The sequence below is a fragment of the Histomonas meleagridis genome, assembly GCF_020186115.1.
Source record: "Histomonas meleagridis strain 2922-C6/04-10x chromosome Unknown contig_1, whole genome shotgun sequence".
In the NCBI taxonomy this organism is placed as follows: domain Eukaryota; phylum Parabasalia; order Tritrichomonadida; family Dientamoebidae; genus Histomonas; species Histomonas meleagridis.
In genome coordinates this window covers 1124192-1375363 of record NW_027150746.1, presented here as the reverse complement: position 1 = coordinate 1375363, position 251172 = coordinate 1124192, and the positions used below count along the sequence as shown (strand labels likewise).

Genomic DNA, 251172 nt, shown 5'->3' with positions numbered 1-251172 from the left:
GAGTTGTTGTTAATGCTATGTGGAAAGTTGTGAGGATCTGAGGGTGTTGATGTTAAAAGGACTGGTTAAAATTTCGAGGGTTAACTTTAACCAAAAAGTGAACCCTCAACGTTGAAGGATTTAACGGAAAAAAAAAAAAAAAAAAAAATAAATTATTTAAACTAAGTTTTATAATAATCCGTAAAGTTTCATGAATTTTTTATAACGTACTTGTACTTTTTTTATGATTCACGTCATACGCTCTAACAAATGCCAAACCGCGCTTATCATAACAGATTGTTAATTTTCTAAATTTAATGTCGTTCCAGAAGAAGAAAGAATCAAGCTCAGGATCATAATAATAATCTTTAAATTTATGGTTACCGTATTCTAAAATTTCAATTGAATCTTCATTGATTTCGTCGAAGAATTCAAAAGCTCTATCGCTATATGAAGAAGTATTTTTTAGATTTTCTGACTGATAAACCCAACGGAGATTTGAAACGTGATTGTTTGAACGATTGTGATCTATGTGATCTATAAAAGGTTTGTCATCAGGATTTGGAATAAATTGTAATGCAACAATACGATGTTTAAGATATAATTTTCTGTTTAATTTACATGCAATATATCCGGTAGTTTTAATTGAAAATTCTTTAATGACTTTTTTATCATTTTTTCTTCTAATGGCATAAGGGTATTCTGTGTTAATCTCATAATTTCGGTTTACAACGCAAGTTTTCCAACTCATATTTTATTAAAAATAAAAAATTAAATTTTTTTAAAATTAGCTTTAATTTTTTATTTTGTAAAATCATCCGAAAAATGTTAATTTACTTCGTTTCGTTGAGGGTTCAAAAAAAGGGTTCACTTTTTTATTTTTTTAACCCTCAGAAATTTTGTGTCACTTTTCGAGTGTCACTTTTTGTGTAACGGTCGTTTGTTCGATTCCCAAACCTATTGAATTTTTTTATGGAACCACTTTTTTACAATTTCAAATAACATGTCTTTTCATAACATTTCCGAAAAATTCATTTCGCATAACATGTTTTTTCATTTCATATCACATGTCAGTTGATGAAAAATTAACGTTCTTGATAAAATCCGTTTACGCAAAATAAACGGACGGAGAAAATGATGGTTGATAAATTTGAACAACCGCTGAAAAAGTAAGTTGTAAAAAATAAACTTTTTTTAACGGATTTCAAAAAATTTTTTTTAAACGTTTTCTGTTTAAAATTTAACGGAAATTAACGGACGGAGAAAATGACGGTTGAAGTTGTTGTAAAAAATATTTTGAATTATCATTTAATTTAGTGGCAAATGTAAAATTTTTTGAATTGTCATTTAATTTGGTGGCAAAACGATTAATAATTGAATAGGTACTGAAAATATTGGCGGGAAATGAATTTGAATGATGCTATCAATTAGTGTCAAACGTAAAATTTTTTGAATTGTCATTGAATTTAGTGGCAAATGTAAAAAATATTTGATGACGAATTTTATGACGGTGTTTATGACGAAGGATAAAGTGAACGTTAAGGATGAGTGTTAGAGTCGAACGTTAAGGAAGAACGTTAGAGTTGAACGTTAAGGTAGAACGAGTAAAAAAAGTTCAAAAATAAAATTCAATAGGTTTGGGAATCGAACGTAAGGTGTTGATAAAAAACGCTACGTTAGGGAATCGAACGTAAGGCGTTCATTGAAAAAGTGAAAAACTGACATTGAAATTTTAAAATAAATTTATCTCGTTATATGATAGTTATTTTCACATGATTTACATTTGCCGATGGCAAACTGCGACAAAGTCACATATCAAACGATTTCTTGTCGTTTGTAGTCTTCGCCTGAAGGCTCGATGCTCGCGTGTGCTCGCTTCCCGGGAAAGTTATTTTTAAGCCTTCAAACTCTTTTGAAAACGTGATATTTTCATTTCCAACGTAAGCATTTAATGATATAATTCTATTGTCAATTTCTTCTCGTTTCTCGACTAATTCGTCAGTGATTCGTTTTACGATATCATTTCTGGCTTTCATAAATCTATTATTTAATTCTGCAGGAGCAATATTTACAAGTTTCTTTTCATTTGTTTTAGTAAGAATGTTATCGGTAAACTTTAAATTTACTGATTCAAGAAGTTTTAAATTCTTATCATAAAATTTAACGCCTACAAGAATATTATTATGAAGTATAGGTTTATTTGTTGGTTTGTCTATCTTCACTGTTGTATTATGATTATATTTAAAATCAACAGCGGCGTAATCAATTTTATATTCTGATATCAAATAATCTTGGAATGAATCCATTTATTAACGGTAAAAAATTTATTTTTATAAATAAAAAATAATGCGAAAAATTTCTTTAAAAGAGGTTGATAAAAAATTTGATGAGATAGAAGAATTGTTTGATAAATTAGAAAAACAAAACAAAGAAATTTTAGAAAACGCGAAAATAAAACCAATACATGAAAAATTCTTATTTGCTCAAAACGGAATAACAGCTTTTATAGCGCCGATGGGTTCAGGCAAATCATATCTTTACGTTAAACTCGGAGCGAAACAAGAAGTATTATTTAACGAACCGTTTTTTGAATTAATAACTATTTGTAGTACATCCTCAAAATTTGATGAAACAGTAAATACTTATAAAGAAGCAATAAAGAAAACGAAACTTGTTGCGATAAAAGATACTGATTTGTTAGACTGGATTAATAAATATATTCGGAGAATTTTAAAAATATAATTCTATCATTAAATATATCAATTCTGATTTTAAGAAAACGGATGAAGAAGTAGAAAGATTATTTATGAAATATAATTTGAATAACTCAAAGAAGAAATTAAAATACATTTCTGAAAAGTTAGCGAAATATCAATGGAAAACTTATCCGCATAGATGTTTGTTGATATTAGATGATTTTGCTAATCATCCTTTGCTGAGAAGTAAAGAAACGGAGATGTCAAGATTACTTAAAAAACTCAGACACTTTAATATTAACGTTATCATTTGTGTGCAAACAACAAAAAGTATACCAAAAGATATAAAAAGAACTTTGTCAGATATTGTATTATTTAATGGAATTGGACAAGAAGACTTCTTCGATCTGTTGAAGGAATCACCAGCGAGTGTTTTTGACGCAAAAGCTTTATGGAAAGAATATAGCAAAATGAAAGACCCACACGGTACGTTTAGTATTCACATTAAAGCACGAAGAGTTATTATAGATCAAAAAATGAAATAAAAAAATGAAAGAATCTTAAGATTCGGAAACAATGTTTCATAAAAATTCATTTTTGATTTTGAATCTCACCGACAAATAAATCTTCATCCTGTATGCCTTGAACAGAAATTGTTATATACATTGGATTCAGTAAATGTACTTCGTGAAGGTTTGCGTCAACGAGTGTCAACTGTATATGTGACAAATCATTAGAATTTATGTCAATTTCAAAATCAGCGTTTGATACAATAATCGGAAAATTTGCCGAAAAAGAGTTATTGATTCTAAGAACGATTTTTTGAAATGTTAATGGTTTCGTTTAAATTTCTATAAGAACTTTTTTCCAACATTCGACAAAAGATATAATACTGGAGTTGATAAAGTATTTCCGACTGATTCAGCGAATATTTCAAATGTATCTGTACCATTAAATGTTGATGGTATAGGAAGAATTTGTGAGTATAATCCTGATATTTGAATTATATTATATGAAGCATTATTTATTGTAAAAGCATTTGAAGAGGTAAATACAATTCTACCGGCTTCGTCGACTTCAGACGTAACGCCTGATTCTTGAATTAAAGAATTCAACAGTAATATAAACGTTTGAGAGTTTAAGTCAGTGTAATCATTATTGAAATAGTATTTTTTACCGTTAATCTGTATAAAATCATCTTTCTCAATAACAACAATAGAACATTTAGTCGTTAGCGACGTTACAATCATTTTTGCTTGACGTGTTGGCGGTGACGGTAAGTTTACGTCAATTCTATTGTAATGTTCAGCGTCGTAGGAAGAAATTGTATAATCAATTACTGCATTATACATTTTATATATTGTAAAAATTTATGAAAAACATATATAAAAAATTCAAGGGTTAACTTTAACCAAAAAGTGAACCTTTCAGTAACTCGAGCAAACATGCAATATTCACGTCAGATCACCCGAAAAACGCTAATTTACTCGGATTCGTTGAGGGTTCACTTTTTGGTTAAAGTTAACCCTCAAAATTTTAATGGTACTTTTTTAACATACTTTTTTAACATTTTAATTTATGTAAAATGTTTTTTATTGGTGTTTGGATGTGTGTTATTGGAACCATTTACGTTTTAAATTCAATCGTAAATACAATGATAAAAATATATGTTGTATTTAACGAAGAGGAAGGAGATAAAAAGAAATCCCTGAAGATATTAAAAGGTCACTTTACTCTTAAAGTACAACAGTTTTTCTGTAATTATAAAGAAATACTAATTGAATAATAAACCTGCAATATTTCGGATAAATATTATTTTTACCGTTTGTTGTAAATCTAATGTTAAATGTTGAGCCATCAGTTGGCGCGTTATATAATACAGTAGGTTTTTCATAAAAATCACCTTTGATGCCAATGAATCTTCGTTTTGAATCACTAAATGAAGCATGAAATTCTAAATACTCTCTGTTCCAAACATTATTAAAAGTCATTACTTCCTTTTGAGTTGACAAATAACTTATACTTTCTGACGTTACATCTTGATTTAAGAATTTCAAAAAACTTTCTAAATTAGATGTAGTACTTCCTGAATCAACAATCGCAAATTTTGCGACAAGATTTTGGCTTTCATCCGAGCCTACATAAGTACAAGCAAAATATAAATTGCCTGAGTCTTCGTATTCATAAGATAATCTATAACTCGCAAATGAATTATTAAAACTATTACAAATTGACGTTAAAATTTCAAATAAAGTATTTTGCGCCATAACTTGAATTTTAATGATACGTGGATTAGGTGAAGAACCACTGACGCTTTCAGGTTTAGTTACTTCAAACTGTAATGAGAAAACGTGAGCGGTCGGCGTTATATCTAATCTTCTTATGCCAATAGCTTTATTCTGTGACGGAGACTCTAACCAACGTTGAGGATAACGGAAAGTATAACCATTTTGAGGATTTAATACTTCATACTTATCTAAATCAAGATTTGTATAATTTTTCTTCAATCGGTAACTGAGACGCAGTTGTTGTAAATTGATTTTCAGTTTTATACATTTTTATCTTATTAAAAATGTCAAATTCACAGTTTGAAAAAATTGAAAATATAGTTAGAGCATTAATGAATACAAAACAGTGTTGTAGACATTAATCATTCAAAAAACATCTTATACATTATCAAATGGTATATGTACATTACAGATAAATAGTTATGACAAATCATTTGTTTTCACTTACGGAAGAAATCATGTTGTAATATCACCGTTAGACAGTAGCATTAAAAATTTAAAGTATATCAATAATAATATTAAAGTTGATGATATACTTACTGGAGAAAATATAATGAAAAATGCATATATAATTGAAATGTTCGGTAATATAAATAAAGTATTGGATTTATATAAACAATTCGTAAAAATCAATGAAGATAGTAATAATGTTTCAATTACAAATTTAATTATTGATACCATTAATGGTTATTCAACAGATGATTTTGCATTAAAAAATCATACACATGAAATAATTAATAATGATTTAGCTATTAATGGTAGTCTTGTCGCAAATTCCATTAACGGATATTATATTTCAAACAGTATTGGAGGAGGTTCTAATTCAACAGTAAATATTCCATCAATCGCGACTATTAAATCAGATGGAGTCATGGAAGTCGGTGAGTATATTGATTTTCATTATAGAGATGATTATAATAAAGATAATACGTGGAGAATTAGAGCAATAACCGATACATTAAGTTTTCAAGCAAAGGTGGAAGTACAATTAGTTTTAATAATAACGGTAATATAACAGTAAATAGTATTAATGGTATTTCTACAAATGATATATCACTAACGACGCATAATCACGACGACAAATACTCTCCGTTAAATCATATTCATAGTGATTATCTAACTAATGCTAACTTAGAAAGTATTAATCATAAATTAACAGGAATATATTATAATGAAGAAACAATTACTAATGAAGAAGAAGAAGAAGAAGATATTACTGAAAAATATACTTTAATAAATCAAGATCTTATAGTTAATGGTACGATTAATGATATTAACACAGAAGAAATAGCTTTAGTTCGAGACGGAATTTTATCTACCGGAGACGTTATATCATTTGAAAACGGAGTCAGTATATCAACTTATGATAATACTACTGATGAAGGAATTACTGAAAATAATTTATTAATAAATTTTCCTAATGGTAATAGTATCATGTTAGAGGATAGCGGACATACTTATGGTATAATTAATAATGATGGAGAATTAAAAACAGAATACTATTTAACAAAACAAATGATCATTGATGATGAAGACATACAAGAAATTTTAATGGGACCTCCAGGAGAAGACGGTGAATCCACATATAAAGAAAGTTTTGTTGATAGTATATTTGATATAATAGATACATTTTTTTACAGCTGCTGATACAGCATATACTATAGCTCAAATTGTAAGTCAAATAAAAAATTTTGGGTGGGCAGGATTTTTATATAATAGTTTTGGGATTAATGTTATGAAGTCAAAAGGTTATTTACCGTTACCATCATTGAAATCAGTAGTTTTTGATGAATATGATATATCGACAGGTGGAATGTTGGAAGATTTAGAAGTTCCAAACGCTGATGATATTGACCAAGAATTTAATGAATATAATTATTTAATAAATCTATTTCCAGAAATGAATAGTATATGTAAAAATTTGAAGTATTATTATAAAGACGTCTCTAAAGGTCAAAGAACAAATGAATTAGGTCTTTTATTAGTCGATTGTCAGATATATAAACGTTTCGTTAATCATAAACATGATAATTATTTAATAGCTGCTGATTTAAATAATTATACAGGAATAACTTATCATAAAGATTTATTAGAAACTAATGAAGAGGAGGAAGAAATATATGAAATCTACACGTCAATTAATCAAGATTTAAAGGTTAATGGATCGCTGATCTCCGATAGCTTTAGCTGTCGCGGTAATGTTGAATGTACAACAATTAATGGTATTGATTTAGATGAATTATCTGTTATCAGTAATGATATATTTAATATTAACAATAAATTAACAGGTATTACTTTTAATAAAGATTATGTCGAAACAAATGAAGAAGAAGATATTTATGAAATTTACACGTCAATTAATCAAGATTTAAAAATAAATGGTAATATAGAATGTACAACTATTAATGGTATTGATACTAATAACTTTTTTTTAACAAATCATACTCACAATCAATATTTAACTAATGATAATTTAACTGATATAAATAAGGCTTTAACAGGAATATCATATAATGAATATGGTGAATGGACTAAGATTAAACATGATTTATTAGTAGGTAATGATATTTCATGTAGAATATTGACAGCAAGTCGTAATATCAATATTGATTGTAGTAAATATTCAGATGATACAAATATTTATAAAGGATTGTTTATTCATAGAACTAATGCAATGCCGGGTGATTCTATTAGGATGGAAATAGGTGTATTGCCTAATGGAGATGATTGTAGCGTAATAGAACATTACGTAGGTTCTGATGATAATATTGATACTTGTCTAAGATTCAAAGTTTGTGATGGCAATTATGTAAGTATATTTAGAAACGGTAATATTAGTTGTAATAGTATTAATGGAATTGATACTAATAATATTTCATTAACAACACATAATCATGATGATAAATATTCTTTATTAAATCATAATCATACAGAATTTAATAATGCTATTACTATTAATGGTGAACTTATTGTAAATAGTGATATATTTATTGATGGTAATATAAATTGTATTTCTATTAATAATATTTCTGTTGATAATTTCTCATTAAAAAATCATACTCATGATACTATTGATAATGATTTAAATGTTAATGGTAATTTATATTGTGAAACAATTAATGGAAAAATACCTGAAGAATTCTCATTAAAATATCATAATCATGACGAAAGATATTCTTTAACAACACATAATCATGATGATAAATACTCTTCGTTAAATCATACACATAATGAATATTCATTAACAACACATAATCATGATGATAAATACTCTTCGTTAAATCATACACATGAAATAATTAATAATGATTTAGCTATTAATGGTAGTCTTGTCGCAAATTCCATTAACGGATATTATATTTCAAACAGTATTGGAGGAGGTTCTAATTCAACAGTAAATATTCCATCAATCGCGACTATTAAATCAGATGGTGTAATGGAAGTTGGACAATATATTGACTTTCATGATAATAATGATTTAAATAGTGATTATTCTTGGAGAATAAGAACTGCCGGCAATGTTATGTATTTCGGTAAACTTGATAATAATGATGGTGTTATTAGTTTCAATGGAATTGATGGTAATATAAATTGTATTTCTATTAATGATATACCTGTTAATAATTTTTCTTTAAATACACATACTCATAGTTATAATGATATTACTGATAAACCATCAACATTTACTCCATCATCTCATACTCATCAACCTGCTGATATTGTTCCTTATCAAAATTCTGTATTAAAAACAGGAAGATTTTTAGATTTCGTTTTTCATAATAATTCAACAGAAGCACCAGGTATTTATACTTGGAGAATAGCATCATATGAAAATGAATTAGGATTTTGGCATATATCAGATGATACATACAGAAAAGCTATTATATCAAGTAGTGGTGGAGGTCAGATTAATAAAACTATTGTGCATAATGCGCCGATAGACGAAACATTAACATTAAATGATTTTGATATTGGCTCTCCTGTATTTATAACAGGTAACGTATATAAATTAAATAATAATAATTATACTTCAGTTACTGATTCTACTAATTGTATTCCTAGTGTTAAATCATCAGGAACTTATAAAGAATTTATCGGAATTTGTACAGCAAAACATAACTCTGGTGAAATTTTTCAAATAGGAGACACAATTAAACAAGACATATCGATTAATCAAGATACAATTGATTTTGCAACTCACGGAGATTATTATTTTAAAGTTACTGATTCATCAAAAATATAATATTGGCGATACAGTGCTTTATGATGAAACTATATTAGATGACGAAACACCATTAACGGCAAAAATAAATAATATGATTATTGGAAAAGTCACCGCTATTATATCTGATTCTCTGTTAGCTGTATTTCGGCAATAATATCGCGAATTCTTTTTAATGATTCATTCACATAAATTAACACTTCATTTATTTTTTTATGTTGTTCTGCAATAATATTTTTATTCTTTTTACTTCTTTTATTCTTCGGTTCGTTAATTTCTAAATATTGTTTACAAATTTCTAATGGTGATTTTTCTATTAAATCATTTTCTACAATAAATATAGTCATTAAATGAATATATAATTCATTTAAATGAATTTTTGCAGTTTCTATTTCTTCGTCAATATTTTCATTTATTTTCTTTATATCAAAAAAAATCTTTCCATTTTATATAAAATAAAAAAATAAAAAAAATAAAAATTAACTTTAAAAAAATAATGCTAATTTATAAAAAATTTATTTTTTTAATTTCTATAAAAATGTTAATGAAAAATTCTTGTTCTGCTCTTGTTTCGGAAAATCAAACGTCTGCTTTATGCTTAACTAAATTAAATAATATAAAGATTGAAAATAAAATTAATGATTCAGTAAATGATTATTCAAATACTATTAAAGAATATAAAAAATAAAATCTTAAATCATCAACTTCCCGTTGAAGTTAAATTAGAAAGAAATCAACAATATTTAGAACAAATTTTAGAATTTGCAAAATCAATTCCTGCTGTAAGTATTCCTGAATTAACACTTGATGTTTCAGTCAAAAGTTTTCCAAAAATTGAAATTGAAAAAGATGATTCAACAGAAATAAAAGCGTTAATCAGAAAAATGAACAGAAAAACTCAAACCTTTTCTTGTAATCACTCAGCACTCGAACGTAAAGCATTAACATATAATGCTGATGCCTTAAAATTACGTAAAAGGTCTGAATTAAAGATAATTGATGATTTTTATAAATTATTAGCTGAGTATTGCTGGCGAATTAAAAATAAAGATTTAAGAGGAAAGGAATTTAATGAGTTTAATATTGAAATGTATGATGTTGATAAAGTTATTGAAGCTTCAATGAATTTTTCGGCTGAAGTTTATAATTTCAACGCTAAGTATCATTCACTGAAATGTGATAAATGTGAAAAATTGATGAAAGAATATGAATATTCATTAGAAGATATAGAAGATAGAAGAAAAGAAGAAGAAGAAAAGAGTACAAGATGAAATTAAAAGGATTCAAGAAGAAGTTGATGAAATAGAAGATAAAGAGAATATTAATGATTTTGTTAAAGAGTATTTTCCAAATAAAGAAAGAATTCCTGTTATGTCAATCGTTAAAATGTGGAAAGCAGTTAAAAAGTGCATGATTCGAAAAGATGAGATTAAAGGAATGCTTGAAGAAACAGGAAATTGGAAAATAACAAACGTTCATAATACACTTTATGCTACAAAAATAAAAGAATAAAGAATTAATTTTAGAAAAAAATTAAACTTAGTTTTAAAAAAAATTTATTTTTTTATTTTTGATAAAATGCCAAAAAGATTGAGCAAAAAAGAAGTTAGAAGTTTATTTGAAAAATACGGATACACTTTACCGAAAAATTTTGTTTATAGAAATACTTCAACTCCACTTGAAGTTTATGACGAACAATATCAAAATCATATAAGATTAAGTGTTAATCAGTTAAGATATAGAATATCAAGAGGAAGAGCAGAATACATCCCAGAGGAAATTAATAATTTAATGAATCTTCCTTTAAGTGATAATGAATCGAAAAAATAAAGATTCATTTGAACGTTTTAGTAAAAAGAAAGATGGATTTTTCAAAAATGAATCAGAAGATTTTAAACGTGAAGTATTTAATTTAACAAATAAATTGACAAAAAATTTAATGAAACAAAAAGATTTTACGTTTGAAAACAAATCAAGTATTGATACATTTCTTTCTGCTTTGATGTATGCGATTGAAACAGCAGGACCTAAAATTAATAAAGATATTAAAATGACTTTAATTGATGAAGACGGAAGAGAACAATATTTGCATGCAAACAAAAAATACAGTTGAATTTTTTACGTGCTGGATTAAATAATGAAAGAGTGATTGGTGATACGAACGATGTTGTGTTTGAACATATGTTATTTATTAAAACCATTCATTTTGAATTTAAAGATTTCAAAAAAGGAAAGAGAATAAATCCAGGATTCTTTCCTTATATCAACACGTCAGATATTGATTTAAGAAAATTTGGAATATTTACAGACGTTAATGATTCTAATATAAATGAATCATGTTTAATTCAAGCATTTATTGCTTCAGAAGTATTGAAAGAAGATGAGTTAGAATTACTGAAGAGTTTTATTCAAACGCGAACTGTTCCAAGAAGTGAGTTAAAAAGAATTTCTGATTTATTAAAAATCAAAATTGAAGTCAAAATATTTTATTCAGAAACTAAAAAATACATCAAGAAAGGTATTTGGCGAAAATTACAACAGAGAAATAAAACTAATAATTATTGAAGATCACTATATGCTAAATTCTAAAGTTAATGTATCGGAATGTTATATAAAGAATTATGATAAAATAAATGCTGATTCAAGATTTAAAAATCATAACAGAAAAATGATGTTATTAAAATTTGATGATAAAAGATATTCGTTCTCTAAAAAATCTCTTGGCATAAGAAGCTTGGTTTATTTAATGATACAACATAAACTTTTGATTCCAATGAATCAACAAACAATAAATAAACTTTCATGGAGTTATAAGAAATCAAAAAATAAATCTTTTAACTCTTATAGAAAAATATTTGTTACTGATAAAAAACCTTTATCGATTTATTCTAAAAAAGTTAAGTCGCAGACAAGTCTGCTCCAGCAGACGCCTCAAACAAAAAGTTTCTTTGGATACATTCCAGAAGAAAATGAAATCCCGGAGAGATTAAAAGAACTTCAAAAAGTTATTGATTCATTGAAATTAAGAAAAAGAATTAATGTATCAAGATATTATAAATTTTCTAAATTAATGCAAAAAATACTGTTTGAGTTCGGATGTTTTGATAATGTATATTCATTTTCTGGAGAGATTGCAGATAAAAATAAGATCTGAAATTCATTTTCCAAAAAATTATTTGGAATAAGATTTATTTAAAACAAAAAACTTTATTATCTTGATCAATGCGGAGCGTATAGGTCAAGTGTTCAATCAATTCCTCCTGGATTACCTGATGCTCAACGGAAAGTTTAAAGAAGAAAACACAAAGGTAAAAGAGTTAATAGAAAAATTATATGATGCAAGAATGAAAGCCAAATTATTGGGAAAAGATAAATTGTCAACAACACTTAAATTTTTGATGAATAGCTGCTGGGGAAAAAAAAAAAAAAAACCAAAAATTATAAAACATAAATTTGTAAATAACGTTAATAAGTATATTGATGAATTCGCACCTTATGTATTAAAATACACTTATAATGCAGATGGAATTTCAGGATTTGTTGATACAGTCAATCCGTTTGTTGAAAATTTCACTTATCCACAATTTGCGAAAAGTGTTTTAGATAATTTTAATAACAAAATGGGTTTGATAAATAATCTTGTGAAAGTCTATTACTCCAAAGTTGATTCTGCGTTAATATCAGAAGAAGATTTTATGTTATTGAAAGATAAAGGATTTATTGGTAATGAACTCGGTAAGTTTAAGATTGAACATGTTTTCACCGAGATATATTTTAAATCTCCCGAAAATTTTATTGGTAAGTGTGTCGATGGAAGTTATTATTACCATTGCACACCGAAGATTAAAGAATACTGTGAAAATTCAAGTGATCCAATAAAGAAGTTAATGAGTATGAGCTAAAAATAAAATATATGAAACTTTGTTTCCGAATCTTAAGATTCTTTTTGATCGTGTTAAATCAATCAAATAATGCTTAGGAGCTTGCTAGCCCGAAAAAGTGCGAGCATAAGAAACAGGCTTGAACCTCAGAAAAAATAAGCTTAATTTTAAAAAAATTTATTTTTTTAATTTCTATAAAATAGAATGAGTTGGATTAATTGTGTTTGCGATTGCGATTACGAGATTTTTACAAAATTTCCTTTTCAAATAAGAAGAAAATCAAATAAAAAAATCATAAAAGAAAGTATTCATCATTCTGGATATGTTTATTGCTATTTAAACAAAAAATTTTATCAAAAGCACAGAATCATTGCTCTACAATTTATAGAAAACAACGACCCGGAAAATAAAACACAAATAGATCACATTGATTGCAATCGCACGAACAATCATATAAACAACTTGCGATGGGTTTCGGCGTATGAAAATAGTATTAACAAATCTTCATATAATAGAATACAAGTAGTTTATGTAGATGAATTACCTGATGATGTTGTTGACTTTAGATTGTATAATTGCAATGAATTTGAAAATTATTATTATTCGCCTTCACAAGATAAATTTTATTTCGACAATTCCATCAAATTTAGAGAAATCAATATAACAATGAAAGGAAAATATAAAGTAATTCATGCTCGAGATATTACAAATAAGCAAAGAACTATATATGTTGATAAATGGAAAAGAGACGAAGGATTTAATGAAATTATTTATAACTAATTTTTCCTGAACTTTTCACAAATTTTGTGCTTATTTTTTTTTTTTTTTTAAATTGGCATACATCAGAGTAATTATATTTCAAATTATAAGTGTTGCCGTCTTTCTTTACATATATTTTTGAAACGTAATCTAGCGTTGAGCTTTTACAACAACCGGCTTCTTGATCAGCTTTAAGTAATTCAACTTCTTCTGTATCACATAATAATTGAATTAATTTTACTAACTCTCTTTCTTCCGCGATGACATATTTATTAACAATCAGAGGATTATTTTCTACAATATCCAAACATAATACTAATGCCTGAATCAACATATCTTTGTCGTGAATTACTTTTTCAAGATTAGTTAAAGTTTCATTAGCGGTTTCAACTGAGCGTTTTTTAATTTCCGGTTCTTCAGACGTTTCTTGATATTGCATTGGCACTCCTTTAACTACAACATTAACGTTTTGACTTTGGCTTTGTTTCGGAGAATTTAAATTTGTTCCGACTCTTGCAAGAAATCCTCGATTGCAAGATAAAACACTACTTTTAGGAACTGACATTTTTTAAGTGATAAAAAAATTATTTTTACTGTTATTAAATGGAAGAATCTCTGATTCCATTAAATATTTTCGATTACATCAAACATCTAAAACTTACAAAAAAGATAACAACAAAACAATTACCGTTTATAGAAAATATTTATTTCTACATTAATGATTGCGTAATATATAAATATGTAATTGCTGTACGTCCTGAAATGTTTAAAAGAGCCAAAAGGTTTGGTTTAGAATCATTATTTAATGTCTATTGTGGAATAAATGTTAAGATTTATGAACCAATACCAAATACTGCAAAAGGAAGATTTATATTAATGTGGAATCCAGGCAATTGTGAAATTACAGTTGCTGATGGTGAAGACGAATTACCAAATAATTTTGGCGTTAAATGTTAAAAAGTACCATTTATTTTTTGAGGGTTAAAAAAATAAAAAAATGAACCCTTTTTCTAACCCTCAACGAAACGGATAAAATGAGCATTTTTCGGATGATTTGACATGAATATTGCATGTTTGCTCGAGTTACTGAGAGGTTAACTTTTTGTGATTTTTTAACCCTTCAAAAATAAATGATACATTAAACAATTCAAACATTATTTTTATCTTGCTCCTCCTGCAATTATCTGCTCGATACTAGCGTTGGTAATTTCAATTTGACTTCTACCGTCAGGCTTCATTGCTCTAACTTTCAATAATGCGTCTTCAAAGTATATTCCTGTTGGTGCGATATACGTTACATTTTTCATTGCAGTATTAGCTAATCTATCTCCGAATAATTCAATCTGAACTGTTCCAGTGGTTGATATTCCACCCATGAAGTCCTCACCTTCAGCGAACGGTAATCCTATGAAGAAATTAGAATTATCTTTACCATGCCAAGCTCTTGTTTGAGTATTAACGCCTGAAGCATTATATGTGTTCTTGTAATAATACGGTTGAACTGACGTTTTAATATCTTTTGCTAATGAACTCAAAAGACTTCCATTAAGATTTACAGCATCAAGTAACATATTAAGATTTCTTGGGTCATCAACGGTTTCATATGCTTCTCTCGGATAGATTTTACCGTCAATATTAAAACTATATCTTATTTGTGGATTCAAGAAGCATGTACGTGAATATTGACTTTGTCTGAATACAGTAAACATAGTATCACAATGTTTAAGTCCTATTGTTGCTGCTGTGTTAAATGATGTTGGAGCACTTGTTGAATTACTTCCGAGTGGTTGTGTGAAATCTCTTACTTGACAAACGTGAATTGGAAATAGCATCGGAACTTGAATATATTTTGCAGCAAGAGCATTAAACACATCCATTTTCAAAAGATATGTTGCAAGCTTAATTTTAACATCTTTTGTAACTTGGCTATTGCAAACAAATTTTTGAGGTGCATCCATTGTTGCGTAAGTTGTTGAACCGCTTCCTGCTGTTGCTTTAATGTTGCTCTTTACTGATTCATTAACATTTCTAAATCCAAGGTCGCATAAATAATCTCCTTCAACTACAGCTTTTGCAGCAACTAATGATTCATGATCGCATACAGGAGCAATAACAATATTTTGATATGAAGGCATCAGTTCGATTGAAAGCTTGCCGCTCCAGTTAGGATAATATCGCATATTAAATAACATTAAGAAATAACTTATTGGAATTCTTAATGGAATCTTAACTATAACTTCTTTTGCTGAGGTAATAGCGCTAAAGTCACAGTAAACGCCAGGAACCATTGAATCATGAGCTCTGATTTTATCAATAGTTGCGAAACAATCATTACCGGCTTTAGCTTCATCAGATAATGAATTAGAAAGCATGAACCATTCATACCTTGCGTTATGAACGTCTTGAATTTTATCTGTGTTTGAATAAATTCTGTATTGGTCTATAGCATCGCATGAACATTTATAACCGACATAATATTCTTTAAACAAAAGATTTGATTGTGACGGAACGGTAATTGGTACTTCTTGTTCTAAAGTAATATATGAATTATCTAAACCAATAATCTTAAATCTATCCGTGAAAATGTCAACGTATGTTGTGTCTCCCTCGTTTATGTCTCCAACATTGCCGTAAGAAGTAGCTGTCGTGTATTCATAATTTCCCGGAATGATTTCAGAAGCTTTAACTGCTTCATCAACTTCATTATACCAATCTTGAAGGTTTCCAGTCATTGCATCAATAACATTTGGCTGTTGATTTTGTGGTGCAAACATTTTATAGTGATAAAAAAATCAAAACATCAATTAGAATCTAAGTCTTCAATCGTTACTGTATTTGTTAACGGTAACAATCTTCTATTAGAAAAAAGTTCTTAAATCATTATAAAATTGAAGTAGTAAATCAGGTGCTAATTGACTCTTATTTGTTCTAGTAAATCCAGCATATTTATGTTGATTTTCTGCTAAAAATTGATTAAATCTATCATCTCCAATTGAATTAATCAAAGCATCAATATTATATTCAAGTTGTATTCTTTGATTATTTTGATTTACAACTTGTTGTGCAATATCTGATTGTAATTGATTTGTTATTGCTAATTTTCTTGTCGGTGATAGATTACCGCTAAACATTTGTTGTTGTATTTCAATTTGTGCTTGACTTTCCATTGCTTTTTTTGTATACTCATTCGCTAACTCAACATCTTGAGCTCTTCTTTGATTTTGTAACGTTGCTATTTTCAAATTTGTATTTTTCTGTATTTGTGCTTTATGTTCGGCAGAATTTAAATATTCTAATTCAGCATCAAGAGCTATTTTATTTTCTTCGGTTGCTTGTAATTCCTCTCTTCTTTTGATTTCTTTTTCACGTTCCTTTGTTTGAACTTTTTTCTTAGCGTTCTTAACAATCGATTCTTTGTGCGTCTTGCTTATTTCTGGTTTTGGTCCAACGGCTGTTTGATATGCTCCTAATTCTTGAGCTTTAATTTCTTCATCAACTGTTTTTCGTTGTTGCTCAATTTCCGCTTCTTTCAATCTTTCAAATCTTGCTCTTGCTCTTAATCCAGGTCGTTGTTTTTCTTCTTCAGCAAGTTGTTGTTGATATAAACCATTAATGCTTGTTATGTACTGACTATCTAACGCCTGATATTGCTCCGGAGTTAATGCTGTTATTCTTTTAATTCTTTCTTGTTCAAATTTTATTTTAGCTTCATTTTGAGCTTTTAATAGTTCATTTTCATAACGTGCTCTTTCTAATTCATATTGTGTCTGTGCTCGCATTTCATTTGCATTCTTATAATCTTCTGATTTTAAAACTTTCTGTAAAGTTTCATTTTCATTCTTTACTTTTTCTAACTCACGTTGCAAGCTACTTTTAATTCGCATTTGTTCATTAGCTTCTATTTCATGTTGGCGTTCAATAGTAAGCATTTTTGCTTCAGCTAATTGAGCTTGAATTGTTGCGTTTTGATCTTTTAATAAATCAATGTCGCCTTTATACTGAGTTTTTTTAAGTTCTGCCAAAGCTTTTTGCGTAACGTTCAGTTTCTTGTTGAGCTTTGTTTGCTAATTCATGCTGACGTTCAATCTCTCTTTCTGCCATTTCACGTTTTTGCTTTTCTTCGTTATACTTTGCCTCAGCAGCTTTTGTTGCTTTTTTTCATATTTCTTTCTTGTTCATCCAAAATTTTTCTTTCTTGCTAATTCATCTTGTTTCTCTCTTCGCGTATCATTAATTTGTTGTTGACGAACATCGTTTTGATTTCTCATATTATGTATTGCGTCAAGATTAATATTTTGTGGAGTTTGTGATAAAGCAACAGGAAGAAATGGATTTTGTAAATTTGCCATCATCTGTGACCTAGCAGAATTGGAATTTTGATTATTCGGTGAAGGAAGAATATTTGCTCTGACCGATGCGTTAGGGTTAGATATTGGAGCTTGAGTAATTAATCGATGCCTTAATCCGCGTTTGACATTTTTCTTTGTTTTTCTAATTCTTCGTTTGACTGCTTTCTTTGCCATTTAATTAAAAATAAAAATATTAATTTATAAGTATTGAACTCTTGCTCTCCATCCGCGTTGTACCGGCACATTATAAACTTGTTCTTGACGTTCTGACGAAACTTGAGCTTCTGACGAAACTATATCTTCCTTTTGCTCCGAACCTTGTGAGTTTCGAGCATCTAGCGAGACTTGCTCGTCATTTCTTGTTTGTTCGACCGAAGGAATTTCCTCAGCATCAATATAAATATCATCCCTCAAACGATGATACTTCTTCTTAAGCTTTTTATGCTTACCTGTTAATTTATCTAATCGTGAATTTAATTCAATTATATGCTCCATTAATAATTGATCGTTTGATAAATAAACTTTACCGTCGTTGTTGTTTTTAATTACTTTTTGACTAACCGTTGGAGTTTTTGATTTTTTTGCTGTTACTCTAGCATTACCGTTCTTGAAAAATTTGACGTCAAAAAATTCATTTTCAATTCCTTTTTTAGCATTAGCAATTATAATTTCTTTTTCTTCTTGTGTTAAATCTTTTACTGCTTTCTTTGTTATCTTAACATCCGAAGTTTTTTCTTCATTGGCGTTTTCGTTTTCCTCATCCAAAACAATTTCTGTTTCGCTCCGAAGGAGCTCAGGCTCGTAGAGCCGTTCAGTCTCGTTCTCTGCCATTTATTAAATATAAAAAAATCAAAAAATCATTTAATGAATCACATTAATCCAGGAATCATTACTCTTGGTTGAGGTTTCATTACCGCAGGTTTCATTTGATATCTTTGTTGCTTACCTAAATTTTGTTCGTGTTCGATCCATTGTTTAAATTTATCGCCTGCTTGAATCCACGGTTGAGTTTTATCCGAAATCTTTTGACCTGTGTCTAAAACACGTTCGGCTACTTCTTTGCCTTTATCTACGGCTCGTTTAATTTTGTCTTTAATCTTACCGTCAGGAACTGCATCAACTATTTTATCTATTTTATCTGTTATATCTCCTTTACGCTTTCTTACTGTATCAATTATTCCTGGAATCTTTTTACCAAATTCAATTCCTCGACTGATTATTGGCGAGACCTTACCGTAAATTCTCTTTCCTTTATCAATAACATTTCTTACAAGTCGTCCTGCATTTTGAATAAATTTTCTTATTCCACCGAATATACGACCTAATCCCATTTAATATAATTAAAAAAACGTTTTAATAACTCTTAAATGAGTCTAAACATTAATAGAGAAATTGACAAAACACATTTTAAAACTTACAGTCACGTCAAAAAACACGTGCAAAATAAATTTCCAAATGTTAGTGAAAAGAAAATTAAAAAAGTAATATCAAGGAGATTGAAGGATAAATTTATTAAAACAAAAGATATAAAACCTTATATGATAAAAATATTTTCAACTGTTCCAAATTGTTGGTTTCATGATTTATATGATAATGGAAAAAATAAAAATCCTCGTTATTGGCACGTATTTATTGGCACAAATAATAGATATGTTTACTGTTTACCGTTAATGTCAAAATCAGCGTCTGCTGTTCATGAAACATTAAAACAATTCATTGTCAAATTCCATCCTGTAAAATTAACGTCAGATGAAGAACCAGCATTTATTGAAAAAAATAATTTAAAACTTCTTTCTAAAAATAAAGTTGCCGTTCATACTATATCAGACAAAAAACCATTCGTCTTTAGGCATTATTGATAGATTCATGCGAACAATAAGAGATATGAATACTCCAACGGAAAAATCTAAACATCAATCACATGATGAAAAATACACATTTATTACTCCAGAAAGAATGAAAAAGTTTCTGAATATTTATAATAATACTTACCATTCAGCCATCGGTTGTTCTCCAAAAGAAATGTTTGATAATAAAGATTTAGAAAAAGAATATATATTTAAATGTTTAGAATCTTCTGAAAAACAAAAAATGTATTAAGAATTTAATTCTTCCTGTTGGCTCTTTTGTACGCTATATATTACCGCGTCATAATGGCATAACTAAAAAAAGATTTCAAATAAGTCGTGAATGTTATAAAATTGATGAACGGAAAGGAAATATGTACGTTTTAATTGCTCAAGACGGAACAGTAATTACTAAACCAAGATACAAACTAATACCGATTGGTAAGAATAAACCAAATAATATTAAAGGATTCAAAGAATCCGCGAGCACAAAGTGCTCTTGGGCGTCAACTATTCCTGGTAAATGGGTTGGTTCTGTTGAGTCAATTTTATCATTTAATCCTAAAACAAATAAGTATAAAGTACTTTTTACCGTTCCTGGGCAACGTTCATATCAAGATGAAATTCCTGCTTCATTTCTCCGAGGCAATACTCCTCATAAACAGTCAGAAATTGAAAGAGAATTTTTTGCTAAACATAAATGATATTAATATTTATTTTTATACATGACAAACTAACTAACTAACTAACTAACTAAAAAAGAAACTAGCTAAAGGAAATTCAAAATTGTTCCGTGAGTTTCTCCATTCATGTGAAATCACTTGAAAATTGATGATTTACTCGACTAAACTCACAAATGAAATTAAGTTTAATTTTAAAGTAGTTTTTTGATTTTTTAATTTGTATATAAAGAGCTAAATGGCGATTGTTAATTTTACATCAGAAGAACAAATTAATAAATACATTAACAGCAAAATCAATAAACTTGTTGTTGAACATCAGCAAGAAATCAAAAAAAAATTATTATCTTCATAAAGAATATACTAAACAAGAATATGAAAAGATGATAAATCAAATTTATTATAACATTCAACACATACCGGGTGAAATATTTAAATCTAAAAATGAATTTATAACATCTGATATGCTCAAAGATCAATATATATCTAATTGCAAAAATGAAATTGAATTAATTGAATCAGATATGAAGAAAGCAGAAAATTTTCAGAAATTTTTAATTCAAGAAAGAAAAAAACTAGAAAAATATCCTCGGTGTAATCAATATGTAATTGATAATTTGACAGAATACATAAATCAAACCGTTAATTATTACAATCAAGATTTAATTGATGAGTATTTCGAATTGTTCGTGAATAAAGTCAAAAACATTTGTCCGAAAGATAAAGATTATTCTAAAACAATTGAAAGCGTATATTTAAATAAAAACGGTAAGCGAGCGATGCAAATTCTTGATAAATTTTCGCAAAGATTAATTAATGCTTTAACTACAATAACTCTTTCGGTCAAGAATAATAAAACTTCTGAATTTATGTTAATTGAAACAACATTTAAGAATAAATTTAATAGATTAATTGATATTATGTATCTGTTTATATCGAATTTCATCAAAAAAACAAATAAATATTATTCCTGACGCTCATGCGATGTCAAATTCAAAACTTGTGAAAACTTATGCTGAAACTTTAATGTTTCGTTTGAATGAATCATTGACTGATACACTTCCTGAACTTTTGAATGAAGAATTTACAGAAAGAGTTAATTATCTAAAAGAAGATTTAATAGCAACTAAATCATTTGCTGGAGTGTTAAAATACGACAATGTTGAAAAAACTACCGATCCTTTAGTTGAGGGAGTAGATGAAGATGTAGAGAGTGATTCAATAATTGTAATTCAAAATTCAAAACCAACTTTTCAGAATTTCTAAAAAACTTTTCCTATTCCGAATGAAGAAATTGAAGTTTCTGAATTGTGTTCTATGTTTAACAATTACTTCAACACTAACGTTTCAACAAGGAGCTTTTCAATGATGAATAACACTAAAAATCACTTTGATAAAAGATCGATTTTAAGAAAAGGAAAAAGAACCACATATTACACAAAGAAACAGTAAAATGCAAGCTTTATTTTTCATCAGCTCCAGTAAACATGCAATATTCACGTCAAATCACTAAAATGGAGAAACTCATTCAGCTTTTCCGAATTTCCTTTAGCTAATAACTTTTTTAGTTAGTTAGTTAGTTAGTTAGTTTGTCGTGTTAAAAAATAATGAAAACACAACTTTCCACATAGCATTAACGACAACTCATCCGTTATCATCATCAGCTCCAGTAAACATGCAATATTCACGTCAAATCACTAAAATGGAGAAACTCATTCAGCTTTTTCCGAATTTCCTTTAGCTAATAACTTTTTTAGTTAGTTAGTTAGTTAGTTAGTTTGTCATGCCTCACACATTTTAAATATAAATGTCATCATGAATTTAAATATATTTTATTACTTTCAATCAAAACCAACCGATTTATGAGAATTCAATCGATTTTAGCCGTTCATCCTTTAGTTTATGTAGCGCGAGTGGGAGCGAGTGCGTAGCACGAAGCTCACATAGCGCTGTGTGTGTGTGTGTTTTTTAAATTGTTAAATCCTATAAAAAGATCGTCAAATAATTTTCGTATTTCTGGATTTCTATTTGCGTCTGCTGCTATTGGAGATATCATATCCATAAGATTTGTATACTTATACATATTATAATTATTATTTACTGCAACTTGCACGGTTTGAATTTCTGTTTCTTCTGTTTCATCAAAATGCTGTGTAAAATAAATGTCTGGAATATCTTCTTCTTTGACCAATAGAAATAGACCAGCTTTATACCTATTAAACAATATGTGGCAACAAGGTTAACCAAATCCTGTTTTAACTTTACAATTACAATCTTCATCATTAATACTATTTAATAATGAAGGAATCTGTACATATACTTTTATAATATACTTTATTTTTTCATATTCAGTATTTAAAATATTAGAACATAAATTACCAAGTTGCTTACCGTAATATGAATCTAAATTGATTTGAATGCTCTTTGTTGCAATATTTTTTTTGATAAGCATTTCTGTATGTAATAAAAATGCATCAATGATATCTTTTAATGTAACAATTTTATGATCTATCCAATTTTTGATTGTAGAAATATTGCCTTCTGCTAAATTCGAAGTATAATGATTTCTTAGTCTATAATGAGCTAATATCTCCGGATCATAATACTTAAGATGTTTCAATAATAACTGCAAATAAAGTTTTTCTTTCGTATTTTTTTGGATTTCATTATTAATCAGTGAAACGTAATCTGATGCTTTCATATTCCCATGAAATAATTTTATTAGCGTTTGATATATTACTGAATTAACACCACAATGATCTGATACATTTCTCAATATATTAACTCTGCAAAATACAATCTTTGAAGTTTTAAAAACATATTTAATTGCTTTTCTTTGAGATTCCAGTCGATCACATATAAATATTCTAAAATTAATATATTTGGAAAGAATAATGTAAAAATCAACAAAATCATTGGATGTTTTTCCCAATGAAATACCTAAAGCAATCATTTGAGCTTTGTCATTCTCGTCGTAGCAATAACATAAAATTATTGGATACTAGTACTTATTAGTATACATAGTATCGTCCATCACACAGATATCTTGTGCATAGGGTTTGGATATAATGGAGCTATTAATTAGAGTTAAACCATGGAATTCATCATCTTTTTTTTGAAATGTCACAATATACTTCTTACTCCATTCTTGAGATTCCGTTTCAAGTTGTTCGATTTCATTTATAAATGTTTTTGCTAAAGCATTTCTTGAATAGTTGTATAGTTGATTTGAAGAAATTGATAAATTCAAATTTTTTCTAATAAAATATGGCGAAGCACCTTTAGAACGCAAATCATTAATTTCTTCTTTTTGTTTTGAAGTAAGAAGGCAAAAAAAACTTTCAACGTATCTCTTATTCATAGAGTAAGTGTGAATCCATTCACCCGAACAATTACATATAATTGAATTCCTGAACTTCACACTGAAGTGGCTTGGGCAATCCTTGAACCTGCACTTATAACAAACATATGATGTAATGTCTCTTTTTTTGGACTCAACAATTGAATGTGGACATCGATGGATCGCCATTTGGTCTTTGATATCGATCTTGAAATCATCAAAAGCACTCATCCCAATTATCCCTTTAATATAATCAATGAATTCAATGGGGGTGCTTTCTTTTATTTCCATTTCTATCTGCAAATTTATAAATAAACGGTTTTGTCCGGACGGTTATGTTGTTTTCCAATTAGACCTAACCCGTAACAAATGTAAAACCAAGAGTAGGAAATCAACAAATGTGATCGATACTTCATTGAAACGCAGACCTTTATAAAATCTGTTTAACCAATGAACATAAGTGGAAGAAATGGAATAATTGAAAGAAAAGATATCAACGATTATTAGTTTGAAAAAACGAAATAATGAGAGTTTTCGCTGGTCTTAAGGTCATTGCTGTTCTTGTGTTCTAAAAAAATGTGTTGTTTGAGTTTGATTACTGATCAATTATCAGAGAAAAAGAATATTAGGACATAGAATGAAACAAACCATTTAACACTTGTGCTTCGAAATCAATAGTTGTGGTCGGATGGGATGTTGGTGGACCTAAATTCAATATTGATTTTCGAAAATGTCAAGACCATGACCAGTCCAAATGGCAAAATGGAGTAGTGATCATCTTCATATTGACCCCCTTGAAAAAAAACACGAGATCATTCTTTGATTGAACAACTTTCAGGAAGATGCATTGAGGCTTTGGCTTGAATGAACTTTTGGCGCCACGTTTATTTTGACTAAATCACGCGCCTTATGATATTTTGCCATTGCTAAATATAAATTCAATGGCCCACAGACGCATTCAATTTTTTTCTGAGAGCGTTGAGAGTGTTTTTTGGTTGGCACTTTTTTGCCCTGCGCATTATCGTTTTTCTATCAAAAGTATTCAAAATGCTTGTCACTTTTCCCCCTGGATTCACGATTATCCAAATAAAAAATCTTCTTAAAATATTATTCGTTTAGAAACTAATGAAAAAAATACTGTAGCACTTTTGATCGGTTTCGGTTGAAATTGTTACTAAAAGTCGAATTTCAGTACTTTTGACATCGGCTTACTTACGGTGTGTGGTAAATCATCCAAAACAAAATTGGGACGATAAGTAGTTAATTTACATTGGATTTTTTAAATCATGATTCGAATATTCTGAATTCCACTTTTTGATGAGTTAACTCATTTTTTGTGCTATGTCAAGTGGAAAAGGTATACCACTTTTGACGATAGAAGCTACTCATAAGATAAATATGGCAAAATAATATACGATTAAAAGACAGTAAAAAAGTGGACAAAGTCAAAATATTTATAACGATAATATTGATATCAAAAAGTGGACCGTATCAGAATATTTGATAACCGTTAATTCACTTGCATTATCGTTAACCTCCGTACGATAGTGCAACGTTTAGGACATACAATAATATTCAAAAATTTATCAATTAAAATAAATTAATGCCAAATTAATATTCAGATATAAATTAGTCGAAGGCCCTAATCACTTTGTGAACCATCATACTTTGGCATTATTTCCCAAACTTCTTGTGGAGTCATTTTCTCTTTGTTTATCATGTAAAGATGTATGTGAAGCCAATGCATATTATATTCATTTACAATTTCATCGATTGTTGAGTTATCTATCTTGGCTTGCTCATAAGTTATTCATAAATGATCGATCTTTGCATTTTCTTCAGGAGTATAGAAATGGATTCGAAATTGTTTAACTTGATATTGATTAGAAACAGAGACAAATGCATCACCAACGAATTCACCCCCATTATCAGTGACTATGGTGTGAGGTACATGATTTGTTTCTGCAATTATTAAAATCATAATTTTTTTTTAAATCAGCAAAAACGCTTTCATCAGTTTTATCATCCAGAACCTCAAAATATAATATTTTTCGAGATCTATCATCGATAAAAATTATAAAATATTTCTGATCCTCATGGTTTTTTTTTTTTGGATTATGCAGATCTGTACGCCAAATTTGATTTACTAATGGGGCAACAAACATTAGATCATGAACATTATCTGGTTTATATTCCTTCTCGAATAAGTATAGTCCTTAAGTTTCAAATATCCGTTTGACTTCATTTTCCGTAACTGTGAAACCCTTTCTTAAAAGAACATCAGTCATCTTTTGATAACCAACCCCAAATTTTTGTATATAATTCAATATTGTGTCAATCATTTTCGAATCAACAATTTTTGGTTTCCTTCCTTCATTAAGTTTTGGATATTTAATCCCAAATTTTTGAAAAACTTTTGGAATGATAGAATTAGAACATTTGAATCTTGCACAAATGTCTTTACCGGATATAAAACCTACCTCCAATAAAGCTTTCAATTTGATAATATCCTTCTTTGAAATAAGTTCAAGTTGATTACCGAAGTCATCTAGTACATCTTTATGTACATTGATGTTATTTTCATTTTTCATGAACAATAATGAATTCTTAAGACATTCAACGAGCTGCTCTTCTTGAATTTCATTTTCATCTATATTTGCTAATTTACAAAACAAGAAGAATGTATGATCAAAATTGAAGTTCTTAATAACTTGCAATTATTTTATTCACCATTTTAATTGAAAATGGTTTTAAAACATTCAATTTTTCTCTTGAATTCTTTATTACTTTTGGAGCTGCGTTCATTTCATTTAAAAAGTTGTCTTATAATCAAAATAAACTTCAAATAATTTATAAAAAAGCCATCAAAATTTTTATTGAAATTATTTCTTGTATTTTGGGTACCTCCTTGAGGAGGAATTGCTGCTGAATTTGTTGAATAAACACCAAATTTGAAAAAGAAATTTCGAAATTTGTAAAAAAATATTTTGACGTAAAATCATATTTCTTGTATTTTGGGTACCTCTTTGAGGAGGAATTGCTGCTGAATTTGTTGAATAAGCACCAAATATTATTAATCGATATTTTTGCTTCCCTTTTTCATTATTTGGAATATTTTGACATTTTCACTTTTTCAATTGAATGTGATCGTTCTGGAAAAGTGGAGTACGTTTTCCACTTACAATACACTCATTTTTTGTGCCAGGTTCATGAACACATCTTCATATCAACAAGTGTCTCCAGTACCCCTTACTGCAGACTATGAGGCTGATGCTCCACCTCCAGAATATACTTATCAATCAAACTCCAGTATTGAATTTCAAAGTTATAATGATGATCATCACTTGAACTCACTTAAATCTGGTATCAGCAAAGCCATTAAATACTTTTCAAAATGGTATCGAATCGCTGGACTTATTATTACAATATTCTTTTCCTTTTATATGATTTTATTATTTTCTTTTTTTTACAAAGAATATAGTATAGCCAAAAAAGACCACGCTGTCCTTTCAGTCCCAGCCTCTGTTCCAGCACTCCATTGGGTTCTTTGCCTAGTTGCAGTAACTTTCGGTATATTTCTCATGCTTACAAACCATAAAATTAATTGGAAACTTACGCTTTTTGCATTTATTGTTTTTGTTGTATTTTGGATTATTAATGGTGCTGTTGTAAGTCAAACATCAGTCTACAAAGCCGCCAAAAATCCGATTACCCTTCAAGCATACAATGAACTTACTAATGCTCCATATTCAATGATAAGAATTCATGGAACATATACAACGATCGAATATTACTATTCAAAAGGGGAACAAAAGTCAAGAATTGTCACACGTCATTGCTATTCTCCATATGTCACACTTTTTGCCTCAAATTGGACAGATAATTCCCATTATCCAAACGTAAGCAATATTGACACCGAGCTTAGTTTCATCAGTATTTCAAGTAAGATTGCTTGGGAAGACGAATCAGAGCTTCGTATTAAATATCTTCTTGATCAATACTTAAAAGAAATGAAAGCATCCGGTTCGCGTTGCAAAAAGTGGAAACAAGAGCGCACTGACTCTATTGATGATTACCTTGATAGTCTCGTGGTGTCTGAAAAAGGATTGACGGGAGTTTTGTCACGACCAGTACAAGTCGCACTTTCTATATTTTGGTCGCCGGCTGCTTTCATCTATAAACTTGCCGCGGAATCTTATTATGAAGCGGGAAGTCTGGTCAAAACGAATTGCGTAATGACACAAACCCCATCTTTTTCACAATTTTCAATGAGTTGCTAAAATATTTGGACTAATAAATGATGGTACGACATAACTTTTTGGTTTTTTGTTTCAAGAAGTTCTAATTTTGATACTAATCAGTATGTATCAATTTCTAAAATTTGCTCATATAAAGTTATTTGTTTAATTTTAGGTTTCATTTTTCAAGCTCTTGAGCTCCGCAAGTTGTTTTATCTTTTAATCATTTGTTGTGATTCTTTGATGAAGAACAGCGAATTAATTAAACGTACAAAAAGAATGATTGGTCAAAAAACAAAAATATCTATAAAATGTTTTAATAAATATAAAAATTCTAAAATTCTTTATTTAAATAAAAATTATTATTTTAAGAATAAAAGAAAATTAATATTAAATTGATTCATTTATTTTTAGGTGATGAATTATTTAATTTTAATTTATTTCGTTACGCAAGCAAAATCATATCAATAATTTAACATTTTTATACATTGAAACAAAAAGATACCACAAATACACTTATAAGGTATTTCTATGAAAAGTATTTAAGAATCCTTTTTCAAAATAAGTAACTATGATTCTGTAAACCATTCAATCACGAGGCACCCTTATAGCAGATGCTTACAAATTTCGTCTTTTGATCATTTTGAAATAGGAACGACCTTCATATTTCTGGAGGTTCATCCTTGTGCCTATAGGCAAATGTCATGTTTTTATAGTATTCTTTGGGGAATTTGATTGGTGGTTGAGGATTAGCTAGAATTGAATTTCGTGCATTATGATATAAATGACAGATATTTTTGGGTTCAATTCCAAGAGAAATGTATTTGCTAAATTGTCTTGCATAAGCTTCAGGTGATTCTTCTTGTAGTTTTACCATTTGATTAAAAATTAACATTCCATTATAAACATTTTCCTTATATTCAGATATTTCTTCGAAGTTAAGCAAACACTGTGTCCTAAATGCATCAAGAACTGCTGTTATTAGCATTGATGTTGCAAGTCTTTTTCCACAATCTAATTGTAATTCGAAAGGTGGCTCTGCAATATCTCCAATATTATAAATAAGTTTAAATCTACAAGAGATCAAAAGTCCTGTTAAAAAAGCTGCTGGTACATTTGTAAAACCGCAATTGATTCCATGATTTTTTAATTCAATTGAATTGGCTGAACATAGTGTTCTATCAATTCCGTTTATTGTTTTTACTATATCTATCTTTATCTTAGTATTTGTAATTCGAATAACAATTCTGATTGGTTCTTCCATAATATGGCATTCCTAATTATATTGAAAACATTTGTCATTTTATGATTTTCTGAAGATTTAAGTGTGTTGTTTTGGTCTACTTTTCAATGTTGAACGTTAAATAAAATGGAAAAGGAAATTAGAATGATCTCCCAAAAAGAAGGAGATCTTCTCGATAACATGTTATACCTTCATAAGGCATCTTCAATTTTACAATTTAAGTATCAATATTTTAATACCGAAATTCTTATGAAGAATTCTATTTCTCTTCAAAAAAAGTTGACTCCTCTAAATTTAAACATGTTAAAGTCATTGTCACTTACTACTGGACCAACTTCTTTTTGGAAAGATGGTTTACTTGATCTTCTTCAAAAAATTTATCCAAATGTTACTTGGATATCAAGCTACTTTGCAACTGTTTCATTTCCATCTTTATTTTCTCATTTTATTTTTGCTGAATATGCAGAATCAGGATTAAAATTCATAAAAGCTTATATCAACGATTCACTTGCTCATCTTCTTGTAATATCTTTTTTGCGGTGTTCCACTATTTTCCGTGTACGTTTGTTTCAAACATTTATCACTGTTTTAGGAATGTGTGATAATTTTGGACTCAATACTATTCAATTTTCACTTGAGGAATCCATTAAAAAATGTGTTTCATACCTATCACAATATCATCTCCAAGCAATTTTAGAGCTTTCTAAAATCGGAAAAGATAAAGCAATTTTTGCAATTAAAAGTTTCCTCATTGAAACCGTAAGCCTTTGGAAATATTCACCTTTAATGTATTTTACTAATTATGATATTATTACACAAACACCTTCAGTTTTCGAACAAGCAATTTCCAATCTTTTCAATTCAAAGCAAAACGAACTTTTTGAGATGTTTACGCAGTGCACTACTTATACACCATTACCAAATTTTCAAGAAAATTTTCTTGGTACAAGTGTTCGTTATTTATTAAGTGAAGTTGACATGGAGATTCTCCCATGTATACAAGATCCCATAAAATATTTACCTAAAGTTCAACCGAATAAAATCGAAAACAATTCCGAAGTTTCAATTGCGATGAGTATTTCAGTTCTATTAAACAATAGTCAAACCAAAACATATCAAGTAGCATATGGAAAATCAATATCATTTGAAGAAATCAAATTAAATATTAATCTTATCAAAGAAATTATTGATTTACAATGCTCAAGTTATGCGCATAAAATATTCGGAATGCCAAAGATAGATACTAAGCAAAAATTAAACTTTATAAATCAACAAAGAGATGAATTTGCATATGAACAAATATTTTTCTTCAACAAAAGTTCGAGTAAACCATATTTAGATTATGTCCAAAATTACAACAAAGCAGAAATCATTAATAAACTTGATCAAAAAATTAACGAAAACCTAAAAAATAATGTACAAACAAGTTATGCACTTGGTACAGCAGTGATTGATGTGAATAACGAATTGAAATCAATGTATTTCCAAGGATATAAAAAAGCTTCAAAAGATTATACACCTGCTTACTTCGTCGAAGTGTTTTGTGATATAGTTGAGAAAATTGAGTTTAATTTGATATGTTTTAAATTGTCTGAGAATTGTTTGTCTTTTGATTTCCCGAGGGGTAAAACTGTTGAGGAATTTGTGAACTCGAATAAGGTGTCGGATTTGTTTGTGAAAGAAATTAAAAAATATGCAGATGCAAATCTTTTCTTTGTGAATAAAGCAACAATTGAGTTAATAAAGCCATTCTTTGTTCAACTAGAAAAATCTTTAGAAAAATGTTATAAACAAAGAAAATCGTTAAGATGTTTCGGTGAAATGTTTCGAATTTTTATAGAAATGATCAAAATTTTGAATAATTGGATTAAAGATGAAAATCAAAGTGATGGGAATTTAAAGAGGAAATTGTTGTCTTTCATATATGATGGAAATAACCCAATATATACCCGATTTTTCTTTATTAATGTGCTGTATGAGGTTGAAATAAATCCGCATAAATTTGAGTTGAATATGATTAACGATTCATTCGAAAAAACGATATTCAATAATATTAATGATCTAAGAATATGGTTTGAAGTAATTAAACCTCGCAAATAAGAAATATTATTGTTTGGAATTCAATAAAAAAATTAATTTTTAATTTTCTTTTAGAATCTGAGAAACTTTTTTTTTTTATTAATTAACCTATAATATGTGATGAATAATTGATGCTTAAGCATCCCATTAAGAACAATATTTACACAGAACATGCTAATGTATTCTTTTTATTTTGCTTGAGTCAATATCTAATATTAAAATATTTTTAATAAATTGAACCAAAAAAAAGTAAAATAATAACAATAACTCTTTTCAAATGAAATTTTTATGGCATCAGACAAAAAAAATTTATAAATTCAATTTAAATAGTATCATTTAGATGAAAGAAATTTGCATAATCAAAAAAAAAATTTCATTGAACTATTATTTTAAATCAATAAAAAATGAGCAAGTTATCTTGACGACTATTTTTGTCGACCAAGCTTGTTTTAAGGCCATAAAAGTTTTCATGTTTGCATGACCACCTGGTCATAATTTTTGAAATAAAAATTGTGTTGTGAAAAACAGCCTTTTGAATAAGATTATTCTGATAAAACTGATCACTCTATCAATTACCAACTTTTTGACAGTAATTATCAAGTTTGTAGCTGTATTCAATACATTTTTATCGTCTCCTTCTGCCAAAAAGCGTCTACCATCAAAAGTAAATTTCTATTAAAAATGTAATGATTTATATATATTTATCAAAGAATTTAGCTAAAGATTAAATGTCCCACATGGACTTTATAAAGGAAATGATACGTCCAGACATTAAATGTCAGCATATTACGCGGATATTTGTAAAGAAGAACTTAATATTTGAATGATACCGTTAAACATGGGAACCAGTAACCGTTTTTAACTCAAATTTGAACAATTGCGAAGTTGACAAACAAACTGAAATGGGTGAAAACATCATAGACTTACATATATCACGGACTATATCTAAATCGTCTTTTAATCATACAGCAAGCTCTGTCTTTAAGGAGTTGGTTGAGAAAGTACCAGATCCAATTTTTCCCTCAAAAAGGCAAGCATCAAATTTCCAAAAAATTCAAGACGTCTTAGAAGACTTTTGGTCAAATGACCACTCGCTTGTGTCCATTATAATTCCATGTCTTACATTAGCTGATGTAAACCCTTTAAGTTGCTTTGTACAATTTTCAACAAATATACCAGAAATCAATCAAAATACATCACCAAAAAAGGGAACCAGTGGTAAATCATATTACACAGATTTGCTTAATGATGTAGATTGGGATCAACCTAAAAATCGTTTATGTGCCTTATCACTTAACTCCATGATTCTATGCTATTTCTTTGATTTAATCATTGCACAAATCAAGTTTGATGATTCTAATGCCAAACTTTATGTTAAATTGTTTTTCCGAATATTAAATATATTTCCTAAAGATGCCAATGAATTCTTTAGCATAGCCTATCGCAAGCCAGTCAAGTTCATTGCTCCCACCATATGTAAGTTTTCAATACATGTTGATTCCAAATATATCATAACTCCTTTTGATGGGATTTTTGGAGTTGAAGATAAGACACAAAAGATCAAAGCATCTGAAGCATTATCATCACCCATGTTTGAGATCTATTTATATTTTTTTTCTGAAATCACACTTGGTGCGAAAGTTGATGAGAATATCTTAAAAGATACATATAAACTATTAGAGAAGATACGAAGTGTTGGGAACAAGATCAAAGATTTTGATTCATCGCTTCATAAAGCCTTATTAACATGTATGATCAATATCGTTGGAATGTTATTTATGAATGATCCTAAATTTACCAATTCCAAAACGATTATAGAAATCAATGATTTTACGTTATCATTAATAAAGAATAATAATTATAGAGGACCAGCGCATGCATTACATACACTTATTTATGTATTTGCAGATACAAATAAAACAATATCAAAGCCGATCATGAAATTTATTAATAAATATTTAAAGCCACTTGTAGGGAAGCCCGAATTTTCGGGTTGTTTCTTACAATCGATTACAATACTTTTACGAGGAAAGAACTATAAACAAAATTCATTGTTACGATTAACAGGAGAAAACTTTAATTGGCGAACTAAGAAAGAATTCTTTGGGTCAGATACACGACAATTTATGGTTTCGAGTATCTTTTCATCTAATAACTCAGCATGTTTTGTAGATTATCAAATCGAGTTATCTGATTTCTTCTTACAATATTCATCAGATCCAAGTTCAGGTTTTGCACGTGATATATTTCCTAAGTTAATGTTAGAATCATTTAAGAAGAATAATATGCGATCAGTATTACTTACAATCAAACGAATGTTATCACCTCGAAGTGGTTATCCACAAAACTTAGGATTTCAAGATCAATTAGTAGATTTAGCACATTCGACAATAGTACCATTAATTAATGATGAATCGATGTTACAAAACAATGACAATAATATGAAGTTATGTAAAACTTATCCAATATTACAATCATTAAAGATGTGTCATAATGATATTTATAAAGTATTAGATGAAAACTTATCATTAACACAAGTAGTTAAAGCTCCAGTTATTAGTGCTAAAATTATAACAACACAATTACAAAAATGGAGTAAGAAAACTGATTTACCTTTAGTAATTAATCGATATGAAGCTAACATTGAATTTGTTAATCAAGCAAAGATTGAACAAAAGAATTCATTACAAGCATTAGAAATAGTACCATTAGTTTCTATTGATGATGAAATTATTATACCTGTTTGTGAGATCATTAATTCATCTGATGTTTATTCATCATTATTAGCTTCAAGGATATTAGAATTAATATGTTATCAAGATGAAAAGAATAGTAAATTAATCACACAACAAATTGTATTAAATTTACCAGGAAATATTAATTTATGTGTACCTAACTTATTTAGAAGTTTATGCGTTATTCAACAACAAGTTGAAATATCTTTATCATTAAATAGAATATTTGATGATGAACAAATTATTTTAGTTAATACAATATTAATCATTTCATTATGTTGTTCTTATTATCAAGTACGAATTTTAACATTAAATATTATTGAACAACTTGAACATGTTATACCAAATAATAAATTGTCATTAAATGAATTCATTGAAAAAAATGATAAAATTATATCTAAAATCGCTAAAGAAAATATTTTAAGAGGTTATATCCAATCAGAAGAAGTCATTAAAAGTTGTAGTGATATAAGTTTTAAAGATGTAGCATCATCACAATGTAATAACTTTTATCAATTTTATGTTGCTGCATTTGCACATGAATTTATTAAGAATGAATATAATGAAGATTTAGGTTATAATAAGTTAAATGAAATTTTAGAAGAAATTTTAAAGGATTCCATAAAGTTTGAAATAATTGATCCAATGTTTTATTGTAACTTAGTCATATTTTGGATAAATACACAAATTTATGAAGATAAAATTGATCAATCAATATTTTCTAATTATGATCAAAATATTTGTCGATTATTAACAAAAGATGAAACTAATTTCCTTAATACTTGTGAATCAATATTTTCTACACTTGAATTAAAAGTATTATTACAATTATTTGATTTTACTGCACATTGTTCACCAAGTTATAATTTATCTTTATTAGTTGGTGTTAGAAATGCTATTCATCGACCAGAATTCATTAATTTGGATTATAATAATCCAATCTTTAAAACATTTTGGAAATTCTTTGATTTTATAGCATTCCAATTTAATAAAGAAGATGGTGGTATTAGTGATCAAATGGAGAAAGTCATTAATAATAATTTAATAATTACATCGAAAACATTTTTCGAATTAATATATAATAAAAATAATTCATATCCAAATGGTCCATATTTACGAATTCCAATTTTCTCATTAGATTCAATCGAAAACTTTCAAAAAGAAAAATGGTTTAACTTTATCTTAAGTCAATGTTCATCAAATCCTATCGCTAAAGAAGCATTACATTGTTTATTATATATTACAGGGTCACAAGAAACTGAATTATCAGGGAAACTTAAAGAATCCGAATTTGTCTCATTAGATATTTTAGATATTATATTACATAAATCACCAAAACTTTTAGATCGTTATATAACATATTCATCTGAATGTAAACCAATTTATTTTGATTCGATAGCGCGACAATTTATACAAATTGAAACATATAAAGATTTATTTAAGAAATTAAAAGAAAGAAATATAAAAGGACAAAAGAAAGAAGAAGAAGAATTCACACAAACATTTTATGTTAAAACAGGTTCATTATTAGCATTATCATTTTATTATTTAGCATTATCACATAACTTATCAAAGACTTATTCATTTTTAACTAACATTGTATTTTCATCATCATTAATTAATAATGATCAAAATATTACATATACATTAATTGAAAAATATAATAAAATTGGTATTATTCAATATAGTGAATTTTCGGAATTATTTTCAGATGTAATTGTTGAATTAAGTTCATTATTAAGTCATACACATTCATTTTGTAGTGAACAATTTGTATATCAAATATATCAAATCTTAACAAAGACTAAAGACTTAATATTAATACGGAAATTACTTTTATTTGTAATTCCTTGGATACGTTCTATTAGTTTTGATTTAACATCGAAATGTATATTACAAAAGACATCGAAATATTTTTATTCTTTTAATTTATATTCATTCATTGATTTAAACTCTTCGATCTTATCAAATATATTAACAATTATAGTAACAAATGCAAAACTTCAACAAAAATTAAGAATTAGTCAATCAGGTTTTGATTTATCAGATGAAAGTAAATTTAATATAAATAAAAGTCAATCAAAGAAAACATCACTTTCTCCACCTACAGAATATCGAAGTTTAATCGATCAAATATTAGAATTCCAAGTTAAAACTGATAAAACTTCAATCTTCCAAATATATGTTTTACATTGTATTTTTAATTTAACACGTTCACATCGAGTTGGTAAAACATTATTAAGTTATTTATTCTCAACAAAACGTAAAGAAACAGCAGAAATATTATTCAAATTCTTAAGGTTTAGTTCATGGTTAAATTATCATAATTTAGTTGCAAAAGAAAAAAATACTTCGTTCGTTACTATACAATCACCTGCTAAATTCGATATGAAAGATATCTTTGATCCGACAATATTAACTACTACTAATATGAAAAGAACTTTATATAAATGTTCTAAAAATCAAAGTCAAGAAGATTTAAAGTTAATAAACAAAAAGAAAAAACCTCATAAAATATCAAATGAATCTGATAAAGATTTTCCAGAGATTAAAGATGATCAATTATATTCTAAAACTTATGTATCAATAATTAATTTTATATTACCAATAATTTATGAACAAATATCTAAAGATCAAATTCAATCTCAATCACAAGTTTTATTATCATTTTCTTTAATTATGTTAAATATATTTCCGAAAACTTTAAAAATTTTAACAAAATTATTACCACAATATAAAACAGATAAAGAAGTTGACATTGATTCTGTTTTAGGATTTGTTAATACATTTGATGAAAAACAAAAAGAAGAATTTGGTTTCGAATTATTATCATGGGGTACAATGTGTGGCGACTTAAACATTGCAAAAATTGCAATGAAAATTTATTCATATATATTAACACCTTATAATAATGATGTAGAAACTGCTATAATTAATTCGATCATTGATGTATCTCAAGCTATATATGAATTAAATCAATCATTTGAAGTACATAATGTAATAGATTTATCTTATGAATATATTGCAGTATGTATTTCAGCTTTAAGTGAATTAATTAAAAAACTTGAAAAACCTTCGATAGAGACCGTTAAGCTATCATTACAATTTATTTCTTATGTTAATCAAAAAATAGTAATGAATTCATTAATCTTATTAAATACATTATTACAAAATAATTATATATGTAATACATTACAAAACTCTAATATCACCGGGTTTTATATGATATTAGAAAATAATAATATGCAAATTAAAAACCCGAAAATTATTTATGATATAATATGTAAATCAATTAATACAAATAATTTAAATTTCTTAATGAATAATGAAAAATCATTACCTGTAACTTGTTTATTATTCTTAACAATGAAATATATATTTAATGATTTATCAAACTCAAGAAGAATTCAATTCATTTTAAGTGAAAAATTCGATGATCAATTAATTGTTGATCAATTAAATGAGAAGATACCTGAAAATGATTTATATTTACGATTATCTAAAATGATTACATCTGTCGAAGTTAAAATTATTTTAAACTTATTATTAAAAATCCAAAACTCGAATAAAAATAATAACCCTTATATATATGAATTAGCTATAAAACTTTTGGATAATGATTTATTTAATAATAACATATTTAATAATTTGGTGGAAATTGCAACTGATGATAAAACTCCTGGTAATTCATTCGCTATACATAACTTTATAACAAAATGGAATCAACGTTCTAAAAACTTCGATGAGAAGAATGATAATGTAATCGATAACAACAATTATAATATGTTATTTGCTTTCGAGCCTTTGAAAAGGAGTGATAATATTTCAACAAAAATATCAAAACTTGACAACATTAAGGAATTTTTGCCTTTATGGCTAATTGACCCTGCTTATAAACTATGCCCTTCTGTCGCTGGTAATATGGCAATTTCATTACAAATCGAAATAGACCCATTTACAAGTTGGGAAAAGATGATGAAATCTATAAAGTCTTCAAGAGTGAAGGCAGAGTTATTTGAATGCAATGACAATAATTTTGAGATAATTGAAAGGTTTATTAGAGATGTGACCGTTTTGGAGGAATCAACAGATAATTTGATTAACATTAATAAGATAGACGATATAAGTAATAATGGTGGTACAAAGAAAAATAACATGTTGCAGACATTCGAACCGGATTTGGATTCTGTTTTAAATGTTGGTAATGATGAAATTCAAAAATATGAAAGAAATAATGGCGTGAACTTCTTTAAGGATTTTTTGATATGAAAAATTGATATTTTATTAAACTGAAATAATGTTTAATTTTTTTATAATTTAATTGTGAAACTATTCGCAAAAAAAACTAAAAACACTTTTATTAATATTTTATTAAAGTAAAGTTGTTATGTTCGATTAAAATGTAAAAAATGTTTTCGTAGTAAGTGAATAATCACCAGAAGTATTACCTTTGTGGCAAACCTTTCCATAATTTTTTGCTTAACTGTTAATGACTTAACGATGTTCATTTTTTTCACATCAAAAGAATGTAACGCATGAAAAAAAAAATGAGAATCGCATTTTTCTTTATTTTTTTTATGGGTACAAATAGGAGAGATTACTTTCTTTTGGTTAGGATGATGTTCTCCCATCGCGAAGCGTCAGAGATGTTTTATACAAAAACATTATTGAATCTGATTGAAGTAAAAAATTCGAACTATTAAAAACACTTGGATCAAAATTGTTGAACTTCTTTTTCATATCTTCAAGAAGCTTTTCAGCGTTTTTCTTTCCTTCATTAATATATGAATGGGAAATTAATCCCGCTATGTATCTGTTTATCAAATCATAATCAATAGCTTGTTGCTCCATTATTTGAACTGTGATTACTCTAAACCTTTTAAGGCCCAATTCTGTTGTGAAGAAAATGACAAATTGTAAAGTCGATTGTTTCATTCCTTGAGTATTAAACTTGAAATAGAATGTCTGTCCTGCCTCGATCTTCGGTGTCATTACTGATTTGCTTGATCTCATCAAGCCAGTTCCTGCATAATCAGTAATTGAATAACCATCTGGAGCTCTTGCATAAATGAAAGTATCATGAAAAATTGATCGTGTTAAAGATGGTAATAAAATACTTTTGATTTTTTGAAGATCTGAACCTGGAGGTATAAACTCGAGAAAACCGCCAGTGATTGAAGGAAATTGAAATAAAGGACTTTTGTATTGAATATTATCGGCAAACACAGCTAGTGAAATTTGTGTTCCTTTTTTGCATACGTCAAGTGCTTTAAAGTAACAATCCTCAGAAGCCATATTATGGAAATCATTTGCATCTAAAATGTAACGTAGTGATGTTCCAAATGGAGTGGATACATCAATTCCAAAATCAATGGCAAATTTGGCACAATTTCCATGTTCATTGATTTGAATTTTGGAAATCATTGTTTTGATTTCTTGTATGTAATGACAAAATCCAGTCATGGCTGCAAACAATTGAGAAATTTTGCATGTTGGAACAAAATCACTAAAGGTTTGTAATTGAAGACTTTCGCGAAATTTTACAACTGTTATCGATCCATGTAAAAAACAAATTCCTATTTGTTTATACTCATAACATGAACTGTAAGATGATATAATTATGTCTAAAATATCAGGTATTTTTTTGATTAATGATAATGAAATTATGTAAAAATCTGTTGGAACAAATTTGTTTCGAATTCTGTACATTTTTGATGGAATTCCATCATAAGCTTCATCACGGTATTCTGGTAAATTAGGATCGATCGGAATTGATGTTGTGTTTTTAGTTCCGCAAAGAGAACATATATAACATGACAAATTCCTTTGGTTGAATTTATTATAAAATGCTCCACAGCCATGACATCTTGGTATGCTATCACCAGGGAAAGTTGTTGTTTCTGGTTTTATTGAATGAAATGGAAAAGGACAAAGTCTTACACCAATTTCATTCGGTTGAGTTTTTCCGATCTCGTCTGGGTGATGATGTGTTACTTGTGCATAAGTTGATGAAAGTTGAGGGTGAAATAATGGCTGATTGTTTTGCATTCACGATAAAGAAAAGAACGTTAAAAATAAACGGTTTTTGCTCTTATCGAAATGAAACTCAAAAAAATGAAAATTTTAAACTTTAAAGTTTAGATTATGATTGTTGGTTGAAGTATTGACTTGTCGACTGCTTTGTGAGGGCAAACAACAGCACCCTTCAAAACAAGTTTATCTTTGATTGTAACATCAAGACCAAAAACGCATAGGCCTTCTAAATGAACCCAAGAACCAACCTTAGATTCCCATCCAACAATCGTATCTTGGATAAAAGTAAATTTGCCGATTTTTGAATTTGCAAGAATAACTGAATTCTCGATGCAGCATCCATCTCCAATGACTACGCCAGGACCAATAACAACGTTAGGTCCGATTTGGCAATCTTTTCCGATGGTTGCTGTTTCATCGATCATTACTTTGTCCTTGTCTTTGAGGAATATTGGAATGCAGCTGAGGTAAGCGCTTGGTGTACCAATGTCCATCCAATAGCCTTCAAGTTTCATGACGAAAAGTTTGCCTTCGGATGCCATTTGTGGGAAAATTTCACGTTCAATGGAAGTCGGAACGGGTTTAACCCTGTCAATAACAGAAGGTTCAAAGATATAGTGGCCTGCATTAATGGATCTACCAACAAATGTTTGAGGTTTCTCAACAAATCTTTGAATACGATGATTTTCGTCGGAAAGAATTACACCAAATCTTGATGGATCTTCAACATCCCATGACATGATGGTACCTTCGCCGCCATGTTTTACGTGGAATTCAAGAAGATCCTTGAATGGGTATTTCGAAATAACATCGGAGTTCAACATGAAAAACCTGTGACCTTTAAGATGTTCTTTTGCAAGAGCAATTGGTCCTGCTGTTCCCATTGGTGAGTTCTCAATAGAAGGGATGATTTCTACTGTTGGATGATTCTTTTGGTATTTGCCGATATATTCTTTAAAGTCGCTTTGAAGTTCAGATAAAGCAAAAACTATTTTTTTGCATCCTACTTCTGTGAGTGCATCTAACATGTATTCAACCATTGGTTTATTGCAAAACTCAACAAGTGGTTTGGAGCGGGAAAAGGTTAGTGGACGGAATCTTGTGCCAAAACCACCAACAAGTACGAGTGCAGCCAAAGGAAGATCTTCTGCCATTGTGAAATGCCTTTTGACTGTTTTACATTGCTTTAAATGAATGGGTTTTTATCGTTATATGAAATTCAATGTGGCTGAGTAGAGCTTTTTGATGGATAAAACCGTTAACCGCCGATTAGTTTGGTGGCAATTTGAATGCTTAACGTCCTCCAAATGGAATCAAATTTGATGTGTAAATTAAAATTTATTTTGTTAAAAAAGAGATGTTAACATGCACTCACGGAACACTCTTTGTTAAGCCACTAAATAACAATTGTTTTTAAACTATGATGTGCTATCTTTAATTTCATTTAATTGAGGAATAAATCGATCGGTGTTAATTGAAAATCAATTGAAACATCTTCCCAATGCTAAGCAAGGACGAGATATATGTTTTACATGCACATTTACTTCTTGAAGAAGGAAACAAAGAGAAAACGATAAATATGGGGTGCCCTTGTTTAACATTCGAATTGTCAAAATGGGTTCAGGCGGAAGTAATGCAAATCAGGAACAACAGAGAAGACTAGAAGCAGAAAGGCTAAGAAAGCAAGAGGAAGAAAGAAAGAAAAAAGAAATGGAAGAAAAATTAAAAAGAGAAGAACAAGCAAGAATAAAGGCAGAAGAGGAGAGACTCAAGAAAGAAGAAGAGGAAAGACATAAAAGAGAGGAAGAAGAACGGCTTAAGAGAGAGGAAGAGGAACGACTAAAGAAGGAAGAAGAAGAAAGAGTAAAGAAGGAAGAAGAAGAAAGATTAAAGAAGGAAGAAGAAGAGAGACTTAAGAAAGAGGAAGAAGAGCGTCTTAAGAGAGAAGAAGAGGAAAGATTAAAGAGAGAAGAAGAAGAGAGACTTAAGAAAGAGGAAGAAGAGCGTCTTAAGAGAGAAGAAGAGGAAAGATTAAAGAGAGAAGAAGAGGAAAGACTTAAGAAAGAAGAAGAAGAAATTAAGAAAGAAGAAGAGGAAAGACTTAAGAGAGAAGAAGAAGAAAGACTTAAGAAAGAAGAAGAAGAAAGACTTAAGAAGGAAGAAGAGGAAAGACTTAAGAAAGAGGAAGAAGAAAGACTTAAGAAAGAAGAAGAGGAAAGATTAAAGAAGGAAGAAGAAGAGAGACTTAAGAAAGAGGAAGAAGAGCGTCTTAAGAGAGAAGAAGAAGAAAGATTAAAGAAGGAAGAAGAAGAGAGACTTAAGAAAGAAGAAGAAGAAAGACTTAAGAAAGAGGAAAAAGAAAGATTAAAGAAAGAAGAAGAGGAAAGATTAAAGAAAGAGGAAGAAGAAAGACTTAAGAAGGAAGAAGAAAGACTTAAGAAAGAAGAAGAGGAAAGATTAAAGAAGGAAGAAGAGGAAAGACTTAAGAGAGAGGAAGAAGAGCGTCTTAAGAGAGAAGAAGAGGAAAGATTAAAGAAAGAAGAAGAGGAAAGACTTAAGAGAGAGGAAGAAGAAAGAATTAAGAAGGAAGAAGAGGAAAGACTTAAGAAGGAAGAAGAGGAAAGACTTAAGAAGGAAGAAGAGGAAAGACTTAAGAAAGAAGAAGAAGAAAGACTTAAGAAAGAGGAAGAAGAAAGACTTAAGAAAGAGGAAGAAGAAAGACTTAAGAAAGAGGAAGAAGAAAGACTTAAGAAGGAAGAAGAGGAAAGACTTAAGAGAGAAGAAGAGGAAAGACTTAAGAAGGAAGAAGAGGAAAGACTTAAGAAGGAAGAAGAGGAAAGACTTAAGAGAGAAGAAGAGGAAAGACTTAAGAAAGAAGAAGAGGAAAGACTTAAGAAGGAAGAAGAGGAAAGACTTAAGAAAGAGGAAGAAGAAAGACTTAAGAAAGAGGAAGAAGAAAGACTTAAGAAAGAGGAAGAAGAAAGACTTAAGAAGGAAGAAGAGGAAAGACTTAAGAAGGAAGAAGAGGAAAGACTTAAGAAGGAAGAAGAAGAAAGACTTAAGAAAGAGGAAGAGGAAAGATTAAAGAAGGAAGAAGAAGAGAGACTTAAGAGAGAAGAAGAAGAGCGTCTTAAGAAAGAAGAGGAGGAAAGACTTAAGAAGGAAGAAGAGGAAAGACTTAAGAAAGAGGAAGAAGAGAGACTTAAGAGAGAAGAAGAACAAAAAGTTGAAGAACCTAAAGTCGAAGAACCTAAAGTTGAAGAACAAAAGGAAGTAGAAGAACCTAAAGTAGAAGAACAAAAGGAAGTTGAAGAACAAAAAGTAGAAGAAGTAGAAGAACAAAAAGTTGAAGAACAAAAGGAAGTTGAAGAACAAAAGGAAGTAGAAGAACAAAAAGTTGAAGAACAAAAAGTAGAAGAACAAAAAGTTGAAGAACAAAAAGTAGAAGAACAAAAGGAAGTTGAAGAACAAAAAGTAGAAGAACAAAAGGAAGTAGAAGAACAAAAGGAAGTAGAAGAACAAAAAGTAGAAGAACAAAAAGTAGAAGAACAAAAGGAAGTTGAAGAACAAAAAGTTGAAGAACAAAAAGTTGAAGAACAAAAAGTAGAAGAACAAAAGGAAGTTGAAGAACAAAAGGAAGTAGAAGAACAAAAGGAAGTAGAAGAACAAAAGGAAGTAGAAGAACAAAAAGTAGAAGAACAAAAAGTAGAAGAACAAAAAGTTGAAGAACAAAAAGTAGAAGAACAAAAAGTAGAAGAACAAAAGGAAGTAGAAGAACAAAAAGTAGAAGAACAAAAAGTTGAAGAACAAAAAGTAGAAGAACAAAAGGAAGTAGAAGAACAAAAAGTTGAAGAACAAAAAGTAGAAGAACAAAAGGAAGTAGAAGAACAAAAAGTAGAAGAACAAAAAGTAGAAGAACAAAAAGTTGAAGAACAAAAAGTTGAAGAACAAAAAGTAGAAGAACAAAAGGAAGTTGAAGAACAAAAAGTAGAAGAACAAAAAGTAGAAGAACAAAAAGTTGAAGAACAAAAAGTAGAAGAACAAAAAGTAGAAGAACAAAAAGTAGAAGAACAAAAAGTTGAAGAACAAAAAGTAGAAGAACAAAAAGTAGAAGAACAAAAGGAAGTAGAAGAACAAAAAGTAGAAGAACAAAAAGTTGAAGAACAAAAAGTAGAAGAACAAAAGGAAGTAGAAGAACAAAAAGTTGAAGAACAAAAAGTAGAAGAACAAAAGGAAGTAGAAGAACAAAAAGTAGAAGAACAAAAGGAAGTAGAAGAACAAAAAGTTGAAGAACAAAAAGTTGAAGAACAAAAAGTAGAAGAACAAAAGGAAGTTGAAGAACAAAAAGTAGAAGAACAAAAAGTAGAAGAACAAAAGGAAGTAGAAGAACAAAAAGTAGAAGAACAAAAGGAAGTTGAAGAACAAAAAGTTGAAGAACAAAAAGTAGAAGAACAAAAGGAAGTAGAAGAACAAAAAGTTGAAGAACAAAAAGTAGAAGAACAAAAGGAAGTAGAAGAACAAAAAGTTGAAGAACAAAAAGTAGAAGAACAAAAGGAAGTTGAAGAACAAAAAGTTGAAGAACAAAAAGTAGAAGAACAAAAGGAAGTAGAAGAACAAAAAGTAGAAGAACAAAAAGTAGAAGAACAAAAGGAAGTAGAAGAACAAAAAGTAGAAGAACAAAAGGAAGTAGAAGAACAAAAAGTTGAAGAACAAAAAGTTGAAGAACAAAAAGTAGAAGAACAAAAGGAAGTTGAAGAACAAAAAGTAGAAGAACAAAAGGAAGTAGAAGAACAAAAAGTAGAAGAACAAAAGGAAGTAGAAGAACAAAAAGTAGAAGAACAAAAGGAAGTAGAAGAACAAAAAGTAGAAGAACAAAAGGAAGTAGAAGAACAAAAAGTAGAAGAACAAAAGGAAGTTGAAGAACAAAAAGTTGAAGAACAAAAAGTTGAAGAACAAAAAGTAGAAGAACAAAAGGAAGTTGAAGAACAAAAGGAAGTAGAAGAACAAAAGGAAGTAGAAGAACAAAAGGAAGTAGAAGAACAAAAAGTAGAAGAACAAAAAGTAGAAGAACAAAAAGTTGAAGAACAAAAAGTAGAAGAACAAAAAAGTTGAAGAACAAAAAAGTAGAAGAACAAAAGGAAGTTGAAGAACAAAAGAAGTAGAAGAACAAAAGAAGTAGAAGAACAAAAGGGAAGTAGAAGAAGAAAAAAGTAGAAGAACAAAAAGTAGAAGAACAAAAAGTTGAAGAACAAAAAGTAGAAGAACAAAAAGTAGAAGAACAAAAGGAAGTAGAAGAACAAAAAGTAGAAGAACAAAAAGTAGAAGAACAAAAAGTAGAAGAACAAAAGGAAGTAGAAGAACAAAAAGTAGAAGAACAAAAAGAAGAAGAACAAAAGGAAGAAGAAGAAAAAAAAAGAGAAGAGCAAAAGGAAAGTAGAAGAACAAAAAGTTGAAGAACAAAAAGTTGAAGAACAAAAAGTAGAAGAACAAAAGGAAGTTGAAGAACAAAAAGTAGAAGAACAAAAAGTAGAAGAACAAAAGGAAGTAGAAGAACAAAAAGTAGAAGAACAAAAGGAAGTTGAAGAACAAAAAGTTGAAGAACAAAAAGTAGAAGAACAAAAGGAAGTAGAAGAACAAAAAGTAGAAGAACAAAAAGAAGAAGAACAAAAAGAAGAAGAAGAAAAAAAAGAAGAAGAACAAAAAGAAGAAGAACAAAAAGAAGAAGAACAAAAAGAAGAAGAACAAAAAGAAGAAGAACAAAAAGAAGAAGAAGAAAAAAAAGAAGAAGAACAAAAAAGTAGAAGAACAAAAGGAAGTAGAAGAACAAAAAAGTAGAAGAACAAAAGGAAGTAGAAGAACAAAAAAGTTGAAGAACAAAAAGTTGAAGAACAAAAAAGTAGAAGAACAAAAGAAAGTTGAAGAACAAAAAGTAGAAGAACAAAAGAAGTAGAAGAACAAAAAGTAGAAGAACAAAAGAAATAGAAGAACAAAAAAGAAGAAGAAGAAAAAGAAGTAGAAGAACAAAAAGTAGAAGAACAAAAGGAAGTAGAAGAACAAAAAGTAGAAGAACAAAAGGAAGTTGAAGAACAAAAAGTTGAAGAACAAAAAGTTGAAGAACAAAAAGTAGAAGAACAAAAGGAAGTTGAAGAACAAAAAGTAGAAGAACAAAAAGTAGAAGAACAAAAGGAAGTTGAAGAACAAAAAGTAGAAGAACAAAAAGTAGAAGAACAAAAAGTAGAAGAACAAAAAGTAGAAGAACAAAAGGAAGTAGAAGAACAAAAAGTAGAAGAACAAAAGGAAGTAGAAGAACAAAAAGTTGAAGAACAAAAAGTTGAAGAACAAAAAGTAGAAGAACAAAAGGAAGTAGAAGAACAAAAAGTAGAAGAACAAAAGGAAGTAGAAGAACAAAAAGTAGAAGAACAAAAGGAAGTAGAAGAACAAAAAGTAGAAGAACAAAAGGAAGTAGAAGAACAAAAAGTAGAAGAACAAAAGGAAGTAGAAGAACAAAAAGTAGAAGAACAAAAGGAAGTTGAAGAACAAAAAGTTGAAGAACAAAAAGTTGAAGAACAAAAAGTAGAAGAACAAAAGGGAGTTGAAGAACAAAAGGAAGTAGAAGAACAAAAAGAGTTGAAGAACAAAAAAGTAGAAGAACAAAAAGTTGAAGAACAAAAAGTAGAAGAACAAAAGGAAGTTGAAGAACAAAAAGTAGAAGAACAAAAGGAAGTAGAAGAACAAAAAGTAGAAGAACAAAAGGAAGTAGAAGAACAAAAAGTAGAAGAACAAAAAGTAGAAGAACAAAAGGAAGTAGAAGAACAAAAAGTAGAAGAACAAAAAGTAGAAGAACAAAAAGTAGAAGAACAAAAGGAAGTAGAAGAACAAAAGGAAGTTGAAGAACAAAAAGTAGAAGAACAAAAGGAAGTAGAAGAACAAAAAGTAGAAGAACAAAAGGAAGTAGAAGAACAAAAAGTAGAAGAACAAAAGGAAGTTGAAGAACAAAAAGTTGAAGAACAAAAAGTTGAAGAACAAAAAGTAGAAGAACAAAAGGAAGTTGAAGAACAAAAGGAAGTAGAAGAACAAAAAGTTGAAGAACAAAAAGTAGAAGAACAAAAAGTTGAAGAACAAAAAGTAGAAGAACAAAAGGAAGTTGAAGAACAAAAAGTAGAAGAACAAAAGGAAGTAGAAGAACAAAAAGTAGAAGAACAAAAGGAAGTAGAAGAACAAAAAGTTGAAGAACAAAAAGTTGAAGAACAAAAAGTAGAAGAACAAAAGGAAGTTGAAGAACAAAAAGTAGAAGAACAAAAAGTTGAAGAACAAAAAGTAGAAGAACAAAAAGTTGAAGAACAAAAGGAAGTAGAAGAACAAAAAGTTGAAGAACAAAAAGTAGAAGAACAAAAAGTAGAAGAACAAAAAGTTGAAGAACAAAAAGTTGAAGAACAAAAAGTAGAAGAACAAAAGGAAGTAGAAGAACAAAAAGTTGAAGAACAAAAAGTAGAAGAACAAAAGGAAGTAGAAGAACAAAAAGTTGAAGAACAAAAAGTAGAAGAACAAAAAGTTGAAGAACAAAAAGTAGGAGAACCAAAAGCCGAAGGGCAAACTGAAGCTCCTGTCTCTAATGCTGAGGAAGAACCAGTGCTTGCATATGACTACAAAGAGCGTCTAAACCAAATGCGTAAAGTCATTAAGACAGAGATCTCCGACACCTCATCCTCCACCACTGAGAGCGTCAAGACCTTTGTTGCTCCAACCTTTGTCACACCCATTTTCACACACAGTGAGCGCCTTCGTTTATTACGAGAATCATTATCATCTACCGAAGCTCCACATCTCAAACCAAAACTTCCATTATCAGAGATGCCTCGTCCTGAGAAGAAAGTCCGAGTTAAACCAGCAACACCAACACGTGCGTCCAGTGTCAGTACCATTCCGCGTGCCTCACGCCCCAACAGTCACGCGTATGCATTTCAAGAGCGACTTAAACAAATCCAAGATGCCACAAGTGAGAAAGAAGCCAAAACGTCAGTTATTGATGATCCCGTACTTAAGAACATTAAATTCAAGGAAAATCGTCAAACGATTATAGATCTCCAAAATCGTACATTTAAGAATGCGGATACACAACGTGAACTTGAGGAGTTATTAGCAGGAAGAAGATCGCCAGCACGTTCTCTTTCATCAGCAACACTTCAACGCCCACCACAACAACAAAAACATGTTGCACCTATAGTACCAACAGCAGTCGAACGTAAACCAGAGCCAACTATACCGCGTCCAGTACCTAAACCTAAGCCTAAGCCACAGCCACCTGCAGAGAAACCACTTACAGAGTTCCAGAAGAAGATGATGGCTGCCGCCGAAGCTAAGCAAAAGAGATTAATTGAAGCGCAAAAAGCAAATGCTGCAGCAGGTGGGCAAAATGATGGAAAGCCAATGAAGTTATCACAAAGAATGAGCATTTTATTGGAACAACAGAAGAAAGATGAAGAAAAGGCTAAGAATGACGCGCCCGTCGAAATGAAGAAATTGCAGTTGAATAATTTCCATACAAACCTCAACGTAATGGTGGAAGAGCAATTTAAGAAGAAGATGTCAATGACTGAAGAGGATGAGGAATTAATGAAGTTCGTCCCAAGGAAACAACCAGAAAGAATAAAGAAGGAAGTAGAGCAGGAACCAATCGTCGAAAAGAAAGAAGAAGAAAGACCAAAGGACGGTATACCAATAAGAAGAACTGCAAGAAAGAGGAACACAAGAGGACCCACGTCGCTTAAGGTGGATAGTGCCAACACTACCAACGCGAACTAAACAGTCGAATTAGTTCTCATTTTATGTTTTTGATATTTTTGAGCAATTTGGAAAATATTAATTCACTAAGTGTTTCACTAAGTGATATAATTTTGATTATATAAAAAATGCGATAAAAATATTTTACCAAATGATTTACTTATTTTAAAAAAAGAGAACAATTTAATTATTTTGTGTAATACATCATACAGCTATAACATTTTTTAATTATTTTGTGTAATACATCATACAGCTATAACATTTTTAATTATTTTGTGTAATACATCATACAGCTATAACATTTTTTAATTATTTTGTGTAATACATCATACAGCTATAACATTTTTTAATTATTTTGTGTAATACATCATACAGCTATAACATTTTTTAATTATTTTGTGTAATACATCATACAGCTATAACATTTTTAATTATTTTGTGTAATACATCATACAGCTATAACATTTTTTAATTATTTTGTGTAATACATCATACAGCTATAACATTTTTAATTATTTTGTGTAATACATCATACAGCTATAACATTTTTTAATTATTTTGTGTAATACATCATACAGCTATAACATTTTTTAATTATTTTGTGTAATACATCATACAGCTATAACATTTTTAATTATTTTGTGTAATACATCATACAGCTATAACATTTTTAATTATTTTGTGTAATACATCATACAGCTATAACATTTTTAATTATTTTGTGTAATACATCATACAGCTATAACATTTTTTAATTATTTTGTGTAATACATCATACAGCTATAACATTTCTTAATTATTTTGTGTAATACATCATACAGCTATAACATTTTTAATTATTTTGTGTAATACATCATACAGCTATAACATTTTTTAATTATTTTGTGTAATACATCATACAGCTATAACATTTTTTAATTATTTTGTGTAATACATCATACAGCTATAACATTTCTTAATTATTTTGTGTAATACATCATACAGCTATAACATTTCTTAATTATTTTGTGTAATACATCATACAGCTATAACATTTTTTGTAAATGCAAAAACGTTCAACATAAATCTTCGAAAGACAACGTCATGGTAAATATTTAATTAAGTGAGATTACTAATGTTAGTGTTAATATTGGTGGAAATCGTTAAGAATGTGTTACAAGTTTTTCTTGTTATTGTTTAAAGATAAACAATTAGTTGTACATACCTGAAAATCTTTTTTGATGTAATCACATAATGAATAATTATCCCTTAATCACATTAGATGGCAATTGAATAAAACGAAGTGATCACAAGATTATGATTTTTTTACCGCCAATATAATATTTGAATTTTATTGGTATAAAATCGATGAAATCCGCTTTTTGAATGGTGGAGAATGGGAATTACCGATATCATTATGTAAAAATTTTAAATAAAATATAATAAATTTATTGATAATAATGTTAACTGAATATTTTATTGATTTTAGGTACACTATTTCGATTTTTTTGAGGTGTTGACAGATTTTTCTGGTCATTTTACATTATGTTTTGTATAATATTTTGTCTTTGTGTTTAAATTATAAATCACAACGCGTAAATATTTTTATTGTCTTTTTCTATGTTCTTTATTGGGATATTCAGAGATTTTATTAAAATAAATTCGAAACTTTGTTCTTTTTTTTATAGTTATTAAAGAATATAATTAAAAAAAAATTCAAATGATTTAGAGTTTATTTAAGTTATATTAAATAAAGTCCAAATTTGAAGAAGTGCATAATCTTGGATGGCATTTTAAATGTGCATCCAACTCCTCATTGCCGCAATGATCTGAGAATCTCTGTGTACTCTTGTGTAGTCACTTCCTGCGTAAGCTTGTGCATCAGCGACATATGCCTTTGCATAAGCTCTTGATCTACATGATTCGCATGTCGTTACGCACTTACTGCAATCGGATTTACCATCGGGAATAGCCTTCACGCCATCCTTGAAGTAATATGATGATAATAACATTCGAATTGGGTAATCGTTATCATTATCAGCGCCGCCATAAGGATCAGTGAACAATTTGATTTCATGAATTCTATGTGTGTTTGGATCACATCCTTTAACAAGTACGCATCCTTTGTCATGCATATCGCGTGATGATGAGCCATCGTTTTGTTGATCATGGTCATCATTTTGGATAACTTTCCTAATTCGTGATAACCTTCCGCCATCATTATCTGGTTCATTAGGATAACCACTCCACCAAATCTTAATTTGATTGATTTCAGTGTCAGTTAAACCTTGTGACTTAAGTTGGTTGGTTAGGAATGTTGTAAATGAGTAATCGGAATCACCGACTAAAAGTTGTGATTCGCCGCCAGTGATAACTTCGAGCCACGTGAAGAAGTCGACTGGATATGAGCCGCCTAATCTTTGCTTGAACTTAGCAAAGATTGCTGCTAAGTCAGTTGGATGAATATGTTTAGCAGCATCAACTCTGAAGCCAGAGAATCCAATAGACAAAAGATCAACGAAGTAATCGGCAATACGTGTGCGTACAAATTCTTTGCTTGTATCAAGATCTGTTAAACCTGTGAGCCAACCAGTGTTCATTATGTTTGGATCAGTCCATGAATTAAGAGATTTGTCGCAATGGAAGTCCATTGGTCCATATGGTACTGCTGGATATTCAAGTACATTAGATGGTTCGCCCCATGAGTTATACTTATATGTATAACCTGGTGTATAGTATGGTGATTGATTTTCTTCATCAGATGATTGTTTGCCGGGCCAATATGTACAACCTGCACCTGGGTTACGATGATCTTGTGCATCATTACCGGAGCCTGACATGTGATTAACAACTGCATCTGCATAAACACGTAATCCATATGAACGACACTTCTTAATCATGTTACGAAGTTGTGTACGTGTTCCTGCACGACCTTGTAAACGGTATGAAACTGGTTGATACATGAAATACCATGGATTAAGTTCGTTCTCCATTGGTTGTGTAGACATAACTTGTTCTTGATGTGGGAAGAGTTTAACACCAAGATAACCCGCTTCTGCAATAACTTTACATTCTTCAGCAATATCATCATCTGGCCAACCAAACATTTCAACAATTGCACCTTTTTGTCCATTACGATAATCACCATTTCTTTGTTTAAGTGGTTCAACATTCCAAATGAAATCAATCTCATCAAGTTCAAGTGTTTCGCCAGTTGCAGCAACAACTTTAACTTTAAGAAGACCTTTATAAGATGAATCATAAGTCTTAGATGGACTTGTTTGTGGAACACCATCGAAATAATATGTGAGTGAAAGATCATGATGTGTCTTTGTATAAATTGTAACTGTGCATGATGTACGTCCTGATTTATATTGAAGTTGTGCATAACCAACAAGTGTGCTCATATCTTGATAACCTTTCTTCCAGCCTTCTGTACCACGTTTTGGTGTATTCCAAAGATGTGTAGCCCATTTACTATCCATTTCACCAGAGCTGCTTCTGCATGAAGGAACTTCGAATGTGGAACAATCACTATTTGATGCATTTAGATAATAATTTCCAATATGACTTGTTGAGGTCTGACATGTTGAAGTACTTGAAGACGAGCGTCCAAATGAAACATATCCAATTAAAACACCTGAAACAAGACCAATAGCAAGACAAATACCAAGTATAATCTTCTTAAGGAGAGGACTCTTTTCAGTTGGTTGTTCACTTTCCTTATTAGAAAGCAATGGTTCGTTTTGTAACTCTTCCATTGTGAAAATGATGTCAAAGCCTGACTTTAGTTTTGAATAAACTTCAGTTGATGTATTTAAATACTTTATTCCACCTGAAATAATTGAAAATTCAATGAATGAGGCGTTACTATTCAAATTCTACCTTACTACACCTCACTTGCGCTATTTTGACTAAAATAATATACAAATCTAACCATAGTTATATGAAAATAATTTAATATGAAGTTTCAAGTATTTTATATTCAAATTTTGCTGATATATCTCAATAAATTACACAAGAGTTTCTATCATTAGTTCTGTATTAGTTATTTTTACGATTTGCAACTGCAGTTAAGATATATAACATCATCTTTTGTTTGCCCAATACTGTGCATTCGACATAATCATATGAGCTGATTATTTTTTTCATTTCTTCACCTTGATATGTCGGAATGAGAAATAACATGTTATCAAAAAGTGGAAAATTTTTGTCAATAAACGGTTTGTTTATACGTTATTTGGCCAATGAAGGATGTTGGTTGATAAGATTGTTGGATCTTGTTATAGGTTAAGGAAAAAAATTGGTTCTGGAAGCTTTGGTGAAATATATATTGCAGAAAATATAAATTCACATCATGCATTTGCTGTTAAAGTCGAAAATTCTCGAACTAAAATTCCACAATTAGCTTTTGAATCAAGATTATATAATATCTTTTCAGGTGGAACAGGAATACCTAAGATTCATTATTACGGAACAGAAAGTCATTACAATTTTATGGTAATTGATTACTTAGGAAAATCACTTGAAGATCTTTTTGTATTATGTCATCACAGATTTTCTCTCAAAACAGTTCTAATGCTTGCAGATCAAATGCTTTCATGTACCGAGTACATCCACAAAAAAAATTTTATTCATAGAGATATCAAACCTGATAATTTTGTAATGGGGATTCGAAACACATCAAACCAAGTTTTCATTATTGATTATGGTCTTGCAAAAAAGTATAGAGATCAAAAGACACACGTACACATTCCATATTGCGATGGAAAATCACTTACTGGAACAGCTCGTTATGCCTCAGTAAATGCTCTCCAAGGTAAAGAGCAATCCAGGAGAGATGATCTTGAATCTCTTGGATATGTTTGGCTTTATCTTCTCCGCGGAAATCTTCCATGGATGGGTCTCACTGCGAAAGACCAAAAACAGAAATACCAGAAGATCTGTGCGGTTAAGTCAAGAACAACATTCGAAGAATTATGCAAAGGCTTTCCAGATGAGTTTGTTCGTTATTTTCATATTGTAAGAAATCTTAAATTTAGTGAAACTCCTAATTACTCGGAACTTAGAAAGTTGTTCCGCAATCTTTTTATCAGGGAAGGCTTTGTGTATGACTTCAAATATGATTGGAACAAAAAAAGAGAAGAGCCGATAAACTGCCAAAAGAAAACCGTTAAACCTTCTCAACAACCGCCAAATAAACAATTCAATTTAGAGAAAAAGACTACAGAAAAAGTGAAACAGAAAGAACAAGCTGCAACACCCAAAAAACATGATGATAACTTTGCTGCTACGTTAAATGCACTGAAAATAGACCTAAAGCTTGCAGAAACACGAATAAATGCAACAAGAAAAAAACTTCAAATGAAAGAACAAGATAATAAAAAGTTAATCAAACGCGAAGCAAATGCACCAAAACAAAGTACTTATGAAAGGAAACCACTTAAGCCTAAAACTCTTGTCAAGGAAATAAATGAACCACATCTTACTACAAAAAGGAAATCTCTGAATCAAAACAAAGATAATAACAAAAAAGACATAACAATTCATTCTTCTATACAAAGGCCAAGATCTTCTAGCGTAAGAAGGCCTTCAACTGTTTCTAGGTGGAGAATGCAAGCAGATGATTTCGAAGAAGTAATTGTGAAAAGGTCAACTACGCATTCCAAAAGGAAATTTTCTCTGTATTAATATTTGTTTATAAATAATATTATTTATTTTAATAATTTTATGTAGTTAATGTTAGACAACTGAACAGCTGAAAGTTGCTATATGATGTATAATCTCCATCAATGCTCTTTACATTTTTAGGTTTTTTCTCGAAAGGAATTGAAATAAAATAATTTTTTTGTACATTGCTATTTTTAGGTGACGTAACAATTAAGCATTTTAAAATGGTGTTGTATTGTTTAATTAATTAATATAATTTAAAGGGCATTTCCGACCGTTTATTTTATAAACAAGATAAACGTCTTCCTCACTTGAAAAAATTGAAAAAATTTTGGTCGAGCTGGATTAAATGTCATTTTGTCATTGTACGATTATTTAAACACAATAATGCGAATGATAATGCTATGTTAATAGTTCGCTAAACATGTCTGAAATAATAATTCAATTTGATTTCGAAAATGTATTTGATTTAGAAAACTTATTCGATTTATCAAATAAATATGTTTGTGTTAAAGTATGTGTTGGGTAAATATATTGGGAACTTCCTTTATTTATAATCACCTGCCCTTCTCATTCATTCATCTCCAATATCATCTAATAAATAGACATTTATAAGTTTTTTAAGTGCAAGATAAATTATTTGTATATTTTTTCTTTGTAATAACCCACATGAAAGATTCTCGAAAAATCCTGAATTAAGATCATATGGGAAAACTTCATTTCCCATCAATTTATTATCAGATCCTATTAGTGAAATAATAGCAGATTGTAAAAATGAAAATTCGATTTTTTAAAGATAATTTTTTATCATGTTGTGTTATTTGATTAACATTTAATTCTTGATTATTATCGAAACGAATGTTGTTTTTTCTGAATTAAATTAATCGTCCATAAATATTTGGAATACAATCACATTAGAAATCAGAAACAATAATGTTACTTTTATAAGTAATAAATTTTGTTTTTGTATCACTATCTGCATAAAAAATATTACCATTGAAATTAATATTTTTTTCTTCTATCCCAACGTAATATTAAAATTATTTTCAATATCATTTATTATTTTTTGAGTTCCAAACATTTTCCCAGATGGTATTTCTATATTAATATTATTTTTATAGACATGTTATTAATTTTTATTGTACTATATATATAATGATGATTCCAATCACCTTGTTGAATTTTACTTAAAATTTCGTTCTCTGAAAGAAGGAACCACTTTGATTAAATATTTTATTTTTTGATTTATTATTATAACAATCTATATAATAATGAGTAAAAGGTCTTGCTGTTTTTTCTGTTTCATCAATTGGAAAATCAATATTTTGTTCAGAAATATAACGAATTTAGGTTTGAATATATAACTTAATTAAAAATATATAATTAGGTTCCATACAAACACTTTTTAATTTGATGACATCTCCGAATTTTATTGATTCATCTGCAGCAATTATTGCAAAAATAAGGACAAGATAATACTCTAAAAAATCATTAAAAATTGTTAATATAATTTCTTTAGTTAATTTTTTAATTATCAAATTAGAATTCTGATTTAATATGTTTCTAAATCCATAAATAATTTGTGGGAATGTTGGAATTATTGAATGCAATTGATACTGTGCAATTAACATAAAATACTTTATAATTAGCATGGAATACTTCGGAGATATTCATTTGTAATATATAAGCATATATAAAAATTTATTTACTTAATAATGCTACTAAATCCTAAAATTCGACAATTAGCAAACTTTTGCAAAATATAAATTTCTAGAAACACAACAAAATACAATAATTATACTCAAAATTTAAAGTTCAGAAAATTAATGATTACATAATTTTATTTATATTAATTAAAATATTGAAACCTAATTAAACTCCAAAGATCATCAAAATAATTAACCAATTTTTTTCGAAAACACCACTCATGAATGTATAATTGATATGAATATTGAGTATAAATCGATCGTCTGAAAGCCATTCAATAAACTCTCAATTTGATAGAGTAAAATTTTAATAAATATCATAGTGTTGATTTTATCGAGAAAATTTCTCATCATGCTGAATTGCAATTTGAATTAAAATTTTCACTGAAAAAGTTATCAACAATCATTCAATAATTCCTACTTTTTCAGAGTTATTAGAAAATTTGTGTTGATATAAAAACGACGGTTCATTCAATCTGTCCATTATAACCCAGCTCGACCAAATTTTTTGGATGGAGGTGAAACAGGAGCCACAAAATGAAATGAAAACCTTTCTGTATATTAGTAAAATGTTTTATAATCTGGAAGAAAGAAATATTGCACAAACAGTAAATTCATTAATGAATAAATTTGATGATATTTATCCAATATCTTATCAGCTATTTATTAGTCAAATGTTATATTCATCTTATACTTCTAATATGAATAATATTGATTTATTTTTGACATTTATAAAAGAAATTGTAAGTATTAAATCCAATTTTCTTGATGAATTTTCATATTTTCTTCTTCGCAAAAATTCGAGAAAGACATTATTTATTTTTTATAATTTAATTAAACAAAATTTATTAAGTTCTAAAATTATAAAAAATATAAACAAGAAAATTAGAATTCCATATTTCATACATTACATGCCAAATATTCAAATTGACAAAATAAAACATTTTGCTTTTATGAATCAAATCATTAATAATTATGATGGACTTTCAAAGAATGATTGGGAACTTCATAAAAAGTTAATTAACGAAGGACATAATCCAAATAAAATCGCAAAAATAATTCGAAATGATGAAATCGAAAAACTTCAAGAAATATCATCACAAAGTAATTTTGATTTTAATCAAGAAATTGAACCATCACTTTATGAAAGATGTTCATTTATCAATGATAATGATGTTACATTAATTGATTATGCTGCATTTTTTTCTTCAGTTAAATGTTTTAAATATTTACTTATGAATGGTGCAAATGTAACAAACACAGGAAAATATGCAGTTGCAGGTGGAAATATTGAAATCATTCATTTATGCGAACAAAATAATTCATCATTTGAAGATGCATATGAGACAGCAATTGAATTCCATCGTAATGATATCTTTAAATATATTTATGAAAATAAAATTAATGAAATTAAAAACTTAGAATATTTAGGAATAAAGTGTGCTTTTTATAATAATTATGAAATTTTTTTGTTTCTTGAAACAAATGGAATGAAAATTAATGCTGATATTATTAATGAATTTGCAGAAATAGGGAATTTATACCAAGTTAACTATTTTCTTAAAACTAATAGTATCCCAAATGATATTTTGATATTTTCTTCAAAATCAGGGAATATAGAACTTGTTAAATATATATTAGAAAAAAAAGTTATCAATATAAATGCTAAAGATAAAATTTATATTAATATATTAATATTTATTTTAATGATTTAATATTTCAAAATAATATTTGGAAATTATTTAAATTATTTAATACAGCACTTATGTGGGCATCTTATAAAGGTCATACAAAAATCGTTAAATTACTTCTTGAACAAGAAGGAATTGATATTAATGATGAAGATATTTATTTATTTTATTTGATATTTATTTTAATAATTTTGGATTTCAAAATAATAATTGGAAATTATTTAAATTATTTTGGACAGCACTTATGATTGCATCTCAAAATGGTCATACAGAAATTGTTAAATTACTTCTTGAACAAGAAGGAATTGATATCAATTATCAAGAAATTAATTTGTTTTCTTTGAAATTTATTTTAATAATTTAATATTTCAAAATTATATTCGATATTTTTTCTAATTATTTGGAGAATCAGCACTTTCGATTGCTGTTGAAAATCGGAATAAGGAAATTATTAAATTATATTGTAAACATAAAGGAATGAACATTAATGCTAAAAACAGATGCTAAATTTATTTAAAATTTGCTTTAAAATTTTTTTGTTTCAAAATAATATTTGGAAATTATATGAAATATTTAATACATTACTTATGAATGCAACTGAAGATGGTGACATAGAAATCGTTAAAATCCTTCTTGAACAAAAAGGCACTGATATTAATACTAAATCTATTTAATTGTTTTATCTAATATTTATTTTAATATTTTGGAACTCTAAAATAATATTTGGAAAATATTCACAATATTTTGGACAGCATTATTTTTTGCTGCGAGACATGAGCGTACTGAAATTGCAAAGTTACTTCTTGCACAAAAAGATATAGATATTAATGTTATAGATATAAATTTATTTTATTTGATATTTATTTTAATCATATATTGATTCAAAATAATATTTGGGAAATATTTGAATTATTTGCTCCAGCACTTTATATTGCTGCTGAAAATGGTTGTACAGAAATAGTTAAATTCCTTCTTGAAAAAGATGAGATTAATATTAGTCTTAATAAGAAATGTATTGATTTTAATTTATTTGATGTTTATCTAGAATATCTTATAATAGATTAAAATAATATTTGGAAATTATGTAGATTATTTGAAACAGCACTTATGCGTGCTATCACCTTTGATAATACGGATATCGTTAAATTACTTCTTGAAAAAGATGGAATTGATGTTAATACACAAGATATTGATTCATCTTATTTAAAACATATTGTAATAATTTAATATTTCATAATGATATTTGGGAAATATTTGAATTATATCATACAGCACTTATTGCTGCTTCTTACAATGAGAGAATAGAAATATTTAAATTACTTCTTGAAAAAGATGGAATTGATATTAACGTTAAAGATATTTATTTACTTTATTTAAAATATATTGTAATATTTTGATATTTCAAAATGAAATTTGGAAATTGTTGAAATTATTTATGACAGCACTTATTGCTGCTTCTTACAATGATAGCATAGAAATAGTTAAATTACTTCTTGAAAAAGATGGAATTGATATTAACGTTAAAGATATTTATTTACTTTATTTAAAATATATTGTAATATTTTGATATTTCAAAATGAAATTTGGAAATTGTTGAAATTATTTATGACAGCACTTATTGCTGCTTCTTACAATGATAGCATAGAAATAGTTAAATTACTTCTTGAAAAAGATGGAATTGATATTAACGTTAAAGATATTTATTTACTTTATTTAAAATATATTGTAATATTTTGATATTTCAAAATGAAATTTGGAAATTGTTGAAATTATTTATGACAGCACTTATATTGGCATCTAAAAAAGGTAATACAGATGTAGTTAAATTACTTCTTGAAAAAGATGGAATTGATATTAATGCTAATGGTAATTCGTTGTATTATTTAAAATAAAATTAAATGATTTTATATTTGAAAATATTTTTTGTAATTTTTTCAAAACATTTGAAACAGTACTTATGAAAGCTTATCACAATATTGAAATGATTAAATTATTTTTTCAATAAAAGAAGATGTCGCGTTTTAAATTAATAATGATAGTATAACGATGTGAAGTTATTTTTTCACATTACAATTATAGTTTTAACGTTTAATAAATAATATCAATTCTACTCATAATTCTTGTGAATACAAAAAACGAAAACATTTCCATTAAATAATTATAAAATGTTTTGATAAATTTTATGATATATTTATAAATTTATTCCGTACTCATTGTAACATGTGCAAACATTCGCATATAGTAATCGATTTTCTTGTCCGATATATTCGGATCACTTCGCTTTAAGCCGTTTCGGAATTCGAAGCATTGCTCATACGGAAGGCCGTACGTCGGTATCCGGACACGCTTGACAGTGCGCTTCCGATTCAGCTTCTTTTCGTTGCGCACCGAACGCGCTTCCGACGCAGTGTCCTTTGTCTGCTCTGCATCTTTTGCTGGTGCTGCGTGCGCTTGGCCGCTTTTGGCTTCAGTCGCATTCTTTTGAGGCTGAGTTCCATCTGTTTTACTTTCTTCGGAAGATTTGTCATTTGGATTAATTTCTTTTATCTGCGCTGTATCTTTTGCTGGTGCTGCATGCGCTTGACCACTTTTATCTTTAGTCGCATTCTTTTGAGGCTGCGTTCCATCTGTTTTACTTTTTTCGGAAGATTTGTCATTTGGATTAATTCCTTTTGTCTGCACTGTATCTCTTGCTGGTGCTGCATGCACTTGGCCGCCTTTGACTTCAGGATCACTCTCATAAATTAGAGGATCATCATTGTACATATCATCCTTATCATTTGGTACTTTTTGGTATGCGTTTGTGTTTCTTGTTTCACTGCGATAATGTCCTAATTTTGAGGTTGGATAGTCTTCTTCTTTTTCTTCTTCTTCATCTGCAATGCCCAAATCAATTTGACCTTCGTTCGGACCATCCATCGATGTTTATAAAAAGTGACAAAGGCATTATTACGACCGTTAACTCACAGATCAAAATATTGATTTGTATTATTTTATTTAAGCAATTCCTTTACCTTTGGAACTATTTCATCCTTAGGTATTATAATTTCTTCTTTAGTTTCAAGCACTTTAATTTTAATTTGACCTTTTTCCATTTCATCAGGTGCCAATATGATTGCGATTTTTGCGCCAACAGTATCAGCTTGTCCTAACTGCGCTTTGATGTCCGGCTTTTCCTTATAAGCAAATTCAGTTGGAATTCCTTCCTTCCAAAGTAATGATGCAATTTCAAGTCTTTCCTTTGTATAATTACATGCAAGGGAACATACAAAAACTTGTGTATCAACTTGGCGTGGCTTCTTTTCCATCTTTTGTTCCATAATCGAAAAGATACGTTCAATTCCAAGTGATGCACCAACAGCTGGAATCTTCTTCTTGGAGAACATTCCAATTAATTCATCATATCGACCTCCGCCTGATATTGAACCAACTTTGACACCTTCTTCTTTTGCAACTGCTTCGAAGATCACTCCTGTGTAATAGTCAAGACCACGCGCTAATGATAAGTTAAATGTACACTTGTCAAGAACTTTCATTGCAGTTAAATATGTAAACAAAAGTTCCATTTCATCAATGATTTTGGAGGCGACCGTTAAGAATTCGGGTTTAGAACGAAGTTTGGAGATAACTTCATCGGCACTGCCATTGATTTGAAGATATTCCCATAACTTGTCGGCGGATTCTTCTGAAAGGCCTTTTTGAGTGACAAGCTCATTTCGGACTGTCGACCATTCTTCTTTATCAAGTTTATCAATCGAAGAACAAACAGTATGGAATTTCTCTGGTGGTACATTTGCAAGTTTTGTCATGGCTGATAAGAGTTGGCGATGACTAATCTTGATTTCAAAATCAAATTTACATAAGTTACCAATGGCCGTAAGAAGTTCATAGATGGTAGATATGACTTCTGAGTCAGCAATCATTGGACCACTGGGACCTGCAATATCAAAATCACATTGATAAAATTCTCGGAAACGACCACGTTCAAATGCTGGACGATCTCTACGGTAAACCTTTGCTATATGATAACGCTTGATTTGATTGATACCATGTGTAGCTACAAAACGTGCAAATGGTACAGTAAGATCATATCTAAGACTAAGAAGTTCACCACCTTGGTCTTCAAGATTGTAAATAAGTTTAGCTTCTTCACCATATTTTTCGGTAAGAACTTCACGGAGTTCAAATACTGGTGTATCAATACTAACTGCACCATGACGTTTGAACACTGATGTTACAAGTGAAATTACTTGTTCACGAATCTTCATTTGAAGTGGCATAAGATCACGTGCACCATAAGCTTCTTTTACAGCAACTGATTTTCCTTGGGGTGCCTTGAAAACGTTAAGTTGTGTTAAATATGAAAAACCGTTTTGCGACACTTTTTCATTGAAGTCTTTTGTAATAAGTCCAAATGGAAGTTGACGACCTTTTGGAAGTTTAGATTGCTTTTGACCAATGACTTCCTTTACTTGGTTATACTTTTGGTAAATTGCAGTAATGAATGAAATTGTAACATCTTGTAACTTTAATTCTGGAACAGTTCCAGAGAGAAGTTCCATAATAAGGCTATATCCTTGGATGAGATTGGTTTGATGGGATTGAAGCATAAACTTGCTGAAAAAGTGGAGAGACTTAGCAATATTGGTTCTAATCGTGGAAATAGTACCTAAGAGAGGAGCAATAGCATCAACAACTTGAATAAGATTATCAGAACCACCTTTCTTCTTAATAAGTTTAGAATTTGTTACAATGTCATTTACTTTTTGTGCTGCCTTGGAAAGATGTACAGGTGAATTTTCACGTGTGTATTGATCTGTAGGAATTGTAGCAGAGTCACTAACTTCAGCATTAAGCGATAAAACAATTGCAGAATAATCAAGTAAACGTTCACCAAGAGCAGTTGTTAATAAAACAGTAGCTGCAGTGACATATGGTTGATTTAAAAGATGGTTTTCAGCATCGTTTAATTTAAGTCCATCAAATGTTTCATGAAGGAATTTCGAAAATGTTTCATCATTTAAGGTATCTGGATATGTAATATCAAAAATTGTACCTTTAAAAGAACCATCAGTTGGTTGAACAAACTTTGGCTTTTCTAAGGCATTTACAAGATTTACAATTGAAAGTGCAACAGAAGAACCTTTCTCTTTTTGGGAAAGAAAAGCAGCCGCAGCACTTAAGAGTGCTATTCTATGAACGGAGTTGTATTTTTGTAATTGCTCAGGAAGAACTGATGGTTCGATCTTGATTGCATCAGTAGCTTTCTCAACTAAATCTTCAGAAAGTCTCCAGTTAGGTGATTCTAAAAGATACCTTTGGATATCCTCCAATGTTAAGCAAAGGTGCGGGAGTAACGCAGTCATAGAATTCAGAGGTGAAGTGATTGACCGGCCACAAAAATTGAATTTGATAAAAAATTTTAATTCTGTGCTAAATATGCCCGATGATTAAAAGAAGCTTCTTCGGCGTGGAAAACAAAACTTTTAACTTTGTGTGCATGAAACAAGTCTTAACACATATAATTCTAAATTTTCGGAAAGATCAGTCTAAAATGCTGTAAAAGTTATATAATATTTAATAAAACTTCAACCTACTGACCGCACTAAATTTAAATTAAAAAACATATTTCGTTACTTTTATGTACAAAGTACTAGTAAATTTACTTAGTAAAAAAATATTTGTTAAATAAATCATATATTCAAAACACAATTAATCTTTAAAAAAATAAGTTTTAAGAAATGATAATCAAACTGATCTTTATTAAATATTTAGCCTTGAAAATCACTCATAGGAGATGAGAACTCTGTGAAGTTATTCTTATTAGCTTTCTTCTTACGAACAATTACTACGATAATTATCACAATTACAATTAATAATATTGGTATTCCTATGACTAATCCATATAGTAAACCTTTTGGCATTAGAGATGATTGTGAATGTGAACTACTTTCCGTGAATGTATTTGATTGTATATATTTATTACTTTCCGTGAATGTATTTGATTGTATATATTTATTACTTTCCGTGAATGTATTCGATTGTAAATATGTATTACTTTGCGGTGTTGTTTGACATTCATAGAGCACTTCTGTTGTAATACTCAATGATCCGAAACTTGTTGCGTTATACCATTTTTGAACCATTACAGTACTTGTACCAATTCCATCAAATGCACCTCTACCAATAATTGGTTCAGTTGTACCATTATAATAAATACATTTTAGGTTACTTGAACCATAAAATGCGTAATTTGCAATAACTGTACAAGTTTCTGGGATATTAATTTGCTTTAAATTATCGCAAAAAGCAAATGCGTGTACTCTAAGATTTTCGACTTTATTTGGAATATCAACACTTGTTAATTTCTTACATTGTCTAAATGCAAAAGGTGAAATTGATGTTAAACCATTACCAATGACTAAATTAACTAATTTAACACATGATTCAAATACATTCGAATCAATTGTTTTAACATTATCTCCAATGATAACATCAGTTAAACCAGTACAATGAGAAAATGATCCTCTTCCAATTCGATTAACTGCACCAGAAATATTAATTTTTGTTAAATTTTCATTATAAGCAAATGAAAAGTTATATAATTCATTAACAGAATTATGAATTTCGAAATTATTATCTGTTTTACCTATCGGATAACAAAGAATTTCTTTATAATTAATATCATAAAGTACTCCATCATTATTATAATTAGTATAATTCTTATTAATTGAAGAAACTTCAATTGCTTTAAGATTCTTACATAATGAAAATGCTCCAATTCCAATTGATGAAACTTTAGCTGAGATATCAATTTTAGTTAAACTACTACAACCATAAAATGCACAATCAGAAATTGTTTCAATATTATCTAATGTAATACTATTTAATTTACTACAAAGGTAAAATGCATAACTATCAATTTTTGTGATTTTATTAGGGAAATTAATAGTCGTAAGTTCTGAACACAAATAAAACATATATTTAGTAATAGTTGTTAACTTATCACCTAATTGAACTGTTTGAAGAGATGTACAATATTGAAAGATATTAGCACCAAGTGTAATAACATTATTAGGAATTGTAATTTTTGTCAAGCTTGAACAAGCATAAAATACATAATTATCAATTGCAAGAAGATTTTTGCTAAGAGTAATTTCAGATAATGATATACATGATTGAAATGCTCTTACATAAAGTGCTGTTGTAGTATCAGGAATTATAATACTTTTAAGTTTAGAACATTCTCTAAATGCATAAGATTTAATATATTTTAATGATTTCCCTAATTCAATACTTTCTAAATTATAACACATTTCAAATGCAAAATCATCAATCGCTAGAACAGAATCAGGTAATACAATTCTTGGTAATAATTTACATTCTGAAAATGAACTTTCTGAAATGTTTGTAACATATTGACTGATTTGAACATTTTGTAAATTAAAACATTTAAGAAATGTTTTTGCTGGAATAACATTAATTCCATTTCCTAATGATACTGAATATAATTCTGGACATTTTTCAAATGTATTTGTTCCTAAACTTGTAACAGTATCAGGGAATGTAATATTATATAATTTATCACATTCTTTAAAGATATAAGAACCGATCTTTTCTATATTATTACCAAATTTTACTGTTTCTAATGAAGTACATTTAGAAAAGACATAATTTCCAAATGTTTTTACAGAATTTGGAAATTCTATAACTTTTAATGAAGTACAATAATATAATGCATAACTACTAACAGTAGAAACATTATTTGGTAATTTAATTGTTGTTAATTTATTACATTGAGAAAATAGATAACTCGAAAGTTCTGCAAATCCTTCATTACCTTCTTCAAAAATAACTTTTTCTAATGATGAACAACCTGAAAATGTATAACCTCTAATAGTTTTAACTGATTTTGGAATTGTTATTTCAGTCAATTTAGTACAATAAGAAAATACATATATACCAATAGCATTAACCAAATTTGGTATTGTAATTGTAGAAATACCTGAACAACCATAAAATCCATAATTATCAATAGCTTGTAATTGATCATCTAATGTAATTTTCGCCAAATTTTTACAGTTTTGAAATGCATATTGATCAACTTTAGATACTGTATTAGGTAATGTATATTCACTACGACTATTTGCAGGTGGATGACATAATATAATTGTTAAACCTTTGTTATATAATACTCCATCATCATTATTATTAGTATATGAAGGATTACTTTCAACAACTTTAATTGAACGAAGTTTTTCACATAAACCAAATGCTTGTGTACCAATTGTAGTTACTGACTGAGGAATTAATATTTCTTGAATGGATGTACAAGAAATAAATGCACAATCACCAATTGTTTCAACTTTTTCACCAATTGTAATTGAAGTAATTCCAGAACATGAATCATATGAATGAAATCCAATGTTTGTAACTAAATCTGGAATTACAATTTTAATCAAAGCCAAACAAAATGAAAATGTATATGAACCAATTGAAGTCAGTCCTTTAGGTAATTCGAAATCTAATAAAGATGAACAATAAATAAATGAGTAATCACCAATTAATTCAACATTATCATTAAGTTTAATTGTTTTAAGTGTTGCACATGAAGTAAATGCAAATTCACCAATTTGTGTAATTGTACTTGGTACTTCAAATGATTCATATGTAATACCGATTGGGAAACATACCAATTTCGTAATTTCTTTGTTATATAATATTCCATCGTTATTGTAATTTGAATATTTCGTATTTCCACTCGATACATTAATTACTTTCAAACCTTTACATGAACTAAATGAACATCTTTCGATTGTTTCAACTGAATCTGGAATTTTAATCGATGTAATTAATGGGCATCCATTAAATGAATATTGGCCAATTGTTTTAACACCTGATCCAAATGTTACTACTCGAAGTTCACTACATTCTGCAAAAGCATTTTGTCCAATACTTTGAACACTATCTTCAAATACAACTTTAAGTAATTGTTCATTTTGATAAAAAGCAGAATCTTCAACATTAACAATATTACCTCCAATTGTTGCCGTGTATGGACCTTCTTGAAAAGATTCAACTAATTCTGGAATAGATATCGCTGTTGTATGGATAGTGAAATATAAAATACTATAGCAATAATCAAATGCACAGTCCTCAATAGTTTCAATAGATTCTCCAAGATAAACTGTTTCGAGGCTAACACAAGAATCAAATGCATTATTGCTAATTGTCTTAAGTTTCTTAGGCGATATAAAAGACATAAGGTACACACAGTAATAGAATGCATACTCTCCAATTGTCACAAGATTTTCCGCATCTTCAAAATTAACTGATTGCAAATAATCACAGCTACGAAATGCTCTGTTTCCAATCTCTGTAATTCCTTTCCCGAGCGTTACGTTGAGGAGTTCTTTCCATGCGTAGAACGCACGATATCCAAGAACTTGAACATCATCTTTAATAATGAGATATTTTGTTGTGGCCTTATATGACGAATAATTATCTTGTAAAACTTCCTTAATTCCCTGGACAACAAGAGTATCTGAATCGCATGTTATTCTGTAGGAGAGAATTGCAAGGAAAACAAGCATTACTAAGCTTGGCAAAACCGATGAAATTGTATGGTTTATAGTTTATTAATTAATATGTGCACATTTGACACGTAAAACATTCAATTTGTTAACGGCTCCGGAATTCGATCAACACTTCTCAAAGAAATACCAATAACCACTGTACGACGTTGAAAAATCGTATCGTCATTATACAGTTTGAATACAACACATCAAAAACATAATTACATTTTATTTCCTTTTCTTTCTGTTCTCTAAGGTCCTGATTAACGCTTCAAATGCTTGCACCAAAAAGTCGAAATCACTTAATATCTCTGGCGTAGAAGAAACTGTTTTCCCCGAATCGACATTTTTCAATTTCTTAATTAATGCATTTATCCCAACAAATGCACATTCTTCCCATCCGGGACTACAATTCTCACTATGCATTGGTATATATGTTCTTACTAACTTTGATTCTTCATCATTTAAATCAAATGACAAAACTAAAATTATTATAAATGTAAAAACATTCGCTTCAATAACAGCTCCAAAGTCATTGATCTGTTTCTGTAGTTGAAGTATTTTCTGGACTTCATCTTTCAGAATATTTGATGTGTTTTGAAGAAGTGAATTAAGTTCATCAAGTGGCTCTGGCGTAGCAGCTTCGTATTTCCCAATTAACGCCTTCTGAATGTTTTCGAGCTCAGTGACATGTGAATGAATCTTTTGTTGAAGTTCGCGTTCTTGTTGCCGAAGTTCATAATGCTCTTGCGCAACACTTAAAAGGAAACTTGCGTCAACTTTCTCGTTAATCGATAACTTAATTCCTTTTGAGTGACGATTCACTGATAAAATGAGTGTTGACAAGACAAATCCAAGTTGACCATATGTATCTGCTTCGACTCTGTATCTCTTCGCTTTGGAATCAATGGATATCGAAACAATTTCTCCATTTGTTAATGTCATTGATAATTCATGCGGCTTCTTCAAGACTTGGTTTGGAAACAGTTCCGCTAAGCTTAGGAATCCTCCTTTTGCATTTAGTATCAATTTGAAGTTCCCTTTCACTCGTGTTTCGATTTTTCTGATGAAGAATTCGAATGGAATTTCGAACTCAACAAACTTTGTTAGCATTTTCTTCTCTGCTGTTGTGAATATGGTACTTATTATGATGTTTTGCCTTGCGGGTGGTTTATCTGTTGGGGAAAATTCAATTCGAAAAGGAACTTCATCCTTACCCACTTTTTCAATGGTAAACGACGACACTTTTGTTATCGTTGGGGGCACCTCAATTTGACACATTACATCGTTCACTTCAAACTTTGATTGGAAAATTATTTCGACAAATCGTGGCGAAGCTTTAGAGACATTGACAAAGATCTGAAAGAAGTCTGTTGATGGTATTTTTGATATTCTTTCATTTATTTTTATGATTTGTTCTTTCACTTGTTGTTCAGTAATTTTAGGTATTTTAGGCAATGGAAGGATTTGTTGGTCATGAGTTCCAACATAACCTACGACCACTGTACCATCCTCTGTAAGTAATGCAAGAAATCCAGGATTTGGTTCAATAGTTATTATATTTAACGCAATTGCGGCTTTGGTTAAATTTAGTTGCCAAACTTTTTGGAAATTGATATAAATACAAAGTGTATTTTCTTTACCTGATATCAATAAATTATTACAATTTTTGCCTTTTTCGTTCTGCGAAGTATACGAAAGTGCTGAGATCGCACACATGTTAAGTGAAACAATCGATTTCAGATTTCCATTTTCATTCAAAATATATAACGTTCGCTCGCCAACAACTGCAATTTCGTAGCTGGCGGCGGTGACGTATTTCGTTTTGAGCTGCCAAAAGTGTATTGAAACAATTTGTTCGCCGATTAAATAATTCCAATCTTCAATCGATTTATTGTCTGAACTACTGCTAAGTAAAATGTTCTTCCGATATCCATAGACTTTATAATCGGGTGAACCAAAGATAAAAAGTTCTAACGGAGGAATGTATGTGAATGGCATTGGCAGAAAAAAATATGGAATTTTATATGCGGTGGTGCCAAGTGAATTAGCAATTGTAAGAAAGCCATCAAGTGATTGAATAATGATACATTGTGGTTTCGATGGTCCATCAAATGTTGTTGAAATAAAATTATATGAAGAATGCGAAAAAGAATATGATTGCGATTCATTGAGAACAATTGTGTTCTCTTTTGATTCGATTTCATAAAGGATTAAAAGATTTGGATGAAGAACTGCAAGTGTACTTTTATCACTGAAAATAAAATTCCCATATGAAATTTGAAGAATAGGATAATTAAGAATGATTTCTGTAAAAGGTGCTTGATCACTTGCTTTTGATGGAAAATAAAATCGAATAATTCCTGAAAGACTACCAACTGAAATACATGTTTGATGATCAAACAAAAAAGAACAAAATGCATCTGGACTGAATTCCTCATTAGAAATATGAGAAGATTCCCATATTTCTTTGAGTCTAAACATTTGTCATATTTTTAACGTTCTTTGCATCGTGCAAAAAATAAAAATCATAACTTTTATTTAAAATCACTTTTCAGACCAATTTACAAAAATTCATAATTACTTAAATAATATATTTGATATTTATAATTTTAATTTCAGCAAAAATTCAAGAAAACATATTTATTAAATGATACCTAATTTACTTAAAAAATATTGGAAATTATGATTGAACAATATGTTTAAACTAGAATTTTTATACAATATTATTCGATTTAGTTGCTTCTGTTCGTTTCTTGTATATGAAAAAAATAACTAAACACACAATTCCTATAAGAATAATTCCCACTACAACAGATACAATGATCAATATATTTTTCGAGGCGCTGCTTTTATTGGATATTGTTGGTTCATCATCTGTATAATATTCTGGTTCTTCTGAAAAGTTTAGAGGAATGACAGATACGTCACTATGTACTTCCGGAGGATCCCTATATTTTATTGGTCCATAGAATTCGTCAATTTCTTCTAGTTCAATGAAAGTTATTTCTTTTAGGTCATTCGAATTCTTTTTATCATAACAATCAGACCTCATCTTATTTATGTTACAATACCTTATATATGGCTCATTTTTTACCTTAAAGAGTGTTGCAGGAGGAAATATTAATATATTATCATCATTTGTAGGTTTTTTTCTTAAAAGATCTTGAACTGATTTTATATTATTTTTATTTGCATATATTTTTATAATAATATTAACATGTTCCATATGGTTATAATCTATACAAACCTGAACAAATGTTCTTGTTGAAACATACTGGCCAACTTTAAATTGTTCAGGTTTGAAGTTACTACCATCCTTATACGATGGTGACCAAGCGAACTCTTCTAATTTATCAAATGCTCTTTTGAGAGAGTCAAAGAAACAATCGAATTTACTTGTATATCCAGTGTTGAGTTCAAGATCTACTTTTTGTGAAAGGTCTGGTAAATACAAGTAATATGCAAGTGATTTTGCTTCATTTACTGTTAAAGGGTTATATCGGTGTTGTGACATTTCTATAATTCGCTCATCATTGTAGAATCCACCTGATGAATCAAATAGAGCATCAATTTCATTTAACTTTGTTTGTGGAACAACTTTTAATATTTCTTCAATGAGACATTTGTGAACATCTTCGTCATTCCCATGTTTTATTGCTGTTAAACTATACACCTTGTTTCGATCAGTAGTACCATCTAGATAAAACCCTTTTATTTCGCTATTTTGAATCTTAAATCCTAAAATACAAATGAAGAATAACATTTATAAATTAAAAATAAAAGTTTGAGGTCAAGGATACCTTTTCGCGCTAAATATAATAACAAAAAACCAAATTTTATATATATCAATTATTCAATTATTAAGAAATATATAATTAATGATTATTTTTGCATTATATTTTATTTAATTTTAGGGTATCTAATCTTAAGATGAAAAAATGATGTGAAATTTTGTGAACAAGCTATTGTATTCAATTTGCATCCACTTTAAATGCTTAAAAACATATTTAAGTACTATTGTACATAAGGATTACTTGTTTGATTAGAATTAAAGGAATTTGCATCAAGATCAATTAGATCAAATGCTTTTATTATGTTATGTTTATAAATATTTATAAAAATGATACACTTGATAAAAGGAGTTCTTCTTGTATATTAATAAAAATGAATTTCTTTGAATTTTTATGTTCTTTTTCCTCGTTAATATTTTGCAAAATATTTTGGGGCGGCCCAATTATATTTCATCAGCTTTAAATTTCAATAGAATTCAATTGAAATAGCAACATGCGAGCATATACCCCACATGTTTTCTCAAAAAATAGTCAAAATAGCAAAAGGAAGTCATGTAACCAAGAAAAGCCATTTATTTTTAAATTTAATTCTGAATTTTTTTATAGTTGTAATTAATGCAAATCTCAATGTTAAATATGAAAATAATCATGTTTTACTGAATTGGACAGGATCTCAATCAAGTCAAGATTTGATATACTCTGTTTTTTCGCAAAGAAATGGAGCAAATTGGCAGCCAATCAGTTTGTTTGATTTTAGTACAACAAAAAGCATCAAAGTTCTTAATATATATCCAAATACAGGTACCAAAGTCAATTTTGTATATAAATCGTGTTTTATTTGGTATTGAAGTTGTTGGCTATTTTTATGGGAACACTTTTGGCTATGGACAAATTGCAGACAAATTTGGGATTAAGCTTGGAACACATCCATGTTCTGTTTCTGGTTATTGCTCTCCAGGCACACTTAGTTCAAGTTGGAGTCATTATTCCAATGAAATCAAAGTCACGAAGCGTGGTCTAGTTACTAATTATCCATACTACATTCCAAATGGCGTTTTACCAATAAATTTCACACATACAAGTTCAAATGCAGCTTTTGGTGATGTTTGGGCTGAATTAGGCGAATTTGCTACTGGAACTAGTGGAAGTTTTACAGAAGCCGAATCATATTCATGGGAACTCGATGGATATTCTGAGTTAAGATATGGGAATCCGCATTACTATTTGACAACATATAAAAACACAGCAATGATTCAAATAGGGCATACATCAGCAAGTACAACATTATATGATCGACAACTTCTTGTGAATACTATTTGTTATTTATATCAACGAACACCACTTCAATATTCATATGATAATTCAGTTAAACCATTGAAACTAAATCCGCCAAATATAACAAGAATCGAAGGTGAAAGATCAATTGAAATCAGTACAGATAATAATTATGTAACAGAAAGTATTAATTATAAAGTTATTGGTAAAGCAACAAATGGAACTAAATTATATGAATCATCATCAGTTCAATTTAATCTTACAACATATGTCAAAGAATATTATTATATTATTGATGAAAATGAAAACACGAATATCACAGAAGCAAACACAAACAAAATTCAAACAACGAATGGAGTTATAAGAAATATTGAAGATGGCGATCTTTATATCCATGCTGCATCAATTGATAACTATGGAGCATTAAGCAATACATCGCATTTCTTTCTATCAAAGGAACCATCAACACTAACATTCACTAAATCGAATACATATTCAAAATCACAAACATTTACAAAATCGAATACATTTAGTCAGTCAATAACATTGATAAATATAATAACGAATTCATTTCCATTATTTACATCATTATCGCATTCATTTATTGTTACATATACGAATTCAATTACGCAAACGATATTAACGAAAAGTTTCATAATAAATTCGATGACATTAACAAAAATTGATTCGACACATATTTATGTTAATACATTTGTAATTCATTATGAATATACGATTATTATTTATTCAACATATATTAAATTTTATTCCGAATTTTATACTGTTCTTCAATATAAAGAAAATGATAATCAACAAAATAATGAAAAGAATTATACTGTCATTATTGTTATTTGTGTTGTTATTTTCATTATTATAATTATCGCAATTATTGTAATTTTATTTATTTATATTCAGAAAAATCAAAATAATAAATCTATTGAAAAAGAAACAGATGATATAATACAAACAGATGTTTCACAAGTTGCTAATTTTTCAATTGGATTGACTACAGCCAATGCGGAAGAAGATCCATTTGCCAAAGACTTTGAAGATGATAAATATTTTAATCATATTTAATATATGAAACTACAAATAAATATATATACATTTAATTATTTATCAAAATAAAGAATCATCAAAACATTTTGCAAATTAACGAAATGCAATATGCATTTTTGTATATAATAAATAAACATTGTTTTAGTTTAAATATTTTAAATATCTTCAATATATTTTAGAATGTGTAGTGTTATCCTTCAGATTAATATATATTATTTATCGAATACGAATAAAAGTTCTATTGGGATAAGCGTTTTAGGATTATTCCATTCCTTGAATTAATACAAAATGTCTAATTCATATTCAAAAGTATTCTCATTCAAAAATAAATGTTTTATTTTAAGAAGGGTAGAATTTATGTGCCCGTGAATGCGAAGAAAACAAAGATTATCCACATATAAATTTATATTTTATTGGAAATGCTTCCTCAGATGTTTTGATCCACAGGTTCATATATGATGAATTTCCATATTACTTCTATGCATGTTTGAAAGTTGTAAAAGAATAATTAAATTCAGTGATACTGTATTTTCTTATGCACCAATTGGCACGAGTGGATCTTCTAATCCCAAAAAATTCTTTATTTTCCACTTGATTCCTCAAATATTTATATGGTTTGTTTTTCAATTGCTGACAGATTATCTTTTAAAAGAATTAATATAAGAAGGTATACCGTGATCAAAAGAAATACGAGATTTCCTAACAATTGCATCTTAACACAAAATCAGATATAAGAAAATGCACACCAAATCAATGCATTAGTAAAGAAGAAGCATTACATATGGCTCAAGGAATTAATGCATTTGGTTATGTAGAATGCACATCATTATTATGTGATAGTGTAAGAGAAGTTTTCGGTGTAGCAATTATTAATAAGCCAAACTTACATAAAATGATTAACTTCTTAAATTATCAATTTAAATCTAGATTCATTGAATATGAAACAAAAGTTTATATAAATGAAAATATTTAGAACATGTTGATGATGATGAAAATTCAAACATGGAATAAATGATAAAGATATTGTGATTTAAAGAAAATTTAAATAAGGTATAGAAGTTCATAAATAAGCTCATTAAAATAGTTTCTTTTACTTAACATCAGTTCATATAATTCATTAGATACATTTAAAAAAGAAATAATTTCGCATTTTGTAAATATTTAGAAATTCATATATATATATAAAAACTTATTTGTTCATGGCACAAAGTAATGAACAAAAAAAAAATGTATTAAACAAATCTTTTGTCACCTGAACTCCAACCATGAAACCACTTTGCATTCCATTAACAACAAATTTGTATCTTAATATACTATAACAGTTATTATATTTGTATTATTTTAATTTTTGTTATAAATAGTTGTATTTTGTTTGATGTTTTAATATATCATTTTCATTAATAACATTTTCTAAATTACTTGATTGAACAAAATGATTTTTTTGTGATTCTGCATTTGTGTGATGTTTTATACAAAAATACTTGTATAATTAATAAATGCGAGAAGTTTGAAATTTATGAAATAATTCCTCCGAATGATAACTGAAGTTTCGATATCAGGATGTTTCGCATTTAAAATATTCAATGAGGTTACTCAAGAATACCGGGGCACTCCGTTTTTACACTTTTTGCAATTTATAAACGGCCAAATCAACCAAAATGAATGAAAAAGAATGTGTTGCTTTATCAGAAGAAGCAATTGCAATTCTTGATCAACTGGGAGCTCTTAATTATAGTGATGATATTATAGAAACAGTTATGAGAAATCAAACAATTGAACCAGATGAATCTCTGATTAACTCAATTCAAGTAGCAGAAGAAAATCCTAAATTATTAATACGTCTTTTGGAAATCCTTACTAAATTTCGTTCTGATGAGAACCAAGGTATTTTTTGGGATTCATTAACAAATCAAGATAAATCTCCATCAATATTCCAACCACTTGTTTCTGGTTTAATTTCCAAAAAAGGTGATACACGCGATATGGGGATTCATCTATATGTTATATTACTTGGAATGCAACCATTAAATCTATTATACAATCCAATAATTTTCAACTCAGTTTTATCGATCATGATTACAGCATCACAATCAATTGAAAATCCAAAAGTTTTTGATGAAAATGACAAACGATGTATTCTTTTAATTCCAAAAATTTTTGATGCATTATCATATACAATTTCACCAACTTTTACAAAACTTGCAGGCGACGATGTAATCATTGCCATTATTGAACTTGCGTTTAAAATGAGCACTATTTTTCGTAAAGAATTAGATCCATATAAAAAGCAAATAATTCCAGCATCTCTTAAATTCATCAATTCAGCTTCCAAGTTTCATCTTGAGTTTCTTTTGCCATATTTAGTTCTTACACTTCTTCTTGATTTTCTTCCACCTAACAAATCCATCACATCACGCATTGTTGAAATTCGTACAACCTTTCTTAACTTTTGCCGTGATAATCTTTCTAACAAGCCCGATCTCTTAACATTAGTTACCAAACATATTTTTGTCCGCTGTCCTGATCGTGTTGCAATTCGAGAATCGTGTGCATTTTGCATCACATTTCTCGTGAAACTTTTTGAGGACAAAACCGACATAATTAATTTTATTATAAAAAATTCACGTGCACATAAATCAACATTACGTACTTTATCCTTAGTTTTATTTAAGATGTTAATTAATGACAATGATATTGAACTTAATGATGAAACTCAACTTAGTATGATTCAACATATTTTTTCTGCTATTTTAGATCAAGTACCAAATGTTCGAGCTTCATCTATCTCAGCCATCTCCGCATTAATTCCTAAAGCAGATAGTAAAATGTGTTTTGAGTTAGGACTTGATGACGGCCGACTTTTAGATCATTTAGAGCAACGCATAATTGATGAAAAATTAGTTGTACGAAAAGCCGCATTAAATTGCTTAAAGACAATATGTGAAAGAACAGATCATGAGCCGGGATTTAAGTTATTCCCATTAATTGCTGATCGATTGAGAGATCGATCAGTCACTATGCGACAAGAAGCTGCAAATATATTATCATCATGTTTAGTATCATATCATTATGCGCCACAAATTGTTTCATTATGGTTTGATTCGATTTTTCCATTAGCGCTTGATGTTGATACAAAAACACAAGATTTAGCGTTGAAGCTTATGACCAATTATTATTTCTCTATCATTTCGACAAGTAATGGACTTGAAATGACGAAATGTTTAAATGATACACATATTATACCATTAACAAAAGTATTTATAGTGTATAAACAAAAGGCAATTAATTTGACGCCAATGATTCGAGACTTAGAACGTATATTAAAAAATGAAACACTCCCACAGATATGGAAAATGGCCGACATATTAATATCAGTTTGTCCTGATTCATTCAATAATAAGTTATTCATTGATCAATGGCAAAATCGAAACAATTTACCTGTCGAATATTTATCGATTATATCGAAAATGAAGTTGAATGACGAACAAATATTTAATGATTCATTAAAAATTCTTGAAGAAATTGCTGAAGGTTTTCAACAAAGTGAATTAAGTCCAATTCATTCACATGTACAAATATCGACACAAAAGAAGTCATCACAAAAAGATTTTGTTAACCTTTTAAATATGTCTAATAATAGAATAAATTCTGTTGCAAGTGATCAAAACATTACACGGAAAACTCTTAGGGATTTAATACCAACGATATTTTTATTAGGCGAATTAGTTTCATATGTTAAAGCTTTAGGCGACTATGATTTCACTGGTTTACAATTGTTAATCTCTGAAAAACTTCCAAATGAAATTCATATCCCTTCGCAAGTACGTTCTAATACTACGATATCACTTGGTAAGTTATGTTTATGTCGAAGAGATATTTCTTCGTCATTTGTAGCAGCATTTGCACATCAATTACATCATACAAATGATCCAGCTGTTAAATGTAATTGTTTAATTGTGTTATGTGATTTATGCGTTAAATATTCGGCAACTGTAGACCCTTATATTATGGATATGTCTGCATGTTTTGCTGATAAATCTTCGATTGTTCGTCGTCAAGCATTATTAATATTGACACGATTAATTTCGGAAGATTTTATTAAGATGAAACCATTGATATTTTTTAGATTCGTTTATTCATTAATTGATGAAGATGAAAATGTACGAAAATTTGCTCAAAGTAGTTTGCTTGATGTGTTATCGTTGAAAGATCCTAAACTACTTTCATCGAATTTTATCGATACATTACATTACTTTGCGGGTAATTTGGATTCTTCTTTACTTGGTGAAGATAAAGAATTCCATAAAAAATTCCAAATTAAAGATAAAAAAATGAGACGTGATGCGTATTTAATAATGATAAGAAGAATGGATAATACGGTGTTGTTCGAATTACTTCAACAACTTTGCGTAAAGGTATTAAATGAGTTCTTAGAAGGTAACATAGAACTCGAAGACGGTGAAGTCCTTTTGAGTGACACTTTTGACTCAATGCTAAACATTGAAAATGAAATGGAGGCCGTTAACGTGACCGAAGCAAATTTGGATGATCCCCAAAAGGAAAAAGTTGCTGAACAAGGAAGAGTTTACTTGGCTTTAATTCATAGCCATTTAATTCAAAGAGTTTTACCTATTCTAAGTCAAATGCATAGGTTCTTAAGAGAAAATAAGTCGCCATTACAATCTGATTTAAGAAATTTCTTTAGAACATTATGTAAAAAACATCCAAAGTTGTTGGACGAGTTAAGAAGACAAGAGCCTATTTTAGCAACAGAACTAGAAAATGAAATTAGTTTAACAAGTTCACCAGAAAATGAAATACCACAACCTGAAATTGATATACAGAAAACACCATTTAGATCTCCGTTGTTGTCAATGATTGCAAAGACACCAACAATGACACTCTTATCTCCACCTTCAATAAATTCACCAATTATGGTGTTATCACAAAATGATAATAATGATGAACCGAATAGAGATGAGAAAAGACCTCCAATTCCATTCGATTTGGATGAAGATGATGATTAAATTGTTATATATAGAATAATAAATTGTAATTAATCTTTCATTTTTTTTTTTGGTGTAAACATAAAGAACGTTTAATATTTGGGGCATACCAATTAACCGTTGCATAAATGGCTGATTTTGTTCCTTCTTTTGAAGTTTCATGGGATTCAAATCCAGTTCAACATGCGCCTCCTCCTCCTCAGCCAATACAGAAACAAAAACTTGATGCTTTTGGAATTGATGAAGCATTTGCAGATTTCAAACCATCATTTTCTACTGAAGTACAACAACCAGAACTTATAAAACCACCACCGGTAGAAAAAATAGATGATATTTCTAATACTATTGCAGCCAAAATTTTTTCTGATTTTTGTCAAGAAAAATTTGGATTCACTCCAGTATTTGAACAAAAGTAAATAATGTTTATTTTAAGCAATTTCAGTTTTCATTGTTTTAACATTATAATAATAATAAATCAAAATTCGAATTTTAATTCAAATTAAAAATATATTTTTAAACATGAAATTAATTGTTTAAATCTATTTTTTCATATTAACTTGTAAAAGATTATTTTTAATATTTTATTCGAATAATAGTTGGTTCACAAATGTGAATTTGTACGTTTGCATTTTTTGCTTCACACATGAATAAAGGGTAATTTTAAAAGGGGTAAATTCACATCATTTTCATGTCTCTTTGGATCGATCGCCACCGCCCGCAGAACTTAAGCGAACTTACAATACACCCAGAAACAAATGCAATTCTGGATCAAATAAGTCAAACTCAATCATTCCCACACTTATTATTTTGTGGGCCTAACGGATCAGGCAAAAAGACAAGAGTGATGGCATTTCTTCGAAAGCTCTTCAATCATCCAATTGAAGTCAATAAGATGAGAACAGAATACAGAGTAATTGAAGCAGGCGATAAGAAAATTGAAGTTCAAGTCTCTTCTTCACCATTCCATGTAGAGATAACGCCAGCAGACGCAGGTAACAATGACAGACATGTTATTTCCTTCTTTTTGAAGGAATTAGCTGCTTCTCAAACTGTCGGAGATATCAGCATCAAAGTTGTTGTTATCAACGAAGCCAATAGACTCTCTCGTTTAGCACAACAAGCGCTTAGAAGGACTATGGAAAAATATGCTAAAACATGTCGTCTAATATTAATTTGTGATTCCTTATCACAAATCATTGAGCCAGTACGCTCCCGTTGTTTGATTATTCGAACTCCTCTTGTTCCAAAACCCGCTATATTTGATACACTTAAAGCGATTGCTGCTGCAGAAAATTATGCTGTTGATGATGCAGCATTACAAAATATTACGGAAGAGTCAAACGGAAACTTACGAAGAGCAATAATTCTTCTTGAAATGTTGTCAACAACAAGATCAAATGGTTCAACATTAAATTCAGTAATTCCTGAATGGGAAAGGTACACCGATGAGTTTTGTAAGATCCTTCTTGAAGAGCAATTAGTCCCAGAGACAATGAAAAAGATTAGAAATCATCTATATGAATTACTTGTTCATTGTATTCCACCAACAGAAATCTTCAAGAGAATTGTTCACACATTACTTACAAAGGTTGATCAACAACTAATCGAACCAATAACAAGAGCTGCTGCAGAATATGAGTCCAGAATGCAAAATGGAACAAAACCAATTTTCCATTTAGAAGCATTTGTCGCTCGTTTCATCTGCATATATCTCGATTACCTCGCCGAAATCAACGACGAGATTGAGTAATCCCTTTACATCTTAAAAATTAATTAGCACATCAATCAATGAAGTAAACAATAAACCATTCAAAGAAAAGACCGTTTAAACTATGAAAATTTTGTTTATCATGAAATTCTTCTGTAACACCGTAATGGGCAAATATTTGTATTAGAAAAACGATTTATAAAAAACTTTCTGCTCGCGACCAACTTCATGGCAAGTTTCTGGGTCAATGGCAATGTTAATCATTTCTCCTTTCATTGTCATAACTGCTATTTGTGATGGAGAATACCATGAAATTTGAGAGAGAACTAACGCTCCAATTGTTATTCTATGAAAAGCACTGATAGTAGATGATTTCCGAATACGTAAATCAAAGAAATGTAATGTTCCATTCTGTGATATTATAGCCATGAAGTCACCATTTGGTGAGAAATCAATAGAGTGAATAACAGAAGACATATGGCCTCTTTTGAATTTCCCTATACATATGTGATTTTTTGTATCAAAAACTTGAACTATTTTCCCATCTGTACTCGTTGTAGCTAAGTAAGTACCTGTTGGCGAGAATTTCATTAGAGAAACTGTGTCATCAGCAGCTTTGAATTCAGTCATCTTTTGTTCTGATACAAAAAATGCTCTGATATTCATTGGATCTTCACCAGCAAATGCCATAACTGTGAAATCGTTTGTGATATCACATGGTGCATGGATATTGAGACCTGTTGAAAAAGATTTGATAAGTTGTTTCCCTGAAATATCCCATAACTCAACATGTTGATGAAATGCCAAAAGGAGGTAATCTGGAGTAACTCGCATAGAAAGAATATGTTCTTCACATTTATGTTGAAAAATAATTGGTTCAGATAAAGTATTGTCCATTATACAAACATGTCTTGTATCAAATTCTGGGTCTGCTGGAAGTCCAGAAAAAGCTAAGTATCTATATCCACAGCAAGTTACTCCGAATCGTAAGCACATCCCGAAGTTTTCTCGATGAAAAACCACATTAAATGGACTGGTTTCATAAACAAAAAATTCGGATGGCAATATAACTGTGAATGTCTTTCTGTCGTCATTAATGTAGATAAATTGAAGTGGGGATATCATATGTTAATAAACGGTCATCTTCTATTTAATGTCTCAAGTTGTTTACGTTTAAGATATAGAAGGAGATATTATTATATCAAAGCGAAAAAAATGAAAACACATTAAAGTTACAAAAAAGATTAATAAAACTTGTTCATTTAAAAGAACATTCCAAGGATCTTTCCGCCAGCATTCTTCTTACGAGCTTCTTCATGATCAAGAATTCCATGGGATGTTGTCAAAACAACATAACCAAATTGACGTGATGGAAGAAGTTTTGATTGCCAATTTTCTAATTCAGTAAGTTGAACATCGAAACGAGGGCAAATAGCGACACATTTGTTGAGTCTTCCAAGAAGGTTGATGATGATTTTACCAGAACGGTGGTCATCAATGACTTCGAATTCTCCAATATAACCGCGTTTCATCATAACCTTTAAGAATTGAATGATAACTTTGCTGCAAGGGCGAACGAGAACTTGACGCTTACCTTGACGTTCTGCATTTGTGATTGCTTTGAGAGCATCTGCAAGGACTGAAGTCCTAACCATTCGAAAGGCAGACCAAACCGTCAAAACCGCTTAAACTTTTTTTTGGAAATTTCTTAACAAGGAAAAACATTTCCTTCAGATCTTTTTATAATTATTAAAAAGAAGCATAGTATCATTTCCACAATATATTTTTATTTTGTAGGTCAATTTAAATTATTTTTAAATTTTAATTAATTGATAATTATCGCAATCCCATAAATTGTTTAAATTAATTTTTTGCTTAAATAACATTTAAACTGATGCAGCCTATCACATCTCATTCCTAAATACTAAAACATCTTTAATAAAATTTTAAACGAAAAATAATTTCATTATTTTATTGAGTTTAAAGTTCGTTTTCATGGTCATAGGTCTGGTTATCTGGAAACTCGCTTTCATTTGAAGCAAAATTTTCTTGTCATTTATATATTAATGCAAGTCATTTTTGAAGGTTTGTAAAAGAAGTATCAAAAATTTGATATTGTCACAAATTTTAAGAGCAATTATTCATTTATTCATCTTCATTTACATCTTTTTCTGTTTGTTCTATATCTCTTACGTAGAACTCATTTAATGCCTGCTGATCGGTTCTCTTTGGCGGTTCCTTAGGTTCTTGTTGTAAGAATTGAAATCTATGTATTTTGTTTGAAAGTTTCTTTGAGTTTCGTGCAATGATGTGGAACCAATTTGTAAATGATTGACAAATAACTGTATAAATTTCCCAAAAAGCTCTCTTGACTGCTTCAAAAACACGTGCAAAGATTTTTGAAAGAGGATTAATGATTGGACCAAATGCTTTCTTTAAGCCACCATAAGCTCTTAAAAATGTTAATTTGATAGATCCTTTTACCTTTAAAGATGCATCTTGGAATGTCAACTCTTCGAGGTTGTCTTCTCCGCAATTGACCAACAGAGACAAAACCAAAAAAAACATTTTTCCGTTTGGATTTAAACCTCCATTTCCATTCAAAAAACGGTTTTCGCAATAGGGCGCCAATAAACGTTTATTTTTGATAACTTTATTTATTCTGATTTTCACAAGTTTACATCCGAATAAAGAAAGAAATGTTCGAGAGAAGAGAAGAAAACCAGTCTAATTCATTTACACCAGTCGTTCAAAAAGTCCCAGTTGACATTCCAGAATATTCAAGATCCAAAACAGTTGGCGATATTATATATGATTCTTTTTCTTTCCCAACTTTTGAAAATTTATTATATTCTTTCACAGAAACGAATCTTTTGCGCACAAAACACCCAAAACCCGAGGTTTCGGTTGAGTTAGTGAATTCAACAATTGAAAAAACAAATGTTGAAGATAAAGATTCATTTTTCAATTCTTTAGAATTATTAAATGCAATGTTTCTTTTTAAAGGAAAAGATGGCTTAGAGATTTTCAAGGAATCAAAGCTTCCATCTACCTTACTTTCTTGGGTTAAACCAAATTTATCTCCACAAGCAAGTGCTTTTCTTATAAACTTAATATCACTTAACATGGATTCAATGGCACTTACAGAAAGTTCGCTTATTGATCTATTAAAATTAACAATAGAATCTTTCATTTTGTCTTCTGGAACATTAGCCAAGAAACTTTTAATATTGACTAACCTTATTCTTTCCAAATTGTTAGGGAAAGTCAATGAACCCCAGTTAAATTATTCATTTGCTCAAAATCCTGTTATCTCATCATCTTTTAACAATCCAATAACATTTCAATTTTTATTAAGCAATGAAATCCCTAGTTCCTTTGCAGTTGGTGAACAAATTATTAAAGAAAACACACACCAACCAGACATTCTTCGTTATCTAACAACTGGTGAATTTGATAAACAGCCTAAAAACGCCACTTTTCATAAAGTATTCATTTCTATCGCATCGCTTCTTCCAAATTTTGTTAAGCAAATTACAAGTTTATGTCAAAAGTCATCACGTTTTCTAAATTCCAATGTATCCATTGATCTATGTTTCTCGTCACTTAATGAATCAATGCAATCAAAAGGAATTCAAATTTTTGATTCTTCCAATGAACGAGATATTCTTTATTTCTCCATCTGGTCCAACACGTATCTATTCCTTAAGATATTTGAAGGCTCCAATGTCATGGAAGCTGAGATTTTCAAGAATCTTATTTTTTCAAATTCCAATTCAAATCTTCCATTATATTGTTTTCAATCGCATAACACCGACATTAGGCAAGTCTTCAGCTCAACTAACTTTGTTCCAGAGCTATTTGCCATCAGCATACCCGAAGAAGAAAGTTTCAAGATTCTTCCAAATGCATTTGCGATTTCACTTCACATCACTGCTGATCTTGTTTCACATTCTCCTGCACGAGTTCAACAGTTTGTTACTGATAAACAAATCCGTAACATTCATTCACAAGCCGAATCTTCCGAAAATGAGTTCGTCATGCAAGAAGCAGCTTACGCACTCTCTAAGTACTTAAGATGGATGCCAAAGCCAAAGGCAAAGCCCATTCCAAGGCTTATTGGCTTTGTTTATGATCATTTAGAGGAGTTCGAAATGTTTGAAAAATTGAGCTCCGAAGGAAAAACAGATGTTATACCTGTCGTGACAGAGCAGAAGAACTTGGAGAACATGAAAGAGTACTGTGCAAACATCGGAGTGAACATATTTCAATAAACAAGCATTTTTTTGAAATGATGAAATAATTAAAAAAATGATATTTTATGATTTGTGATGTGATTTCTTCTCTGCTACAAGACGAACATTATATTTTTTGGTGTCGAGACCTGCTTGTGTAAGGATGCTTCGTAATGCTGATTCTGAGATCTTAATGTCATAGGTCTTTGTATGACTTTTTTTGGATTTTTCTTTCTTTTCCTCCTTCTTCTTTGTTCTTTTCTCTTCCTTTCTATGACTACGGCTATGTTCAGACTTATGTGCTTTGTGACGAGATCTTTCCTTCCTTGACGCCCAATATTGTGCTTCTGCAATTTCATCAAGATCCATGTCTAGTTCCGGGCGATTCTTCTTAGATGTGAAATCTTTTGACGTGGAACTCTTTGATTTAGACATAAATTTTGATGTGATTTTACACTTTTTGTAATACATTGAAATATATTTTATCTTTTGTTTTAATTATTATGACAGCAAAGAATAAAGTTAAAGCTAAATAGCAAATGAAATATGTAACATTTGTTCAATGTAACATATGCATTACACAAAAGATAGTTGTATTTAGAGTATCATTTTTAATCAAATAATTAAATTTCACAAAAATTTAAAAAAATTCTAACTAAAAAGAAACTAAATTTAGACTTCACCATAAGCTCCTCTTATTTATTTCCACTAAAATACATTTATTGAAGATGAATGTTTGGAGATTTAGGGTTCTGCATTTGCGACCGTTTGTGCAACAAATGCTCCTTGAAGAGGCCAACGTGTCGCGTAATGCATTTATCTGTAGTGAAGGAGAACCAAAAATGGCTTATGTTGTGACCCTTTCTGTATACAGCGTTTTTTTCTATGTCTGCTTTCTGATAAGTATCACTACGATAATCCGAGTTTGCAAAATAACAGAAGGACCAAAGTTTTCAGCCTTGTTTTTCCGCTTTTTCTTTTCATTCACACTCTTTGTCAAAGCTACTCTTCTATCTATACATGCATATAGTTATAATTACGGAAAAGATGTAGGCGCATGGAAATCTATTGTTCTCTTTGTACCAGGTTCCATTGCTAGTATATGTTATCTTGTTATTCTTCATAATTGGTGTGGTATCTATGGAAAATATATTGGAGGTACAAAAGAAAAAATTTTTAATTATGTTAAGATTCTTATTATTATTTTTGTTGTAGTTTTTGCGTCACTCTCTTTCACATTTATTCTTCTTCGTATTCTCTCTACTGATGATGATGAAAAATTTCAATTCTATGATAGAGCTGAAGGAGTTAACGCAATGGTTCGTGACTCTTTATCGACTGTTCTCTTTCTAGTCTTTTCCATTTACATTGGTCGAGGTCTCGGCATCTCATGTAAATTATGTTCAGGCACACAAGAGCAACTTATATACAGTATGAGCATCACAGTTTGCTGCGGGTACACAGTTAGAGTCATCACAAGATTATTTTATCGAATTTTTGTCGAAACAGGAAAATACTCAGAATGTAGCGCGGGATATTTAATTGTATATTTGCTCAAAGACTTATTCGGACAATGTTTGCCACTTGGATTTGTGACTATTACGGACTTCATGCTTGTGCCATTATCGAATACTTATAGGAGCGTATTAGATAATGAATTATCGGAACAATTTTAATTTCAATAAAATATTTGGATTTCGCTTTACATTTATTTTTTGTGTGTAATGAAATCTGTTTTGTGATCACAACAATAAAAAAAATAGAGAGTAAAAAGACGAAATCTTCAACGATAGATTCAAATGAAAGAAAATTCATTGTAATACATTCAAAAATGTGTATGCCGAAATTTCGTAATTTCAAGATTTTGTCTTTAAAATGCAAAGCATTCAACCCCTTATATTTTTTATTTATAATATCTGAGATTTATGAAGTCATATGAAAAAATTCATTACAATACGATTAATTTTTTCAAATTAAGTTATGATATCATTGCCATGTTTTTCGTATACTTCTGTATTCATATCCAGTTAACGAAAGATTTTTCCTTGAGCTTTAAATATATGTTAGTTGATATAATGATAACACAAACAAGAAAGCTCTCAATTTTGGCTTCATTGAATTTTCAATTGACTTTAACGTCAAAGATATAAACACCGAATTCAAATAACACAAAAAAATAAAACATTCATATCAAAAATATAAAAAATATAACAATTTATCCATGATATCCATCATCATTTGAATAAGAACCTGAAGCAGATGAAATCAAATACATAAAATATCTTTATATTATATTTGTAATAGGGAGATATTATGTTTTTTTATTATCTATTGATGAACCAATGGAAAAACAGTTTTTTATAAATTGAATTCATTTTACAGTTTTCTTGTATGAGCTAATCAAATTAAATGGTTTACTTTATATATCTTCCGTTACAAATCAGGCATGAAAAAAAGGCCAATTCCCTTATTTCAGAAAACAACACCTATAAAAATGTTTCAGATAACACATTCAGACTTTAAATATAACGAGGATGATATTATTGGGAGTGGCGCTTTTGCAAATGTATATGTTGGAATTTTTATACCATTAAATTTAAAAGTTGCAATCAAAAAACTCCATTCTACAGAAGCTACAGAACAAAGTTTAGAACTTTATAATCGAGAAGTTGAAATTTTGGCAATTGTTAACCATCAGTTTTGTTTACCTTTTATTGGTTTTACAACTACACCACCATTTTGTATTGTAACAAAGTTTATAGAAAATGGATCACTTCATGATGCCATTCATAATGACAAAAAAAAACTTAACTTAACTCCAGATCAATTAACGGCCATCTCATGGGCAATTTCGCAAGGTTTGCAATATCTTCATTCCAAAAATCTTATCCATCGTGATCTTAAACCACAAAATATATTACTTAATGATAAAAAAATGCCAATTATTTGCGATTTTGGATCATCTCGTAATCAAATCTCATCTGGTATGACTGGTACATGCGGTACATCATATTATATGGCACCTGAATTTTATCAAGGCGAATACAATGAAAAAGTTGATGTCTATTCATATGGCCTTGTATTATACGAAATGTACACTAAAAAAATTCCATTCGATGGCCTTGAACCAGCCCAAGTTATATACCGTGTTTTAGTTCAACAAGAACGTCCTTCATTACCAGATGATACACCACAAGGACTAAGCGAACTTATCCAAAACTGTTGGGCTACTGATCCGAATGTCCGTCCATCCTTCAATGAAATCACCAAAATGTTTCAATCCGGAACAATCTTATTTAAAGATGCCAACTTTTCCAAAGTATACGAAATCATGAAACCTTATGAACAAATCAACAACAACAACAACTTATTACAAAAGCGTTGTTCATCTAATTATTCCATTTCACATTTAAGATCACAAAGTTCTTTCCAACAACAACGAGTTAAAGGACGACGTAGAGCAGTTGCATCGTCATTAGTTATATCATCAAAATTATTATCAAACAATGAAAAAACGAACCAATTTCTATTTTCGTTAAACAACAACGATAGAAAACTTTCAGAGCAATCTATACAATATTTTGAGAAGTTAAACAATGACTTAAACCTTGACAGCGCACTTTTGTGGCCAAGTTTCTTACAATTTGTAACTAATCCAAAAAACCCAAAAAATTTAGTACAAAGAGCTCATGTATTAATGTCTAAGTATATTAGAAAAAAAAAGTTACTTAATAACGTTGATTCTATACCTGATATCTCAAAATATATAACTCCTTCAACATTGGATTATTTTTTGTATTTTGTTAGTTTTGTTCCAAATTGTTTGGATAAATCTTCTTTAGATGTGTTATTCGAATTAGTGTTTAATCAGTTATGTGAAACTAAAGCGATTAAACTTTTATGTCTAATTATAATGAAAAATGATAACAAAGAATTTTCGGATTACATCATCAAATTCTTTATTAGTAACGCGCAGAAATTCGCTAATCGAAAATCCGGCTATTACATTATTCGAATTTTAATTCATACGAAACGTGTAACACCCGAAATTATATCGGAATTTAGTAAATCAGAACTTGAAGTTAATGCCATATCAGCTTATATTGGATTATTTTTATTATTTGAAAAGGCTGATTTATTTCTTTTAAGTACTATACTTAAACATTCATTATCACAAAACGAAGTCTTACGAAACCATTCGCTCGAATGCATTCGAAGATTCGGCGGCGACGCAAGCGGAGAACCACTTTCGCATGTGATAACTGTTTTGATTGAAGTTGTCATTAAATACAAATCAGAAAAGGCGTCACTTTTGTTGGCTCGATTTGCTTCAGATCCACAGAAGTGTATACCCATTCTTCAAGATGGAATTATCGAGAAATGGCTTCAAGTCAAGCCTAAAATCACATTACTTTTGTTGAAAGTATTTATTTCTGCTGCGTTAGTACATGAAAAATGTCAAATTCGACTTTTATCTCATAAATTAACGCCAAATTTCTTATTAAACGTCGTTAGAACGAAGAAATATAAAGAAATTTGCGCTGTTTGTTTGTTACTAACGAAAATTAGAATCACGCACGAGTTACCAATGATGTTATCGAACGTCGGATTCGTTACTGAATTATGTAACGTGCTGAACGATACGGAGGAGCCGTTTAAGTTGGAGCCGATAATGGCGGTTATAACGGTTTTGTCACCGTTAGTAAATTCAAATTCGTATGTTCAAGTTGTAAAACATTTACTGAAGTTAATAGAAAATAAGAACTCTATGGCTTTGAAATGTTTCGCAACATTGTTGGCTTTAAGTACACAAAAAAGTACGCATAAGGCATTCATTGATTCTGATTTCGTTTCGATATTTACAAATTATATCGATAACGGAGAGTCAACGCCTTATAAAAGGAAAATATTCGCAAATTTAAAGAACGGAAACCAATAAATTTCATAACTTTGTATAGTAAATAATATAAATAAATTATAAGTATTTTTTTATTCTTTTAAAATTAGTTTCGAAATATATTTAAATAAATGAATTAATCGATTTTTTTGATCATTATCTAAACGAATGTAATCAAGCAAAACTTCAAATTATTTTGTGTGCATTTGAATTTTCAATTTTGGAATCTTTTGATATATTTTACAATTTTATATATTTTTAATGGTTCATAAAATAATTCAAGAAAATAATTTTAAATTTCTTCGAAAAATATATTGAAACTGACTGCATTCGAAATCTAAATGTATCCTTTTCTAATAGTGAATCCAATATTGAAACGTTAGATGCATTTGATATATGTTTAAATGGGTTAGTTGTATTGACGACATAATTGGTGAGAATTCAGAATTTTAAATGTTCTGTTAATTCACTGTATCTATAGTAATTAACTGTTAAAAGATTTTCAAGTTCTGCGTAAAACATGATCATTCATTTTATTCTAATGTAAGTATCTTTATCTATAACACCCTTAAAGTATATTCACATTGTTACAATATGTTTTAAACTCATTGTTATAAAAATTGTGGAAAATTTAATTTATTCACTTTAAAGCAATGAAACATTTTTTGGTTGATGATTTCCCTGTTTTGCTTTGGATAAGTTGAAGAATTTTTTCGTTTCTAAATTAAAAATGGCTACTACTTTCTTATCTACTTTAATTTCGTGTTTCTGCTCAATAATAATTTTATTATCGTACTTTAAAGCAGCATATGCTGTTATTTATAAAATAAATTCTAAAACGAAAGAACTTCTTTATGATTTATACCAATAAAGAACATAACTACGTCAATATTACCTTCTCTAGTTGCCTCAATTAAAGCATTACCAAAATTATAAAACGAATAAAGAGAAAAATTAACAAAAACTTAATGTTACACCTTTCAATGATTATGTGTTTCTGCACAAAATAATTTAAAGCAGCACAAAAACATTTTCATATCCAGTCCAATGGTTCCTTTATTGCTTAAACTGCGCTGTCGCCGAACATCGCGCTTGCTCTTGCTATAGATGGCCCCACCTCATCGTATTGCATTTTCGTGTGGCACTTGTTCAAGAATGCTTTACCAGTTTGTGCCAACATAGCACCACCGTACCACACAGCGTATTGTTGTCTTCTATGTTCTACGATTCGAACAGGTACTTTACCTGCTTCTATCTTCCTATTAATTCTCTTTGATTCTCTTTCTGCGTTTTCTCTCAATCGTTCGTCAACAAGAACTTGAACATCCCCTTGTAACCTTCCTGCAAGTCCTTTAAATGTCGTTGAGCCACCAGACAAAACAATGTTATTATATAACTGCATACGGTTTGTGATCGGCGACAATTGAATGGCACGATCAATAAGCACTGAAATCGGAGTAGTGTATTCACTGCTGACGAGCTCGGGCGAGAACCAGACTTCGGGGGCAAGGAAACGCTCGTAACCTACTTCGCATTCGAATGGCTTGCCTGTCTTTGAGGAAACGCCGTGATACTTTTCGATGTACTTGGATCGATTCTTATCAAACATGGCAAATGTGGGACTTGGATGCTTGGCTACCTTGCAGAAGCGTTCCTTGATGTCACGTGCCGCATTGAAACGATCTTCGGGTGGTACTTGTGGTTCACGATCTTTTAATAAATCAGCAATGAAAAGAGTCATTTCTCGGCCTGCAACTGGAACATGTTGAATGGCATTAGAGATTGGATAACCTTCAACAACTGGAATTACATGGGTAACGCCATCACCTGAATCAACAACACATCCTGTTAATGATTTTTGACCTTCTTTGGTCCATGAGGCTGCTATGGCAAGCATGGCTTGCATACCAATATAAAGGTATGGAACATTAAAGGTTTCGAACATGATCTCGGCTGTGTATTCACGATTATCTGGTGAATTGAGTGGAGGCTCTGTAAGAAGAACTGGATGATCCTCGGGTTCGCAACGAAGATATTTGAAGAGGCATTGTTCCCAAAATTGTTCGATCTTGTCCCAATCTTCAATTTGACCATGCTTCATGATGTTAGTGTTGGGGTATAAGGTCTGGTTTTGAATAGCTTCGTAACCAATGTAGAAATCAAGATCTTCTGTCCCGCTCATTTGAGCTTGTGAAACATTTTTAAGATCTCTATTACCAATCAATGTTGGAATTATATAATCGGGACGGTTGTTGGTGGAATACCCAAGCTTGGTATATCCAGTACCAACATCAATAATAACAGGAGTGTCGATATTAGACATGTGAAAAATAAATTGGAAACTTATTTATTCAAAAATTGTATAAAACTGCTTTTATTGGGGTGGCTTGACACCTATCGTCCATATACTTTTTGAAAGTTTACGCTGTGACAAAACCAATGAAGAAGAAGTTTATTTGAATGAATAAGAAACTCATAAGGCCATCTAGAAAAAACAATATAATTACTGTATCAATGCAAGGTGTTAACATTTTTAAAATTTATTGCATTATTAGATTTATATAAATTCGAAAACAATTGGTTCAAATCAAAGAAAAATAAATGTTATATTCATAACATAACTTTATATACATATTAAATTTTAAAGATTTTTAATGTGTGAAAAATTAGTTGATTTACTTTTAAGGTATTATTTCCTTGTTATTACGATGATACGTTTTCTTGTTATTCTCTCGAAGGGGTTTAGCTTTCGAAAAATAATATTCCAATAAAATTAGATTTTGAAGTATATAAAAATTCATCAAAAAATTGAACATTACAACTCTCTTTATTAAATAATGTTCAAATTTCATTGTTTAATTTCTTTCTCTTGTTTGTCCATTTTTTGTTACCTCTTTAATTCGCTGATCCCATTCATGTCTTCCTTTGGTACTCATCCTCCTAATTTTGTTTTTCGGCTTTACATATCATCCACCCCATTTTTGGCTTCAGCTGGAAGCTGTCTGGATTTTGCTTTAATCCGACAAATCCGGAATAAATGAAACAGTCAGTTGAGCTGATGCCACCGATTCCTATGACTTCTATCTTGAGCGGGACCTGTAACACTTCATCAGGAAGTTTTACTTTTGTAGATATTTTTTTCAAATTCAATCTTTTGTTGGCTTTGTCATATGGGAAGAACCTTGTGAACCATCCGTCATAGTAGCCTGGGTGGTACCTCGTGCCGTCCTTCTTCCGAACCATATCTTTCCAAAATGAAAGATTAATATCTCCATTAAGTGTGTTGATGATTTGGTCAATGACAGGTATTAACTCCGACGTCCACCATTCTAAATCATATTTAGAGATGAAATTCAATCTTTCTTTGATACTTTCCCAATCTTCAATTGTACCTTCAATTGTAACATATGGAATGCCACAGCCTTTAAATCGGGTCGTATAATTGAAGTATTTCTCAAATGTTGACATGATCGCAATATTACATACTGAACGTGAAAGTTCTGTCGTGGTTGAGAAGTCTGGTGTTATAGTTTCAATGACATCTTCGGGAAGGTTGTTGGAAATGACCTGACTAAATTCAGTAAAAATCCCATCCCAAACGGAATTTGTGGCTTCATCAGGTGTAATCCTCAGTCGTTCAACAAGAAGATCCTTTTTACCTTTGAAACTAACAAATAAATCACGAAATCTTTCCGAATTGATATTAATATGTCTTGAAAATCCTTGGAGAATGAGAAGCCATATAGCGTCGGGACTAAGAACAAATGGATAGTGATTAGTAAATGCACATACAAATCCATAAAAAACAGAATTTTTTCCAAAATTTACAAGAGGCTTTTCGAAAGATTTTCGATATGGATTTTTTGTACCACATATTTGCTCTGCGATTTCTTCTGGATTCACTTTTGGTTGTCCTTGCACTGGTTCTGGTAAATTTTCGATTTCCACGACAGTTCTTGGATACCACTTGTTCCACTCTTGCATGCAAACTAAATTTTAATGAAGCACCAAAATTACCGTTTTTGCGGTTGTTTGAACTCAAGACAGTTTTTTTACAACAACAATTTTGAATTCAAAATCGAAAAGTTTTGTGAGAAAAAGCGCCTGACTTCACTGTGTGTTGAAAATCTCAAATGAGGATTAATCCTTTGTCTAATTTTATGAAAAATAAACGTCTTCAGTAACTTTTTGATTCATTTACCCAGCGACTTTTTATGTCATTTACATTGCTACCTTTTTTGATAGGTTTATATTATCAACTTTTTGTAATTCGGCAGCCTTGCCAATGTTATATCAAAAAGTGAAGAATAAAAAATTCAGTACGAAGTCCACTTTTTGATAAACCTCATATAAATTTTTCTTTTACTCGTTGTAAAATCCACTTTTTGAATCATCTCATACAATAATTCTATGAGTTAACTCAAAAAGTGGAGAAAGTGAGGTCAGGCGCTTTTTCTCTTGCAACAAGTTTTGTGAGAATTCACCTCTCAAAAAGTAGGCAATTTGCTAAACGTTCATCTGACCATTTCAGGCTGCAACCTGGACAAATTAAGATTAAATCAGATATATTAAATGAAATTTTTATTTATTTATTGAATATTAAACTGCATTGGAAACAGTCCAGTAACTGCATTAAAGGACTAATATACATTGATATTATTTTGCTGTCCTTGAATTAATTTTGGTTCTCAGAAAACCAACCATCGTTATTAAAGATAATACTCGAGTTGTTTTGTTGTTCGCCTTTTTTTCTTTATTTTTTCTTTCCACTTGAAACTAATTCTTTGATTGAACCGTCTGATATATCTTCGTTTTTATAAAATGCATGAACAAATTCTGGACATTTGCGCAATAAATATGATTCATAATCTTCGAATGTTGGTGGTGTGGAATCATTAGGTTCATCATCATTACTTAGTTCCTTTTCATTTTGTATTTCAAATCGATATAAGTCATTAAATGTCGTACCAAGAACGTGTCAAAATATTTTTTTATTATTTTTATTCTTTTTTCTGTAACTTAAATCCTTCTCCCTGCCAGGATGATGAGCAAATATTTGTTTTAATAATATTATTAAAAATTTACCATGCTATTATTAACAAACACTGGAACAACGACCTTCAATATTGAAATTCTTCATATTAAAAATTTGATATTTAGATCTTATTCAGAAATCGTCAAATTCTTAAAGCAGCTTTCCGTAACTTATTAAACACTTTTTAAAAGAGATAAATATTTGAGAATCTGGGGATGATAACAATCTGCATCATTAACGTTTTTTTGACTTTTTTTTATCTGCATGCCGATAATATTTCTGAATTTTGGGTTAAACCGTTATGACGGTTAATAACTAAATGGCCGGCCAATCTGAACTTTCTATGAAATTTTTCATTTTTTCCCTCCATAACAACTTTTATGGGAAATGACTAAACGCCCCCATAAAGAAATTATATAAATTAACTTGAACAACTGAGATTTTCAGGAAAAATTTCTCTGTTTCATCATATTTTCAAGTTTGGTCACCCTATAATAACGTTTTTATCACAACTTTTTCAATAATACGGTGTTATTTAGAAACTTTTTGAATGAATACAATTGTATTTTGCCTGATGGGGTGCGAAGGATCGGCCGCAGTTGATGATTCGTCTAAGCAAAAAACCAACACTATGCCATCAAATGAAACAGCTTCAAAGGCATCAGCTCAAAAACCAACTTCTTATAATGATGCTGTCAAAATAACTGCTGGTGAATTTGATGATCATGATGTCAAAATATTAACTCTTGGTGCTGGAGAGTGTGGCAAGTCTACTATCTGGAGGCAACTAAAATTGATGTATTGCGGTGGTTTCAGCGAAGATGAAAGACAAGCATTGAAATCAGTTGTTAGAGTCAATCTTATTTATGACATGAAGTCACTGATCGACGCTCTCCAGAGAAATGGTCAATCAGTTGCTGCTGAACTTTCAAGCAGCATTGATGTTATTTCGAGTCTTCAACTTAATGAAGATGAATTAGTCCCAGAAATAGCCCAAGAAATCAAACGACTCTGGGACGACCCCATTGTGAAGGCAACCTACAAAGAAAACAATTCAATTGGCCTTGGTGATAATACTGGATATTTCTTTGATAAAGTCGAGGAAATTGCCCAATCAAGTTATGTGCCATCTAATGAAGATCTCCTTAAGAGCCGTATCAGAACAACTGGGATATCTACCATTGATTTTCTCATTCAAGATAATATCAAAACCGAACTTGTCGATGTCGGTGGTCAAAAAAGTGAAAGAGCAAGATGGCCAAGGTGCTTCCAAGGTGTTAACTTCCTTATTTTTGTTGTTTCATTATCTGATTTTGATCAGCGCATGTTTGAAGATGAAGCAACAACACGTACAGATGACTCTAAAGAACTTTTCGGTAGCATTGCAAACTCAGAAGTCTTTAAGAACAAACCAATTTTCCTTATTCTTAATAAGATTGATATTTTCAAATCAAAGCTCGAAAATTACCCTGAAAAGTTCCGAGCTGCATACCCAGACTTCACTGGTGACACATCAAACGCAGATGAATGCATAGAGCATGTTAAGCAAACATTCTTAGCACAATTAAAGTCTGATCGTCCAGAAACTGCTTGGGTTCAAGCAATCCCAACTTGTGCTATGGAAGAAAAAAGCATCCATGACTTATTCCAAACTGTTGCTCAAAAGGTTGTAGATTTCCAGAGCCAAAAATAAACTCTCCTCCTTCTCAATTTTTTTTACAACGTAACGATAGCACCGATAATTATGAAAATCTCGCATCGTTCACCATCGTTGAACAGCGTCTCCGATCGAATTAAATTCAAAAAGTACTTAGCAACGCAGCTGACTTTCTTCTTAATGTATTTACACAAGCAAAGCATTGTATAAACTTCATGAACTCATTCGTTCATAGAAATTAACGCACAAAAGAAATCATTTAACATATATACTATAATTACAAAATATTTTGAATGACATTCTTACATAAGATTATACAGTCAACTTTAAGCTGAAACACGCACTCCTATGTTTGAGCTCTTACAAAATAAGATAATTAAACATATTCAAAAATAATAATAATCAAATTAACTTTTGAGGAACTTGATTATAACCCTATTCTAAGAGTGCCATTGCTGATGAGATTTGATTAATTCATAGAGAACATCTTTTTTTCCCGTGATCATTATTTTTACAGCTGATCGCTTCGGTTTTAAGCAAACGCTGTATATACAGCTTTGAAATTTGAATGTCTGATTTGAATTGCAATTCAAAAACTAGTCATCTTAGCCGTTTCCTATACAATTAATAACCACAAAATCATATTTCTCAAAAATTCATAATGTTATTCCGATTGGAGTAATTTGAAAAGGTCCTATCAAAATTGAACAAATCATTTTATTTTTAAGATGCCAAACAAAAAGGTCTTCATCTCTGGTGCTGCTGGTGTTATGGGTCATGCCTCTTTCCTTGAAATATATGAAAGGAGGAAGGACCTTGACATAGTTCTTTTGCTTCTTGATAAGTTCAAGAATCATAGACTATTTGCATCTTACTCTAAAGATCCCCGAGTTTCCATTGTTTGGGGTAACCTCAAGAACTACGAAGATGTTAAAAAGGCCATAGATGGATGTAGTTATGTTTTACATATAGGTGGCTTAGTATCACCAAAAGCAGATTTTATTCCCAAAGAAACACTTGCCACAAATGTTACAGCTGCCGAAAATATTGTCAAAGCAGTTAAAGCACAACCAAATCCTGATGAAGTTAAAGTTGTTTACATTGGAACAGTTGCACAAACAGGCGATCGCAATGATCCTATTCATTGGGCACGTTGTGGCGATCCCATAGCCATTTCTATCTATGATCATTATGGACTCTCTAAAGTCCAAGCAGAACGAGTTTTTGCCGAATCAGGACTTAAGCATTGGGTTTCATTACGCCAATCAGGGATATTACATCCGGGAATTTTATTTAACATTGGTCCTATTGTTTTCCACATTGTTCTTCGCGGTGTTCTTGAATGGGCCACAGTTGAAGACAGTGCGACACTTATGTGTAACATCCTTGCTGACACAGTACCAGAATCATTTTGGAGGCGTTTTTATAACATTGGTTCTGGCAAAGAATATCGCATGACGAATTATCAATTCGAAGAAAAGATCCTTTACACACTTGGAATGGGCCATGACGCGCCAAAGAAAATCTTTGAACCGAATTGGTTCATCACACGTAACTTCCATGGACAATGGTATTTAGATAGTGATGTCTTAGAAAACATATTACACTTTCGACATAATGTACCAATCGATGAATACTTCAAAAGAATGGGAAAGAATTCGCCGTTTATTTTCAAGCTTTCATTCTTAGGTGCCAATTTCATTGGAAAAGAATTCATGCGCATGATCGCAAATGACAAACGCTTCGGTACATTATCATGGCTAAAGAATAGAGACGAAAAAAGAATTAGCGCATACTTCGGATCATATAAAGAATGGGAATTAATACCAAAAACATGGGATAAAACAGATCTTTCAAGGCCATCTGATAAGGCAATTGTATTAAATCATGGATATGATGAAAAAAAGCCAATCGAAGAATTGGATTTGGATGATATGAAAGGAGCTGCTTCATTTAGAGGCGGCGAATGCTTGGCTAAAGAAATGAAGAAAGGTGATCTTTATACACCTCTCGAATGGAAATGCGCATTTGGACATACATTCAAAATGACACCGAACACTGTGTTAAAAGGTGGGCATTGGTGTCCAAAATGTGATCCTTTACCTTGGAATTATGATGCGATCGCAAAGGTGAACCCATTCTTTAATCAGATTTGGGAACCTTTACATGGAAAAGATGAAAATAACGTGTATGACATTGACATATATAATAATTATGATGAATTCTTGGAGAAAAAACCGGTGAATTCTGTGTTGATTTCTATTGCAATAGTTATGTTTGTTGCGTTAACTATGTTGTATTTCATAGGTTATAAAAATTAACTGACTAAAAATCTATTTCGAAATTAGATTTTAATCGTTTGGAATAAAAATTAACAAATCGGATTAAGTTTGATGCAGTTCTTCAATTTTACTTGGAAGTAATCGATTTAATCCTCAGATCAGTTGGAACTTTGTTGGATGATAATTTGGCAAAATCTGAATTGAATACTTTACATGGAAATTTGCTTCCAATGTTTTTGTTGCTTTTGACCCTTTCTATTAGTAATTCAGATTCTATTGCAAATACAGGAATTTACCTTGAGTGGAAAGGAATGGTTGATCAATCATTTGTTTATATTTCTACATCTGATGGATTTTTTCATTATCTAAATATTTTCACAGGTGAAGTTTTATGGTCAATAGATACAGGAGGGCCAATATTTGCTTCAACAGAAACAGCTTATACGAATTATTTTCCTTCATCCGATGGATTTTTATTTACTTTTATTGAAGGGTATGGATTCCGTCGTCTCCCACTCCCAATACGTGATCTTGTTTTTATGTCTCCATTCAAAACGGAAAGCAACGAAATATTTGCATCTGGTAAAACAACCACAATGTTTTTTATTAATGAACAAGGAGAAGTAACATACAAATACAGATCGAATTCAACAATTCCAAGACAAAGTGGTGATTACATCAAAAATGATTTTGTAATTGTTCGTGTTGATTACTCATTAAATGTTTTTGACAGCTCAAGTAAAATCATAAAATATAGTGATTTTGACACATTTTCAACATTACCACAAGAAAGCGCAAAACAAAAGATAACAGTCACAACAACACTTTCGGGCGGTATAACCGTCTCTATCGGCAATGACGTTTTATGCCAAACAAAAATTCAGGGCACCCCAATATATGTTTATGGACCTGACAGTGGGAAGTTCAACTTCCGCATGAAATCAAGCGGTGAAAAGTTATCAAAGTCATCTGTTTTCTTTCAGTTGATTGGAGATGCCATTATCGCAATTCCTTCACACCCTCTTAAAATTCCTTCAAAATTTGAAATTTTAATGTATGGATTACCAGCTCTCCCTGGTGAAGCAGGACCCGGTAACTATGAAGACTTTCGCTTTGGTGTACATGACATTCATCGACCTTTCTTTTCATTTGCTCCACTTCAAAAAGGTGTTGATCCAAATCGTCCAGCTGATAAAATGTTTGAACAGTTGTATACAGCTGTTGCTTCTCGAGTTAATAGATTTCCATTTCTTCAAATTGGTATTACTTTTCTATTAATTTTGTTCTCGTTCCGTTTGATACAATTTATCTATTACAAATATGGAGGAAACAACTCAAGTGGTATCAAAATTGATGAAAATAATCCAAACATAGGTACTTTCAATAATGTTAAATGTAGCATTGTTCATGCAAGCAAGACAATTGATGTATCTCTCCTTGATGAATTATCTCGCCTTAACATTGAGGGTGTAGCTTATATTCAAGGATATGAGTTACGAGATGATGAAATAATTATTGCAATTCAACTTTTGAAACCTTATGATTTCACAAACATGGATGCTTATTCATTTGTTTTGAAAGCTACTCGTACTCTTAACTCTCTTTTTTCTGCTGGTATTGTTCACGGAGGAATTGATGACATGTCACTTTTCGCCGATAACGACGGTTTGCCGTTACTTGGCGGTTTTGAGAAAGGTATTCATAAAAGCACAGACAAGAAAGAACAATCAGATGATATATATGCATTAGGTAAGGTGATAGGGAACCACATAAAAGAAGGAGACCCATTAATGATGGATTTGATTTCTGAAATGACAAATGAAAAATTTGATGAACGACCAACACCTTCTGATATAGTTAATCATCCATGTTTCCTGTCTTGCTCTCAGAGGCTTGACATTGTTTCGCATGCGATTGATTATTTCCAGAATCCGTCAAATCGATCTCAAATTCCACTTTTCGAAGTAGAAAGCGAAAAAATCGTCGGAAAGAATTGGCTGGAGCAGCTGGATGAGGGCTTGCTGAGAGATGCGCAGAATTTCAGATATTATTCCGGCGATTCGATCATTGAATTGCTCAGATTCATTCGGAACAAATGGGCACATACACCAATGGGACAACAGAAAGGAACAGCTGACGAATACTTTAACTATTTCCACAGACGATTTCCGAAATTTTTCTTGTATTTGTATAATTTCCTACAGAAAAATGATCCGGATTTTTCGAACTATTGTATGGTACAACAAAACTCTTCACAGTGATGTTTTTGTAAATATGTATAAAAATACTTTTAATTTTTTATAACATTATATTCCAAAATATAAATTGCATTATATCCGTTATAGCAAAAAATGAAAAGTTAATAATCAAACAAAAAATTCATGTATTGATATTCATATTTATATAATTCATTTTTCATGGGAGTCGAAAATAACTCAATTTCAAAAGAAATGTCATAAACATTAATTGATTTTGTAGCATATGAAATATTTATTTTAAATATTTATTTATGAATAATGCAATTGAAATGAGCGCAGGTATATATGCAGTTACAAGTATAAATGAAGAAATCGTTTATTGATGTGAATAAAATCATTCAACATTTGAAGGTACATATTGAATACCATAAATATGATATCTTTCATTATCTTTTGAAAACAAAATCGTAGAAAATGATATTCTATTAATTAGGAAAGTTTTGTGTTTTATACCATGAAATGTTTACATTTCTGTTGAGAGAAGGAATGGATTATATTAATGCTGCAGCAAAAACAGGTAATATATTTCTCATTGAATATTTTTTTTGACTGAAAATGAAGTTCCAAAAATATTTTGGTTTTTGCAACACAGTCTAGGAACATTGAACTTGTTAGTTATCATATTAATAATATTAAAGAAAGTATTGATTATTTATGCAGCTATGTATGATTATTGTTAAATTACATCTAGGGAAAAGAAGAATTAAAATTAATTCTAGAATTATTTATTTTATACAGTATTTATATCAACAACTCATTATACCGAAATAATATAAAAATGCATAAATTTTTTAAGACAGCACTTATGAAAAAGGTTAAACTACTTGAACAAAAAGAAATTGAAGCTAATTCCGAAGATATTTAATTAAGAGAATAATCGAAAATGAACACATTTTAGTAAAAATGAAGAGTCTAAATTTTTACATTTTATTTTCATTCCCATTCCTGGCAATTTTAATAAAATAATGCTCAGTGAATTTGCATCACATTTTCGTCTGGAAAAAGACCCTCTAAAAGAATCCAAATTTCATCACTCACTAACTATGTTCGCGAGCCTAAAAAAAAAACAAACAATAAGTTACAATGAATTTTACAAGATGTTTCTTTTTATTTTGAAGCAGCTTCTGTTGCAAGTTGAAAAACTTTATTCAAATTATATCCAGTTTTAGAAGAACATTCAATGTAACCATATGCCCCTATTTTCTTTGCAGCTGATTGTCCTTCTTTAGTTGAAATAGGTTCATAGCAATTGTTTGCGTGATCAACGGTGAAGTTGTCTCTTAAGTCTGCTTTCATTCCGACTAAAATTAAAGGTGTCGAAGGGCAGTATTGCTGAATTTCTAAGTACCAATCATTTAAAATACTTTCAAGTGATGGTCGAAAAACAAGAGAGAAACAAAGAATAAAAACGTTAGAACCTAGATATGTTATTAAATGAAGTTTTCGATTATCTGTTTCTTGTTGAATGTTCCACTCAATTTTTTGTTGTCATAAAATTTATCTCAAAAATATGAATAGTTTATTTTGTTAACTATTCAATTATTGTGTGGAACTCTAGGTTTTTGTGTTGAAAATATTCGGCATTTGTTTGTTTGTCGTGTGTAAATGAATGATTTTTGATCCAAATTTCGATCTTAAAAATGCAAAAATATTTGCAAAAGTTTTTACTAAAGATTGTATAAAGCATAGGTTATTTTCAGAGAATCTAGTTATCCAATTAGATACAGTAAAATCACTTCTTTTTCATTCATCGGATTCTCAAGCTTATGAATTTTTCCGTTCTTTTTCTACAATCCATGATATGCATAGTCAAATATCCATTCATATGACGCTGGTCATCTACCTGGTTCAATTCTTTGGTGATCATCAAAGAAATTTTTAAAACTCAAAAAGAATTTATCGTTTTTTCGTTAAGAATTTTTAAATTTGTTTAAAGCACAGGTTTGCTTAAATACATTCATTTGGTTTCTTCATAATAGCTAATGAAGTGATCACTTCATCGTTATTGTCTCAACTTCAGCGGTTATAATATGAACAAAGCTTCTCAAAGTGCAAAGCATTTGGAAATGGAAAATTACCAAAAAATCGCTCAGCTTGATAAAGAAATGATAGAATCAGCCCAACGCAGAAACCAAAGAAATGATTTTTCAATTGAAGGGAACAAAGATCAATTAGAGAAGCATCTCCGTGAACTAGGAGATTCACTTGCTAAGATGTCTCAAGTTTGTGTAGAAAGGATTGATGACCTTTCAAATAAGTGCATTTCTCTTGAATCAGATTTATGTGATATCAATGGAATGTTAAATATTATTAAAGAATCTGCCGGCTTAACTTCACTGAACGAGTTCGTTAACAAACATAAATCAGACACAAGTCAAACGCAAAATGTAAAGCAAGTACAAAAGATTAAACCAAAAAACGAAACAACAGAATTTACATTTCCAGGTGAAGGATATCAAATTAACCTTCATGTTTTGGATTCTGTTGGCAAGCAACTCATTAACATGAATGAAGGTGCACAATTTATTATCCCATATCGAAAAGATTCAAAAAGAGTACAGCCTTGGTCAGAACAATCCGACTTTTTTGTGAAAGAAAAAGGCAGCAGAGAGGGCCAGTCATCATTCCAGAAGATATACAACTTTTAGGTATAAATCAAATAAACGGTCGTTTCAAACACTTTTTTTTCATCTTCTTTGAATTATTATAAAATCTATAAATAGCATAAAAACTCGGTAACGCCAGAAAAAAGGGTTACCGCCAACAGGCCTTGCCAACATTATTATATTTTTGATTAGACATTTATGATTTTAAAGTATTTTAAAAGGTACCTTTGTTCCTCCACAAAAAAAGTTAAACGTTCATTTTTAACGTACAAAATTAAACCCATCATGTGCTTAAGTTAACAAAACAAAATTCATTATTATTAAATATTCATTAATTATTTGCATATATAAAAACATGTAATTTGATGTGTAATATTTTTACTGAAAATTATTGTTGAAAATATTTTTTTTATAATTTTACATTTGCTTTTCCAGTTCTTCAAAGACAAAAATGCATTTCAGACCACTGTTTATATGCATTTTTTTAGAATAAGATGTGAATAACTTTAATTGCATCAAACATTGTACTCCATTTTTAAAAATTTGTGATCACATTTAAAAACAAAATAGACAAAAACAATATTTATTTATGAACAAACAGAGGCGCTTCAACAGAACAAAGAGAAATTCATAAAAAAGAAATCAACAATAACAAAGCAAAAACAAAAATCACAATTCTCAAATATTTCCAACTCACAAATTTATGCTTTTTCACAACGCTGTTATTCTCTTCCTTGTTTGCACTCACATTTAAAACATTACCATTACTATTCTCAGGATTATAGTTTTGGATTTCAAGATTGACCGATTGGTAAATCTTTGAAATCGCTATTTGGTCGGATGACATGTCAAATGAAATATTATCGTCTTGCATCATCTTCACAATTTCGCTAAATGTTGGCCTTTCTTCAGGATTTGTTCTCCAACACATCTGTATTAACTTCTTCATAGAATCCGGAAGTTCTTTTTGTTTGCTTGAGAAAGCTGGACGATGATCTAACTCAAGTTCATATTCGATTTGATGCATGGAAAGTTTGTTAAATGGCTCAGTTTTTGTTGCCATCTCATATAAAATCATTCCATATGAATAAACATCTGCAGGAAATGAGTACCTCGATACATTTTCTGTTTTGTTGTGGAGACATTTTTGAACTTCTGGAGCCATGTATGATGGAGTTCCTGTGTATGTGTACGCAAACTCGTCATCATTTAATATTTTAGCCATTCCAAAATCAATAATTTTGGGGTTGAAATTTTGGTCAAGAAGGATATTAGATGGCTTAAGATCTCTATGCATGATATGATGGCCATGTGCAAATTTCATACCACAAGCAATTCCATACGCAATTTTTATTTTTTGGTTATCTTTGTCATTTGATGATAAATGAATGTAATCACGAAGCGTTTTGTAAATGGTTCCATTAGAACTTTTTGGAGATTTAATGTTTTCTGTGATTAACCATAAAGGACGAGAATTTGTAAAACCAACCATTTTTAAAATATTTGGATGACCTTTCTGACTAAGTTTTATCAATGCATTTGTTTCACCGATATAAGATAATTTATTTTCGAGATTAAAGTGACGGTTTCGATATTGTTTAATCGCCAATGGATTTTTTTCTTCAGAATCAGTATAATGATAACCTAAGTAAACAGCGGCCGTTTCTCCTTCTCCTATAATTTCTTTTTTTACATAATCTTCGTGTTTTGATGGTTTCATAACTTGGAGCGAGAAGTGTGTAAACAGTGTCACTTTTTGTCGGGGAATTCACCTCTGACCTTGTGAATTTTTGAAAAATTACATAAAAAGTGCTACTTCAACGTCTTTTTATAACAAAAAATTCGAACAATTGATAATGGTAAAGCCGTACGTCAGCTTCATTTAACGTGAAAGTAAATAATCCAAATGACTTTGTTTCTAACATTAAAAGATTTCCTTGTATATATTGCATTATTAATGTAATGCAAAAGTATTGAACAGAATACTGAAAAATTATGTTGATGAATTTGATGATATAAGAAATAAGTTTGATACTACATATTTTGTTGTATATTCGAAAAATTGTAGATCCGTATAAACAAGAATATGTTCAATTCACAAAAAGTAGCAACTCAATTGAGTTACATAATTACTTTATAACAAAAAAATGACACAATAAAAGTTATCAAATTTCTCCTATCGGTAATTCCCAAGGAAGGGCGTTCCATTCTTAAAACTGGTTTTTTTTGGAGATCAAATGATGAATAAGAAAATACCCGACTACTTTCATATGTACAAACAGATATTTTATGCTTTGTTTTTCAATTGTTGATAAATCTTTTGAAAGAATTAAAACGAAGTGGTATCCTGAAATCAAAAGTGTTTTTCATAAACCTGAATTCTCCTTCCACCAGATCAATCCATTAGCAAAGATGTAGCTAAGGAAATTGGTGCTTTTTATTATATTGAATGTTCATCTTTATTTGGGGATGGTGTAAAAGAGGCTTTTGATATGGCGTTTGCAAAAGCCGTACATAATATGAATAATATTATTAAAAACGCATTACACAATAAAATAATTTAAGTTGAAATTTATGGAAACATTGTATTATTCAATCGATCAATTATCACCAAGCCTATGGGATATGTTTTTCAATATCAAGAGTGCGCGGAAGCTTTCCGTTCTTTGGATTTCTCAACAAAAATCTTGAACGGTTGTTTGTAAAGTATATCCTTATTTGTTTGCTGGTTAGATCAGTGATTTTTTGAAGTTTTTCTAACTCACTACATGTTGGGTATGGATTGCTTTTATGCTCATATAGCCAATCATTTAAAATTTTCCTTGTTGCGCTTGGAAAGTTCGGTCTTCTCTTTGGCAAATTTACTTTTTTTTCATTCTTTTTAACACTACTTAAATAGGGACTCGTATGTGGTGGGAGCTTTATGATTTCCAAAATTTCATTTCGCGGAACATTTATTGTTGGACTTGAATTAATTTGTTCAATTTCTTCATACTTATAATAGTCTATTTTTTGGTAATACTGTTCTGTTCCCAAAATTTCCAGAGGCTCCACAAAAAATGATTGATAATTTTGTGCTCGATCGAACTGTTCCATTCCATTTTCTTCAGCACCGGATTGCTGGTTGTAGTAGTCGCCCACAAACCCGTCGTCGCTTAAGTCGTTGATCATTAAAATATTTTTATGTTAGAACATCAAACCAACATCAAACTTTCAATTAGAATTTTAAATGTTTAAAATTTTATTTAAATGGTTTACTTTCATTTGAGTTGAGGACGATCATGGTGGCCTATCGTCTTTTTGTTGGATTTTTCCCATTTATCAGTAAATTCGCCAACGTTATTCTCATCAAGGTTAAGCATATCATACTTGTCATTGATCTTTCCATCTTTGTCAATCTCTCTTTTTCTGGTAACTGCTTGATCACCAATCTTTCTCATTTCTGTTACTTCTGTCTTTCCGGATTTACTGTCATATGTCTTTTTTGTTGCATGTTGAACGCCATTAGAATTTGAATAAGAAGTTGATGATGAGTAATAATAAGTTTTCTTTGTTTTTTGTTTTGGTTCTTCGTCATCATCATCAGGTTCTTCAACCACTACCTCATTTCCATTTTCGTCTATCTCTGCTACACGAGGTTTTGATTTATGACTTCTTTTTTCTTTGTATTCTACATTTTCTTCGGTAAACATCTTTCCCATTTCTTTCTCCATTTTCTTGAACTCTTTATCAAAGTCATCATCATCAAAGAAAGGATCATCAAAAAAATGTTTCTTACTCATGATAAAAAATGAAGTGAACAAAATCCAACACAAATCTTTTTCAATTTAAATTTGTCATAGCCACTTTTAGCTAAACAATTCAAATATCGTTGTTGATTTAATGTTGTAAAGTACACAAAACATTTTTTTATTAATAAAAAAATTAATAAATGAAATTTTTTACAATTAAAGTTCTTGTGTTACATTGTTTTGGTATTTTCTATTCATTTCTTCTTTAAATTCTTTATATGGAATCATATCTTTTCCTTTCAAAGGAATAATATCCCCATTGAACACAAACCTTATGTAATCTATGTTTTCCAATCTCCATATCTCAACAGAAATGTGTGAAGCAAATGGTGGAGGAACATCCAATTCTTCACATCCAATTCCAAACAATAAAATTGCTAATGTCATGTCATGTCCACTCAATAATGTAAACTTGCTCTTCTTATTTCCGCTATAAAATGCGTCAATCTCATTCAAAAGAAGCTCAATAAGAGGCTTGTCGGTGTCTGGTTGAACATATCGCGGAAACCCATCAACAAAAACCGCGCTATCGTTCAGCATCATATCCAAAAGAGGATCAACAAGATCATTTGGATATGGCTGCTCATTACATCTAAAAGTGTTAACAAAGTCACCAAGTAAAATTTTCTCAAAAGGGTCATGAAATGTGATATTGAAATAATCAGCAACAGGTTGCATCATGCGATCAAAGCGTTCAATGTGATTTTTAACATAGTCTGTATCGCGAAACTCTATTATTTTCTTCTTAAAGATTGTCGGACTTGGTGAAAGAGGTTCATTATCTGGATCATTTGTTTTAACATAAAGGGTTTCCCCTTCAGAAAGTGGTGGGTACAAGCCATCTATGAAAGCAACACCGGATTCTATACAACGTAGTGCATATGAAGAACGTACATAAATTAATTGAGAGTTAAATTGTTCAGGTAAAAGATGTGTTTGATCAACAAGATATTTACGGAAAGAAGCGCCAAGGTTAATGTGTTGTTGAACACCTTGATCAAGAAGAGAACCATCATTGCATGAAGGCCCAAAAGAATGTTTTTCAGAAGAGTTATATGAAAAATTAGTAGGAACACCATTAACGAGTGGAATCCTATGATTTCTTTTATAATAGTTTTCCCCACAATGCCATTCATATTTAACATCTGGACTTTCCCAATGTTGAAATGGAACCCTCGCACCATGGCGAGTGAAAAGAAGAAGGGTTAGCAAAGTTGCATTTGGAACAACTGGTGGAACCCTTGGCTGTGCAAAACAAGGAGTAAAAACCATCAAAAATCTGTATTTTGTTAATGAAACTTTTTCAAAAGAAAACGATGAAAACCGTTACACAAATCCCAGTAAAAGTCAAAATTCAGCAATGCTGATCAAACTCTCCTCCAGATTTTGATATGATAATACACGCAAAATATTTTCTTGTTATTTTAATAAATTTTTTTTAATACGTGTATTGAATAATAAACAAAGCAATGAAATAAACTCTATTTGATATCGAAAAATGAGCAGAAATTATAAGCATTCGTAAATCAGAAGTTTTGTGAAATTTTCTATATTGTAATGATGATTTAATTAATAAATACCATTTAGAGCCAAAATTTTGGAATTTTTTTCAGTTTCAATTTGAGAAACAATTTTTCCACTTATAGAAGCAGAAGTAATCAAAGAATATTGAAATTGTGTTAACTAACTGGTGCATCTTTCTTTTAATAAATCTAATATAAGCATTCACCAAATGGTCTTTCTACACATTGTACAATTCGGTTTGAATATTTACTCTAAATATATTATTGATTGTCACCACTATGTTTTGCAAATTATTGATAGACATGTCTATGTTGATAAACTAATTATTTCTTAGATCATGTTTTATATTCAACTTCATACTACCAACAAATGTGACTTTTATGTTTAACTTAAGAAAAATTAGAGTTGTTTTCTCATATGATAATCATTAAATAATTATTTTCCAATCACACATATTAAGGTCATGAAAGTATGAATCATTAATCTTTCAGTCACATCTTTTTGTGAGTTAAGTGTATTCTTGGAAGGTATAAACAAGTTCTATTAACCAAAGATTTAGCTTATGTGTAAAGAGTAACCATTATCACTGACATGATTGGAGATTGGTGCAATCTCAGAAATTAATGAAGCAAGTAACATTCAAAGCTATATTTTATCATTAAATAAATTCAAATTGAATTACATAATTTTATCTATAAAGGCGCCATGAAAAGCTGTCTACAATGATAAGAATGTCATTCATAGAATCTTTTTAACAACCTATAAAAAAACTATATTACCAACGTAGTTTTCTGAATCAATGTTAAATCATATCATTGTATATCACTCAAATGCTTTTTCGAGAATACTTTCATTTAAGGAATTTTCATTTTTATCACCATCCAATATTGAAATCTTCTTCATTTTATCAAATATCTTCTTCAGCCGCATGGAATCAAACAGCTTTTGCCTTCGCCATATCTTCAGATTTCTCATTCACAAAAATAAGATATCGTTTTGGTCATTTTATTTTTTACAAATATTTTCTCATTTGGTAATCCAAAACGGATTTCAATGACGGCACATTTTTTGGCGGTTTCGTCAACGCGTTTACATTAAAGTTGCCGCCCACGAACAAGAACCTTACGATGCAGGCTTCTTCGATTGTCAGCGTGTGCGCCCATCCATGGTCCTTTAAGAATCCTGCGCTTTCCTTATAAGTGACTGAGCCATCTTCATTAAACACCGGATACTTCACTTTAATATTTTGGTTCATTGGTAAATTAGCGATTTCACATAATGAAATTATATGTAAACTCTTTCCGATGATTGATGACTTATATAAATTGTTTTTGCTATGTGAATATCCCCATGAAGTACCTGACTCTTTTGCAAAGTATATACCATCACCTAATGCTGATCCATTCGCTTGTAACTTTGTACCAGTCGCATTCTTCAACCCATTACGAATGATGGAATGCCATCGTTCTGCATGTGAGCCATGGAACAAAAAGATACTTCCTTTGTATGTCTCCTTAAGACTTTGGAAAGCTCCTTCTGCCTCTGGTGAAGAGACTAACGTCATAAACTGCTGACTTCCTTTGAACATTGGAATTTCCATCTCGGGTGGCAAAGATATCAAATGTGATCGGCACGATAATAGAATCCATCGTACAAGTTGTAAACCTCTCAATGAGATCAGGCTCGCTAAAGCTTGGTCAGTTTGGAAGGTGGCCATTTCTTGACATGGAGGTAACGAGTTTAAGATTGTTCGGATTTCTTGCGTGGTGAAATCATCTGGTGCTGGCGTACAAAATTGAGTATCAAATGCTGCAGAAAATATCGAAATTAAGAGGTCGGCTGCTCGTGGATCACGTTTTAGTTCTGATACAACTGATACCCCAATACCAATGGTTGAAAATTGGAATTTACATAAATCATTATTACAGGCAGCCGGCTTAAGACCACGTGAAATACGCTTACGACATAAACAACAATGATCTTGTAAATCAAATAAGCATTCACATAATTCAATAATTAAATATAATAATGGATTTTGTGAATATGACGCAAATTGTTGTGGGCTAACATTATCACCTATGCCAGGTGGAATTTCACCCGTGCGCATTAATTGGGCTGCTTTTCTATAATCGTTTTTACATAATGATAATGCACGTTGAGCTTGTTGCTCAGATAAATGTTCTTTCTCCATTAATTGTCTCATTAACTTGCGATCAGCTTGTGTGGATGAGCATAAAATAAATTTGGAGCACCGATAATAATTTCGCGGTTTATAACCAACGCTAAAGAAATCATTTGCAGCTTGTGCCATTAATGCTTTCCCTACAAAAATTTCGCCGTAAAAAGGGTGTGTGATTTGAATGCGTTTGGGTAGAATATCCCATCGATAACTATTTAATTCAAGATGAACTTTAAATAATATATCATCAACCAAAAACCCATATACACATTGAAGGGATAGTGGTAATATTGAGCGTGGGAGTTCAATTTCAATTGTTGAATTGACAATATTAAAATCTGCAATAGAATCAAAAATAAAGGCTTTGAATGTTTGAACCATTGTCAGTAGTTGTATTTGGCGTGGGTCTTCTTCATATGTAACCTCGAATTCAACACTCGGTTCATTTGTCATTTCATCATCATATATTTCATTTTCATAGTTCTCATCACCATAAAACTCATCTCCTTCATAGAAATCTTCCTCATTATAGTATGCACCATCATAGTTCTCATCGCCTTCGTAGAATTCTTCAGACATTTTTTGACATGATGAATAACCGTAGTTTCCATTGAATGTTTCTCTAAAAACGATGGAGTTTTCTTGAAATATTTGAATGGTCATAGTTATAAGTTGACCGTTAAATATCAAAGTTTTGATAAATAAGAAAATTTAAAAAAGAAAAATTTAACTAAGAACAAAATAATTATTTTTTAACAAACTTTTCTAATGCATGAAGTGCTTTCCTGCTGATTCCAGCAAGATCAATGTCCGTCTGTGTTCCATTAAGATCAACTTCTTCTCCTGCGTTTTTAAGTACTTCTAAAATTTGGTTAAGTTTACCATCGTTAAGAAGTGTGTTTAATGAACGAATCAATTGTTCAATTCTTGTCTTGCTAAAGTTTTCAATAGAACTTATTTCTTTACTATGAATCACTTTTGCTTTCATTGAAGGAGGAGGGTTTTCAAGAATTTTGTTGGCTGCTTTAATTAATTCAAATAAACGATTTTCATAATTTCGAGAATTATGCATTCTAATTTCTTCTACTTTTTTATTTACAACCCTCCTTAAGTATTCGCCTATTCCACCGACAAGACTTTCAGGTGTATTATATGTAATTGCATTTTCAAAAATTAAATCCATGTCACTAGCCCAAGCCTCAAAGTTAGCATACATGTTGTTTTCAAGCTTATCTTGAATTGTTGTTAGATCCATTGGATTATGAATTATTGAAAAATATTCATCCATAGTATGCTTTTCGGCACGGAATGGCTCACGAAACCAGTAAGATAATGGGTTGTTTTTTATTTCCTTAGTAATTGCTAAGCATTGGTTTTGAAGTTGTGTGTCTGCTTGCATTTATAGTCACTTTTGTTGAACGTTTAGCTCGTCACTTTCCTTTTTAAGAAGAAAAATCGATTTATCTTGTAATTAATCATAAATAAAAAGAAAAAACAGAATATTCAAGATTACCAAATTATTTACTTAGCACGGCCAAGCTTTTGAAGTGCCTTTTCACGATTTTGGCGTTTCTTTTCAATAAGGTTTTTACGGTACTTGTCCATCTTTATCTTAGTAATGACAACGTTTGATGGATGGATTGGGATGAAGACTGTTTCATTGCTGATCTTTTGCTTTGTGACTGATTCAATGTTAATGCGCATTGTTGAAAGTTTGACTGCAACAACGCGACCTGTGCGCTTCTTCATCTGACCACGTACAACTTCAACTTCATCATCACGACGGATTGGAAGACGTTTGATTCCGTATTGCTTTTGAAGATCTTTGCTAAGTGGTGAGCTCATGGCAATATGCTTTTCTTCCTTTGTAGCGTTGAAGAAAGCTTTGCGAACCTTACGAGCTTGGGAAGAGACAAATGGATTTGTCTTCATTGGAAAAGGCCAGACCAAACAAACGCAGTGAATTGTATATACAAATTCAATTTTTGAAACTTTGTTCGAACAAAGTATCTGAAATATTCCAAATTTCTTCCATGCTTTCATCTACAAATATTTTTGTTTATAGAAAAGAATTATTAGTTATTGGGACCTTAAAAATCTTTGATTTTTTTTTTTTTAAATTATCTAGCGTATATTTCTCCGTACATGAACAGTTCGATGTGTAACTGACCAAATTTGGTTTTACTTAATTCAAAATTGCTAAAAAAAGATTTATTTATAAATATCATAAAAGTTATCTATTTTCATTTTTAATAGATATAAAATGCATTTTATTTTTTTATTATTATTGATATTTATAAAAATGATTATGGTTACTATAATGAATGTCAATATATGGTCTCTTTTTAACTAAAGTTAAACATCATAAGTATTTAAATGAGTCGAAAGAGCATGAAAAGTATTAAATGTTTTTACGATAACGGTATTGTATCGTTCTTGGGTGAAAAATAAAGCTGCCAAATTTTTTGAGAATGGTTCGATGAAATTTTATTCAGATTGAATCAAAAACCGTGGCCTTGAATACAAACCGTTATTTTTCATTTGAATATGACAAATGGTTGTCATTTGACAAACGATAGGTCAATCTTCAAAATGTTCTTTCTGATTTCATTAGCCCAGCTCGTAGCATCAGAAAACTGGGCTGTCTTAGTCGCAGGCTCAAAAGAATATAGGAATTATCGCCACCAATCAGATATTTTCCAAACATACCAAATTCTCATTGATCGTGGATTCAAGAAGGAAAACATCATTACCTTTGCATACGATGATATCATCAATCACCCAGAAAACCCAGTCCCAGGTAAAATATTCAACTTGAGAAAGAATATTAACGTATATCCAGGTCGTGAAGCAATTGACTACAGAGGTGAAAACGTTACCACCGCAAATGTTATCTCTGTTCTCACAGGAACACCAACAGCTACAGCACCAAAAGTTCTCAAGTCCACAAAGAAGGATAATGTTTTCTTCTTCTACAATGATCATGGTACTCGTGGATTCCTTTGCATGCCAAAAGGTAATGGTCCATATCTTTCAGCAGCCAAATTAAAGGAAGCCATTCTTGAAATGAAGAAGAAGCATTTATTCAAGAAGCTCTTTGTCAACCTTGAAGCATGTTACTCTGGCTCTGTTGCTCGTGAACTTGAAGGTATCAGCGATGTTACATCACTTTGTGCTGCTAATGCCAATGAATCATCATATTCATATGCTTATGACTCAACCATTCAAACATTCCGTACCAACGAATTCACATATAGCTTCCTTAAGTACATCACCGAACATCCAAAAGACAAGCTTGAAAAATTATTTGAATACGCCAAATCTCATGTTACCGGCAGTGAAGTTCAATCCTTTGGTGACCACAAAGTTCCAAAGAACACTGACATATCAGAATTCCTTGGTGTTTCAGAAGCTATCAATCTTGATGAAATCAATGATGAAATCTATGAAGAAACAGAACATGTTTCATCCCTCAAGACATACATTGACTACTTAAAGAACAGGGTTAAAAGCGCCGGCACACTTCTTGAAAAGATTGATGCATCACAAGAATTGTTCAACGAATTACGTCGTCGTGCTAAGTCAAAGAAGATCTTCAGCCGTATCTTAGCACCATTCACCACTGAGAATGCCAAAGAACTTGCAAATGATTTCCCAGAACACAATATCCCATGGAAGTGCTATGAAAATGCGATTGAACTTTATAGAGAAAGATGCGGAGAAGTTGAAGAGTATGAAATTGAGAAGATCCCAGCATTTGCTAAGATCTGTGAAACACAAGGCGAAGAGAAACTTCTCGGTCGTATTGAAAAAGTTTGCCCCCGTAAGAAATGGTAAATGAGTAAAAATATTTTCAAATTTGAATGCTTTGAATTTCTAATAAAAAGTGGGCGCCCACTCAAAAGTGAGTCACTTTTTCAGAGTGGGCATTTTTTGCATTTTTTTGATGTCTGGTGTCCACGAAGTCGTTGATACGCTTAAGATGGACGCGTTCGGTACAGTGGAGAAAGTGGTCAACGAAGATGGGGACTTTTTCATAAGGAAAACATACAGATATGCATTCTCGCAAGATGAAATCGTAGAGATCAAAAATGAACATGATATCCTTGTGAAACTAAATCACCCAAGTATTATTAAATTTGTTAGTTCTTGTGAAAATGAAAATAGTTATTCGATTGTCATGGAATATGCAGATGGAGGTGATTTATCATATATTATTAATTTATACAAAAAATCTGATGCACTTATGCCAGAAGATGAGATCCTATTTTATTTTATTCAGATATTATTCGCGTTTAAATACATACAAGATAAAAAAGTCATGCATCGTGATATTAAACCTCAAAACATATTTATAACGCATGACAAAATTGTTAAGGTTGGCGATTTTGGCGTATCCAAAATACTAGAAACTATTCATCAAAGATGTAAAACTTTTACTGGAACGCCACATTATATGTCACCAGAACTTAAAAAGTGTCTGAAGTATACTTCACGTCACTATGACTACAAATCCGAAATATGGTCATTAGGTTGTGTCTTATATGAAATGTGTGCACTTCAACAAGCATTTCGCCCAAACTCAAAAGCACGTAAATACGAACCAATTCCGTGTCAATACAGCCAAGACTTACGTAATCTTATTTCAAGTATGTTATCTGTCAATGCAAATGATCGCCCATCAATTAATGCCATTCTTTTAAGTTCATTTATTGATAGCCGAATAAACTCGAGAATAATAAATTCGAAAATCTTTATCAATCCTCAAAAGTTAAAAATTGTATTATTTGGTGATTCGAATGTTGGTAAAACTTCAATTATTTCACGATTAATATGGAATAATAATGAACATATTGAAACAACGTCACTAATAAATGAGAAAAAAATTTTAATGAATAATTTGATATTTGATTTATCTGTTTGGGATGTAACAAATGATAAACATATTCGCGCATTACATTGTATGGCTACGTCAGTGTTTATCATTGTTTATTCTGTTGATGACAGAAATAGTTTTAAAAACGTAATAAAACATTACAATGAAATTCGAAAAATTGTTTTGTATCCGATTGTCGTTTTATGCGCTAATAAAATCGATCTGACGAATAAAGTGGTCACAACTGAAGAAGGAAGTAAAAAAGCAGAAGAAATGATCGCCGGATACTTCGAAGTTTCTGCAAAAAATGAAAACGATGTACAAATAATGTTTAATGAAATCACAAAAAAAATATTGGAGAAATACGAAATAAATAAGAAATTAGTAGAAAGATTTAATAAATAGTTTTCTTTTTTAATAATTTTGTTCCATATAAATGGCATCAAATGCATAAAAAACTTTTTCATTCATTTCAACAAATTATTATTTGATTTGGCAAATAAATAAAATACAAATTACCTTTAAGCAAAATCAATAAAAAGAAACAAACAAATCATTAGCGAACATTAATAACATTTCGATCATACGAATAAATGAATTATATTCTTTTTACAAATTTTTAATATAAACAAGAAAAGTGACAATTGTACCAAGTATAATAATTGTTGAAGAATAAAAACAAAATTAATATATCAATTTATGTTTTAAATAAACCCATTGAAGAAAATCACATTTCAAAACGAATTATATATTCATAAATGTATTTTGTTATCAGATATTCATATAAAATTAAGAGTATAAATTCGTATTATAAATTTTATTTTTTTTTAGAAATATGGATATTTATAGTAAAGTAATACCCTTCGATAAAAAGGATTTAATATTACAACATATTGTTTCCTTTATTATAAAATAAAAAATTAGAAAGAAAAAATCACTAAAAAAAGGGAGATGAAAAGAGAAAAGAAAACTTTTTAATTAAAAATCATTTTGAGAAACTAAAAATAGTATTAATGAGAACACTTTTTTTCCATATTTATTAATAATTATAATAAGTATTAATTCTTTATAATTATTTATTTATATATGATAAATATAGATATTTGTAGAAAAAGTAAATCAAAAATTTCAAATCCACAATATAATTGATTCAATGAATATTAAATTTATGAAGTAAAAATGTCATGACATCCAAAATGGTGCAAAATAATAAGATAATAAATAATTTCCATATGAAATTTTATATAAAAGCTATTCATAAAAAATTTTGTATAATTATGATATTGTAATTTTGTGATAGTTTATACAACTTATTTTATATTTCTTCAATTTTAAATTTGTAAATTATATGATATTGTTTTTTAGAATATTGAGAATTTACAAAATTTAACAAAATCCGAAATATGATGGAGAAGAATTTAAAATTAAAAAGATATTATAAAAGCAAAACTAATAATATGTATAAGTATGGATTTATTTTTTTCTCAATCAGTTGATATCAATTTACATGTTCAATTGGTTCGAAGTCAAATTTGAATGAGTGGACGAATAAAAATCACTCAATCAGCCCGTATTATTCTCAAAGACAATTTCAGAATAAAGCTAGAAACGGTGGTATGTATTGACTAATATTCGGAGAAATAGAGAAATCAACATCATTTAATAGAATGTTAAATAAGTTGAAAAATGTAATATATTTAAAATTTAAAAGCACATTTAAAAGGAATAGATAAATGTAACTCAAGCTTTTTTTTTTATAAATCATTTTCTAATTAAATTTGTTCATAAAATTATTGAATCAGATTGAATATTTATCGAAAATACATAAAGAAAATAATGATAACAATAATAATCATCATTGTTGTGTACGAAAATTCTCAAAAATCATTCAATTAATGAGTAAACTATTCAATTTAAAATTTTCGCTCTATCGTACTAGCGACCGTTATAGGCTGAAGGAAGACCATTGTTACAGATATGAAGCAGCAAATGCAGATAAAATATATAATTTGGCACGCTGAATATCATAAATACAATGAAGTATATTTTTTATTGATTATAGATGATAATTTTATATAATACAATACGATTTTCAATAAATCAATAAATTATATCAGAATAGAGAGTATGTAACAAAATAAATAATATCAAGTAAAATTTATGAAAATCATTGAAAAAAGTGTAATTCAAAAGGTTATAGCAGAAGTTAAAAGCATACAGTTATAAAAAAATGTGAAAATTTAGTGGAAAGGACTGAAGATTTTTGTGGACCCGATAAAACCGTTAACAATCGGAATACACATGAAACACCTTATACAACGGTGTCAAATAGAATACAACAATATCTTCCGCACATAAAGTTGAAGGGTTCATTAATCCATTTGTTTCATAGGAGACAAAACGAGTATACAATTTCACAATAAAATTTTTCATGCGAGCGCCGAAGGCGCGAGTGGTTGTGATCACAACCCGGTTTTTTCAGTGAAATACGATCACAACCGCAGGAGTGGGTTAAAATGCTATTGAATAGTTTACATCGAAATTGAAGAATTTTCAATAATTTCCGTACAGGACAAATGATAATCATCATTAAAAAAAGCAATTAATAAATTCAACAATCAAAAATCGTCTTTTTCAGAAAAAAATAATACAAAAAATAATGTATCGTTTGTCCCAAAATTTTTCAAGAATATGTATATACGGAAAATATTTTATTAACTATTGAAGCGAAAAAAAACTCCCAAAAAATGAACATTTCTTCAATAGAATCAGACCAAATATATATCAATGTTGAAATGTTTTCAACGTTTAATATCAAGAAAACTAATAACAAAATCATTTCATCATGCTTTCTAATATGTAAAAAGAATAAAACTTTTATATTTTATATAATTAATTGCATGCAATTGGATATCTATTAGCATAAGTGTGAGGTTTCCTGTTTATATATTCTAGGAAGGTCAATTCACGGTAACAAAAAAATTGACAATCAAACACTGTGCTTTTTATGCAATAAAATTACATAGAATGATACACCATCACTCTTTGATCTTTTATATGTTATAAGCGTAGTGGCAAGTGAAGGAGATAGGTGCAAAAGATTTTCTTTTCACTGTATCTTAACGTATGAACGATAAGTTTTTCAATTCATAACGATCATGTTAAATCAATTTTGACAAATATAATGAGCAAAAAAACAGAGAAAGCAACCCTTTCCAGGAAAATTGGTAGGCTTAAAAAGGATATTTCTAATCTCGAACACTGGGGTACTACAAGATAAGAACCCAGATACTCGAGAAAATAATAGAAGATCATGATCCCACAATACTTCCACCAAGATCTTTTAAGGGTCAAAGGGAGTTCTATGAAGAATATTTGAGGAAATAAAAATCGGTTGCCGAGCCCGTAAACAAACCCATATTTTTTGGGGAACAATTATCATTTGAATCACAGAACAATTCCAATCGTTTTCCTAAATCTCGGCAATGGAGTCCCAATGTAATTATATTTTGTTTCATATTAAGAACTCTCGGAAGTAAGTGTTATGACTATCTTCGCTCCGTCATAACATTGCCATGTAAACAGACGCTGTACAATCACTTTAGCCAAATTCAAAATTCGTGGAAGGAGTGTTTAACCAAGTGTTCGGAAACAATCCGCATTATCGACGTATTTAGAAGAAGACATAACATTCAGTATTCTGAGAAAGTGGATATTGTTTTGGGTATAGATGCTATGTCAATGGAACTCGTTACAAAAGAAATTTATGATGCAAAGAGAGGGGACAATAATGCATTTTTAATACATTTACAACCTTTATCATGCAAGTATAAATGTCTTCCTTTACATGTGTTACCATACATAAAGGACAATGCAGATTAAGATGTCAGAATTCGGCTAAGATATCTGCTGATTTTTTAGATGCAAATGGTTTCAATGTTTGCTGTATAGCAAGTGACGGTGATTCTGGATACTCTATAATTCATCGCGAACGATTCAACCAGTGGTGGCCTATTTTTAGAAATAAGGGAATTGAAGATGCACTTGGGATTCTGCAGAATGATAGATTGATAATTGGCGACTTCTTACATATATTGAAAAATGCTAGAAGCAGGATATTGAATGGACAAATCTCAATATGTACAAACGGTAAGCTAGCCTTCACCGCGCTTGATATGGAAAAAGTACTACAGCTTGGAGCTCCATTAACAGACACGTCACCAAAGGGAAGGATTAAGGATCATTATTGTTTGAAGATCTTTACTATGGCAAACTTCTTCCAATTGTTACATTCTAGCCACATTAACATGGCGTTTTACATACTTCCGTATGCTCTATGGTCACATGCTATTCGTAATTCATCGCTGTCACCTCAAACACGACTGGATTATCTTTGTTCTTCACTTGATATTTTTGCATATCATGCAAAAAACTTAGACAGGCTAACACCAAATGTACAACAAGTGAAACGTAATCATGGTACGCAATATCGTTGTTCACTCAATCAATGCATTCGAATTATGAACACATTGATTGGTGTTTTGAGAGAGTTAAGAGCAAGGTCTGATGATCTGTGTCTGGAAAGATTGGGAACACATAATGTTGAATGTCAGTTTGGTTTAATACGTATTATGTGTCATAACAAACACAGCTGGGAAAAGATTATGAGTGCATTTTCACGTCTCACCTTAATGAATGATTTGACAACTGTGATAGGTCGAAAGATCAACATAAGAACCAGGATGAATGTAGGTGGAGTGAAACTTACTGAAGAGCAGGGCAATGTATTTGAGGAGCCACCCCAAGAACTAACTATGGAACAAGTGTTTGAGGCTGTTAATGTCGTCATGGAGAGACAAGCTGGAAGTGAAGATATATCATTTGAAACTGCTATTAAGTTATGCCTAGACCTGGCAGAGTTTGTGATGTGGTTGAATAGAATTCATGCTCAGTGGAAGGCGACAGGTGTTAGGTTGGAAGAAACCTACCAAGGAAGTCTAATCAGCAATTGTACAATCTTAGCCAGACTCATTTCATTTTGCAAACATGAGCCTATAAATGATGCAGACCTTGGAGATGAGGATACCAAAGAACAACAATCAGTAAGGTTGGAAGAAAATTTGTTTTTTGAGACAACCACACTCACCAGAAACGAATAATAAACGACCGTTTAAATTATAAATCGGGAAAATCAAGCATGTTTTCACTTGTTTGAGTAACAAAGACACGATAACAGGAATAATGCTCTTTATAAACAGAATTAGAATATGAATTGAGAGTTGAAGAATAAATAAAAAAAAAAATAGACAAATTGCGATTTATTATCTTCCAAACCAACGTTGTCATCTATGATATCAACATAACTATCTAACATACTGAGGTACTAGGTGAGATATTGCATGTTCTTTTTTACTTTCCAAGTCCTTTGGTGGGTTGGACCACGTATATTATAAATTATTAATCAGGTTAAATAAGTACATCATTAAAATGTCACGAAAATTATCATATCATAAATTCAAAAAAATCAAGATTTCATATAATTATTTGGAATAAATAACAAACCACGATTCTATGATAAAATGTCAATATTTTTATTTTTTAACAACCCAAGAATCATTTAATTTGGCTGTTGACAAATTACAATGATAGAAACAAACAAATAATTAGCGAACATTAACATTTCGATTATAAAAATAAATTTAAAATTTTATAAATTTTTATTTATCTATTACATTACTTACACATCATTTTCTTTGTTTTCGTTTTCATTTTCATTTTGGTCTTTCTTCGTTTCTTCTTCTTCCTTTTCCTCCTTTTGCTTCGGTATTAATTTTTCTATTTTCTGTTCGATTCTGTATAATTTCGTTTCGACTTCGTCAGTGTTAAAGTTGATTTCCATGTGCAGCGGCGTTTCCTCCGCTTCTTGCAACTTTATTTGGAACCATTCCACATATTCATTGATTTCATTCATTAATTTCTCTTTATCCTCGTCACTAATTTCCGCGTTTTCTTGCAACTTTTGCATGTCGTTTTCGATTCTCCTTTTGATGTTTTCTTCGATCATTGGAATTCGCTCTCTGAAGTTTTTACGCTTTAGTGCAGGTTCGCCAATAGATCGCAGCGCGTCAAGTCGAGAGTTATATTCGTTGAGTGGCTGACGCTCAAATTCGTTTTCACTGAACCAATCGCGAATATTTGATAATAATGACCGATATTCATCAATGTGCTCAGGAGAAAAGAAATCAGTGTAATCACGTTCAATGGCCGTCTCGAGTTGGAATATATAACTTTCAAGTTCATTTTTGGCCTCATCGATCTTTATCTCATTTATATCAATTTCTCGCATACGCTTTTCTTGCTTAATATATTCATCGATTTCTTCCGCGGGAAGGCCAAAATAAGGTTTATATGTGAATTTAACGGATTTTTCGATTTGCTTATCTTTGGCATTTTCATTGTCCGAACCTTTGGCGTCGTTGTTGTCATTGTTTTTGTCAGGTTCGGCCGGTTTGGGCACCCGTACAGTTGCTCCGATTACATCAACAATTCCATCTGGTGTTAATCGAACTTTCAGACGCACAGTTTGCAGTTCCTCTGATTTGGTTTGTATCTCTACATGTCCTAGTTCATATTCTGCTGTATAAATGACAACATCTATTGAAGATATAACTTTGATAGGAACAATCTTCGTAGAAGGTATTGGTTGGAAAGCTTGGAATAGTTCTTTATCATTGGTTTCGTTTGTCGTTGGGTCCTCCCATTTGATCATGACGCTACAATGAGCCATTTCTTGTACATTGAGCGAAACTCGAAATTGTGGAGATAAAATGGCAGCTTGGAATCCCGCGCCAAGGGCAAAGCACTCGTCAGGATTAAGGGATTGAGTTGGCTGTTTCTTAAAGATTTCGTTTATCTTAGTTTTGACTAAAGGTACACGTGACGCTCCTCCATGAACTTCAATTATTGACAAATCGTCCATGCTTAAATTGGCGTTTTTAATGGCTTGTTCAATGGGCATAGGAATACGTGACAAGAGATCTTTGATTTGATCTTCAAACTCTGTACGCTTGACATGGAAATGTACATCAATATCATTTAATTGAACTTCAAATGGAATGACAGGGTTAATAGAAAGAGACTTTTTAAGCTTCTCAACAGATGAAACAAAACGTAACATAGCTCTCGGATTTGAGGCAGGATCAATTTTGTATTTATCAATGGTCTTTTGTCGGAGATATCCAACAAGAGGAGCTGTAAAATATGATCCACCAAGCTGTGGATCGCAAGCAAACCCTTTGACTTCAACTGATCCTTGGAATAATTTGACAATTGCTACATTCATTGAACAATCACCAAAGTCGATGAAAGCAGCATTAAGTGCATCCTTTTCTTCCGCTGGAAGCTTTGTTCGATGTGTCATTGCATATGTGATTGCTTCTGCTGTTGTTGAATTCAATAAATTAAGTATATGAAAACCTGCAATTTTGGCAGAATCCATAATAATTCGGCGTTCCATTTCGCCCCACCAAGGAGAAACAACTATAACACATTGGTCTGTAAATACTTTATTTTTTTGTGCAATAATAAATAAACCTCGAAATAAAAATGCAAGAACTTGCTCAACACCAAATATGGTTGGATTATTTAGATAATTAACTTTAACACCTACAAAACCATTGGTAAGTGGAGCTAGTTCGTAGCTGATTTGACTTTGGATCTCTTCACGTTTTGGTGAATCCCAGCGAAGTCCTACCAATTGTTTAATTTGATTAACAGTGGAGTTAATATTTTGCATTAGTTGTTGTGATGCAAAAACGCCAGAATATCTTCGATTTTCGGAATATGCAACCATTGTTGGTGTTAATCGTTGTGAAACCTCATTTAAAACGACATCCACTGAACCGTGCTGAGGTATTGCTACAAGACAATTTTCATTTCCAAAATCAATTCCAATTACAGACATTTTTGTTAAGTATTTTAAGTGGTCGGCCATTTAAAATTAAACGATCACAAAAATTTAATACATTTCAGTACTTTCGCATTTTAATTGAAAAAATCAATAGTTTATCCGAATTTGACCATTTGAACAAATCAAACATAAATAAAAGTTGAAATTTTACTATTCGCAGTTACATCATAATAATGATTTGAATGCTATTGCCAGCTGCATTTTCAAGTGTGAAACCATGAGGAGCTCCGAGTTCATCAACATTGACATCAGTAAGAGTGTAATCACCAAGTGAAACAACATCTCCACTGTCTTCTTCAGATAACGTGAGGTTGTTGGATTGGATAAGGTCAGCAACGAAGAGAATAACCTTCTTAACAATATTCCAGATCTTGCTCCAGTTCCATTTGTTATCTGGAAGTTCTTCAATATTACCAAAGTCAACAATCTTTGGCATTATGCAGATCTTGATTCCTAAGTCATTTTCAAGAACAATTTCTTCTGGTTCATCACTATCTCCAAACTTCATATCGACAACCTTGTATCCATTAAAGTAGAGTTCACCATCTTCATTTTCTTCGAAGCTTTCCTCAATAAGATCGAAAAGTTTTGAGAGGAAATTAACAACTTTCTTGAGACCATTCCAGATACCCTTCCAGTTGATTTTGTTTTGTTCTAATGTGACATCGTGTTTGTTAGTAATAAGGAATGCAAGTAAGAAACAAGAAAACATAACAATGGCATTTGACAGCAAAAAGAGGTTTAAGCGGCAGATGACATGAATTTGAGCTTGATTTTATCGTTAAAACGTTGTCACGTGGTTCAAAAAGGTGAAACCGCTTCTCTTCATAGTCACCAAATAATAAAAACGACCATTTAGCATATTAAAAAGTTTTAATTGGTTTATGAATTTGAATGCATGAATGGTCGTTTTTCGGTCAAATTTGACTCTCAATGGTTTATTCATTCAATTTAACTGTCTGGCATTTTAACTGAAAATGAAAATTGAGAAAAATCCCCTATTTCTTGTTTCTGCTTCATATGATTTAGGTGACTGCTATAAGTAAAAGTCCTTCCATTTCTTTCTCGACAGCTAAATTCGCCCTTCACGAAGTTTATTATCAAATTGATTGATGATTACCTTTTACAGCAAATTCATTTATATTTCTTTACAAAAAAAGAAATGCCAAAACCAATGGCCACAGTAGATTCTTCAAGGACATGATAAAAAATGTGGCTGATTGATTTTTCGATTGGAAACAATTTTATTCATGTAGTGAAGACAAAACCTGAAAAAAAAAATGAGTTTCATCTTATTTGCGTCTCATTTTCTCTTTTACGAGTGGATTCATTATCAATACGATTTGTCTAATTTGTGCTAACATGCTTGTTGTTTTAGGAGATGAAAAAGGCAAGATTGAAGTCTGGAGTCCACTAAATGGCAAACAGCTTGTTTCATCTAGCATTTCGCAAAATCCAATCAAATCAATTGTTCCTTCAAATCACGATAATGACGTAATTGTTGGCTGCCAATATGGAATTGTTGTTATTACCACCAATGCTCCAGATCATCGTTGAGCTTCGTCGTTTTCGTGAACATAATGCGTTCATCACACGTGTTGCAGCAAATCTTGCGGAAGACTATTTGCCACATCTTCGTCCAGATTCCACAGCTAAAATATGGTCGTTAGACAAAGGTGTAAATATTTTTGCAGATAAGAATCAGACAAATTGAGTATGGGACATAACATTTACAAATCATGATTCACTCACAGTGTGAACTGGAGGAACAGATAACATTTGCAGAGTATGGAATATGGAAACAGGGAAATTAAAGCTGCATTTCAAGAAAAATCAAAAAGGAGTGCCATTCATTGCAAAAATATAATTTTGTGGTTAATAAATGGATTTTATATAAATTACTTTTGATATATAAATTGTATAATTTTCCTTCTTTCATTATTTAATTTTGGATTATTCGTGAGAATTATGTAAATAAATATTTATGAAAAAAATCAACAATCAGGGCGCCCCAAACCCGTTGCACAATGAACTCGAAGAAAATAAACTCTTTCCTTCAGTCCATGGAAGATTCCTGTGATGACTATGGAAAGAGTGTTGTTGAACAGAGGCAACGTCTTCGGGTTGTAGAAGCACAATACAAAGAACTTGATAAAAATGCAAAAAGAACAACAAAATTCACAAAAAGGGAACCAAAAACAATATCTCATACTGTTCACACATCAAGAATCAGCAGAAGAAAAATTAAAACAACGAACGAAGTTCAAAGGAAAGAAATACGTCCAGCACCATTTCCAGTACGAAACTACATTTTACCAACACAAGAGCTCAAGGGGCCAACTCGATTTTATAGGTCACCTACAGCACAACGTGTTCATGAGGAAAAGATTGAAGAAGAGCGCATTTTTAATCAAGCAGCATCTCCAAACCTTCTAGTTTCACCATCCACGCGTACACGTACGCAAAAATTATATTTAACACTTGGCACACATCGAAACTCAAAATAATCACAGAAATTTTGCGTCTGACGAATATTTTGTTTACTTTATTTATACGCAGGTAATTAGGCTTTACATGGTCAAAATCCAAACTTGATCACAGAAAATACCATGAATCAAGTATATATGAGTTTATAATTGTAATTTAAAATATATTTATATAAATCTTGTAATTACAATGAATTTCCATATAAATTTTTATCTAAAAATCTGTACAGATAATTATTAAAAATTGTTCATTTGAAAATATGTTTTTGGATATCCCATGTGTATACATCAAATCCATTAGTGGAATTTGGATACAATTTTTATAATTGATTTTTTCATTACAAATTATTTTTTTTCCCTAAAATTTATATTTAATGGTCTCTTTTAGTTAAAATAAACCTTCATAATTTCTAATTTAGTAATCTTATTCATTTTAATACATGTTATTAAACTTTATAGCTTCTAAATATGGTATATCAACTAAAGTTACAAATCCATAAAAGATCGAACCATTAATCATTTGAAAAATTCATGTGAAAATGCACCCCTACCAGAACTTGTTTGGACAATTTTAAATGACATTTATGAATATTCACTCAGCAAAATCAAGAAAGTTGTTCCAAATCATCCATCTAATCGCAATGCTGTTATTTTAAAAAGGCCATTAATTTCCCAAATTTTAGTTTCATTAGATTTACCAGCACTTCCAGAGAAGCCACGAAAATCACCTAAAAATAGTAATTTCTTAGTGTTTTATATCATGTTCTCACCAAAGAAGATCTTTTTTTCCATTTGCCACAAATCAGCAACAAGCAAATGAGAACATCCAAATCAGAATACAAAAGTTAATATCTAAAGAGCTTATTGATGATAGTTTTATATCTATTATTCCTCTTCTTGCTATTGGTGATATTTTCTTTGTATCAACACCTTTTATCAATGCTTTTCATAAATTCAAATCAAAATCCAATTGAACAAAATAAATAACGGGACAACACATAAGCTGAAAAGTAATGGAATATGAAACAATGCATTGCATTGTTAACAAAGAAAAAAGAATGGACATCAAATAAATTTGAGTTATTATTCGATGCAGAATTTGAAATAAAACAAATAAATGTATTTAACATTGATATCAATCCCTTTTTGTTCAGTAAATAATTTAATTATTTCAGTGTAACCTTTTTCAGATGCCACTATAAGTGCTATTTTAAATAAATAAAATAATTTCCAAATATTATTATGAAATATCAAATTATTAAATTAAATATTTTTGATAATTCCCGAATATTATTTTGAAATTTTCCAAAATTATTAGTTATCAATTTTTTATGGATTTTTTAGATGATTTTGGAAAACCTCAAGTGCAGTAATGTTGGTTCATAAAATTAAACTATATTTTATTTAAAATTGCCTGGACATTGTCCATATTTTTCAAATTCTTGATAAACTCAATTTCCTTTTTTTTTTTCTGCGGCTTTTCAATTGAAAAGTAAACATCGTCGTTCAATCCATAGAAAAGTTTTGTATTGAAATAAACGGTCACCGAAGATAAATGTCCAAAAAAGGCAAAATCGTAGCTGATGTCCTCATTGTTCTCAAATCAGTTTCCATCCGTCGTCAACTCGATAGCGGGTTTATAATAACGTGCCGAAATGGAAAGACAACTGTCGAATCCAAATATGTTCGCCCAGATTCCAAAGGAGAACTTTATTTTAATTGTGAATGTAAAGCACGTCGAACTTTCACAGTCAGTAAATCTAATGGTGTTGTTAAACAAAAAAACATTATTATTGTTCTTCATCGATATACTCCCGATAATACTCCAAAGATCTATGGTAAACTTGTCCTTGACATTGGAAAACGTATTAATTCGAAAGAGACAGACTTTACAATTGGAATGAGTACAAATCGCTCAATTCCACCATTTCTTAATCTTTCATGTCAGTTCGATATCATTAGTAAACCACAAGATGTAGTACCAAGCGAACCCGTTGTCCCAGAAACTACACCAGAACAAGTTAATCAAACAAATTCTGAAGAGGAAAGCAATAGTTATGCTGACCTTATCGAATACAGTGATGAAGAAGTTGATAATTCTGGTGGCGATGATCGAGCTCAATCACCTAAAGGAGATTCATCAAATATTAATACTAAAAATACATCTAACACTGAAACAAAACGACGTCGTAAAGTATCCAGAGCACGCAAAACAAGTGAAGCTTCACCAACAACAGCAGTTGAAGATGAATCACAATCTCCAAATTCCGAAGAAAAAGAGAAAGAAAAGGAGAAAATTGTACCAATGAAGCAAGAAACAAAGGAACAGCGATTTGCCCGCATTATGGCTTTAATGCCCAAATTACTGATGCAAAGATTTTCACAATCGTCAAATCCTTCATATTTAGATTCAGATCGTAAACTCGAATTACCACCTGCAGTGTTTCCAATCTATGGCCTTATTTTAGAGTCCGGGATCTTATTGAAAGAAACAGATAAAAATGAGTATAAGCAATTTGCCGATTTATTCTTCGACAAATACAAAAATGCTCCATTGTCAATGAAAACAGATAATGAATCGAAGCTATTAACACATATAACATTATATCTTTTAATCCAACTAAATCCTCGAAAAGAAAAGAACAGTAAGTCATATACAAAAGATTTTCTTAAGAGGCTTGAAAACATCATCAACATCCAAACAAGAGAAATAGTATTTCCGATGTTAACTAATTTCGAAATTCTTTCCAATCGTTTCATCCAAGCAAAGTTCGAAGTCGACAGTTTGTTAGCAGATTTTCAGGAGGTATTCGATATTGTGAGGGCGAGTTTAGGGTTCACCTCATCTATCAACTCCTTTATGTTTGATGTCTTTGTTTCGTTGCTTGATGTCAAACTCTCGAACAGAGTTCTGTCAAATCCAAACAGATTAACGTTCTCCAACGTTATTTTATGGCATTCGTTTGCAACTGCTTTCGAACAATGCGTAGAAAAGAAATTAAATTATTTAAAGCAAATCACAGGACTTATCTTAATGATTCCAAACCTTTCACCAAAATCTAAAAATGATGAAATTTTACAATCTGTTTGCCCAAGTCTAAAAAAAGGTACAGTCGCGTACATACTAATGAATACTAAAAAGGACGAAATAATGCAAGATGATATACCATTTAAACAACTTGCAAAGAAATTGAACGTTATGTTCATTCCTGGATTTGAAAAATTGGAATTGGTAGAAAACCAGGTACTAGAGATACCTCCTACAGAGCTAAAATTAAATATGTGGAATAGAACAACAACATTAGATGTGTTACGCGAATTCCAATTCTTAAGAAAATATTTGCCACAAAGAAGAACGGCTTCAGCACCAAACGCTAAGAATCAACAAAAGAAATAATATAGAGTGAGTGAGATCAAATCACATGAAATCATTTATAAACATTTCATGAATTTTTATTTTCGTATTTTTTTGACCAAACAACTGAACTTTAAGTGAATTGTGCGCGTAAGTTGGAATTACACAGCTTTCTTTGGAAAGGTTTTAGGCATTGAATTATTGATGAAAAATTTTTATTCATCAAAAGACATTTGTAAAACACTTAACCAGGATTACTAAATACGCAGCTATACATACAATTTAGGTAGAAAACTTGTTTTATGATTTAACGAATTTGACTTTTTTCTTGATATTTTTCAGGGCGCCCCGAATTTTAGGGAGTAGAAAATGAAAAGACAAGAGAAAATAATAGCAATACAATATAATGGAAGAGGTATCTTCTTTTGCCCTCGAGTAGAGTGGGTTTCTTATACATCAATTAATGAAATAATTCCAGAACAAGAATGGAAACAAATTCTTTTATCTTTAAATGATATATTAAAAACAGCATTTTTCCCAGTTTGGTTATATGTTGTTATGGTGGTCTCAAGCTTTGGGTTATTAGGTTTGCTTATACTTCCAATTCAAAAAACAAGAACCAAAAAAGCTGCAAAAGCACTAGGGTCTTATGTAATAAAGAAAAACAAAGAATTTGTTGCAAAGAAGAAAAACATAAGGTTTGAAATTCCACGTCCCTCGATCGATCATGTTATTATCAATGTTTTGGTTCGTTAAATGTAATATCAATAAAGTTTTGTTTGTTTATATACGCTTTTTTTATGAAACAATGTTCAAAGTAAATCTCAAAATTAATTTCAAAATTTTGAAATTAACAAAAAAATAATTTGCACATGATTAAGCTTCTGAAAAAAATAAAGAGCTGTATTAACGTTTAAACAATTTTAATTTGTGTCAATGCTGATTTCTTCGAGGAGATCGTTACTTTGAGTGGGTGTAATATAAGGAGTTCTTGCTCGTATATCTGCTAGAATGTTGGTTGGCATTTCTATTTCGAAATTGTGAATAAAATCAGGACTTTGAAACTTGTCAACGAAATATTCAGTGTAACTTGCGGACAAGCAATTCGCATAGCGCCATTCATCAAGCGAAAGCTCAGAGTTGACGGGTGCACCGTTTTGTAAAAGATTAATATCTTCTTCTGTGAGAATTTTTGATGAAAATCGTTTTAAATTAGCACCAATGTTGAAATCAGATGTTAATATCACATTGGCAGTGGATTTAGTTTGAGAAACAGGCTGTCCTTCAACCCAAACGTCACTATTTTCTGTTTTCCTCTTAATTTGAGAAGAATGAAATTGTGAATCTTTGTTTGAACAAATGCTCTTTGATGGAGTTCTTGTGCAAACTTGAAAGATTTGTTTTTAACTTAACACAAGATAATCTTCAATCAACAGTCGAACAAGTAATAAAATTATATGAATTAAATTTCCCATATTCATTTAATTTTTGCTTGTTATGCATTAATTGATTGTGCTGAATTTTTTGGATCAGTTAAATATTTTAAATATTCACTTATGAATGATTCTCAAAAACATAATCCAGTTGCAGGTGGAAGTGAAGAAATTATTCATTTCTGTGAACAAAATCATTCATCATTTGAAGGTGCATATGAAGTAGAAATTAAGTTTCATAAAAATGATATCTTTAAATATTTTTATGATAATAAATTAGAAAAATTAGGAGAAAATAATTTGGTTTCTTTAAGAAATCAATCAATATCTCAGAAACAAGTTATTATATATATAAATTTACCATTTTGTTATCCATTTATTAAATGAAAACACAACATTAAAAAATTGGATTGTTTATGTAATCAAAGTGGGAATTATAAAATTATTTTCATTTTTGGAACAAAATGGAATATTTATGAATCTCTAATTTATGAAACAGCAAAAATTGGAATGTGTATATTTTAATTAACACCTTCTTCAAAAAAAAAAAAAAAAAGATTCTATATTAAGAGAAATTAGATACCTTTTCAGCAACATCACTGAGATGCCCAGAACGAGGCAATCGTTTACAACTCTATTATAATTTACTGGAAAAATTAAAGATGAAATAAGGGAAACGCAGAAATTATGCAGCTTTGTTAACAAAATATTTATTGTATTGGGATATCCAACATGACGGACAGGGGAAAAGTTATTGTGATTTGTTTTTAATTAAACGGTCGGTAGTTACTATCGTCTTAAAAGTGACATTTAAAGAAAGATTTATTTTTATTTAACAATGAATCCAAGAAAAAACAAGAAGTTCTTCTTTTCTATGAGAACTATATCCACATGCCTATTCATCCCAAAAGGAATGATGAAGGTAGCCTTTTGATTGAGTTTATGATTTCTCCTCCATAAGGGTTATTGACAAGTTTTCTGTAAATTTTCAACTTCCTGTTCGCGAAGTCCTCAAACAAGTCGACCTTCGTAAGAAGTTCATTTAATTTTTTGTTAGTTTTTCGATACGTATCTATTTTCTCCAGGACCAAATAACAATTTGCAGCAGTCGCTGTTCTTGTTTTATTTGTTGCTTCAATCACCATGAGTGGTACGAAGTTAATGATCATTTCGGACGAAAGATAAGGAAACATGATACTATTTTCAATGAATCGAAACACAGCACCCATTAAATTAGTGGACTCTGGAAATTGTACAATCAACCGAAGGACGACTTGTTGAACTTGAAAGTTATCTAGGCATTTCATATACTCATTTTGATAATAAAGCATTTGCGCCAAGAAATCAATACAAAAAACACGGTAAGAGTCAACTGTATCATATGGTTCTGTGATATTATAAATTGATTTTTTGACAAATTTATTGAGCTCTGATAACGTGGAGGGGGACGTTAACGTGTAAATTAACCGCCAAAGTTCATTCAAAACTGTAATTGAATTGTGTTCAATTAACGGATAAATTATATTAACGTACTCCGGTTTGTGGAATGAGTCCTTTAGGACTTTATTCTCGGCTGCATGTCGAACAATACGAAGGAGACCAAAAATAAGATCGTTGTCCTTGGTATCTTTGATTTCGTTCATGATATAATCAGGAAAATGAGATTCAATAAATGAATGTTGTGTTTCTTCGAGTTCTGAGGTGAAGCTACAAATACTTTCAAATAAATCAATTACCCCTGATTCATAACAATATGGAAGAAATTGAAATAAAAGTCCACAGAACTCATTACTTCGATTTGGAAATTCTGTAACCATTAATTTCATTATTGAAGCAGCACGACTGATAAGAATAATGTTTGGGGAAGTAGTGAAAAGAGATGTAACAGCCGAATAAAATAAATCTTCTGTGAGAAATACTTCGAGAAAATCAGAATTTTTTTTTGTGAACAATAAAAATGAACGAGGACCATACTCTTCATCATCTGAAAAACATAGTCTTAATATTTTTTCAGCATTTTTTTGTAAACTGGATTTATAAACTAAAAATACAATGTTGCAGATTTTATTTTATCATTATTCAAATAAACGAAGTTCCCTCCTGAATCAAGGAGATCAAAAACAGATGAATCGGGATTATTGATAACTTTTATGAGAGTTTCAGCTTTTCCCGAATTCATCTGAGTTATTATCTAACGGTCTCCTTTCATAAAACGGTTAATTTAAATGAACGTTGTAAAATGTAAAAGACTCAAATGTTTTCAAAAAAAATCTATCGTGCCATAAAATGATAAGGTTTTACTATTCGGTTAACGGGATTATATGTAACCCTTTGACTGTAATAGTTCTCTTATTTCAGGATTTTTAGTTGATTTTGAGCGGCTGTCGACTATAATTCCTTCTTGGTCAAGAAGTAATTTAACCACTTCGACATGACCATTTCCACAAGCACGCATCAATGAAGACCTAAAACTAAACAACAAACGCCAAATTTCAACCTTAAACATTAAGGTCATCAAATAAACCTCAAAATATTTATATAAATTGATGTTCCATTAAAATCAATTCCATCTTTTTTCAGAAGCATTTTAACAATTCCCACATGGCCATTATTACAAGCACGCATTAAAGCAGTCCAAAATCATTTATATTAATTCCAGATTTTATATTCAAACCATAAATCCATCAAACAAACTTTAAATAAAATAAAAATATATCTTTTTCATTATAATCAATTTCTTGAATGCTTAAAAGTATTTTAGCAACTCTCAAATGTCCATTATTACAAGCATGCATTAAAGGTGTCCAATAACATTAAAACAAATACCAAATCAAAACAATAAACAAGAAATCAAATAAAATAAATTTCACATCTCATAAATAAACATCTTTTTCATTTGAATTAATTGTGTTTTGTTTCAAAAGTGATTTAACAGATGATGTTGAGCCTTTATCGCAAGCATATGTAAAAGCAGTCCAATACATAACATATAAATACCAAAAAATGATTAAAATAAACACTAAAACAATCAAAAAGATTTCTTTAGCATTAACATCAATACCTTTTTGTTCTAAAAGATACCGAACAGTTTCAGATCGTCCCCAACAACAAGCAATCATTAAAGGCGTACAAAATAAGACAAAAAAACTAAATGTGAATCTTTCATATTAACATCGGCGCCATTTTGCACAATATATTTCACAATTTCAGTATTCATTGAAACCACAGATTTTAATAATATATCATTTGGAACTTTAGTTCTTTCGACTAAGTATTTACAATAATACATATTACCGAGTTTCAAAGATTCATTCAAAAAATTCTCATTCACTTTTAATCCATGCTCAATTAAAAAAGAAAAAATTTCATAGTTATTATGTATAATACATTTTTTCCCTAATGTAGTTAAATCATCTTTTCCGGCAAAATTATTATCATAAATATAATGAAAAATATCATTTCGATGAAATTCAATAGCAGTTTCATACGAACCAATAAAAGTCGAATGGTTTTGTTCACATAAATGAATTATCTCATCATTTCCACCAGCAATTGCATAAGTTCCAGTATTCTTTAAGTCAGCTCCATTAATCATTAAAAATCGGAAACATTTAATCGCACCGAAAAATGCAGCATATTCAATAAGTGGTACATTTGTTTGGTTAATAAATGAACATCGTTCATAAAGAGATGGTTTAATTTTCAAGTTAATGTCGAAATTAGATTGTGATGATATTAGTCGAAGTTGTTCTTCATCGTCATTACGGATGGCGCGTGCTAAATTTAATGGATTTGATCCTTCGGAAACATATTTCTTTTGAAGCTCCCATCCATTATTCTTTAGTTTATCAATGTTTGAGAAGAATTCTTCACTAAACTGTGAATGTTTTAATATGGAAAATTCATATGGCTTTAAATAATGTGAAAAAAATAATGAACGCTTAACACGAACTGATTTGGGCTTAATTAGGGTTTGCTCAATCATTCGTTCAAGTAAGAATAACGATTCTTGTGAATCAATGTCGATAAGATATTGATAAAACATTTTGAAGATTTTTTGTGAAGTCTTTAAAATGGTTCTTTCACTTGATTCAAGTTCTTTCAAATATAAAAGACATGTAACAGCGCCATTTACACGAGAAACAAATGAGGAATATAATAATTGACAGATTGCATAGTTAAATGAGTATGGATTTGATTTATCAAATAAATCGATTGTATCTTGAATAGATGTTTCGGTAGGCTTTTGGCTTATGCTAAAAATGATTTTATAGAGAGATTGCATCTTTTGAAGGCCTTTGATGCCATCTTTATTTTCCGGATTTGGTGGATGATTCGATCGTTTCATTTGTTGTTTTTTGAGGCACCCCAAATTGTTGTTTTGCAAAATTCATATTAATATTTAGTGTAAGCATATTGTTAACTCTTCGGTAGTGGAATTTATTTTTTGTCAACAAAAAACAATTTTGATTCTAATTACCAGGTATGGTATTTTAAAAAAGCATTAAAACAGCGAACAAATGACGAACTATTCACTTGCTCATTAAGTTGGATCTTTATACGTAAAAGCATTCAAATATTAAACACATTTATTGACGATGTTTCGCGATTAAGTCCTGAATTTTTTGATACAGCAAAACCAATTGCGACAATACAAACATTGCCACAAGGATGCCACAAACCATTGGTATAACGCACATCACACCAATTGCGACTCCCATTTTCAAATCTCTTTTAAGCGCAGTATTTTTTGCCCGATAGTTTTGTGTGAAGTATCCGATTTGTTTTTCGATTTCCCAAATGTTACATTGCGTCTGTACCGTTGGTTTTGTACTAAACACAGCGCCATTTCCGACGACATCTTTTGGGTCATCAGTTGTACATAAGTTACTAATGATAATTTTTGAGTCATCTTCCGCGTTTATGTATTTGGTGCCTATTTTACATGCTGTTATTGTACAATGATCAAATTGAATTGTACATTTACTTTCTTCAATTGCAAAAACTGAACCATACGTTTCTGCCCCCGTAACAAAAAATGAGCACCGTTCAATCTTCGAATCGCTTGAGCTTTTAAGTAATATACTGGAACTTGAAAACGCATAACTCTTTTGAATGTCACAACGATGGATGGTGGAAGAACCGCCGACGATACAGAAACCGCCATTTTTCTGTTGGGCGTAAACCATTGTAATGTTGAGGAATTCAATAAATGAGTCACAACTTGACTTCTTGACGAAACACCCGTATTCTTTTGAATTTAGATTAGCAAATTCTGTAAAGGAAACATTGAAGACAGAAGAGCCTTCGTTGTAAATGGCTCCACCTTGAACTATTGAAAATCCTTCAAGAAATGATGAATAGCTAACAGTAAAATTACCTTTGCAATATATCGAACCACCTTTTTTTGCTGAGTTGTGGAAAAATACACAATGATGAATATTGAGCGAAGTGATGGAATAAATTGCACCCCCATTGAGATCATACCCAAAACACATCTTGAAGATACAATCTGTAATATTGGCAGGTCCAACATAAATGTTACTGGAACGTGTTTCAATCGTCTCATTAAAAAAATTGGTTCCTGCTAAAATAATTGGAGATGAAGAAAATTTTTGAAATGTGCTTTCATGGACATTAAGCCTTACATTATTTGAAAAAATTACTGATCCGAGCGATTTAGAAAAAAGTGATTTTTCCAAAGTTAATGAATTAATTTTCGAGGATGTTGAAAATACGGCTGATTTTGGCTGGTAGTTGTTTAGCATAACTAAATGTAAAATTGTTAGGTTCATTTTTAGTTACCAACCAGAATTGGAAATGTGAGTTGAAAAATATGTCGGTTTTATGAAAGATTCAAACAATTATCAGTGGAAGATCTGTCTAATAAATTTACTGCAAAAGTTACAAAATGACGGACTATCAATTTTTTCCTTTGAGAAAAGCTAAAAAATTAGAAATAAATTGATATAACATTATCAAGTTTGAACTTAGTATTTACACAATACAATATTTGATATTTAAGGTTGTGGATAGTGAAAAAAAAAAAAAAAACAATACACTATGCATCTCAGAATGGATTTATTTATTTATTTTCCCCTTTTCTATATATAATTTAACGATTCCATTGTAACCTCATATCTGATTATTTCCGAATTACCTTCTTTAGATGCTTCCATAAGTGCTATTTCAAATAATTTAAATAATTTTCAAATATTATTTTTGAAACATAAAATTATAAATAATTTTAAATAAAACAAATAAAAATCTTTAACATTGAAAATTAATTACAAAATATTTAAGAAGTGATTGAACGATTTCTGTATGATCTTCTTCAAATGATTTTATAAGAATCAGCACTTAAAAATATTTTGATTATTGAAGACATTTTTTTGGATGCAAAAGTTGAAGCGTTGTATCAAAATAGTTGATATCAATAAAAGATGGAAAATTTCTATTTGTATTCCATTAATGTATGTTCGAGAGGAACATCGATTCCTCTTCTTTTCAATTACATTTGTTTGTTTCCCCTTGAATAAATACTCTCGAAACTCACTTTTTTATTCTCTTAAAAATTATATATAAGAAATGAAGCAAATAGTGCAAATAATCAAAATCAACTCGAAGATCAAATATTCGCAAAAAACAAAAATTGATATAAACATACAAACATATGAAAATCATCAAAATAACAACATACATTATACATTTTACCTATTACCAAATAGATTCACAAAGCAAAATGTAAATACATAAATACAACAATATTATAATGAAAAACTTCCAAAAATTGCTGAAAACAACATGACAAAGATCATGCTGGATTTTTGATAATAAACTCTTTGATTTCATTGATTTTAATATCTACAATTGTTCTTAAAGTATTTCTTCCATATTTAATAATAATTTAACAAGTTACATCTTCGAAGTTACAAACGACTTTTTGGCTTTGACTTGCTAAGAATCTCTAGCAAGTCCATAAAGTATTTTCATTTTGGAAAGGTTAAATAGAAAATGTAAATTAGCAGGAAACAAAAATCATGTAGAATCTTGATGGGTATCAATGACCAACCCTTGAAAAAATATTTTATCTCCAAAATTCACTTATTGGTGATTGTTCATTTTCTTGCTGTACTTTATTGAAAAACATCATGAAGTTTGGAATACCAAACTTAGTAACTTCAATTGGAACAGGAGGCATCTTTTTGATTGTAATACAACAGGTTTTTGGAATCCCTGTTTTGGGATAAAGAATAAAAATTCTTGGGCTTTATGTAAAGTTATAATGAATGACATCAAACTTGCAAGTTGCTAGGAGAATGAAGATGGTGGAAAATCTATTTCACTTTACATATATATAAATATGATCTCAAACAAGAAAATATTGTGTTGCAGCATATATAAACGAAAGAAATTTTCATCACCCCACAATTCTCTAAAGAAATTAAAATTGTACTAAATAAACAAAACATGCATATTTTAATATATGTAGATTTCAAATTAAAATTTGAAAATTTCAGAAGATGTTTTGAATGACATTTATGAATGGGTGGCGTTGGTGTGACGTGTTCAATTTTTTCTTCCATATAGAAACGGTTTATATATTTATTATGTAAAACAATTATAAATTTATATTATTTTAAATACTTTCATGAATTAATATATTAAAGATGTTTGGGATTTTCATCAAATCATGATTTTGAATCTTGAGCAATGATTTTAAAAATGTGATTTTTATTAAAAAATCAAATCATTGCCCATATGAACTAAGAACCATCCTTTGAACAACCGAATTATATAAGGAGTCTATGCGCGATAGCCAAATTTAGGAAGGCACGATTGCTTTTAGATGAAGGCCGAGGACAAGACGTTTAAACGGTTAAATAACCTACACAAAAAATCGCCCGCACGCCGATCATAATAAACACCAAAATATTGAAATTCAGACTTTTTGAGAATCCGAATTGAAAAAAGCAAAAAATTGTGTATATGGTGATCGGAAAAAGTCGAACCACCTTAACGATGGGAGAAACGAAGCTCCACCACGATTTCAACGATTTTGTTCAATGGCTTCACAACGAAAAAAAAATTGATGTTAATGCTAAATATATATATTTAAATGATTTAATGTTTCAATTTTTTTTCTAGAGTTTATCAATATTATTTAATTTAGCAATCATTTATGCAGCTGAATATGGCAATGATGATATTATTGAATTTCTTTTCCAAGGAATTGATCTTAATGCACCATATGTTTTTTTTACATATTTGATATTTTAAAATAATACATGGAGTTTAAAAAGAATTTTTATGTCATTACTTATGTACGCATCTGCAAATGGCCATACAAAAATTGTTCAAATGCTTTTAGGAAAAGAAGGAATTGATATCAATGCACAATCTATTAATTTGTATTACATGGCGTTTATTTAAATCATTTTATGTTTTAAAAACATATTTGGAATTTAATCACAATATTTTTAACAGCACTTATGTGGGCATCATTTAATGGCCATACTGAAATTGTCAAATTATTACTCGCAAAAGACGGAATCGATGTCAATGTCCAAGACATTTTATTGTTTTATTTAAAGTTTCATTCAATTTATTGGTGTTCCTTATTCAAATTTGGAATGACAGCTCTTATTCGCGCATCATGGAAGGGCCACACTGAAATTGTTCGCTTGTTACTTGAAAAAGAAGGAATTAATGTTAATGCGCAAGATGATTTTTTATATAATTTATAGTTTTTTCGAATCATTCGACATTTCAATGCTTTACATGGAATTTCAATGAATTATTTAAAACCGCCTTAATTTTGGCTACATGCTACGGTTATAGTGAAATTGTTCAATTACTTCTTACAAAAAGTGAAATTGATGTTAATGCGAAAGATATTTTTTTCTTTTATTTAATGTCTATTTAAGAGTTTTAATGTTTTGCTTAATCTTTTGGAATTTATTTTGTTCTATTAAATCAGCACTCGTTTACGCATCTATTACTGGTCGCATAGATATTGTTAAATTACTTGCACAAAAAGAAGGAATTGATGCAAGTGATGATGTTCTTTCGATTGTTTTAATGTTTGCTGATATGATTTTGGATTTCATTTTGATTTTTAGAGTTTTTTTGTTTTGTTTGACGCAACATTTATGAAGTCTTCTTGGGACGACGCAATGGGAATACTTTTGTCTCTTTCTCAACAAAAGAAATAAGAAAGCAACGAATGGTGACAAGTGGCCGCAAACAAGATCGAAACTAAGAACTTGTCATAAATAAACCCAACTATTAAAATTTCGATTTTTTTGATTAATAATTCATGTGAACTTCTGAGTAGTGTAATGACATTTGTTTGTTCGTTGATTTATAATAAAATTCGCTAAGGAAAACAAAAGAAATAAAGTGAATTCACAATTATTAAACGGTTTGGGGTGGCCCCACAGCTTTGTAAAGCATTCAATTTAATTGATAAACGTTTCCTAATTTTTTATGGAGAAAACAGACAAAGCAAAAAAAACACTCGTCAATTTAACACAGGATTTTTTGCGTGTTCTAATGGCAGCAAATGGACAAGAACTTGATTTAAGCCAAGTTGAAAAAACACTTGATGCATCAAAAAGAAGAATCTATGATGTTACAAATGTTCTAGCTGGAATTGGAGTGATTGAACGCACAGGAAAATCAAAAGTAAGATGGGTTGGAAATAAAGTAAATGTTGATGATAATGCAGCATACCGTGACTTGTTACATCATGAGTCTGAATTAGAAAGATTAACAAAAATGGTTGATGATTCTCTTGCAGAGTTAGATTCAACTCAAGATTTTCAGTCTTTTGCATGGGTATCTGAAAAAGATATAATGTGCTTAAAGGGAAATTCCGATATTTCAATTTTTGCACTCAGAGGCCCATCAGATTTATCAATTCAAGTGCCTGAAGAAGAAGGAAATATACACAGATTAATTTGTAAGTCAAATCAAGGAACGATCGACCTTATCCAAGTCAATTCTCCACAGTAGCTATTCTCAAATAAAAAATAAGATGTGCTTTATTTGTGATCAATTATGTATTTAGCACTTCAATGATTTTTTTGATTAGTTTATATTCATAGCATTTTTTTGGAAAATATTCACTGAGTTATTTGAAATCTTTAGAATAAATTCAATTGCTTAAGAACCTTCCAAATAAAAATCAAAAATATAAAAACACTAATTTAACAAACAAAATAACAGTTTATTTCATTCATGCAGACTACGATGGTTCTGTGAATGCTTTTATTATTTTCTGTAACGCTTTAAATTTATTTTCGTTTTGAGCCTTTGTTGCTTCAAATTGTTTTTTTTCTTTTTCGAATTCTTCTTGAATTAATTTCATTTTATTTTCTGCTTTTCCTTTTTCTTCAGTTTCGCTCTTTATTTGGTCATTTAACAATTTAATTTTTTCATCTTTTGCTTCTTTTTCTTTTAATATCTCATTTATTTTTTGCATTGTTTCTTTGTTTGATTCTTCTTTTATAGTTTTTATCTTAACTTGAACGCATTCTTGAATTTGTTGTAGTGAACATTTAATTTGTTCAAATTTTTCTTTTCGCGATTTATATTTTTTTTGTTTTTCATTATATTCGTTTTGTATTTGAAATAATTTATTTTTCATTTCTTTGGTTTTTATGATTATTTCATTTATTTCATTGTTTAAATTCATTGAAGTAGATGAAAGTTGTGAACAAAATTCAGATTTTTCTTGAAGCACATTTTCCATTTCTTGAATTGTTATATTTCGTCTTTCAAGTCGATCTTTGAGCTCTTGAATTAAACCAATTCGATCTTCAACTTGCATTTTGTAATTGTTATTTGATTCAATAAATTCATTTTTCTTTTCTTCTAATTCTTGAATTGAATTCTCTAATTGTGATTTGATGTGATTCCATTCACTTTCCTTAGAGAGAAGTTTCTTGGCCATATCCTCATTTTCATGGAGTTGTTCTGTAGTTGGTTGAAGTTGATATGCAATAGTTGTTAATTTTTTGATATTATCAATAATTTTTTTGTTTTTCTTTTGAGCTAATTTTCGTTTTTGCCTTTCCTTACAAAGTTCATGAACAACACTTTCAAGCATGTTTTTAAGTTCTAAAAAATTTTGTTTATTTTCATCATGCAATTGGATTAAAGATTTGAGTTCATGTTGAGACTTAACCTTTCTTGTTTCTGCTTCCTTCGTTTCATTGACTTTTTTTCGAAGCTCTAAAAGTTGGATCTCATAATTGCTTTTTTGTTGGTTTAACTCATTTATTTGTATATGTAATTGCTTTCTCTCTTCCTCGAGATGAATATTTGATTTCCTTAAATTTTTTAATGTTGCTATTAATCTTTGGAATGCTTCGTTTTCACAAAGGTTACATCTCATATGATGTTCGTTAACAAGAAATGTAAACTATTTGAATACTTTACCAAAGCATTAGCCAAATGATATTATTTTTTGTTCATTTTGTTTCCACAGCAACACCTATTTTAGGAATCTATGAACTTGCTTTTGGGGAATGGCAAATTGAATCTACACAATATTTTAAAGGGTTCACTAATATTGAAAAAACGTATTATACCATAAATATATCAGAAACAGAAGAAGAAGCAATTTTGGGTGGTGAACTGTTTTTGAACTCAACGTCAAATTCACTTGATTTTTTAGTTCCTGTTTCTCTTACATTTGATCCAAATGTAAATGATACCTGTTCTCTTTCAATAGGTGAACAAAACATAGGTGATTTCAAATTTGAGAGATCTCAAAATGGTTTACTTTCTTGTACAGGACAAATGCTTTCACAAAACATTACATATTCAATAACATTACTTTCATACAAGGCAATTGAAGCAATTTTCTATGATAACGAATCACAAAATATCACCATTTACCGTATGTTTCGAAGTTATAAAGGAATGGAAAACACTGGACATCAATCAATTTTTTCATATTTCCCATTTTTCCTTGTCCTTATATTTATGCTTACAAGAATAAACAGAAAGAAAAACGAAAACAAACAGGAACAACCAGAGAAACCAAAGGCCAAAAATGTTCGCAAAAACAAAAAAGCTAAAGCTAAATAAATTTTTTTGTTCATAATTTTTTTGTTTTTATAATGTAATAAGCCACAAGTATAATTTCCTTTTTGATCCAACATGATTCATGAAAAATATCTCTATGGCAAATCACAGTGTTAATGAACAAAATTTGTTCACTACTCAGTGGTGCCTTGCGGGTAGGGTAATGCCAAGATTGAGTTGATTTTATTGAATTTATCGAATTCTGATCAGATCTTGGTCATTGTAAATAAGCTTGTTTTTGAATCTTTTTTATTTAAAATTAACTCGTAGAATTTTATCCTTTCGATAGGACTTTATTGCGGATTTCTGTGTTTTTGTTACTCAAAAACTGTTTATACTACTTAACGTACACCATTTTGTAAACCATATAAAAAATCAATTCTCTATGGCAAGTAATGCTGAGATAGATCCAATATTCCTTGAATATACATCAAAACTCGAAGAACGTTTTACATCTGAATTTGATCGCAGTGTTTTACCTCCAACAAGGTCATTCCGTGAATCAGTCACTATTCCAATTCAACATCGACCTTCATCATTAATAAAGCCACGTGGGTTTACTCACCGCATCACAAAGAAAGACCAGAAAGTTAGTTTTAATTTCCCTTCCTATTTTATTAAAATTCAATCAAATAACACAGAAAAGCGAGTTGATTGGTTCATTTGCTCATACTCTCAATTTGCACTTTATTACAGCAACGAAGAAATTGAGATTTTACCGCCACTTGAAGTCGTATTTGATAATAATGGAAAAACTTTAGCGCTTACAAGTGATAGTGGTACACAACGTTTCAAAGTTGCATCAGATGTCAGTTTTCTTATGGCCGCACCCACATCTATTCTATGCGATTTCATCACATGTGCTAATGCTTCACATTCAATTCCACCTGTTAACTCACTTACCTATTTTTACTATGAGCCCATTCTTAACAACTATCGTTTCTTACTTCTCTTTTCCCACATCCCAATCCAAGCCTTCTCTGTCGAGGCTTGGTTCCAGTCCATCAATCCCCATTTGGAGGTTATTCTATCGTCACTTTTTACCTCTGAATTTGTTGGCAAACAACCGTCGCAAATTTTTGAGAGGCAATGCTTTACTTTGATGATATGTCAAAGGATTTGTAACGAAGATCGTGAACTCACGGCATTTACAAAAATGTTGAACGAGTCAATAAATTTGTTAGACGATTTTATGCAAGAATTTCCATTTTTAAATCTAACTCCAAAAACAAAAGTGCTGTTTGCGGCCGTTTATTACGCAGCATCTGAAAAATATAATTCAAAAAGTGACGGATTGTATGCAATTCGACGGTTATTTTACAAGGCTTGTTTTGAGAACAAATTGAATTTCTTGAAACCGTTAATTCCACTCCACACTTATGAAAAATCAGAAAAATTCCTCCCTAAAATACAACAATATGAAGCAATGTTAACTAAATATACTGAAATGCCACAAGACTTTGGAAGGGTGTACTTAACAGAAAAATTATTCCAGCATTTGCAGACATTAATTTTGACAATTCCACAAAACATGGAAGCATTTGTAGAAGCTATTGCGAAACTTAATGTTATGAATTAATTAAATGAATAAATATTATAATTTTGATTTCAAATCTATTTTGAAATTTTCAGATTTACAAACATTACTTTGTTTAATAAGGAATATATAAATAAGGCAAGTTCTTTATTATCGAAAATATGAGAATATTAAATTGCAAATTTATTAATTGATGAACAAATTGGTGATGAAGTTATTTTAACGGTTCCCATCGTAGAAAAAAAGTAAAATTAACAGTAAGCAAATGATTTCAGTTGCGTATCGCTGCTGATTGAAAACAACCGTAATTTTTCACCAAAAAAAGCCGTTAATATAAAACCCAAATAGGAAATACACTTATGAGTGGAAGCAGAGTTATAGTTGTTGGAAATACAGACGTCGGGAAAACATCTCTAATCTACAGATTTGTCAATGACAAGTTCAGTCCAGAAACATACAGCACATTAGCACCAAATAATTTTAATTGTATGGCAACATCTGTAAGTGGCAAACAAGTCGAACTTACCATTTGGGATACGGCTGGTCAAGAAAGATACCAAGCAATTTCTCAGATGTTTTATCGAAATTCAGTTGTAGCATTGATATGTACTGACAAAGAATCAATTGACTCAATAGAAAAATGGAAAGACTGTGTGCATGAGGAGGCCCCAAAATGCATAATTGTTATAGTAATTACAAAATCAGATTTAAATCCTGATGAAAATCAGCAAGCTCTTGAAAAAGCCACACAAATAGCAGAGAAAATAAATTCTAATACTCCAATATTAACATCTGCATTAACAGGCCAGGGGATAAAAGAAGTTTTTGAAGCTGTGGCAACCCTTGTTGAAAAAACTCTTTTACCCACTGAAGAAAGCAATCAAGTTGAAATTAAAACAAATAATTCTGATAGATCTAGTAAATGTTGCAACTAATTTTTTTTTTTTTACATTCTGACAATTTTGCAAAATATGTGTAATATTTCTATTAGCTTCAAAAAGGCTGTTAATTCTAGGATAGATTTTTAATATTTCTGATGTTCAATTGATATCAAATTGATTTCAAAACAGATAATGTTTGAAAGAGTTTAATGGTATTTTCAAATGCCTTTACTAACCTTAGTGTAAATTTTATATTAATGATTAATGAACATAAGCACAAGCTTTACAACACATTACGTAATTTGATTTACTTTGAAATTTTCCGGGATGCCATACTACCTCTTTTATTCACATAAAAATATTTTTGAATTTTCTTAAAGAGTTAAAAACATTAATAACATATATATGTTTTCATATTTTTCTGATCAAGCACAGTTCATATTATCTTGAAAAAAAAGTTAAAAGTTAAAAGAATTCATGTTTTTTAACATTACATTTTAGATATGAAAAATGAATAAATATTTCAGCTTACAAAGAAGGAATTTCTCGTAAATACTTTCCCCAAATTAAGGAGCGGTCCGTTTTAACCGCCCGAATTCAATATCTTGATTTCAATGGGAAGAACGATAAAACTTTTTGTAAGACAATTCACTCGAAACCGATCGTTTTTCCTTCAGGAAGTCGAAAGTCAAGTCTTGTGCTTATGGAACAAAACAACCCAATTGAAGAATGGGAATCACTTCTTTGTGAACATGCAGAATTCGACAAATTTGAAGATCTTCTTGAATATTTGAGATGCGATACTCATGTTTACAAATGTCAAGAAAGTTGGCCCAAAAATCAACTTTCTGTGACGTGCTTAGATTGCACAATAATAAGTAGTGGGTGCATTTGTCTTAAATGTTTTTTAAATGGTAATCATGAAGGTCACTCAATTATTATTTGTACAGAAAAAATAGGGAACTGCGATTGTGGAGACCCATACCAATGGAAACCATCAGGTTTTTGTAAATATCATCAAACTGCTTCCAAAAACGAATCTAAGATTCCCTCTTCAATATCAAGTATTCTTCCACAAATTTTTGATTCAGCGTCAACGCTTCTTCCTAAACTCATTTTATCCGGCTCTACAGATGAAGCGATTGAAGTCATTGACTGGCTTATTACTTTTTGTGAGATTGGAGATTTATATCGCAATTTAGTCGTTATCTCATTAAGCAAAGGTACTATTTTTTCTGATCTTATTGACGCTATTTTTGATAGCACAGAAGAAGTGATTAGTTCACTTGTTGATTTATTATCATTATTTATCAATGACGTCATCTTCAAATTTTCGTTTGGTTATGTATATATAACACGAACATTAGATATGTTAAATAAGAATTACCAATTATTACTTTCAGGAGATAATCAAAAAGTTGAACCATTTCTAAATTTATGTTTTCAATTTTACAAAGATTATATTTTATTTGAATGTGTTAAAAGACATAATTTAGATATAGTTAAATGTCTTTTAGATCAAATCGAGAAATATCAAAATATTCAATTATCACTTGTAGATATTGAAGGATTTAGGGAAAGTGAAATATTTTCTGACTATTTTAATATTTTTGATGGTGTTTCAGAAGTTATAAAAGATGAAAACTTTAAAGATTATTATCAAAAACTTTTTAATGGTTTAACTGATATAATTTTAGATAAATCGATTCTTTATTATACAAATATAAAAGAAGTTAAACAAAAAAACATGTTTTTTCATTATGATGATTATATTTATTCATTTAGAATATTTTCACGTCAAATCGATAAAAAAGAAAATTTAGAAATAGATATTATAAATATAATGAATAAATTTGATGATTATTATAAATCAATTTACCAAAACAAACAAAATTTAAATGTTTCATTATTTAATGGTTGTTCAATTTGTCTTTTTTTAATTCCATATTTACTTCTGAAATCATTATTATTAAAACTTAAAGGAAATGTTCAAAATATTAATAATGAATTATTATATTTAGTTTCAATTAATGTACAACGAATTTTACTTACAAATGATATTTATAATCATCAAACTTCACCAGGAAATTTTGCACTTGAATATTTTTTGTCTGGATTAAGAACTTCTGATTTATTTATATTAATGCAAATGTGTATTGGGTTTTATCAAGATAAAGAAAAAATGATAAATACAATTGCTCATACAATTGGAATTTTTGATGATGATAATGAAGATAAAAATGATTTAATTTATTTCATTTTTATACATTTGATATCAACTTTAATATTTGATCGATTAGAAATTAATTTAAACAAAAAAGAAAAAGTTAATCAAAGATTAATATCGAAGTTATTATTTAAACAAAAATTATTTAAACCATTACACAAAATTTTTGAATCACCTTCTCTTGCAAAAATAAAAATTATAAAAGAACATTTGGATTTAATTTCTACTTCTTCTCCTTCATTAAATGGTCCAATGTTTAAATTAAAGTCGAAAACTTTATGGGATCCATTAGCGCCAATTTATCATTCGAATAAAATCTTAGCGATTTATTCGAAATATATATCGAAATATCCAAATGAATTAATGCCTTTTAAGCCATTTCTTGAAGAACCATTTGGAATGGATTTACATTCAGTTTTATTCTCTAAAACATTATTAGCAATTGAATATTATATTTTATTATGTAAAAATTCACAAGAAACAAATCAACTTATTATTAATCTTTTATTAACAACATCGAAATTTTATACAAAAACTTCAAATAAAACTTTAGAGAATACAATTATTTACGTAAATAATATTGAAGAATTAATTACAAAAATTCCAAATGATTTCGAATCGTTAATGTATCAAAAGTATCAATTCCAAAATTATTCATCAAAATCATTTGTCGATTTAATAATTGAATTAGGAAAAATTGGACAAAATGCACTTCTACAAATGAATATAACATATGAAATACCTAAAAAATATGAAACGAAAACTTCAAATAATAATAATAAATTAAATGCATTAAAGAATTCGATTTTAAGTTCATTTAATACAAAAATTGAACAATTCGAAAATGATAATAAAAATGAACTCGACGAAAATGATTCTAATGATGAACATATTGAACAATGTTGTTCATGTAAAACGATTCTTAAAGAAAATGAAATCCTTTGTTATCCACTTTATATGTACTCGTCAACATTACCATTAAAATATGATAATTATGGAAACGTAAATTATGTAAAATGTTTCACATTATGTACACATTTAATACATCAAAAATGTGGCGATAATACTGTTTGTCCGATTGATCGATATTTTCGTAATTTGTATTTACCAAAAATTGAGAATAGAAATGATTTATATAATGAGAAAGATGTGATTGAGAATGTGAATGAATTTGTTGCTAATTTTGATGATTTAAATCAAATTTTTTTGGCTTTTTGTAGTATAATCGTTTTGTATGAAGTAAGATTGAGAAATAATTCGCAATGTTTAAATAATAAAAAATATTTCGATTTGGTTCGAAATTTCTTTTTAGCTTTAAAAGTTATTTATCATTCTCATAAGAATTTTAATGTAATAACATATTCGATTTTCCAAAGTTTTATTTTGGATTTAATAAAATGTGATTCACCTGAAACAAAAATTAATGAAATTATTAATAAAAATATAATAAATCTTAAAGATAAAGAACTTAATTTATTTTTAAGGCGTATAAAATTAACTGAAATTTTTGCATTAAATGATAATTTTAATTATGATAATTTAATTAATGAATTAACTAATAAGGATTTATGTAATAAATATAATATTGTTTATAATGGAAATGAATATGTTTTCGATCCATATAAATTAATAAGTATGCCGAAAAACTTTTTGCATTTTGCTTTAGAACCTTTTAATTTATATCATGAACTTGTTACTACTGAAACTGAATGTTTCATATGTTTAAATGATTCAAAAGTTATCGAAACAGAACTAAATGATGACTTAAAAGAATTATTTAATGATTCATTCGATCAATTCCATCTGATAATGAATTTGAACATAAAGCAAACGAGAATATATTTTGTATTGCATATGGATGATTCGCCTGTTCCTTATTTCTTCAAAGTGCCGCCTGTGTATTTGGATGAGTTAGGGAATGTACAAATTGGTTTTGGCTTCTATGGATTCGAAATATTTTTGTCTGATGAAAGATTAGAGAAATTGGCCGACGATTTCATATCAGGAGAAATTATGAAATATGCTGCTTTTGATGACGAGTAAATAATAACTTTTTCGTGTGATTGTATTAAAAATTTGGTTTAAATCTGTGCATATGTATTAAGCACAGATGATGAAATGTAAAAGTATAATGAAAAATTTCCAAAGTATTGGTTTGGAACATTCGATTTCACTTAAATAATTAATTGAAAGTTCAGTAAAATCATTTATTTCACTCATAAATCGCTCAAATTATTGATGATATATTTCAATAAATTAATTTTCTGTTTATACACAATGTGTTTAAGAATATTTTTTATATATATAATGTTTAATTATATCAACTATTTAATTAATATTATGCAAACGTACACGTTTCAGCTTTTTTCTTTTCTTTTTTGGTGTTTTGATTTTTGGATAATTCGATGTTGATTAAATTTCTAGTGAGAATTGCAAATGCTTCTTCAACATTTTCGAAAGATTTGATAGAAATTTCAATAAAGTCAATGCCAAATCTCTGAGCAAGATTTTGACCTTCTTCAGTACTAACGCATCTTGATTCTTTAAGGTCAGTTTTGTTACCAACAATAATAATTGGTACATCAGGCATACTTTTTTGGATTTCTCGACACCTTTCTTCAATATTATCAAATGAAGCACGATTTTCTATTGAATAAATTATTATGATTCCTGAGCTTACATTTTTTGATAAAGGATATCCCGTATAAGCAATCATATCATCATGGTCGCATGCATAACCGATTACAAGACAAACTTCTTTCCCATCTACATTAAACATGGTTTTAAATTCTTCTTCTAAGCCAAGAGATTCAGTGTCCACCAATCCTTTCATATATAAAGCATATTTTAATGATTTTTTCCCTGAACCATTGTTACCCAAAATTAAAATGTGATACATTGAATGAATTTTTACGTAAACAATTCAATTTTAACTTTTTTATTCAGTAATAAATGTGAAAAGTGTCCTAAATTCAAGTATATCTTTTGAAATCTATTAAAGCGTTGCTAAAGCTTTATATTCTTTTGGCTGTTTTTTGGAAAGTTGAGAACAATAATTCATCCGCATTTTTATGAAATTCAGCATTGAACACAATTTTGTTGCAACGCATTTTTCACATATTCCGGAATATGATATATATATTTGTTTTATAAAACAAAGGGAAAGCCGTGGAATCTGACACCAATTTTTTCGAACATTTACACAGGTCCCCAACATGAATTCATAGTGAGTTTGTTATCACAAAAGAACATGCAAACGTCTTTAAAGTTTTGTTCAAGAAAATGATTTGTGGGAATATATCTATGATTGCTATTAAAATTTATACTATTTTTATTAATGACTTTTTACAATGTTGTGATATTCCATTTCGAAATGCCAAATGTGTAATATGTTGAAGAATATTTGTAACATTAATTGGAGAGAATTATCATTATAATAATGCATCATACCAAAGTTTGCATATTTCTCAATGATTGAAGGATGAATTATTTTAAAGATATATCTCATTTTATCGTTATTATTTTCTACACAATTTAATATTGCTATATAATTGATACTTAATGCTGCTTTAAACAATTGTATTCCTTCAGAGCTCGTAGAAGGTAACAACTTATGTCCTTTATTAGCACATACTTTGTTTGATATATGGAATTTATAGATGAATAATATTGTGTATTAGTTTTAATAAATTCGATAATATCTTGTACATAATTCTCTAATAAGCATAGAAAGACAAATAGAAATTGATTAATGTAATTTGTTCCTTTTGATACAGGACTTTCATAATGACTTGCTAGCTAAATCAGTTTCTTACATTATAAGTTCAACATTTCCTGATTCTGAAGCAAATGGCAATATATTTTTTGGAATTTGATTATTTTGAAGGAAATATTTAACTAAATACAAATTTCCATTTCTTGCTGATTCGTTTATATTATCAACATTAACATTAATTCCTTTTTCTTCCAAAAATGCTAAAATTTCATAATTATCTTTTTTAATGCAAAAACCTATCAAATTTTTATATTAATCTTCAGATATTTTCGACATTTGTTGTGTTTTTTCTAAATTATTTTCATAAAGATATTTAAAGATATCATTTCGATGAAATTCAATTGCTGTTTCATATGCTTCTTTAAATGATGAATGATTTTGTTCACATAAATGAATAATTTCAATGTTTCCACCTGCAACTGCATATTTGCCTGTGTTTTCCACTTTTGCATTATTTATAAGTAAATATTTAAAACATTTAATTGATCCAAAAAATGCTGCATAATCAATTAATGAAACATTTTTTTTATTAATAAAGTCACATCTTTCATAAAATGATGGTTCGATTGTTTGGTTAAAATCAAATTTTATTTGTGATGATATTTCTTGAAGTTTTTCTATTTCATCATTTCGAATTGTTTTTGCAATAGTGTTGGGATTATGTCCTTCTTTAATATACTTCTTATGAAGTTCCCAATCATTCAGTGAAAGTTCTTCATAATTTTTTGAAAAATTATTTTCATATGGATCTCGATAGTTTGTTTGTTTGTTTTCTTCTTCTGTTTTATAATGTGCAAAATATTTTGATTGAATATTTTTAGTGATGTTTTTATTAACCAAATTTTGTTCAATCATTTTCTCAATTAAATAATATGATTCTTGTGTGTTCTTTATAGATATACGTTTGGTGAAAATTGATATTAGTTTATAAAATTTCTAATTTTAATTTAAAATATCGATATTTTGATTAATTTTTTCTTCTTTCGTTTGAAGTGTTTTTAAAAAATTTATGTAAATATCAAATTCATGGTTTCGTGAAAGCGCATTATAAACCATTTTGCTCATAATAATATTTAATGTATTTGTGAAATTTGAATCGGATAATTTCAATACTTTTGTAACGCAAGGCTGGAAGTTTTCTTCAGTTAAATTGAACACATTTTTATCAATATTAATTAGGAATTTCAATGAGGTTGATGAATTATTCAAGTTTTTATCTCCTGTGTTTATGGTAGTAATAATATTATCTTTGAGCATGCTTCAACAATGCAAATTCGATTTAAACGGTCTCTCAACGTACATTTTGTGGGTTCAAAGTTTACAACCTATCGGAGGTGGTTACATAAAGAAAATTTGAATTATATAAGTGAGATGATTGAGGTGACAAATTGTTCAGTGATAAAATGTGAAGTCGCCGCCGGTTGTCATTTGGCAGTATTCAAAATTGAATGAAATTTAAACACTTCACTTTTATATGAGCGCCCCTCAAAGAACAGGTCTTCTTGATCGTGGATGGGAAGAAACACAAATCAAAGTTTTTACCCGTTGGTGCCAAAAGTACTTATCACAACAGAAAATTGAGTTCAATGATATCAGAACTGATTTCAGAGATGGTGTCAAATTACTCCAACTTTTACAAATCATCGGTAAAGACCCACTTCCAGGAAAGTGGCATCAAGTCGTCAAGAACAGGTATCATCAACTCGAAAACGTTCAACTTGCTATCAAATACATCACAGAAGTTAAAGAAATCAAACTTGTCGGTATTCACCCAGAAGAAATTGTTGATGGAAACTTAAAGATCACTCTTGGTCTCGCCTGGTCCTGCATCAACAAGTTCCAAATCGAAGATATCTCTGTTGAAGAAAAGACAGCCCGTGATGCCCTTCTTATCTGGTGCCAAAAGAACACACGTGATTATGATATTAGCATCACCAACTTCACCACCTCATGGTCATCAGGTCTTGCATTCTGTGCACTTATCAACCATTTCAGACCAAACGAACTTGATTACGATGCTCTTAACAAGGATGATCATATGGCTAACGTTACAGCTGCCTTCGATGCATGCCGCCGTATTGGATTAACTGTCTTCCTTGATCCAGAAGATCTTGTTGGCTGTGTACCAGATGACAAATCTGTTGTTACACAAGTTTCTGAATTCTTCCACTTCTTTGCTTCTGAATCCAAGATCACAGCTATGGCTGATAAGATCAAGTCCACACTCAAGAACCAAAAGCAAATTGATGAAATGTCAAATCTTTATGAACAACAAGCACAAGCAGCTCTTGATGCCATGGCCAAAGAAAAGGAATCCATCGAATCCGATGAATATGAAAGAACAGTTCCAGGAGTTCGTGCCAAGCTTGGCGATGTTATCAAGTATGCACATACAGCACGTCCACAAATCATTGAACTTCGTGGTACAGCACTTCGTACATGGGCATCCATTGTTACCAAGTGTAAGCCAATCTCACGTAAGGTTCCAGTTCCACCAGAAGGCAAAGAACCAGAGACATTAAATGCCAAATTCGAAGAATTAGAAAACGTTCAAGCTAAGCGCCGTGCAGAACTTCAAGAAATCTTGAAGCAAATCGAAAAGGAAAAGGTTGACTCATTCGATCAAATGTGCCAAGAAATCCTTAACAAAGTTGACGAAATCAACCAACGTTCTAACTCACTTGAAGGCACAATTGAAGAACAACATGATGTCATCAATGGCCTTATTGCAGAAGCAGAAGAGAAGCAAAGCCATCTTCCAGAATTACAACCACCATACAATGAATTGATCCAATTAAACTTGAACAACAGATCTAAGTTCACACCATATGCCATCCAAAAGGAAGTCGATCAATTAATTGTTCACCTTAAGCATCTTTTAGATCAAAACAAGGCCGCTGCCCTTCAAGCAGACAATGAACGCCGTATCAGAGAATATAATGATAAGGCACAAAAGTATATCGATGTCGCACAAGATATCGAAAAGGAACTCGATTCAATCGAAGGTTCACTTCCAGAACGTCGTGCTGCTTTCATCAAGCAACAATCCGAAATTGCTGAAAAGCGTGAAAAGGTTAATGAAATCGATCCAGATTTCGAAGACCTCGAAAAGGATGGTTTACATCTTGGTATCTCCAACACACCAGAATACATCAAGACACAATACGGCAACTCACTCAAGCGTGCCATCACAGAAACTAACAAGATCTTCGATGAAATGGTCAACGAATATGATGCATTAGCCGGCAAGATCACAGAACGTGTTCGTGACTTAACTAACCAAGCAGAAGCTGTCAAGCAACCAGAAAAGGTTCTCGAGACACAAAAGGCAGAATACGAAGAACTCCAAGGAAAGGCTGCTGAAGTTGAAGCCGAATTACCAACACTTGATCACCCATACAGTGAAATTGTTGAATTCAAACTTGCCGCTCGTATCAAGACAACACCATCAGAAGCTGCTTCACAAGTTGCCCAACTTAAGAACTTACTTGATAAGTTACTTGAAGATAACGCAGCTGCTATTGTTAAGCGTGAAAACGAACGCCGTATCAAGGAATATAATGAATTGGCACAAACATATGTTGACAAGTCACGTGACTTCGCTGCTACAGTCGATGCTATCGATGGAACACTTGTTGAACGTCGTACAGCATATCTTCAAAAGCAAAAGGAACTCAACGAGAAGCGTGATGACCTCGACAACTTAACACCACACTACCAAGCATTAGAAAAGGATGGTTTACACATGAACATCAACAACACACCAATTTCAATCTCATCATTCTATGCACAAGTTCTTGAGAAGATCACAAACGCATTGAACTTAATCTATGATGAAATGGTTAAGAACTTCGATGAAATGGCAACAGCTCTCAATGAACGTATCAAGAAGGTCGAAGCCGAACATAAGGCTATCGATGGCACACTCCAAGAGAAGAAGGAGAAACTTGCCGCAGAACTTACAGAAGCACAAGGCATCCACGACGATGTTCCACAACTCAACGAACCATTTGCAGAATTAACAGAGTTCAAGCTCAACTATCGTCCCAAGTTCACACCAATTGATATCCAAGGTTACATCGATCAATTGATTGCTAACATCAACCACGTTAACCAAATCAACGACAGCGAAATCCAAGCAGAAAGCAACAAGGCACGTATCGATAACTACATTGGCAAGGCACAAGCTGTTGTCGACGAAGCTAAAGAACTCGAAGCATCAATCAACGAAATTGATGGCACTAACGAAGAGAAGCTTGAGAAGCTTTATGCTAAGGATAAGGAAGTCAACGAGAAGCAAAAGAAGATCGACGAGATCACACCAATCTACCAAGACCTTGAAAAGGATGACTTACACCTTAACATCGAAAACACACCATCATCAATCTTAGCATTCTTCGATAACATGCACGCACACATCCACAACTTGATCCAAGAAGTGGATAAGGCCATTGCCACAGCTAAGGGTCTCGAAATCTCAGAAGAACAACTTCAAGAATTCAGAGATACATTCTCATTCTTCGATAAGGATAACACTAAGTCACTCGAACCATACGAACTTAAGGCTTGTCTCACAGCACTCGGTGAAAACGTCGAAGATGAAGAATGCAACGAAATCATCAAGAAGTACACAGGCGGTAACACATCTATGGACTTCGATAACTACGTTAAGTTCATGCTCGATAGATTCACTAAGCAAGAAACAGCAGAAACGACTAAGGACGCATTCAAGGCAGTCACCAAGAACGCACCTGTTATGACTGAGGAATTAATGAACCAACACTTCACCCCAGAAGATGTCGAATACATGAAGGCTAACATGCCACAAACTGAGGACGGATATGACTACTCACAATGGGCAGATTCAGTTTTCGTTGAGTAAATTTCATCAATTGATGTAATTTGTATTTTTTTGAATAATGATTACAGAAGCATTTGTATGAGAAATCAGCAAATTTAATTTTATTTTATTACACAAACGCAACTTTATAATAAATTTCTGGTTTGAAGATTTTTGTATAAAATTTGGGTATTTCAGATTATAATTATATTGGTTTAGGTCTTATGAGAACATGTTTTCATCTGAATAAAAAATTTCTCATTTTTTCAAATAACTGATATCTAAAAAGCAAAAATAATATTACACATTTTACTACAAAAGAATTAATAAATGATAATTTTGGTTCAAAGATTTTTGTTTGAAAATTGGATTTAACAGAACGGTTTATTATAAAAACATTTTATTTTTTGATCTGGGGGCTGGCACGGGTACTTTTCTTCCAGGAGGCATTAGAGATATTTTTCTGTGTTCCTCTGTCCTTGTTCCGCCTTCACTTTCGAGGAAGAACGGATGATGTAAAGCTTGTTCAGCCGTCAGCCGTTTATTCGGGTCCCATTCAAGGCACCCCTGAAGTAAACTTAACAATTTCTTATCGGTTATTGAAGTTGATGCTGATATTGAAGAAGATCCAACTTTTAAAGGATAGGCTGCGATCCTTAAAGGTTTGTTATTAGAATCAAAAAACGATGATTTCCGAGGAGAACTTGTAATCATGTAAGAAGGTGGCATTCCAAGGACTGTCATTTGAAGGAGTAATTGATGAACTTCATTTTCTCCAGAAAACATTGGTGAACCTTTAGCGAGCTCGGCAATCATACACCCAGTACTCCAGATATCAATAGGAGGACCAAACGGTAAACATAAAATAACTTCAGGAGCACGATAATATCTGCTCTGGATGTAATTGAAATGTGGTTCTCCAACCCGACAGGCAGTTCCAAAATCAATTAAGTGTACATTGTTGGTTGAGTTAAGTTGGAAAAGAATGTTTTCTGGTTTGATGTCACAATGCACAAATCCATTAGAATGAGTGAACGCAAGAGCTATAAAAACTTGCTTCATTACAGAGCGGATTTGCCGAATTGGCCATGGCTTGAAAGAATTCGTTCGACAATAATCATATAAATTTTGACCAAGAAGTTCAAACGAAAAGCAGATATGATTACGAAATTCGAACGAATCATAAACACGAAGGATGTGGCTATTTCCATTTATATCTTTTCCATTGAGAGTTTTAAGAGTATTTATTTCGGACATTCCTTGTGTCTTCATTTGTTCAGTATTGATAATTATTTTGAGTGCAACTGTATCTTGAGTCTTGTGATCTAAACATTTTAAAACTTGCCCAAACGCACCTTTTCCTAAAATCGATTTGATTTCATAACGATAACAAATTTGGTCACCAACTGTAACTTTGTAATGATGTGTCGTGAAATCAAACCCATTGTTCGGGTTAGATGGTGATTTTTTAGGTTTGATTTTTTTGAGTGGATCGCCAATGAAATAAATTTCTGGATAATTAAGAATTTCCTCTTTTTCATATTCAGTAAGGCTATCAGAGTAGTTATTAAGAGCATCTTCTGGAGTTATTGGTGCGTCAATGATTTTTGGATTTGAGTGCTCTCGATGAATAGGAAACGGTGAATGAGATAAGGTAAGGGAATTTCTATGTGAAGTCGGAGAAACAGGCATTAAAACAGAATTTCTTTGTTTTTTCGTAACTAATTTTGGCGATGGAGCTGACTTACGTAACGGAGGTGCACAACGCGATAATGACACTGGTGGTTGACGCCTTTTTATTTCCGATTTTTGGTGTGTGTTTAACATTGGCAAAGCCTTGACTTCTCCAGAAATACTTTGTAAAGCACACAAATTTCAGAATGAATCGGTTTTATATGAGGAAATCCGTTTTTTTGGCGCTATCATTGTAATCAAAAGTAGTGACGGTTATTTTGAATTACTATTCTATAATTTACATCAAAAGTGGCAAAAAATTCTTTATATTGCATTGCTCAAGAGATTATGATTAGAATGAATATTTCAAGCTGCGAGTGAATTTCCCAAGAAAAAAAAAATATCAACATAATATCAATAATTTGGAAATTTTGGATAATTTAAATTTCCATTTATGAAAAAAAAGAAGAAGTGGATTATTTTTTATTACATTAAAAATTTATAACAAATTTATTTTATTACAATTCAATATCTCCAATATCGTATTTTGGAGGAATCTTAAAATTATTTTTAATTTTGGCATATTTCTTTAGTTCTTTCATCAACTGTTCAGCGCTTATGCTTCCATTCATCAGCATCGCATTTTTCTTCTGTCCATACGGCCAAAACAAATATACAGGTGATGTCCAATTTTGTTTTTGAAGTCCGGGTAAATCATTAAGCTCATAATCAATGTAACAAAACTTTACAGTATCAATTTTCTGTTTGTAAAACTCATTTGCTGTTTCAAGAATATTATTATATGATAATTCGCGTTCTGTAGAATCACCAACAAGAATAAGGGTAAGTATGTCATGATCTGAATCAAGTATCGAGTCTTGAAATGTTCGACCAACAATTTTAAATAATGGTCCTTTTTGAGATTCTGGTGGTTCTTCACTTTTGATGATATGAGATGTCTTGTTAAGGAAAGACCCTACCCAACGAGCAATATTGTTAGGAGTGGCTTTCTTATTTTCGGGATATAAATACTTTTCTGTAATTTCTCCACCAGTGATCTTTACAATGCAATAAATTGGTTCCCTATAACCTGAGAAACCAAGGTTGATGACAGTATTTCCCATGTCATAAATGTCGCAATAAACATATGTTAAATTTTGGTCATATGTCGAAACAATTTTATCCAATGTATTGTGCATAAGATCAAATGATGGCTTGCGATTGGTATCGACAAATGCAAGAAGAGTATACCGTGAATCGAAAGCAAGATCCCTAAACACCACAGAGTCGAGTTCTTTGTATCTAGGAACGATAGATTTAACGAACCATTTAAAAAGTTGACCGGCGGTTACTTTGAACACAAGGGAATAATCTATCGTTTGCCGATCAACTTGCCGATAGACTTTGAGTGATGGCACTTCATCAACTCCAAGTTGTTGTATGGCATCTTCTGTGGTTGCAACTGCAAATGGAACTATGTCTGTTAGTGCACTGGCAACACTCTTATAAGATGGCATAATTTCATCGAGTTCTTCGCCTGCAAGAATAACAGATATTTTATTCTCATCAAGGAAATCATGAACATCTCGAGCAGATTCTAATGTGATAACTGAATCACCAAGGATGCGTTTGAGGTATTTGTACATACTAGATGAATCACGCTTGCCTTTATATTCTGCTGTTGCATTACCATATCTGAATATGAATAATGATGGATAAGCAAAAATGTGATATTTTTTGCGTATTTGTGGAGTAGACTCTTTTTCAATGACAACAAACTTGCATTTTTCTTTCATCATTTCTGCAACAGCACGGAATTTTGGTAATAAATCAATGCAAAATGAAACATTTTCTTGATATGTCATAACAAATGCAACAGGTATATCACTCATTGTTTTGTCAAAATTTTCGTCGGTTAGATATATAGGTTCATATATTGCATAAGATAGAAAGATAAAAACGAAAATCATTTGGAAATGTCACTTTTCCCATTTTGGATATGCATATTATCGTTTACGGTTTTGACAATCATAACGTACGTTTGCTGAGATGTTTTTTCGAGCTATATAAATATGAATGGAAAATTCTTCAGTTGATTTATTTTAAATATGGGAATATTTTTTCAATTGTTACATTTGATATTTGACATATTTAATAATGATGATTCAAATTCCATCTTGTTAGGTATTAGTCAAATGGTATCCCTATTATACATAATTTTCCTAAATGATATTAATATATCCATAAATATATTGAGATTTTATGAAAGAAATTGAAAGATATGAAGAAAAAAACAATATTAAATTCAAGATATTTCCAATTTTTAGGCATTTTGTTCTATATAAAATATCACAAGAATCAAATTATTTCCTTAGTATTCTTAATGAACAAGAAGACAACAATTTAATTGATTTACAACTTGTTAAAAGTAATTCATACTTAGTGTAATGCTGATGTTGTTAATAAATATAACTATTCACGCATATTATAATTTCTTAAAATAATTAGAAATAATAAGAAAAATCGATCCGAGCATGTCCTCAGAAAAGGGTTATAAAATTTAATTAAATTTTAGGGAAAACAAATTATTTCTCTTTTTTATCTTCAAAAAGAAGTGGGACTTGCTCTGATGGCCCTATAGCGGAAAACTTTGTTTTCTTGTTATCATCATCTTCCTTTGGTGGGAATGGATGCTTTGTTCGATAATATAGATTAAAAGCACAAAATATGGTAAAAACTACATAAATACACCATGTAATAAACATAACTTTTGCATTTTCCTGTGGTCCCTTTTTATAATGTCCAATGTTTCCTTGTTTTTCAAATTTAAACAGAATTGCAAGAATACCTAATAGAAAGAAAGCCCAAACGCCAATAAAGATCCAGCAAATTGCACACCCTTGCCCGCAAAAGCATCTAATGCACCCATCGCAAGCCATTTTTCAATTAAAAACGACAGACGATGGAGAACGTTAAGTTTTTTTGTTCGCCAGGGGGCATGCTTCACCCCAGTTAAAAAGAGATAATTCACCAAAAGAATAATTTTACTCGAATTACTCTTCATCTCTAAAAAACTTGCTTATTTCTTATGTATTCTTTTTTTGAGAGTGAGAATAGTTGTGAATTTGTTTACTGAAAAAAAGTGACGGTTTCGAATCAACTTGATGATTGTTTGGCTTCATATTGTTGTTTTGATTGTCATTATATTATAAACTGCGTTAAAAATCTCAAAGTTTAAATTTCCATAATAATTTACATCTAACTTATTTATTTTAATGTCATTATATGAGTTCAATTTTCACATTATTATGTTTTTCCACAAAAACTGAAGCACTAAGAAGTACTAAGCTGCTTTGTGAAGTTTGTTATCACGACAAACTTATTGGTTTAAGGAAGGGATGTATTGATTCTGATTTATATTTTATTGTGTGTAATACGACATGTGAGATGACACAATTAAATTCAATTCTACCTGTAACCGTAAATAACGATTCGAAAATTGTGAACTGTGATATTAAAGCAATTTGTCAGTTCGATGGGCGATCATTTGTTCTCTGACCAGAGGAAAGTAATATTACTAGGAAATACTGGAGTTGGTAAAACGTCCATAATGAAAAGGTGGCTGTATGGTGAGTTTAATCATGAAGAACCAACAATTGGAGCGCAAAATACATACAAAACATTTGAAGTGGATGGAAAATTTGTAAAACTTTCACTTTGGGATACAGCAGGTCAAGAACAATATCATGCAATTGCACCTGTTTATATTAGAGGTACAAATTTGGCAATGATTGTTGTTGATGCAAGCTCCCCAGATTCATTTACTTCAATTCCAATGTGGATAAAAATGGTCAAAGATTGCTGCGCTGAAAACCCTCCTTTTATATATCTGGTTATTAACAAAATAGATTTAATTTCAAACGAACAAAATATTCAAAACAACATTCAACTAAAACCATATGAAGACAAAGTTAACTCGGTGTACCATGTTTCTGCTCAATCTGGAGAAAACATTAATATTTTATTTACTTCATGCGCAGAAGACGTTGCGGGATTTAAAAAACCAGAAAAAACAAACAATGTTCCGTTAGATGCACAGAATACTCAAGAAGGAAAATGTTGTTAATTTCAATAAAAAGAATTATCTTTCACTATATGATTTAAACGGTCGTGAAGGCGGTTACTGTCACTTTTTGTATAATGTCTTTCAAGGATCCACTATTCGAAGAAGAAAACCTTGATCAAGAACTCGAAAACATTCTTAACCATCCTGCCCCTGCATATGGTGAGATGTCGTACTGGAATTCAAGGTACGAAAAAACAAAAGGAGAAGTATTTGAATGGTTTCAACCATGGACTGAACTCAGGATTTACGTACAGAAATATCTTGGAAATGGTGGTGTAGCACTTAACATAGGTTGTGGAAACTCCAAAATGTCTGCTGATCTTCTTTCTTCACTAATTACTAAAGTAATCAGCATCGATTTTTCAGATGTAGTTATTAATCAAATGAAACAAAAATATCAAGATGAAAAGAGACTTGAATGGCAAACATCTAGCTGTACCCAAATGAAATTTCAAAGTAATACATTTGAATATGTTTTTGACAAAGGAACTATAGATACACTTTTATGTGCTGACAACTCGATAAAGCAAATTGACAATTCACTAAAAGAAATAGCAAGAGTATTGAAGCCAGGTGGATATTTAATCTCTGTATCATATGGATTGCCATCAACAAGAAAACACTTCTTTAATAACCCATCGTTGGGGCTAAACCTTATTGATTCTATCACAGTTGAAAAGCCGCCATTTCCGAATCATTATATTTACGTTATAAAGAAAAATGATTAAATAAATATTTTAGTTTCTTTGTGAAATTTTTTGTTTTTCATATTACAATTTACATTTATCATGTTAACCGAGAACTTCTTGCTAGGTTATTGAATCAGAACAAAATTATTGAATTAATATTTGTATTTTTTTTTTTTTAATTTTATTCTGAATAACAAATTCCATTTATTGAGCACTTGTAAAAATGAAAAATAGTTAGTAGCATTAAATAATTTTAATTTTAGAAATTACACAAATACAAGAAAAAATTAACAAAACGCACAGCGCCCTCAAATTTATTTTGCAAACTTTCTAACGGTCGGATATTCGCTGGCGAATATCTTCCAACACAAAATGCTTTATATCAATGTTCTAAACTTATCTAGCTGCGGCCCTTTTTCTTGTAAATTAGCAAACAAAACTGCATTGAAGTAAAGTGTTTTGTATTTCAAGTGCTTCTTCGCATGCAAACGCATCAACATTTCAATCGTTACAACGCTGATTTCTTTTCAATAGTTTACATCAAATAAACATTTACATCAAATCAAGTCAGTTGACAATGTAATTGCCTAAGTACCTCTTTTGCATTCGTCACTGTGATTGCACCCGTTTGCACTAACTTTTGTGCAACTTTTTCGACATCATCACCAACAGCACCGGCTTCACATGCAATGTTTCGGCTGTGTAACTTCATATGTCCTTCACAGATTCCTTGTGTAACAAGTGCACGTAATGCAGCAAAGTTTTGTGCTAAACCGACAGCTGCAATGACTCGCGCAAGTTCATTTGCTGTCTCTACTTTCATCATTTTACGAAATGTCTTGACTGCACTATTTCGATTTATTGATCCGCCAACTGTTCCAACTGGTATCGGTAAGCGTATCTCGCCAATGAGTTCTTGATCAACAATTCGAAATTGAGTTAGCGCGGGATTAGAGCCTTCAAGTGATGCATATGAATGTATCGCTGATTCAACTGCTCGAGTATCATTGCCAGTGACAGAAACAACAGCAGAAATTCCATTCATAATGCCTTTGCGATGTGTTGCTGCACGATATGGATCAACTTTGGCAAGATTAGCGGCCATGATAATACGATTGGCAACTTCATACCCATCATATGATTTGGATCCAAGATCACTGATACGCCACTTGGCTTGAGCATAGACTATACGCCTGGATGAAAGATTTGTTAATATTCCCATAAGTGGCTCAAGTCCGAGTTTCTTCTGAATGTAGGTTTTAACAGCTTCACATGCTTGAGTAACACAATTTGCACCCATAGAATCACCTACAGATATATGTAATTCTACAATTATCATATTTCCTGACTCAGTTTCGACTTCTTTGATGTTGACTTTCTCGGTACCGCAGTTACGCTTGATCATAGATGGCATAGTAGAGTTTGATACTTCGATAATTTCTGGAATTATTGATTCTAATTGAGATTTTGCATTTGAATTTGTGGATGGTGATAGAAAAACTGTCTGCCCAGAGCATATATTTTGTCCCGCTGCGGTAGTGAAGCCACCTGAAGGCCTTGCTAGTTTGGCGGCAAAAGATGCTCCTGCAATAACACTTGGTTCTTCAGTAGCATAAGGGATAAGACGATCCTTACCATCAATAATGAAGTTAGTGGCAACTCCTATTGGTGTCACATGGCGAGTTATGAAATTTTCAATCATTGTTTCACATGTTTGATCGTTAAGACAAAGATCTATAGAGCGAAGGGCTGTTTGGTCCTCATCAGAGAGGTCACAAAATCCCGAGATATGCTTCAATCGATCTTCAATTGATAGCTTAAAGAACCCGGGTATTGCTGACGTCATCCCCTCGAAATGGGCCCGGCATGGATCAAACGCATTCAAAATTCACAGAAACCGCAAAATCAAGAAATTTGATATGAAAAACCTCGCCCACACTGGCCAAACATGACTTTTTCCGAAGTTCCAAAATAAACTCAACAATCTAAGTTTATGACAATTCAATTTTTGAATCGAATTTGTCTTTTGAGACAGTCACATTTATACAACGAAAGGGCAGTTTTTTTGATGTAAATAGACATATGGTAGGGCTACCCCCAAGTAATTAAATTTTTCTATCGTATGTTGGGTTTTCTATGTTTTATTATAAAAGTTAATTTTTTTTTCTTCTGATAAGTAACCTTGATAACACAAACAGCCCTAGAAAACATTATTTTTAACTTAAATAAATTTGATTTTGAGTTATTGGTTGAACAAACAATGAATTTATATGATCTTAATTATCCATTTTCATTCAATTTTACTATCTGTAAGTTAGTTTTCTTTGCTTTTTATGCACAAAGGAACGAATATGATATTTATTTAGATTATTTGGAAGCAATTCAAAAGCACGAACAAAAAATTAGCAAAAATAATCCTCAAATCATTGATCTTTTTATTTATTGTTTATATTTCGTGCAATTTTTTTATCATTTACATCAAAACCAAGTATATTATCTAATATTAAAAATAGCAAAACGAAAATTAATCAAAAGAAGTTGTATGTTAGAATTAAAAGATTTTTTTTATATGCCAGAAGATAAATTTGAAAAGCAGAAGAAACTATTTGATGAAGGTGTTAATCCGAATGAAATTGCGAAAATAATACGAAATGATGAAATCGAAAAACTTCAAGAAATATCATCACAAAATGATTTTAATTTTAAACAAACAATTGTGCCATCACCTTATGAAAGATGTGATTTTATTAATCAAAGCTATGTTACATTAATTGATTATGCAGCATTTTTTTCATCTATTAAATGTTTTAAATATTTACTTATGAATGGTGCTAATGTAAAAAACACAGGTAAATATGCAGTTGCAGGTGGAAATGAAGAAATTATTCATTTGTGTGAACAAAATCATTCATCATTTGAAGATGCATTTGAAACAGCAATTCAATTTCATCGAAATAATATCTTCAAATATCTTTATGAAAATAAAATTGAAAATATTAATGTTTTTAGTATAACTCTATTATGTATAACTTATATGAATTATGATATTTTTTCGTATATGGTTAAAGAAGGAATGGAAATTAATAATGAAATTATTAATGTAATAGCGAGTTTAGGCGATTTTTTTATTATTCAACAATTTGTCGAAAATAATCAAATTCCGAAAGATTTATTAATTTCTTCAGCAATGTCAAAGAATCTTGAACTTGTTAAATATGTCCTTAAACAAAAAGGAATTGATATTAATTATAATAATATATGATTTAATATTATCAAACTTGTTGTGATTATATGGAACAGCACTTTATTGGGCAACAAAATATGATAACACTCACATTGTTAAATTTCTTTTAGAACAAAAAGGAATTGATATTAATGCAATAACTATTTATTAATATGATTTGAAGTCATTTTAAATAATTTTATGTTTGTTTAATCGATTTAAGATCTTTTTATTGAACTTATAATTTGTTTGACTTGTTTAAAGTTTGTTTTATTTAATGAGTAAGTATGTTTGTTTTGATGTTTTGTGATTTGTTTGAGAAATTTGGTATTAACTTTGGTAATTTGATGTTTGTTTTAAGAGTTTTGTGTTTGCTTTGATGCTTTGATATTTGTTTTAAGAGTTTTATGTTTGCTTTGATGATTTGAGATTTGTTTTAATAAATTGGAATTTGTTTTAATATTTTTGTGTTTGTTTTACTCATTAGAAATTTGTTTTGATGATTTTATATTTGTTATGAATATTTCATATTTGTTTTATTAATATAAAATTTGTTTTAATGATTTGCTACAGCACTACATTTAGCAGTACAACGTAATAATTTGGAAATAGTTAAATTGCTTTTAAATCAAAATGGAATTGATGTTAATGCAATATATTTTTATTTATATCATTTGAAATTGATTAAAATAATTTTATATTTGTTTAAACAATTTAAATTTTGATATAATAATTTAAAAATTATTTTGTTTGTTTGATATTTATATTTATGATTTGAAATTTGTTTATATGATTTTTATTTATTTCTTTTAGATATTTGACATTTGTTTTAATAATTTGATATTTGTTTTATAATTTTTGTATCTGTTTTAATAATTCGAAATTTGTTTTTATGATTTATAGTTTGTTTTAACATTTTATTATTTGTTCTAATGATTTTATATATATTTTATTGATTTGATATTTATTTTAATGTTTTAATATTTGTTTATATTATTTGATATTTATTTTATTCAAATAAAATTTGTTTTAATGTTTTTGTACAGCACTTCATTTAGCAATAAGAGATAAGGATTTGGATATAGTTAAATTACTGTTAAATCAAAATAGTATTAATGTTAATGCAATATATTTTTATTTATATCATTTGAAATTGATTATAATAATTTTCTATTTGTTTGAACAATTTAAATTTTGGTATAATAATTTTATGTTTGTATTAATAATTTAAAATTTGATTTTGATTTTTTGGGTTTATTGTAATTGTTTAGAGTTTATTTTGATGATTTTATGTTTGTATTAATAATTTTATATTTGATTGATTAATTTTATATTGATATTATTAATTTGAAATTTATTTTTATAATTTGAAATTTATTATTGTTGTTTAGAGTTTGTTTTGATGATTTTATATTGATTTTAATGATTTCGCATTTCTTTTAATGATTTAAGATTTATTTTGGAAATTATATATTTCATATAATAATTTCAAATTTGTTTTGCTGATTTTATATTGATTTTAATTATTTGATATACATTTTATTGATTTAAAATTTGTTTTAATCATTTGGAACAGCACTTCATATGGCAATTAATGCAAACGATATGGATATATTTAAATTACTTTTAAACAAAAATGGAATTGATATTAATATTATTTATTTTTGTATGTGTAATTTAAAATTTCTTAATACATTTTGAAATATATTTTAATAGTTTGTAATTTGTTTCAATAATTTGATATTGGTTTTGATTATTTCAGGTATGTTTTAATATTTTGATATTTTTTCCTATATTTTAAAATGTGTTTTTGTAATTTAAAGTTAGCTTTAATGATTTAATATTTATTTAAAAAACTTGAAATATCAAAATTTTATTTGAAAATTTTTCAAATTATTTCTCACAGCAATTATGCTTGCATCTAAAAAAGGAAACAAAGAAATGGTAAATTTATTAAAGAGAAAAGCACAAAAGCCATCAATTGTAAGGCCGTCATTGACGAAAAAAAAAATTTCTTTTTTTGGTAATAGATAATGTGTAAATCTTAAAAAATCAAAATAGACTTTTCTTTTTAACATTATATTTTTTTTTTTTTTTTTAATTTATTAATTATACTATGAACGATTTCGATCGGGAAAATTCTATGTCAGCTCTGGTATTAATTTGCACATGTATTATAAAACTGATATTTTCATTCATTTTTCCTATTTCACATTGTTTATCAAATTTTCATTTCATATTTAACATATGGCTTAATAATTATTTTATGCATCAGCTTGGTTACACCTGTTTTATGTTGAAAATCATTAATAAAAAAAATTTTTTTTAGTCACATTTGTTGTTTACATATGTTTTTTACCCATCGGAATAAGCTGCATCTTATCCAAAGTCGAGTGGTAATCCTTCATATAATTCGCTCTGGTTTTGCATTTCGTCCAACAAATTTAGATGCATTTTATTTTTTCTATATAACAAGACAGAAATGACAACAATTACAGCAAGCAGTGCGACACCAACTACAACTCCGATAATAATTGGAATATTTTTGTTTTGATTTTTTTCTGATTCTTTCTTAAAAGTACATATTAAATTGTAATCGTCAGGTTTCAATGCGAGGATGTTATTCCATTTATTCGTATTATTTGCATTATAAGTTGCATAATTTTTTTCATAAGGTAAACACAAAGTGATATTATAAACGGAAATTCCGACTTTTTGAATGATGTTTCTTTTGGTGCTATTGAAAACGTTTGAATTTAAACTAGGAGGTTCTTCAGGAAATGAAACGATTTCTAATGAAGAACAATCTTCGAAAATGTTCATTGCTTGTAACGGTGCTGTATATAAAGCAGGGAAATGTATTAATGAAAGTTGTGAACAACCTTTAAAACATTCATCACCGACGAATTTCGATAATTGTTCGAAAATTACAATCTTTAAAGAAGTACAATTTTCGAATGCATTATTATAAATTGTGTTTAAGTTTTTTAGTTCGAGTTTTTCGATTGAATAACAATTACAAAATGCAAACGATTCAATTCTTAAAGTATTATCTAATGAAATATTTCTTAATTTATGACAATTTCGAAAACATTTTGTTTCGATATTAATCACATTTGGTAAATTAATTGTTTCGATATTTATACAATTTTCAAACATTGATTCGAGAAGTGGTCCTTCGATATTTAATGTAATATTTGTTAGTGAATAACAATCTTTAAATGTGTAACTACCAATAGTTTGAAGTTTAGGTAAATTAAAATCAGAAATATTTATACATTTTTCAAATGCTGAAGTACCAATTTGTATAACATTTGGAAAATCAATGTAATTTAATTCATAACAATTATAAAACGAATGATCGCCAATTGTTTTTAAGTTTGGAATATTTATATATTTTAATTTAATACAATTAGAAAATAAAGAAGAATTAATTTCTATTAAATTAGGGAAAGAAATTGATTCAAGATTTAGACATGATTCAAATGCACCATTATAAATATTTATGATATTACTTTTGAAATATATAATTTTATTACAATTCGCAAAACATTTTGTTCCAATTTTTTTAATATTCGGGAAATTAATGTTTTTAATTCCAGTGTTCATAAAACATTCATCACCTAAATATAAAACATTTGGGATATTAATATCTTCAAGTAATTCGAGATCTTTAAAACATTTATTACCAATTTCATATAATTCTGATGAATAAAACCTTTTAAGATTTGTACCAATGAAAACTTCATTACCAAGATACTCTAAATTAGGTAAATCAATATAAATTAATTGTGTACAATTCTTAAATGCTGAATCATTGATATACTTTAATGATGGGAAATCAAAGTTTATAACTGACTTACAATTAGAAAATGAATAAGAACCTGCATATAATAAATAAGGCATATGTAAAACGGCATTAGAACATTCACATTTATAAAAACATTTGTAGCCAATCCTTGTGACGTTTAATTGGAATTCTTGAATTTGTTGTGTTGACATAAAGATCGAATTCTCAAAACATGAATCTTTTAATTCATTACATTTAGGTAAATATAAATTTTGGATCTTTTGATTCGAAAATAAATACTCAGGAGCAACTTCTAAATTAGGTAATGAGAAATCAGTTATAACATTTTGTCCTTGGAATAAATAACTATTACATATTCGTAACTTAGGTGCATCAAATAATTCAAAAGAATCACATTTCTCAAATAAATGACTTCCTGCTTCAATTAAGTTTGGAAATGTACAATTTTTTAAATAGAAACAATTGGAAAATGCTTTATCACCAATTTTTTCCACTTTTATTAAATTTATTGATATTAATGAAAAACAATTCGAAAATGCTAAGTCATTAATTATTTTAACATTTTGGAAATCAATAGATTCTAAACTTGAACAAGAAGAAAAAGATGAAACTCCTATTTCTTCAACTATAGGTAAATTTATGGTCTTTAATGAGATACATTCAGCAAAACATTTCTCAGAACATATTTTAAGTTTTGGAAATGAAACAAATTTTAAACATTTACATTGTAAGAAACAACTATCGCCAACATATTCAACATTTAAAGTTGTAAAATTTTCGAGTAAATTACATAAATAAAAAGCTCTTGAACCAATTCTTTTAACATTATTACCAATAATTATTGTTAATAAGTTTTTACAAGTACCAAATGCATCATCACCAATAGTTTCTACATTATTACCAATGATTAATTTTTCACAATAATAACATGTATTAAATGCATATGTACCAATTGTTTTAACAGAATCAGGTATAATAATATTTCTTAGTTCTAAACAATCAACAAATGCATAATCTCCAATTGTTTCAACACTTTCTCCAATAATAATTTCCTTCATTTCAAAACATGTATCAAATGCATTATTACCAATAGTTTTAACATTATTTGGTATAACAAAATTAGGTAAAAATGCACATGAAGAAAACGCATGATTTCCAATAGATACAACTGAATTAGGTATAGTAATGTTAGTTAAATATGTACATGCTGAAAAACCATGATCATCAATTTTAAGGATATTATTTCCTTCGAAAATTACTTTCGTTAATTGTTCACAATACCAAAATGTACCATAATCAATTGATGTAATTTCTTTAGGTATAGTAATGTTCCTTAAATATAAACATAAGAAAAATGCAAAAGTTCCAATTTTTTCAACTTTGTTACCGATTTGAATTGTTTCTAATCTTGAACAAGAATTAAATGCATTATTACCAATGATAGTAATTGAATTAGGAAGTATAATTTCTCGTAATTCAGAACATGAAGAAAATCCATCTTCATCAATTTCCTTTAAATTTTCTCCTGTGAAAGTTACTTTCGTTAAATTAGTGCAATATAAAAATGTGCAATATTCAATTTTCGTAACTTTATTTGGTATAATTATATTCTTTAATGAAGAACATAAAAGAAATGAACTTTTCCCAATTGATACTATTTTATTACCTATTTCAATTGTTTCTAATTTAGTACAAGTATTAAATGCAAAATCGCCAATAGTTATTACTGAATCAGGAATTATAATTTTAATTATTTCTTCGCAATAAAAAAATGAATAATTCCAAACAATAGTTATCGAATCTTTAATTCGAAATTCTTTATCTTCTTTTCCTGCAGGATAACTTATTATTGTTGTCATATCTTTATTATAAAGGATTCCATCATGTTCATCACTATAATAAATTTGATTTTCTTTGGAAACACTAATGTATTGTAATGAATGACATGCTGCAAATGCCGCATAACCTATGGATGTAACCGAGTTTGGTATTTCTAAATGTTTCAACGAAGAACAAAAATAAAATGAAAACTCTTCAATTGTTTGAAGTTTCTTCCCGAATGTAATAGTTTCTAATAATGCACATGACTTAAAAGCAGACTTTTCAATTAAATAAACTTGATCTGGAATTATTATATTCATTAATGTTGTACATGAGAGAAAACTAAATTGTCCAATTTGTTCAACATTTTCACCAATTTTAAGTGTGCCTAATTGTGAACATGCAGAAAATGCATATGCTCCAATTGTTTTAACAGATGATCCAATTTCGGCAGAAACAATAAGCCATCGCTGAAAAGAAGCATATGGAATATATGTGATGTTACCACCAATAATAATATGTTTCGCTATTCCATAATAACCTTGTGAAAACTCATTTGAGTTGTAAAGAATTAATGTTTCTGTATCTTCACTAAATTCTTCTAATGAATAAATGGGAAATAATATAATGAAAAAATGTAAAATGTCATTTAATTTTTCTTTGAAATTATGCTTTTCAGAAGTTACATTATTAATTAAAAACAAAATCAAAAACATTAAATAAAAATTAACTAATAAAAAGTCATCAATTTTTTCAATCTCGTTACTTTTACATTGCCTAAAAATTTGAGAATTTTGGTGATCATTCAAACTTCTTGTGTTCTTCGTTGGTAAAATCTTTTGAAATATTTGTTTAATATTGAAATTATAAGTAGGTATTCCAAATGACTGAGTCTTAGGCCTTGTGAGGCAAGCATGCAATGAATGACTTGCAATTATACCAATTAGCATAGATTGCAATAAGAACATTTTGCTTTTATGATTTGTTGAGATTTTTATTTTGAATTAAGAAATGTGATTGCCCACATTGAATTTCATTTTTTGCCCACATTGAATCGTTGTCATTTTTTTTCAAAAAGTGGTAACATATCCTCATTAAGGATAATTTAAAATGATCAAAAAACGGTTATTCGTACAATTAACCCAAATGGTTTATACCAAAAGTGCATATTGTTCTCAATATAATTTCTAAAAAATAAAAAAAAACTCATCTCAAAACATAGATAAACACATTCATCGCAATGCAGAATCCCAATTGAAATGATATTCGAAAACAACAACATTTATTCGCTTTCAGATTGATTTGAAGTTTCACCAGAAGATACTTTCTTGTAAAATAAGGGATAATCACCCTTTTCTTCTGCAGTTTCCTTCTGTAAATCATTGCAAGAAAGTGAAACAGCCATAATTGGCTGAACTGATTTTGAAGGTGTGTTGATCCGTACCATATTTGGGAGTTCGTATTTCATTTGAACAAAGTTCTTTTGCTCTTTTTCTTGTTTGATATCATTCATTAAACAAGCAAAGCGACGAGGAGATCCAGAAACATGGGTTTTCTTTACGTTTTCACTTATTGCAGAAACACTTGAAGAAGGTGGTATGAAGGTAACACGTGTTGTACGTTTTTTATTTTTTGATTCCTCATTTGAAAGAGAACGAAAATCATCAATAGAAAGAGAAGTAGGACAAAAACGTGCAAGCTTCCTAGCAACTAAAAGACTATCAAGTGCTTTTCCTTCGAAAACAGCCATGATTCCAACAACCTTTATGAGCGACCACCATAAGCTGGCCATTTTTTTTGAGAGGAAAATTTTTGGACAAAATTTATTTTAAAAATTAAAAGAAAATAAAAATGCTGTTTTTACGTGGAAAAACTGGTTTAACCACTGGACCAAATAAATGCGGTTTTAACCGCCTATCGTTCATTAATGCTTTTTCTTTTCTTGTTTGCAATCGTGAAATCTGAGCTATCAGATGATGATATGCTTGGCTGGGGAATTGACGATGATGACGAAGGACCAATTGAAATAAAATGGGATGAAGTTCCTGTTAGTGATGCTATTATTTTAGGTAGTGGACCAGCTGGAAGTACAGCAGCTTTGTACTTAGCTCGAGCTGGTTATTCACCTCTTGTGCTTCATGGAAACATCCCAAGAGGCCAACTTGTATTTACTACAGAAATCGAAAACTTCCCTGGTTTTACTGGCACCGGTCCAGAACTTGTTAAAAAAATTCAATCACAAGCCGAAGCCGTTGGAGCTAAGTATGAATATGATGTTATTTTAAATGTTTCATTTTCAGAATATCCTTTTAAGTTACAATCCGAAAGCAAAGGATATAAAGCCAAGTCGGTTATTATTGCAACAGGTGCCAATGCCAAATTCTTGAAGATTGACAGTGTTGAACGTCTTCGAAATCGAGGAGTTAGTGCATGTGCAGTTTGCGATGGTCCTTTATATAAAGACCAACCAGTAGCTGTAGTTGGCGGCGGTGATGTAGCAATTGAAGAAGCATTATATCTCAGCAAAATCTGTAGCAGTGTCAAATTAATTCATCGTCGTGGCCAACTAAGAGCTTCATTACCAATGAGACAAAAATTAGAGAACTCTACAATTGAAGTCATATGGAATACCGTTGTTAAGGAGGCAGAAGGCGACGAATTTTTAACAGGAGTTGTCTTGGAGAACGTTAATACGGGTGAAGTTGAAACACTTCATGTCAATGCTCTCTTCCTCGCAATTGGTCACGAGCCTGCAACTGCATTGTTTAAGGGACAAATTGATATGGACCAAGATGGATATATTATCCATAAGAATGGTCAAGCAACAAATGTTCCTGGCATTTTTGTTGCAGGTGATTGTGCAGATAAAGTCTTTAGGCAAGCAATAACATCAGCTGGTTCAGGTTGCCAGGCTGCATTACTTGCAGAAAGATTCCTTTCAGAACAAAATTAAAGTGAAGTAAAATTGTTCGTAGCACTTTTGAATAAACTTTTTAATCACATGCAGAAATTTTTAATTGGGAAAAAATTCCCCAAAATGTTTGTTGAAGCAATAATATAACAATGTTTTCACTGTAAACCTCATTCAAATGCGTTTTTATATAATAATGCTTTATTTGAGAAGCGATTATTATTATTATTATTAGCAGCATTTCTTGCGTTCAGAAGGTTGGACTGGAACTGGTTGTGGTGGCTGTGGAGGAGATATTGTTTGATCGATTTTTTTCAAGTAATCCCTCGAACTTGATTCAAAAAGATCTTCAATTCCTTCACCGGAAAGAGCACTTGTTTCATAATAAGAAACATCAGATAGTTCATCAGCCAACTCTTCGCCTTGATCGTATGTGACTTTTCGTTCTGATAAATCTGACATATTTCCAACCAAGCATATAAGAGCTTTTTCATTAGCCTTTGTAACCTGTGCATACCACTCCCTTACAGATTCAAATGAACTAGGACTAATATTTCTATCAGGCGCGCAGTTTCCAACAGCAAAAACAATTATTACAATAGAAGCATCGCGATAATAATTTGTTGTGAGAGCCCGAAATTCTTCTTGTCCAGCAGTGTCCCAAAGATTTAACTGTACAGTTTTGCCATTCACTATAACTTCTTTTTTTAAAATACCAACGCCAACAGTTGCTGCGGTCTGGGGGTTGAAAACGCCATTTACAAAGCGCTGTGCAATTGCTGTTTTCCCAACGCCTGAGTCACCAACAAACACAACTTTGAGGCATGGAGTTTCCTGTTCCATTAGAAAAGTGGCATTTAATTTCAAAACCGCAATGTCAATACAAATTTGTGATAACATCCAATTTTGAATGAAACCCTCAAAATTTGAAAATCCGTTTCAATATTGAAAAACTGAAAATCAAAATGAACGATAGAGCTTTTTGTAAGGCAATTCACCCGAAACCGATCGTTTTTTCTTGGAACTTTGATTTTGAGTTTAGCCATAGAATTAAATGAAGAACTGAATTTCGAAATTTAAAGCTTTAAAACAATCTTTGGTTATGTTTCACATGTACCAAATATGTCAATGTTTTCAATTTTTTTGAAATTTATTATCAACCAATTTCATGATTGATTTTATTTTTTTTGTACAAAAAATATATTATATTAAGACTGTTTTTACCAAATATTATTTCATTGAAGCTTGTTGCGCCTGGAAGTCCAATATATCCTCCAAAGTCGGGACATTAAATTTCTTTTTCGTTGGGTCGAACGAAAATTCTCTTTCGGTCACGAACACGAACCTCACCACGCACGCCTTCTCGTCGATTAATGTGTATAACTCTCCGTGATCCCTCAGTTGGTTATTAGGCACCACTTCGCATAGTGCTATTAACATTATTTTACTCGGCAACTTACTGTTTTTGTAATTATTGTATCCGGATTGCGTATAATAGAACGACATGGTCGAGTTCTTTGCAAAGTATATACCTTCTCCATATGCAGTTCCATGTAAAACACCTCCAGGAACGCGCGACATATTCTTTAGTCCATTTCGGATGATGGAATGCCATCGATCATTACCACTTCCATGCCACATGTATAAGCTTTTTCCGGCGTTTTTTTTCTTCTTTTCTTGGAATTCGACTTCCGCGTTTTGATCCGAGATAATTGTCATGAACTGATATTTCGTTGGTATTTCTTTAATGAGTAATTTATTCGGTAACGAGATGATCTGTGACTTGTTCGAAAGTAATAACCAACGTAAGAAACTGAGCGTGTCTTGGCCATATGTTTTGATGATGTCTGTATCTGTTCGACATGTATTCGCAATGTGTTCCATACTGGGCAACGTTCCTAATAAGCGATAACCAACGTTGACAAGTTCAGTGGGAGGAGATGGATTACAATATTTGGTTCCTTGAGCAGATCCATAGATGGTAAAGATCCAATCTGCAGCATATGGATCGCGTCGAATTTCTTGGGCAACAGAATTGCCAACACCAATTTCCTCAAAAGCAACAGAACATAAACGACTGTCACAAATAGATGGTTTGATACCGGAAATTTGGAGATGTTTCCGACAAATACAACAATGATCATTTAGATCTAAAAATGCATCAATGATCTCATAAATAAGGAAAAGAATATGACAGGAATTATAGTTAACAGGAGGAGTGGTGGCGGTGGAATTATTGTCTCGAAAGAAATTCCCAAAAAAAATTAAATTTGGGCGATTGGAATTGGTTTTAAAGAAAAGAATTGATTTGTAGGTTTGCTTTCTTGTGTAATATGGTGTAAAGAATTTCCGGATAACGCTTTCTACAAGTGGTCTTCCAATATAATTACGTTTATAAAGAGGATGTGTAACATCAAGCGACTTTAACCCTGATGACCATTCAGGTCCATTAAGCTCAAGAGAAATGTTTAAAAGAGTTGGTGAATAATGAAAACCACCAACCATTTGTAAAGATGCTGGCAAAACTATTGTTGGTATCGTAGTTTTAATTTTTCCATCAGATCCAGTTATCTTAATTATATCACAAAAAGAGTTAAATAATTGAATATCATTATATATTTTTGAAAAATCTCTACTAGGTTCAACATCTTTAGAAATTTCTGAAATTATTTCAAAGTCATCATCATCATCACCAATTATGACTTCTTCATTATCTTCAATACTTTCTTCTTCTTCGTTCATTTGTCGTTTTTTACAATTTTTTTTGAATTGTTTATATAACCGTACAATATCATAACCGTTATTAAACGGTTTTGTTCACTTTTGAACCATAAAAGTGACATATATATCTTGTATTTTGCGAGTACTCCTGAGCAATTTATCCAATTGTTTTCAGCAATTAGAAGTGCAGATACAAATTTAATTAACCAGGGCTACCAAATATTAGAAGAAACATTTAAACATCCTGAATGTTTTCCTCCATTATTGTCTTTAATTGAAAATTCTTCTGATCCTACCCTTAGAATGTATGCAATTAATGGACTCGAAAAAGCTGCTACCAACTATAATGCAAATCAAGATTTTAACTTATGTAATCATGTTTTTGATTGGGTTATTTTAAGGATTTTAAACGAACCTGATTACCAATGCAAAAAATCACTTTACAGAGTTTTAAACGTAATTGGAATAAATTGGGCATTTTTAGATCCAATACCAAAGATTACAAATATTGCCAACCAATGTTTACAAAAGGAAGAAACAATGGTTACAGGAATGAACCTTTGGTATTTAGTATATCCTCACAATTTTGGCGCATCACCAGAAACAGATCAAATTATTATAAATTTATTAGAAATATCATCACAATATATCATATGTGACAATCAAGAATTGCGCATAACATCTCTAGGGCTTCTTAACATTTTGATATTTCTTGTCGAAGAAGAACTATTTAACAATTATGAAGGATATGATTTTATTGGACTATTTTATCGAATTAAGCAAAACGTCATCAAACTTGCTTACAATATTTTCCAAGTACCAAAGGTGACGGATGAAACATATGCATTTTTGAAATTTTATTATGATATATACGATATCGAACATGGCTTTTTCTTCAATGAAAATTCGAATGAAATCATTAAGATCGCATTTATGGCATTCCAAAACGAACAAATGTCAAAAAATAATCGAATTCTTATTCATTTGAATTTAATTTCTCCTGCATATGAACTTATCCGAATAAATCTTCGCGAAGATATTTTACCTATCATACAAGCATCCATTAAGCTTTCACTTGATTGTTGTAGGGAAGATCGTAAAAATGAATCATATGAGTTTATTGAAGAGTTTTTAACAGACATTAATGAATCTGAAAAAGAACTTTTCGAGGTTTCTAGTCCTTTTATACAACAATTTATTGGAAGTCAAGATCTAGCTGAAAGACAAATTGCTTTTCTTTTGATTCGAGCTGGATCTATTGTTTATTCTTTCCAAGAGTCAGTTAAGTTCCTTCTTATAACACTTAATTTTGGTGATGTACCTGACGAAATCATTGTTCAATCATGTTGTCAAACTATTGAAAAATTTCTGAAGGACCATACGGAGACCGTTATCTATGTATTCGGTAACGTTCTCCAATACCTAACAAAGTTTCTCAATTTTTTTTTTGTATTTCAAACTCTTGATAAAGTTATTACAAAATGTAAAATGCCTTTACAAGCATTAGGAGATGTTGTCCCAACATTAATTGGATTGTTGCCACATGCAAATGTTGATCAAGCAATTGCAATATTATATTGTTTATCAAGTTGTTTATGTGCACCATCTAATATTGACGAAGAATTCTACCTATCAATGCGACCAATTTTGTTTTCACCTTTTAATGTTAACCCAGATTTTCGAAGTCCAATATTATTAATGTTTGGAAGACTTGTCAAAATCGCGCCTAATGGTATTAAGCAAGATCTAGGTGCCATTTTTGAGCTAATTAACAGGTCCATGAATTCATTTTTAGATCCAGAATTTCAATGTTCCATAATATGTATTCGTCGACTTGTTGAATATTTTCCATTTACAGTATCCACATACTTAACTCCCGGCATTATCCAACGAATTGTTTATACAATTGATATGGAAATTCCGAAATCTGAAGAAATGATTATTGAAGGGAACATATTTGCATTTCAAAGGTCCAAACATTATTGCGCTAAATGTTTATTTACTATTTCACGGGAGATCCCCAAATATTCCGAAGAATTTGGTCCAATTTTATTAAGTTTAATTCGGAATAAAATTCGACCGTCTTATGAAGCTGACATTACGCCATGCATAGACAAACACTTCTATGAAGGCTGTGTGTTATTTCGCATTGGTAGCAAACTGTTTGCTGAAAACAATTATGAAATTCGTGACATCATCAAAGACATGTTAAACTCAATTAAAACTAGTGATAACACTAAATGGGTAATAGCTACGCTCAAAGCAATCGGTTCCATTGTTGATTATGCACCTTTTGAACGAATCCTATTTAAGAGCGATCCGAAAAAATTAATCAAAATTAACATACGTATTTTGAATGGAATATTTACGTGTTCATTTCCGAATCAGAAATACTCACAAATACCAATGTCATTACGAAGATGTATATTCCAAACATTATTATCAATTGTTGATCAATGTGGACCAAAAACCATCGATTATTATGAAATGATTTCAAGTTTAATTCATAATTTCAATGGGAATACTAAGCTGAATCAGTCATTTATATTGCATTTATTTACGAAAATAATGTATTATTGTCCTGAATTACAACAAAGAATTTTGTCGAATTTATATTCTTCAATTATAGAAGCTTTAAGTGATGAAGATGACTATGAAACACAATCGAACTTGTTGACATCTCTTTCATTTGTTGTCAAAGCAACTGGCAAAGTTTTGATTGAGCAAGTTCCCTTTTTGATACAAATTTCAATGAAATATTTAAAAGTGAACGCCCGTCATTTGAAAAGGTTATTGAAAAGTGCGCTGAGCTTATGGTGTTCTATAGTAACTGAATTTGAAATGGATTTAAATTCTAAGGATTCAATAGAACTCATTGAATTAATTGAATTAAAACCGAATGACGAATTACTTCCAGTGTTTATTGAATTTTTATTATATGCTCTTAATAAATTGGGGAATGTCGTGCTAAGGAAATTACAAAATATTGCTGTGATTTTATTGGCTTCGAGGTTTGGAATAATTATTAAGATTAAACCTCAAATTGTTAAAGTTATTTTGGAGATCATAAAACAAATTCCAAATGATTTAATAATGGAATTTTGTTTGTGGAACGAATCATATGTTAACGAATTACAAAAAAATTTAAGAAAGATTTGTAGTGGTTAACAAACTATTTGCGATGTTTTAGAATAGAATAATAAAAGAATCATGAGTTTTGTTTTGGAGGTAAGATTTTTTTTAGAAATTGAAAAACGATTTTCCAAAAATTGTTCACAGAAAAGCAAATTTTTTGTTTTGGAATGGATTTAAAGAATTGTTTATGTGATTTGAGATATTTTTGTTTTTCGATGATTATTTTTAGATTTTATAAAAACATTAATTTTTTTTTATATTTTTAGTACGTTTTAAAATACTTTTTTGATAACATCTTCAATTTTTTTTGTGTGTTTTTGGGTTATAACCCGAAACAATGTAGAATTGTTAAAAAAAATAAGAGAGTGCGAAAAGTTAAACGAAAATTTGCGAATTTTCTTTTTCTCAATATTTTTGAAAAATTTTTATAACCAAGTCATATCCCTATAGTTGTTTTTATTATTTTTTTCATTTTCATTTCAAAATATTATTTAAATTAAAGATATGGAGTGATTTTCATATTTTCATATTTTTTTAAATGCAAATATATTTAAGAAGCGCTGAGTTATTCTTTATAGTTTTATCATGTTAAACTTTTTAGATCTAGGAAAATGAAATCTGAAATTTCATTAGCATTTATTTAATGTAGGTATCAATTTGAATAATATTTAATTTGTTTAAATGTTACTATTATTCTAGTATAATGTTTTTTCGTCATTTTTAACGCACTCAATATTTTTTTGTTGGGCCATTTTGTCCAAAATATTTAAATAAATGCCAAAATATTTAAATAAATGCCAATGTATCAAAATTTATTCAAAAATTACCCATTTGCTACATTTTTATATGAACACAAATCATTGCACATATTTTAATAAAGAAGTACCATGTTTTGTGCCAAATCTTGACGTTTTTAAATATTGGGTGAAAAAAGCAAACAAAAATGTTGTTTTTATTACAATTTTTGGTTCTTATCAAGTAGGGAAATCATCTACACTAAAACAGCTTACTCTTGATAATTCAATAGGTGTTGGCAATGGTTTTAAAGAAACAACATTCGGTGCTTATATATATGGACCTTATAATTATAATGAAATTAGAAAACGATTTGATGTTGAAGAGATAGAAGACGATGACATTCAAGTGTTTTTTATTGATACAGAAGGTTATGGTGGTTTTAATGCATCTACAGATACTGTCGCTAGCAAATTACTTCTTAGTCAACTCATTGCACCATATGCAGCGCTTTCTAATGTCCTCATAGGTATGTTTCCTCCAAATCCTGGTAATGATCAAATACATACGATTGAGACAATTTTTGAAGTTGTTAATCATGTTCGTAAAGCTGCTGATGAATGTAAAATAGACACACACTTTCTTGCACTTGTAACAAGAGTTGCTGGATATTTTCCAAGTCAAAACACTGCCAAACAAAAACAAGATGAATTGACCATAAGTTTCAAGCAAAAATTTGGTGAAAACTTCAACCCTAACGAGATCATACCACTTCATCAGTATAATATAAATAAGGATCCATTAGATCAACTTGATGATGAATACAAATTAAGTTTCAAAATATTTGCTCAACATCTGATTCAACATATTGACAAATCAATCGAAAACATTATATTCGATCGTGACGCTGTATGTCAAGTATTTGAAACAATATCAAAAGTTAAAGATTTAAAAGATATGACAGAAGAAGTTAAAAGAGCATTAAACGATTGTAAGAAGTCATCATTAGAAAAAATATATGAGCCACTTGTTAGAGGAATTATTAATGATCAAATATCTGCTATTCAACTAAAAATTAATGAAATTAATGATGAACTTAATAAAGGGAAATTAGTTGGCGATCCAGAGATTAATTCTAACTTCATTTGTAAAGATTTAATCCTACAAATGGATAATTTAATTCCATCCACAATAAAAGATATGGAAGAAGTTTATAATAATTTCAAAAATTTAATTTATAAAGATATTTCAAACAAATGTAAAGAATTCGATGAAGTTAATCCAAAGATCAAAGAAGGACAACGAAATTTCATTAAAGCGATAATAATGGACGTAATTCGTAAAAAGAAACCAAAAATTATTGAAAACATCGAACAAAATACTGCAATTGATCCATCTATAATCATAAAAGAAGTTCAAACAAATTCACTTGAAAATGATTTAAAAAAAACATTCAAATCAGTGTGTCAAAGTGATAGAGTTATATTTGGTGATATTAAAAACGAGATGAAACAATATATAGAAGATAAAATTGAAGAAGTTAATAATGAAATCAAAAATTTAGCTGAAACAGTCAGCAAAAAAAATTTCAAAACAACAGAAAAGCAAATAGAGAGCAATTTCATTAAAAGTGAGGTTGAAAGTCTTAAAATAAAACTTAAAACTACACCATTAACAGATTTATTACAAATGGATACACAAACAATCATTAAAAATCTTAAAGACAAATTAATGAAAATTATTTTAAATGATCAACAAATTAATGAAAAATTAATGAAAAACATTGAAAACAAAATATATTCGCGTTTAAATGAACACCATGATAGTATTGAGAAAATATTAAATGATGCTAAAGATATTCAATCAACAAAATTTAAGAGCAAAGTTGTAAATGATATTGATGATATCATTGATAAAAAAGTGAAAGAGTTGAAAATTCAAATTTATCAAAGCAAATCAATTAATTATTTAGAAATTTTTAAATCAGATTTGTTTGACGTGATAAATAAAAGTTGTTTAGAATTAATTCGAGAAGCGATTGTTCAAAACAAAGCAGAAAATGAAGATGAAATTTTTGTATATTTAAATCATCATTTAAGAATAAAAATATCTAAAGAAAACTCAGAATTAACACAAAAAGCGTTTGAAGTTGCAGCCAAAAATAGAGTTGATAAAGTTGATTCATATAAAAAAACAATTGATAATGTCATTCGATTAGAAATTAATGAATTTAAGTCAGACATTCAAAATAATCGAAGTAAATATTTAAATTATAATTCAATTCTTTTATATAAAAAAATCGAAGACAAATGTAAACAAAATAAAGATATTCAACAAATTAATGATGAAAGTATTAAAAAAGAAATCGAATTATATATATCAACGAAAATTTCTTCCGAAATATCTACAATAACAAAGAAGAAATTGATATCTAAAAACTATGAACTCGTAAAAAAATCATTAGAACAAAAAGTTGATGAAATTATTTATGAACATAAAATTAAAATTACAAATGAAATAGCACAAAGATCTTCAACCATTGTTCAGAATGTTCTTCCTACATCAATGATTATTGCTATGCAAAATGATTGCATTAAAAAACTAAATGAAATATACATTAAAGATAATATTGATGAAAATTTGAAAAGCGAGATTAATAAATACAAAAACAAAGCAATCGCAGATTGCCAACAAGATTTATATGAAATTGCTGGTACACAGGCTAAAAATAACGAAGCGAGAAGAGGAGTTTGGGAAAAATTCAGAGATTTCATCGCCGGTCGCAGATAAAAACAAATTAGTAAATTTAATTTTGATTTTGATTTTTTTTTTATTGTTATTGTTCAATTGAAGAAGTTGAGCCTTAACATGTGAAATTGATTCATTGGTAACTTATGAAGCAAACAAAAAATTCAGAGACATTTAACGTGATTCCAAACATGTCCAAAACTTTCTGCGTTCTCCACCAAAACTTGTTACAACAACTATTGAATATCTTGCAGTTGAATTGGAACTTGTAGGAAATGCAGCGCGTGACAAGAATTTCAACACGTCATTTTATGATTGCGAGATAATGAAGAATTGAGCAAACATCTTGAAAATGTAACAATTTCATTTGCATTTGTTGTTCCACACGTTTACAAAGGTATTCTTGAGCAAACAAAGAGCAAAGATGAATAATTTCCTTGAGGATTTATGAGATATATCATAACAACCATCTTCATAACGAGTTACAACAACACCACGTTGATTCCATGTATGCTTCATTAATCGTAATGATCATTTCCACAATCCACATTAAATAATAATATTTTGGAAATATAACATCACTTATATGATGATTTATCATGTGTAAAAGAGATCAATATACGGGCGATCGGAATTTCATTAAATACATAATAATATACTATTGTTAGTAATGACAGGAGTTGATGGAAAACATTAGCATTCCATGTAATCATTCAAATCTATTACAAGCATGAATAATATCCAAGATTTGCGCCAATTGGTTCTAATAATTCTAAAAGGTCCGAAGTCAATTAGTATTTTCTAATTTAGTTGAACCAAAATAATTCTAAATTTAATTGTATCTCTAATCATAGGCAGGAGGTATTGGCTGTGGAAAGCGAGCTGAATCAAACGAAAAATTAATGACATTCTCTGTACTGGTTGGTGTTGCAAATGAGTCAACTGGATCTTCCAGTGTAAACTCACTATCAAAGTTAGATAACGAGAATGGGTTTGCGAGCTCTGGAACGTACACTGGTTTTATTTTTCTTTGCATTAAATCATCCCAATTAAATTCAGAAAAGAATTGATGTTCTTTAATTTTGTTAAAGTCATATCTTTGTGATGGATTTTTGTTTAACAAACCCATGATTAAACTTACAGCAGATCTATCTAATCCTTTAGGAAATCTGATGGGCTCCGATACGATTTTTCTGAACATTACATCGCTATCGTCGTTGTAAAATGGTGATTCGCCAATGTACATTTCGCAGAATAAAATACCAAGAGCCCACCAATCAACAGCAAAAGTTCGAGGTCTTCTAAGAATTACTTCAGGAGCAAGATATTCTTTTGTCCCACATGTTGAAAGTTTAGAGCTTAATTGTGACGCAAGACCAAAATCTGTAAGTTTTAGATAACCATCAGCATCAATCAGAACATTTTCTGGCTTTAAATCATTGTATACAAAACCAATTGAATGAAGATGATCTAAAGCTAAAGCAATTTGTGCGATGTAAAATTTGCATTCTTCAATTGGAAGAGAACCAACATTATAAAGTCGATGAAACAATTCTCCACCGGGACAGTAATCTATTACCATATAAAATTTTGATGAAGTTTGAAATGCATAATGAAGTTTTACAATGAATGGATGATTTGCTTGTGTTAAAACATTTCGTTCTGAAATAACGGTACAATAAAGATTTTTTTCAACGAGTCGTTTTTTGTGAATTGTCTTGATAGCAAATAATTCTTTTGTTTCCTTAGATTCAACAAGCATCACTTTCCCGAAAAATCCTCTTCCAATTACAGCAATAATATTAAACGAATCAATTGTAATAGAGGAGCGCATGTAAAGACCTGATCTAAAAGTTATAACCCATTCTTCCATTGTTGTAACATCTTTTGCTTTAAATTTATATAATTCTTTAAGATTTCCATCGAGTAAAGAAAATATTGGTTCATTAGGATTCGGTACAACAATTTTCATTGTTCTATTTAGAGTAATGTTATTAATAAGATTTCCATTTTCTGTTTTATCAAAAATGTTAACATTATAATTTTCAACCGATACATAAATTTGATCCCAATGTTGACTGAATGGGTTTAAATACCAAAGAGTTCCTTCGTTTACCCCAACATCCATTTTTTGGTTTCATGGAATTGAATCGTTTACAACAAATCCCGTTTAACAAATGTCTTTTGTTTTCACGCCTCCACAAAAATTAGAATCCCCACATAAGGATTCCATAAATAGTGTATCATTTAATGCGAAGTTAAACTTAGTTTTTTTTGTTTCCAACTCAATGATTTCAATTCTTTCAATTCAAGGCGATGAACAAAAGCAAATAGCATCGATTAGTTCAGAAGGTTATCCAGATTTTCTAAACGTTGCATTTATTGATGAAAAAACATTTGTCGTTCTTACCAAAAATAATCGAATTTATCAAATAAGTTTAAAAACATATATTCTTTCAGAAAAATATTTCCAAATCAATCCAAAATCTACAATAGTTTATTTCCAAAAGGTAGGTAAATATATTTTTTCACTTACGACAAATGGTGAAATTTATTATGTATCATTTGATCTTATTCATTATCATACGAAGAAGATAGAAATTCCATGTCCCATCAAAACAGCTAAAAGTGTTCGTAATAGTTTATTCATACTTTTTGAAAATGGACAACTTGGTCATATCAAACAAAACACATTTCAAATTCTTGAGCTTCCGACAGTTACAGACTTTACAGTTGATTATAGTTGTACCTATATTAATCTTCGTACTTCCAAAGGCTTATGGCAACTTTGGCGTTTATTTCCACTTAATTTCATATGTAACTTAACAACAAATGGTACCAAAGCGCAATGGTCACCAGTGCAAACGACGTGTGTCTTTTTCGAGAGTTGTACAATGACATTAACATATTTTTCGACTGTTATATCGAAACATACACTTATTGACAACGGAACAATTTCCAATGTAATTTTTGATAATTTTGGACAAATTTTGTTTTTCACTTGTAATTCCGATATATATCTTTTGTTATTAGCTACTTCATCCACGACTATTTCTAACTTTTGTTCTGCGCCAATTGTTTTAAATAATATTTTGTTACCATTTCATGATATGTTATATTCGATTAAGTTACCGAATGATTGCATCGGTAAATTTGCATTATTTGGTGAATCATCATTAGCAGTTTCGACTAATAAAGGATTATACATATTACCATTTAATGAAAAAATATCTTCTTCTTCAACGACGAATTCTATTCAACAATTTATAAAGAATCCAACGATAATAAAAGATATCGTTAATAATCCAAATATAAATTGGTTAAAAATGGTCGAATTCACCAAAATATTTGGATTCGCATGGTCTAATAATACATTAGTTATACTTACGAATGAAAATAATAGTAATAAAGCTAATAAAATCGTTGGCTTAACTATTAAAAATGAAAAAATCGAAATTTTGTTTTCATTTTCATTAAATGAAAAAGTGATTTCGATTTCTATTTCTGGGTCTAAATTACTTGTTGCTTTTAGAGATAGTTTATCATTTTATCATTTGGATAATCCCGAGAAACCTATTTCGACAAGTAATTTAGGTAAGCCAATCATAAAACGAGTTGCATTTCTAAATCCGGAATTAATTGCAATTCATACATTAAATCGAAAATTACTTTTATTATATCATTCGAATATAATAAAAGTTTTTTCTGATGTTTTCGGGTTCCAAGAAACAGGTTCTAATTCATGGCCATTGTTATTATTTGGTGAACAATGGCGTCTTTTAGGTGCTGATAATAATGAATTGTTTTTGGATGATGACTTACAACATGGTATCATTATTGGTGTTGAAAACTTTTCATTGTTTTCGATTGCGCCATTTGAGTTCATAAGTTTTATCCATTTAGTTGTTATCCAATCAATTAAAAAGGATTCACTTGCATCAGCAATTTCTATTTTAACTCAATTATCTGATGAAAAACGAGAAGAAATATTAATAAAAGTTGGAAAGAATATAACAAAAGAAACGTTTTCGCAATTCATTAATTTAATTGAACGATTCCCTTCAATTGAAGATAATGTTTTTGCGAAAGTTTTATTAGATTTAACAAAGAATTTAACATTTGATTATAATGAGTTATATAAAAATTGCGTTCTTAAACAAAGATATCATTCTGCTTCTGTTTTATTGGATTATACAAATGTTATTAATGCAATCGATTTAATCATTAAATCGAAATTCGATATTTTCGTAGTGAAAAATGTCTGTAAAAAATATGGAAACGTGTTCGATAATGAAATTAATGATTTGGATCCGAAATTAAAATTGAAACTTGACGAAGAAGCTATGAACTTCTTAAGAGATAACTTGATAAAAAGAAACTTTTCTTTAATCGCTGAAACTATTGACGTGATGGAAAATTTGATTTGTCGATTATTATTAAAAGCAAATAGAGAAAAATTTGGTGATGAAAAATTCGATTTATTAATCGATGCAATGGAAAAATGCACCGGACAACAATTGACAAACTTGGCGGTGCTCTTCCAGAACACTTTTAGATACGACTTGTTGTTTTGCGCAGCATTTTGTTTAAGGAATTTCACAAAATGTATCGAGTGCATAGAAAAACAACAAAGAATTTTGAGGTTTGTCGAACCTTCTATGTTATATATGATTGGCTACAATAAATAAAACTCTCTAAAGAACTTTTTTGAAAATAATTTCATTTTAATGAACGAATTCCAAACAGCAAATACGATTCCTCTCGTGAGTTTGAGTAGTTTTGAAAAGTAGAAACTTTCCCAGATTCAGCCAATGATACTCGCACATTCTCCATTGAAAGGTGATGAAAATATTAATTAATGAAAGGGTACAGAGAGTTTTTGTTCATTTTATTTTGGTGATACATTCTCCCCGTTGTTAGTGAATTGTAAAAAACGATTTTAGAACCCAATTTGTTTAATTTTGCATAATCTCTATGTGCAAATATTATTAAAAATAGAGGAAATGAAATTCCACTTGTTATATGTGGAAAAAAGCGTTATCTCGAAGAACTTATAATAATTTTTAAATTTTTTTCGAATGGAATTTCAATTCTAATTCATGCATAAACATCTTGAACAAAGTTAAGAAGAAGTAGATCTAATAGTAAAAATATCTAAATTTATAGATATTAATATCACTTTAATATTAATTTCCTTTCTTGATTTTATTAAGTTATTATAATAGAAGAAATTTCTTCTATAATAAATTATTTATGATTATTAAGATTTTAAATTTCGATTGCAATTGAGTCCAATCCATCTTTCAACTGTTTTACAGTCAATCTGCACTTTGTATTCTTCACACCGCCAATAACAAATCCGTATGCATCCAATCTATCGAATATATCAACAGGATTAATATTTTTTGCAAAATGTTTTCAAATGAATAAATTGGAATTGAAATAATATGAAAGTTAAATCAATTCTTATTATTAAGATCTTAAATTTCTATATAAAAAATTTTTATTTAATGAATATTTATAATTCTTCTCTAAACAAGAGAAGCTGCAATTGGGTCCAATCCTTCTTTCAACTGTTTTACAGTCAATCTGCATTTCGGATTCTTCACACCGCCAATAACAAATCCGTAAGCATCCAATCTATCGAATATATCAACAGGATTAATATCTTCTTTAATATGTTTCGCATTCAGCAGTCTCACAAATTCGTCACGCCAATTTTTACCCGGCATTTTATATATCGAAACTAAAGCAATTTGTTCAACGATTGGAATTTCTTTTAATATTTCATCGCTTTCATTAACTTCATTTTGCTCTTCAAGTAATTCCATTGTTGTTTTCACGTCGAGTTGCTCCATTCCTCGTGAAATAGCTTCTGTTAACACATAATTTAATGTCGAAATTACACTTCGTGCGTCGCCATGATTCTGCCCAACTTTCTTCGATATATACAAAAGCGCTTGTTCACTAATGTTTGAACATGAGCCTCCAATTCGTTCAGTGATAATATTCTTTAACTCAGTTGTAGTATATGAATTAAACATTATCGATTGAGCATTGGTTTGTATCGATTGCGCACTAATCGCTATCGAGTCGTCATGCGCATTACTGATTCCAATAATTGAACAGTTAAAACGTTTGCAATTTAAAATTAATTCTTTGAGATGTGGAAGAGATTCAACTTCGTCAAGAATTAAAAGAATTGGCTTCGGACGAGTGGATTTGGTGATTGGCGATGGCGGTGGATCTGTTTTACAATTAACAAAACGAACTTGTTGTAGTGTGGGAAGAATTTGTAAACAATGTTTGAGCGTGGCTGTCTTGCCAGTGCCTGGGCTACCGGAAATAAAGAGGAGATTGAAAGAATGTGGTTCAGAATTAAATACATGTTCAATAAAATTATTAACAAACGCAATTTTGTCTTCTCGCCCTGGAAGTGGAATACTTCCTTCTTCGGTGTTAAGGTATGTTAAGCACTCTGAAAGTGTGTAATCTGTCTTTTTAGGTTTTGATATTGCTTTCTTTTTTGGTGAAAGGGATACTTTGGGCGTTTTAACTTCTGACTTTGGTGACTCAATTTTGGTTTTAGGTGTTGGTTTTGATTTTGTCACCTTTTTTTTGACTTTCTTTGGACTTGGGTAATCTTCAATTTCATCTGATGATTTTTTAGTCTTTGACTTTGCTCTTGATCTTGTTGTCATACAAGACTCAGACGTTGGTGCTTCACGTGTACTACTTGATCTATCTCGAGTCTTTTTTTCTGATGAATTTTTTTTTGTGCTTGAAGATCTTGTCCTTATTGTGGTAGTTCTACTAGGCTTTTCTTCTTCAGTAGTTTCAGTATTTTTATTTTTTTTCTGATTTTCTTTCTTAATGTTCTTTCTTTTCATTGAATTTGACTAAGTTTGTTCCAATTGAAATTAAACGAATTTTTTAAAATTGATTAATTATTGCATTTCATAACAATTTATCAATTCTACATTTAATGCATTATTTGCAATATTCGAGATAACTTACAGTATACGTTTCTAATTGTTCACTTATTGACAACATTGATTATATAATAAATTTACTTTTACAAAATTATTTCTTATCTTCTCTGAAATCATTTGCAAATGGTCTTTATTGTTTCCAAATTTCATTGTTTTTATTTTAAATTCATTTCCTTCTAGATAAATATTATATAAATATTATTATTAACGGTCTCTCGTTATGACAATTTTATAACAGAAAATGAACGAACTAAAAAACCTTCCAACAGATTCAGCACAATGGAATTTATATTTAAGTGAAGCATATAAATGCATGGAGAAGGTGGCCCCTACAGTAGCATTTGGGCGTTATAAAATTAGTCTTATCATGACAAATTTAAATGCATTTCGTTTAGCTTTCAAAAAGAATAAATGCGGATTCATTTCTACACGTGATTCAAAGATTCTTTTTGATTTTTTCGTAACTTGTTCTGGATTTATTGCATTTTGTTCTCAATACACAAAACAAAATTTCCTACCCTATCTTTTACAGAACAACATATCTAAACAATACGATGAACTTTCGTTACTTTGGAGTGCTTGGTCAACTCAATCAACTGCACTTCTTATTTCTGCATTTACATTTTCTACTTCTTTAACATATGCACATTATCTTGACATTAAAGTAATTCATGATTTGATTGCTCCAAAGATATCTAAGTTTAAAGTTTCCATAGCAGATGCCTTAAATGAAAAACTTGATGATATCAAATTAATATTAAAATCACCACCGACTGGAAAAGAACAATCTAGGACTGGTATTATTGAGCATTCAGATTTTGAAATTATTAAACCAATTGGAAAAGGTGCATATGCTACTGTTAATCTTGCTACATTCAAGAAAACAGGCAAAGAGATTGCAGTTAAAGAACTTAAACAAATAAAATTTGGTGAGCGTAATGTTCTTAGCCTTAAACGAGAACTTGATGCACTCCTCAGATTGGACCACCCCAATCTTCTCAATTTTGTTGGTGTAACGGTCACCCCGCCTTTTTGTATTGCAACGACTTATATCGGTAACGGTTCACTTTTCGATAATCTTCATTCTAAAGAAAAGAAACCTTTAACACCTGTTGATAAGCTTAAAATTGCTACGTGTATGGCTCGTGGTCTTGAATATTTAGCTGCGATGCATTTTGTTCATCGAGATTTCAAATCACAAAATGTTTTACTTGATGATGATATGAATGCAATTATTTGTGACTTTGGTATATCTCGTATTACTGGCCCAAGGATGACCACTGAACTTGGTACTGTTCAATGGACTGCTCCAGAAGTTTTAGCGCCAAGTACTACTCCATATGATACGTCAGCAGATACATATTCATATGGCATAGTTTTATGGGAACTTCTTACTGGTGGTATTCCATATTCAGAGTTTCTTCGTCCTGTACAAATAGCCGCACTTGTTTTAGAAAAAAAGATTCGACCAACAATACCAAATGACACGCCGAAAAGTATGGCGCGTCTAATTCGTCAATGTTGGAAACAAGATCCAAACAAGCGTCCCAAGATGCAAAAAGTCCGCGAATCACTTGAAAATGGATTAGCCAAATTTACTGAAGACACCGACATGAAAGCATTTGAGAAATGGGTTTCACGAACCAAGCAACAGCACGTTCAAATCATGAAGAAAGCCAATGACTTAGCCGCAAAAGAAGAGAGTTCCATTCTCACTAAAGTCCACACACTTAATCCATTAGATCCGACAGCATTAACTATATTACAACAACTGTACAAACATGATTATCCATTATCATCGCAACTCTTTCAAGATATGTTACGTCTTATTAGTCAATTATATTCGATACCTGTTCAGGAAGCAGCATTTGATATCTTCAAAGCGATGTTAGTACGAAATGATCTTTTAGATGTATTAAATTTGGACCAAATCATCAAAGGATTATTAAATTTACTTGATCCACAACCACAGTATGCAATTTCATCATTTAAGTTAATTGCGTCACATATTGATGACATTGAATCAATCATTGATACATTATTACAATCAAATCAATCGCACGCGATTATCGAAATCATACAATCATTAATAACGCCAAACATTGAACGTATTAATATCGAATTACCATTAAAGATCTTCAAGCAATTAAAGCCACAGTTTTCAGTCACTTTCTTTAATTATATGGTTAATGCATTTGGTGCACGTAAAGAGTTTATACCAATATCATGTCAATCATTAACATTTTTAAGTTTATTCATGAAACAATTATCAAAGATGTGCGATGATAATCCTGACGAAGTTAAGAAGATGTTAAATGTAGAAGAAGTTAAACTTGAAGGACGTAGTGCATTACAACAACATTTACATTTAATATCAATTTCGTTATTAAGTCAAACATGTGACATTAATGAAAAGATGGGAATTATAATATATAAGTTTTTAGTATCGAATTGTATCAAATATAAATGTTTCGATAGCGTTTTACCTTTATTACATATTGTTGCAAGAGTTAGTACTTTAAGACCAATGTTAAGTAATAACGAAGTATGGAATTTCATTACTGATGGATTAGAAACAGAAAACGCATTTTCACAAACGCTTTTCTTAATAGAACGAATCCCAATGTGTCAAGATGAAGAAGTAAGACGTAATGTTTGGGAGAACTTAATAATGAAATATAAGGAAACTAAAGATATGGAAATTGCACATACTATAGCATCTTTAGTTAAGAGATATAATGATTTTAACTTTAAGAAATTGTTGAAGTTAACACAAAAAGGTCTTGAAAACAAAGATAAGAAATATGTTTTATCTTCATTAAAAATAATGAGATCATTTAATGAAGATTTGTTTAATAAGATAATTAATGATAAGTTTTGGAAGATTACAATCGAAAAAATTAATGAAAATGATGAAGAAATTTGTAAATCAATTGGTAAATTGGTATTAAAAATGATAAATTTGATGCAAAAGTTCGACGTTAATATCGAATTTTGTAACACGATTTTGAAATATTTATATAAAAGTGAAACATCGTTTAACGCGGCATCAAATTTCATTGTGTTTTTAATCAGTTTATGTAAAGATAAACGATTTTTAGTGTATTTACAAAAGAGATATTTCATGCAATATTTGGAACAGTTACCATTTCGATATGAAAATGATAATGGTGTCGACTCGATAATTGAATATTGTGTGAATTCATTAGTTAAATATTGTTGATGATTATAAATAAAAATGAAAAAAAATTTAAAAATTTTGTCTTAAAAAAAAAAAAAAAAAAGAAAAAAAAAAAAAAAAAAAAAAAAAACGAAGTAAAGTGGCACTTTTCGGGCCGCAGACCAAGCGGTTACACTCAAATTTGACATGGCCGGGGATGCTATAATAACCGCAACACATATTATCAAAATTGAATGTGAATATCAGTTACATTTTTTCCAATGTCGAATCGCGAGTTGAAATTCTTCATGGCACGTGTCGCTGACCAAGCGGAGCGCTATCAAGATGTTATCAAGTACATTAACGAGATCATTGACATGGGATGCGAATTAAATCCAGATGAAAGAAATCTCCTCTCAGTTGCTTATAAGGCACTCACTGGTTCATGCCGTAGTACCCTCCGTACAGTTAATGCCTTCCTTGAAGATGACAGTGTTAAGAATGTCCCAGAAAGAGTAGAAAAGCTTACAGCACTTAAAGAATCACTTACAAAAGAACTTGACCAATATTGCAAGGAATTAATCGACCTTACTGATTCTAAGCTCATTAAGGATAACCAAGATGCAGTCACAAAGGTCTTTTATGAGAAATTAAAGGCCGACTATTACCGTTACTCAGTCGAATTTAAAGATGAAGCTGACCGCGCTGAAGGCTCAAAGAAGGCTAATGAAGCTTATGAAAAGGCACTCGCGATTGCAAAAGAACAATTGAACAAAGCTAACCCAGCATATCTTGGCCTTGCTCTTAACTATTCAGTTTTCCTTTATGAAATCATTGGTAAGAAGCAAGAAGCTATAGATCTTGCAGATGCTGCCTTTAAAGAAGCAGTTGATCTTCTTGATGAACTTGACGAAGATGAATATTCCGAAGCTACACTTATCCTTCAACTCCTCAAGGATAACGTCGCATTGTGGGGTGATGAACAAGGACAGTAAACATTCCTCCAATATTTTCCCACCGTCTTCAAAACCGTTTTATCGTCTCTTTTTCTTTGATTTCAATGGTTTTATCCTCAGAATATTTCAAATGCTTTTGAAACTTATGTGTCAAAGAAACGCTCGTGTTAATATGGTATCGTCGCAATTTGAATGACTTTGATTGAACCCAATTTACATAACCGTCCGATTAATTCTTTGAATTTTTTATCGCATTTTTACAACATGACAAAGACGGTTACAAATCATAACGGTCTGCGCTGACGAACACACCTATCAAAAACATTGATTAATTTTTATCATGTATCATATTTAAGATTAGCATGCATCTTATATAATGGCGTCTATATTTATACAACATTATACGGATCAGATGCTGAAAAATTTGAATTTTTTGTTTTAAGTGTCAGTTTTCCATGTAACTTGGACAGATAAAATTTTTATGATAATTTCATTATAAAAGAAAAACTCTTAAACATCTCTTTAATAACTTTAAAATGATATTTTTTTGAGCAACATATGCTCTTCAAATGATGAATGATTTCGTTCACATCAATAAGTGATCTCTAAATTCCCATCTTAATGTTTCATATTGTTCATAATTTCGTTTCTACTCAAAACAATATTTAAAGGAAAATTAGTGAAATGAAAATATTTGATCTGTTTATAATATTTTTTTTTGTTTTGGTATAATTTAATTGAACTTAATTTATTACATTGAGTCAATGGTCGACCATTATAATTACAATTACAATGTTGACATGAAAATTGAAAATTAACAATGATTAACAAATTCAAAAACATAAAGAATATTTTTGTAGCACTTTTTAATATTTCTATCAAAAAATCCATTGCGGTTAATTTCGTCAAGAAAAAAAAACGAAAAATTCTTCTGCATATTTTCATATTTTAGTAATAAGTATCATGAAAATCATATGAATTGTGTGTGTGAATTATAAAAGATTTTGTGTTAATTTTTTTTGAAATTATTTGATATCGAAAACAACAAAATGAAACGAAAAACTCTTCGAGCCCATCTTCACGAATTCAACCCTAGATAACAGTTTATGAATTCCATCCTTTGAAAGTAAGCATTGGTAGCAAAAGTTCTGAAAGTTTTTTTGCCATACCTCTGTTTTTTTTCCTTTTTTTATTAAATAAATTAGAGTTTATTCGTAAATTTTAATTAAAACAAAGTTTGCTTTAAGGAAGGAAGAGCAATTTAGTAATTGGAAATTTCACAATAATGAAGAAATATCAAGTCGCTAGAGGTTCGCATGCATTAAATCTTTTCTAACGTATCGAGACTACATTAGCCACAAACCATTTTTGCATGTTGTGGTGCGAATTATGACTATCAAATTTTCGTATTTCACTTTGAAAGCACAGATTAATTCAATGGGTTTTTACTGGAATATTTAGTCCTCTGACTCACTGCTTGACGAGGAAGATGCAGATGATGAAGTTGAGGAAGTTGATGGTGATGGTGTAAGTGTTGGTGTGGACAAGCTCTCGTCGTCGCTGCTCGATTCGCTGTCTGTCTTTGCCTCCTCAGCTTTGGCCTCTTCTTCCTTGCGCTTCTCTTCGGCCAATCTTTCTTCTTCAGCCTTGCGTGCTTCTTCAGCTTTGCGTGCTTCCTCTGCAAGTCGTGCCTCTTCAGCTTTGCGTGCTTCCTCTGCAAGTCGTGCTTCCTCTGCCTTACGTGCTTCTTCGGCTTTGCGTGCCTCTTCTGCAAGTCGTGCCTCTTCAGCTCTGCGCGCCTCTTCGGCCTTACGCTTTTCTTCTGCTATTCGCGCTTCTTCTGCTTTGCGTGCCTCCTCTGCAAGACGAGCTTCTTCTGCCTTGCGCGCCTCTTCGGCTTTGCGCTTTTCCTCTGCGATTCTGGCCTCTTCGGCCTTGCGAGCTTCTTCGGCTAATCTTTCTTCTTCAGCTCTTCGCTTCTCTTCAGCGAGTCTGATCTCTTCGGCTTTGCGTGCTTCTTCGTCAGATGAGGAGGAGGAAGATGAAGATGTTGGCTTGTCACTTTCTGTATCAGATTCAGACTTTTTATCACTGTCACTTGAGGATGAAGCTGTGGATTTTTCTGAAGCTGAATCTTCTTTATCTGATGCTGAGTCTTCTTTATCCGACGATTTTTCACTTGCGGATTTGCTCTTTTCACTTTCTGATTCTTTATTTTCGGATTTATTGTCACTGGATTTGGCAGATGATGACTTGCTACTTTGGGTTTCTGTGCTTTCTTCTTTGCTTGATGATTTTTCTTCACTTTTTGTAGAATCACTTTTCTGGCTTTCTGACTCTTTTTGAGATTCTGATTTTTCTTCATCTGAAGATGTTGATGAAGTCTTAACTTTATTGTCTTCCTTATTTTCTATAGATTTTTCTTTTTCATTTTCGCTATTTGATGCTTTATCTTTTGAAGATGATGAAGACGAAGAAGAAGATTTGTTATCTTCTTTGTCCTTTGATTTGTTGTGTGATGATTCTTCGTCTGATGAAGATTTGTCTTTCTTAACTTTTGGTTCTTCCTTCTTATTTTTATTAACTTTTGGCATGTCTTTAGATGATGGAAGCTGAACCTTATCTTCATTTGCTAAAGGCTTTGCTACTCCACAACCCATCCTTCCTTTTAATCGATCTTACAATCTCCTTAATTCAAAAAACAACTTTTTGAATTGTGGTTAAGAAAAGTTTTGACTGTACGATCGTTGCTGACGGCTGTTCGTTCTCAATTTTTCCGATGTCACTTCACTTCACTTACAATGTCAAAAAAGAAAAAAGTGACTATTTTTGAATGGTCTACGTTCAAAGCAGGCAATCGGTGGGTTTAAATTTGAGCGGATTTCTAAATAAGAAATTACTTCATAGATCAATTTATAAACTAAATCATCCTGTTAAATATTATTTTTTTCTCTCTGAAGTAGAGGTTTGTATGATTAATTTAGATTAAATATTTAATAATGAAACCAATAGGAGATATTTCAAAAAATTAGAAACAAAACAAAAATAGATGTGATATGTACTTTAACGATATGACATTTGGCGGCGAACACGAGCACCTTGACCACCAAATTTCTTGGGTTCCATACGACGTGGATCTGCAACGAGTAATGTTCGATCATAATCCAAGAGTACTTTCTTGATTTCGTCTTTGGCTTGTTCGTCAACATACTTTTGATAATATGCAACAACAGCTTTGGCAATTGCTTGTCTAATTGCATAAATTTGGGCAACACTACCACCACCATGGCAACGGAGACGGATATCAAGGTTCTTGTATTTGTCTTCGCCGATAAGGAGAAGTGGTTCCATAAGTTTTGCTTTAAGTGTTTCAGTTCCAACAAGGCCAAGGGGAACACCATTTAATTTTATAAGGCCGCTGCCTTCCTTGCAATAAGCAATTGCTGTTGCTGTTTTCTTGCGTCCAAAGACTTGAACACTCTTCATCAAAGGAACAGCCAAAACCGGCAAAAGTGCTTTTAAAAGAACTCATTGAATTTTTTGATAAGTGAATTTGTGGCGGACATGATAAATCAATACTTTACATAATTTCCCGCAAAGAAAATACACTGAAATTTAATATCCATTAATCCTAAGATAATCTGGAGTGGAATATCTAGAAATGACTTTATTTAAAAATATGTTAAATTTATAAAGGAAAAATTGTTTAAATATATTGTCAACTTTAACAGATTTCATGAAATTATTTGCCTAAATAATGAAACCCACAATATTTAAACTTCTATATTCAGATCTGATTCTTTTGAATGCTTTTTGTGACATGCATAAGCTACAATGCTTATAACAATTATGAGTACAACTACAACAGCAACTACCGCTATAATAATTATCCTTGTTTCAGTAAACCAACTTTCACTTTCGCTATCTAGGAAAGTTATGGTTTCACTGTCTTGATCAGTAAATGTTGTTTCATCTGTTTTTTCTGTTTCAGTATCCATAGATTCTACTAACGTAGATAAATCTGATACAAATTCTATTGTTTCAGATGTTTCATATATCGAAGGTTCTGATGATATGGTTGTTTCATGTATAGGAAGTTCTGATGATATAGTTGTTTCATGTATAGAAGGTTCCATTGTTATAGTTGTTTCATATGTCGAAGGTTCTGATAATAGAGTTGTTTCATGTATAGAAAGTTCTGATGATATAGTTGTTTCATATATTTCTTCATCATGCTCTGGATACATTTTCTCTGCAGCCAAAAGTGCTTCATCATCTGTTGATGGTTCAGGGAATTCAGGAATATCATAACTTTCTGCAAACTTTCTCCATTCTGTACCATAGACACCACAATCTGAATAATCAAATATTTCGAATCCAATACTATTTGCAATTGATTGATCAACGAAAGAAAAATCCCGGTTTTTGGCATCTTTAAACTTCGGATCAGCATAATTACCAGTGTTATCTTTTCCATCATTATTTCTAAACCATTGTATTCCAATTCCAAAGTCCCAATACAAATTACTATACGCGTCAAATGAATTACTATCCCAGTAATCACAATAAAAGTTTCCTTTATCTGTAATAAATATATTATTTGAAACTGTTACCATTGTTCCAATATTATTTTGACCTTTAGAAATAAGTCCAATTTTGCTAAATCCTAAAATATTGTTTTTCGCAATATTATTATATCCATAATGAAAATGAATACATCCATCATAAAAATCATATATAAGATTATTTTGAACAACAACATTATTGCAATTAAGATCAATATAAAGTCCCCATGCTCCATAATTATGACATCCTGCATTGTGAACATGATTGTTTTGAATATAAGTACCTGAATTCGCGTTGGTAACATAAATACACCCAATATCATCAAGTAAATTATAACCAATATGATGAACATGATTCTTTTCAATAATTAAATTAACACCTGTTTTGTCATTTTGCCAACAATTAATTCCATCCCAAAACATGTCTGTTATTTCATTATATCGAATTTTAGCATCTTCATCTTCACCAACATAAATTCCATTCTCATGATGAATAAATCTTCCTCCATGTCGAACAATATTATTTTCAATAATTGAACCACTTGAACTTCCAAAAGAAATTCCGTCACCTCCAAAATCTTCAACAAGACTTTGTTCAATAACACAATTTGTACATTCATACATAGAAATAGCCCGACAAAATGCATGTCTAAAACTACAATTAATAAATTGAATATTCGTTGATTGATAAACATCAATCATTTTCATATTAAGTGTTGCATCACTTGGTAAATTATCTTCTCTCGTTATTCCTGTTGTTGGCATATTACCTCCTGTATGACGAAATTCAATATTTTCAACAATAACATTATTATATTGAATATACCATAATCTTTTTGTATGTGATGCATAAGCTTCAATATTAGAAAGCGTTTCTCCTTTTAATGGATAATAATATAATGTTCCATCTTTTGAAAGAAACCATTCTCCTGGTGTTGTTAAAGCACCTTTAAAGTTTTCTAAATAAAAATATGATTTTCCTGCTTCAATTCCTTGATTATTATTTCCAACACTATGTGCTGTAAATGTAATACTATTTTCATTTATAGAAGTGATATAACCTCTTGTTGTTGACCAATAATGAAAAATTACGATATTAACATCATTTAATTCTTCACTTGTCATCCCTTGAAGAAATCGCATTGTTTCAGTTGGAACTTCAACTGTATATGTAATAAAGTCACCACTTCCTGATGTTGAAACTGATTTAATTGTAGGGAGTGTCCAACAACTTGGAATTCTTGCTCTATGTGTATCATGATCATTTACCCAAAGTGCTTCAAAACGCCATGAATCAACTTTGTTTTCTCCAGTATCTTGGATAGTTGTAGGAACTTGAGTTTTAAATATATTCGGATTTTGTTCATCTCTTTCCCATTTTGTTGTATTAACCATAAAACCTCCATCAATGATAACTTTTCCTTCTCCTTTAATTTTAAGGGTACCTTTTACATTACATACCCAATCACCTATGTTAGTCCATTGTGATGATTTATAGACTCCTTCTTTAACTGTAATTAATGCATCTCCATCTGTTTTAATAGTACTAAGGACACTCCATAAATCTTTATTCGTATTCATTTCAACAGATAATTGAGGATCAAAAGTTGAATAAGATAATAAACATAGAGAGAAAAACAACATGAGAAAAATATAATGCTATCCAGCCTTTGCAAGAAAATCCTGTGCTTACAAAAATTGAATCAAATTCTGTACTTCAAACCTGTTAGTTCAATTTTAGAAAGCCATTCAAAATAAAATACCGTTTTTTCACATGTAATCATTTGGTATTAGTATAAAGTACTCTATATTATAGAGGGAAATGGTAACAAGGAAGAATGAACATAACGTTAATCACTTTTACTAAGGAAAATTAAGACGAAATAATATTGTCTTTCTTATTTAAAATTTTAAATTTTATTCTTTTCTACTCACTGAGAGTGCAAAATTTATTAAGCCTTTACAACTTAGTATTTCCTTGTATGATTCAATACCAACACTGAATACTTTCTCCATAACAAAATATTATTTTTACTAATTCCTCTTTAAAACATGCCAGCAAAGTTTACTGTGAAATGTAAGGGTTCAAAAAAAAATTCCTTGAAGCATTGCAATTTTCTAAAATAATACCAATATATCTGATCAAGAAGTATTAAATATCCATAATAAGTTATTCTTAGCTTTGGGTTTTGCTTAATCATTTTGATAAGATAATTAAAGCGAAAATGTATTTATTTATTCTGCATTGAACTTAGCAACTGCTTTACCACCTTCAGAAACAGCATGTTTAGCAAGATCACCTGGAAGAACAAGACGAACAGCTGTTTGAATTTCACGAGATCCGAGAGTGTTACGATCATTCATATCAACAAGTCGAGCACCTTCTCTTGCAATACGTTCAAAAATATCTGTAACAAAGTTATTCATAACTAACATAGCCTTGTTAGAAATTCCAATATCTGGGTGAACTTGTTTCAAGACTTTAAAGATATAAGATGAAAAAGATTCATTCCTCTTCTTATGACGTTGCTTCTTTTCTTTTTCTGTTTCTGCTGGAGCTTCTCCTTCAACAGCTGGCTTCTTTTCAGTTGGAGTTTTTGATGCTGGTTTTTTAGTTGACATGTAAATTAATGATGAAATTTTAAACCCGCGCTTTTCCAAATTATTTTTCAATGATGTCATTTTACACCAACAATATTTAAATATAGTTTAAAAATAAAATGGCGCCATTAAATAACACATTTGGCGGGAGAAAAAAGAAAACATAATTTTTTATGCCAGCTAAGAAAGGTGTTAAGAAAACAGCTACAAAGACAGCAGTTGATGGTGAACGCGCTCATCCAAAGACAAGATCAAGTCGTGCAGGACTTCAATTTCCAGTAGGTCGTTTACATCGTTTCCTTCGTGAAGGTCGTTATGGAGACCGTGTTGGTGCAGGTGCACCAGTTTTCATGGCTGCAGTTCTTGAATATCTTACAGTTGAAGTTCTTGAACTTGCAGGAAATGCAGCAAGAGATAATAAAAAAACAAGAATTTCACCACGTCACATTATGCTTGCGATTCGTAATGATGAAGAATTAAATCAACTTCTTTCTAATATTACAATTGCATCAGCAGGTGTTGTTCCACATATTCATAAAGTTCTTCTTGGTCAAACAAAGAAGAAGGAAGAATAAATAAAATTTAATGTCGTTTAAAATAGCCTTAAATACTTACTCAAATTTTTATCATTAAAAATTAATAAAAATTAATTTTATAATTTTCTGATTGACAAAAATATGAATTATAAGATTTATCAATAACTAAGTTACAAAGACCACCGTCAAAACTCAGAGTTTAAAATGTGGAGTTATTGCTATGAAACACAGAAATTAAAAGTGACGTGACCAGATATAAAAGGTGCCCAAACGATAGAATTTCTGATGATTCGTTTCTTTTATCCTCAAGAAGAAGAACATAATAAAGCAAAAAAAGAAAAAAAGTTAAACCCGTTAGATCTTGTTCCATACTTGCGAGATACTGATATTTCTGTCATTTTATTTCGAAAGAACATTTTCAATTCGAAACAACTTAAAATGATCATTGATGGTTATAATACCACACTTGGTTTCTATTATACAACCTTATCAGATCCACGTTTTGATGTATTAACACCACCACCAAAACTTTATGATGAATATCCAATTGGACTTGAAATTGAGCTTTTTGATGATCGTTTTTCTATTTCCAGTCCACGTTCGCCGAATAGGAAAATGTGTTGTGAATATAAGCCAAATACATATCCACTTTTATCGTGTCTTGAAACAAATAAACTTACAAAAGAACTTTGTGAAGTCATAAAAACCTTTAAACATTCCAGTGATCCAATTATAGAACAAGGGACAATTATTTGTCGGTGTACTGATTATCGTTTTCCACAAATCATCACCAAAATTCTTCTTCTCACAGCCACGCAACCTCTCCTTCAGTATTATAATGAACGTCAGAAAAATGGGACTAATTTGCTTAAGAATGAGAAAAATCTTTTGTTACAACATCGACCATTCATATGCACAGATCCATCGCATAATGTTTCGCGAATTAATCACATCATTGATTGGAGACAGAAAATGTGGATAAATCGAAATGAACGAAATAATGAGCCTTCACAACATGATCATCATATTTCACCAGCGCGCGCAAACGTCGAGAAGCCTACAGTGAGAGCAAACCGAATCCCACTGAGGAAAACACACATCGAATTTCCAACAGAACTCCTTAATATGGTAGCAGGCATGAGTAACGACTCTACAGCAATGAGTTTGTAAAGATTATTTTAGAATGCTTTTATTAATTTGAACTATTATTAATTTATTTGAACTTGTTGGTTATCATTGATCAACGGCTGATTGCGTTGCTCAGATTCTGATATGATAGTAGACTGAACAGAGTCAAAAAGAGCATCATCCTCCTGTTTTCTAATGCATAGGTAAAGAACTGTGCATGCAATAATGACTATACCAACAATGCATGTAATAACACATGTAGCAACAGATGGTACTTGTGAAAGATCTGGTATCGGAGAAGGAGAGGGAGTAGGAGCAGGATCTGCGAGTATACGCGGAAGATCCATTGTTTTGACATTTTAAGATTGAATTAAATTACATGTGCATTTTTATTTTATCTCAAAAAAAGGGTCAGCCAAAAGTCAAATTAACCGTATAATGTCAATGAAAAGTTCGACTTTTTGAGTTTAAGGTGTAAACAATACAACGTGTATGAGCTCATACAAAATATTCTATGAGATCAGCCAAACAGTAAACTGTCACTTTTAACTGCATGATAAAAATTAACGGATATAAACATATTTCTTGCTTGTTTGTGGTAAGAGATAAACAACATTTTTTTACAACAACAAAGTGTGAAACATTACCATATTTTTGAGAAATGAATAAGAACATTAACTGATTCAAGTGGAGCAAATTGTTGCATGGAATTTAATACTTCAAAAATAGCAAGTAAACATCAATTAAACAAAAGTAACAATTAATTCCTTCCGGTTTTTCATTTTTGATACTATCTCTACACAGAACAAAAGTATTTCAATGTTATTACTTTGAGCAGCATGAAACATCACAGAAGAAAACCTTGAAGAACTTTCGAAAAGGCTTTGGTTTTCTAAATTATAAATCATAAAAAAATATTTATTTTGATGGAACAATGTAGTTATTTGCAACGAGTTTTCGAAATTAGGATTTTCTCTTATACATTTTTCGATAATATTTTTATTTCCGCCGCAAAATGCAAAATTAATTGTTCTTAATGAATTTGATATTTTAAATTTAGCTCCATTTACCCACAAAAAATTAAAACATTTCTCTGCACCAAAAAATGCGGCAAATTCTAATCCAGAAGGCATAGAATTAATTAAGTTCGAACAATGTAATAATGAACTTTCGATATTTGTATTTGGATCAAGTTGAAGGTTATTTAACATTTCGACATCATCGGTTTTAATTGCATATTCAAGCGTATCTGGGAAGTATCCGACATTTGTAAATTGTTGATGAAGTTTCCAATTCGATTGCTTCAGCTTATCAAAATTATTTTTGAATATGTTTAATCCGATCATGGTCGAATTTAAGAAAACAGACTTCAATGATGAGAAATATTTTGGTTGATACTTCTCAATGTATGGCAAAAACCATATAAAAAATAAAATTATTGTGCTTTTTGGGTGATTATGATGAATATAAGTAATTAAATTGCTAAGAATATTTGGTGAAATTATACCAATTTTCATACAATGGAAAATAAAAGGAATAAAAAGTGGGAAAAAAGATTTTGGTAAATTTGAGAAATCACATATTAATTCATTAAAAATATGGTCTTTTTTAAAAGTTTTGATTAGCATAGCTAGAAACTTTGAAGTTGAAAAAGTTGTGTTTTGCGAAAAAATAATTTTTGTTTTTATTAAATTCCAAAAAAAATTAATTTTATTTTGGCTATCATCGAAGAAACTTGATTTCAACATTTTGTTTGACAAATTATCGATATTATCAGGATGAACAGAATCTAAGTAATGCTGAAGCTTTAGCAAAACTTTGAATTCATCCATATGTTGTTAACGTTCTTTATTTTTCATTAACGTTCAATCAAACTGCTTTTTTTGAATTTTAATTAATCGTTTTAATTAATGAATAGTTTAACGTATTTCATTCGGCTCAGATGTTTATTTTGTTTCTTTATTCTTCTTTTTCAACAATAATAGAAATATCTTCAAGGAATATTACTGATTTTATATCTGAAACACAACGGATTCCTGTTTTTTTAAAACTATATTCTCAATGGTGTTCTCATTGCAAAGAATTAGAACCCACTTGGAAACAATTAGAAGAACATTATAAAAATGATGAAAGAGTTATCATAGCGTCTATATCATGTGATAATGAATTATCTATTTGTAATAAATTTCCGCATTCAGGAACACCTCGACTTTTTTGGGTTAAATCAGGTATAGAATCTAATGAATTTTATTATAACACGTATTCATTAGATGAATTTATTTCTTTTATTGAAAAGAGAATAACTGAGATGACAATATCCAAAATCTCAGATCATGTGCAATTCAAAGAAATCCTAAAATCTGATGAGAACTCATCATTATTCTTCCTTCAAGACATTAGTTCAGACATAAATGAACAAATTTTTGAAAATATTCTCAAAAATTATAAAAACACACCAACCAAATTCTATAAACTTGAATATAAAGAATTTGATAATGAGACAAAACCTATTATAATATATTTATCACCAATTACTAATGTTACAGATACACTATATCTTGAAGCTAATAGTGATAAGTTAATTGAAGATTTTGTTGAGTTACATTCATTTCCACCTATTTATAAGGCAACCACTTTTTTCTTTAAAGAACATCTAAATAAAACAACACCATTTATGTTATATTATGAAAATGGAATATCTTTCACTAAAGACTTAATCGAAATGGCAAAACAATTTCCAAAATATCTTAAAACAGGTTTGATTAATTGTTCTGAAGTTCCACGAATGTGTCATACATTTGGAGTTCGTTTTAATGAAGGAAATCAATTAACGATAGTATATCCAACCAAAAATATTTATTATCATTATGAAGGAGAATATAATTCAAATGACATTATGTTGTGGATAAATAATGTTATGAATAATAAAGAAATACCATTAGGTCCAGGAGCAGGATTTGATGGTTTTATATATAATTTAAAGATACAATCAAAAAAGCCAAAATTTTGGTTTAATTTAATTAGAAATTTGATTATTGGATTTGTAATTGTTTCTGCATTCATTTTCTTGATTGTAAAAATGATTAAACTTGGATCAATACCAGAAACAGAAGAAGAAGAAGAAACAGAAATAGATAATGATGAATGGGAAAAACTTAAATTGTTGGAAAAAACAATTTTCGGTTTGAATGAAGAAAATATTGCTCATTCAGCACAAGTAATAACTGATTTATTTGATAATAACTATTCATATTCATTTAACATAATTATACTGAAAATGATTTATCAATCATTTGCAATATTAACAAATGATGTTAAAGTATATTTTGATCTTTTAAAAATTATAGAAACTTTTGAAGAAAGCAAACAATGTAAATATAAAATATTTGATATGTTTGAAAAATTACTTTTTCAATTGGACACTTCTGAGTCAAATTATCTTTTAGCATATATGATGAATCAAAATATGATTGAAGTAAAAGCCATGACAAACAAGAGTATATATTTTTTGCAATATATGACACCTGACGAAATCAATAAAATGAATTATCCAGATATAGATAAACTTTCGAAGAATGATTGGGAACTTCATAAGCAATATGTTAAAGAAGGACATAATCCAAATGAAATAGCAAAAATAATTCGAAATGATGATATAGAAAAACTTCAAGAAATAACATCACAAACAAATTTTGTTATTAATCAAAAAATTGAAAAATCACCTTATGAAAGATGTTCTTTTATTACTCGTTATTATGTTTCACTAATTGATTATGCAGCATTTTTTTCAGCAGTTAAATGTTTTAAATATTTACTTATGAATGGTGCAAAAGTATCTAATGCAGGTAAGTATGCAATTGCAGGTGGAAATGAGGAAATCATTCATTTGTGTGAACAAAATAATTCATCATTTTATAAAGCATATGAAACAGCAATTGAATTCCATCGAAATGATATTTTCCATTATCTTTATGAGAATAAAATAGGTGAAATTAACAAATTTGAAAAATTAGGAAAGTTATGTATTTTATATCATAACTATGAAATATTAAGATTTTTACAAGAAAATGGATTGAAAATCAATCTTGATCTTTTTGAAGCTGCATTAGATACAGAAAATTTGTATCTTACCAAACATTTTATAAAAGAAAACAAAATTTCACAAAACATGTTACTCGGGACAAAATCAGTAAATGTTGAACTTTTCCAATATCTTTTAAAGCAAAAAATAATTGATATTCATGCTAAAAATATTTAATTATTTTTATTAAAATTTATTTTGATAATTTGATATTACATAATAATATTTGGAAATTATTTAAATTATTTAGGACAGCACTTATCATTGCATCTTCAGATGGTCACCTAGAAAAAGTTAAATTACTTCTTGAACAAAAAGGAATTGATATTAATGCTAAAGATATTTATTTGTTTTATTTCATATTTATTTTGATAATTTGATATTACAAAATAATATTTGGAAATTATTTAAAATATTTAGAACTGCACTTATTTTAGCATCTGAAAATGGTCATGCAGAAACAGTTAAATTCCTTGTTGAACAAAAAGGAATTGATATTAATGCTAAAGATATTTATTTGTTTTATTTAATATTTATTTTAATCATTTAGAATTTCAAAATAATATTTAGAAATAATTTAAAATATTTAGAACTGCACTTATTTTAGCATCTGAAAATGGTCATGCAGAAACAGTTAAATTCCTTGTTGAACAAAAAGGAATTGATATTAATAATAAAGATATTATTTATTTTAATAATTTCATATTTCAAAATAATATTTGGAAATTATTTAAATTATTTTGGACAGCACTTATAAGAGCATCTTTTCATGGTCACATAGAAATAGTTAAATTACTTCTTGAACAAAAAGGAATTGATATTAATGCTAAAGATATTTATTTGTTTTATTTAAAAATTATTTAAATATTTTTATATTTCAAAATAATATTTGGAAATTATTTAAATTATTTTGGACAGCACTTATGCATGCATCTGCAAAAGGTCACATAGAAATAGTTAAATTACTTCTTGAACAAAAAGGAATTGATATTAATAATAAAGATATTTTTTCGTATTATATAATATTTATTTTAATAATTTTATATTTCTAAATAATATTTGGAAATTATTTAAATTATTTAAAACAGCACTTATGTATGCGGCTGAAAATAGTCATATAGAAATAGTTAAATTACTTGTTGAACAAAATGGAATTGACATTAATGCTAAAGATATTATTTATTTTTATAATTTAATATTTCAAAATAATATTTGAAAATTATTTGAATTATTTATGACAGCACTTATATTTGCATCTGAAAATGGTCATACAGAAACAGTTAAATTACTTCTTGAACAAAAAGGAATTAATATTAATGCTAAAAATATTTATTTGTTTTATTTAAAAATTATTTTAATAATTTGATATTTCAAAATAATATTTGGAAGTTAATTTGATTATATGAAACAGCACTCATGAAAGCATCTTTAGGAGGCCATATTGAAATAGTTAAATTACTTCTTGAACAAGAAGGAATTGATATAAATGCTAAAAATATTTGTTTGTTTTATTTATTATTTATTTTAATGATTTTATATTTCAAAATAATATTTGGAAATAATTTAAAATATTTAATACAGCACTTATATTGGCATCTGTAAAATGTCATACAGAAATAGTTAAATTACTTCTTGAACAAAAAGGAATTGATATTAATACTAAAGATATTATTTATTTTAATAATTTCATATTTCAAAATATTTTTTTGAGATTATATAAAATATTTGAAACAGAACTTTGTTATGCATCAAAACATAATTAGAAATAGTTCAAATGCTCAATAGGAAAAACACAAATTGTAATTCAAATTCCAAAGTTTAATAAAAAATTTGTAAAAATAATATAATTAAATTTTATTGATTTTTTTTTAAATTATTCTCGATCCTTTACATTTTAATAAATATCTCAAAATTATTTATAAAAACAAACACACAAATTACATTACAAATATTTAATTTTTACTTCTAACTCTAAAATCCAAAATCTCTTTTCAATGCTTGTAATACAGAAGCGTCCAATTCCTTAAAATACGTCTCTCTAAACTGCATTTTTTGGCCAGGTTTTCCCAATATTGCCGTCAACAATTCGCCGGCCTTATTTCTTAACTCTCCTTCCAATCCGCAATAAGCGAAATAAATACCGGTCACAATCATTGCGCTATTTTTCACGTCCATATTATGTAATTTCTCCACTAATGTCGATAATGCTTCTATACATAATTTAGGTGCCAAATAAGGCCCTTCATTTATCCCTCTAACTAAAACGCTCATACAACTAATGATTAAACTTTTACTATTGCAATGGAAAAGCAAAGGAATTATCGGTAATATACACGAGTAATCGACTTTAGCACTACCGATATGTCTTTCGATAGCCGAAATTTGATCACTTCGTAATTTATCGATATTTTTAATACCCGAAAGAAAAGAACAAAAAGAAATAGGATCATCATTATCAATTGGTAATGCGTCACTAATAATATTTATCGAATTCTCATCTGTTAACATATTCGTAATTAATGCAGCTATACGTAAAGTTTTAGCTTTAATTAAAAAATCATTATCACGTCTTTTACAACGAATAATATTCCAAACATTTTCAATTAAAAATGTGCTCGAAATTTTCTCTTTCGAAAACTCGAGAACAAATTCAATCGATTCAAGAAGTAATAAAGTATCGCCGACATTAATACGAGCGATTATTATCGAAAGTAAATATTTACTACTTAAACCTAATGATAAAGCTATATCGAATGAAGTTAAAACTTCAGAACGTAATTCAGTATCAATTTTAGGATATGATAATATAGTAGCTAATGTTGTCGTTATATAAATTTCTCGATGTTGTGAAAGATAAGGTTCGAAATGATTCATTGCGATTAAAAGGTTTAAAGTATTTGATTTATTACCATTAATGATTTCATTTAAAAATATGAAAATTAATGAATCAGCAAATTTCGAACGTATTATATCACTCATATAAGGAAATATCGATACAATGAATAAAGGTAACGCTTCATTAATATCAGCTTGATTTTGACGATCTTGAATGGAATTAGTTAAACACATAATAATCGATGATACGAAACTATCGTTAAACATTTTCCGATTATTTTGTGATGGTTGGAAATTAAGGAAAAATGGAGTAATTCGATCAAGTAATAATTTAATTTGATTCGAGTTAAGTCGCATTAATAAATTCACAAAAGATTCTTGAATAATTCGAATACTATCATTCGGTATATCCGAAAATAATAACATTAAAATTCGATCAGCATAAGTTTCGGCATATTTTAAAAAGAATTCAGGATTAATATTCGAGATTTTTACAGAAAGTTTTAATAATATTTGATCACGTGGTGAAAATGATTTAAAACAATTGATGACACTTTCATTACGTAATAATATTGCTAATGATATAAATGAATCATTACATTCTTGACTAAATTGTTGGACATCTTCTGTAATAATATTTCCTGTCGATGAACGATTAGTTTTTGTTGTGAATAAAGGCTTTTGTGGTGATGATAAAAATGGTTTAGGATTATAATTACCATGTGAAATATTAAATAAAATCGAAAGTGTTTTCTCAGCAAATTTAAAGGATTCTAATAACGGATTATTTTCACGCCATTTTTGATATGTTTCGGGAATATATTTAATGTTTTTACTAGAATCTAAAAATGAATATATGAAATATTTACATATTTTTGTAGTATATGGAATATCAACATTAGAAATTAAGAATTGCTTTGAAAAAATAGATCGTAAATCAATCGATATTAATGTTTTATAAGCTAATAAAAATTGTTTTTCAAATTCTTCTTGAGAAGTTTTAGCCCAAAATTCAACAATATTTATGTAATTATTATTATTATTCTCAATTGATATTTTAATTAATGATAAAATGGAAGAAATTCCAATTAATTTAATCCTTTCATCTTTAGATAAAAGGAAATGATCAATATAATTAACATCATAAGAATAATTATTAATGTTTAATAAAGGTAATAAAAGATTTGCTTGTTTAACTATAGGTGGTTCATTATCAAATGTTAAAGTATAACAAGACATAGATAATTTATCAAAAGAAGTTTTAGTAAATTTATGATGTTCATCATTAAATTTATTTAATGACCTTAAAAATGTCATTATTAAAGATAAACACATTTCACGTACATCAGGAGAAGAAGAAGAAAGTTGATTCGATAACATATCAAGAAAAGAATCAATTTTATTATTCGGCACATAATTAATGATTTGTTTAAGTAATCTAAATGATAATTTTGATGATTGATCAGCATATACAAGAATACACATTGTAACTGATATAATTTTATCAGAAAATGCACCAGAACTTAATTCAAACATTTCGATTAATGATGACATTAAAGTATCTCTTAAAATAGTGTTATTTGTAGTGTTAATGAATTCTATTAAATCACTAATATAATCTTTTTCATTTATTGACGCTAAAATAGCTCCAAATAACATAGATAAACCATTAGATTGATAATCTTTAATAGTTGTTTCTGCTTTTTTTAAAAATGTTTTGTAAACTTTGTCTTTACGTTCAAATGTACATTTACTTAAAAAGTTTTGGAAATGAATAATTAATTCTTTTCGATGTGATTCAGAACATAAATTATAAAATATATCAATAGACTTCTCAAATAATGAATCAGGTAAATTAAAACTTGAAAGTATTTTATATGAAATTGATTTTAATTGTAAATCTAATGAATTAAATGAATTTTGTATCATCGAAAATGTGATTTTAGTTAATGATTCATTATTATAAGTTTGTTCAATGTTTTTTTCAATACATTCGAAAATAGTTAAAGTGTTTTGATGTGTACGAATTAAATTAATAATTTGTTGTAATAATGTTGGATAATTTGATTGTTTTAAATGTGATTCGATTAATGTAAATAATGAATTAATGTTTGTGTTTTCAATTCGAATCCCTTGAATAGCAGAAAATAAATCATGTAAATAATATAATAAAATTAATGGATATTTAGTTTCTACAACAATTAAAAATGAAATTGCTGCTTCAAATGAAGAACGTGAAAACTCAGGTTTAATTAATGATATGAAAAATGGCATTATCTCAGTTAAGATATCTTCATTTAATGAAGAAGCAGCAGCACGTAATGCATTAGTAGTTGATTCAATGATTTTTATATCATTTTCAGGTGTAGTTAATATTAAATTCTTTAATAATACATTTAAATGTTGTGCTTCAGAAGGTATATTAAATAAATATCGTAATATAGTTAAAGCTAAATCTTTTGTTTTTTCATTATCACTAATTAACCATTGCTGTAAAGTTTTCATTTTATCTGGAATATTACTAAAATGAAATACTAATGCAATATGTTCTTTCTTTTTTTGTTCATAATTATTTACATAAGAATTCGAAATGTTTTGTATTTCAATTTTATTAATTTGTCTTAAAATATTTACACAACTTATTAAATATTTTATTATTTCATCTGATATTTTAGGTCGACATTGTGTTAATATTTGATCAAATAATTCTTTCACTGTTCGTTTTGATGAACGTAATGCCCATAACAAAGAAGAAATTGTACCTTTTGGCATAGCAGCGAATTGAGGTTGAGATAAAAACTTATCAATGATTGCTTCTGAATGTGTTTGTAATAAAAACTTTTCGACAATTGTATTAAAAGCGTTCGGTATTAATTGATTAGGTTTTAGATTTATAATAAAATCATAAATAACTTGATTCTTATTACCAATTGAAGTTAAGTTTTGTATAACAAGTTGTAAAACAGTTGGTTTATTATTAAGTTTTTGGAATAATGTATCAATTATTTCTTCTTTAGATATTTTATTATAATAATTATATATCGTGTTCGAGATACATTTAACATATATATCATCATTACAATTTAATGTCATTAAATTATATAAATATGATGAAAAGTTCGGTAAGAAATCTTTATAAATTTGATGTCGAGTTAACGCAATAGAAATAATTTTCTCATGAAAGATATCGCCATAATTTTCCATTTCTTTATCAAAACATTTTGCACATTTTTCACTATATAAAATTCGATGTGCTATATGCATCTCATTAACTTCATTAAGTTTATCAGATGCATAAAGATGTGCAAGAATTTCATCAGAATCTTCAACTTTCTCTAATATATTAATGATTTTAAGTTTGGAATATTCAACAAATTCGAATTTACATAAAAGTTGTGAAATATTTTGTGATATTTCATCAAATGTTTGTGATTTAAGTAATTTTGGATAAAATGATAAGAATAACAAAAAGTCGAAAACAGTAAATTTATTTAATTTAGGTAAAAATGAAAAATAAAATTTACGTGAAAACTTTGCAATGTTTTCATTATGTATTAATAATTGTGTTAACATTATAGGAAATTGTATATAACTTTTCATTGATAAACAAATTTCTATTAATTTTTGGTTTTTATTTGGTTCATTAAATACATTATTAAAAAGATTTTTATCAATTTCATAATCGAAATTTAAAAATATATTTGAAATTATATTAAAATATGTTTCATCATTAATATAATCAATAACAAAATTAGAAATTGCTTTATGAAGATTTGGAAATTTAATTAATTTTATAATTGCTTTCTCGACATTATTTGTCCAATTATTCTTTTTAAGAAGTGAAAATAATATATTTATAATACGTTCATTAACTTCTTCTAAAATATCAACTCCTAAAGCTATAGCTATAGCTAATTGTTTACTTGACAATGATTTATAATATTTTTGTAATATTGGAACAAATTTAATTAAATCATTCGGTGTTCTATTTAAGAAAATATTAAATAATGAATCAATGAATTCATTTGGTGCATTTATTAATGCTTTATCAAATGTCTTTAATATAATTTTATTATGTTTTGTATATTCCGAAAATAAAACGAAATATTTTGCAGAAAAATCAGGTGATTCATTTCGAATTTGTAATAACAAATCAGAAAAACAATAAATTTCTTCTTGAAGTAAATCCTTACAATTATTCTTTGTATAAAATGATACAATATCGAAATCTCTAAACTTTGCTAATTTTAATTTAACTTTTAACGCAAATATTATTGGTGTTGTATTTAAGTTTTTAAGTGATGAAATAATTGGCTCTAAATTAATGTTTTCTAAGTTTAATAAACAATAAATAAATTGATATTGTGAAGTTGGAATTAAATATTTTTGTATAAATAAATTCGCATTAAATAACTTCGAATTCTTTAATAACGCTCTTGTAATAAAAGAAAATATCGAAATTCGTGATGAAAGTGGATAATTACGTTTAAGGCTTTCTAATGCAACTTCGACTGTTTTAGTTGTAACTTCAACAGTAGAAAAATATGGAATTATTGACTTGTTATTAAATGGAAATATTGTTGGCGAAATATGTGATGAAAGGATTTTAATAACTTCATTCGCTTGATTAGATAATATTCGACTAGATGATAAACATGCGGATGAAATAGATTCTATAAAATTATGTTGTGGATGAATTTTATAATATGAAAATTGAAGTTGTGAAATGATTTCTTTGGATATGATCATAAATGATTCAGGATTTCGCATAAGTTGTTGATCTAGAAATGGTTTTAAATAATCATTAAATAAACCAAATGATAATCCATTAATAAATGACTTAAGATGTTGAAATGTGGTAGATGTTAACGTGGGAATAATATCTGTAAATGTATGAATGATTTGTGCGGACTGTGTAACTTCAATAAGTGGCGCTAAACGACCTATGACAGAAAAATGTATCCATTTGGGTTTGTTGGTAAAAAATAATTTGGAATACTGATGTAATATCTCTGGATATTGCTGGAATATATGATTTATGGACTTGATGGATTTTATTGTAAGAGAATCAATATGTCGTTTTGTAGAAATAAAATTCAATTGTTGAAATAAATTAGAAATTGGGAAATCACTTGACGGTAAAATAAAAAAAAGCGCACGTGAAGTGACAATAATATCTTGAGTCTTGTTCATTATTTCAAAAAGCCATTTATTGTGATCATCAAAATCTTGATTATCAATATCGACGTCTGATTCACTTTGAAAAATTTGATTAAAAGCATTTTTAAATTCGATCACTGTGCTTCTATTATATTCAAATAAACATTTTTTTATTTTGCTTCTATAACTAAATGGGAATCCATTCATATAAATTTTAAAAAAGTTAACGTTCTATCCACTATTTGGTTGGTGAACGTTTATTTATTCAAAAATAACGTACACAAAAAAGATAAAATGAAGCCTTTATCCTCAAGAAGAGAAGAACAATCACGTCAAGGTAAAAGATCATTTGCAAAAGGGAAGAGGCTAATTCCAACAATGTCATATTTTAAAAATTTTAAAAATTATCAACCAATTCCAAGATACCCTTCCTGGAATGGAGATGAACCAAACACAATGAAAGTAGCTCAAAAACCAATTTATGAAGATTCATCATTATCTACAATTTTTAATGAAAAATATTCTACATTTCAAAGAATACCAAGTTTTTTTCCACAAGATTCTGTTATGACTGATCCAGAAGTTCCGCTTGAATTTCTTAATCCAGAAATAGATCCAAAATTCAGTTCAGCTTTATTTTTATGTTTAAGTAAAGGAACTCAATTCTTTGAATCTGGAACATTACAAGTCTTTCCTAAAGAATTAAATCCTGCTGGAAAATATTGTATGAAATTTTATGAGAATGGACAACCAATTAGACTTATTTTTGATGATAAAATTGGATTTGAAAATGAAACACCTCAAATATTAAGGCATAAAGATGAAAGAATTTTAATGCCTACACTTTGTCACAAAGCTTTTCTTCGTTTTAGCAAATTTAAAGAATTTTCAACAATTGATGTTGTTACGGCATTCACAGGGTTTGTTCGACATGAAGTACCCATTAATTGGGGCACCTTGCAATTCTGGTTTGGGCACCCCAACTCTATCGTTGCTCTTTATATTAGTAAAGAACATGAAGGAGGTTTTGAGACTGATCGACTTTTTCATATTCATGATTTAGTTGATATTGATCAACAAACTAAATTTATTAAAGTACAATGTCCAGGAACTAAATGGCATGGACGTTTTAGTGGATATGAAGAAGACACTAAACATTGGACAAATAAAATACGATTAATTCTTGAAACAGATCCTGAAACGGCCAAAACGTCTGAATTTTTTTGGATGTTATATGATGATGTTATTGAATATTTTGATTCATTAATTATTTTCTCACCGCAATCATCATTTCAAACTAATTTAACTCGAATTGATTCATGGAATCCTAAAGAATCACAATTTTATGCGTCACCAGCTCCAATATTATTACGATGTAAAGGTACTGGAGAAATTTATATATGTTCAGGACCGATAATGACTACATCTCCAACCAATGAATTATTAATTTCATTTCGAAGATTTAACTGGAATTCATTAGATACAAATGTATTACTTGAATATAAAGAACAATCATATAATACAAAGACATTAAACATAACAAATAATGACGAACTAATAGAAATTGAAACTAACTCTAAAGGAGGCTATGTATTACGTATATTTTCGAATGATGTAAAAATGGAATTTTTAGATTTTAATGATATATCAACAGTTACTTCAATTGATGGCGATTTACCATTTTATATATCACTTGAAGAATATTTTACATCTATTTTCCCACAAAGATATGAACTCATTGGTAAAGTTTCATTTAATTTAGATCAACCAGGAAATATATCGATAGCGATTTTCATAACTAATTTAATACAAAAAGATTTTATTGCAGTAATGTTATTTAATAATGATACAAATGAAATTATACCATCAAATAATCAACGAATTATAGGAACTGCATTAACACCAAATCAACATGGGTATACAGTTATATTATTTGGTTTATATAATGAAAAAATATTCAAATATCAACCAAATGAATTATTAGGTAAATGGCGATTACGTATATTTAGTGATGTACAATTAAGTGATATTATAAATACGAATTATAATAATTATTCTGAAATCGATGGAGAATGTACAGAGATGGACGAAACACATATCTTTATAAAGAATATTATAAGCGGTGGTTGTGATGGTGTTATTATTGTAGAAACATCTCAACCACTTTCATTAACATTAATTTCCAAAGAAAATGATAAAGAAATTAATTGCGTTCGTGGAATTGGTTTTGCTGTTTTACCGAATTGTCATTTCCCGAATGAAAAAGATCAAACAAAATTAATAATACAATGTATATCTAGTGAATTTACAATGCCTTTTGCATGGAAATTAAGAACATTTTCAACATCACAAATTAATTATAAAGAAGATACAACTTCACAAGATAAAACTATTGCGGCAATATTATCATGGGAAAAGAAAAGAAATGCAAAAAATGTTTCTGGTAAAAAAATTGATCTGAAAAATAAAATTAATACAATCGAATCAATGGTAAGTATAACACCTATAGAAGTTAATGAAAATATTTTAAATATTATAAATGGTGAAAAACATGTGTTAACTGATGAAGAAATTCAAAAGTTTTCAAATGTAACTGATTCAAATCAAAATATACAAATAGATAATAATAATAATAGTAATGAAAATAATAATAATAATAACATTCAGCAAATTGATACTTCGTGTGAAATGAGAAATCAAATAACAAAATTGGCTGAAATGATACAAGAATCTTGGGATAAACAAGAAGAGTTTCATAATAAACTGGTAAAGATATGCGCTGAAAAAGAGCAAGAAAAGGAAAAAGAAAAAGAAAATAAATAAAATTTATTGTATGATTCATAATTTATTGATTCTTTACATTATATAAAATAAGTTTTCGAAATGGGAAAAGCCGCATGTTTTTGTTTAAGAATTAGAAATTTTTACACGCTTTTTTTTATTATGAATTAATATATATGTTGATAAAAGTATATCAAACTATATATAATTATGTGTTTCTTTAAAATTAACTAATTTTCTATCCATCAATATTTTTCTATTATCTCAATAAGTTTATTTGAAAATTTCTTGACGAAGTTATTTGCGGAGGGAAGCTAAGTAAACAGCACGAAGTGCATTCCTGTTTACTCATAAGAATATGTTTTGACACGTTAATTTAATCTAAGCAACTCAAGAATAATTTGATACAATGTTTGACGACCAATAAAAATAGTGCTCACTTAGCTTTTACTTTGTGAACCTTGGTACTGTTTGGAGGAATTCAGCATCATGACCAGTCTTAAGTGGCTCCTTAGATTCAAGAGTTTGGATGCAGATAATCACAAGTGGTTCAGTACCGGTGTTCTAATAGCAACGACTTGCTCCAGTGCCAGTACGGACTACAGATCCTTCTTCAATCGGGAAAACATTGTTTTATTGAGTACGATATACAAAATGAGATTGTTGGGTCCTATAAAGTTAACGCTATTTTTTTTCTATTGGAATAATAAAAATCTTAATAATATATTATTATTTTTATGAATTGATTCATTTTGAATAAAGCAGAATAAAAAGGAAAATTCTAAAATGTTTTACCTAATGCAGTTTCACTCCTAAGACTAAATTAAAAATAATAATTACCATTATTATGTATTATTTTCTTTATGCTTTGGAGATCTAGGTAAATCATCAAATGCTAAAAACAATTTTGTTAAACTAATTTCGTAATGGCTTCTGCGATAAAACTAAAACCAAATGAACTCGAGATCATTGAAACAATTAAATGCATTATATTTAATTTAAATAAAGAAAACTTTTCGCAATCATTACAATCAATTATTGACATATTTGATTATAATCATCCATGTTCTTTCAATCAAGCAATAGCTCAATTTATATATTTTTACAGTTCTGTTTCATTTAATGATTTTGATATATGGTTTGATTTTATAAAAGAAATTGATACATTTCAAGAAACTCATAAGATCAAACCAAAAATTTCTGAAGTTTTTTATAAATTTTTTCGAGATGAAACCCAAAAATCAAATTATTTTATTTTAAAAATGATTGAAAGAAATATTCTTAATCCAAAAATATTAGAAAACAAACCAAATCCTTTTTTTGTTCATTATATGACTAAAGAAGAATTTGAAAAGCAAAATAATACATTTGATTTTCAACAAATATTTAATAATTATGAAGAACTTTCAAAGAATGATTGGGAACTACATAAAAAATTAATCAAAGAAGGACATAATCCAAGTGAAATTGCAAAAATAATTCGAAATGATGAAATAGAAAAACTTCAAGAAATATCATCACAAACAAATTTTGATTTTAATCAAACAATTGAACCATCACTTTATGAAAGATGTTCATTTATTAATCAAAATAATGTTACATTAATTGGTTATGCAGCATTTTTTTCAGCATTTAAATGTTTTAAATATTTACTTATAAATGGTGCTAAATTGGATCATATAAGTAAATATGTAGTTGCAGGTGGAAATATAGAAATAATTCATTTATGTGTACAGAATCATGCATCATTTGAAGATGCATATGAAATGGCAATTATGTTTCATCGAAATGATGTTTTTCATTATATTTATGAAAATAATATTGTAGAAATGAATGACTTAGAGAAATTGGCTGTGAAATGCATTTCATGTTGAAACATTGAAATTTTTATGTTTTTACTAGATAATGGATTGAAAATTAATGAGGGTATTATTATCAAAACATCAGTTTTTGGAAATTTTCTTAAAGAAAATCCAATTCCAAAAAATATTTTAGCATTTTTGCTAAAAATCGAAAATATTGAACTTGTTCGATAAATTTTAGATCAAGAAGGAATTGATATTAATGGTAAAGATTTTTATTTGTTTGATTTAATATTGATATTAATTATATAATATTTCAAAATAATATTCGGAAATCATTTAAATTATTCGAAACAGCACTTATTGAAGCATCTGAAAATGGTCATACAGAAATAGTTAAATTACTTCTTGAACAAGAAGGAATTGATATCAATGCAAAAGGTTATATTTATTATAATAATTTGATATTTCAAAATAATATTTGGAAATTATTTAAATTATTTAATACAGCACTTATTGAAGCATCTTGGAATGGTCATACAGAAATAGTTAAATTACTTCTTGAACATAAAGGAATTGATATTAATTCTAAAAATATTTATTTGTTTTATTTATTATTTATTTTCATAATTTTTTATTTCAAAATAATATTTGGAAATTATTTATATTATTTAGTACAGCACTTATTGAAGCATCTGAAAATGGTAACATCGAAATCTTTAAATCAATTAGCGAACAAGAAGGAATCGACATTAATGCTAAAAATATTTGATCAATTTTCTTTTTTTATTTTTTTTTAAATGCTATTATAAAAATATCTCTGCTAGTTTTTGGATTACGATTAAAGACTTAGAGATATCATCTCAAATAAAAACATCACAAATTTTCATTTATAAATGTATGCATTGATTAAATTTCATATTATTATACGGCATTTGCGTTGAGTGCAAATAATTCAACAGGCTTGCTTTAATACTCCGAATAAATATGAAAATAAATGTGACAAACAGAGAGAAATTTTTTGCGATAACATCAAAAGCATTTCTTAACTGCTTATAAAGTGATGTATAAAATAGCTATCGTCGTTTTGTAATTCATATCGTTTGTTATTGTGTTTTTGAAACAGTAACAAAAAATATCAACAATAACAAATATATTTCATATTTGTGGTTATTATTATAATAAATTACAAAATATTTAACATAAAATATTACATAATACAAAATAATTTTAATTTTTTTATTTACATTTACATCATTTTATTCTTCTTCTTCATCAGATACAAATATAGCCTCGAATTTTTTCCTCAGCCGATCCATTATGTATATCAATGGCTTTCCTTTGCTTAATGGCACGTATTCTCTTCTTGAGTATTCACTTATCATCCAATCTCCGTCTACTTCATATACATCATCTCTCCTATTAAGCTCATTTTCACTTACTAAATGGAAATCAAATTGAATTTTTTTGAGTTGTTTCCGATTATTTCTTGAATTTGTTGTATTATTAATATTTATAATTTCGTTATTTGCCTTCGTATCTTTATCGCGTGTAGACGCATTCAATATTAACTCTGCGCCGGGTAAACTGCGTACAATTTTCAAAACAAGTGGTTCACATAAACCGAAATATTTTGGACCTGATACTGCAGCAACTTTGGAGTGATTGATTGCCATTCGAGCCTTCTTTTTATCTACCGCCTTAACCAAGTTTACCCATGGGTTAGATGGCTTATCTCCTTCAAAGAATATTTTTGGATGTTTTTTCATTTCGACTCTAAAGACTGGCCCATCGCCTCCACGGTCTATAATCATTGATCTGTACCATTCTTTTTGATTTGGGTTAAGTAATGATGCGTATAATTTCTCTGATATAAATCCAGCTGGATAAATATAACGGTCGTTATGAAATAACGGTCTATCGGTTATGCACTTTCCAATTTGAACAATTTTCAGAGTCTGACCAAATAAAATTGGGAGCCTAACTTCACCAAATTGTGTGGTCTCTATCGGTTCGGGTGGCGGCTTTTGAATTGGTGCTGGAGGTTTATCGGCTCTTGGGGTGCCTCTAGGTACCGGTTTTATTTGAATTGATTCATTAGAATTGTTTGATTTACGAATTATAATTTTTTGACTCAAATTTACATCCCTTTGAGGAGCAACCGGTGTGTTTAAAATGTTTCTAATAGTCTTAATTATTGTTAATGTACTTGATTTACCAAATCTTTGTAAAACTTTATGTTCATCATTAGCTCTATCAAATCCGTTTGAATTTAAATATCTGATTAAAGCTTGATCATTTTCATTTAAGTCAAATGAATTTGTAACGAATTTAATAAGTTTAAAGAATTTACAGCTTCGATATATTTCTATTGCATCTTCATACTCTATTGGATGAGGCAATAATTTTTGATCAGGGTTTAATCCTCTTTTTATCCGTTTACAAATTGAATAAATCTGTCCAATAAACTTTTCAAAGTCATCTATCGGCTTACTTATTTTTAATTTATTGTAAAGTAATTCGATAGAATTAATTCCATGCTTTACAATAAGTGCCATTATTTGATTTTGTTCAACTTCTGACCATTTAGATCTAATTGAAGGGTTTATTATTACTTCTTCTATTGTTTTCAACAAAACTTTAGATCTATATTGTAACTTTTTATGTCCTACTCGTTTCAATAACACTAAGCCAGAGTAGTCATCAAGTCCATTATTATAAATTGTGAATATCAAATTCTTATCATCATTATCTGTCCACCATTTAGAAGGCGGATTTGGTACATTTGGAATTGTAATTTCATTTGCGGAATGTATATTTTCCATATATAGATTTAAATAATACAATGAATTTATAACTTGTAAGTTATCATCGCATTCATATATAACATTTTCTTTAAGTATATTTTCATACTGTTTGTTAAACTCTTTTTCGAACCTTCTTGTTTCGCGTGATTTAAATTTATTATATAATATTTGGAGCTCTGGAAATGTTTTTGTTGCATTTTCTAATAACCATTTTAATATTACAAATGAAACATTTTTGATTTCTTCAATTGAAATATTAAAATGTGTATATTCCATTATTTTATCCCATCGATTATAACCAAATTTCATTAAAGCGGCCAATAATTCATCGATTTTATTTTGGTTCCAAACACTTTCTCTTTGATATTGTATTATTGGTACATTTTCTATTTCAATTTCGTGTTCTTCTTCATCTTCAATGTTTTGACTTATAAATGGAGGTAGGTTTTCATGTTTTTCTTCTTCTTCTTCATGAAGTTCATGAACTTCATCATCAAATTGAATGAATTTGTTATTTTTAGCATTTTTAAACGATTTCAGTTGATTAATTCTTCTCCAAAATATTTTCGATGATACTGATATATCGATATCATTGTTTTTAATTGGCTTGTTTTCGTAAAAAGATTTCATTTGATCAGTTTCGAAATCAATGTCATGTTTTACAATTATAGGGTTTTCTAATATGTAATCGATGTTATTTACATTTTCGTCTTCTTCTTCATCGAAATTCCTAAAGCAATAATTCGCACTAATTTTAAGTAAATTTTCGATTTTTTCAGTCTTCGTTGTTAATACTTCAGGGTTATTAATATCATTATTTAATAATTCTTTTTCGAATGTTTTATTTGTAACTAATCTTAAGAATTGTACTTCTTCAGATGAAGTACATTCGATTGCATTTAAGATATCAATTTGTGGATTTAAATTATTGTCATATATTATCACTGAGTCAATACTTAATAATTTAATGTTACTAAGTCGAGTTCTAGAACATATTAATAAGATAAAATCGGAACTATTTCGATCATTAAAGTTATCAATTGATTCTTTTCGACTTTCCCCACGAATACTTGAATCGAGTTTTTGATATTGAAATTCTTTATATTCGAAATATTCTTGAAATATTTCAAACATTTTCGTTGATTGCGTTAATAATAATACTCGTTCACCTTTTTGTTTAAATGTATCTAATAAATGATTTAATACCATTAATTTACCCGACGATTCAATCAAGTCAACTTTATCATTGGTTAATATAGTGTTTGGATGATTATATAAATTTAATAACTTGTTATAAATATTAAATAATTCGTTTTGATTTATTCGATTAGATAAAAGTAATTCCATGTTTTGCTGATAGATTTGTTGACTAATTTCTTTTTGGATTGGTGTGATTGGACATTCAAAGATAATTTCTTTGATTGTGCTTTGAACTTGACTATTAGTTTCCATAATCAATGGTTTGATAATCTTTTGTAAACTGTAGTTCTCTAAATTTCGTTGAAGATTAGGAATCAAGAAATATGCATAATTTGATAAATCACTTGGAAAATGAACTTCATTAATTAAGATTATCTTAAAGCCGGATGATAAAGTAGATATATTTTGATAGAATTTGTCATCATGTTCGCGGCTGTTCTCAGGTTCATCAATGACGATCAATTTCCACTCAAATTCTTGGATGGCTTCAAAATCTCTTTGGAAGTAATCAGGGCTTGTAACTAAGATATCAAATCGTCGACCTTGTTTACCGGGATATCTCATGATATAATCTTGGATTAACTTACGACTATAATCACTTCCAACATACGATATTTCTCGAAAATTGGTCCAATCATAAATTTCGCGTTCCCAGTTAAGGATTTCGGTGGGAGATGTAACAAATAAAGCTGGTGAAATATCACAATTACATTCAGCTACTCGATTAATAAACTGAAGAAGTTGACATGCTTTAGAACGTCTATTACTGCCTGAAAGTATTCGGTTTTGTTTTCTTTTCCAGGATTTTAAGAGAGAATTAATGATGGGCACAAATGAATAATGTACAATTTTACCTGATTTCGATGAATGGTATTGATTCGTAAGTAGATCACTGTCTTTTGGAATTGATTCACGTTGGGTTTCTGTATGTGAAATGTTAAGCGAATTTATTTCATCTTCAAAATTTTGAATTAAGGTATCGTCTCGAAGAGACTGTGGCGTCTCCCATGTACTTTGGTCAAAATCAAGTTTTTGCCATTTTACCAAATAATTGTCATTTTGAGTAAAAACTATTCTTTCGGGTTGTACATAAGCTGGGTTGAAGTATGGTTCTTTGGAAGGCCTAGGGTTCTTCTTTTTATATTCATTTATCATACTATTTAATTCACTTGAAGATGAAATTTCATTTTCTCTGATCCATTGACATTCTCTATAACTCTTTGACCTTAGTTTTACTAAATATGATTTTTCTCCATCGTCATCTATTCTATGTGCAACTATTCTTTCAATTCTTAAGGAATCAGAAGGCAAACGATAAAATTCGAATTCCTCATTTGTATCTTGCTCGTATGGATCAGAATTAGGGTCATTTTGTGATTCTTTTTCGAATGTGGAAGTTTGATCACTCCACATTTATAAAAAAATTGGAGCTGCTCCCGCCCGGTTTTTTGAAAGGGTGTTCTGAATTTTTCAGAGAATTTGATATGAAGTTACTTTTTTCAAAGTTAAACGACAATTTGCAAAAATTAAAAATCTTTCAGATTTTTTTCTTCTTTTTAGGACTTATACAGGTTGCTTTTAATGGGTGCAAACACTTATATTTTGATAAGCCACTAGAAACGTCATTCAGGAAAAAAAATTAATCAATAATTAAAAAAAATTCATTTATTATCATCCATAAATTGTATTACAAAGGAAATAACGCACGCCCCCACTACAGGTTATTGGGTAATCACCAAAATTTGTGTTGATTTGATAATATTAATTTATTTATATTTATGAAATTTTTAATCTTTGATCTCTTTGCGATTGAAGGCGACCTGTAACGATTAATTAAATCAAGGATTGATAATCTTTACTATTTCTTTTTGTAAGTGTAATTTTGTAATTAGAAAATGAATCGATAACCGTTCAAACCGTCAACATAAATTATTTTGTTGATGAATGAATTGATCCCTTTATCAGAAGAACTAATTTTAATGTCACACCAATTAGTGCCAATACCAGCAGGATATGATCTTTCACATATTATTTTAATTTTAGGGAATTATAATAATTTTGAATCATTTCTCTGGTCCTTAGAAAACCTCAATTCATTTCAACATAAATTATCACGTAGTTTTGCGATTAATAATATATATCAATTTGTTCAACATCAATGGGAATTCATACCACAAGAAATTTATCCACTTCTATTAAATAAATATTTTGAAGAATTAATAAAAGATGATAATTATCATGAACTTGAATATATACCATTAATTACACAAACGCAATGTATAATTATTCTTAATTTATATCCACATTTCATTAATTCTTTTGATGGTATCTTTAATCTTCCTAAATTTTATTTTTATAAATTTTTAAATAAATTCAATTTTATACAAAAGAGAAAAGAAATTATTAATCAAATGTTAATTGATGGAACACAATATAAAATCATAATTACACTTATTCAAGATATTTTATTAAATATTAACGAAGCAAAAATCGAATTTTCGGCAACAATCGAATGGATTGATTTATCACTTTTATTAAATGATAATGATAAAAATATGATAAATTTCATTTTGGAATTAATTAGAAATCAAAATTGTTGTGAGTTTGGATTAAAGGCATTAATTTCTTTGTTTAAAAGAACACTTTCGATTGAATTTCGTTGTTTTTTAATCCAATCATTAAATTTATTAGAAAAAGTTCAAATTATTTTAAATAATAGTAAAGATAACATAAAAGTTTTTGAGTTAGTTTCTAAGTTATTATTTGTTTCTATTTCACCTATTTCATCTACAAATATTTGTTTGGAATTTCTTCCGATTATTTTTAATTTGTTCCAAATACCAAATTATGAAATTACAAAATTAATGAAATTATTATTAGTTAACATTACTAAGTATCATAATGAAATTGTTTCACAATTATTTCCAATTATAATGTCAAAAATATCCTCAACAATTACTTTAAATCAAATTGATTCTGATCAGATTTTACTTATAACATTAGAAATTTTACGTAATATATCTAATAAAAATGATATTATAAATTGTTTAGTTTTGATATTAAATGAAATTCATAATATAAATGAAGCTGCTACGATATTAGTTGCATTAAATGAATTTTTAAATGAAAACGAAGATTTAGAAATAATTAGAATGGTTTATGAAAAAATGTCAGCGGTTTTATGTGTTGAAAACACTTTTTTTCATTCACATTTTGTAGCTTTAATAAATTATTTAAGAATTATTAAACCGATTTTTAAATTTGTTGATCCAGAAACCATAGCAAAACTATTTAATATATCATTAAATTTACTTTCAACTGATTTAATAACTGATAAAAATGATTTAATGGAAATAATTGAAGAAATTTGTAAAACGAATTTCCAAAATATATTACAAGTAGTAAACATTGAAAACATCATAATTTTATTTATAAAATCTGAAGAAAAATATTTAACATCTTCAGCTTCAATATTAATTTCGAATCTGAATCCATTACAAAGATTACAATATTATGAATTTTTTATTAATTTCCAATTTACTAAATTAGAACCAATTTTAGTATTCATATATCAAATGAACTTAAATGAATTAAATGAATTTAAACCAAATTTCATAAATTTCTTGGGTAACTTATATAAGTCAATTCCAAGTTCATTGTTTTCTTCTTTCTTAAAGGCAATAATTAATGCTCTTGGATTAGATTCATTCCAAATATTTTGGAATGATTGGAATTTATTAACTGTATTCGATAACGCATTAATAATAATAAAAAAATGCGTAGAAATGTTAAACGTATTAAAAAATAATCAAAATTTAATCGCAGAAATTATTAAACTGATTTGCGATACAATAGAATCAGATAATTTTACCACAGATATCGAAATTTATCAAAAAAGAAGTGACGAAACTTTGACTTTAAGAGAATTTTCTATAGAAATAATCGATTTTTTGTTTCCAATTTTCGATCAATTATCAAATGAAATAAATTTTGTGGCTTATAAATGCATCAATTGGGCATTTATAAAAAATCTGATTTCAGATGAACAAAAAATTATGTGTTTAAGATTGTTTATTACGAATTTTAATAATTTCGATACAATCAAATACTTTAATGATTATTTAGTTGTATTCATAAACGACGTAAAGACTTTATGTTTTTCCTCTAGTGAGGTAATAAAACAAATTGTGTTTGGGTTTTTGAGGTTATTTAGATGTTTATTATCAATAAATCCATGTTTATCATTTGAAAGTCCATTGTGGGTTAAAATAGAAGAAAGGCCTTTTGATTATTTGGTAAGGTTAAGTATTTGTTTCAGATGTGATGAAAACAATTTTGATGAAATTTCTTATGATTTTGTTAATTCATTTATACCTCATGCGTTTGAAGAAGAGGATTACTTTGGTGAATTGGCTGATGACGAATTTGAAAATGATGATGATTAAATAAAAAATGTTTTATTTTTTTTGGATTTCAATGCTTTGTTTGAATTGGATTTTTAATGTTTTTTCTTCATTTTTTTGCATTTGCACTTGGAGAAAATGAAATTCCTTTTGACATAACAGAGTACAAAGATTGGAGATTATTAGTTAGTAAAACAACAGGATTTGATAGTAATGATTATTTCCAAGAAGAAGTAATTGTATCAAGCTACATCATGAAAGCAAATGGATCTGTAATGAGTGATGTAAGTGCAAGTAAAGTAATAGGAAAACAATTGTTTCATTTTAATGTAACAAATTCGCAAATCGAAATGTTTAATGTCAAATTAGATTTAATTGCAACACTCAAAATGAGTAAAATTGATAATGACACTATATATATCTCAGGTGGTACACCAGACAATAGTTGTTACGTTTCTGGATTTGTTTCAACATCTAATTTGATTATTACTGCGGCATCAACAGTTACAGATGAAATTATATTGATTTCATCAATGTCATCAAAACAGATTACATATTGGGAATTAATGGGAAGACTTTCCCCTGCTTTTTGTATTGTGTTCTTTTTTGGATTTGGAAATCTTTACAAAAAAAGATTTTGGGATCAGTACTCACAGATGAACACAAACACACTTAAAAAGCGTATTGACGAAGCAAAAAAGAACGAATAATAAATAATAAATTATAAAAGCTTATCAAAGAAATTCTCTAGTTAAATATTTTAAAATAAAAAGGATATACAAAATATGTGATATGTTGCCTAACAACCAATATAACACCTTGGACTAAAATTAATTTTTTACCAAGATATTTCTAGTGCATTCTAATGTTATACTCAGAATGATTTCTTGAAAATTAATCAGTGCCAATAAAATATATTACTATCTTCTTATAGGTAAATATGAAATATTATATAAAATTTATATATTTTCTGAAATAAATAAGAAAAATGCGTTTTGAGTTTTTATAACGTTCTTGATCAAACTCTTTTTGAATCAATCATGGAATGCGACGCTGATTTTCGTAAAGATCTCTTTGCTAATGTATTCCTTTCAGGCGGAAACACGATGTTCGATGGATTTCAAGAACGTATAGAGAACGAACTTATGGACCTTGCGTCTTCAACAATGAAAATAAATGTCACCTCAACACCAGAACCAAAATACGCAGCGTGGATTGGAGGATGTAAACTGGCATCACTTCCGACATTCCAACAAATGGTTATCACGCGGAATGAATATGACGAAGCGGGACAAGGGCTTGTTCATTTGAAGTGTTTTTAAATATTTTCGTATTTGATTATTTATGAAAAGAAATTTATTTGATTATATTAATGATAGAATTACCAACTGGGAATATGCATTGTGTTCAAGTTCCTGCTTGAAATATGTGGTTTTCATTTTTTTAAAGGAACAGTTTTTATCTTAATACCAAAATTATGTTTTCAATTTAATTGCATTAAATGAAATCCATTCATGTAATTAATTTATTTATTTATTTTAAATTCCATTGCTTCTTCCACTATCTGTTATCGTTTCTCCGTCAGACAACATAGTCAATCTTTTTTTTTTTGTGTGTGTGTGTCCATGCCTTTGACATTCAAAAAAATGGAGAAATTGAGAGAATAAACTACTGAAAAAATCACAAGAGCAACTTGGGTGGTGCGGCTTGTTGTATCCTCTGAATTTATTTAAATGGTGAGTACCTTATGTGCAATTTCGGTGGGTTGCGGCATACGACCTTCTGCCTTTATGCCGAACCACCTATTTTTTTCGCAAATGGAAGGCGGCTCCTCCTGCGTATATAAAATCGGAGCAAACGACTCCCCTCCAATATCTTTGCCTTACTTAAATTAAATTAATTTTAATACTTTGTTATTCATATTTTCCTGTTTTGATTCAATAAAAGTTATCATTCATTCACACAAAAAAACATTTTTAATAATAATACGAATTATTAAACATTTCGAACATGTCACTTCGCAAGTGGAGCACTGACAGCGCCTCTCCGATCACTATCTTGAACACCGGCGGCGGGTCGATCATTCTCGATCCCATCACGCTGATGAGCTCTCTCCTGTACTTCGAGTACGCGATTGATGACGAGTGTTCCCTCGGCAGCATGAACAGCCCGACTGGGCTCACCGTTCCGTCCTGTACTGACAGCGAGTCATTGTCGGGGCGGATGTGGAACGCGAACCACCACTGGCGCTTCGTGTCGAGCGCGTACAAGTGCATGTACGGGTACGACGCCTCGCCCCCGATTAGAAAGATGTATTCGTCGGCGGAGACTAATGACGAACGCGACAAATCTAATGGTGGCTCAGTCCCTGTGCATGGAAACGCTTCAAATGTTCCGTCGTTGGGATGGAATTTGGTAACGGCCGTGTTCTTCGAGCCACCGAATATGTAAAATTCGCCCCGGTGCTCACAGTATGATGGAGATGGTAATGACGAATGAGTTTCGGAAAGTTTATGCCAGATTAGTTCTTGAAGATCAAGCATGTAAACACTAAACCGTGATGTGGTGTCATAGATGCTTAAGACATAAAGTCGGGAGTCTTGATAGAAAAGAATGGGAGAAGTACGTGAGATCGGACATTCTCCATGAGTTTCATAAATAATAATTTCACCTGTATCAATGTCTATAGAATGAAGATCTGTGTAAAACTCATTCCCTTGGTTGCCTCCGTATATTACCATCTTACGGTTAATAAGAATTGAGGAGGGATATTGACGTGGAGATAATAAATGATTTGCTAGTGGTCGCCATGAAAGGTTTTTGATATCAAGGGACCATACGTCATTGAGACAATGACCACTTTTATCGCAACCATAAGCTATTATTAAAGAGTCTGTTAAAGAATCATAAACGCTACATTGACCCATTCTAGTAAGTGGTGCTATAGTATTAGTAAAACTCATAGACCAGATGCCATGATATGCAGTTCTTAAAAGAGGTGCACATTGTTTCACATTAATAAAAGGTTTTCCTTGTTGAAAATCCCCCACACGATTTGCTTTAGTTCTACGTGTTGTCACAGGTGCATACATATATGCATCAATTGGTCGTTCATTCCTTTGTTTCACGCTTTGCTCATTTCCCATAAAACAATACTAACGGTTTCCCTCTCAAAAAAACGAAATCAGCGTTCTTCGGTAAACGGTCGCCGGCAAAAGTGTTATAATTTTACAAAAAGAAGTTGTAAATTTATTCCTTTATTTGTAATAATAGGAGATATTTAGCCAAGAACTGGCATTGTCAATTCACTCATAGAGCGGTTGTCCTTCTCTTCCGCAATTTGCTTCTTAAGCTTGAAGTGATGGATAATGAATACAACAACAAAGAATGCAAAGACGATTGCATTAGAAATGTTATAAGAATTCATAACAAAAGAAGCCTCATTTTTGATCTTAGGAAGAACAAACGCAAATGTACAAATACATGCTGTTTGTACAGCCCAACCAATTGTACTGAAAATTGGCTTTCCAATAGAAACAAGGAATTGGGAAAGGGGCATGTAGATTCCAGTAAGGAATTGAACATAAAATGGAATTGGAAGTAAATTATTTGCAAAGTCCATATGTTCCGCATCATTCAAAATCCAGCCTGTGATGATTCCTGGTGCAAAGACAACAACGCATTGAATAATTCCGACAATTAATGTTGATATTATAATAGCCCAAATAAGTAATTGATAGATACGTTTGTAATTCTTAGCACCATAGGCATGAGTTGCTGCTGGGAGGAAACCACAAGAGAATGAGTTTACAAGTGATATTAAAATTGATGATACTTTGTTGAATGCAGAAAAGGCAGATCCAATAAGTCCTGCGTTTTCAGGATCGACGGATGTCATTGACTTAAGAACTAAAGCTGGTGGAAGGATTTGATAAAGAACTTGGAATAAAATAGGCAATGCAAGACCAAAGGCTGAAAGAGTTTCCTTGTAAAACTTCTTGATGAGCATTGAAAACTTGGGCTTAACAGAGAATTTTCCAGTATATATTAACGTAAATAATATCATTGACATAACAACTTCAACACCCATAACAGAGAAGTTGATGTAGTCGGAGTTGACGTGGAATGCAAAGACTAACAATGATGTAATAGATGTTGAAACACCGGCAGATACAACTTTAAGAATACCACTAAGGACAGCTTGACCAATACTTTGGAGGAAGTAAACTTCTGTTGTGTTAAGAGTAAAGAATGGGAATAAATAAACGCATGGAAGAAGATACTTATATGACAAATCTAATAATTCATCAGGACAATTAGAAAACCGCAAAAATGGCTTAATGATAAAGTTGAAACCAACAGCAACTGGTATCGAAATCAAAAATGAAACTCGAATGATATCATTAGCAATAAGAGCTGCTTGTTCTCTTTTTCTTTGACCAAGTAATTTTGTAACATACGCAGTCAGTGCCTGACCTACAATTGTACCAAAGTTAAGAACAATGAAAAATGAAGTAGATGCAAATCCGATAACTTCTGCAACTTCAGGTTCTATCTCTTTCAAACCTTTTGAAACGACAATTAAATCGATAGCATCGAAAGAAGAATAAATAAAAAGTCCTAAAGGACCAAGGCTCATAATTAATAAAGTTACCAATGGTGAATGGTCAGTAAATTTCTTTCTTTCTTTTTCTTCTTCAGCAAGAATCTCTGGATCAATGTGTGAAACGTCGTCACTATCGAGGAGTCCTTGATTAATGGAAGGATTATTTTCCATTACCTTTCTGGCCAAAAAATCTAATTGTATTTTCAATAGGAGAAAAAACGTTTTTTGTATTCAAAAGTCAAAAAATTGAAAGCGTGTGGCCACCTAAGGACATCGGGTGTAAACGTGCGATGAGTGAGCGTTATAATTAAAATGTTTACAATTTATTAACCTGAAAATCACACCACATTTGTGACATTTGACAGATTGGTGTCATGTGACACCACTTTACTCAGACGGTTATCCCCGATCATCTACTTTTTATGTCTGTAATTTTTATTTATTTAAGAATCCGATAATTTTAAATTTGCTGGAAAAAAAAATTTTCTACACAGCTCCTGACATAGATTCTAAGTCTAGTTCTCTTTGTTGTAATTTCTTGATTTGGAAGAATTGATAAATGAAAGAGCAAATGAACAACAAGAACATTGATAGATTTGAAATATTATAAGCCCATAAAACTGCCTTTGCACTATGGGTTTTCTTTGCAATTATAATCGCACATACGCATATAAAAAGAGTTTGGATAATAGCGCCAAAGATACTGAAAATTGGCTTACCAATGACAACCAAGAAAACAACCAAAGGTAGTGATATTGCCATTAATGCTTCTGTATAAAATGGAATTGGGAGTAAATTATTTGCGTAATCAAGTTCTTCTTTTGTGTTTAAGAACATCTTGTTGATTGCACTTGGCTTAAAGATGACAACAAGAGATACAACTCCAATAATCACAAATGAGATTAGAATTGTCCAGCCAAGTAAAGCGTACATTCGTTTGTAGTTCTTAGATCCAAATGCATGTGTTGCCGCTGAGAGAAAACCACCTGTGAAGGATCCAATCAAAGATGTCAAAAGAAGTAAAATTTTGTTGATTGATGAAAATGCCGAACCTACGAGTTCACTATGCTCTTTGTCGACGCTTGTCATTGCCTTAAGTACAAGTGCAGATGGAAGAATGAGATATAAAATTTGAAATGTCGTTGGTAAGGCAAGAACAAAAGCTCTGAGTGTCTCTTTGACTGGCTTGTCGAGGAGCATTCTGAAGTTAAGTTTGATTGAGAATTTTCCTTTGTAAATGAGAATAAAAAGAATAATACAAACAATTAAATCAGCTATAGCAGTCGAATATTTGACATAAGCAGTGCCTGCTTTGATAGCAAAGATTATAATAGGAAGAATAATAAGTGTTGAAGAGCCTGTTGAAATAAGTTTGGCTCCACCATTTAATCCTGACCTTCCAATACTTTGTAAAAATCCTGTAAGCGTTGAATAAAGGTTAATAGCTGGGAGGAAATAAATTAATGGCATTATGTACTTATACGAAGCATCCAATAATGATTCCGGGCAATTAGAAAATCTTAAAAACGGCTTAATAGCAAAATTATAGCCAATAGCAAAAGGAATTGGTAGTATAATACTTAAACGAATAACATCATTTGCTAATGATGCGGCTGCTTCGCGTTGTCCTCTACCTAGTAATTTTGTTAAATAAGCTGTTAAAGCTTGAGAAAATATGCTTCCAAAACTTGTAATAACTAATGTTGGCGAAGAAGCAAATCCAATAACTGCTGCAGCAGTTGGTTCAATATTACGCAATCCTTTTGAAATTATCATTAGATCAACTGTACCGAATGCAGCTGTTGCAAAAAGGGCAAGTGGACCAATTGTCATCATCAATAATGTAACAATTGCAGAATGTTGTGTAAATTTTTTCTTTTCAACTTCTTCTTCTGCAATAAGACTTGTGTTAAGAGTTGAGTTATTATCTTCGCTAGATTCAAGGAGATTCTCTATATTGCTCATAATAGTGAAGAGACCCTGACTTTTACGTGAAAGCTTTTTCTGAGTAATAAACAATCGATGGTTCTGATTTCCGTTCAAACGCACTTTTTTTCATAGCTGAATTGAGGTTATTTTTGGATTTGAACGGCATATGCCTAGATCTATTCAATTAAATTACGCTCAATGACCGTCATAACCATAAACGGGCAATTTGACATTACCTGCCACCGACTGTGAGGTTCAATTTTTTTATTAGAAACAATTGCTTAGAAGCGCGAACACTTGTTATGCTAAAAATGGCTGCAAATATATTTTTTTCATAAGGCTAAAAACAGATTTGTCAAAATTAATTTTACAAAAATATTTAATAAAAATATTCAGACTCAGCTTTTGTTATTGCTTTGGCTGTTCCTCATTTTTTTCATGGTTTGACTCGACATTTTCTTCATTTTTCTTTTCATCATTATCTGAATTTGATACCAACATTTCTAATCCTTCTTTACTTTCTTTCTCATCTATACACTCAGCATTTTCCATATATGAATTAATAGGGCAATTTAAGAAATTATAAAATAGTGTATAAGTTGCAGCAGCAAGGAAGTACACCAATTGCGCCTTATAAAACCTTCCTTCGCCATGATTTATCAATGAATCCAATTCGACGATAGCCAAAATGGAAAAGAAAATCAAAGCCAAAAATGCGCAGACTATTTTTTCATAAGTTTCACTCACATACGTCATTATACCGAATATTAAAACAACAAAATACACAAAAACTAAAAGAAATCTTATATAATAAAAGATCGGATTACATGACAATTGTGTATCTTTCGAAAACATTAATATGTCATAGCCGTATGTACCGGTAAAGATAATAAACGCAATTCCAAATGGTATTAATCGAATAAAGATCCATGTAAATGATATTTCTTTTCGTACAAGATCTTTCATAAGCAACAAAGAAATTGCTGTAAATGTGCAGAAAATAAAGAAAAGAAATCGTAGAAAAGTGTCAACTAATTTGATGTGTTGTGAATTCGTTGCATAGTTCAATAAATAAAATGGATTACATGCAATAATAAACAAAATATCAAGATAAAGCATATACTTAACAGATATGTTGTCATTACCTTTAAAAGAATTACGTAAATATATAATACAGACTATCCCTGAAACTAAAAAAGCAAATCGAACAAATATGTCAAAAATAGTATATGATAAATCAGTGTAAGCCCATTGGAATGAACCGGTAAAGTTGGATTTTGTGTTCATTGTGATGATTGAATGAAGACTATCAAAATTGATTATTTCTGCTGTATAAATTGGAATGCCTTTTAAAAAGGAACTTTTGTCATTCCCATTTATAATAATGTTTTGGGCTGGTTTTTCGACTTTGCGAATGAAATTTGTTCCTTTATTCATGGCCATTAAAAAGTAAAAGCTTGCATTAATTGATTTTTCAACTGTGAGTGGTTCATTAAAGAAGATGCTTAAAGAAAGGAAATCATTAAATATGCTCATGCCGACAAAATCAAATGAAAAACGACGAATTCCAAGATTAAAATCGTCTTTTACAACACCAAACTTCATTAACTTTGTGATAATATAACTTGGCCCATTTGTATATAAAATTAAAATTACCATATTGCAAATAAGATAAACAAGAAGAATAAAAACAGCTTGACGGCCAGTAAGGAAATCAATCCTTCTGTTTGTTACTTTGGTATTTGGTGATTCAACAAGTCCAAGTGTTTCCATTTCATTATCATCTTCTTCTTTTGGTTCCATTTTTTTGAGAATGAGGCACCCCAATCTGATTAAACAAAATGAAACTTCAGATCCATCATTTACTCATTATGTTATTGCATTATCAATATAAAAACGTTTTGTAATTAATAGAATCACCAAATTCTGGAAAAAAAATTTAACTTCATGAACAATCAAATTAATCCCATAAAAAAATCATTAAGGAAAGTTTTTAATTAATGAACAACAAAATATAATATAAACATTTATTTTATTCTATTCAAACAACATTTCCACTCTTTGTACACCCGCTAAGTTACAATTCATAAACAATCGTTTAATGTTCATCTTTGAACTCTTTAAAATTGCCTTTTCCATTTCCTTTGGCAATTCCACGTCTTCACCTTCATTTCTTCTTCTCATATATCTTAAAAATTCTTTGATACTTCCTTTAAACCCTTGAGCTCTTACAAATCTTTTTACCTTATCTAATTGATTATCTTCATCACCGTTACAAATTTCGATTATATATTTTAATAGTAATTCTATTGCTTGCGCCTTCGTGAACAATCTTGCCACTTTTTCAGGACTGTATCGTCTTCTTTTCTGTGGTTTACATGGCGCCTTTTTTAATAATTTTTCTAAATCTGAATTTTCTATTGAAGGGAAAATTCTAATAAATCCATTACCAGCGTTTAAGTTTCTTAAATCTTCTGCCCTAACTATATCATTATCAATTTCTTCAATATTTTTCGGATCAACGAATTGCGAAATATTTAATAAATCATTAAAATATAAATTTGGAATTCCGACAATATTTAAAGTGTTAATTAAAAGCGGAACTTTCACATCGAAATCCACAGATTCATTATACGACATTGAAGGGTTAGTATTAATTTCAAGCAGCCAAACATTTAAAGAATGATCGAGTAATAAGTCGAATCCATATAACTCGAAATAAGGGCAATATATATAATTCCGATATTTCGGTGTCATTATTGGTTGTATCAAAGCGATTGCTTGAGACACGACACGATTTATTTTATTACGTATTAAAGTTTGTGATATTTGATAACGATGCTCAAGTTCGATTAATAAATCAGTTAACTTCCATTTGAAGTTGTCGTTATAATTCGGAGAATGTTTGTTAAGTGTCGAGTTTGTTAGTTGCGAATAAATGTTGCTTTTCCCAACGCGATATAATTCGGTAGCAAAGCGACATAACCCTTCTTGATATACAAAGGCACGTAATGGTGAATATGAGGTAACAAGTGCATAGATTCGTAAGTCAAATTTAAATGAATCAATTGTTAATGGTCGTGAAATATATTCAGAGACAACTGATGTACGATGAAGGAGATAAAAATCATTAAATGTTACAATCTTAATACCTCGACCACAACTTCCATCTGGTGGCTTCTCAATGAATTCAGTACGTGGGGATGACTTCATTCGTTTATAAAGAAGATCATGATCTTTTGGTAATATATATGTTATTGGATAAAACGGTGGGAAATCAAGGTAATTGGGATGGCTTTGAATAATATATGATAATTGAGCTTTGTTACCAATAATTTGTTTGGAATAAGGAAAATGATTAATACGTTGAAATGAGTATTTTGGTGTAATAGATTCAGATTCACTTGGTGTTGACCAAAGAAGTGAAAAATCATTATCTTTAGTTGGAAAAATTCCATTATATAAAAGAAGTAAAGATACTAATTTAACATTTGAAGAACCAATAGCAAATTTACATTTCATTTCTTCTGTTGATTGTGAACTTGTACACATTTCGATGTTTGCAGGGGTCTTGAAATTAATAAACGGAATCCCTTCAAGCATTTTTGGTATTCGCCGATCAAAATGCATAGAATAACATGTCACTTTTCGATTTTGTATAGAACCGCAAGAACTACGGTTATATACGTTTGATAAAGATTACGAATGGCAACAAGACTTTCTTCATCACGTGGGAGACCAGTTACTTCTTCCAGACCAATGTCTTCTCGAAAAGGTGCAGGGTATAATACTGGTCTAACAACGTCAGGTGGAAAGAAAGTCATTTCTCCACTTGAACATGTTCTTGATTCATTTTCTCAATTCCTTAAAGACAATAATGATAGCGCAGCCAATAAAATCAAAGCTTTTAAGAAAAATATTAATGGTGCAATTCAAGAATCTTCAAATCTTTTAACAAAAGGAGATCCTCAAAAAGCATTAGCTAAAGCCAAAGAGGCAGAAACAGAAATGAAAAGCTTCCAAGAGTTTATTAATCAGAATAACACTGAAGAACCAGATTTCAAATCGATAAAATATACAGTTTTTATGCAATTAGCAGATGCATACAAAGCCAATTCAATGTTTGATGATGCTCTTCATAGATATCAACGGCTTCTCAAAGATCGTGAATTTCCAAATCCTTATATTATTTATCTTGAAATAGGAAATCTTCATATGGCTCAAAAACAATATGCAGATGCAGTCAAGAATTACGAAATGGGGATTAATCATCTTAAAAACAATTCAAATCGTCTTATTGCCAGGTTTTATCAATGTTGTGGAATAGCACAAATTAAACTTGGCGATTACAACAAAGCGCTTTCATCATTTGAAACAGCGATGCGACAAGATCCTTCTGTTAAAACAGGGTATAATCTTGTTCTTTGTCATTCTTTTCTTTCATCTATGGATGAATTAAAAGAAGCATATACACGTCTTTTAGCAGTTAAACCACGTAATTCTATCTCTGATCTTAACGACTCTGATATACTTGGTAATCAACTTCATGTCGAACGTCGTGAAGAAGTTCGGTTAATAATTCTTGCGTCACGACTTGTAGCTGAAAGAAGTGATAAAGATTGGCAAGAATCATACGAGTTTGTCCTCCAACAACTTAAGAAATCGAAATATCCAGAGGCTTCGGGGGAATTTGAGATCGCGTACTCGTTAGCGCATTTAAACCACCGAAATGCGAACAAAGCTATTGAAATGCTTCGGGGCATCCGAAAGAAGGATCCCTCTCTTATGGCACTTGCTGCCACTAATCTCTCATTCCTATATCTTCTGGAACAAGACTTTGATAAAGCCCTTGAATATGCAAACATTGCAATTGATCATGATAAGTATAATGCTCAAGCATTAGTCAATAAAGGTAATTGTCATTGGCAAGCAGGACGAGAAGAAGAAGCACGTGATTGTTACCTTGAAGCAATTAGCGTTGAAGCTGATTGTGTTGAAGCATTATATAATTTCGGAGTAGTTTCAAAACTTATGGGAGCTTTTGATGAGGCACTTCAGGTCCTCGACAAACTTAATCGCTTAATTCCAAAATCCCCTGAAGTTGTTTTCCAAATAAGTGATTGTTATGAAAAAGTTGGAGACATTCCAAATGCTATTGATTGGTTACATCGTTTAATTAATCTTGTCCAAACAGACCCGGCAGTTTGGAGTCGCTTAGCCAGTATTTGGGACCGTGATGGAAATGAGACTCAAGCATTTCAATGTTATTGCGAAAGCTTCAAATACTGTCCATCCGATATCAAAGTCGTTTCATGGCTAGGTACATATTATCAACATCATCAACAATATGATAATGCATTAAAATTTTTCGAGCGTGCGTCAATTTTGGCACCAAAAGAACCACGATATCCACTGTTTGTTGCTTCCTGTTATCGAAACATGGACTGTAAGCAAGAAGCTTTAGAGATGTATGAGAAAGTAATTGACATGGATCCAATGAACCGTCAATGTTTGGAACACCTAATCAAATTAACTAATGAAATGGGGCTAACACAAAAGTCTGACCATTATCAAGCAATGTTAGCGGAATATATTGAACGGGAACAAGAAGAAATGCAAATGAACAATGATATGGGTGATGAAGATGACTTAAATATGCACTTACAAATGCAAAGAGGTAAATTCGTGCAAGAACAATTCGAAATCGGAGGAGGATTAGGAATGAGTCAGAAAAATAAACCAATGAAATTTGAACAGGAGAAAGTTGAGGCACCCCAACTGCGGGTGAACGGTAACGGAAACGAACTAGTGAAAACCGCCGTGGCAGGAAATGGGAATGAAGACTTATGGAAAGATGTAAATGATATAGACTTCGATCTTGGAAATTAAATAAATTTATTAATTAGAAAATTGTTTATTTTATTCGATTTGCTGGAAATTTGAAAATATGAATTATTGAATATAAACAAAAAGGAATTGAATAAATACTTATGTTTACATAATGGGAATGTAATTACAGAAAATAAATGATCAAACCTTTAGTGGCTTGGAACATTGTGAATTCATCCATGTTCGAAAACAGAGGAAAAGGAATGTTTTACACACAGGAACCAAATTTAGTGCCTAAATCCACTCTTCTCGAGAAAACTTTTACAAGATTGTCAATCATAGGTTGTTCAAGATTATTACAAATGTTTATAAATCACAATAATAAATTATATAATTAAATATCATATGTAACAAATAAATATCTTTAGAATTAATATCAATTCCTTCTTGTTCAAGAAGTAATTTGACTATTCTGTATGACCTTCAGATGCTCTAATAAGTGCTGTTTCAAATAATTTAAGTAATTTTTAAATATTATTTTGAAATATACCAAAATTATTTGGTTAAATATTTAATAAAACAATTAAATACCTTTAATCAAAATATTTTTGCAATTCTTGAAGTCAAATTTAAGTTAATGAATTCATTATTGTTTATTTATATTTCATGATAAATTACATAAATAATTACTTTCGATTTGATTTTGTTTTTTATTGGTTTCTGCATTGTTTATAAAATTTTTAACTATTTTCGTGACCAAAAAAGCAAATGCTTCACGAACATTGATTTCTTTAATAGACGATGCTTCATAGAAAATGAGATTTTCACTCTTACTGAACTCAGCTCCTTCTTCGAAAGAGACTTCGCGCTTTTCATCAACGTCACACTTCGATCCAATCAGCATAATAACAACTTTGCTATTAGATTGACGAATACTTTTTATCCACTCAGGAATTATTTGAAATGCGTCCTTTTGTGTGATGTCGTAGAGAAGAATTACTCCATTTATTTCAAGACGAGTTAAATATAAATGGTAATTTGGTGGGGGCTTTTTTGGAATTTCAGCTCCAACAAGATCATATAAATGTACGTCAACAGTTTTTCCTTCTACTGTCATTTTTTTATTTATATATGAATAAGCAAATGGACTTGGATTTATTCCAGGCATTTCATAATTAACTCATGAAACAATCTCCAGGTATATTTAAACTTTATTTATTGCACTTTTAGTGTGTTTTAAATGGTACGATAATTAATTGTGTGAAACTAAACAAACTCTTTTGGTTGTGAAAAAAGAGGTTTTTGCTTGTTTCTTGGTTTTTGGGCTTTAAAATCACGTTCTCTCTGGGCTTAATTCAGCGCCTTAATTTGGAGATAAATCAAATTAATTGATTAAACTCATCCTGAATCAAAATATGAAATTTTTTTGTATCATATAAAATCGACCGTTTATCAATATTTATTTGTTAAGAAAAGAAACAAAATGGGAAATAATCAAGATCTTAAATAATTAAACTGAGAATTATCTTTAGGATTAATATCAATTCCTTTTTATTCAAGAAGTAATTTAACTATTTCTGTATAACCTTCATAAGATGCTTTAATTAAAGATAATATATGATTTAAATACTTTTCATATTTAACAATTAAATCATAATCAAAGTGTTTAAAAATAATTAATTATAAGATATTTTTTTGAATGAAAATTTTTATGAAGATATAATAATTTTTTTAAAATTTCCTCTGAATTTAGTCACTTTCCATTTAAATTTGTGTACGATACAACGCACAAACGGTCATCTAAGCAAAGACTGGGCTTATCAATTAACCACATCTAAACGAGTATATACGAGTATTGTCAAAAAAATGTTTAATATATTTTTATTTTCTGTTTAATTTTGTGATTCTTTTTTGTGAGTATCGCTCACTCGTGAAGGAACGAATCTTTATAAATTTATAACCGCAAAATCAATTCAAAAAGTTATTTTTTCTCCTTTGTCCAGTGCCTCCAATAAATGAATAAATTGTTTCAAGAATTATCCTATTTATAGAACAAATAAAATATAAAAAATTGCAAAGACAGATTTTGAAATTTTTGCTCTGGTCTATACATATTGAAAATCTTGTATAACTTAAAAACAGTATGAAAACTAAAAACCAATTATATAAATTAATATTAACCATTATTAGTTCTATATATATATATATATATATATATATATATATATATATATATATATATATATATTTATTGAATTTGAACTTCTGTTTGTAATTCTAAAGCCCAAAATTTTTTTTGAAATTTTGGAGATTGCTCATTAAAAAAAATAAGATAACAAAATTTAGTTACAATAATTTTATTGAATAGAATGTATATACTTATTTATTTATATTTCTTTAAATTTAGTTCAGTGGAAAATGAAAAAAATTGATTTTCTGATTTGAAATGACCGTTTATTTTGTTGACAGCGTCTTTTCAGATCGATGAAACAAAAACAGAGAAATACTGCATTCAAAATTCAATAAGTTGTTAATTGTGTTGATGCGAACTTTTTGAAAGTTTTTCCTTCAAAAGCTTTCCTTTATGACAAGCAAAATCTTTCTTTCGATCATTTTTTTTCTGTGTTTCAACAATATAAACGAGTTAATTTTCTGACACTTTTCAATAAAACATTACGTTTCAGCTTTGTAAACAGCTTCCGATTGCAGAAACAATAAAACATGTTTCAACGAAAGTTACACAAATGAATTGACGGAAAGGAGGCGCGGTTGAATTTTTCTGTATCGTTTTTGACTGATTTATTAGCAAGTTTCTCAAGTTTTCTCGCAAATGTGTTCTTTCTTCTTGGTTTTACTATTGTATTTCTTTTGCTTATTACAAATCTCTCCAAAAAATTCAGGTTCAAAGATTTTTATTGATCAATTATCTATTTCTCAAACTCTCAAACACTCCCCTTACCTTACTTTAGAATCCAAAGGGTATAAATATTTAACACACTCAGCCTATAACAAAGAGAGTGTATCCATTAAAGTCACAAATTTTATTATGCAAACAGCGAATGAATCAAATACATTTAATTATATCACAGAAGAATATCAGCATCATTCCCATTTATTAAGTTTACCTATATCATTTGTTAAACATGATTTCAAATTCTTTTCTTTGGTATTTAATCATTTTTCATTAAAAGCTTATTTACCAATTTCAATGAATAATGGCTTCATGAAGAAAATGTTCAAATTCAATGAAACTGCTCAAGTTCTAATGTATAACTTTTTGATTTTGGGACTTTTTTTATTTTATGAAATCAAATTTTTAATTAATAAAATGAAAACAAATGGAAAGAAAAAACAGAAAAATATCTTTATTTTTATTATATTTTTCACAAATTCTTATGAAATATTTCATAAAGATAATTCAACACTTTCAATCACAAATGCAAATGATTTTATTGGTATTAAACAATATCAAAATAACACAAAATTTATAACTATCAGTGAAAATATTTATGAAATTCCAGGTGATGCATTTTCAGGATGGCCTTCAGTTGTTTCAGTTAATTTTGGTAATTCAGTATCAAATATTGGAGGCTATGTGTTTTCGTCATGTTCTAATTTGGTTACGATTATTTTTGGAGAAAGTGTTACAACAATTGGTGGTGGAGCATTTTCATTGTGTTCATCAATCAAAAACATTACAATTCCAAATTCAGTTACAACAATTGGAAATTCAGCATTTTCAACATGTTCTAATTTAATCATATTAATCCTTGGATATGAAATAAGAGAAATTAGAGGTTCAGCATTTGGGAATTGTAATAAACTTCGATGTATATATTATTATGGAGACAAAGAACCAAACATTGGTTTAAGTGCATTTTATAATGTATCAACAAGTGTTATCACATATTCAACATATGTCGACGATCAATTTGGACAATTAGATGTTGTTAGCGAATCCACAGAAGGAATATGCGAACCACTTCCAACACATTCATTTAGTCAATCAAATTCATTTTCTAATTCGAATACATTTACTGCATCACTTCAAAGTGATATTTCATTGTCATTATCATTTTCATATACATTAACAATTACATTATCAATTACACATTCATTAACTATTTATGAAACACAAACGAAAACATTTTCATTATATATAAACAATTCGACATTTTCATATATTGAAACAGAATTTATTTATTACAGTTATACGATTGTTATTTATTCGACTTATTATAATTATTATTCCAATTTCTTTACAATGTTTTACACTTCAGATGAAAATTCACCAAATGGAATTACGACAAATGCTTTGATTGGAATTATTTGCGGATCATTTGCATTTGTTTTGATCATTGTTGGAATTGTTATATTTTTAGTGAGAAGTAATAATAAGAAAGAAAAATCGATTTCAAAGTTACAATTTAAAGATACGACAACGTCAAGTACAAAGCAAATCGAAGAAGTAAATAGTTTAGTTGAAGATATTGTGAAAGAAGATGAAGACAATTGGCTATGAATAAAATGTGTAATAATAAAATTTTTTAAATTTAATTTTTATGAACTAATACAAAATTATTTAATGTTACATAAAATAAAATGAAATCATATTAACGATATTATCATTTTGACTTTTTAATGTTTTTTATTAAATTGTTTTAATAAGAAATTTTGAATTTTGAAGATGTATAACTGTCTTTAAATATAACAAGGTGGTTTTGTTTGAACACCGATTAAATTTGAATCATGATTACATTTACATTAAATGTTAGCACTTTTTAAATGAAATTTGATGGATTTTACTTGGATTGATATATCTTAAAATCAGAAAATATTTCTTAATTTGAAAATACATTGAAGGATTATGTGCATCAAGCTCTTTTTATAAAATAATAGACTTAAAGAATAACCAATGTATTAAAAAAGAATAAATTCTAATGATGACAAAAACCATATAAACAGACAAAAGACACATCAAATTAAAGCGCAAATACAGCTCTATAACATACGTTCATCATGTTATTCAAAAGTGTATTCATAATGTTTTAAAGTCGTTCCTTTGATTGTCATTCTAAAATGTTAATTCAAATATTTCTAAGTTGATTTCAAAAACTATAATTATACAACAGGGCTTTTAACGTTTAACCGTGAGATTTTAAACTTTTGAGATAGCCGATGTATATTTGGCGAAGGCCTAGAAGTATATTACAAGCTGAAGCATGAGAATCTTTCTTTTGTTCAGCATTCTGCTCATGACAAAGCGATTTAGAAACGATATAAGACTTATCACACCCTATATCATTCAAAAAGAAATATTACAAATACAAAAAGACAAAAGCAAGGAAGGAATGACTTACCAATGTGATAGAGAAGTTTTAAATAATGAAATTATGACCAAAAAATTTAAAAGATTTAACAATAATTATTATAAAGTTTTGATCAGAAACTTATATTTAAATTCAAGGCTTAACAACAAATCTACAGCAATGACACATCATGATTTTAATAACAAACAATATATTCAAAGAACATATTTTTCAAGCATTTTGAAAAAAGACTTTGAAATCAAGATATTTGTCAATAACGCCATACTTGAGGAAGCTTTGAACGAATGTTATGAAGATATATCTTCTATAAAACGTGAATTTTCACATTTTTTTATGATGCAAAACGACAACGAAGAAGGACCAAATATTTTCAATGTTTTACTTCATTTAACCTTAATTTTTTCAATGAGATTTTCGGTTATTTATATCAAATTTTATCAGAAAAACACAAATTCAGTTCAGAAAATATTAACGACCAAATATACATTGAAAGCAAAAGAAAAGAAAAAAATTGAAAATATTTTCATTTCAATTTTTGTTATATTTTTCACAAATTCTTATGAAATATTTCATAAAGATAATTCAACACTTTCAATCACAAATGCAAATGATTTTATTGGTATTAAACAATATCAAAATAACACAAAATTTATAACTATCAGTGAAAATATTTATGAAATTCCAGGTGATGCATTTTCAGGATGGCCTTCAGTTGTTTCAGTTAATTTTGGTAATTCAGTATCAAATATTGGAGGCTATGTGTTTTCGTCATGTTCTAATTTGGTTACGATTATTTTTGGAGAAAGTGTTACAACAATTGGTGGTGGAGCATTTTCATTGTGTTCATCAATCAAAAAACATTACAATTCCAAATTCAGTTACAACAATTGGAAATTCAGCATTTTCAACATGTTCTAATTTAATCATATTAATCCTTGGATATGGAATAAGAGAAATTAGAGGTTCAGCATTTGGGAATTGTAATAAACTTCGATGTATATATTATTATGGAGACAAAGAACCAAACATTGGTTTAAGTGCATTTTATAATGTATCAACAAGTGTTATCACATATTCAACATATGTCGACGATCAATTTGGACAATTAGATGTTGTTAGCGAATCCACAGAAGGAATATGCGAACCACTTCCAACACATTCATTTAGTCAATCAAATTCATTTTCTAATTCGAATACATTTACTGCATCACTTCAAAGTGATATTTCATTGTCATTATCATTTTCATATACATTAACAATTACATTATCAATTACACATTCATTAACTATTTATGAAACACAAACGAAAACATTTTCATTATATATAAACAATTCGACATTTTCATATATTGAAACAGAATTTATTTATTACAGTTACACGATTGTTATTTATTCGACTTATTATAATTATTATTCCGATTTCTTTACAATGTTTTACCCTAATGTTAATGATAATCAAAATAATGATAATAAAACAACGATTATCATCATTTCAGTTTGTGTAATTGTTATAGTAATAGTTATTATCACATTATTAATTATATTTTTGAAACATATTCGAAATAAAAAAGAAGAAATTTATGAAAATGATAAATCAGAACAAAATGAAAACGAAACGACGAATACATTTACAACAGGAATAAGTAACATAAACATTGAAGAAGATCCATTTGCTGAAGATTTTCAAGAAGAAAAATTTATTGAACAAATTTAAAATAATTATCAATAAAAATAAAATTTTTATGAATATTTGTTATTTTGTAATAACACTTTTAAATAGATTTTTTTTTACTCAGCGACCTAGCTCAATAAACCAATAGAACTTTTTCATTGCTTCATGAAAGTAAAATGCTTTCCATGCATTCTATGCATTTATAAAATAGAATTTAAATATTTTCACTTTCAATATATTTAATAAAAACCCCACATAGTTGTGGTGCTTTTCAAGGAAAGATTATAGTGTGTTAAGATAAATATTTATTGTATATAACTAAGTAAAAATCAATTTATTCTCTAATTTTGATTTTAATATAGATAAGTGATAAAAAATAGTTACATTACATATGAATATGTCATCAATAATTGATTAAACATTTTGAAATATAATTTTATAAAGAATTAGGAATTCAAATAGGTAGTGACACACACAAAAAGAAAATATCTTGTTTGTCTTCAAAACAAATTGATTCAATTATTTTGTGTTATAACATAAACTGCAGGGGGACCATGTAATATATTTCATAAATCGCATAAAGGAATATATCTAGAATTATAATCGTTACCACTCCAAAAAGATATAACATAATCATGAAAAACATGTTGGAATAAAGGCACACGTATGCTTTCATTAGTCATAACTTGTGTTTGTGCTACACCTAAATATTCCACTGCATTTGTACCAAATTCCATAAAAGTAATCACAATAAGGAATTACAAGATCTCTAGCATCTTGACTTAAAACAACAAGTTTTCCATGTTCATTTTCATGGAAATATTGTAAAAGATTAAAACGATTTTGTATTGATTCTTTTCTTGTTTGTAGATGATAAAATTCAAATAATACTGTACATGCTGCACCATCAATAAATTTAATTTTGCAACTTATAAATCATAATCTTCTTTAGCATACTTAAATATTTGTTCATCACAAGTTGCATAAGTATCAATTTTTTGTCCTGAATTTGATAAAATTATTAACAGAACCAATTAATATTAATTGATTTGTTGAATTCACAACAACATCATCAGAATAAGCATAAGGCCAATTAGCATTCCAATCCATCCATTTTTTTTTTCATGATATTCTGGTTTACCTGTGATTTGATAAGAATCATATACAGATGTTAATATGCTTGTCTTATTATAAACATAATCAAGATTCAATCTTATCTAAAATCCATAATATGATCAAATCCTAAACTGATAATTAATAGTTCTCGGTAAATAAAATCAAATTCTTTAATTTGTCATTCGGTATATAACTTTTAAATTTCCAAAAGGATTTTCAAAAAAGAATTCATTTTTTCATTCGTATTTATAAGAAATATTTTTTCTGAGATAAAAAATGAAATATCTTCTCTTTGTACTGCAAAATAGTTTCTTTGGATAAACGTGATAACAAACAAATTAATGATGGACCAAAATCAAATTCATTAATCTTTTCTGCAAATATTGGTATAAATTCATCGACATATTTCAATACACTTAAAATAAATTTTTTGAGATTCTTGATAAGCTGCAGTAAGATTCTTATCCCATGAATCATGAAATCGAATATTTGCTGCGCCAGCGAGTTTATTTATGCTTGGATTATTTTATACTTTCTCTGTAAATGGTACACATGTACCTTTTTCTTGCGCAGTCTCTCGATAGCTCTTTGCCATCATGCAACATGATTACCTTGTAAGAAAAACATCCTTAAATTTCGTGCATGAATTTTCATGCCCTTTCGCATGCTTGAACATTGAATAGAAATATGACCAACTTCATCATTTGATAAAAACACATGACTAATTCAATCGAATTGAACACATGATCAGATCAGATAATAAAAAATAAATTTTATTTTTCATCTGCAAAATAAATTAATAATTTTTATTAAGTTGTGTAAGAATGGTATCTTCAATGCATATCTGGTCGGATTCATCCTCGGGGGGGATTGAAACCGTTTAAAAGACGTTATTCACAAACCGTTATATTAAATACAAAACGATTAAAATTTACTCAAAATATTTGTATCATCTTATTTTCTTCAAGGGAACCATAAAACTACAAAAAATTTACATGGAATTTAGTGAAACTCAAAAAAGTAATATATCAAATCAAATAAAAGATTGTATATATACCTCAATTTTGTTTGGTTTCAGGATTTTCAAGAAAAACATGAGAAAAAATACGTTATTTGGGCTTAACGTACGTTGGGGGATGAAGTTTCTGTGAATAAAGGTACGATGTTTCATGAAAAATCATAATATTACAAGAAACAATAAATACACTAATATTTATAAGAATGTACTATTTGAAACTTTAAAAATAAATATGGATAATGATATTTATTCAAAACAAGCAAAATGTCTGCAGACCGCTAATTGAAAGGACCATTTGGTCGTTTTCTATTCAATTTATTGGACCAAGGTCAATAAGGAAAGGAAACAAAATGGGAAATAATCAAACACAAATTGAAGAAAAAAACCAATATCCTGTCGAAATGTTGCAAAAAATAGAAGAAATAATATTTAGAATGAATGAAAATAATATTTCAGAAACAGTTGAATTATCATTATATCATAATAATCAACAATATCCTTATTCATTTAAACTTATCA

The 251172-nt window shown here is 29.7% G+C and overlaps 69 protein-coding genes across 69 annotated transcripts; 26 read left to right on the top strand and 43 right to left on the bottom strand.

Annotated features, from left to right (window-relative positions):
• Positions 1-14985: 14985 nt before the first annotated feature.
• Positions 14986-16599, bottom strand: GO595_000377 (uncharacterized protein; the record flags this gene model as incomplete). Its single annotated transcript, XM_067916822.1, has 1 exon — positions 14986-16599. One exon carries the CDS (start codon positions 16597-16599, stop codon positions 14986-14988), a length of 1614 nt encoding a protein of 537 aa, XP_067779832.1.
• Positions 16600-16683: 84 nt separating this feature from the next.
• On the bottom strand, positions 16684-17709 carry GO595_000376 (uncharacterized protein; the record flags this gene model as incomplete). Its single annotated transcript, XM_067916811.1, has 1 exon — positions 16684-17709. One exon carries the CDS (start codon positions 17707-17709, stop codon positions 16684-16686), a length of 1026 nt encoding a protein of 341 aa, XP_067779831.1.
• Positions 17710-18372: 663 nt separating this feature from the next.
• Positions 18373-19005, bottom strand: GO595_000375 (uncharacterized protein; the record flags this gene model as incomplete). Its single annotated transcript, XM_067916800.1, has 1 exon — positions 18373-19005. One exon carries the CDS (start codon positions 19003-19005, stop codon positions 18373-18375), a length of 633 nt encoding a protein of 210 aa, XP_067779830.1.
• Positions 19006-19043: 38 nt separating this feature from the next.
• On the bottom strand, positions 19044-19505 carry GO595_000374 (uncharacterized protein; the record flags this gene model as incomplete). The annotated part of the gene is made up of 1 exon (XM_067916789.1): positions 19044-19505. One exon carries the CDS (start codon positions 19503-19505, stop codon positions 19044-19046), a length of 462 nt encoding a protein of 153 aa, XP_067779829.1.
• Positions 19506-27250: 7745 nt separating this feature from the next.
• On the top strand, positions 27251-28321 carry GO595_000373 (uncharacterized protein; the record flags this gene model as incomplete). The annotated part of the gene is made up of 1 exon (XM_067916778.1): positions 27251-28321. The coding sequence occupies one exon, from the start codon at positions 27251-27253 to the stop codon at positions 28319-28321; it is 1071 nt and encodes a 356-aa protein (XP_067779828.1).
• A 10626-nt stretch (positions 28322-38947) lies between these two features.
• Positions 38948-40384, bottom strand: GO595_000372 (uncharacterized protein; the record flags this gene model as incomplete). The annotated part of the gene is made up of 1 exon (XM_067916767.1): positions 38948-40384. The coding sequence occupies one exon, from the start codon at positions 40382-40384 to the stop codon at positions 38948-38950; it is 1437 nt and encodes a 478-aa protein (XP_067779827.1).
• Positions 40385-40473: 89 nt separating this feature from the next.
• GO595_000371 (mannose-1-phosphate guanyltransferase beta) lies at positions 40474-41523 on the bottom strand (the record flags this gene model as incomplete). The annotated part of the gene is made up of 1 exon (XM_067916756.1): positions 40474-41523. One exon carries the CDS (start codon positions 41521-41523, stop codon positions 40474-40476), a length of 1050 nt encoding a protein of 349 aa, XP_067779826.1.
• Positions 41524-41983: 460 nt separating this feature from the next.
• On the top strand, positions 41984-49171 carry GO595_000370 (Titin-like; the record flags this gene model as incomplete). The annotated part of the gene is made up of 2 exons (XM_067916745.1): positions 41984-45476; positions 46449-49171. 2 exons carry the CDS (start codon positions 41984-41986, stop codon positions 49169-49171), a joined length of 6216 nt encoding a protein of 2071 aa, XP_067779825.1.
• A 1751-nt stretch (positions 49172-50922) lies between these two features.
• On the bottom strand, positions 50923-52890 carry GO595_000369 (Alpha amylase, catalytic domain containing protein; the record flags this gene model as incomplete). The annotated part of the gene is made up of 1 exon (XM_067916733.1): positions 50923-52890. One exon carries the CDS (start codon positions 52888-52890, stop codon positions 50923-50925), a length of 1968 nt encoding a protein of 655 aa, XP_067779824.1.
• A 736-nt stretch (positions 52891-53626) lies between these two features.
• On the top strand, positions 53627-54820 carry GO595_000368 (CK1 family protein kinase; the record flags this gene model as incomplete). The annotated part of the gene is made up of 1 exon (XM_067916722.1): positions 53627-54820. One exon carries the CDS (start codon positions 53627-53629, stop codon positions 54818-54820), a length of 1194 nt encoding a protein of 397 aa, XP_067779823.1.
• A 5575-nt stretch (positions 54821-60395) lies between these two features.
• On the bottom strand, positions 60396-61115 carry GO595_000367 (uncharacterized protein; the record flags this gene model as incomplete). Its single annotated transcript, XM_067916711.1, has 1 exon — positions 60396-61115. The coding sequence occupies one exon, from the start codon at positions 61113-61115 to the stop codon at positions 60396-60398; it is 720 nt and encodes a 239-aa protein (XP_067779822.1).
• Positions 61116-61189: 74 nt separating this feature from the next.
• On the bottom strand, positions 61190-63562 carry GO595_000366 (histidine--tRNA ligase, cytoplasmic-like; the record flags this gene model as incomplete). Its single annotated transcript, XM_067916700.1, has 1 exon — positions 61190-63562. One exon carries the CDS (start codon positions 63560-63562, stop codon positions 61190-61192), a length of 2373 nt encoding a protein of 790 aa, XP_067779821.1.
• A 405-nt stretch (positions 63563-63967) lies between these two features.
• Positions 63968-67789, bottom strand: GO595_000365 (leucine-rich repeat domain-containing protein; the record flags this gene model as incomplete). The annotated part of the gene is made up of 1 exon (XM_067916689.1): positions 63968-67789. One exon carries the CDS (start codon positions 67787-67789, stop codon positions 63968-63970), a length of 3822 nt encoding a protein of 1273 aa, XP_067779820.1.
• Positions 67790-67999: 210 nt separating this feature from the next.
• GO595_000364 (protein PTHB1) lies at positions 68000-70255 on the bottom strand (the record flags this gene model as incomplete). Its single annotated transcript, XM_067916678.1, has 1 exon — positions 68000-70255. The coding sequence occupies one exon, from the start codon at positions 70253-70255 to the stop codon at positions 68000-68002; it is 2256 nt and encodes a 751-aa protein (XP_067779819.1).
• A 5302-nt stretch (positions 70256-75557) lies between these two features.
• GO595_000363 (condensin-2 complex subunit D3) lies at positions 75558-78926 on the top strand (the record flags this gene model as incomplete). Its single annotated transcript, XM_067916667.1, has 1 exon — positions 75558-78926. One exon carries the CDS (start codon positions 75558-75560, stop codon positions 78924-78926), a length of 3369 nt encoding a protein of 1122 aa, XP_067779818.1.
• A 107-nt stretch (positions 78927-79033) lies between these two features.
• On the top strand, positions 79034-79321 carry GO595_000362 (uncharacterized protein; the record flags this gene model as incomplete). Its single annotated transcript, XM_067916656.1, has 1 exon — positions 79034-79321. One exon carries the CDS (start codon positions 79034-79036, stop codon positions 79319-79321), a length of 288 nt encoding a protein of 95 aa, XP_067779817.1.
• Positions 79322-79593: 272 nt separating this feature from the next.
• GO595_000361 (replication factor C subunit 3) lies at positions 79594-80655 on the top strand (the record flags this gene model as incomplete). Its single annotated transcript, XM_067916645.1, has 1 exon — positions 79594-80655. One exon carries the CDS (start codon positions 79594-79596, stop codon positions 80653-80655), a length of 1062 nt encoding a protein of 353 aa, XP_067779816.1.
• Positions 80656-80796: 141 nt separating this feature from the next.
• GO595_000360 (svp1-like protein 2) lies at positions 80797-81609 on the bottom strand (the record flags this gene model as incomplete). The annotated part of the gene is made up of 1 exon (XM_067916634.1): positions 80797-81609. The coding sequence occupies one exon, from the start codon at positions 81607-81609 to the stop codon at positions 80797-80799; it is 813 nt and encodes a 270-aa protein (XP_067779815.1).
• A 266-nt stretch (positions 81610-81875) lies between these two features.
• Positions 81876-82268, bottom strand: GO595_000359 (40S ribosomal protein S15a; the record flags this gene model as incomplete). Its single annotated transcript, XM_067916622.1, has 1 exon — positions 81876-82268. One exon carries the CDS (start codon positions 82266-82268, stop codon positions 81876-81878), a length of 393 nt encoding a protein of 130 aa, XP_067779814.1.
• Positions 82269-82758: 490 nt separating this feature from the next.
• GO595_000358 (uncharacterized protein) lies at positions 82759-83181 on the bottom strand (the record flags this gene model as incomplete). Its single annotated transcript, XM_067916611.1, has 1 exon — positions 82759-83181. One exon carries the CDS (start codon positions 83179-83181, stop codon positions 82759-82761), a length of 423 nt encoding a protein of 140 aa, XP_067779813.1.
• A 131-nt stretch (positions 83182-83312) lies between these two features.
• On the top strand, positions 83313-84887 carry GO595_000357 (uncharacterized protein; the record flags this gene model as incomplete). The annotated part of the gene is made up of 1 exon (XM_067916600.1): positions 83313-84887. The coding sequence occupies one exon, from the start codon at positions 83313-83315 to the stop codon at positions 84885-84887; it is 1575 nt and encodes a 524-aa protein (XP_067779812.1).
• Positions 84888-84932: 45 nt separating this feature from the next.
• Positions 84933-85283, bottom strand: GO595_000356 (uncharacterized protein; the record flags this gene model as incomplete). Its single annotated transcript, XM_067916589.1, has 1 exon — positions 84933-85283. The coding sequence occupies one exon, from the start codon at positions 85281-85283 to the stop codon at positions 84933-84935; it is 351 nt and encodes a 116-aa protein (XP_067779811.1).
• Positions 85284-85627: 344 nt separating this feature from the next.
• Positions 85628-86524, top strand: GO595_000355 (uncharacterized protein; the record flags this gene model as incomplete). The annotated part of the gene is made up of 1 exon (XM_067916578.1): positions 85628-86524. The coding sequence occupies one exon, from the start codon at positions 85628-85630 to the stop codon at positions 86522-86524; it is 897 nt and encodes a 298-aa protein (XP_067779810.1).
• An 818-nt stretch (positions 86525-87342) lies between these two features.
• GO595_000354 (TKL family protein kinase) lies at positions 87343-89300 on the top strand (the record flags this gene model as incomplete). The annotated part of the gene is made up of 2 exons (XM_067916567.1): positions 87343-88319; positions 89294-89300. 2 exons carry the CDS (start codon positions 87343-87345, stop codon positions 89298-89300), a joined length of 984 nt encoding a protein of 327 aa, XP_067779809.1.
• Positions 89301-90808: 1508 nt separating this feature from the next.
• GO595_000353 (Actin-like protein 3) lies at positions 90809-92068 on the bottom strand (the record flags this gene model as incomplete). The annotated part of the gene is made up of 1 exon (XM_067916556.1): positions 90809-92068. The coding sequence occupies one exon, from the start codon at positions 92066-92068 to the stop codon at positions 90809-90811; it is 1260 nt and encodes a 419-aa protein (XP_067779808.1).
• Positions 92069-92685: 617 nt separating this feature from the next.
• GO595_000352 (DUF4419 domain-containing protein) lies at positions 92686-93729 on the bottom strand (the record flags this gene model as incomplete). The annotated part of the gene is made up of 1 exon (XM_067916545.1): positions 92686-93729. The coding sequence occupies one exon, from the start codon at positions 93727-93729 to the stop codon at positions 92686-92688; it is 1044 nt and encodes a 347-aa protein (XP_067779807.1).
• A 1625-nt stretch (positions 93730-95354) lies between these two features.
• GO595_000351 (Guanine nucleotide-binding protein subunit alpha) lies at positions 95355-96473 on the top strand (the record flags this gene model as incomplete). Its single annotated transcript, XM_067916534.1, has 1 exon — positions 95355-96473. One exon carries the CDS (start codon positions 95355-95357, stop codon positions 96471-96473), a length of 1119 nt encoding a protein of 372 aa, XP_067779806.1.
• Positions 96474-97165: 692 nt separating this feature from the next.
• GO595_000350 (NAD(P)-dependent oxidoreductase) lies at positions 97166-100980 on the top strand (the record flags this gene model as incomplete). The annotated part of the gene is made up of 2 exons (XM_067916523.1): positions 97166-98519; positions 99212-100980. 2 exons carry the CDS (start codon positions 97166-97168, stop codon positions 100978-100980), a joined length of 3123 nt encoding a protein of 1040 aa, XP_067779805.1.
• A 2063-nt stretch (positions 100981-103043) lies between these two features.
• On the top strand, positions 103044-103625 carry GO595_000349 (uncharacterized protein; the record flags this gene model as incomplete). Its single annotated transcript, XM_067916511.1, has 1 exon — positions 103044-103625. One exon carries the CDS (start codon positions 103044-103046, stop codon positions 103623-103625), a length of 582 nt encoding a protein of 193 aa, XP_067779804.1.
• A 586-nt stretch (positions 103626-104211) lies between these two features.
• On the bottom strand, positions 104212-105075 carry GO595_000348 (TKL family protein kinase; the record flags this gene model as incomplete). The annotated part of the gene is made up of 1 exon (XM_067916500.1): positions 104212-105075. One exon carries the CDS (start codon positions 105073-105075, stop codon positions 104212-104214), a length of 864 nt encoding a protein of 287 aa, XP_067779803.1.
• Positions 105076-106843: 1768 nt separating this feature from the next.
• On the bottom strand, positions 106844-107365 carry GO595_000347 (cysteine protease; the record flags this gene model as incomplete). The annotated part of the gene is made up of 1 exon (XM_067916489.1): positions 106844-107365. The coding sequence occupies one exon, from the start codon at positions 107363-107365 to the stop codon at positions 106844-106846; it is 522 nt and encodes a 173-aa protein (XP_067779802.1).
• Positions 107366-107530: 165 nt separating this feature from the next.
• On the bottom strand, positions 107531-108646 carry GO595_000346 (histidine acid phosphatase; the record flags this gene model as incomplete). The annotated part of the gene is made up of 1 exon (XM_067916478.1): positions 107531-108646. The coding sequence occupies one exon, from the start codon at positions 108644-108646 to the stop codon at positions 107531-107533; it is 1116 nt and encodes a 371-aa protein (XP_067779801.1).
• A 1264-nt stretch (positions 108647-109910) lies between these two features.
• On the bottom strand, positions 109911-111656 carry GO595_000345 (UBA/TS-N domain containing protein; the record flags this gene model as incomplete). Its single annotated transcript, XM_067916467.1, has 1 exon — positions 109911-111656. The coding sequence occupies one exon, from the start codon at positions 111654-111656 to the stop codon at positions 109911-109913; it is 1746 nt and encodes a 581-aa protein (XP_067779800.1).
• A 166-nt stretch (positions 111657-111822) lies between these two features.
• GO595_000344 (Bromodomain containing protein) lies at positions 111823-112476 on the bottom strand (the record flags this gene model as incomplete). The annotated part of the gene is made up of 1 exon (XM_067916456.1): positions 111823-112476. The coding sequence occupies one exon, from the start codon at positions 112474-112476 to the stop codon at positions 111823-111825; it is 654 nt and encodes a 217-aa protein (XP_067779799.1).
• Positions 112477-112598: 122 nt separating this feature from the next.
• GO595_000343 (60S ribosomal protein L26-1) lies at positions 112599-113009 on the bottom strand (the record flags this gene model as incomplete). The annotated part of the gene is made up of 1 exon (XM_067916445.1): positions 112599-113009. The coding sequence occupies one exon, from the start codon at positions 113007-113009 to the stop codon at positions 112599-112601; it is 411 nt and encodes a 136-aa protein (XP_067779798.1).
• Positions 113010-113669: 660 nt separating this feature from the next.
• GO595_000342 (Clan CD, family C13, asparaginyl endopeptidase-like cysteine peptidase) lies at positions 113670-114914 on the top strand (the record flags this gene model as incomplete). Its single annotated transcript, XM_067916434.1, has 1 exon — positions 113670-114914. The coding sequence occupies one exon, from the start codon at positions 113670-113672 to the stop codon at positions 114912-114914; it is 1245 nt and encodes a 414-aa protein (XP_067779797.1).
• A 5346-nt stretch (positions 114915-120260) lies between these two features.
• Positions 120261-121112, top strand: GO595_000341 (uncharacterized protein; the record flags this gene model as incomplete). The annotated part of the gene is made up of 1 exon (XM_067916423.1): positions 120261-121112. The coding sequence occupies one exon, from the start codon at positions 120261-120263 to the stop codon at positions 121110-121112; it is 852 nt and encodes a 283-aa protein (XP_067779796.1).
• Positions 121113-121690: 578 nt separating this feature from the next.
• Positions 121691-123946, bottom strand: GO595_000340 (dnaK protein; the record flags this gene model as incomplete). The annotated part of the gene is made up of 1 exon (XM_067916412.1): positions 121691-123946. One exon carries the CDS (start codon positions 123944-123946, stop codon positions 121691-121693), a length of 2256 nt encoding a protein of 751 aa, XP_067779795.1.
• A 136-nt stretch (positions 123947-124082) lies between these two features.
• GO595_000339 (uncharacterized protein) lies at positions 124083-124634 on the bottom strand (the record flags this gene model as incomplete). The annotated part of the gene is made up of 1 exon (XM_067916400.1): positions 124083-124634. One exon carries the CDS (start codon positions 124632-124634, stop codon positions 124083-124085), a length of 552 nt encoding a protein of 183 aa, XP_067779794.1.
• A 1315-nt stretch (positions 124635-125949) lies between these two features.
• On the top strand, positions 125950-126429 carry GO595_000338 (uncharacterized protein; the record flags this gene model as incomplete). The annotated part of the gene is made up of 1 exon (XM_067916389.1): positions 125950-126429. One exon carries the CDS (start codon positions 125950-125952, stop codon positions 126427-126429), a length of 480 nt encoding a protein of 159 aa, XP_067779793.1.
• A 1534-nt stretch (positions 126430-127963) lies between these two features.
• On the top strand, positions 127964-129805 carry GO595_000337 (uncharacterized protein; the record flags this gene model as incomplete). The annotated part of the gene is made up of 1 exon (XM_067916378.1): positions 127964-129805. One exon carries the CDS (start codon positions 127964-127966, stop codon positions 129803-129805), a length of 1842 nt encoding a protein of 613 aa, XP_067779792.1.
• Positions 129806-140685: 10880 nt separating this feature from the next.
• Positions 140686-141213, top strand: GO595_000336 (transcription factor E2F; the record flags this gene model as incomplete). The annotated part of the gene is made up of 1 exon (XM_067916367.1): positions 140686-141213. The coding sequence occupies one exon, from the start codon at positions 140686-140688 to the stop codon at positions 141211-141213; it is 528 nt and encodes a 175-aa protein (XP_067779791.1).
• A 2464-nt stretch (positions 141214-143677) lies between these two features.
• On the top strand, positions 143678-145764 carry GO595_000335 (small GTP-binding protein; the record flags this gene model as incomplete). Its single annotated transcript, XM_067916356.1, has 2 exons — positions 143678-144291; positions 145203-145764. The coding sequence occupies 2 exons, from the start codon at positions 143678-143680 to the stop codon at positions 145762-145764; spliced, it is 1176 nt and encodes a 391-aa protein (XP_067779790.1).
• Positions 145765-150275: 4511 nt separating this feature from the next.
• Positions 150276-150770, bottom strand: GO595_000334 (Ras-related protein RIC1; the record flags this gene model as incomplete). The annotated part of the gene is made up of 1 exon (XM_067916345.1): positions 150276-150770. The coding sequence occupies one exon, from the start codon at positions 150768-150770 to the stop codon at positions 150276-150278; it is 495 nt and encodes a 164-aa protein (XP_067779789.1).
• A 2416-nt stretch (positions 150771-153186) lies between these two features.
• On the top strand, positions 153187-156594 carry GO595_000333 (putative alpha-actinin; the record flags this gene model as incomplete). The annotated part of the gene is made up of 1 exon (XM_067916334.1): positions 153187-156594. One exon carries the CDS (start codon positions 153187-153189, stop codon positions 156592-156594), a length of 3408 nt encoding a protein of 1135 aa, XP_067779788.1.
• Positions 156595-156939: 345 nt separating this feature from the next.
• Positions 156940-158379, bottom strand: GO595_000332 (CMGC family protein kinase; the record flags this gene model as incomplete). The annotated part of the gene is made up of 1 exon (XM_067916323.1): positions 156940-158379. One exon carries the CDS (start codon positions 158377-158379, stop codon positions 156940-156942), a length of 1440 nt encoding a protein of 479 aa, XP_067779787.1.
• Positions 158380-158744: 365 nt separating this feature from the next.
• Positions 158745-160118, bottom strand: GO595_000331 (protein disulfide isomerase; the record flags this gene model as incomplete). The annotated part of the gene is made up of 1 exon (XM_067916312.1): positions 158745-160118. One exon carries the CDS (start codon positions 160116-160118, stop codon positions 158745-158747), a length of 1374 nt encoding a protein of 457 aa, XP_067779786.1.
• Positions 160119-162426: 2308 nt separating this feature from the next.
• GO595_000330 (Menaquinone biosynthesis methyltransferase) lies at positions 162427-163080 on the top strand (the record flags this gene model as incomplete). Its single annotated transcript, XM_067916301.1, has 1 exon — positions 162427-163080. The coding sequence occupies one exon, from the start codon at positions 162427-162429 to the stop codon at positions 163078-163080; it is 654 nt and encodes a 217-aa protein (XP_067779785.1).
• A 523-nt stretch (positions 163081-163603) lies between these two features.
• Positions 163604-164887, bottom strand: GO595_000329 (hydroxymethylglutaryl-CoA reductase, degradative; the record flags this gene model as incomplete). Its single annotated transcript, XM_067916289.1, has 1 exon — positions 163604-164887. The coding sequence occupies one exon, from the start codon at positions 164885-164887 to the stop codon at positions 163604-163606; it is 1284 nt and encodes a 427-aa protein (XP_067779784.1).
• An 8291-nt stretch (positions 164888-173178) lies between these two features.
• On the bottom strand, positions 173179-173688 carry GO595_000328 (uncharacterized protein; the record flags this gene model as incomplete). The annotated part of the gene is made up of 1 exon (XM_067916278.1): positions 173179-173688. The coding sequence occupies one exon, from the start codon at positions 173686-173688 to the stop codon at positions 173179-173181; it is 510 nt and encodes a 169-aa protein (XP_067779783.1).
• A 135-nt stretch (positions 173689-173823) lies between these two features.
• Positions 173824-174849, top strand: GO595_000327 (thioredoxin reductase (NADPH); the record flags this gene model as incomplete). Its single annotated transcript, XM_067916267.1, has 1 exon — positions 173824-174849. The coding sequence occupies one exon, from the start codon at positions 173824-173826 to the stop codon at positions 174847-174849; it is 1026 nt and encodes a 341-aa protein (XP_067779782.1).
• Positions 174850-175038: 189 nt separating this feature from the next.
• GO595_000326 (Ras-related protein SEC4) lies at positions 175039-175650 on the bottom strand (the record flags this gene model as incomplete). The annotated part of the gene is made up of 1 exon (XM_067916256.1): positions 175039-175650. The coding sequence occupies one exon, from the start codon at positions 175648-175650 to the stop codon at positions 175039-175041; it is 612 nt and encodes a 203-aa protein (XP_067779781.1).
• Positions 175651-176037: 387 nt separating this feature from the next.
• GO595_000325 (UBA/TS-N domain containing protein) lies at positions 176038-177549 on the bottom strand (the record flags this gene model as incomplete). Its single annotated transcript, XM_067916245.1, has 1 exon — positions 176038-177549. One exon carries the CDS (start codon positions 177547-177549, stop codon positions 176038-176040), a length of 1512 nt encoding a protein of 503 aa, XP_067779780.1.
• Positions 177550-184990: 7441 nt separating this feature from the next.
• GO595_000324 (AGC family protein kinase) lies at positions 184991-186118 on the bottom strand (the record flags this gene model as incomplete). The annotated part of the gene is made up of 1 exon (XM_067916234.1): positions 184991-186118. One exon carries the CDS (start codon positions 186116-186118, stop codon positions 184991-184993), a length of 1128 nt encoding a protein of 375 aa, XP_067779779.1.
• Positions 186119-189677: 3559 nt separating this feature from the next.
• Positions 189678-191036, bottom strand: GO595_000323 (cleft lip and palate transmembrane 1; the record flags this gene model as incomplete). The annotated part of the gene is made up of 1 exon (XM_067916223.1): positions 189678-191036. One exon carries the CDS (start codon positions 191034-191036, stop codon positions 189678-189680), a length of 1359 nt encoding a protein of 452 aa, XP_067779778.1.
• Positions 191037-191505: 469 nt separating this feature from the next.
• GO595_000322 (14-3-3 protein) lies at positions 191506-195293 on the top strand (the record flags this gene model as incomplete). Its single annotated transcript, XM_067916212.1, has 2 exons — positions 191506-193918; positions 194629-195293. The coding sequence occupies 2 exons, from the start codon at positions 191506-191508 to the stop codon at positions 195291-195293; spliced, it is 3078 nt and encodes a 1025-aa protein (XP_067779777.1).
• Positions 195294-196711: 1418 nt separating this feature from the next.
• GO595_000321 (merozoite adhesive erythrocytic binding protein) lies at positions 196712-197914 on the bottom strand (the record flags this gene model as incomplete). Its single annotated transcript, XM_067916201.1, has 1 exon — positions 196712-197914. One exon carries the CDS (start codon positions 197912-197914, stop codon positions 196712-196714), a length of 1203 nt encoding a protein of 400 aa, XP_067779776.1.
• Positions 197915-198317: 403 nt separating this feature from the next.
• GO595_000320 (40S ribosomal protein S16) lies at positions 198318-198740 on the bottom strand (the record flags this gene model as incomplete). Its single annotated transcript, XM_067916190.1, has 1 exon — positions 198318-198740. The coding sequence occupies one exon, from the start codon at positions 198738-198740 to the stop codon at positions 198318-198320; it is 423 nt and encodes a 140-aa protein (XP_067779775.1).
• A 287-nt stretch (positions 198741-199027) lies between these two features.
• On the bottom strand, positions 199028-201463 carry GO595_000319 (right-handed parallel beta-helix repeat-containing protein; the record flags this gene model as incomplete). Its single annotated transcript, XM_067916178.1, has 1 exon — positions 199028-201463. The coding sequence occupies one exon, from the start codon at positions 201461-201463 to the stop codon at positions 199028-199030; it is 2436 nt and encodes an 811-aa protein (XP_067779774.1).
• Positions 201464-202054: 591 nt separating this feature from the next.
• GO595_000318 (Histone H2B) lies at positions 202055-202441 on the bottom strand (the record flags this gene model as incomplete). The annotated part of the gene is made up of 1 exon (XM_067916167.1): positions 202055-202441. One exon carries the CDS (start codon positions 202439-202441, stop codon positions 202055-202057), a length of 387 nt encoding a protein of 128 aa, XP_067779773.1.
• Positions 202442-202593: 152 nt separating this feature from the next.
• On the top strand, positions 202594-202995 carry GO595_000317 (Histone H2A; the record flags this gene model as incomplete). Its single annotated transcript, XM_067916156.1, has 1 exon — positions 202594-202995. One exon carries the CDS (start codon positions 202594-202596, stop codon positions 202993-202995), a length of 402 nt encoding a protein of 133 aa, XP_067779772.1.
• A 246-nt stretch (positions 202996-203241) lies between these two features.
• On the top strand, positions 203242-204126 carry GO595_000316 (uncharacterized protein; the record flags this gene model as incomplete). The annotated part of the gene is made up of 1 exon (XM_067916145.1): positions 203242-204126. One exon carries the CDS (start codon positions 203242-203244, stop codon positions 204124-204126), a length of 885 nt encoding a protein of 294 aa, XP_067779771.1.
• Positions 204127-204164: 38 nt separating this feature from the next.
• GO595_000315 (uncharacterized protein) lies at positions 204165-204431 on the bottom strand (the record flags this gene model as incomplete). Its single annotated transcript, XM_067916134.1, has 1 exon — positions 204165-204431. One exon carries the CDS (start codon positions 204429-204431, stop codon positions 204165-204167), a length of 267 nt encoding a protein of 88 aa, XP_067779770.1.
• A 17571-nt stretch (positions 204432-222002) lies between these two features.
• GO595_000314 (F/Y-rich N-terminus family protein) lies at positions 222003-226163 on the bottom strand (the record flags this gene model as incomplete). Its single annotated transcript, XM_067916123.1, has 2 exons — positions 222003-222808; positions 224921-226163. The coding sequence occupies 2 exons, from the start codon at positions 226161-226163 to the stop codon at positions 222003-222005; spliced, it is 2049 nt and encodes a 682-aa protein (XP_067779769.1).
• A 4030-nt stretch (positions 226164-230193) lies between these two features.
• On the top strand, positions 230194-230475 carry GO595_000313 (actin; the record flags this gene model as incomplete). The annotated part of the gene is made up of 1 exon (XM_067916112.1): positions 230194-230475. The coding sequence occupies one exon, from the start codon at positions 230194-230196 to the stop codon at positions 230473-230475; it is 282 nt and encodes a 93-aa protein (XP_067779768.1).
• Positions 230476-231129: 654 nt separating this feature from the next.
• GO595_000312 (Kelch motif family protein) lies at positions 231130-232299 on the bottom strand (the record flags this gene model as incomplete). Its single annotated transcript, XM_067916101.1, has 1 exon — positions 231130-232299. One exon carries the CDS (start codon positions 232297-232299, stop codon positions 231130-231132), a length of 1170 nt encoding a protein of 389 aa, XP_067779767.1.
• Positions 232300-232433: 134 nt separating this feature from the next.
• GO595_000311 (MatE family protein) lies at positions 232434-233930 on the bottom strand (the record flags this gene model as incomplete). The annotated part of the gene is made up of 1 exon (XM_067916090.1): positions 232434-233930. One exon carries the CDS (start codon positions 233928-233930, stop codon positions 232434-232436), a length of 1497 nt encoding a protein of 498 aa, XP_067779766.1.
• A 315-nt stretch (positions 233931-234245) lies between these two features.
• Positions 234246-235724, bottom strand: GO595_000310 (MatE family protein; the record flags this gene model as incomplete). Its single annotated transcript, XM_067916079.1, has 1 exon — positions 234246-235724. One exon carries the CDS (start codon positions 235722-235724, stop codon positions 234246-234248), a length of 1479 nt encoding a protein of 492 aa, XP_067779765.1.
• A 3669-nt stretch (positions 235725-239393) lies between these two features.
• On the top strand, positions 239394-241577 carry GO595_000309 (TPR Domain containing protein; the record flags this gene model as incomplete). The annotated part of the gene is made up of 1 exon (XM_067916067.1): positions 239394-241577. One exon carries the CDS (start codon positions 239394-239396, stop codon positions 241575-241577), a length of 2184 nt encoding a protein of 727 aa, XP_067779764.1.
• Positions 241578-251172: the final 9595 nt, after the last annotated feature.